Source organism: Chlamydotis macqueenii, chromosome Z, assembly GCF_036417535.1.
Source record: "Chlamydotis macqueenii isolate bChlMac1 chromosome Z, bChlMac1.mat, whole genome shotgun sequence".
Taxonomy (NCBI): domain Eukaryota; kingdom Metazoa; phylum Chordata; class Aves; order Otidiformes; family Otididae; genus Chlamydotis; species Chlamydotis macqueenii.
Genome location: NC_141593.1, coordinates 15,841,042 through 16,129,399, shown reverse-complemented (window position 1 = coordinate 16,129,399; position 288,358 = coordinate 15,841,042). Strand labels below are relative to the sequence as shown.

At 39.6% G+C, this 288,358-nt stretch overlaps 2 protein-coding genes across 2 annotated transcripts in view; one reads left to right on the top strand and one right to left on the bottom strand.

The window, feature by feature from the left end:
- Positions 1-130,410: 130,410 nt before the first annotated feature.
- On the bottom strand, positions 130,411-248,479 carry PARP8 (poly(ADP-ribose) polymerase family member 8). The gene is made up of 26 exons (XM_086770741.1): positions 248,377-248,479; positions 247,606-247,660; positions 195,778-195,815; positions 190,523-190,612; positions 189,124-189,194; positions 186,593-186,670; positions 181,978-182,072; positions 178,484-178,544; positions 177,334-177,424; positions 174,418-174,484; positions 172,575-172,700; positions 169,154-169,718; positions 166,810-166,863; positions 166,611-166,706; positions 151,627-151,719; positions 145,214-145,339; positions 143,618-143,683; positions 142,216-142,283; positions 140,862-140,910; positions 139,928-140,040; positions 139,689-139,761; positions 137,678-137,747; positions 135,852-135,928; positions 134,851-134,920; positions 131,430-131,514; positions 130,411-130,799 (listed from the first exon to the last, which is right to left on the bottom strand). The coding sequence occupies exons 1-26, from the start codon at positions 248,465-248,467 to the stop codon at positions 130,697-130,699; spliced, it is 2,571 nt and encodes an 856-aa protein (XP_086626867.1). The 5' UTR covers positions 248,468-248,479; the 3' UTR covers positions 130,411-130,696.
- A 33,891-nt stretch (positions 248,480-282,370) lies between these two features.
- Positions 282,371-288,358, top strand: part of EMB (embigin) — a 25,049-nt gene continuing 19,061 nt past the window's right edge. The window contains exons 1-2 of the mRNA XM_086770742.1: positions 282,371-282,498; positions 287,866-287,952. Of these exons, the coding sequence (XP_086626868.1) occupies positions 282,417-282,498; positions 287,866-287,952 (169 nt within the window). The 5' untranslated portion in view covers positions 282,371-282,416. The remainder of the gene's footprint in view (positions 282,499-287,865; positions 287,953-288,358) is intronic.

The following is a 288,358-nucleotide window of genomic DNA, read 5'->3' as shown; positions in this document are numbered from 1 at the left end:
GGCAAAAAAAAGGAGAATATTCTGTCATACCGTATCATCAGATACCATTTTTTAGGTTTTCGTAGCCTGCCACAGTTAAATATTAAAAGTAATGAGAGATCAATCCTAGTAAGTTGACTATTTTGAGGCTTTAAAAATGAATTTGTGTAATATTTTTAGACTACTTTCAGGAAAATTATCTTGGAAACTTTCTGAGCATCAGCAATGATTTCAGGTAGGCTTGAAATAAAGAGCTGACGTAAGGGTCATTAGCTCAGAAAAACCTGGGTGCATGCTTCAGATATCTCTACTGCAAACAGTCCTATGTCATTGCACCACAAATTGAAAAAGAAAAGCAATTCTCAAATAACTTCCAAGAAGTAATGCAACCAAATGTTTCAGTCTAATTTCGCTGAATTAGGGAAAGAAAAAGCAGTCTTTATCACAGCCATTAATAAAATCTATTGCCATAGAAAAGAATCACAAGTGAGATTTGAAATATCACCTATTTGCAAATTACATGTGTATTTTACAAAGCATTTAAAGCTTATTAACTGACCTATAAGAACTTATTTTTCCTTCCTGTCTCCTCAGGTACAGCTCTGAAATTAGCGTCGGAGGACTTGCTTGTTTTAAAGCAACGCCCATGATAATGCTTCTTTCACTCATATGAACCCAACTGCAAAAAGGATTCAGTTAAGAATGGGTTAATTACAGTGAGTAGGTTAAAGTGTACAGAGAGCAGGTTAAAGTGTACTGAACCAGTTTTATTGAGAGAGACATGACAGTGCTGTGTCTTGCGAAGCACTGTTGTGGAGGGATACTGCTGTCTCTCTAGGTGACAGAGGAGTCGGTGTCAAAATGAGGTAGTGACCCACTCAGAGATGTCTAACATATGCTGGCACAGATGCTACCAGACATCTCCCACAGGGAAGGAGACAGGGAGTGATTATTGAATATTAGGGAAATTTGTACCAGAGGGGATTAAAGCTTCTTTCTTTTCTTTTCCTGTTTTGGGGGAGGGGAGGAGAAAGAGGGATCGTGTCATTGCCCTGCTGTAGGGAAGAACAAAAGACAAGCAACTGAAGTTCAACTTCGTGAGCTGCCCCTCTCTTGATATATGTAAAGCCACATGTTCGAACAACAGTAGATTAATGTGGAGATCTTTCATCTCTGGAGATAAGAGTTTAAATCTAGGTCAGATCCCTATGGTGGCATTTTGAGATGAAATGTAAAAACGGCCATGCTATTTTTGCTTCTGGAAGAGAATAAAACAGTTCACTATCTCATTTAGCATTTTGTTTTGTTAATTAATTGATTTCAGAGGTTTTAAAATTCACAGACATGTTAAATGAATGTGTTATTAGCAAATTTGTTTGTTGGACATTTGCTTTCCTCTGTTGCCCCTATTAATGAGATGCATAAAGCAAGCTCAACATAGGGATACACAAACACAGACCACTAAAAGAACAAAGGAACAAAGGAACAAATTTTGACTGAGTGAAATTGCCCTTAGAGGAAATGCTGATCATTCGAATAGAAAAAAATATATGTATAAATGATGAATAAAAATTAGCAAGTATTAATTTTGTGATACGTTGCAGAGTTCATACACCAGGTTTCACAAAATGCATGCCTGAATTTATTAGAGTGTATGAGAATATAATGCAACTATCTGTATCAAAGCTTTGTATTGGTTCGAATTATTGTGAGTAAAATATCTGAGTAAGAAAAATGTTATTCTGCCTCAGATATGAATTTGACCAAAATAAAAGCAAACTTCAGAGTATTTTCTTTCACTGATGTATCTTTTTTATTATTGTATTTCCTAGAAATGTCTGTGCATACAAATGAAGATTTTAGAAACACAATCATAAATTGAATATTTCATTAAGCCTTCCTTTTTCCCATGTACTTTGTGGCCTTTAAGAGATATGTATGTCCTAAACAGCAAGAGAATCCAGGGCTGAAGCTCTTCATCTGCCTGATGTACCCAGAGGACAGACACACGCCGCTGTGGGAAGGAAGGGCATTGCCACCAGTACTTTTCCTGTTCAGTTTTTGAAAACATCTTTCCCAGTGGAGCAAGGGATGGTCAAATCTCTTCAGGAAGATTTCATTTCCAGAGCTCTAATTTCAAAACTGATCTTGAAGAAAGAGTTTGCCTGCAGAAATTGTATCTACAAGTTATATGCCAGGTTTTGGATTTCTAATCTGTATTCATGAATCCAGTTCCCACATTGTAAAAAAATATTCCTGATTTTACCAACAACAGCCACAGTACTGAGATCAACTTGGTTGGCAGATAATGTTTTCAAAGAAAATAATTTTCAAAAGAGAAATTGTTACCAGAGTACTCAACTGAAGTACATTAACCAGAGCACAAAACTCAACTCTTGTTATGCCTAATCTTTCACACCATGGTTTCTCTTCTGCATTCCTTTCTGAAGTATTAATTGCCATGAAGACATATTTTTCTGAAGAGAAACTTCAGGATTGGGACCAATAGACATTTTTTTTTCTTCTCCAATCCAGGACCCTCATCTACATATCATGTTCTGTCTGTGTATGGTCTATGGGATTAGCTGGATTTCCTGTTATTTATAGATCCTGAAAATAGATTTTTAAAGTATTTTTAAAAGGGAAAAATATTGTGTCACTTTTTTTCCCCAAAATCTTTGTCTTGGTAGGGAACAAACTCTGGCATCAGTGCATAAGCACTGATGTATGCCTGTAAAAATTGATTTTGGGGCTCCTCTTCTGCATCTTTGACCAAACTCTTTGGTGATGCTTCCAGGTAGCAAATAGATCCCAAATGTAAAGACACTTACAAAGCAAACTGTTTCAGAACAGAATCCAGAAAAACTCTGTCCCTACTAGTATTGACATCCTTTCTGAAAGATTCTGGGGGAAAATGACATTATTTTTTTTAGGTTCTGTGCAAAATGAAGTGGATTGTAGTGGACTGAATTTTCAATGCCATCTATTAATTTCTATGAAGATTATTGTCAATTATTAATACCTTCTTGGGGGTACTCATGGAGCTTCAAAAATAGTTTTGGTCTGAGAAGCTTAAAAAATTAGGATTAGATTTTGTGCACCTTAGTTCAGCAGTCTGGATGGATATATCATTTTTGCATGACTAAAGCAAGCCAGATTGGTTGCTTAACTATACATCAAAGTAGAAAATGTTTGAACAAAAGACTTGAGGGTCTCTGTGAAGACCATGGCTAAAAATTAGAAGTACACATATTCACTTTTAAAAATGAGCCTTTAAAAATGAGCTTCTTTGTTTCCCTAGTTTTATTTCTATTCTTCTATATTTAATAACATTTTTTCTAGAACTAGGGAATGGAATAATACGAGATTAATTCAAAGAGATACGTTGATGTGAGTTGTGAGATGGTCTGGCATACAGTATAAAAATGGATGAGAAAAAATATCATGCAGCTAAATCAGGGCCAGAAAATGATGCCATCTAAGGAGTGAAAGCAACATAGTCAGCTACATAACAGTATGACTTTGATATAACCCTACAGGCAGTTCTACACCTGCAAGCAGTCAGCACTGAACACAGCCACGTTGCTGGCAGTGAATCCATACAAAGGACTAGCCACAGGCCATGATGCCACTGCAGGAAGAATATATATTTCAACATTTGACATCTTGCTCTAGCAGCTGCCAAGTTTGGCTGTAGCTATTGACCTGATTGCTCAAGGACAGAGAGGAAGAAGAAAAGAAGCAATATAAGCAAGTGATAGTCAGAGATTTAAAGATCAGAAGCATCCATGTAGATACATGAACAGACACTGCCTGTAGGCATGAAAGATCCTCTTCTGGGAAATAAAAGCTATATAATTATACAAACAAATACAATCATGTTTAAAGAGATTTAACGTGGTGGATATGAATGGAAAAAAAAAACCAATCCGCTAATTTTGAAAAGTACCTGGCCCTTGGTTATATTCTGCAGGGTTTCACTGCTGCATACTTAATAATATTCAGCATCTCAAGTGATTCTGAATTTGAAAAATTTCAAAGGGGAAAATCATACCCAAGTAACTGATGAGAAGTTTTGGACTATTGCATCGTCAAAGTCCGATCAGTTTTAGTGGTAAGGAAAAGAATTAAAAGCTGTTAATTTCCAGTGGTCTACCCACCTCTTTACAATCAGAATCTCTGATTTAGCGTAACCTTCACCAATACTGGCCCTGTTCACAACTGGGTCTCTCCCTCCTCTTTTGCTGTTCTGCCCACCAGCAAAATCTCCATGGTGAGGGTTATCATTTACTCCAGGGCAGATTTATCAGAGAAGCTAATGGGGTTGTCATGTCCCCTTAAATACCCATTAACACTTTCCCCTGTGATGTGTATTATGTGTCGCAACAAGCCCGTAACTGAGCAGGTTGACTTTGCCATTGCCAGTCCACTGAGGCAAAATGCAATTTGTTTGTTTATTGGGGCAAGATATAATGAAACTTTTCATTTTTTACTTGAGAATAAACATATATATTTTATTTTCTACTTATTTCTAAAATCAGTTATTGGAATGGGTTACCATATCTATCCCAGGGTTGCATTTAAAGGCACAGATGTGAATAAAACACTCACATATTTGTTATTCCCTTTTGCAAACAAGACTGTGTAGCTCCCTAGTAATACATGCTCTAGTGCTTTGTGATCTATGGCTGAACTATAGTGCTAAGAAGCTGTTACAGATGGAAACTGTCAATGCTTTAGCTAAAGGATAAGGACTAAAGCTATTAATTATCTATTCACTTGATGTCATCTCTGTCCAAATTTTTCCAATATTTGTCTCAATAACAGCAATGAGTAGTTATGCTTCTAATACAGAGAAATGCATAAAACTAAAGGAAAACAAGGTTTAGGAAATTATTTTAATACTATATACTTCAAAATGTACTTAAAAGTGTAGGTTTTTTTCTCCAATATTTTCTTGAAAGACCTTTTAAAAAATATGTATTCTGAAAACTGTGTTTTTCCTTTTGCACTTAAGGCATGAATTTATGCATTTGGTTCTATACTTTAAAGGGTTTTTTTATGATTGTTGAACTGTGAAAAGTGGTAGGTAGAAATCTATGTTCATATGTCCCAGTACCTTCTACAATTCTTATGAATTCTGTGTGTTCTGGCATATTACTTTATGAAAAGTAATTACTGACTTGCCAGATGAGTCACACTTTGACAGCTACTTTAAAAGTGCGTTCTTTCCAATTTGGGTAAAGCAAACGGACAAACAATGAATAACATGGGAATTGTACAAAACAACTATAGCAATTCAGCATCACAAGTCACTTGTGAAATCTGTAATATGTGAGGAGATTAGTAAGTGAATATAAGTACAATTCAGTATAAAAGGCAGTCTGAAGTTTTAAAGGCGACCTGCAAGGAATGTTGATTTGCTTATTTTCCCTGAAATGAGTCTCAAGGTTATTTATTTATTTATTTATTTATTTTCTCCTTCTGTTTTTGAGGATATGAAAACAAAGCTTTGATTTCTGTCTCTTTTGCTACTTTTGAACATATAACGATTGTGAAGCCTGTTGCATAGTGTTGTCATTTTTTTTTTTTTTGAGGAAGAGGACGGTGCAGATAGGGTTTGCCAGCAATTGGGAGGAAGATATAGGAAGGGAGAAGGATGCTAAGTGAAATAATCCTTTTAAAAAATGTTTCATTTGATCAGACAAATGCAGACAAAGAAGTTTGCCTGAGAATTCTCTCCTTTTTCTTCATTCATCTTTGGTTTTCTAATTTTCTTCCCCATCCTTATCCACATCAAGCTTTTTCCTTGGTGTTCCCCTCAGACATTGTCACTTCTGGCCATTCAGTGGTGGGAGGCAGGCCACTGGAATCACCGGAATTGCCCTCGGTGTCCTGCTGGTCTACCGCTTGGCACGGGAGCAGTACAGATCAATGCCAATTCAGACAGCCCAGTGGTATGGTTTTTATTTAATTTAGGAGAAAAATTGTATGTTGACTCCTGACATTTCCTGGTAAAGCTCAACAGTTTCTCTAGAGTGGACAAATTTTTCACATTTTATTATAGGGTAGAGCAGTAATAATAACACAATCTTACGTACTACCAGTACCCGAACTGTGGTCTGACAGAGTTAGATAATGGCAAGGAGGCAACTGGAGCATGAGCTATGAAAATACATCCAAGAGTCCTTGAGAATACCATGGAGAAGTCATCATTGTTCCCTTCCCTGCCATTACTTTATGTCATTCAATTTCATCCTTTCATCCTACCTAAATCTCACACCCAGTGATAGGCAGCAGAGGCTAGACATTTTATATTTTTTAAGATGCTTTGACTGTACGTCTTCCTGCTTTCATCTGGCCAGCCTGAGACATTAATCTGTGTGCTTAAGTGAAGCAAACTGGGTACCCTGCCAATTAGAAAAGTGAATTCCGCTGTCCTCATAGATGCACACATTATGTGCCACAGTTTAGCACTTCCACCATGTGGATTCATACCAGCTGAGGAGCTGATTCTAGAGGTACAGCAAGAGACCGGTTCTTGAGTGTTTGCTTTTTAAATATTGGATTATGTTTACATGTTCCTATTAATAGAGACTGACATTTAGCTGACTACACACTGTGTCAGTTGCTTGACATTCTTGGATGAGAATAAAATAAACATCATGATTCGTTTACTGAAGCTGTACAAAAAAAAGTCATGCAAGAAGTGAAAGATTTAAGCCAGAATGATTTCTCTTCCTATTTTGCAGGCAGTATGCTAAAGATAAACTATGATGTGCTCTGGAGAGGTAGATACGAATGCAATATAAAGATGTAGATAGACAATTTTAGTAATATTACAGTGTATGAGGCAAAAGGTAAGTGCAAATGAATAACACTAATTTGAAATTAGAATAACACTAATTTGGGAGAGTAGCACACCATATTGTGTTTATCCAATATGTGAAATAAAAGGTTTCCTGAGTAAAATCCTTCTGTTGTTAGTTTGATGAAGCTCTCTCTGAGGTCAGTGACTAGTCTAAGAGAGGACAAACTCCAAAACAGAGTCCACTGTTTGCTTTGCAGAAGTTAAAAATTGATGTTCATGCAGTAGGTATTAGTCAATGCATAGCAGGCTGATTCTGATTTCAAGCGAGCACAAATCAGAACTGACTGTTCTGAAGTGAGTGGAGCTACTGAGATGTGAAACTCCTGCTAAATCACAGTGAGACCTACGGATGCATTTTTAACCAGGCATATTTCCTCTTTTATTCTGAAACATGGAAGAATAGACACTGAGAGCCACCTGGGAAGTATTATTTGAAGTGGAAAATGCTAGGATAGGATCAGTTGAGTTATGAGAGCAGCAGATGATATCTACACTGTTAAACAGTGCCTAGGTATACTCATAGGCACAGGGACTCGTCAGCACTCTGCCGCCAATGTCTTACAACAGTGCCTCCTATACTTCCGGCCCATGGCAACAATATACCTCCCAACAATTCCCTGACACAGAAGCAATGGCCAGGCAGCATTCCCAGAAGACCATCTGAATGTTGCCTTTCTATTCTGGTGAATAAGAGGATTGAACAGTACAGAGGCTCCCTGTTCCACATCAGCTTGTGTCAGTTCTGGAGAAAGGTTCTGGACATGTTTAAGTTACTAGTATTTTTGTATCCTTCCTACCCATACAGATCTAGCCATTGAGTTTTATGCATTTGTGAATGTCAGGCATTTGTAAAAAAAACAAATAGCCATTAATAAATTTTTACACATGTAGAAAGTATTTAGCACAAAGAGAAACTGTTAATATAATCTTTAAAACAATGAGATGTACTGACAGTTGAGATGTTGTCTCTTCCTCCAGAGCCTGGTGTTGCCTCTTTGCATTATTGCTTTCTTTTTCTCCTAAAAGCTCGTCAGAAAATGCAAGGCTGCTGCTCCTGCTGTGCCCAGCCCACCTGATTTTCTGAGGAAGAGCTTGCCCCTCTGCGTCTCAGAAAGAGAGAACTGAATGGGAGTTGCAGGGATTTTTGGCTTAGTTCTCTGGATGATAGGATGCTTGGTCTCACCTTAGAGGCAGAAAACATGACACTGTCCTATCTGAACGAGGAGATAGAGTTTGGAGTGGTAGAATTTGTCAAAGACAGAGCCAAAGGGTTTTATTGTGGTATAAAATCACAGCTAAAAATAATGGTCCAGCCTCTAGGGTTCTGGGGGAGGGTAAGTCCATGAGGATGCACAAGCGTAGGGCAGATGTTTGCAGGGTCCTGGCAGCTCTATAGTTTTAGCCCATTAGTGGTGCAGGTTGATACCAGTAACACAGTGAGAAATAAAGATGGCTAAAGGAAGAATCTGGAATGGTAAATCTGGAAATCAGGATAGCACCGGTTCCTGTGAGAGAATAACCCACTAGAGGCAAATTTTGAGGAAGAAGGTTAAGCAGTAAGTGAAGGGAGTGGGGGTAACCAGTGCCTTATTAGCTCTGCATAAGAAGTGATGCCAGGGCAACCCCTCCTCTTTTTGCCCTTCTTCCTTCTCGCCTTCCATTTCCTGGCAGCCTCTGTTCCTGCACCTGTCATACTGTGAGTGTCCATAAACCTAGATTTTGTTTTGGCTGAAAAAAGCAGATGCAATTGTAAAACTAGTTTTATGAAAGTAATCACTTGTTTTTACCAGTAGAGGTGTTTTATTTGAGACATAAACTTCCCATGCAAAATTTGGTATACTCACCTCAAGGATTGAAATTATTTTGGTTTGTGGTCTAATAGCAGAAAAGAAGGTACACTCAACTTACATAAAAGAGGATCCCACTGACAAGTTACATCCACTGCTGCTCCTCATATGAAGTCATGCTGTAGTTGTTAGCCTCTTTTAAAATGGTTGCTGTGTACTGTCGGCTTTTTTTCCTAGACAGGACAATGTTAATACATGTCAGGGAAGTGCTGTACATATCAACATTATTCTCTCTTAATGGCTTGGAGTTACAATGCAACCTATTGCTCTGCAAACATAGACTTCATAAAGATCATGTGAATATGGATACTATGACAAGATTAAGAGTAGTTCTTGTTTCATACAAATTTGTGTTATATTTATTTCAGGATAGAATGCTTTGTTTCAGTGAAATATGATGTATTTCCCAATAAAATGTTCTCTTAGTGTGGATCAGAGTTGGTGTAAATGGTAAAGGTTGTTTTGTGGGCCGCTGGTTTCTGATAGCTGAGTGTGTCACCCTATGCTTTGGTGGTTTTGCGGGAGGGGGTTGAGTCTGGTAATCTCAGGCTAGATAAAACTGCTAGAGGAATTGGAACAGCTAGTGTAATTTTGCCTCTGTTCTCAAGTTGGGTTGTCTGAAGTGGCCTGGATTTCTTACACAATGTGCTTTATCCCTTGTGTCTATACAGTAGTTCTATTTGAGAGAACAAGGTTTATGTGTTGAAAAATGCCGAAGTGCAGCAGAGGTCAAATGTACATACTGTACAGCAAATACTAGGAGTCATTTGTGCACCTGTATTTTTGGAAAACGCTTCTTTGTGAGATACAGTGAAGTGCCTTCTAAAGCTGGGAATGTCTCATTTTTTATTGACTTAAGTTTTCTTTTAGCTTGAAAACTTAAAATTTGAAGATTAGGTTTAGAAAGGGACTTTGAGTAGGTATTTTTTTTAGTTCGTAAGTATGAGAAAGAAAATATAGATTATCTGAGTGGTTGTTTTTCATTTAAGAGGATGGATCATTCTTTAAGAACAACATGAAAGTATGTAAATTACAAGAATTAGGCCTTATTAGGACATAATTACACCTTTAAAATTATGATAAGGCAAAGCTGTACTGTCTATGCATACCTGGATATAGCAACACATAAGCATCTATTATGAGATAAATATGTCATCCTCTTTTATGTATGTTTCCTAAAGACTAAAATTTAAATCTATTACATAGATTTCACCAATAAAAAAAACAATTACATTGGTAAAGGTATAAACTTAATTAAGATCACAATGACTTTGAATAAATGAGTAATTCTTGCAAATGTAGAGAAATATATAAAATATTACTTAAAGATGCAAGTCAATTAAGTCTGTTGTTTCTCTATGAATAAGTTATCATTTTGAGAGAGTGTAATGTCTGCAGATAAACTTTCAGATACAGATTAAGTTGCTCTTTGCAGATTTATATATGTATACTACATGCTGAAATGTATTTTTCTTTGCATAGTATGATCAATATCGGTATAAATTCAGTTAAATTTCACAGCATACACACTTAGAAATTAAGTAAATGTGACTACAATTTTTGAATTGTAGGATACCTTATGCTCTTACCAGATCCTTCATACCAAGAAATATGACTAAAAGACATACATTTTTAATATTTTAAGATGAATTGTTCTTCTTTTTAAAAAGAAAGAATAATAATATTCAGATGTAACACAACATTCAGGGCCAGAACAATCTGTTTAATTCTTCACTCTGACATTTGAAGCATGTAAGGATTTCAGCAGTGTGAAGGACAAACAAATTCACACAAGAAAATTTCTACTCTTCTGATCCAGCTGTATTTTAATTTTACATTGCTATTCTTGCATTTCTGCATGTTTAGATTTTTCTTCCTCTGTGCAAGGATGACTTTTCTAACATTATGTTTTTAAATCTGACAAGGTCATACAAGCCAAAAAAAAAGAAGAAGAAGAAGGGTCATCAAAAGGGGAAAAATAACAGAACTACGGTGAAATGGCTCTCTGTTGGCCTTTGTATTGATTCAGAGTGTGTCAAAAGGGTCTTTTGTCGTGCCCCTACCACAGCATACTAATTTGCTAGATCAAGTCTGTCAGAATATCGACTGGAAGTAAAGAACTACAGTGGCAGCTTTTGTGTTTCATACAGCAGGGAGCCTGTGTGTGAAACAGGATTATCAGGGGGTCATGAAGAGAGTCAAGGGATGTCCATCACTTCCCTTCTGGTAATGTAATGGGGCGGGTGCCTGGATGTGATTAAGATGTAGGACACAGGAGGCATAGCGGTGAACAAATCAGACACACACACATGCAAATCAGGTTGGCTGCTGTTAACCACATATTTTTAATGAAAAATACAGAGACAGACCAAACAAATATCTAAACAGCTGCATTCAGATTAAATATCAAACAGCTTGTTCAATGCCTGGTGTGCGTGCCTGTGTCTGTGTCTATGTGTGCAAATGTAGAAAATGTACAACATATACAAAAAAGGGTTTAATTCTTATTCTTTTCTCTTTTTTTTTTAATGCAACATTCCAATCTACAAGTGTTTCTTCTACTTCTTTTTTACTGGTGAAAATAGTATTGCTGGATGATTACAGCAAACATCCAGGGGATGTACAAAGAAAAATTATGCTTTGTGCTACAGCTATACATGTATGCCACATTCAGATAGGATGCTCATCACTCTGCTGTGGGCTTAGCCTTGACTTAGATGCCATTGTCATTCTAATATGGCACGAGCAAAACATCTTTCTGGAAACTGCGAAAAAAAAGAGAAGTATTTGTGTGATTGAACAATGCGTAGCTTGATAAGTGCCTCTTTTTAAAACTGTGGCAGGGAACATCTACTTTCTGGATATGCAGGCTGCATCTCTGTGGCTTATGTGAAATCTGTGAGGAGCTTTCCAGCACACATTTACACGATTTACAATCCTTGTCATTTTTCCTTGCCATTGTTCCTAATCTTTAATCCTTTGTTTCTGAAAATGCAGTGCCAAGTAGGAAAACAACATAAGATACCAAAACAACAATGGCTTTTACATGCACAGCATCTGAGGGCCTGATCCAAACTTCATGGACTGAGGGAGGAACCTGAACAGAGTCCAAGGGATTTTGCACAAGACTCCATATTCCCTAGACCAGCAATAATTATTTTGGTCAGCCTATAAAAAGCTCAATTGCTCTGAAATGAAAAATTGCACCTTGGAAAAGTCTAAATCTGTTTCTCATTCCCTTTCTACAATTTGCTACGAGTCACGGCTAAGGCAGTGTCGAGAGCCAATAAAAGAAACTGCTCCATTGAGGATCCCTCTTTTTTTCCCCCTTTTTCCTTTCCCTTTCCCTTTTCCTTTTTCAAGCAGCAGGGAAAGTTTACAATTGTTTACACAGAAAGTGTTGCCTTGGATGGATAGATAGCATTTTGTCCCTTTCGAAGGCAAAAGCAAAGCTCTTGTTGGCTGTAATGTGAATAAAGTAGGACCCTGTTTTGCATACAACCACTGTATCTAATCTAAAATTGGACGATTATCTGAGCACTGTACAACCGATACCCCATTCAGAGCCAACGAGCTTTGTCAGAGGTAGACGAAGACTGGTCTACCTGAAGTTGGGTAACAAACAATGTCTCACAAACAGATTTTTTTGTGTGGGCATACCTGGAAATAATGCTTTTGATTTAGTATTTCTTACTGAGCTTAAGCACTGGTGGTCAGCTGTTAGGTAGCCACTTCACACAGAGGAAAGGGAATTGCAGAAGTCCATAGCAGGTAAACTTTTATTTATTTTCAATGTCTTTGTTCAACAACATTAGTGCTGTGCAATGCTCATGGCAATGGGAGCTCATGGCAGGATGAAGTGATAGTTGTTTATTAGGAAACAGCTTCCCTGTGTGTATTTCAGGCTAAAGCAACTGCTGTCATATTTATCACCTGTGCAGCGCTTCAAGGGCAGGAATTGTCATAAAGTATGAATATATGAAAGGAAGAGGTGGGCCCTGGGAGCTTCTCTGACAGGAAAGCCTGACTCACTTCTTTCAAGATATGCCATGCATCCATGCTTTGCCACTGGAAAAAACCTTTATTCCTGCGGAGAGACAATTTCTACTTACTTGCTTCCTAGGACTTTTTAGTTCAGAGTCAGGGACAAGATCTGAAGAAGGCAGAGCAGTAAAGAGGACTATTCTTCTGAAAAATGCAGCTCTGCCATATGTTTTTCTATATCTCAGATCTTCTTATCAAGGGACCAAAATCAGTAGAGGCTAAATTGAGTGCTGAAAAAGATACTATCTAGTTATTTTAAGAAAGAGCTATGTAAAACATGTAAGAAATTTGTTTATTTCTTGGGTCTCATGAGAAATGGCAGTATAATTAAAAAATGAGATGTGCAAGTCAGCTGTGCAGTAGGAGACGTTGCACAGTATTTTGTGGCTTCAGTGTGAGGTTTCCAAAGATGGAGGTATGCATCACATGAAAAGGCAACCACAGAGTACTGACCAGTAGGATTTCTGATCAGAGTGACATAACCAGCATGTCTTTTTGTGGAAATGGTGGTATATGTGGAAATGGAAAATATTGGTACGTACAACAGTGTTTGACTGGGGAAGCAGAGCAATTCTTAGAAGTCTGATTGCTTTCGTCTTATGAAGTTGGTGCAGATGTAAGGATGGGAAAAGATCACAACACATCACTGACTGCTAAGGATGTGGAATGTGAAGGTCAGAATGTGACCTGATGCAATTGCATGTTCAGTCTTACTTTCTTCTGTCTGCCAGTGAAATGTGAAGTGTAACCCAAAAGCATTTGAAAAGCAAAAGAAAGATATATTTTCACAAAATGAAAGAGCACAGGAGACAGTCATACCCAAGAAAAAAATATTTTCTTTAATATTTCAAATTAATACTTGCGATTTCACAATACAAAATTTGTTCCCTCCTTCTTTTTCCAGTCAGCCAAATCTCAGAGCCTCAACTTGCATATAACGTAATGCTGGGTGTGAAATGTCACAATTATTTTTTGCTTTTAAGGCTCTATTCACTCGGCTAAAGCCCTGGATTAGAGTGTATTGCTTGTCACCAGAGGCAGCTATGAAATTCCCAATAAGAAACAATGCTCTGTCACTAATAGGATTTTTTTTTCTTTTGCTCATGCAAGTGCCACAAAATGCTGGTAACAAGTTAAAAATAAACCTAAATAGACTTCAAGGAGATGGTAAAATATGGCCCATCTGCCTCATCCATGGTTATTGGATGCCTTAGCATCTAACCCACAGTGTAACTTTCTCTTTTACCACACAGACATCCCTACACATGCTCATTGAGAGCAAAGTAGGAAACGTCAGTGTAGTGGCTGAACTCTGAAGCAGGTAACTACTTTCTATTTAAAAGTCCCTAGCACTTTACATGTATATGATTTGTAATGATCTCCTGTTGCTACAGAGTTGTATATTGTTAGACAATTGTTTTACTCAGTTCTAGAGACTGGGTTACATCTGTGTGTGTTCATATATGTATACATACCTACACACATATTTATATTTCAATGAGCACATGTGTGAAGCAAACCTCAATTGTCTTTACCTGTTTCCCAAATGACTTATGTTTCTGACCAGTGCCTGTAAAGTGATTTTTTATTATATTTATTTATATTTATTATATATTTTTCAGTCATTACAGGACAGTTTTGATGGTACCTGATAAATCTTGCTGCACCCTTCTCACTGTTTTGGACACCATAATTACTTTCTGCATATTGGAAAAGTAGGAGAACACTAGAGGTGGAGTTGGCTTTTATTTCCCCATAAAATTTCTGAATGATACGTAAGGATTTGGTAAACTGATAGCAAGAAAGTTAAACTGCACATTTTAGAGTAATTTCTGAAACAATACAAAACAACTGTATCAAAGATTCCCTTCTGAGAGGGAAACAAAGATGTACCGATGGGTCCATTAATCTGAATTGTAGTGTTAAAAACATGTTTAAATAGTTTTCAACTGCTGTAGCAATTTATTTCCACATTATGTCAATAATTTTTTTGCAGAAATACGAAGTGCCCTATTCTTGAAAAGGACTAGAATATTTTTGGACAGTTGATGCTGTCTCAAGTGCAACAGAGAGCTGCTGAGGACAGATAAGTACTCTGATGTCATAATTAAGAGCTCTGTATGTACCATATTTTGACATCTCAGAAGATTTTAACTTGAAATAGATCAGTACATTCTGATTTTATTGAATTTTACAGCCCTTGACCCATGACAAAATTATGAAACATAAAATTCTTTATTTTCCTCTAGTTATGGTCAATGTTTTTTTAAGTAGACAGTTAAAGTAAAGCATCTTAGTGTCTTAATTTAAGTATATTTAAGTACTGTAAGTAAAACATCTGAATACCTGAATACAAAGGCTGTATTTTCATAGGGCTTTCATTTTCCTTTAACTGTACTGGAAATTAGGTTCACTTACTCCTGCTTCCAAAACGCTTGGGACTGCGGCACCAAGTCACTGAGCAGGTGTCTGGTTGTAACTTTGGCTAGAAAATGTGCCTCCCAGCAGGGACCCTGGCATGGATGGCCTGAAGTTCCACCATAGCTTATTTCCCAGGTTGGTCCCAAGAACATGTTGTCAGAGAACAGGAGATGGCCGTAGTGCTTTAAATACATATATTCACATCCTGCCTGCTGGGAAGTACCACACAGAAGACAGTTTTTAAGACTTAGAGTATCAGACCTGACTGAACTGTGACAATTGATAGACAAGCATTTGGACCATGTAATTATCACTGCAACTTTCTATTTTATATCAGTACACAGGAGTCTAAATGAAATAGAAGACCCTTAATTCAAAACAAGGACGGACTGGTACACTGTTAAGCAGTCCACTATCATATATGACATGATTGCTGCCACAGAGCAAAAGGCCTCAATAAAGCAAATATACTGGTGTAGGTGTGTAATAGGTAATAATAGGTAATGCAAAATGACTGCCGTTATACAGAGTATCTATTCATGACTATATTCTGCTGTAACTATACCTTACCTTTGAAACACACATGCCCTGTTTTTTTTTTCCTTTTCTGTTACTTCAGTGCGTGATTTGCTTCTGATAGAGTTGAATTTAGGATACTGAGGAAAGGCATGCATATTTATGACCAGATTCTCAGGTCTGTCTTATTTAGTACTAATAGTAGCTGTATTTGTAGAAATAGTCATAGTACTATTAGTAGCTGTAGTGCTAGTATAACATGTTGTAGAAATGAACCAGAATATAGGAACTGTGCAATCACAGAACAAAAAACAACTTCTTGGTCCACTAGGTCAGGAGATAGAGAGGCAATAAAATTAACAACCTAGGCCACTAGCCTAGCTCTGAGACCAAGCCTGTGATTTGGAATTGTATGCAGAAAAGTAAAAGGGAGTAATGATGCTGAACTTCACAAAGTGTTTCACCCTGGAGCAAAGATGTGGGCTCTACTAGCAACAGGTGGGGAGGCATTGCTGAGGGATACACTTCTCAGAGGGGGATCTACAATAGTGAATAACAAGCAGTTGCTTAGAAGTAGTCAGAAAACATGCTCTGTGAATCTTAAATCCCACTTCTCCCCAGAACTTAGTCCTCTTGACTATAAGATTCAAGCATACTTCATTATATATTTCGTGGCCCAGGACTGCCAGGCACAATCTCAAGGCTGTAGGGAGATGTGTCTATTCCTTGTAGTGATGAGAGCCTATTTTGCAAAAAAAAAAAAAAAAAAACCAAAAAACAAAAAACAAATAAAAAAAAAACAAAAACAAAAAAGAAAACAAAAAAGAATCACAAGTCATGCTACTCTTGATTATTCTGTTTTTTAAGTAATTTACAGCTGAGAAAGTTATTCTCTTCTGCCCCAACAAATACACATTCACATAATCCACTTCCTGGTTTGAGAACTCTGTAAGAATATCCTTATAAAATCCTTTGAAGAAGAATAATATTCTCCAAGTGATGTGCTGAAGCACTGTTGTTAATGTGGAACTATCCCAAAATACTGTCTCCCTGTTACCCTTTGCAAAAAAAAACTATCAGTAATAAAGACACACTCTTAGTGACCTTCATAGATGCCAGTTCTTTGGTGATGCTGAATACTTCCTGCATCACTGTTTCAACATTCTTTAATAATCAGCTCAGTTTGCTTACCAGCATCCATGTAACACCTACAAGTATACACATCTAACAAATTATTCTCTGTTTCTGTGTAATACACCTACCCATTTATCCACCTGTTTATCCATCCATCCATCCATCCATCCATCCATCCATCCATCCATCCCTCCATCATTCATGCTTTGATATAGGTGGCATTACTCTAGCACTCAAGGACTTTACAGGTTTCTCCTGCTGGTATCCAGGGTACAGAAGCAGTCTTACCCGCATTTTGCAGTGTCACAGAAGTCACATAAGTGACTGAAGAAGAAAGCAAACTGTCTTGTCCAAAACTTAATGGGAATCTGTTGTAGAAAGGAGTTTCTTCCACTAATTCAATGTGTCTTTTCTTGAACTGGTGATAAAACTTAGAATTCTCATGTTGTCCTTGCAGTCTTTTATGTCTTGTTTAAGCTGAGAACCCTTCAGGCCCATCATGACCATTGCTGTCTGATACCACGTTCACAGGCATTCTGAATCAATACGTCTTCCTCATCCTAAGTCAGAAACTTGGAAAGAATTTCCCTGCAGCCACTTATTCCAGGACTGTTCTACTTTCTTTTTTAAAATATTGTAGTACTGGCCATTTCAATTTTTGTTTCTTGCCACAAATGTTTGAATTCTTTAAACAATATTTTTAATGAATGTCAGACTTCATTTCAACTAATCGTATCAGATGCCAACTTTTATTTTTCTGCTCTTCCTTGTAACTCTGCGTTGAAACACTTCTTAATTAACATTGTAATCTTTTGCTCTAAGATTATTTGTATCTTCTTGAAATATCAAAATGAATTCTTCCTAAGATGATAGTGTTTTAGGTATGTTTCCATCTATGTGATTTTTATGTCAAGTATGGTAGTTAATTGACACAATTTAGAAATCTTTCACCTCAAGTTTCCACTCTCCAAATACTTTCAGTAAAGCTGGAATGGTTCCACCGTTATACCACAGACCTTCTGCATCTCACTGAAGTTTACAAGAGGAAAAGAGCTGACAAATTACATCACTTCCATATCCAATTTCTCACTTCACCTGCCTGGATGACCACAATAACTGCATCATAGAAGTAATCCTTGCACTTCTGGACTCTGACAACTGGGGAAGGCTTATTCACTTTCTGCTCAGGTGCAATCGTTGTCATGTACAATAACAACTTCGAGATGAACTACAGCAGAATGAGACAAATGCTGAGAACACCAGCTGAGGCCCTTCTTCTTGTCCAGAAACTAGTATTTCTACTAAAATATTGAAAATATCAAGACATCTCTTATGATAGAGTCTTCATTTATGGATCCAAATTTAGTCTTTACTAGACAGACATGCTCTAATTTTCTCTTTCTCTTAGGACAATTTAACCTACAGCCAAACAAATGCTACATTTCATGGAAGGAAATAAATATGAAACCAAGCCAGAAACAGTTGCTACTATCCAGAAACAGAGGGGATTTTTTTCTATTAAAAATGTTTAGATTAAACTCCATTAAAAAGTTATGGCCTATTTTTGTTACTGATCTAGCCTGAAATTTCAAATCCAGTTGCTTCAAGATTTTGGCACAAGTAATTTTTATGTAGTTATATCTTTTGAATGTGTCTTGGGAATACAGCAGTTGGATTTATTAACAGCTTTATGATAACAGATAGAGAAGAGTCAGAAAAAAAAAAGTAGTTCAAACATTAGAAAATTAGAAACATTTCAGAATAATCTACTGTTATGAGGGAGACAGGATGCTGACATATTGTTTTTTAGAAAAGTCAGGATTCAGCAGCAGCAGCATTAAGAAATAGTTCTACTTTTTTTCTATGCACTGTCTACCTCACAAAGTCTGAATCATCCTTAATATGAATTTTGAGATCAGAATTAGGCAAATTGAATTCTTGTACAGTCTTAGGATTTAAATTCTAGGATTTTTAGTTCAGTTTAATAAGGTCAATTGAATTTCAAAATTTCTGTCAAGAAAAGTCTGTGTAACAAAATACACTTGAATGAAAGGGTAATGTTTGCTGAAGATACAAAAATGTAAGTATGCTTGCAACAACAGTTATAAATAATAAAAGATAAGACCACTTTCTCCACACTTCTTTATTTAAAAAAAAAAAGTTTTAAAAACTTGTATATATAGGATAACAAAGAACAATGAAAGCTTTGTATGATACTTGCAAAGCTGTAGCACCAAGAAATGCACCAAATAATGTGCCCCTTAATAGAGAGTCTTTTAGAGAGAGAAAAACTCTAGTCCACGAAATTTGGCCATAGGTGGATATTTTATAAAATTTACAGTTAGAGCAACTTGGCACAAGTGTATCTCGAGTAGCTAACCTAAGACCTACTAGCACAATCTGTGGCTTGCAATGGTATACAAGCTCATGAAACCATAAACGTTTTGCTAATAAGTACAGGATCTGGTTCAGTCAAAAGTAAAATCAAGCATAAAATATCATGAATCATAAGAAATAAGGCTCTCCAAGATAAGAAAGCATGCAAATTTGCAAAAAAAAAATTCCAAACAAACCCAAGTTTTGAGAGTATAGAAGGCTAGTAGCCCTCTGCTATAAGTGATATGTCTTATGTGATCCCTTCTTCCACTGAAGTAGCAGTAAATTGAAGTATTTACATGTTCATATTTATTCACATGATTAAAATAAGGTACTGATCCAATTCATCATTCTATATTATGTACATTGTATAAAAAAAAATTAAGTTCACAACACTTCATCATTCAGAGTTTTTTGTTTAAATGTTCTAAAGCTTTTGTGAAAACTAAACCACTACTGGGCTTTGCAATTTCTAGTCTATGATTTCTTAATAAGGTAACAGCACACAAAGTCTATCTGCACATATATGCACACACACAGAGTCATATATACCCACAGGCTGGTTTTGGTTCTTTTCAGAAAATGGTAAAAATGCACATTTTAATCCATCAAAATTCAACCATCCTCAAGTGTAAGCGAACATCTGCTTTCATCTAAGAAACATTATCAACTTCTTGACAGTTACAAGAATTTTAATCCCTAGAGACTAACACTTTTCTTTTCAGAGAAAATTCATATCATGCATGGCTTTATGGTAGGAAACTGCAGTATGCTGTATGCAATTCTAAGTGAGCACACAGCATAGTCGTCTCTGTAAGTTCACTGCAACTTCAGCATTTGACTCAGTAGAAAAAATTACCTGGAAAAGAGAATGAAGAATTTTACTAGAGTTTCTGTAAAGTCTCTAGGCAGATTATTAGCAGTTATTTCAAAAAATCTCAAAGGACAAAGTAAACTCATATCTTTCTTTTTATGGATTTTCAATTATAGTCTTTATCTAACAGTGTTCTAAGTAGTCTTTCCCAGTTACTAGAGGGGGAAACAAGATCAACTTATCAATGCAACTTACAAAACCCAGGAAAAAGTAAAATATTCTACCTAGGTTTTTAGCCATTCTAAAAACTGTATCTTTAAATGCCTGTCTTTAGGTTTGATTCTGCCATTGCTTAGCTTGTCACTTAAGTTATATTTTGTATTATATTCTGAACTGAAAATTGCTGTAAGCTGTGGGTTCACACTTCTTCAGGGATCAGGACCATGATAATTTGTTCTTCTCAAGAACTGACCAGGTAGGTGTTCAGCATACTCCTAGGAGCCAGGAGCTCCCTCTACCTCTGTCAACATGCCCTAATTTGTCTTTAATATGGTCTTCAAATTATAGTTTTTCTTTATCCCACAATATATGAGTTTAAACTGCAGAGAAAGTCTATTGCAATGTTACAAATGAAAAATACTTTAATATTCATTCACATGCTGTCAGATAGAACCTAAATGCAGCAGCACTGAGTTAAAAGAATAGCATTGCTTCATTGGCCTAAATGTTCACTAGTCAAAGATGGATTCAAATAATAACATAATTGTTTTTATTTTTATAAATTCCTGTGAGACAAGATCCTTAGTTATTGAATCACTGCACTCCTTTTTAAAGGTGTTTGATATCTCCATTTCTCATTGAACTTGATGACAAGAGAGCTTGTTCAAATCCTACCAGTCTTATGTGTCTTATGAATAGTGCCAATATAAATAAGAATTACTGAATGCAATTAAGTTCACTTATTTAAAACATGCAGTAAATCAGGACAGTTATCTCCAGTAGGCAAGGAAATAAAAATTATCTGGGACAAGTATATTGAAAGTGTTATATGTGAAACTTGTCCATGTCTGTTTAAGTACATCTTATTATCCTTAATAATAATGATTATCCTTGATAACAATGATTATCCTTGAGGTGTATCTCTGTATGTGTAAGTATATTGGCGCATGACCAAATCTAAATGAAACATGAGTCACGCAAGGTACAACCCATCAGCTGAGCTGCTGTGATTCAGCTGATGTAAAGATCGTTGTGAATGATGTTAGGACTTTGACATTTAAACACTTACCAAACAACTCTGGCAGTTTAGAATGCTACTTCTTACAGCTTATTTGTCATCAACCTCCTCCAGGAATTACGCCACACTGGAGCTGCCAAAATGGAACCTGAGAACTTCAATGCAACACCTACTGATTTGGTCCCGACAGTCAAAAGAAAAGCTAAACCAAGCTACTGGGCTTTTCACCAAAGCATCTAAGAACTGTCCACACACTCTTTTATTAAGTGACTCCCAATTGTGGAGAACAGTATATTAGCTGCTGGTTCCTTTGCTTGTCTGAATTTTAAGGTAATGAATTTCATCGCATAGCTGGAATGGCTCGGAAAATACATGTAGAGATCTATGCAGCTGAGCTCAGCTTACAAGCTACCTTCTAAGTAATTTGATTATGCAAGATGATGTTCTTACAGCCTTAGACAGTCAAAATTTTTAACCTTAACTAAAGTTTAGAGACACTTTTTGCAAGTTAGCGACTTAAGTTAATGATTCTGCACAAGCAGTGTGATGGATTTCCCAAATCTATCAGAATTCTTTCATTTTTTTCCTGCCTTCTTAGGTGTTAACCATCATGTCATTTCAAACAATCCCCCTGGTGACATAGAGAATTATTCTGGTGGATTTTCTGTCCTTCCAGTGCCATATGTTCATAACAAATTGTTTTACATGGGCAATTGTGTCTTACAAACCAAGAAAATGTAAATGCACAAAGAACATTTCTAAAGAAAAATCAGATGATTTCCTGGAATTCCTCACCCTTCTTTCAACATCTATTTTTTTTTTACTTGTTTCATGTGAATGAGAAATTCAGAAATTATTCTTCTAATCTCCTTTTCTGCTTTGAGTTTATCATGATAGTCTTACATTCTATCATTTATTTTTAAGATTAAATGTCTGTTAATCCCTGTAATTTTTTCCTTGCACTGTAGACACAGATAACTCTCAAGGGAAGACTGCAAATGCCATAATGAGAGAAACGTGTCTCTCCTCATATGTTTTTTTCTGACATGACATGCAGGAAACAGAGTTTACCATATTTTGCAAAGGCACAAGACTGCATACAGCTTTTAGCTATAAATGAAAGACAGCTACAGTGCAGACTGAATGACTGAGACCAAGATAAGCACATGCATAGATAACAGACAACTGCAAGTAGACAATCTTTGCAACTTGTTAGTCTTGACTATCAAGAGTTAGTTCTGTAAATATAATTAGCCTCGCTCACTCTCTACATCATTGCAAAAATGTATGCCAGAGCTCCTGGTTTTCCTCTGTCTAAGTGCGATGGTTCACTTGGTCTCTGTCTGAGCTACAATTTCCTTCTCCACTGTCTTGCTGAGTCTTTCGCGGCTCAAGAAGCACCAGTAAAGTGGAAGATAAGGAAAAGTGTGCCTGCTGAACTCCACGTCAACGCATGCCTGCATCCTTAGCAAGAGTAAAGCAGGAGAAATTACAGAAAATTAAAAATAATCCTAGAACAAGCCACCAAAACTAGAGAGAATTAGCCAAATAAGTAGCATGTTCCCCGTAGCTGTAGAATAACCTTTTACACCTGTGGCTTCTTCTTCTGAAGAGTGTTCATCCTCCAGAAAAAAAAATTGTAAAAAGTGATAAATCTCCGTTCACCATAACCAGATTTCTGTCAAGTACTCCCCTTCCTTTAATTTCTTCCTTTAGTTCAGCATTTTATTTAAATAGTCTATCACAGGAATAAAGGTTTTGAAAATAATGTTTACCATATTATTAGGTCATTTTTTCTTCCATTTCAAGAGTGGATTTTTTTAAAGACAGTAGTGTATTTACTGCCACCAGAAAACATATGAAATCTCTCGACATTATCCTTCATTCTTGTCTCTCTTTGCACCTCCATGGATTATACCATAGTGCAACAACTGCTGTAGAACAAAAGAACCTGTCCTGCTTACTTAACAAGTTTAATTTGAGATTCACTCTATTTTTTTTTACTCAATCAAAATAATTTCTATATGTGGTGCTAATTGTATGTTTGGAGGTGACTGAAATGGAATTGTATTTGATTTTTTCACTTGAACTGAGATGGCATGTCCAATAAACCAGAAATTTCATGATTGGACCTGTTGGAGAGCGTCCAGAGGAGGGTCACAGCCACAAAGATGATTAGAGGGCTGGAGCACCTCTCGTATAAGGACAGGTTGAGAGAGTTGGGGCTATTCAGTCTGGAGAAGAGAAGGCTCCAGGAAGACCATATAGACACCTTCCAGTACCTAAAGGGGGCCTACGGGAAAGCTGGAGAGGGACTTTTGACAGGGGCATGTAAGGATAGGACAAGGGGTAATGGCTTTAAACTGGAAGAGGGTAGATTTAGATTAGACATAAGGAATAAATTTTTTAGAATGAGGGTGGTGAAACACTGGAACAGGTTTCCCAGAGAGGTAGTAAATGTTCCATCCTTGGAAGTGTTCACAGCCGGGTTGGACTGGGCTTTGAGTGACCTGGTCTAGTGGAAGGCGTCTCTGCTCCTTCCAGGGGGGCTGGACTAGACGATCTTTAAGGTCCCTTGCAACCCAAACTATTCTATGATTCATACTATACTCTACTCTACTCTACTCTACTCTACTCTACTCTACTATGCTGTGCTGTGCTGTGCTATGCTATGCTATGCTATACTATACTATATAACAAAAACTTTATGAAAAATAGAAAATGCTACCCAGCTGCAAAAGGCTTGGCTTTTCCTCACTGATCCAATAGACTCAGTAAATTATTTTGCCAGAACTATGTGCTGGTGTGATTGTCCACACAAAGGAGTGGCGATAATGTCCGCATTTGCGAGGCATGTGTGAGTACTCCATCAGACACTAATTTTCCAGCCATGGGGCACTTCAGCATAGGCAGACTCAAGCTGCCTTTGTAGCCTTAGGACCTGAAGGTACAAAGTAGCATAGTCAGCAATACAGTGATTTACACAGTCCTTACAGACCGATGAGTTCTTGGTTTGTTTTTATATACGTGTTTTTGTCTTTACACTAGGAAAAGCCGTAAGATGCAAAGGTCTCGTAGCCCTACTTATTGCTCACCTACCCTAATGTTACCTATACAGCATCTCAGACTCGTCTTAACAGGAGCCAGCTGTGTCGGAGCATAGTGATAACTTGGCCCTCAGTAGTTCCCTGCAGAGTGCTAAGCCGTTGATGTACTCCCAATCAATTCCTACACAGTTACAGTTCAGTGAGCTATTTAAAGAAAAAGATGACTGTGTAAAGCAAGAGAGATATTCAAAGAGGAGAACAGATTGAGGAATAAAGAAATAAAAGCAAGGCAAAACCGGCAGTACTGGAGACAGACCTGACACAGAGAACGTGCAGAAAAAAGAGGGAAGAAAAAAGAAGTATGAAAGACACAAAACTTTGTCATGGAAATCTTCAGATAAATGAAAGCGACATTCACATCAGCAGCATTATTTGATATTTCCAATGCTTTTAATGTGGAAAAACACTTAAATTCTTTAGTATAATTTCTAATTTCTCTGCCTATGCACATATGCAAAACTAACTCACTAGGATAAGCCGAGTGATCAGAAAAAAAAACATTGTAAGAAAGACAAAATAAGTATCATTGATTAAAATAATATAGCTAATCTTTCCAGTGAGGACTTCTAGTATTACCTTCATGACGGTATTACAAATGCAGTGTGTTCTGGTGATTACTGAGCTTAAATATCTCAGTAAGAACAAATACAAAATGCAAGATATATGGAGACAGAGTATTATTAAAATCTCTTTATTGTTTCTGTTTCAAAATAACTATAACATACATTTAACTTATTGTTCCTGGACAGTTTTTGTTGTATTTCTTAAGCATATATTTTAAAATTATTCACAGAACTAAAATATGCTTTTCAAAACATATATTACTAGAGTTATTTCCATTCTCTTAATACCATTTCCATGGTAAATCAGAAAAACAAAAAAAGGCTAGACTTTTTTTTTTTGTCAAAATTCAATGCCTGAAAATAAAAATGTATTTTTCAAAGAAGAATGGAAATAATTTTATTTTTCCTCATGTAAGCTGAAATTAATTTACATTTAAGTATATTCATGGGATAAGCTTTAACTCTTCTTTCCTTTCCTCTTATTATTAACACGTGCAAGTGTTTAACTTAATTAGCTGCATCATTACAAATCCAAGCAGTTTAGCAACTTCTTACCAAACCAGTGAACAGCAGCTTTCAGAAACTGCCCTTACAGATCACAGTGAAATTCTAACACCCCAGTGCCAAAATGTAATAACACACATCATATATTTTTGTTGTCACAAAGAGAAAAAGCATGAAGAGCTGAAGATGGAAAGCAAAAAAAAAAAAAATAGTGCAGAATTGCAGTTGAAATGAGCATGTCTTAAATACCCATGGGTTTTTGAACTGTTTTTTCAAATGTCCAAATGGTAGCCCCTGTAAGTCACAGCCTTTTCAAAACATTCGGGTTCCAGTTTGAAGAGGTTCTGACAGCAGTGCTAAAAGAAAGGATGTGAGTTCAAGGCTCTTAATACTGCTGCTTATGGGAAAAAAAGCATTCTCTTCCAGAAAACTGTAGTTTAACAGAACCCATTCTATATACGCTAAAATAGAGCCAAAGTTCAATTTAAAGTGCTGTTGCACACTTTACCAAAGCTCTTGACTTCAGAATTTTTTTCTCAATTGGGCTTACAAATCTTGTATCTGTTGACCTTCAGAACATGGTACAAGACCATTTATTCTCTCAGCTTTTTGCTTTTGTGTGTTTCTGAACAGAGTGAGGAAAGAGGAAGGAAGAATCATCTGGGGAAGTCACTGGTGTTTAAGACAGATGACATGGACAAAAAACATTCAGCTGAAACTGCTGGAGAAAGACAGATAGGCAGAATGTAATTAGTCAAAAGCTATTAGCAAGACTACTATAAAATGGGCTATTTTCTTCTCATTTACACTGGTTTATAGCACCTATGCAATAACAATACTGCCTGTATTTGGAGGGAAGAAACGAATTTCCATTCCTGATTGCAGCTGTGATTTAAAGTCTTAAGTTTCTGTAGTTGGTTTGAATTGCATTTCATGAAGTGAAATGCTTGTAATATGTTTGGAAGAATATTAACCATTACAAATTGATTAACCCAGTATCTTGCTAATATAGTTAGACATAGAAACATGACTGAAGCATTCAGTATTAGTGTCAATTAGGATTTCTTTGCTTAAGTCAACTACTCTGAAAACTCTAGAGAATATTCTTTATCTAATATGTAGGGCTTCCTCATAATCATGATTCTGAATGTTAATTATCTTTAAAATAAGAAATTAATAGCACAAAATTACTTCAAGAATACTGGATGCATACAGTATAAAATCAAGCACCAAATTTCTGATAGACCTTTGCCTTGAATGCAACTAGTGTTTGAAAGGGTCATAGACTTCTATATTGTGTTCAGTTATGTCAAATAGTGGTTCAAAAATTCACTGCTTTGATATCCGTTATGAAAATAGAATTTAAAATAAAACATTGATAATTATACTAAATACATCAAAATTATTTGAGTATGTTCTGATGTGTTGTCAGAGAATATTCAAGCTGACACAAAGACTGAAGAAAAAATATTTTATTGTCTTAAATTACAATAACATTTTCAATTCTTGTCATTTGACTCTGGTTGTCTCTTGAGTTTTTTCCAGGAGGCTGTGACTCATGACTCAAAATAAAATCAAGCTTCCTATAGAGCACGTTTCAAAGAACCTACTTTCTTGTGAAATTTTCAGAAACTAACATGAGCCATCACACCTAGAATTTCACAGACTTAAGCTGCATTTTGAAAATATGCAGATGTATAGTACATGTACTTGGCCTTTCAGGGGGCAGTAGTTGAAACTGAAGTGTTCCAAGGCGGCATCATCTGTTGAGAAAGCTGCATTCCTTTAAAGCACATAAACTATTAAGTAAGGAAAAGAAAAGCAATGTGAATTAGTAGCATTGTAGTTCTTTCATTGGCATCATAAATGGCTCCTTTGAATGGTTTGATGTTGTTTTGACATAGAAATCTTACTACACATTGACACATTTTTCTATTTGCAGTTGCTTTGTGTAGTATTCTTTGTGTGCCAAATCATGATAAAAGGTTGACATTATAAAAGCTAAAATTTTGTATCTTCTCTTGCTCCTATCTATCCATGTCCACTAGGGCCTGATCCTACAGTTGCTTACAAATAAGAGCAATTCTGTTACTCTTTGAGATTGTCTCATATATGTAAATTTAAGTGACTGGGGATTGAAACTTGAGCTTGTGTTAATGAAAAAATTAGCTTACAATTTTTGAGGTCTGAATCTTCCAAATGCTCTAAATGAATTATTATTTATTTATAATATAAATTACCTTCATAACTGAGAAATTTATCATATATGAGAAATTCATTCTCTTGCTTAGATATTGTATGTAACAACATCATAGTTCTGAATTCTGAAAAAGGAATGATAATTTGTCAAATTCTCAATATTCAATTTCCTTGAAATACTAAAATTTCAGGTGCAGATTTACCAGCAAGATGACTGGACTGTAGCTCCATTAATCATTTGTACATAATCCCACAAAATTTGATACAGTCATGGATGCACATCCCCTGTTTAGAGCAGTATTGCATTAGTCCCTGATACTTCACTGTTTATGATGGAGTGGAGTGCTATCTGTAGCATCATGGATTTCCAAAGATTTTCAAAGCAAGTACATTGGAGCCACACAAACTTTGCCTGGAAAGAACCTCTGGAGATCCAACAGTCTATGTGGTGCAGGACTACCATCAGTGGTAGTTCAGGTTAGTCATGGTTTACTCTAGCTGAATCACATAAAAACTTCTGGATAGAGACTCCATTACATCCCTAAGTAAACTTCTAGTGAAAAAGTCACTATTGCCCTTTATTCTTGCTATTTGCTGCTACAAGAATAGCTTGTTTCTGTCATTCCAACCTTTTGGGTAGCCATAAAAAGCTATTCACTTTCTCCTCAGTCTTCTTCATCAGATTAAGAAAGCCCAGCTGCCTAAAACCCTCACTCTGCAGACCGTTAGCCATGTTGGATGCCCTTCACTGGATTCTCTCCATTTTCTAAAACACTTCTTGAACTGTGAGCTCCAAAAGTGGACACAGTGTTCCAGATGTGCTGTCATCGGTGCTGAACAGAGAACAACATCTACCTTCAGTCTGCTAGCTACTCTCCTGACACAGTGTACACTTCTCCTCATCCATGCAATTTGCCAGTGATTACCATACAAATCCTTCTTGTCTTATTGGAGCTGTGGTTGGAGGACCAAAGAAATATTCAACAATTTATCTTTAATTGGTATTGTAGGCCTACTTTAAATGAATCAATTTAACACCACCCCCTAGGAAAAGTATGAAAGAGGTTTATTTATAATTGTGTTAAAATAATAGGGTTGTAAAGCTTAAGTCCAAGGGGACTAATAGATCATTTGGACTGACTTCCTATATGCAAGAAGCTAATCATTTTCACTCATTGATATACTCTGGCCACTATCACAGAAGTCTCCTTGTTAACAGGTTTGCTCTCTTGCAACTGATTGGTGAAGAAGGATGAAAACAAGCCACACTTAAACCCAGGAAGAGAAGAGAAAAAGAAAGAAAATAAAAAAGAAGAAAATCAGGGTTCATAACTCAAGTAATGAACAGAGGTCTTGCAAGCAGACAGCAAAAACTCCTGCTCAGGGGAACTTGGAGACTTTTCTGGCTTTGAGGAAAGAGGATCCAGCCAAACTCAGAGAGAAGATAAAGAAAGACTCACAAGGTCGGAAAGGTGAAAAACAGAAATTGTGAGTAGGAACCTCAGCTGACTGCTGGAAAATGGAAAAGGAGTAATTGTCCCTGTTTGCTGTAATACTAAGTATGAGCCTAAAAATTTTTATTCAGCTAAAGCATAAATTCTAATTATAAAGAACAATTGCTTATGCCACTGAAAAAAAAAATGAAGGAATTTTGTGTTATTTCATTTAAAATGCAGCAAGAAAAGAGGGTCAAAAATCAGGGATAAATTCTATAGAGAGGTAAAAAAAGATATATGGAGTATTTATAGAAACAACACCATTTTCCTTGTTCTTACTAGAATAGTTTTATTTTGTTTCCAGAAATAGGTACCTTTCATCATCGCTATGTGGTAGTATGCCCTTGGGAGAAGGCCAATAGTAGAACTATAAAGTGTCAGGACTGACAGGGAAGACTTATTTAAACCACCTCAGCTAAATTTCTAATAAAAGCTTGTACTTAGCTTATAAATATAACATTACATTTCTCTAAACTGAAACACCACTCGGTGCAAAATACAGAAAACTACGTAGGGTGGACCATCAGAGGTGACAAAGTAAATGTCATATGTCTCTTTTTCCAAAACAATTTTGTGAAATAAATTTTCATCATTGTCTTAGATGACTAAATTTACTATAAACACTTTTTTCCCCCTATTTCGGGTATGTGATACATAAAAACCCATAGCTGCTCTGTGATATTATCAGTTGCTTGAGTTAAAATCTCATAATAACTAGGAACTGCACTGAGAATCTAAGATGCTCTTACAGTCAGTACATTTTACAAACAATAAACTACACTAAAAGGTCGAATTTGTGATCTTTTAATAGATTTCAGTTTTGTTATAACAATTGTGTTTTGTTCTTAAAACATTTCTTCTTTTCAAGGTCTAAGTATAAACGTATTTGCTAGAGCATGTATCTGTCTCTGTTTATTTACAGATACACACAGCTTTAGGTGTGAAATCATGAAATAACTAGATGCACTTATTGACATCTTTTTCATGCAGAAACCGATCAGTCTGGCTTTTCTAAGAGACTGGCAGCCCTCACAACCAGTCCTGGTTCTGCTTTGATATTCGCTGGTGCACAGCTGTCTTTAAAAAGTGATGTTGATGCCATATGACAGGTACGAAAGCATGAAGGAAAATGTTCCAATAGTGATTTTCTTAAATTTTAAAGCTTAAAAGAGAGAAAGAGACAGAGAGCTCTATGATTCAACTCTGACAGAAGCTGGATGTTGTATCCTGTGACTGTACACCTACATGTGAAAATGGCTAATGTCCAGTGTTGGATTACTTGTCCCCTGTTAATGAAATTATATACTGTCCTCTCCTATAAGGACAGGCTGAGAGAGTTGGGGCTGTTCAGCCTGGAGAAGAGGAGGCTCCGGGGAGACCTGATAGCGGTCTTCCAGTACCTCAAGGGGGCCTACAAGAAAGATGGGGAGAGGCTGTTTAGTAGGGCCTGTTGTGATAGGACAAGGAGTAATGGTTTTAAAATAGTGGGGGGTAGATTTAGATTGGAAATTAGGAAAAAATTTTTTACTATGTGAGTTATAGAACACTGGAACTGGTTGCCCAGAAAGCTGGCGGAGGCCCCATCCCTGGAAACATTCAAGGCCAGGCTGGATGAGGTTCTGAGCAACCTGATCTAGTTGGGGATGTCCCTGCTCCTTGCAGGGGAGTTGGACTAGATGACCTTTGAAGGTCCCTTCCAACCCTAACCATTCTATGATTCTATGATTCTAAAACAAATAAAACCACTTTGACTTAGAAAATAATAGTTCCAGACATTGAAAGATGTTGTGAACCTTTCATGTGTTTTGAACTGAAGAAAAACTACTTAGTGATCAAAAGAACAGATATTCATCATAGGATCCCTTACAGACTGGACTGGAGCATTGCGTACTCCAAACTCAATGAGACCATAAATAGTCAAATGCTGTTATCGCTTAAAGAAGAATCAGTAAAGAAATGGAGAAATTAACTTTTGCATAAAATTATTTACAATCTACATATTTAAATGAACTATAAGCTTCAGAGTTTAAGGCTTTCATGTTGTATGTATAGTTTTTTGTCTAAAACCCACTTATTTTACATAGGTAAGTAGAGAGCAGTAGGGAGGCAGATGAACATCCTAGGTTTTGCATAAGCAAATGAAATGTGATTTTTTCCTCCTGTCACCTATGTTTGTCTCAGGATGGTAAGTGGGTCTTCTGTTTCAGATTGTAAGTAAATAGTTCAGCACATTTTTAAATTTATGTTAAGAGTGAATTTAAGGGAACAAACTGAAAAGGTTGTTTATTTCTTCATTACCACGATTGGTAAAAAATGAGATTTCCAAACTTCTCTGGACTGTGGATTCAGATGATGGGATGTGTCTCTATCTAACCGTATATAATGTTTTGAAAGCTGATAATAGCATCAAAAAGTGTATTCTGGCAGCCATAACTAGCCAGGAAATCTTTCTTGAGTGAATTAAGGATAAACTTGAATACTTATGGTTTCTAAGTTTAGGGGCGTCAGATTAAAAAACTAAACAATCCCCTAGTCCCCAGCCCCCACAAAAGCATGTTTTTCTTGTGTGTACATGTATCACAGATCTGTTCAGAGCTCTGTTTCTAAAGCACTGATATGTAGGTTTTTAAAACTTTGAAAAAATCATCCTGAAAAATGCTAAAATGCTATGTCAAACCAAATGTTTAAAAATATATTAGCATATGCATTAAATTATGTTTTAGACCTGTTTCAGGCAAGAATACATCAACTATATTATGTATGTCTTGAAATAATAAAAGATACTTTTATTTATCTCGTTCTCACTAAGGTATGCTGCTTCAAGGACTGCCTCTAAAAATCTACATGTCCTGAGCAGCTTCAGAAGATTCCTAATTTCCTTGAACCAACTTGAAAAATTAAGAAATCAATGTCTACTCCTTGCTTTAGCCACAAAATTTTCTTTTATTTGCAAATAATAAAAAAAAATTATCAAAGAAATGCTAACCTATTTCTTCCACTAATTAATTCACTTGAAAGACTAGCGTTCCAGAAACAATAAAAAAGACCAGTAGCTAGGCAATTTCTCAGGACTTTTGAGTTATGATAAGTAAAATCATCCACAAAATTTGAAATTTGGAAACAAGGGCAAATAGCAATTATAATCCAAATAGTTCTCCTAGCCCTTAGAGTAATTGACCCCCTAGCTTTGACTCAGTCCCAGTGGCAGCAATGCTTTAACAACCCAGGTCCCAGGAGTGCTGGATTCTTAGTTTGAATTGGACTAGCAGTAACATTGACTGAGAACCATGATCAGTGAACCCATAATGAGGACAGAGTGTCAGTGAATCCCCTTTATTTCGTTAACTATTGCACAGGAAAATTTCAAATAACCTTCACATTTATATGGAATCATAGAATCTTTAAGGTTGGAAAAGACTTCCAAGATCATCAAGTCCAACCATCAACCTAACACCACCATGTCCACTAAACCATGTCCTAGTGCTTAAAACATCTACATGGTTTTTGAACGCCTCCAGGGATACTGACTCCACCACTTTCTTTGGCAGCCTGTTCCAGTATATGACCACACTTTCAGTAAGGAAATTTTTCCTAATATTCAATTTAAACCTCCCCTGCTGCAACCTGAGGCCATTTCCTCTCATCCTATTGCTAGTAACTTGGGAAAAGAGACAAACACCCATGTTGCTACAACCTCTTTTCAGGCAGCTGTAGAAAAATGAGGTCTCCTCTCAGTCTCCTCTTCTCCAGACTGAACAATCCCAGTTCCCTCAGCTGCTCCTCATAAGACTTGTGCTCCAGACCTTTCATCAGCTTCATTGCCCTTCTCTGGATGCGCTCCAGCAACACAACATCCTTCTTGTAATAAGGGGTCCAAAACTGAACACAGTATTTGAGGTGTAGCCTCACCAGTGTCGAGTACGGGGCACCATCACTTCTCTGCTCCTGCCAGCCACACTGTTGCTGATACATGCCAGAATGCTGTTGGCCTTCTTGGCCACCCGGGCACACTACTGACTCACGTTGAGCCAGCTGTCTACCAGCACTCCTAGGTCTCTTTGTGCTGAGCAGCTTTCCAGCCACTCTTCCCCAAGCCTGTAGCATTGCACTGGGTTGTTGTGACTGAAGTGCAGGACCCGGCGCTTGGGCTTGTTGAACCTCATACAGTTCACCTCAACCCGTTGATCCAGCCTGTCCAGACCTCTCTGCAGAGCTTTCCTGCCCAGATTGGCATTCCCACACAATTTGGTGTCATCTGCAAACTTACTGAGGGAGCACTCAGGCTCCTCATCCAGATAATTGACAAAGATCATTGACTTGCCCCAGTACTGAGCCCTGGGGTCACCACTTGCGACCAGTCACCAACTGGATTTAACTCCATTCACCACAACTCTCTGGGCTCGGCCATCCAGCCAGTTTTTAATCCATTGCAGGGTACACCTATCCAAGACATGAGTTGCCAGCTTCTCTAGGAGAATGCTGTGAGATGGTATCAAAAGCTTTGCTAAAGTTCAGATAGATAACATCCACAGCCTTTCCCTCATCCACTAGGAGGGTCACCTGGTCATAGAAGGAGATCAGGTTGGTCAAGCAGAATCTGCCCTTCATGAAACCATGGTGGCTGGGCTTGATCCCCTGGTCGTCCTGCACATGCCAGGTGAGCACACTCAAGATGAACTGCTCCATAATCTTCCCTTACACTGAGGTCAGGCTGACAGGCCTGTAGCTCCCTGGATCCTCATTTCAACCCTTCTTGTAGATGGGCATTATATTGGCAACCCTCCAGTCATCTGGGACCTCACCTGTCAACCAGGACTGCTGATAAATGATGGAGAGTGGCTTGGCAAGCTCCTCTGCTAGCTCCCTCAGTACTCTCAGGTGGATCCCATCCAGCCCCATAGACTTGCGTGCGTGCAGGTGGTTAAGCAGGTTGTTAACTGCTTCCTCCTGGATTGTGGGGGCTTCATTCTGCTATTCATCCCTTTCTTCCAGTTCAGGGGGATGAACACCCTGACGATAATTGGTCTTACTGTTAAAGACTGAGGCAAAGAAAGCGCTAAGTACCTCAGCCTTTTCCTCATCCTTGGTAACACTGTTCCCCCCTGCATCCAATAAAGGAGGGAGATTCTCCTTGTCTCCCTTTACAATGACCACTATCTTTACAGTGAACAATATTCTTGGCCTCAAGTATATAAACCTGTAGACCTGCAAAATCAAACCATAACACAACAGTATGTTTTATGTATAGGAAAGCTATTTTTGGCCAAGCACCTACTTTTAAACCTTTCTCTATTTTTTATTTTTCTCCTTCTCAGTCTCTGCACAGTTGCAATCACGACAACTAATTCACTTGACATTACAGATGGAGACAAACAATAACAGTCATTTTAACATTCTAGTATTTCCCCGAAATATTTCTGAGAGGATCACAATAATGTATGTCAATAGATATACAAAATACATGATTGTGTGGGGTGCTAGAAAGGTTTTCCTGGCATAAGTATGTACTGACCTACATAATTCATGAACAGCGAAGAATAGGACCATTATTATGCAGCAAGATGAAGACAGCGTTGAATACCACCAAACTTCATAATGTGTCTGTAGCAAGCTTAGCTTCTCAGAGAACCAAATAGATTTTATTCAAAGCTTAGAAAGTACAAGGTCAACCAGATTATTAAAACGAATATACAATAAACAGATTCATGTCTTGTGCTGAAATTCATACAGAACTTCATCGGGTAAAGTGGTAGATCCAGCTGTGTGAAAAATCTCAGCATTTGGCCCCTGGCCACAAGTCATTTTAGAAACATCTCTATTATTTTTCCAAAGGCTGCCGGGGCAGTTCAAAACACAGTGCCAAATGATCCATCTTTTCCACTTCATGTTGTGCACCAGATGTTGATACTTTTACAGACACTAAGTACCCTTTATTCCATAAGGATATAGTTTCACAGCAATGCAGCCCTCAGTGATCTTTCCTGTTGTGCATCTATTTACTCCGGATAATGTCTAAAGAATCGAACTTTCTAATTAACTTCTCAGATAACAAATTGCTGTATTTTGGTGGGTGCAACTGAAAAGTCTGCCTGTATTAAGGCATTAGTAACATATTAGTAAAAAACCTAAGTTGATTACTGTGTTTAAAAGAACATGGGCTGGCTGTATTTCTCCTTAACGTGTCCTTACATTGTGGTAGAATTAAGGTGGTTGTTTTAAAATTGTTTGGGGATCAACCATGCCTATTCAGTTGTAACCCTAAAGTGTTTGTCTGCCAACAGATATGGTCTCAGTCAGCAGGAAATAGTAAACTATATTAAATCAGCCTGTTTAGCTGTTTGAGTAATACACTGTTTTAATGCACAGGTAATTGTAACAGATATATATGTATAGTGACAGCCACATGCTAGACTGAAGAATGTCAAATTGACACCACAGATAGTGGGGAGTTTTACACTTTGTTTAAACAGAGAGTTGTTTACTAACTGGTTAAGTGAAATGCAGGGGGGGTGCTGTGAAGACAGACATCTGCATAAATATGGAAAGGAACAAAACTGATGGTAATTAAAAGCCATTCTCCTAACAAAAGTGTGAATTTTGAGGGAGATTCATAAAGGAAGATTAAACAGGTCTTAGATCTCCTAGAAAACCTGAAAAAAAAAAAAGAGTTTTGTTGTGTAAGAGCATCTTTGGCTAGGATTCTTTTCTACGACCCTTTGCTAAGACAGGAGTGCCATGAAAACGTTGTTGCCAGGACTAAGAAAAAAGGGATCTTCTGATCTAATCTTTGTGTAAGTTGTGTACAATTTCCCTTTGCCTTTAGTTATGTGTTTCTTTAACTTTTTTTATTATGAATGTGACAAATTAATAGTTTTATGTGCTCAGCTTTTGTCAAGTTAACTGGAATTCAAGGTAAGTGAGTAACAGTTACCAGCAAGCATTCCTTGACTTATGTACCATAAATCTGGGTACTGAGACACCTGATACATGATTACAAGGGCCCTAGCTCCTCTGCCTATCATCCACTCTCAGAGAGTGAGTGCTTCTTCAAGGTGCATGGGCCAAGTGCAGGGAAATTTGTACCAGAGTTAATAGACAAAACACAGATACATCTTGAAATGATTGTTGATGAAATTAAAGGCTCTCTGGCACGCAGTAAGGTTTTGGGGTACCTGACTGAATTACAAAAGTCACAGGAAGAATGTCACAGTAAGAGTCTTTGTTAATTTTTTCCCCCCACTATTTCTAAGCGAAGCATGATTTTTTTTACTAATAATCTGATCAAGGTTGATTTAAAAGCTTCAGAAATCAATGGAGAGTTTTTCCTTTACTGTAGTGCACTTAAAATCCATATCATTAAAAGTGGTAAAATGTATGCAGCCAAGTTAGAAAGACATTATCTTCACAGGCAAGACCTGAAGGAGTAGAAATGTTATTTAATCTGATGTTCTACCATTCAATAATACAGAGTTAAATTGTGTTTAATGGAAGTGTACCTAGCAGAAAGTCATACCTTCTGGATCTGAAAACATCAAAACATAGAGGTTTTGCCATGGCAATTAGTGAAGGCAATAATTTCCACTTCAGATTTGTCTAAATTAATATTCATCTACTGGCCAGTTCTCAGAGTGCTATAAGAAGATCAGCAATTCAGTGAAAATCACCTTTAAGAAACAAACATTTATTTCAGAATCGTGGATCTTAGATCATAGACAAACGAACAAAGTGAATACTTCAGACCTCCGGAAATAGGAGATCCCAGCTTGCAGATAGACTCACTACACTTCTTAGCTTAAGTAAATGGCTGTTAAGTAAAGTCTACAGGCACAGGTAAAATGTTAAAGGTAAATAGTACCTTGTATTCGTTAATAAAATTCTCTGTTATCACTCAGTTTCATACTGGTGATTTTTTTTTGTAGTGGCGAGGTCAGAAAATCTGACATTTCAAAGGTGATACATCTGTGGAAGCCTTTCAAGCATTCAGATAAAACACGTTCAACAAGCCTTCTAACGTGATCATAAAACTATTTTATTTCTATCCCTAACTTGTTTTGTTTATTATCAGAGCAGGTGTTTTATAACAGTTAGAGGTCCTGATGCGACCTTATCTCAGAGAGGTAAGCAAATTAAGCAAGTATACTATCAATTAATAGAGGATATTTTTCGTCACTTAGAAGGGCCATCTGGCAACTCAAAAGAAAACGTAGCTGAATACTTCATACTTTTTTTCTGAATAGAGTGACAGAATTAGTGCCACCCCTCTGGAAGTATTAGTGTTATATTAACTGTTTTTTCTGCCCCTTTGTTTCTTTTGTGGGCCTGGAAGAGCACTTTGACATTTCACCATATGCACAGCATATTATGTGTCAAGGAATCAGTGGATATTACCAAAGAGTTTTAGCTGGTTTTGTTTTTCAAAAGGGAAGATAGTTTTGCAGATGCTGGTTCCTTTTGCACGTATTTACCAATATGTTCTTTTATTCTCCTTTTGCCTTGGAACAAAACCTTAATTTCATATCTCGGTGCAGATTAATTATTTGGCATCACTAGCCTAGAAAGCCCTTTGGGGCCAGCTATTTACAGCACTGCCATTTTGCAAGCATTGCAATCATAAATATATGACTAGGTAAACTGATAAATGGTGGTAGCTGTAAGAAGATGAAATATTTTTTGCTCTTTACATGGCACATATGTTTTGCACAAATGTTTTTCTTTGTTTCTACTCTTCGTCAGTGCAGAACTGATTAATTAATTGATTGATTGATTGAGTTAATTCACAGCAATTTTTTATTCACAGTAGACTGCATTGCTCTTTTGCCAGGAACAGTAAAACAGCCCTCTAAAAAGAATAAATTTGGGCAGGTATTCCACATAGGATTTGTGGTATACCCCTGGATGTCTTTGTGGGCGGGTGCCAGAAATATAAAATCACAAAAATCTTCTGGCTGGAAGGGACCTCCAGAGGACATCTGGTCTCATCTCCTGCCTAAAGCAGGGACAATATTGGATTCAGACCAGGTTGTGTAGGGCTTTGTCTAGTCTGGTCTTGAAAACTTCAAGAATGGAGCTTCCACAGCCACTCTGGAGATCTTCCAACATGTAAGATGGCAGGGCATAAACATGATCCTCTGTGGAGGGATTCCATTGAAAATACAAATTCATCCATTTGAGCATCATTTGCTGGCTCTAGGAAACCCTTCTTTCCATTAAACTAAGACCAGTATATTGCACTGCTATGGTTCTTGATACCGAATTCTGCAGGGATTATGAGCTCCATCATTATAAATATACTGATTTTCTCTGATAATTCGCCATCAGGACAAAAGGAGAAGAGAAATATGTTTTTTGCTTTCTGTGTAGGATTTTTTTTTTTTAACATACAGTCAATAGTATGTATTTTCAAGATTATAGTTACACAACCTAAAAAGTTTTTTTCTCCCTGCAAGAATATACGGTCACAGAATTTACTCAGAGTGGATCAGCTCTTCTTTGTCTCTCTGAAATTTGTGTGTGTAGGATAAAAAGGTAAGAATGCCACAGTCTGAGTTTAAATTGATGTTCTTATCCATGTCTGACCATGCAGATAATATTGGTAAGCTGAGTTTTTATTTTGTTATAGGCAGAATGCAATTCAGCTGGAGATTACCTTGATTGGAGACTAAGTAAAAAATATAAGAACTTCAGGATCTGTTTCTCCAGTTCTGATTCATTCTACATAACACTAGAAATTAACTGAGCAGTTTGACTGAAAAACCTGTACATCCTGATGTATCCTGATGTAACCTATACATCCTGATCTCTACCTGTATCCAATGGAAAATATGAACACCACTAGAAAATTAGTCAGATTTACGTAGGCTTAAAAATGAGCTTTGGAAGGTATGATTTTGGAAGGGTGACTATTATTCAAAATGAAGGACCTGTGTTAAGTGTGATGAACGAATGCTGGAGTTGAATCAGTCTGTCCCTTTTGCTATCAAGTAAAAAATTGTCTCCTATGATGCGCTAGCAGTGATGTGAGCTGGTAATGCATCATTATTCAGGAGAAAACTGCCTTTTGCAATGGAAGATATAAATCTTCAAGGAACTCAGCCTGTAAGCTCAGGCTAAAATTTCCTCAATATGATGTGCTCAGACAAAAAAAAATACAACTGGCTGGTTTATTGGAACAAAGTGTTTGGCATTAGTTCAGTAAATAAACATACCAGTTTTGTTCAAGATTATTCAAAACAAAATATTTGTTTTGAATTTGTTCGTGGAGAAAATTGTCAAAATTGAGTTTAATCTGCAAAAGAAATCAAACAAAAATGATCGGTTTGTTTAGAGACTTGATTCAGCAAGCCTTCAGCCTGACTCTTGGAGCACTGTTCTGTTTTCAGTTCTCTTGTAATCCCTCATCATTGCTATAATCAGACCTGAGGCTTTACCTAGAAAATCTCAGGTTATGTACACAGACAAACAAGACTATGCCCAGCAGCCATGTATGACCGTCCACCTGCTTTGCCCACATTATGGCCATGTGCCAGAAATAACAGCTAGATGTAGTTATCCAGAGGAGTGTTTCCATCAAAGATCATCCTTTCTCTGCTGTATTTTCCTGCCTCCTTTACAACACAGCTTCCAATCTGTACAACAGACACAGGGGCTTAAAGGTAGCAGCCCTATTTCAGTTAAAACCATATATTCTTTGCCAGAACACTGACATGTAGAATATGTGTCAGAAGCTTTTTGCAATAAGCACTTGGTATACAATCATATAAATTTGAAAAGTAAGATCATCACAGATCTCAGCATCAGAACATCACCTCCCCTATCAAGACAAAAAGGCTCCTTCTTTGACATGTCATTGACAAAAGTAAGCATAAGCAGTATGTATGTGTTTTTAAAGAGCCACGCATCCATTCCTTTCCCAGAAAATAAATTAAGATTCAACTAAACAAAACATTACAGTGAGTAGCCAATTTACCCACTGAGGAAAGGTGATAATATTATTAAACTAATAAGTAGAATAAAATGGAATAGAATAGAATAGTTTTTTGTGTCATTGTTGACATTTGTTTAATACTATGGGAAGTCTCAGAAATGTATTTAAACAACAAGAAGGCAGAAATTCTCAAGGATAAGCATTCCATATATATGTCCTTATATCTGGTATCTACTCCAGCAGATAAATGAATAAAATAAAAATTAGTTTTACACACACATTCAATTTTGCAGCATTCCTCTCTTATTTTGCATCCTTAGTGGCCAAAAAAATGCAAATTAATTTCTTGTTGTTCCTTTCTACAGCTAGAGAAGGGTTAAGTAGTCTTTATTTCTCTCACAAATATACAAATTTCTCATCTGGAAAAAGACATTTAAAAGAGCAATACTCTGGACTTAAAGGGAGTAAAAAATAAATCTCTCACCCTTTGCAATATTAAAAAAAACAAAAAAGTAAAGGGAGTCTTGCGTTAGAAGCCCAAACCTAGTAAAATCCCTTTCTTTACTGCATTTTTCTCAGCTATGATGCACTGCTGGTTTTCTCTATTGTGATCCTCCTGGAAATAGAAACTTTATGTTTAATTGATTTATTTGTAATGATTCTGGCTCAGGGAAGAGACTCTTTGAAGCTGATTGATTACTGCAACAAGCTTAAGATTTCATACCACAACAAACCTTTTTGTACTAATAAACAGTGGGACAATAAAGCTCTGGGGCATGGTGTTTCCCTTCACATTAAAGTGAGGATTTGCAACATAAGTATGTGAGGGACATAGTTTATGTGCTCCCAAGAAGCAGACATAATGAACTATTTCTTTTAATGGCAGATTATCCCAGTTTCTATTTCCTGGAGTGAAGACCTCGCAAATTGATGTATCTGTCCTCTGAGGTTTTCAGAGAGGCATTATGGCATTTTAAAATATTAATATGAGAGTACATTTAGCTGAAAGTAGCTAGTCTGGTAGTCTCTTGTGGCTGCCACACAGGTCACCAGAGACCTCCTGTCTCTCAAGGCAAATGATTTACTCTAAGTGTATCATTAAGATATACTTTTTTGGAATTTATGATAGTGCTTTCTTACAAAGTTATACCTTTTCTATAAAAAATTAAGCATTTTTATGCTATTTTCTGCCTTCACTCACTGTTCCTTAAAAACCTGGTCAGTGTCATGGGCAAACTGAAAGTGCCACCCCCTGCACTACAGTAGTGGGTTTGTGTTGAACACTGATTAGCTAGGACTGGATGTCACATCTTGTTATAACTTTACATAGCTGAAAAATTTCCTAGGAGATTTGAAAAGAACTGCAATTATTCCTCCAATGGCAAAAGAAGAAGGAAAGAATGAAAGAAAGAAAAAGAAAGAAAGAAAGGAAAAAAGAACGAAAGAAAGAAAGAATGAAGGAAAGAAGGAAAGAAAGGAAGAAGGAAAGAAATAAAGAAAGAGAGAAAGAGAGAAAGAAAGAGAGAAACAAAGAGAGAAAGGAAGAAAGGAAGGAAGGAAGGAAGGAAGAAAGGAAGGAAGGAAGGAAGGAAGGAAGAAAGACAGAAAGAGAGAAAGAAAGAAAGAAAGAGAGAAAGAAAGAAAGAGGAGAGAAAGAAAGGAAAAAGATAAACTCAAATGTAACAAATGATGCAAGAAATGGAAAAATATTAATCAGAAATATAGATACTAACAGATCAGCTTAGGAAGTTTCCTATTGTGGGAAACCTAATAGTTAGTATATGGTAATGTTTGTTTCACATTTTCTTCTAGATGACAGGTGATACCAAGGGTGAGTTTGTGACCTTCAGAACTTCTAAAGGAGTGTCTCTGGATCAGTTTAGTGTTATTTTAAAAAGTCAAGAAAGTAGAGAGACCTCATTTCTATTTGCTGAAATTATGTTGGATTTGATAACTTTCACATTCGTGTGCAAACACACACACACATTGTCTTTACACAAGTGGAAAAGAGCCTATGGTTCTTCCCTCAGATCCATTATTTGGACATCATGGAGATAGTTAAGGAGATGAAATTTTCACAACAAGCTTGTTTCCTGGAGGCCAGACCCGTGGCCAGCTAAAATCAGTGTTCAGCTTCATAGGTGTAGGATCATGACCTGGAAGGTTAGAGGAGCTAACTTAAATACTGGTCTTTGTTTTCTGTCTTGAATTATTTAAGCCTAAACTGATCTAAGGCAAAGTAGTACTGTAATATATTAGTTGAAGTGCAATCTTTCTATATTTACAGCACCACATTTGAAGCATACCTGGCAGATTTCTCTTCCATTTCATTAGTCTATTTTGGTTTATTCATGTACAAGAGGAGAGAAATACAGAGTTTATACTTGAATTTGATCAAGAAACTGAAGCATTAGAGAGGGTTTAATGAGTTCAGTGGTATGGCATAGTGCTTGCACATACAATGTATCTCCAAGAAAATAATCAAAATACCAATTAATTTTTTTTAAAAAATATTTTCATTTCTAGCATAGTTTAAAGCCATGTTCATATCTTGGGATAGACCCTAAAAATCTTGAGAAAGAGTACAGTCTGCTCAGCTTCGAATGCTTTATGTCAGCAGACATTTTGGTCCCTTGTATGTGTTTTACTGCCCGTTTCCTTAAGCACTAGTATCCTCTCCAGCATATGCAGTGGAGAGCAGCAGATGGGCCTGTGTTAAAGGCAGAAGACCCTGGGGTGTCTGCATGCAGAAGAAATGCGTCCATGTGGCTTCATAGCAAGGCATTAGATAGCTGCCACCTGCTCCTTCATACCATCCGCTGCAGAAGAGGATGAAGAGGCAAGTGGGGAATAGTTACACTCAGCCATCCTAGATGATGCGTTCCCTTTCCAAAGCTGTGGGATTTTAGATGGCTGTACAGTTAATGCCAAGTCAACATTAACTTCAAATCCCTTGAACTGCACTAGGGGAGCTCGCCATGGGCACAGCTGTGGCCACACACCCGCTGGCGTTTTGGTACCCAAGGCAGAGGTGACGCGGCACAAGGAGCCCGAGTCTTTCGAAGGGGCAGCATGTGGAGCCATGTGCTGGTTTCCTGCTGGTTCTCCCCAGTGTAAAACCCACCTGTGCTTGGTTTCATGCACTTTCTCATCTGTACATAAGGCACATTGCATAGTCCTTCATATCTGTGGAGAGAAACTGAATAAATTTTTAGAACTGCCTGTTTTTGAAATCTAAAACAAGGTCAATGTTAAGTTAATCTGTAGTAAATTATTTCCTGTTTTCAGTTATCAGCTTTATATTCATATACATAAACAATGTGATGTAATTCACACACTTAAAATAATTGACCAGGGAATTTTTTTTCTAAATACTTCCAGCTGTTAGTTCTGCTATGGTATCAAAACTCCTATGAAAAAATAAAACAGTGTCTAAAGAAGCATGTCCATAAACTGAAGACAAAATAGATATTTTAAAAATAGACTATTGGCCTAAAATTAAAGAGAAATTGCATGGTCTTTTTTCACTTTTATTTTTACATTATTCTGACCCTTCTAGTCTTTTTTTTTAAAAAAAGATTTTCCATTTTCTCAATGACAAAACATATTAAAGAAATAAAAACCACCACACAGAAATAGAGGGGGGAAAGAGAAAGACAAGGAAAATAAAAGATGCAAAAAAACTCAAAAAAAAAGGCTGGCATACTAAATAATGACCAAATCCAAACTACTAATACAGTCAAAATTTTCACAGAAATTATCAGCCAAAGCAAAAATAACCGATTGCCTAGACTGACACAGAATGATTTACCAGCTTTCTAATTTTTTAGCAATTCCACAGATACAAAAGTATTTCAGATGGTTAAATAACATTTCAGACAAGCATGTTTTATAGTGTCCTTTAGAGGAACTGTAAGAGACAGAGTTTTAATTTCTGAGATTGTTTTATACTTAATTTAATTTGCCTAGGCACATCTGTATTTCTGTGTTAATTCAAATAGTTGGAATAGACCAGCAAGGACTGTAAGCATAATAGCAAGTCCTGACTAATACAGACAGCCCTATCCTTTCATTTACCTTTATTCAATTGTTTGTCAGAAACATTTCTGAGAACGGTATTATTAAATATTTCTTAACTAGCTAAGTATAATCAGTTTTCTATAGCTAGAGAATCCACATCATCAAAACTGTAAAGGCTGTCGGATATTCTTGTGACCATTTTCTTCTGGTTTTCATGTACATATGTTTTTTGGGTTTTTTTTTATTGTTGTTGTTACAGAAAGAAATGGGCTTTTCCAAATTTGGATAATGGCATGTATGTATGTTTTGTATATAGGTATAGAAAACCTGATTATGTTGTTACTGCACAGTAAATCATAAAGAGGTTCTGGTAGCAAACATTATAAACCATTTTATCTTTCTCTATTTTGTCTATGTCAATCGTGAATACAAATAACCATGTTTAACTCCACATTTAAACTGGGAGAAGAAGAGGATATCTTAAGCAGTCTCCTTTAATATGGTATGGGAAAAAGTAACAGTGACAGCTCCAGCAACGATAAGTGTGAGTGCTCCACTTACAGAACAGATAATACAGGGATCTTGTCAACTGTAGCATGTGGTACAGCAGCATCCGAGCGCATTCAGCCTCCTGTTGGTATAGCGAGGGAGCACTTGTATCTTCTCCTGCCCGTCAAGTACTTAGAGTGCACACTAAGTGATAGTGAAGGGATTTTTATCAGCAATAAGTTAAGTAAATAAGTTAAGCACTTTACTTTCCTAAAAACTAATCTTAAATGCATCTTTAAATTTAGCTTTAGCCAGAAGGTTGAATGCTATCCTTTTTAGAAAAAAAAAAAAGTAAATAAAACAAGAGCATTGAGAAATAAAGGGGCTTTTGAAACTTCTTTTTGTTGTTTATTTTCCTCGTACATCCTAAACATTATCAATAAAGTAGTTACGTCTGAGGGTAGTAGTCTTTTCTTAGGGACTTGAATTTGATATTCAAGAAGAAAAGGAAACATTTTTTTTCTTTAATTATAATGGAAACTGTGCCTATGTACATATCACAGCCATTTGGTCTTCATTAAATCCTTATCAGTGGCTATTATTTATCAAAGGAATGGAGATGTTCAACATCTTTAAAGATCTCCTCCTTCAATATCAGTCCTATCTTGCATCTGCCCATGCAAGTCTGCTACTAGTTTAGCCCATAAATGATGATGCTGTTGCAGGACTGGATCCGCCTGTGCCATTCCTCAGGTGGAGTAGCCAGCTTCTTCTGGGCTTGCAGGGAGCTCTGCATGTCCACCTAAGAGCTAAATTTGGTCCTTAGATGAGATTAGTCAAGTCTTTACTTGTAGACTTGGAGTATTATAATGGAAATACTGTATGTTTGACAAGTCATCTTTAGTTCAACCACACGTTACTGGCTAGTGCTTCCTCAGTAAAACAATAATTCCCTCTATTTCCATAGAAAGTGTGTAAAGCTCCAGAACTTTCAGTATTCAAAAGGCCAGGGTCAGGGCTGGATTCGTGACCTAATTTCTGTTATGTTAAACTAATATAGCCAGTATAAAACATCTATTTGTGCTGTTTGATAGACAGTGGGGAAACTCAAGCATCCAAAGGGTACTCTATCCATGTATCTTTTACACTGATGTAATGAAAGACGAAGCTCTGTCCAGGCATACGGATTTCTGGGGTGACTATAGAAGAAAGCTGGAGAACTACCTTGGACGAACTTGCAGCAACTAAAGTTAGGTGAGATGAAGCTCTGTCTTGGCTATCATAAATATATCTTTTGACCTTAAAACTCTGCTTGTGAATTTTTGCCAGTTTGTTTCAGTTGCCAGTTTTACCTTCCTTAGAGAAAATCCCTGCAGAATATAGGTCAACACTCCATGTTGAAGTAAGGTTTCCATTAACTTCAACAGAGAAGAATATGAGTGCATGTATTTTACTAATTTTTTAAAAAATACACATTTAAAATTCCCTTAAGGATAAGGAGATACTAAATACATGGCCTATGAGACAGATAAGTACCTATTTCCAAAGTTATATCTGGTGTTGCAAATTAATTTCCAAGCCTTGTGTCTATAATTTCAAATATTTCAGTCAAAATCTGCTCCAGATGTAGTGGTAATCAGTGCAATTGCTCTTATTTTGCACCAAGATATGACAGAAGAATTGGTTAATCTCACTATATACACCTGCTTATTCTCACATTTTGCAAAATCAAATTTCCCAATACAGCTACTTGCAGTTTGTTCTTACTCATAACATAAGCACTTTTCTCATTATATATCTAAAATTCATTTTTAATATTATGAGATAGTGAAAATTGTGATACGGGTGTATTGACTATAGGATCCATTGCACTTAGGCACTTCACATATCTTTTCTATGCAAATTGTCTGAAAGGGACATAAGTCATTTTTAATAAATGTGGGGAAAAGGTCTGAGGTGAAATGAGGTTGGTGGTCAGGGCTCAGATTCTAATAAGATAAATTAAGGCTACTCACTCAGCTAACACTCAGTGCAGTTGTCAGCAGTCTTGGTTTTAAAAAGAAAAGAAGATCGAAGAAAAGATTTAAAGATGAATGAGCCATGCAGGCTAAAAAACCCTCTCCTTTCAGTAGACAGTGATTTTGTAGGGTCAAAGTTGAGGAGTGATGGGAAGAGCATTAAGAAATCTAGCAATTTAGAATGGAGATATATTTTCACAGGCATTAATTGCATCTTCAGAAGGTATAAATTTTGATTCAAAAAGGCTACTTTTTCTGGACATTAGCAGAAGATCTGGCCTGATCCTTGAACCTAACTCTGGATTTTCAAGTTTCCAATAAGTTTCTGAATTTCTGTGGACAGCAATTATCCTGAACAGTCCTGTAACCCATTCTCATGCAGACCTCCACATCACCTCTGTTACATACGTGAAAGAACCATAGAACATGGCCTTTAATTTCCAGATAGAATATTTGACAAATTATGCCACTGAATCCATAGTGTTAATTCTCTACAGTGATGTTTATGGAGTAGCTGTTATAACATACATAGAGCACTGTAAATAGGTCAGGTTTTACTGTTTATTTTAACAAATGGATAGAGTTGCATTAGCATTGGGGAAAATGTATAAATATTGATTTGAAAACCTGGCGTGCACAATAAAAGAGCAACCCTTGTAACCCTTTTAGAGAAACACAGCCGTAAATAAAGTTCATCTCCATTTTTTTTCAACAAAACAATTAATACATAATTCATCCTGAAAGTATTGTCATACCTATTTTTACCAATAGCAACTGAAGTATCCTAACACTGTTAACACTACTTTGTGACGATTACATTTATTTGTATATCCAAAGAAGAGATGTAATGGTATATACTGCAACAACATTTTATTTGTGGTGGAATCTATAACGGTAACTTTTAATAGTTCTGCCTGTGCTGAGTGCTAAAGGATGCAGCTGACAAATGTTTGTATTATTCTGACCATGGTGAAAACAAAATCAATAAATGCATTTTTGGAAGTAAGGAAACAGTTATGCATTGTGTTAGGTCATGTCTTGTTCATTTACTTTTTATCTTCCTGTATGCAGAAAGCTCTGTCCAAGAATATTAATGGTATACAGCTGTATATATTTAAAGCCTTTTTTTTATTAAGTAAACTTTGTTTAAGTAGGATATTAACTGGTTGACTACAGGCCTTTTATATTCACAATGAACAAAACTATCCAAAAGTTTAGGAGAGTAATTTCATTTTTGGTGGATACAAGGCATTATCTAAGCCTTCTCCTCTGGGAATTGGGTTTAAAATCCCACAAGTAAGGCTTCTTGTTATATTATCAGTACTATCCTGCTCTACTATGACTGAATGCAAGTAAAAGATAGCTAACACCTCTTTATACACTGTGGAAAAGGAGGGAAAGAGTACAGGGCATTTTTTTTTTCAGAGCTCCTTACCAGCCATGAGTAGCAAATTGTTTAGATGGGTCTCGGGTATAGAATCATAGAATCATAGAATGGATTGGGTTGGAAGAGACCTAATGATCACCTAGTTCCAACCCCTCTGACCTTGGCAGGGACACCTTCCACTAGACCAGGTCACTCTGATTCCCTGTATCAACTCAAAGCCCCATACAATCTGGCCTTGAGCACTTCCCAGGATGGGGTATCCACAACTTCTGATTGTGCCAGGTGCATAATAAATCACAGCCCAGGGGAAAATGGCAAAGGGTACAGCAACCGCATTTAGTAAATAGTTACTGGCCAACTGGCTACTGCATATGAATGGCAGCAGGTGTTGGTTGGAAGACAAAAAGCCAACAGAGATATATCAAAAGATAAACATTAGATACAGATAGGGATAAAAGAAAAACTTTGTAATGATTGGATGCTCTGGTATCTTTTGACATAATTTGACGTTTTGGTTCATAACATTTTTTGTGATGGAAAAAGTGCTACTAAAGTCTGAAAAGGAAAAATATCTTCACTGAAAGGTGGTTTTGTTTTAATAAAAGATATTTGGGAAATAGTTCTATAACAGAGACTTTTTGGCTTTGTTGAACAAAGGTTTCATTACATAGCTGCGTTTTGTCTTCCACTTATTATATAACTAAAAGTTCAAATTCAGACCGAGTAAATCAGAATTTGCTTTTCAGCTATCACAAACCAGATGAAAACAGCATTTGCTACTCCTTTCATACCACACACAAAAACAGAAGGACATGTCAAAAGGACGGATAATTCCCTCAGATAAAGCTTTACAGTTAATAAAACAAGTACCATTTTGACATTTTAAGGATGAGGAGATGTTAGCACATTTCTCTGCAAGCACATAGCAAAAATCTCACATTCTGGATAGTTAACTAAAGAAGTAACAAGTAACAACAACAGAATGTGATAGTTACAGCTTTAGATTAAATCTCTCAAAAGTTTAGCATAACTTCATGGTTAAAGTGTTGAAATATTGCACAGAAATGTACATTACTGTTTAAAACTGAATCTTGACTGTTTCCTTTTCAACTTATACCTTGAGAAAATATCTTTAAAAATAGTAACTATTTAAAAATGTAGCCAGACTGCAACCCCTTTCATTTGTTTAGAAATATAAACATTAGATTTGCCTTGATTTTTTGTTTGAGATTTACAAACCTTAAGGTTGAAGAAGAATTGAACAAACTATGTGACAAACTGTGTGAATATTTGAAATATAGTTGTCTGGGGCTAATGCTAAGCCTAGGGTAATGAAAACTTTTCAGTGACACATGGGATTTTATTTTAAATTAGTTTATTTATTCTTATCTTTAATACTTGAACTTGAGTGCTTTGTAGTGTAAAAATAAATAGTGCAATTTCCAGCATATATATCACATATCCTAAGTAATGATAAAAAAAAACCTAAATGTTCTACTCTTATTAACGAAATAATTTCATTTTTTGAGCTATTTTTAGACAGAACACTGAACAGAATATGTAAAGCAAATACATTTGCATCTAAGACCCAATGCAGCTTAGGGAACTAGCTGTTCATGCCTTGAAGTCGTCTCTGGGATGGGATGAGGTTACTTGCTTTTAGCCTGCAAGGAAATGAATAATAAATAAAATTCTTTTTGAAACATGTGATAGTTTCTTTTTATGCATAAACAAAGTCTGAAGAATTTCACTGAAGATTACTTTATTTCAGAGAGGAATGAAATTAATTAAAAGGGAACTCAAAACAGATACAAAAAATAAAATAGTGTTTCAGTCTTATATATTGTTAAAAATGCCTATGATATCCATGACAAAATAGAGTACTTGCTTCAAGATGAATGATTTTCAAGAGTTTGAAAGATTTATTTCATCTTAAGTGTCTAAAGAAAACTCCTCCTAGACATGAGAGCTTTTCTCAGAAACATACCTAAAATTTCACCACATCGTGTGCTCCTTGGCTTTGAAAGAGTTCCTGTGGTCATATTTCCAGAGGACAGCTATATAAGTAAAATACAATACCATTCTTCTTACCAGTAGATGATCTTTCCTCTAAAAAGCACTCTGTTCATTACCAGTACAATTCTCCTCCTCTTTTAAAGTTCATTTTAAAGAAACGTTTCTACCTTCAGTTAAAACAATATTTTCCCTGAGGTACTGTACTTACAGTCTTCTGACCTGTGCTGCCTAAATGGTGTTATGAGAGACAAATAGCTTTAAAAACACTATTTGTTCCTTGCCAGAACAGGAGTTATCTCTGAGATTGTTCTGCATCCTCATATCTAGAATTCCCTCATATCTACAGCAATTCAATAACTTCAAGTTCTCTGTCCTTGTTGTGGTGGTATAGGGGGAACTTCAATGCTCCAAAAGAGCCCAGTTCAAGCAACCTGGTAAAGTTTGGAACATGTGCTCTCCATCAAAGATTTACAGTTGTGCACCATGATTTTTCTTTTTCTTGAAGCAGTGACTGGATAGTCTTCTTCTCCTTGAGAAAGGCACAGAAATATGATTCCTCTGTCCCCATTAAAGAAGCTATCACTGAGTTTCCCTCTAGGAGAAATTTAAGAGTACTGCATTTATGTTCCCGTAAACATCTTATTCTCTGAAAGTTCACTGGATTTTTAGTACCTACATTTTTAGGAAGAAGGAAAAAATTCCTTACTGCAACAGTGATGAGGCACTGGAACAGGTTGCCCAGAGAACCTGTGGATGCCCCATCCCTGGAAGTGTTCAAAGCCAGGTTGGAAGGGGCTTTGAGTGACCTGGTCCAGTGGAAGGTGTCCCTGCCCAGGGCTGCCATACTGAACATATATCTCCAGAATGTCCTGCAAGTCATTATTGCTTAGTCTTGTATTTTTAATTTATACGCACAGTTTGCAACAGAAAAACAAGTGATCTTCTCCTTTTTTTTTAATAACAGTTATATTAAGTTAAAATTCAGTCTAGAAGTAAAAGGATAAAATTGAGAAAACATAAAATTAAAACAGAGAGATGCAACATCTGTCGGATATGGAGAAGACTCTCTCTAGTGATGTGAAGGAATTATTTGAATCATTTAAAACTCATCTTGAGGGAACAGAGGAAGATTATACCATGGCAAATGACATTACAGGTGTTCCCATCTCAAATTTCTCTGGCCAGTTCTTATACTGTCATTTCTATGAGACTTTCGCATTATTAAGGTCGAAATTTAACCCCATATTTCATTCTGGTGATTCACAATGGCATAGTACCATTAAATGTATATATTGGCAGTATCTATGAACCTGTTGTGATGGACATGATAAAAAAAAAAAAAGTAATTTAACCTGTAAGTTTAAATTAAAACTTAAACTGGAAGTTAGCTGGAAATTTTTGGAATGAAATATTTGTGATCTAGCACATAACAGAGTCAGAACTAAATGTGAATATTGTAATACCTGTGTATCCAATTACTATTAGGTGCCAGGTGTTCAGTTGTAATGAAATCTTACAGTAAAATTTGACTTAAATTGTTGAAATTTTTACAAGCAATGGAAATTGGGGGGTGGGGGGCAGTGCTCATATTACAATCAGTAATAACAGCTATTTTTAATATGACTGTACTTATCTATATCAATACATATTGTCAGTAATCTAACTTCACCCAAATAGGAAACAGAAATAAACTAATGAAAAAAAATCCTGATGCTACAATGGTTAAGAGTATTACATTAAACCATTGAACACTGAGGAATATTAATCTAGTTGCTTTAGGGTTCCAGTTCAGGCCCATTTTTTTTAACAGAGGTCGAAAGGCATATTTAAATACTAAGCTTTTTTCCTCAAAATATGTCTTGAATTGGGTTTTAAGCAACAGATAGTTACAGTACCATTTGAAATCTGTGTTATCTAATGCCAAGATCCACTATATAAGGACAATTAATACAGATTTTTGTTACTATTCATCTAAATTTTTTTTTTATATATGTGCTATGTCTGTAATATAGATAACACATAAAAGGATATGTGTAATTTTAGACGTAGATACCATTTTTAATATTTTTAATCTCTGAACAGTTTCTGAATTTTCACGGACTGTGTTCTTTCATAATTGAAAGGTTCCTAAAGATTTAGGCTGTCACCTCCAATCTTCCTTTTGGAAGCATTACCATCATAACTTAAGCTAACATTTCCTCAGTGATTTTCTCTAGCAAGAGCCTATGTGCACGTCAAATCAAGTATGTCAAAGCAGGTTTCCATAGGATAAATTTCAGTTGTTTTCAGCTTCTCAAAAAAAAGGTGCTCATACAGACGTTGCTTTTACTAATGCACTTCAATAATGAAAACAGAGATATGGCCATAAAGATCTTTTATATGCTTCACAAAACATAAAATAGAGGATTGAGTACTATTTCCTTCATCTACTGGGAATAAACAGAAAAGAGCAGTGGGTGCAATGACTATATACTGATTTAGAAAACAACATTAATAGCTTGCATGCATAAATTTTTGCATAAATAAACAAATAAGTAGCAAAAGAGCGGATGGCAGAAACTACAAGACAAGGAGGTTACTGCTGCTTTAGGAAAGACATGGATGAATGCATTAACTCAGTCCTGCTGCAGCTAAAGTCAACGGGAGTTTTAGCAGGAAAACCATTTTTAGGTTTTACTGCAAGCCCTCACATTCCAAGGAGTGCAACACAGACACCATTCCCTTACATGTTCCTGATCGTTTTCTGTACTCCACTGAAAGCATCTTAGATTGGGTTTCCTAAATCTGACTGATCTACATAGGAGTCCGTATGCCAGAAGGCCTCGCTTCATATTCTGAAACGTAATTTAAATTTATCATAAGCTGTACATGAGTAGTTTATACTTGAAAGAGTTGAGAAACAGTAGTGAAAAAGTATTAGCTGCAGGGTCTTACGTATATGTCATAAGTTAAATATATGATGGGGGAAGAATCTTCCCAGCTGTTCCTGTTTCACAATGTGAATATTGAATAATCTGACTCTTCTTTGTTTGGGTCATGAAGTTTGAATAATTAAACAATAGGTCATTTGAGCTCTGTTGTGTCATCAACTAATTACTACATTTATGTTTGTCAATAGCAAAGCCACAGTAGTATTTTAAATTCCATTTATTGTGCTTCAGCTTAATGCTTACTGTTACTTTTCCTCCGCATTTTTTCCCGTCATGAAAATTAACCCACAATATATCTTTCTGGAAAGAAAATAAACAGCTCCCTTGCCAAGCCTTTCATTACACTGCTTCTTTCCATCATGAATTGTGATCTAACAGTAGCCTAGTAAAAAGCCAGGGCCTTTGAAGTGTTGTGCTAATTTGATTAATACGTAGTTACATCCTGTTATGATGCACTTTGCCTTATGCATTTTAAATGGAAAATGCAGAGTGGATTACATTTGTGTTAAAAACACAGCATACTAAATGAACAGCATTGAAAGTGGGCTATAATAACAAGCACTGCAACCACTTTAAACATGTGAAAGATTATTGCTTGCAGGTTAATGATAATTGTACCAAAATACATGTTTTTATAACAATTAAGAGGTCAATATAAATACTAGTGAGATTCACACAGCTGTCATGGGAAATACCTGATTTAAATTCCTTGATTAAAACCAAAACAAAATATTCAAAAGAATCCTCTGAATTGTCCTTCTACTCATCCCCACAAGTACTCTGGGGCTTGAAGTCACTTCTAACTTAGCTTCCATCCAACCTGAAAATAACTTAATATGCTTTTCTCTTCTGTTTAAATGAAGAGTTGAATTCAACTTCAGTGTTTCTCCTAAGTAGAAGGTTTCCTGTGCCTAGCAGGAGGCACTATTATACAGCACTATTATATTTAGCAATATTTTGATTTGGTTTTTTCCTTTATCTTATTAAAAATAAAGTACATTTTTTAATCATAATATATTGATATACCAATAATCACCACAGAATAAGAAAGACATCATCATATGACGTCAGATTTCAAGTTTACTGTTAGCAAAAGATGTACCAAATCTAGCTTTGTGCGTTAAGTGTGCATCAATATGCTTTAAATAGTTACATAATTATTGCACCTACTAAATTCACTAACAATACTGTACAGTAAAATTGTTTCAATAGACTTAAGTAAGAACCTCGTCAGAACACAGTCCTTCTATATACTTGGGCTAAAAGAGATAAAATATCACGGTATCAATGATGACTCCAAACCCTAAGTATACATTTAAAAATTACAGATATTGATTATTATTTGCACAGGAAGAGCACACAGACTGTGTTTCACCTTCTAGAGCCCTGCTTGAATGCAGAAAGGTGCCATTCTATTAACTCATCTTGTTTTCATATCTTTCGGTCTTTAGTGTTACTATATTTCTAGCTTGCTTGCTCTTACAAGCTTATCTGACACTTCCTTTTTGATTTTAGGTGAAAACAGATGTATTGTGGAATGTAGCATCCTTTTTTTTTGAAGGAGAACTACAGCAAATTATAAAGAATTAAGTTTAAAAACATCAAAACACTAAACAGTACAATAAAGTGTGGGGTCTATTTCTGGCTATTGCACGGATTTGTTGCCAAATTCAAGGTGGCAGACACTTGTTTTTCCATCTACCTCTCTCCAGGGAGAGACAGCATGTCTTCATTTGTTTCTAATTTATTTTTAAACAGCTTAATTAGTGTTTCTTACCTATTCATTTGAAAAAAATATTGTCATAGGTATTATTTTCATTTGTATTCCTGAAATTAAGTTTAATTTCTTTCTTTCCTCATTACAGACTTCTCAGTTCTGCTTCTATTTATTCATTAAATAATACATTCCAAATTTTTTTCATAAAGTTTTCATATGTTTTTAGTTTACTTATAGGTCATTCTCACTCTTTTGCTAGCCAATAATTATAACATTAAGTATTACTTAATTTCAGAAGACATCTTCACCATCACTTTTAAATCCTTTTCTAAATTTTCTATTTTTTTTCAGTATTTCTTAGTAACATAACATGCAATGGTGATGAAAACCATCTATGGAGTTGACTGAGGGCATACTTCTTAAAATAAATATGTAATTCCAATGATTTACATCAGGCTACCTTAATCTGATCAGACTACAACATCTGCAGTAGAAGTGCAATGAAGTCAGCTGCAAGATCTTTCCCTTGGCCTACATGGGATTTTGGATTAGAATAATCTAATCTTGTTAAGTCCTTCCCTGGCATTTACAGCCCAGCACTGCACTGACAGTAGGAAAAAAAAACCTCACCTCTCCTGAAAAAAGTTTGGATCCTCTTCTACACCAAGAAATTGAAATTTGCACTTTTTTCTGTTTCTTCATGTTTTATTACATTGCAAACATAAATTATGTAATGCCCTTGTGTAGTGATACTTTTGAGCATTTCTCCTCAGGGTTCCTTTATTCACAAATATTTGTATCAATACTTCTAGCGTTTGATTATAAAGTTTCTCATTGATTTTCTAATTAATATACATACTATATCCTCTGTACAACCCTTGATATTTGTATGTTTAAACATAGCCACTCCTTCAAATATGGTCAGGTTTTAACCTGTACATTTGCATTTATATGGCTCTACACTTTCTGAGGTTTTAAGAATAAAATAAATCTGTCCTCCTAGCATACATTACAGTTGTGCTGAATCGTAGTTAAGTCTTTATTTCATCATCACTTAGTAGCATCATCTAAAGCTAATAACACTACTGAATATAATGTGTCTCATTCTCATATGCCAGTCCTTAATAACCAATTTTAAAAACTAATACTCAGTGGAGACTCTGGTTCACGGTTTGGATGAATAGCACATTTTTATAATAGATTAATATAGTATACATAATCGGAAGTTAGGACCAATACACTTTAGAATTTAACTGAGATTTTAATTTTTCATAAGATCTTTGAAAATTATTTCAAGTCATTAAGCATAATTATTCTGAATAAATTAATCACATTTTTAATTACTGTTATCGCCAGCAGAGAGACCTGAATATAAAAACTTTATTCTTTTATATAGTCAAATCTTTATAATAGGATTTTAGCTTACCAAAAATCACACTGATTTCTGACCTTGAACCAGAGAAGATAATGAGCTGAAAGTGACTGATAACCTGAGAAAAGACTTTTCTCTTCTTACTCTCCTGTTCTGCCTCCAGAGAAGATTCAGAATATGCCTGAAGAAGTAGAGCTGGACATTGAAACCATCAAGAGTATTCAAAAATCTTCACTGATAGCCTTGATAATATGAATTAAAGGTTAATGACACCTTGCTGGTCAATGAAATCTCCTGGACAGTGATCACCTTCCACCTGAAAATTGTGAATATACACCCAGGAAACACTATGTGTGTTCTTCATCTTATAAGTCTAAATACAATATCAGTGTTATTTTAAAGACACTTGGAAGCCCACACGGATTAGTACAATAAAATTTCTTGGGCTCTGCTCACATTTGATACCTGAGTGCACCACACTTTTCAATTTTCCTTAGGTTTGAAAGACTTAAAAATCATGTGAGTCACAGTATTTTGTGCATCATCAGTAAACAGATGTGATTGCAGCTGTTTACATCTCAGAATTTTTCGAACCAAAGCATTTAAGAACCAGTGACTTGCCCCTGCAGCATTTCACCAGTGGAGTCTTTTTGGAAATAAATAAGAAATTCATTCTGGGACCAAATGTAACTTGCTGTAACCAGATAAGATCTCAAAGGCAAGTTAATAATTCTTCATAATGAAAGACAGTGTGATCCTTCTGTAATGGAACTTCTATTCTGAACTATTGAAATACAAATATAAACAGTCCACAAATGCATTACACTCATTAAAGATTTATAGGCTCAACTAGATCTGTCACCATGCTATCCATATATCTGAAGAGAAACTAAAACAAACCTTTACAGATTAAGGTTTACATTTCTGATACATCTGATATATGGGTTGCTTTGTCTGTAACTAGGTTAGACCCTATTGCTTATATCCAGAGAAAGAGAGAGATTCTTGCATCCACTTTGAGTTCTGTTGCTTTAGTAAACCTCTCCAGAGGTGTTGTAAAGCTGCAAAGTAGAGGTCTTATCCGTTTCCCCATCGATTTGGGTTGATAGTGTCCTATGTGAAATGGTCAGTACAAAATAACTAATTTGATCTGAGACTTCCAACAGAAAGCATTAGAAAGGTAGGCATAAAAAGGAAAAGATGTAAAGAACAAAGAACCAATCCTTCCTCTTGGTTATTTTACAAAGAAACTTTGAACAAGAAACAGAGTGTACCACTTGACCTTCTAGTTTTTTACCAGCCTATAGCAACAGTTTTCTGCAGAGGTCTACTGGACTGAGAGTCTCCTCCCAAGGCTGTTTTCTTCTACCTCCATTTTCTGGAACTGGAAAAGGAAACATAACCTTACTTCTGAAGTACCTCAGCATTCAGATAAGCTATTCAGGGAGAGCACCAAGACATAGTATTTAAAAAACAAATGAATACAATTTTGGGGCCCACTCACATGTTCTTGGTGCCTGAATTTCTCAGCTTGGTTCAAATAGCAAAAAAATGAAAGATCTGGATCTTTACATTTTACAGATGAATATTAATAAAGCATTAGACACACACTGTTTACTTACATAGGGCAATAAATATAGGAAAGCTATACACTGAATGTAAATTCAAATACAGGGCCTTAAATAATCAAATGTTTTAAATCACTTTGATTAATCACTATACTATGTTAAAACATACAGTTTCAGCATATTTTGCACAGAAAACATTTTTTTCAGTCAAATTCTATTTTCTCTATCTGGTCCATGTGTAATTCATGAACCTTAAAACATTATGGGATTATAGAGAGCTAAGCTGACATTTTTACTTTCACTTAGCAGCCTGAATAATTGGTATACTCCAAGCATTTTAAATACTAAAGTAATCATTGCCTTGAATTCGTCTTGTGATGTCATAGCAGCTGACAATTGAAATAATAAATTTCAAGAATATGAAAGCTCGAAAAGTATGTTAGAAATATCTTATTTTTAATACATAACAATTAAATGATCTATAACTAGCAGTATATTCTGATGTTATCTTTAATGAAATGCTTTTTAAATGTATGATGTATTGTTATTGGTTTTCCGTATCTGGGCAAGAATAGAATACATTAGATTTTTTAGTGTGTTTTCCTCAAAGTCAGAAGGAAGTGTATAGACAAAAATATCAAATCTCTTTAATATCTAGAACAAAAGTGGAAGTTCAGTGATGAAAATTAAAAATTTGACTTTCAGTGTAGGGAACCACCACAAACTGTGTTGTCTTCTCATCCTCAGAAGTTGCTCTTGGTTTACAACCAAGTGAAAAACCACAACTAAGTAACAAACCACTACAGCTTGCATCAACTATAATTTAACACAGGAGCTGCCTGTAAACCACATCAAACCCCAGCTGGCAACTGATATCCTAGGGGATGCTGGAGGACCTGTAACCCCCCAACAACCAGTGTATGGTGCAGATCCTCATGCCACGGTTCAGAAATGTCCACCTGGCCATGCAGCCTTCCTTGAAGACTTAGATTGGATCTGTCCCAGGCTACACGATTTCTGGAATAAAAGCCATGATTTGGAGGACTGCAAATCAGTTCTTTCCTAAGGGAGACTTCCTCTGTTATAGAATCATGGAATCATAGAACGGTTTGTGTTGGAAGAGACCTTTAAAGGCCATCTAGTCCAACCCCCTGCAAGGAGCAGGGACGTCTCCAACCAGATCAGGTTGCTCAGAGCCCCAGTCCAATGAGGGTTAGTGTAATTTGAATCAACAGACTATCAATTTTCAATAGATATTGAACGGAAGGGAAGACATCCGTCAAAACAGAAGACCAAAAGTTGAGTATTGTTTTTGGTACTTCCTAAATAGTGTGGGAAATGTTGTCAATTAAAAGGACATCAGCAAAATAGGAATTAAAGGCAGAGGTAATTTTTTGGCTTAATTAAATAATCCTTCTAGATGTCATATTTTTATTTATATCCCATAGAGAGATAACATTTGAGTATAAAGTTAGTGACTAGAGAAATGAGCACACTGACAGTTTATGTAATATTGTGTTTCTATAGCACCTCTCCCTATTATTCAATCTTCATTATCTCCTTTAATAATAATACAGGAATAAATGCTGTGTTTACCACTGTGCTTGCCAAGATGCACAATCTGGCAATATATACAGTAATATCTCCAAAAACATTACCATGTAGACGATGGTATCCATGATCTTTGGGTATCTATCCAATTCAGTTTATTTACTCAGAGATTATGCTGCCCTCCATAGGCAACGAGGTAAGTACAGAAAACCAACACTTTGTGATGAGAGGAAAGAAATCCCAACGCCCTTCTCAATAAATCTTTAATCATTTTAGGGAAAAGACAGTAACATAAAAAAGAAAGAGTGAGAGGCTGCTTTCCCCAGCCACACAGCCACACAAAGACGTGGATTAGATGCAAAAGCAGTAATTAAGACACTTCTTTTGGACTGAGTCCCATCTGCTGTTCCAGGTCAGTGATCTCTCCTGTTGATCATTTAGGTGGATGTCAGAAACAGCAGTCGGGAGAGGTTTTGTCTGGCTTGGGTTTTTTTTGGAAGGAAGGCAGAAATGAGGATAGACCGCTCCGACCTAGTAGTCTTTCCTCAAAAGAGGGTCCATAGCTCATAAAGCCTCCTAAGTTTTCTCTTTCACCTCCAAATTCAGATACCTTCCTGATCTTTCTGTTGACAACTCACGCCTCCTCTCTGGCTTTTGTAGATTTGTATACTAGGACAGGAACTCCATCTAAAAAGTAAGTGGTAAAATATTTAGGATTGCAATGTCAAAAACTTTTGTAATGGAATGCAACTAGTATACTGTTGAGAGTACATAAATAGCAATGGTAGAAGTTGATCAGATGTAATAACTCTTTCAAGATAAACATGTGTGAGCAAAGGAACATGCATTAATATAAAATTTTATTTACATTACAGTAACACCAAACATTTGTAAGGAAGATTGGCACACTAATGCCATAATCACTGATAACAGAAAGAATTTTCTTGGAAAACAGCATGTTCCCTCTCAGAGGAAATATCTTTTACTTATTAATTTGTGCATATGTAAGGATGAAGCTGAATCAATCAGTTAATCTTTTGAAGCTGTACTACCGCAAGTAATGTAATTATTGATCATGTAATGTTCACATCACATTAGATTTTAAGTTGAAAAAACTAAGGTTGGTATTCCTGGTATCAAAATCTACCTGTACAAATGTGAGGTGTCTCTCTAAACTAGCTGTCTAACACCTTCTGCAGTCAATGGGAAAAAAACCTTCTCAGAACAATTCAACCTGTCCCTGGGATAAGTTGGGTAAAATCTTAACAGAGATCTCTCTCTCCCTATTTATTAACTGTAGGACAAACCTAAGCAACTGGCTTTGGTAGAAAAGGTTTTTGTTTTCATGTTGTATCAACAGCACATGCAAATGCATTGTGGTTTTTGAGTTTCACTTATTAAAATATGATGCTGACCCAAAAGTTTGTTATTTAACTTGTTACCCAGATGAGAAAAATTCAGACACAAAAAGAGAGGAATTCAATGTCTTTAAAAGTAATTAGTGTCCGTGTTCACAACAAATATCTGCCAAATGGGCAGGTGTATAACTTACTGCAAAAGCTCCAGAAGTGTGATGTATAGGCTCAGGCTTTAAAACTTAGCAGCTTTAGCAGTGAAAGGTAAAGATGCCAGAACATTTGAATGAGATATGGCCAACAGTCATGCCCACAGAAAGACTTCAAGGAAGTAAATCGAACCTTATTTGCTGAAGGAATTTTCTCTGAGACATCTGGTTGGCTGTTATCTCAAATAATAATTGTTGTTTACACAGTGCCCATAAAACATAAGTACGCAGAAGTATAAACTTTTCACCGAAATTCCTTGAACTATCAATGAAATTAAAAGTATGATCCTGAAATGTGTTTTCAGAATTCTTTTAGTCTAACTAAAAGGATCACAAAGAAGATTTCTCTTCATATACAGCTATCTGGTATCTGAAGATTGTTTTACTCCATGTTTCTCTTCAGTTTGATAATGGATTACATAGGAAGCAGATCTGAAAAATACGTACCCTGCACACAAGCGCCAAGCAGTGATCATGATACAAATATGATTAAGGTGAGTCCTACACAAATCACGGTAGTGACAAAAACTCCCATGATAACAGTCTATAAACGAGACAAGTTCTCTACTGCAGAAGTGGTTTTACATTTTCTAATATGAATGATCAAATATTTCCATGTGGATGGATAACTACTGTAAGATTGACTGGAGTTTATGCAAAATAAGTTACTCAAAAATTCCTGTCACTTCATCAGATGAAAGGCAATATGAAAATTTAATTAATCATAAAGATAGTTCTATCACAGCATCTAAGAACAAGAGTGCTGAATTATTTTTGATGTCTAATTGTTTTGTTGACTCCTTTAATTTATAAGAAATTCAAAGATCAGCAAGATGGCTTCTGCGGAAGCAACAATGTGCTATCTCATTAACTGCAACAGCAAATTGAAGTGTAGTTCCCCAAGTCTGACTTGTAGCCAAAATGATACATCGTATTAAAGCTTTCCATATTGCCATCAGTGTATTCACTCTTTCTGTAACTGAAGGAACAATTAAAGAGTTGATTGAAAAGGACATATTTGTTTCCTGTCATCACTGATGCTTGAAACTGTGGAAATATGAAAATATTGATGAAAGTCCTTTGTTACTACAGAGCCAAAAGGGCAATAATACATTTCTGTTTCATTATTTTAAAGAAATTGCATTAAAAATATTTGCAAATGTAAAACGTATACTGCAATTTAAAAGTTTGAACTTTACATAATCATTTGCAAATTATAATGTCAACTTTAGGAGATAGCACTGTCTTCACAAACTAATGGAAAATGAGAATGACTTCCTGCTAATTGTTCAATCATGTCATTCTTTCCATTTCAAATATTTCAGTTATTTTAATTTCAATTACTTTTTTTCCATCTGTCAAGGTAGTTTGAGAGTCATAGAAGGTACATCATTATGTCAGCCTTAAATACATGAAAATTCTGAGGTATAGCCCCTCAAAAGTTATTGATCTTTATACCTTTCAATTAAAGGAAACCAGAGGAAGAAAATGTCAATGTATTTCCCAACGTGTTAGAAGTTACTTTAGTATTTTAACTGCATATCAGCCTGTTGAAGTTACTTAATTCTCTAAGCGTGAATACAAAGGCACTTCTCACAGATGAATATTGTATATCTCTCAGTATAAAGGGTTTTTATGATACAGTTTTAAAATTAGAATAGTCTTATCTGGTGTGTGATTAAATTTATAATACAATGCATTTTGCTGAAGGGTAAACTATTGATGACACTATCCTTAGTCATAAATGTAACTCTTTTCCAAAAATATATCACAGCAAAGCTGAAAAAGGGAATGACTTTTCAGTTTTATTTATTACCTCTCATAAATTTTCATATTATTTTCCAGCAAACAAATTACTAAAGGACAGTTTTGCCACTGCCTCTAAAAGAATCCAACTTTTGAGAAAACAGTAACATTAGTGAAGACTTGAAACATGACAAAAAAATGGATGTAGATTGAGGAATTTTAAAAGGAATGTAATATATCGTTAGATTCCATAGAGTATTTGATCTTGCTTACACCATTGAGTATTAATGTGTTATGATTCCCTTTCATGCTGTAGTTTCCAAAGTTTCTTAAAACTTACAGGGTATGTTATGTACACTCCTGACTCAGCTTTGTAAAGAAAGTAGGTATTTTCCATTTCCAGGCATGCTAGAATAGGTTAGAGAGACTTGCTGTATACCAGTTTGGTTGTGAATTTCCAAATAAATCTAGTTTTAATTTGACCTGCAAATAATTTCATTAATTAATTTCTGAAAGCAAAAACCAAAATACAGATAAACTGCTCAATATGGTTTAAAATATCAAACTCTGAAATCTCATAGCTGAATTGTATATTCAAAGGTAGTAGAGATGTACTTCTAGAGTAGAAACACAAGAACTTTTGCTAGCACCCACTTTAAAGTATTTTGCCTAGTTTTTATGTGTTATCTTTCTGATGAAAGAGGAAAGGTAATTGTTTTGCACTTTCTTTTTGCCTCCCATTCACAATCTGCATGAAAATTATAGCAAAGATTATTAATAATAATTAGATTTAACAAAAAAAATTAATTATTTTATTTGTGTTTTGGAGCCAACATGATCAGTGATCCTGCCTAGTGCCCCATGGGCTGAACATCTATTTTTTTTGCTGCTTCTTTGTGAAAAATAAGATGTTCAGGTAGCAACCTTCTTCCAGTACCAGTTATTTGAAGTTTTTCTGTAAAATAGCAAGAGCTGGCAACAATGCAGTACAAACACAGCATGAGATTTTATGAGAGCTGATTCTTGATGGGGGAAGATACACAAGTGTGAAAGATGTCCCAAAGGACTGAATGTTTTTCTGTGGGTTTTTTTCGCAAATGTGGAATGAAATCCTAAAGCATTTGTTTCTAAAATCTCTGCTATAAACTCTCCTTTTCCTTATCAGCTCTAGGGCAACAGAATCTCTAAGGTCAGCCTTGCTGTTAACTGCAACACTTATATTTCTCCTCTATTTCATGGCAGTAGAAAGGAACAGATGATTTATTTTTAGTAAGTTGCTCAACCCTACACAAGGAACTCAGTAAGCGACTTTTTTTTTGTTTTTAAAACTGTTAGGATTGCCAGCCATAGCACTGCTCACAGTAGCATTAAATACATCTATAAACCCCAGCACCATTTCTCTTGGCTCAGCCACAGTCGTATGTTCTTCAATTTTCCTTCCTGATATATCAGGCTCTTATTTCCACAACATGTTGAGTAACGTGCATGATAAACTGGCATGTGTTGTGAGACCAGTACAGCATGCGTGGGTGAATTAGTTACATTATCAGTGTAAACGACAAAAAAAAGTTTTCTGACCCATAACATATGTTTGGGTGAGAAGAGAAAGATGCAAGAGAAAGCAGTAATGACATGATAGTACTATTCTGTCTTAAACCAGATGTTTCTTTTAATGAAACAAGGATAGTAATAACAACAACAAAAAGTTGTTTGATGTTCAGTATTTTTTCTCAAAAAAAAAAGTTAGCTTTTTAGGGAAATGAAAACATTTTAAGGGTGGAGTCCCCTCTCCATTCCCAGACTGACCAATTCAAATTTTCACCTCCCTTACCTTAAGTGGAATTGACTTGCTTAAATCTGCCCAGACCTAACTGAAGAATCAATACTACAGTATTCATATCAGAAGTCTCTCTTTCCACAAATAAATCTTCAAACAAAAAATAAAAATCTGTAAATCTAGAAACAATACTAAAGTAGAACCCAGAAAATGATGTGGTGGGTGCTTTAAGCAATGTTACAGTAAGGATGCCATTAAAAAGTTTTGTCAATATACAGATGATTTTTAGCATGCAGTTGTCTAAAAAAACATTTCATAAAAAACTAAATAGGAAGTAAGCTTTATTGTTTATGGAAATCACTCTTTAAAAGGTTCTTTAAATTACAATATATCGAAGCAAGACTCTAAATGCTGACTGCAGTAGTAAGTTCATTTTATAGCCAACACAGGAGATCTGGAAGTGTTGATCCCAGGCAGCTGAGAGTGGCACCATCATTTTTTAAATCATCAAGCAGGCATCTTTGTGTGTGCTCTCTTCCTGTCTTTCAAATTTGCAGGAAGGTTTACATAAACAGTCCAGAAACCGTTTCATTATCATTCCTCAAACCTCTCTGCAACACTGCCTTTTCCTACCACGCCTCCACAGGGAGTGATGGAAATCAAGCTCCTGTTCCACGTGGCTGCCCTGGCCATTGGGCTGCTGGCCTGGGGGGATGCATGGCACTGGGCCAAGGCACCCTCCCTCTGCTCGTGGGACGGGTGGTACTCTGCAGCAGCCCCTCCATCTCCAGAAGGAGCTCAGAATGGGTGGTTTGGATGGAAAGGTAAGTGCCTTGGTTAGAGGTGCAACACCCTGTCCCCCAGCCCTCCCTCTGTTCCTCTGCTTTGCCCCATCTGTGTCTTCATGCCATCTTGTGTTTTCTGCTTGAGCTATGAGTCACTTGCGACAGGCTTTTCTCTTCAGCGTCCTGCATGCCTTGACCTCAGCCACTGTTCTTCTTCACTCTAGTAGTAGAGAGAATGACAAACAGAGGTTTCGTCTTGGCTTTGCCATTGCTACAAGACAGGACCTCTCCAAAAGCAGCACCCTGTGCTCATTGGGAACCCCTCCATCTTTGGGCCCCCACTCTTCGCGCTGCTGGAGCAACGGCCCTGGCACCATGGGAGGCAGAGGCTGCAGGTGGAGAAAGGCGTTGCGAAAGACAGGGAAGGTGATGTTTCACGAGGGGGCAGAGGCTTTCATCGGGTAGCTCTTGGGGTCACTTGCTACTGGCAGAGGTTCGCAGAGTCCTCATGGGATTCCTGAAATTTCCTCATTTCCTCCCACCAGGTTTGAGGTTTAACTAACTAAGTAAACTATAAACAACAAAGAGAAAGGCCAGGAGACGGTTCCGGATGTCATGATGCAAATCCAGAATGTTGTTGACTCCAACTATGTTCTGTTTATATTAACAGATGAAAATATAAAGCCGTATTTGTGCAGAAAATACTAAAAAGCTGCTCTGTCAGAAAATTATTCTCAAACCATCATTGTTTATATTATATTCTTTCTCTACATAATTTACAGTATAGTCTGTTTTGTGTACAATGTAAAGAATTTACTTTTTAATTGTTTTTATGGCACCAACAGAAGGAAAAAAAAACCAAGGTACATAGCTGTCATCAGATACTATTCCATCGCCTCCCAGTCTCATTGAACAGCAATACAGTCTATTCATATGTTAATTATTTATATTGAAAGACTCCATCATGTACAAACAAGAACTTTTGAATAAAGTAGGCTGAAAAAATGTTATTTATATTTCAGCATAAAAATAACTGGCCTAATTTTTAGATATGAGAAATATATCCACTATTACTGACATGAAGAGTGCAAACAAACTTCAGCTGGCAGATCTAAATGCTGGACAATGTCTGATTCTGACACAGCAGGCTAAAATTGGCTTCAGCCCTCAGTTCAGCAATATAGCTTTTTTGTTAACTGAATAAATTCAATAATACACATGCACCAAAGTTAGGTTATTTATTTTGATATTCAGTTCAGTTAAATATCCCCTTTTTTTTTTTTTTTTAGTGTAAGGTGTATTATCTGAATGTGTGTTGTGTTACTGCACTGAAGAATTTTAAAATCAGACTTCTTGGAGCCAAGAAGACACCTGAAAGGCTTCTGTGAAATGCTCCATTATCTGGGTATTCCTGTTGGAAACATAAACCATGAAACAGTTAGCCGCTTCATATTTAAATTGCTGTTGTCAAATTTCAGAGTTTGTATGCGCAATGAAAGGGCGGAGCCTTGGTTACTCCAGTTCACATCCCAGAACCACCTATGCAGCTTTGAGTTCTGAAATGCAGGTTTTCCGTGACTGAGCTGTTCCTGTGGACTCCCATGTGAGCAAGAGTTCACCCTCTGTTTTTGTTTCAGGCCTGGTGATAAGGCAGTTTAGGTAGCCTGCCATTTGCAGTTTTGATCTTAGCAGAGCCCAGTTCTTCCACTGGGGTCATATGCTTATTTACCTTAAGGTACTTTTCCTGAAAAAAAGAATAGTTTGTGTAGGCCAAATATGTTTAATGCTTACTCCATTTAATGCATAGTAACGATCCCCCTTAAAAAAAAAAAATAAAAAAAAATTACCCCAAGCTGAAAACCCTCCTCATTTTAAAATAACACTAAGCTAGTTTACATAGAGACTTTACAATCACATTATTTTTCAATAACTTATTTTCATTGATCAGTCTAACAGTTTGACATGTTATTTATGGGCTACTGTGATGAATCACATCCGTTTCCAAGGTAAAGTAAGCAAATTCTCTGTTTATAGGATTAAAGTTGAAGGTCAAACTTTGATTATATTTTCTATTCTACTACAGCAATATAAAGCAAGGCCTTTAGACTTCAGAATTGGCAACCAGTCATATGAGATGCTTTTATACTTAAAAATTGACCACAAATCTTGAGTAAATCATAATTAACATCCAAGAGGCAGGAAACCTAGCAGATGACTGTGACAGACTTTAAGAGAAATTTATTTTGTGTTTTGAATATGCATTTTAATATTGGGGGTTTTTTACCTTGCAAAGAGGATTTATTTATTTTTAATCTGTTTTAAGAAAAGAGTTTATGTCTACTGGAGTGTGAGAGCTGGGAAAATACTAACCTTCAATGCTTATGGTGTCATGTGGTATTTGTCTAACTCACTGGCCCACTGCTGTTGAACTTCTACCAGTGTATATTTATCAGTAAGCCATTGGCAGGTGCAAGTGAAATTTGCAGCGTCCAGAAATGTAATGTATAAACAACATTTAACCCCCTTTTTTAGCAACACATTATTAAAGTCTGACTTGGGATCTCGGGGCTGCCGAAGTACTGGTAACCTTAAATTGTAAACGATGTTGTTGTGCAATGTAATAATGAAAAGTAATTACCCGAATGCCCTCCACTCCAACCACACACAATGCCCGGCACGCTCACATCGTTGAAGGGAGGGGGAGGAGACATTTGTGCTACAATATAAATGTGCGTCGATGAGAATCTCATCCAAAATATCCCCAGTAAATTATTTAACAAAGGAAGCATGAAAGAGAAGACTGTGAAGTGTATGATTTCAGCGAGGCATGGAAAGGTTGCTGAAGAGTCTTCCTGCGATACAACACAAGGATTGCTGCATTTAGATTAGAGGTACTGACCTTGCTTCATCACCCGGCTTTATAAACCTGTCTCTACTGTGCGTGATTTTTTTTGTCTTGGAAGGATTTATGCCAAATCCTTTGTTATCGCATACACTGTTGTGCCAAGACTTTGCAAATCCTGGCTTGCAACTGCAAGCCATCCTTTTAGGTCAGCATTGGGGAATATTTTTGGAGCATCCATAGGAAACAGACAGAAATCTTCCTTCATACTGGAACTCCTCTTTAGAGAAGTCTGAATCATGCTTGAAATTTTCTGCACAGGGAGGCTTTGCTATGGGCAGACTGCTTCCCTTGCAAACATGGGAGAGGGAAGAAGCACCTGTTCACACAGGAGTACCCCCAGTCCACATGACTTTGTAGTGCTGAGTATGCGCGAGGACCTGTGCTCGAGCCCTAAGGGAAAGGATAGAAGGGGTTAGCACAGAAAGACAGAAACATAGACCATGCTGTGGCCCCATGAGGAAGGACATGGTGCTAGAAATGTGCTAATTTTGCTGTCTGTAACTGTTGCCGTAAATCTAGGAACCTCTCCAGTCCCAATTCTGGAACGCATATTGGCCCTTTTTAGGTCTCCTGTCATTCTCCAACGGATGAAAAAGATTGACTCGACCAAGGAGACTGAGCTACCTCCTGTTATACCTTAGCTGTATCAAGGCAGGGATGAGGAAGAGCTGCAAGCATGCTACAGAAGTCTGGCAGAGCTGACTGCCTTCAGGAGACCTAGACTGGGTGTAAAGCTCTCATACCATCCCAGAGAGCTGGCTAGGGGTGCAGGATTTTGTAGCTCTGGAGCTCCAGAGTGTGCCTTTGAGCTCAGCTCTGAGCAAAAGGAGGTACCTAAACATTCCAGTCCAGGAAAAGCCTCAGGAAGCATGAAATCTTAAAGCATTTATCTCAGAGACACAATTTGTGCCATAGCCCATACCTACAAGTTGCTGCATCGCCCTATGAGAATGATCTGGCAGGAACGGCATGTTCACCACAGAGACAGAACAAAGATGATATCTGTTTCCTTCCCTGAGTATCTGCTGCCTTAGACAGGGGCAAATTAAGACCCCATAGTGAAGCCAAAAGTGAATTTTGTGGTAAGGGAGCAGCTGGACCCCACGCAGCTCCTGCCAGCCACCCTGTGGGTGCCTCCTGCCATCAGCTGCACACTCAGTTTAGCAGGGCTTGACCCAGAGTTTATGCAGCTTGAACAAGATACGGAGTCCCTACTTTCTTTTATTCTCAGGCAGAGATATGGAGTGTCACACACAGCCTGTCCTTACTGAACAAAATTTCGCATTCTCTTCAGCAGTTCACTCTTTATCTCTGAGTTACAGCACCCACACCAATTAAATAATTGCATCTTGATTTAGCACACAAAAGCATTTCTTTTGTAAAGCAGGTCTTCAACTTTGAAGTTCAATGCAATTAAAATTAAATACTGCTAATTAGGAACCCAGTGCCTCAGCTATTACTCAAATGTATTCTGTCATCAGGACTACCCACATGAGCAAGTATTTTCAGGGTTGGACTCCGTATTCATTAAGTAAAAGGCTGCTTTTTTTCCCTAAGTTGGAAACAGCAGATGGATCACAACAGGACCTTACACAGCATAAAGGTGAGCAAACAGATAATGATTCACAGGACCAGAATCCTCCCGAATGCATTGCTTGCACTTCACCGATTTCTGCTAACAAGGATTAAATTGTGCATGGTTTTCTTGTGTGCTGTGACTTTTGGCAACAATAAAATGTTCCCTATTGCCATATGACACAGCCAAGTCCAGATGTGCTATTTTGGTTTGAGATGGTTAAACTTTTTTTGTTACTATGGAGATTATCTACTGAATGGTTTACTTACCACCCCAAAGCTGTCATCGCGTACTGTTTAATTTATAAAGCCGGTCCAAATCTCTGTGGAAAAAAAAGTCGCCAATATTTCTCACAACTTTCTTTGATTTATTTTTCAGTGTCAGCCAAGACATAACATTTATTATGATTCACCTTAGCATGATGACATTTCATTTTTCTTACTGAAGAAGATGTTCCTGAAAAAGGAGATCAAAATCTCCTTAGCCTTCGGGATATCACATAATAAATGAGGGGGTCTGTTTTTCCTCAGTGCCTCAATAGGAAGAAGTGTTTATGTTTCAGGACCAAGCCCCCACAGAATATTTACAAAATTTGTTGCGAGGTGTTGAGCCATAAATCTGAAGTTCGAAACCTACATCAAATAGAAATGAAGACCTATAAAACACAGTGTAAAACAAAAAGTCAGAAGAAAAAAATGTAAATATTTTAAAGAATTATTGAAATCCTTAAGTGTCTTCCCTATAAATAACACATAAAATTTATTTTATCAAATGGACTTTGGTGCTAACATTCTAAATATTATAAATGAATTAAATATTTTCATTGCAGTGTGCTAAAATAAAAAAGTCAAACATTCTAGTGTTGCTATAGATAGCCAACCAAAGCCTATTACACTTTTCCTTTAGCAAGAAAGAGAGAGACTGACTTAAAATAGCATCTACTTTACATAAGAAATTGTTATCAGAAGCTAAAACCCTAAACTGAAAGTTACTTTGAATCTCATTATGGTAAATTAATATGAATTTATTTTATTAAGGGGAAAAATGTCTTCCAGAAAGCTCATGGAAAACAATCCACAGGAGGATATAATAATAAAAAAAAAAAGAATAGTCAGATGATCTCGCCATTCAGTAACCAGACTCTAGTTCCTTAGAAAACAGCATCACCCTCATGATCATTTCATAATAACACTCACTTTATCTCATCCCACGATCTATAAGGCATACTAGGATTTCATTGCCTCTGGAAAGACTAAGAAAAGTGTCCTGATATGTCTAGATATAACTGATATTTGTTGAAATGTGCATATTTACTTTTCTGTATTTTTTTACTTATTGGCATTAAGAAATTGCTATTAGGTAATTTTATATTGAAACAGAATAAATATCATCGTATATTAAGTACTGTTTGCAGAGGGAAACAGAGTCTTGGAGGCGTTTCTATTCTAGGGCTCAAATCACTTCTCAAGTCATATAAAGACAGATGTCATAGGGGTCGTATAAAGGTCTCTACCCTGATACTGGCTTCAAGGAGACCCTCTGTGGGAACACCCATGTAGGAAGATTGTGGGCTTTAAAAACACGTAGCCTAGCCTGACTGCTAGGACACGGGTAGTTAGACAATATCAAGTTCTTACAGAATAGTTTCTGGTTGTCAAGGAAAGCTATTCTACAAAACAGACGTTTCATTGCTGCAACCATGTTCCCGCACAAGTGTGAGGTGCCGGTGCATCACGCACCTTAGAAGTATAAAGCTGTTTCATCTCCCCAGCTTTATGTTTTCTTAGTCAGTCCTGCATCTGAAAACCTCTGTCCCTTGCTTCGACTCAGAGTCATATTCCTCTCTTTATTCTTACTTTCCCTCCTGCACACAGTACATCAAATTATTCCCCTGGATTTTAGAGTAGTGATGAGGAAGCTTGCTGGCTGTGGCTTTGCAGTACTGGCTGTTCAGTGACTTTAGGCAAGTGAAATACTGCCATGAATTTAGGGTATTTTTTTTTACTGGGTGACTTTTAGCCAGGCTGCTCCCTGTTCCAGCTGACAACGCCATTGCATGAACACATATGCCAGCACAGAGCAGAGGAGAGGTGCAAAGGCGGGAATAAGAGGCTGGAAGAATGGAGAGGGAGGAACTTTTAATGGCAGCAGCAGCAGCAGCTTCAGTTCGCATCCCGTTACAGCCTCACTCAATCTTCCTTGCACAGTACTTTGCTCGGGTCTGTATGCTTCCAGCTGCAGCGTCTATTGTTTCCAGCTATTTCACAACTAGACACTTATTTGTGCCTTTCATTTCACCTGAAGGACAGAGATTTAACACATCTGTTGGTCTTAACCTGTTCTGTGGTTTGCCTGCAGTTCAAAGGTTCGTGGGGTGGCTATCTTAACCACTGCCAGGGTAGCAATACAAAAGCTCTACTGTGAATGGAGTGGTTGTTTTTAATTAAATAAATGTGTATTTCATTGTCTCAGCTGATCCTGAGGTTCTGTATCAGGAGACAGCACCTAACATGTCCAGAACACACACATGTCCCATTTCTGCTGTGTAAGTCACAAGTTGGAACCACCGAAAGGGAACTGCCTTGTGCATATCCCTGCCAGAATGGCACAAGGAGGGTCGGAGAAGCCCTGGGCACATTGAGCAGCTGGGGTGGACGGCAAGCTCAGGCTTGGGGCCGTGGTGAGTTAGGAGGGCTACAGCAGTCCAGGCAGAGAAAACAGGAAATGAGCTACTGAAGGCTATAATTGGAGCTTGAAAGTAGAAGAAAGAAATGCATCACAGGGCTGAAACAGTGGAGCACTGATGGCAGAAGGAAGAAGGGACGACTGTTTGCAGGTGGTGGTGTAAGGACTGGTGCGTAGCTGGCACTGGAAGGACTGGTGTGTAGGTGGCACTGGAGCCCGCGCCCACAGCCGCACCAGGCGGCTGAGCCTGGCGGTGCTGGCACCAAGGGGATCCCCCAATGCGATGCCGGAGCTCCCCCTGTGCGATGCCGCTGCTCTGTGGGGCTGGCTTGCTAAGCTCTCTGGGCCTTGGCATGGAGATCTCTGCACCTAACTCCCTTGTGCAGTGCAGACTGGCCCTAAGACTCTTTTACGTCACTCTAGGAATGAAATACAAATAAATCCAGATTAAGGTTTGTTCCTACTGCCCGTGTGGGATAAAGCTTTACTTTCCCCGGTATGCACACGCTCATGCACCACATGTGCACACAGGGCTGTTCCACCAGCTCGAGTTACCCCCATTTCACGCACTGAAAGCCAGCCTCATACAAATTTCCCTCCTGTAACCATGTATGCTTCATCATTCTGCCTCTGATCAACATACATTCTGCATGTAACTTGTGCCACCGTTTATGTCACAGCTAAATTTGGCCCAGAAACATCACTAGTATTAGGCTCGTTTTTTTACATTCCACATTTGTCCAAATACCTTTGCTAACAGCAAAAATCACAGCCAAAGCTGAATGCTAATCTCCTGAATTTTGAAAGCACAACAGGCAAAGTCAACCCCTGAATACATCCAAAATACAAGCACTTGGGATACAAACATTCACAGGAAATAACAAAGAAAGCCCTGCCATTTCTACAGTCAAATAATAGCACTAGTGCTGAACAGAGAACAATTTTAGAGAACAAAAATGTAGCAAGATTAAAAATATACCTGGTTAAAAGCGGCTCTTTATTTCGCCAAATGCTTGGGCTTTTGTTAGAGAATTCCCTTCAACTGTATGGGTTGAAATTTATGGGGATAAAACCAATAGAAAGTTCAGGACATGATTTTCTGCAATGGGTGGCCACACAGTTATTTATCTGCAGTGCTGCAGCAATGGAGATTTGGTTTCTATTTGCTGATGAGTGAATTACAAGCCGGGGAGAAAAAAAAAAACTGCAATGATCTCACTCAGGTGCACCTCAGTCTGCTGCCAAAACTGAGGAATACCTAAAACACAATTTATTTACAAACAGGTTCTTCCTTTCTGCACAGCTCATGATGTTCCAAGTGAATGGCTGTGTCCTACTGCTAAGTATGATGTCACAGCTCCAGTCATCCTTTCCCCATTTAGTCACATGGTGAAATTAAAATTGCATCTAAACCAGTGCACACAAAACCAGACCTGTGTCCAGAATTGTGCTGCAAAATTAAGATCTGAATTGCTTGGCAAAGCAAGCTTCTCACTCCCTTATTTATTTGTCTTTTTAGTCAATGAGGATACATCCTCCTGCATGTAGTCAACAAAATAGATCCAAACGATGATTGCTCCCAGGAAACAGAACTGAAAAGATGTCCCTGGTGATGAGTGACAGTAAGCAGGGAAAGGGGGTTCAGACAACAGAGAAGATGATGTTTTCAGCTAATCTGACCATCATAAAACACTGATATACCTTTTCACTCGGTAAATGTCAGAAATCTTGGCATCCAGAGTGTTTTACATGGCCTGCCTAACAAGGGATGGAGAAACACTGCCCAGGGTCCCAGACTACTGTTCTAGCCTCAGAGCTGTCCTCCACCTGCACCGTGCAAGGATCTGTGAGGGATGCCCACTCACTACCTGGTGTGCCCAGGGATACCAAAACCTGGTCCAGCCCTTTTCTTGCCTCAGTGTGCAGCGCAAGATGCAATAGTTCCCAAGTATCACAGGCCCAGGCTCAAGCATCGTGGCAGCCCAAATCACAAAACAACCTTTTGCAATGACTGGCACAATAGGGCTTAATTCTCACTTCACTTACATTAGGATTGGCCCAGTAGAGCTGCATGGACTTTTACCAAGCTGTATTTGATTTACACTGGTGTGATCACGAAATACCTTTTCTCAGTTACCTTCCAAGTTAGGGAGCTGCCCTAGCAGAGCATACGAGTAAGAGTGTATCAGCTAACTGGGGGTGCCCTGTCCATACCAGTGCTAAATGCTACCAGTTTCATCTGTTTTGTATTCTCCCCGCATCTTCAGATTATATTTTTTAAAGGATACAAAAAAGTACCTTTAAGAATCCAGCCCTGCCTGCTGGTCAGTCCTTTTCTAATGCTCACCAGTCATGATCGCAAACTGTTAGCTGGCATGGAGCATAAAGGCAACACTGTTGAGGTTTATCAGGCTGATTTACAGGCAATCAAAAGTAGACATTAATTATGCCCCTCCATCTCAGTCCCTCACTCTTCTCTCCTAGCACTAGCAGAGCTATTAATATGATATGTTGGCACAACAGGCTGTTTAATCAAGATTTGCTGAGAAATAGTTCAAAGAACGTTTGTGGTATACAATGTGTGCGCATACACAGGTGAGACTGGGAGAAAGATGATTTTACAGAGGTAAGAATATGGACCAGTTCACTTTTATTTGAAGCTGTAGTCTTCCCTCTGTGCACTGAGGCTTCTTTCGTTCTCCCAGTCCCTTTCTTCCCCAGCGTAGCTGCCCACAGCAACTTGGGAATGCATAAAGATTTAAGGGACAACAGGAGATGGCAGGACAAAGAATGATATTTTCAAAGAACTGCTGGAAAATACTGCTTGGTAAAAGAAAAATATGTGTGCCAAGATCCCCTGCCTCCTTTCTAATCAGTGCTTTTCATCATACCTATCTTTTTTCTTTAACACATTTTTTTTTCTCTCTCTCTTTCTTTTCCCTCCCATTTCTCTGTTGGTTGTTTTTTTGTTTTTGTTTTTTCTTTTTTACCCCTGAGCTTTACATCCAAAGTTTCATCTAATCTGTAAATTTTTAGCTAATTCTGCTGCACTTAAAGCTTAGGTGCAGTGGTGCTCCTAGCACCAGAGTCACAACCAAGCAAACTGAAACAGGAGGCAGGGTTTCCTGCTTATGAAAGAAACACCAAGCAGGAACTGGCTTTCTGGTTGCAGGTTTGAATAGCATCTGGCACAACAGGGTTCGGCCTCTGACAGAATCAGCAGGAACAGCTGCAACAATATTCAAAACACAATCTGCCAGTTAATTATTCTCCAAAAGCCACTCTGCTTGTCCATGACCACTCTGGAATCTATGCACTGTGCAGGGCTGGTCTTCAGCTAATGTGAGCAAAAATACCTCTTCTTTCATGGTGACAAACTTTTATCAGTAGAGGAGCCTACAGCCTGAACTTTGTCCCATCTACAGACAATTGTGCCCAGATATTCCCTATGTCAGTGATATAAAATTACCCTTATAGAGCAGCAGGTTCTGCTCTTTATGTTTTGACATTCGGTATTATACTCATTTTCTTAGCCCCAGAGCTCCTCACACAAGGCATGTGCCCTTCTGAACTGTCATGGGTGTAAGCAGGAATTCAAGCACTTCACTGATGACACAAAAGAGCTTTAAGATGGGTATTAGCCCACATCAGAGTGGATGCATTCTGGAACCCACTGTATGCCCATCTGGAGTGCCTTGGATACATTTTCCAAAGATCATGATAAATTAATAAAACACTAAAAATAATGGAAAACCACTTACAGCTCACTGCAAGGTAAAATCCAGGATTATATTAAATAGTAGATATTTATATTTTTACCTTTTCATTCCTATAAACTTAATCTACCATAATTTTAACTTGGCTTCAATTTTGTTACTTTAAGTAGGTGTTAAAAAGTTAGCAGAAATATCTATGGTAAAGAGCTCGAATGAAAAATTAAGAAAACTTAAAAGGGAGGAAATAAATTTAGAGCAATCTATGTTAATCTTTAAACATATTTCATAAGAAACTTAGGGATCCACAAAACAGGATTCAAGATATTAATCATTTTCTTCATTCCAGAAGCATAAATTTGTACTGGAACTCCATTGTGTTTCAGACTGCACGTTGCTATCTCCTACCAGCCAGCCCATTAATCCATTTGGCATCCACCTGGTCTGAGACTCTTTCCTTCAAACAAAGAATGAACAGAATGATGCAAGCTATTTGTTCTATTAAGAACATCAGAGATTTAATATGAAAATAATAACTTAAAGAGTTTATAATTTAGAAGAAACCCAACTACACAATAAACTGAAATACAAGAACAACAGGAACATAGGGCTTGATGGTAGGATAGGATTTGTTCTTCTAAGTCTATTTGGGTTCCTGGGTCAAGTGTATGAACTTTTGATGTGAAAATAACCTCTGAAGACTGTGGAAAAGCAGGGTTATTTGGAACTGGGGGAAGATTTTGCATCAATTTCTTGTTTTCCTGTTTGTTTGAATGATGTAGGTTCAGAGGCAACAGGGTGGCAAACCAAGAAGACTTTATACATGTCTTCAGAGATACCTTCTTCAGCAGCAATATCGCCTAATTCTATCCTCAACTCTTTGCCCCAGCTGTATCTAATTAAGAGGCTGATGCAGAGTAGACTGTTACCGTTAAAATCAGGGAATTTTTGTCATTGTAACAACTTTGGTGCCTGATACGCAAAGATGAAAGCTTAGTAAAATTAGCCCACCTAGCACTATAAGAAGAAAGGTTTTAATGTCCATCAAAAAAAGACCCCAACCAACCAAACCAAACAAGCAGGCCCCCCCCCCCCCCTTCCCCGCCCAGTGCAGTTTCTCAGAGGCAGATACTATACGGATGTGCTACAAACCATGGAAGTGCTTCACAATACTGTGTGAATGCGAGACAGGAGACAGACAGACTCCGTGGCCTTTGCCACGCAGTTCCTACGTTGTTAGGAGGGGGAAACTCGGGAGTGGTTACGCGTGACTTCTCTGTAAGAGCACTGCCGAGCAAAAAGGAGAACGTTACAAATTCCTCCCTGTGAATTTTAAACGGGGCGTCAATTTTTTGCCGTTCATGAGCCGGGTACCAGTCAGGCTTCGAGTCACTCCCGGGAGTTCCTAAGCCCGCGTTTCTGCGTAACCTGCCCGCTTGTAAATTAACCGACCTGGCAGGCGAGGTGGGGGGAAAATATCTGCCGAGGGAGCCAAAACCGGAGGGCGACCCGGCAGGGTGGCCCCGGCAGCCGCCCGCCGGACGAGGAGGAGCTCGGCGCGGTGCGAGCCCTGCCCGCGGCCGCGCAGCCACCTCCCCTCCGGCGGAGTGACAGCCCATTGACGCGGTTCGCTCTGCGCCCGGAGGCGTGGGTGTGATGTGGAAAATTATGCAGACCGGGATTTTTTTTTTTTAATATTTTTTTTATACTAGTTTAAATGACTGGTACAACGGGGAGGAGGGAACAATAGGACTTTGAGGTGCGGGGTAATACGCGGTGGAATGGGATTAAGGAGGCCAATGATTATACAGAAGAATCTTGTTTCCTAACCTCCTACGTGATGAAGTGTAAAGTGTAATTGTAAATTACAATTAGCCGGAGAATAAAGGTGTCCTCGGGAGCGGGGTGGAATTTCATCGCGGTGTATCGATGAATACTAAACCCGAGCGGCTTGGCCGGCAGCACCGGGCTGCAGCTCTGCCCCTCCGCAGACGTTTTGCCGAGAGGCTCAGCGGCGGCTGCCGAAGGGGTGGCGGAGAGCAGGGAGAGCAGCTCCCGAGGGGTCGGGGCCGCGGAGCGGGGCCTCTCCCGGCACGGCGGCGGTGGCGTTCGGGGCTCCGCCAGTGGCAGGGGAAGGGCAGCGGCTGATCGGATTGGGAAAGCTCCCGTAATCCCAGCCTGCCCGGCGGCCGTGTTCCCGCTCTCCAATATCACTAATGTAACTTCTATTGGCTGCATTAGACAGATGTTCAAAAGCTCCCTCTCGCTCGCTCGCTAAATCCGATCCCCCGGTAATACTTTCACTGCTATTAAATCCACATGCACCCACTCTTCTTCCCCCAACCCCCCTCCCCCCCAATCCCTTTTACTTTCGTGAGTGGACCCTAGCTGCGTTTGATCGCCTTTTCCAGGGCAAAACGAGATCTTCTGGCAAACAGACAATGGGATTGCCCTCCCTCCCCATCTGGTTGTCTCCCACTGAACCCTGTCTCCTCCATAACCAAAAAAAAAAAAAAAAAAAAGTAACAAAAACAAACACACACAGAAAGTCCAGCCAAACTAATACTGCCTAAGATGTGGCTGTTGCCGGCTATTCGAGGGATTTGGTTCTCTGTTCAGAAAAGACAGAATTGTGAGACTTACCTCTTTGACGCATTGTTGTAATTAGGGTGTTGGGATGCTCTACGTGCCCCTATATAAATGTATAGATGGATAAACACTCACACGTCTGTGTAGACAGATCAGATACACATTTTCGGCAGGTGCGTCTTCCCGGTTTGTTTATTCAGACCGAGCTGTCTTTTCCCTAACTCTCCTTTTAAAGAGGGTTAAGGAACATCCAGCTGGACTGGCTTTTAACTTCTTATTCTTGTTCTTGTTCAGTTTTCCCTGACGCTCTTTCCTGCTTCTCTTCTACTGCTCTTCCTTACTTTTTGCAGTCTTTTTTCGTTGTACTCGCCTTTGCCTCTTACAGGGTCACAATCCCCATTGTAAGTGTGTGTTTTATTCCCCCCTCCTCCAGCTGTCCTTTTGTTGTTTTCTCTGACTAACCCGCAGAAATGAAACACATATGCAACTCTGTCTCCTTGCATTTTCAGATGTTTCTCTCACTATTGTCTGCTACAGCTCATTGAAAGTGCAAAGTGAAAACAGATGTATAAAAGATAAAAAATATACACATACACACACCAAGTCCATGGCGCAGAGAATAAATCTGGTAAATCCCATCAGAGAGAAAGAAAGAGAGAGAGAGAGGGAGGGAGGGAGAAGGAGAGGGAAAAAGAAAGGAGTGGAGAGCGAGACGGAGGAAGAGAGAGGGAGAGGGGGGAAGAGAAAGAAAGAAAAAGAGAGAGAGAAATAAAAAGGTGGGGGTGAAGAAAGAAAGAAGAGAGATAAAGACAGAAAGAAAGAGAGAACCAGGGAAAGAGGGAAAGAGAGAAAGAGGGAAAGAGGGAAAGAGAGAAAGAGAGAGAGAAAGAAGGAAAGAAAGAAGGAAAGAAGGAAAGAAGGAAAGAAAGAAAGAAAGAAGGAAAGAAGGAAAGAAGGAAAGAAAGAAGGAAAGAAAGAAGGAAAGAAGGAAAGAAGGAAAGAAGGAAAGAAAGAAGGAAAGAAAGAAAGAAAGAAAGAAAGAAAGAAAGAAAGAAAGAAAGAAAGAAAGAAAATATATAATTTGCATCTTGGGTTCTTAATTAGCACAAAAGGGCATTTTCATGAGATTTGATCATTTCCCTCTGCCCGGACAAGAAGAAATCAATGGAGTAGGAATCTATAAATCAGCCATCATGTCAGGACAAATCAAAATAATGCTTCTATTATTTCAATCAATAAACCATTTTTATACCTAACATCTGATCTACACAATGTGTTTGTGTTGGAAATTTGCAGAGAGGCTTTGCACAAAAACAAACCATTAACATACGTGTCAATCACATTTGAAACTGTTTGAAATGGCCGGAGATTTCAGCGCGGGGCCGACTTGAAAAGTGCCAGGAGAAATAGAAATGTGCGGGGGAGGAGGGGGAAGGATCGGGCTGAAAACACTTCCGAAAGTTCGTCGCCTCTTCATTCCACACACCCACCCGCCCCCCGCCGCCCCCCCCCCCCCCCCCCCCCGCCAAACCCCGAACTTAGCAAGAGGTCGGGCCGAGAGGACGAGGCAGGGAGCGAGGTGGGCTGCGGGGGGGCGTCAGGCGGACCCCGTCGGGTCCCTGCCCCGTGAGTTGTGTCCCCTAGAGCCCACGGCGGCCCGGCGGTGCGGAGGCCGCTCACCCCTCCTGACCCCCCGGTCCGGCCCGCAGGTGCAGCCCCCGGCCTGGCTGTTCCCCCGCCGCGGAGCAGGGGGGCCCGGGCACGGGAGGGGGGGGTCCCTGCTGTGGGGGGATAGAGCATCGTGGAGCTGGCAGGTCCTCTCCCTTCGGGCCAAGTCTGCTCAACGCCTCTGCTGCTACCTGTCTGCGAATCCCTACAGCCCCAGACGGGGAAGGTGCCAGATGGGTTTCCCCTACATCTTGCTGTACAGTGCTTCGCCTTGCTTGTTTGCAAATCCACCAAATAATTCATGCCAAACAACCATTTAGAAACAATTTTCTTTGTTTCTTTGAAACCCTACTGTACAGCTCCATCTGTCTGATATAAATGAATAATCCTTCCTGATACCAGTCCTAATCCATTTCTTTACAGTCGAATTGGAAAGGGGGGTGGAGGTGGGATTAATCATCTTTAAAAATGGAAACCCCCAAACAGCCACAGATCCGGCGTATTTATTGCTTCAAATTAAACAGATGTCCCCCCACCCAACCCCCTCCCTCGTGGTTGGATTTAGGACAAACAGGGGCATTTCTCAGAACCAAAATCCCAAGCAAAATTATTTGGAGTTTAGAGCCTGCATTCGTTGTTTTTCAAGGGCTAAGTAGCATCAGGCGTCACTCGTATGCCTCGATGAATCCTTCCTTAGACAAGAAGAGGAGGAAGAAGAAGAGGAGTGAGGGGGCGGGAGGGTTTAGCCCTGGTGGAAGGGGCCCTTCCTGCTCTGCCCTGAACATCCCCGCAGCGCTTCCCGCCCATGCCCGGTCCCTCCCGGTTTGTTCCGTGTCGCCGCGTTACAGCGGGCACGGGGCGATCGTGTGCAATTCATTGGTTTTTTTTCGGGACGGAGGGCGGAGGAGAGCGAGTAGCAAGTGGAAGAAAGGTTGCAGGGTTTTTTTTTGTTAGATTTGGTGTTTGGTTTTTTCGTTTGTTTGTTTGTTCCCCCCCCCCTTACCCCCCCCCCGCCCGGAATGATAAAAAGGGTGCTGATGCTGTCCAGCTTGTAATATACATCCCCCAAGGTTTCAGCTTTGCTAGCTTTTTTCTTCCTTTTCTTTTCTTTTTTTTTTTTTCTTCTTCTAAGAACTAATATTTTTTGACGGTAATGATGATTTTTGTGCTCCTCTGGCAAGGCACCTCGGAACAAAGAGCATTCGCACCTCTTCTCTTTGACAATCAGCGCCTGTTCACACCAGGCACCTTTGCTCTGCCCCTCTCCCAGAGCCTCTCGGGTTTTGTTTTTTTTTCTCTTCTGTTTTCTTATATTTGAATTTCCTAATCGAATCTCTTCTTTCCCTCCCTGCTGTTTTCATAGATGTTTTATTTCCCGTCCCCCCTCCCCCATTTCCAGATCGAACGAAAGCTTCCCCATCTTCCCAGGATCGGTGGTGGTGGGGGTATTAGGATATGATTAGAAAGCCAGATTCCCACAGTCAAAAAGGGAGAAAAAAAGGGAAAAATGTCAGGAGCTGACGGAGCCGAGACTTCATCCCAGAACGCTGAGGAAGACGGCGGGGCCGCTGCTCCGCGCCCGCGGCCCCGCACCGGCCGCTGCGGTTCCGGGGTGCCCCTCCGCCCCCCGCCAGCCCGTCCCGCTCGGGACCATCCGGGCCCCGGAGCGGACGGTGTTGGGGGGGGGAGGAGGGAACTGCCAGGGCGCGCGCGGAGCTCCCCTCGCGGGCACGCGTGGGTTGCGCCCCTCCGCGCCCATCCCTGCCTCCCGCGCGTCTGGGCAGCGCACGTTTCGTTCCTCTCCCTAACGCTGCAACAAAGCGGGGAGAGAAGAGTCCCAGCAGATGCCCACTTTTTAAAACTCAGATGATGACGCGAGGGTATTTTCGGCCTAAAAGGTTACCGGCTACAATTAATGGATTAACTAAAACATTGATATTATCAATTATTATTATTATTATTATTATTATTATTATTATTATTATTATTGAAACCCTGGGGTTGGGTTGTCCGGTTCCCAGTCGAGACTTAAACATTTCTTTCCGTTTCATAATTTCAAACTGACTTAAGTGCTGGATCATCAGTTTGGGTTTGTTTTTTTGTTTTTTTTTTTTTTTCCTTTGTCTGCCCCAGTTGTAAAGAATGGCTTTGAGATTAGCTAATTACGGCGCATTAATCACTGATAGAAAGGAAATAAATCAAAGCCGGGTTCGAATTTTCAAACTCACTAGTAGAGACGTGCATAGCAACTCTATCTGCAGCAGATAGGTGCTGTTTAAATTACTGGGGCTACAGAGTAAACCACATCCACGTCACTTTAAAAAATGAAGATTTTATTTATACACACCAGTTGTGCCGTTAAGCGGAGGTTAGGGAAAAATTTTTTCAGTCTAGTTTTGTAAAAAAAAAAGAGTTCCTACAGTGGTGCAGTCTGAAGCCAGCAACGCTGAAATGTCGAATTGACAAACTTCTTGTAATAAGAGCAGAATATGGAGGAGACAAACAGAAAGATGTAAAAGAGAAAGAGAGGGAGATGCAGATAAAACTCTTGTCAAGAAGACCCATTACAGTACCTTTTCCTGCGACTAGGTTACACAGAACTCTGTATAACAGCATTCATGTTAGATGCCGTATTTTTAAGGGTTTCCCTAGCCCTCACATCCTTCCTGCTGTCCTCCCACAGCGCATTTTGTAGTCACGTCCTCTCAGTATTTTGGAACATTTACCTTCGGGGGTGGGGGTTAGGAAAGTGCATGCCAGAAAGCAACAAACCATGTGGGTCTTGGAAAAAAAGTGGAGTCTGCAGATGGAAATTCGGAGCCCCAGCCAGGAGACCTACACCCCCCCGCTCCAAACACAGACGGACAAAGAGACACTCTACACTCAAAAAGCACCCCTCCGCCTGGAAGGGGGCAGCGCCTACCCCCGCCGGGCGTTCCCCAGCCCCTGCCCTGCCCTCCCCTCCCCCGGCCCGCCCGGGACTGTACCTTGGCCGGGCTCTCTCAGGCCGGCGCAGCTGCCCAAAAAGCGGGGCAGGGGAAGCCTCTGCAGCCCGGTGGCTGCCAGTAGCACCCGTAGCCGGGCACCGCTGCCAAGCGCAGGTGGCCGGGGCTCTGAATACCCGACCCGCCTAATGACACCGCCCCCCCACACCCTTTCATTTTAGTCAAGAACCTAGTAATTAATTTTAAGTTACTCCGGGTACCGCATCATTAAAAACAGGCTAGGAAACAGCGTCAGACACCGGCGGCGGGGGAGGGGGCGATTTGCATATGGCTTTGTCTTTGCTGCGGGTTGAGCCGGCGCGGGTTATAACGCTAATTGCACCAGATTACCGCGCAGATCTCTCTCCACCGCGCTCCTCAGCCCAGTTTAAACCTGAAGCTGCACTCCCCCTGCACACCCCACAGCCCGCAACGGGCCGGCGAAGCCCCCACACCCCCCTCCCTCAGGCCCAGGGCTCAGACCCTGCGGCGGCGGCCGCGCTGACTGCGCGGGGGAAGCGCGGTGCCCTGACCCCCCGTATGTCGTCCCCCGGCTCCGGGCCCCGGCCCCGGGTGGGCGCTGGCAGCGGCCCCTTCCCCCGCGGAGCGCGCGGCGCCGGCCAGTCCGCGGGGTCCTGCTGCCCCCTGGCGGGCCGCCGCCGCGCCACCGCCGCCGCGCGGCCTGCGCAACCCTCGCACCCCGCGCACCCCCCAGCAGCCGCCGCCCTCAGCGCGGCCCTGAGCCGGGGGCAGGGGTTTGCCAGGCCCCTGTGCTGGCCGCGCCATCCGGCCGGCTTTCGGAGAGAGGCCTGGCGGGCTGCCCTGGGCGGCTGTACCAGCGACAGCCTGGTGGCAGAGGGGAACCCAGGGCGCCGGTGACCACATCCACCTTGCTTGCTTCCTCCTCGGGGAGTATAGCTTATGCTGTTGTCTTCTGCCTCCTTTTTGGTGACTGGACGCGTCACATTGTGCCTACTGCTAAGCCATGCCTTGATTCTGCATTCTCCCCTGTGCAGTGTCGTCGGAGCATGCGGTGTCTCGTTATGAAATGCAACCCTGACGGTGAGGGTCAGGGATGGGGAGAGGAAGAGTGGCAGGAGAAGCAGTGCCGTCGCTTCCTCAGCACCCCATCTGGTTCTCTTTTGAGGCATCTGGCATGTGAAGCTTGCAGGGTAAGAGGACCAAAAGGACCTGAATTTTCAGTAGAATAGTCCTTCCTTAAGAAATTCCGCTTAAGTCTTGTGCTGAATGGGTTGAGATGATCTTCAATGTTGCTAATATCTAGAATGAACAAAATACTCTTTTACAAAAGCGTTAAGGGTATTTGGGTTAGTTAATTTTACCTCTTATCTCTCTCCATGTTTTGGTAGAGCCAGTTGTAGGCTGTAGTTACGTCAACGATCCAGCTCATCCCACTCCATTCTGCTGAAGGGGTGCTAGAATAGGATGCCTCAGCAACTAACAGTCCAGAATCCAAACACAAGCCCATTTTATGAGCCACGTAGGCTAATAAGGAGTCAATGGTAATTTCTAGCAGGAGCCAGGGTGGGCAACTGGGAAATCACTGCAGCCAAACCAGGGCTCACCTGTCAGATATGTTACTGTGACGATCCTGAGGGCAACTAGATCTCAGTGGGTCTCAGATCACAACAGGTTTTCTAAGAATGCTTGCAGCACAAATTAGTGATCATTTTGCCAAATTATTAGTTCAGTATAGTTATAATTAGCTTGGCATAATTGGTTATGATTAGCTCTGTTCTACAGCAGAACAAAAAGCCATACTTCTTGCTTCCATTACTGTGTAAGCAAACAGCACAACCAGTCCTAATGGTACATCACACACTTTGAAGTCCTCACTAGCCACAAATCCCATTGCCCATATCCAGTGGACTTTAAGTTTAGCCCGTGCCTTCCTCTGCTAGCTGTGCATATGTGTGTCCTTGCATTAACTCTTTCCTAAAATCTTAAGAGTTGGATTCATATATAAGTAGGGATAGAGCACACTCAGAATTTTAACATTTATTCCCAGATGTTATTAGAAGTCCACAGGTCACTGGCACTTCTGGATCAAACGTTCTCACATTAAAGTACTTAAAAATTTGTGGCTGATTTGTGTGTAAATTGCACACAGAGCCATACCGCCTGTCAATTTGTTATGAAGCTGAGAGCAAATGACATTCCGTGCTTTGAAGGCTGATATCTCTCATATCCCTTCCGTTACATCCCACATCATCCCATTTAAATTAAGAACTTTATTGACCCGTAGGAACTCCACAACAGGTTCTTTGCCCAGGCAAGACTAGGGATCCCAGCTGACCAAACAAGGAGATGAATGTTTTCTTCATTATTACTGTAGAAGTCTAAAAAATGCTGAGTCTGTTCCTTGGTTCCTAGAATGTATCACTGCAGGAATCGCTCCTAATCACATTTAACTAGGAGTCATTTATTAGACTCATTGAGGACTAGCAACTTGAAAGTCAATGGCACTATGGCAATTGCCCCTGCTTAGGATGTGGCTGTACCAACTGGAAGCATCTGTAAAAGAAATTTCACATTTTGTTTTCCAGCAATCAAATAGAATGGCAAATGGACTCAGTTGTGTTTGTATGTTTGTTTGTTTTTTTCCTTTTATTGAAGGTCCGGGAAATAAAATTAAACTCTAAAACTATTTGTATGATAATTTCATCACCTCCCTAGGAGAACAACTATATATATGCCAATACACATATGTGTGCATATATACATATGAATATATAAGTAGAAATTCTATTTCTTGCCATGACAAAAGACCTTTCCCTCTAGTCTTGTGTGTAACTGTATAAAAGTTATATAGTATATTATAATCCACTTAGCCTATGGGTAAGATGTTTATTACAGGTGAGCAGATTACTATCTATTAGAAATGATAATAGATAAACAATAATATCAACAGTAAAGGCTATTCATACAACATCTGCCACAACTACAATAGAAATAACAACCACTTTTTCCTGTGCTTTACATTGTATGCCTTTGTTTTGTTCATTAATCCACCAATTAAATATTAATAATAATATCTCAGAAGTATCAGAATCTCAAGTGTATGCTGACATATCACTAATAACCATTAGTATGTCTTTCTTTGCCCTTTGTGTCTGTTGTGATCTGAAATACCAAATTCAGTAGCTGGTGGGCTGGTGTTCTTCATACGAGTGTACCAGAAATGAGTTTGGCCTCATGCCTGCTTAATTCAACAAGTCCAAGCTGGTGCCTCACCTGCTCTCTTTATACTTTGATTGCCCATTATCAGTAACGATGCCGCTCTGCAGTATGTGTATTTCAGCCACTAATTTTTATCAAGATGTCTTAGAGATCTACTAAGGTGTTTGCCTGTTCAGCATTACAGCTGTGTCCCCCAGGGTTTACTTACACCTTCCGCTCTGTGGCAGAAAAGGCTATTAAATTATTTACTTTTATCCATGCTCTTTTTTTTTCCTGTAAGAGGGGTTGTGGGAGGATCTTCACATGAGTTCATACCCTCCTTCATCAGTTCTGCTCCTGAGACAATTCCCTGGGCAAAACTCAGAGAGAGCAGCTCATGAAGAGGCAGCCTTTCCACAGGTGAGGGCAGGAGCTAAGTGCGGCAAGATAACCAGTGCTGAACAGGGAAGAAGTGACAAGAGCACTCTCATGATGGAGAGACTGAGAAGGATGTGGTTTCATAAAAATCAGGAGTGCTTGGTATCAGGCCAGTTAGAAAGAAGCAGCACGTGCTAAAGCCCAGAGCATCTGCTCTCCATGAAAAGATGGGAAAAAAGAAAAAGATTCCCTTTATCAGGAAGCAAACCTATTCAGGATAATACCTCAAACCTAAGCTTAATACATGGCCACGTCTACATTTGTATCTAGGGACAGAACATATATTTTGATACACTATGAATTTTCTGGGACAAGTGCCATCTGTACATCTGTACTTGCACAGGCTTGGAGTCTGGGGCTCACAGAAGTTGACACAACAGGCAAGCCAAACACCTATCTTGGTGCGATTCAGGACACAAGAAAAAATATCCAATAAATCTGTGAAAGTCTTAGGCATTATGCATAGCGTTGCGACTACATGAATAACAGCTTCAGTGAGAACCACTATGAAGTCTCTCATATCTTATGGGAAATCCTGCTCTTGGGGGTTTCTTTCTGCCAGAATTGGCGTAGATATAGGCATTTCTTGCAATTTCAAGTACAGAGTCCATAGGTGAAGAGGGCTATGAAGTCAGCAGACCCAGAAGATAACAGGGGTCCCTGTCAGTTGGCCTTTGCTTAGGAAGACTATTCCTGCAGACACAGTGATGACACCAGAAAAACTCCACTTTTAGCTTCCTTATGGGATTTAGGTAGGCTTAAACAACATCAACACATTGTCCATATGAATCAATAACAAAACAAAAACCAACACATCAGAAGATTACAGTCTTCTAGAAAAGTCTGACTATTCCTGCTCTGTTATTGTGTGCCCAGTGACATACTTCTCAACCAGCAGGACAAGTGAGCCACAGGCAGAATAAAATAAGAAAAAACACTGCAAATTTTAAGAGCTTGTTGTCTGAATGTTCCCACACTAAAGAGAATCAGTGATGTACCTCTAAAATTCCCTATAACTTAAACACCAAATAGCTGCAAATGCATGTGGCGGAGAGTACCACCCTGTAAAAACAGCAGCTGTGCAAAGAAGGAAGCCCACAGTACCTCCACAGATTGTAGCTGATTCACAGACAGTTTTGACACCAGGGACCTGTGAGGTAAGGCATGATTTCTGCTGGGTGTATGTGAGCAGGAGCTTGTGAAAACCAAGAGAAGATTCAGTTACTGTGAATTTGCCCTGAGGAAGGAAGACAGAAGCACAGCTAGCAGCATCCCTGCTGTGTCAGTAGGTAAGGTCTATGCTTCAGTCCAAGTTATAGACAGGCTGGTAGCTAAACTTGCGCAGGACTCACTATCTGTCCTAGTGTTTCTCCACGGCAGATTTTTCAGCCTGTGCTGAGTTTCACAGTGCTACAACATCTTGCAGTTAGCTAATTTAGGGCCAAGTAAGTCCTTCCCTCACAAGAAGAATTGTATGAAAACTGCAGAGCTAGTGAAGCTCCCACAACGTGTAATAAACTATTGCTAAATACAGTTCTACATTCAGCAGCCTTAAATGTGGGGTAATCATTAAGCACGCCTGTTAAAACTGTTTCGTACAGAGCGGTCATGGTGTGAAAAAAAAGCCTCTCAGTTTCTTCTTAGTAGCTACGCCAAGTAGTGCAAATTAATTCCGTATGTTGTATTTGCAAGCAGTCATTCTCCTGGAAGCAGGGAAAAGAGCCGTTCCTTTGGGTCAAGCCGCTGAAGATGTATTGCAAAGTAGGTGAGTACTGAATCACTAAAGAAGATAACTAAAAGAGCTGGAACATGGTGCATCTGCATGTAAAACTCCACAGTAAACTTCTTTGTACAGTACCACTTCGAGTCAGAGTCTATATAGAAAATAAAAAAAACCCACCAACTCAAGATGGCAGTACTCTGAAACAGTGGCCTCCAAATTCTCCAATATATGTATATTTGTTGCTTTTTAAGTTATGTACACATATACTGAAGTTCTAATATTTTCTTCTTGCACCGCAGTGGATTGTCGTGTGCATCCCCTGGAGTGCATGTATGCCATTTTGGAGACCATTACTCTAAAGGACTTATTCTGATGTTGTACACGATCCTAAGAAGTATTTTGTGGTATCTTACACAAGAAAGACCCCAGAGAAAAACAACACAGTTTGGGCTAAGGGGAACATTGATACTAAGAAACATGTTTAACATCAGCACATTAAAATATTCAGAGACTGTAAAGTACCATATATATACCAGGTAAGAGCTTTTTATGAACACAAACAAGATTGTTGCTAAAATTTGACCACAGGATTAAACCAAGTTTAGCTGTGAATGGTAGGCAGGTGGTAAATGTATTTGGAAGTGGTGTAGCCTGGACAACCTCCAGAGTATCTGGAAGAACATAGACCCCCCATCATTATTCCTACCATTACTAGAAATGTAAACAATTACAGTGCTTTCCTTCTACTTTCCTAGAAATCTGTGTTCTGTTAGCTAACTCAGTCTCCCTTACACCTTGAGACTTGGTATAGACAGCATCAGCACTATCTTCTCTATATGAACAGCTACCATCGAAGTGTAATCAAATTCTAGTTACCTTGTTTTAAGAATTTTTTTCACTGGTGAGAATGCTAAGGGCATTTTCTTTAATGACAATTATATATCTTTTTGTCACTTTTGAAGTACAAAAGTGATGTTCTTGCACAAAGTTATGTTCTGAGATACTGTAAAATGAATAATTTGTGGATTAGCGTTTTAGCTTGTGACCATCCCAGAGCTGAGTGCTGAAGCCTTTGAGTTAGACATAAAACACCCCTGACATCAACATTTCACACTGATTCCCCACCCATCCACTTGGCATGTGTGAGGCTTGTTACAAGGCACCTAGTGTTCCTGGCTTTGGCATGAGACCAAGCTGGTCTGTACTGACAAGGCTGACAGACTTCAGGGCAGGCAAAGAAACAGGGAGAGTGAGAATTAGCCTCATAAATCTGAAGATCAGGATCACTTTCCTTTGTGACTTTCACAAGGTTACAAAGGAGGCAGGTGAAGAAACAGGGAACTGAGCCCTGGCAGCACAGTCCTGGCGAGCTGAGGGGTGAAGGCAGAAACAGCAGCCTGCGGGGATCACAGGGAGACATTTAAATCTGAGTCTCTGCTGAAGGTGGAGTACATGAGGACCTGGATGTGGGTCACTAACAGGCAGGAGGAACGCCAGCATTTGGCTGAAAGCAGGACCAGGTTTCTCTTTCCCTTGCTGCTTGGCTCCAGTCTGACAGTCCCCATCCTGTATATCCAATCTCTGATTGCCCCATCCCATCCCTCCACCCCTGATCCACCCTCCCTCTCATCTGGGCACTGGGACCAGCTGAAATTCCTTTACCTGCCTGCCTCTGAGCAGAATCTTAATTCTGAGTGACATGCAACCTGCCTGCTTAAGGGCTTGGCAGACCCAATCTAGCCAGGGGATTCCTGTCCCCATTTCTGCTCCATCTTTCTGTGAAAAGAAAAAAAAAAAAAAAAAAGAACAACAATACTAATAGAATAGCAATTATATTAGTCTAAAAACCTTCAGAGTTTGCTAATGCGTATCATCCTCAGAATGGTTTGTAAACACTAGACTGTATAATTCATAGAAATCACCAACTTGTCTATAACATACACTTGTCAGAGTAAAACATCTATGGAAAAGTTATTCTCTGTTAAAAGCTGCAGGCTTTTTCATTAGGAACTGACACTTTATATATTTCTCATAAAAACTCTGGCATCTCCCACCTTTTTGGCACTAGTTTCTCTCTTTCATAATATTCTTGTGTGCTACAGATGATTAAAGAGATGGCTGAGTTTCAGCCGGATGCTTTTGAAGCATCAGTGGGCGATCCGCAAGGAGATGATTGCCTGTCACACAGTTGATCCAATTTGTCATCCTCTATTGGGATTTTAATAAATGTGAAGGAGGAAAAAAAGTGGTTTGCGTAGTCAGAAATTGATCCAAACTTTCCTTCTCCCAACAGACTGCAGAGAACTCTGAACACTTCAGTTTTTTGGTGGGTTTTTTGTTTGTTTTTTTTTTTTTAAATGAGAGAAGACCAAGCTATAAATCTCAAAACAAGATTCTTATCCAGATTTGAACCATGATGAAGCCCAGTCAGGATATTTGGCTCTCGGTTTTGGGTCACCCAACTACAGGAGTGAGAAGTTCATTGTAACATTTAAGATTCAGATCATTTCAATGTTTTCTAACATGGAAAGACATTTCGATTTGGGGTTTTGACTACAAAACAGGTTGAGTTTACTTTTGTCTCTGTTTTTATAAGTAAACTTCCTTTCAAAAGCAGATTAAGCTCAAAGCTGTGCCTGGGCACAGGAGCCTTGTCCCTGCAAGATTTCAAAGAGAAAGAAGGAATGGAGTATGTCTCTAAGTAATCTAGCAGGGTGAGGGGGAGTGGGTTGCTAAAATTTTGCATATGTTTGGACAAGCATCTGCACTTTTTGATGATTATCTGAAATGCTGTTCCAAACTTTTGGGAAGATGTCTAGTGCTTATCAACATCCATGAAATGCTATTCCCTATTGTATGAGAATCTGGATTAAAATAATTGCACAAAATCAAATGATATCATGACACAGTTGTTAGGAAATAATATGAGATGATTTGCACAACTAGAGTGCTGCGATGGATGGCTATAAACTCTTCAGAAGGAATAGACAAGGAAGGAGAGGTGGTGGAGTAGCCCTGTATGCTAGGGAGTGTTGTTGACTGTCTAGATCTTGATGGTGGTGATGATAGGGTTGAGTGTTTATGGGTAACAATCAGGGAGAAGGCCAAGAAGGCAGGTGTCATGGTGGGAATCTGTTATAGATTGCCCAACCAGGATGAAGAGGCAGACAAAATATTCTATAAGCAACTAGAAGAGGTCTCAAAATTGCTAGCCCTTGCTGTCATGGGGGACTTCAACTTACCAGATGTCTGCTGGAAATACAATACAGCAGAGAGGAAAAAGTCTAGGAGGTTCCTGGAGTGTGTGGAAGATAACTTCCTGACACAGCTGGTAAGTGAGCCTACGAGGGAAGGTGCCTCGCTTGACCTGCTGTTTACAAACAGAGAAGGGCTGGTGGAAGATGTAGTGGTTGGAGGCTGTCTTGGGCTTAGCAACCACAAAGTCATAGTTTTCAGTTCTTGGAAAAGTAAGGAGTGGGGTCAGCAAAACGGCTATCTTGGACTTCCAGAGGGCAGACTTTGGCCTGTTTAGGAGCCTGGTTGACAAAGTCTCTTGGGGGGCAGTCCTGAAGGGCAAATAAGTCCAGGAAACTTGGACATCCTTCAAGAAGAAAATCTTAAAGGTGCAAGAGCCAAAAGAAGACCAGCCTGACTGAACAGAGAGATTTGGCTGGAACTTAAGGAAAAAAAAAGGAGAGCTTATGACCTTTGGGAGAAGGGGGAGGCCACTCAGGAGGACGACAAGGATGTTGTGAGGTTATGCAGGGAGTAAATTAGAAGGGCCAAAGCCCAGTTAGAAGTTAATTTAGTTACTGCCATAAAGGACAATAAAAATGTTTCTATAAATACATTAACAACAAAAGGAGGGCTAAAGAGAATCTCCATCCTTTATTGGATGCGGGCAAAACACAGTGACAAAGGATGAGGAAAAGTCTGTACTTAATGCCTTCTTTGCCTCAGTCCCTTAGTCTTCAATAATAAGACCAGTTTTTCTTGGGGTACCGAGCCCCCTGAGCTGGAAGACAGGAGTAAGGAGCAGAATGAAGCCTCCATAATCCAAGTGGAAATGGTTAACAACCTGCTACACCACTCAGATGCACACACAAGACTGAGACCAGATGCGACGTACCCAAGGGTACTGAGGGAGCTGGTGGAAGTGCTCACCAAGCCACCTTCCATCATTTATCAGAAGTTCTGGCTAAGTGGGGAGGTCCCTGTTGACTGGAAATTAGCAAGTGTGATACCCATCTAAAAGAAGGGCCAGAAGGAGGATCCAGGAACTACAGCCCTGTCAGTCTGACGCTGGTGCCAGGGAAGGTTGTGGAGCCAATCATACTGAGTGCCATCACATGGCACGTACAGGACATACAGGTGATCAGGCCCAGTCAGCATGGGTTTCTGAAAGGCAGGTCCTGCTTGACTAACCTCATCTCTTCTAGGACAAGGTGACTCACTTAGTGGATGAGAGAAAGGCCATCAATGTTCTCTACCTAGACTTTGTTAAATCCTTTGACACCATTTCCCACAGCACTCTGCTGGAGAAACAGGGTGCTTATGGCTTACATGGGTGTACTCTTCACTGAGTGAAAAACTGGCTGGGTGGCCAGGCCCAAAGAGTGATGGTGAATTGAGTTAAATCCAGTTGGCAGCTGGTCACAAGTGGCATTCCCTGGGGCTTGGTATTGGGCCCAGTCCTATTTAATACCTTTATCAGTGATCTAGATGAGGAGATTGAGTGGACCCTCAGTAAGTTTGCAGACACCACCAAGTTCGGCAAGAGAATTGATCTTCTTGAGGGTTTGAAGGCTGTACAGAGGGATCTGGACAGGCTGAATCAATGGGCTGAGGCCAATTGTGTGATATTCAACAAGGCTGAGTGCCAGATCCTGCACTTGGGTCAAAACAACCCCATGCAATGCTAGAGACTTAGGGAAGAGTGTCAAGAAAGCTGCCTGGCAGAAAAGGACCTCAGGGTTTTGGTTGATAGCTGACTGAATATAAGCCAGCAGTGTGCTCAGATGGACAAGAATGCCAATTGCATCCTGGCTTGTACAGGAACAGTGTGGCCAGCAGGAGTAGGGAAGTGATTGCCGCCCTGTACTCAGCACTGGTGAGGCTTCACATAAAATACTGTGTTGAGTTTTAGGCTCCTCAGTACAAGAAGGACATTGAGGTGCTGGAGCACATCCAAAGAAGAGCAATGAAGCTTGTGAAGGGTCTGGGCACAAGTCTTATAGGGAGCATCTCAGGGAACTGGGAACTGGGAACTGGGAACTGTTTAGTCTGGACAAAAGAAGGCTGAGGGGAGGTTTAGATTGGATATTAGGTAAAATTTCTTCAGCAAAAGGGTTATCAAGCATTGTAACAGGATGCCCAGGGAAGTGGTTGAGTCATGATCCCTGGAGGTATTTAAAAGACATGTAGATGTGTTGCTTAGGGTCACGATTTAGTGGTGGACTTGGAGGTGCTAGGTTAATGGTTGGACTTTATGATCTTAAAGGTCTTTTCCAACCTAAATGATTCTATCTTTCTATGGCTTTTTTTTTTTTGTAAGAATTAGAAAAAACTCCTCGCATCTTAATACTGATCTAAAGCAAAGTCTTCATGATTATTTAACTCTCTTTTCTATTGTCAGTTACTTTCTGAAAATTATTCTTTTAAGGACAATCTGAAGCTGACTGCACAAAATCCGAGCACTTGGCATGGTTGACTTGTTTAGACTTTCCATGCCTGAGAGCTGTGAATAATGTTATTGTTCATCTGCTCCACCAAACCAAGCATTTATCAAACATCTGGAATTCTTTAATCTCTTCCTGTCCAAGCTAACAGCTTTCTGTGGGGCAGCCTTCTAGAGGCCATCAAAACCAGCAACATCTCCTAACCTCTTAGTGAGAGTAATTTCCAGAAATGGGACAGGTACTTCTGTTCAGAAACCACCTGCCTTAGGAGATGTTGGTTACATCCACCGTGTCCAAAGTTTTCCATGGCTAACAATTTTTTATTATCTGCTAAGGAGTGATGTTGGCAGCACTTTCTTGTGATGTCACTAGAAGAGCAGTAGGAATGATTTAAAAGCCAGGAGCTTTGAGTTATTGTTTAAGGTACTTGATTAGCTAGGTACTGTATTCTCCTCACATTTGTCGACAAGAAAAGATGCATTTGTGGGAAGTTTTCCAGATCTCTCTTCATTAAAGTGAACAGGTCACATTTTATTTGCTGCTAAATAAAATACTATATTACATTGCATATTATTATATCTAAGTGTGTGTGCTTGGATGATACTTCACAGAAAGCAAGTCAAGTGCAGAGCTATAATTTGTTTCTTCTTGAGAGCCATCTTGGCTCAGAAGAGACCTTTTCTCTCCAAATGTTAAAGGTTTTGTGGAACACTTCTAATCTTACATTCTCTGTATCATAGTTTCAAATGCTTTCTGTTGACTGCATAAACATAAATCAAAGTACAGCAGGGCAAATTTCACCTAGCAAAGGCCTGGAAAGGAAGTCCTACTGGATTAGAGCTTTAAATGAGATGTACTTGGTTTTGTAGTGTTCGACTTTCATGTGTACTTCTGCCTCTTCAGTTTAACAGCTCCGGCTGTGTGTCCAGCGTGCAATTAGACAGTCTAAAAGGGGTTGTGACTTAAACATTGATCTCACACTTTGCGAGTTAAAAAAATCAGTTTTCCCTATTCTCTTGGAGGGTGGGGGGAGTGAGAGAGAGACTGCGTAGTCTGGTCCTGATTGGGGCTGAACTAGGACACCTTTTAACACAAAAAGTCAAGATGAAAGACCCCCATCCCATCTTTTAGGAATACTGGATGGCATAGATTTACTTTGTATAAGTAATTAAAGATTACAGCATAGGTGGCAATCAGGAAAACCACTGAACTGCAGGAGGAGTGGTACCTTCATTCAAAGGGACAGACAGAACAGGTTGGTGAAACAGTAATTGCCCTGGCCGTATCTGCAGGAGCTCAAACATTTCAGCTAATCACAGCCTTTTTCTTCATGGTTATATCCCAAAGAGTTTGAGCTGAGACCCCAAAGAATATTCCACATTCACCATGCATTTGGAAGCGGTGCCACATGTGTACTACACAACTCATGATGCTTGTTTGGAAATTTATTTATAACCATTGTGTTTCTGTGGCACTGATAACTTGTATTTGATTTATTTTTACAGTTAACTTACAGTTACCTTGTAAGTTCTAGCACAGAAATAGGTTTCATTCCCTGTAGTTCTTACATGTGATCTAATAGAGTATTCATAAAAAAAAAAAAAAAGATTGCTTTCCTTGCTAAGATAGAAAAGAACAATAAGATGTGTTTTAAAAATAGCAGCTTTACAGAATTACAGAGTCATAGAGATGAAAAGGCCTTGAAAGGTCATCTAGTCACCTGTGTGCCCCATAGTAAAATCAATTATAGCCACATTATTTTTTATAGATGTTTAGCTATCTTATTTTTTACAGCCTCCGAGGATGGAAACTGCGCAGGCTGCAGTACTTCACTATTTATATAGTTAGAAAGTTTCCATAATGTCCAATCTGAATCTTTCCTATTGCAATCAGAGCTCACTAGTACTTGTCCTCTCCTCAAAAGTTACACAATATAGATCTTTCTCTTTGCAACAGCTTTTGTGCAAGTTTTTGTGTTTTCCCTCATGCACCTCTTCTTTGGCAAAACAACATAAAAAGCAAATAAGCATGCTGTTTAATCAAAACAGTTCATTTTTTTAGGCTAGGATTATATGCCAAAAGAAAGAGAAATGACTAGAATGATGGAGAGATTACATGAAACATTCAAGTGATAACTTATTTACTATGAATTACTACTTCAGTCATACCTTGGCATAGAGGTCTGCAGCTCATAGCATGCAGGATAATATTTAATTTAGTTAATTCAACATGCAGCAGCATGCTTACATGCATGAATGAAATTGCTGGCTCAGTAGCTCTGGAAAGATCTGGTTCCTCACAGGTTTGTATATAGGTTACAAAAAAGATTTCTCGTAGGTCTCTTCCTTATTGTTGGTATCAGAGTCATGGTGTTCCTGTAATTCTGTCCACTTACTAGTAATGTTATTTAGCCTGCAAATAACTAACTACATAACACAGTTCACTGTATTTTTTCCAGCAGCTGTAATTATTTTTTTAAATTATTTTGGAGCACATGAGGTGAAATGGTGGCAAGGCACAGGATCTGCTGGTCACCCAGGATTTATCTTCCAAAAGGGAACCAGCTGCCAGACTTGCACTCTTGGGACTGCTGATCTGCAAATCAAGTCTAAACCATAAGTGAACTGCTTGGTACTGTGGGACTTCATAATCCTTTGGAAAATTAGTCATGATATAATGTCTTTTGTGACTTTGGGTATTTGGGAGGATTTAAAATGTTATTTATGCTAGAGACTATAGGCATTGGTATTTAATATATAGACCTTCTTCTCTTACATATGCAACTGGAAGTTTTAGCAGCTGCTAAGGTCCAGATTCCACTCACTTAATTTCAATTCTGGGTACCCAAAAATAACCACTTGCACTACCTGTATCATGCACTATAGTTCTCATGATCCTAATCACAGTATCCCTTGTTACTTCTTTCTTCTCCTTTTTCTCCAGCATGCACCTTCCCTGACATGTCAAGTTCACTCCACAGTCTCATATTTCAATTGCCGTGGTTTAAAGAAATGTCATGTTGTGTTAGAGTCTAAGAATAGAAGGTGCTCATCAGTCAACATTTTTATAGTGTGCTAATTGTCACTGCAGTGAGCTGATTTGGTACTGTGGATTTTGACCACTGCCTTGGTCAATCACTGAGCAGCTCTATTCATCATCTACCTATTCGTATGGATTTGTTTCCATCATGGCCGCCTAGATTAAAAAGAAAGAAGGGAAAAGAGGGCAAAAATAATAAAAATTCATGCCTCTAGTGAAAATTATTCAACATAATCTGAATTTAATAAATGCTGAAAATAACCTATGTTAAAGAAGAACACATTTCCCCAGAAAAATTCCAGTCTGGACTATGAATAAATATATACTATGAACAGATGAGGGAATCTGATTTTATCAAACAGAAGGTTTGTTTCTAACAAAAAGTCCCTACTTATTAGAAGAATTATCTTCTTCTTTCAAAGGCATTTATGGATGGAAAACTTTTATTTTCTATATATTGACATCCTGTACAAAACTGAACTTTTGATACAGAACTTTAGTGCTTACCTCTGCTTATGGTTACTGTAATTAAGAACCAGCAGTGTTATTCTGATTATAGCTTAAGTTACTGCCATAGTCAAAGAACACCTATTCCATTCTTACTATGAAAAATAACATAATCAATACGTTGGAGAAAAGAAGTAAGATTCTGATACACTAATGCTCTCATATTCTTTTATGAATGTTTCAGCTACTTTTGACAAGAAAGAGCAAGTATACTTAATAAATAAGTACATATCAGGCAAGAATATATATAGCCATATATAAGTATAAAGTGTATATAAGAAAAGTAAGAATATAGATTCAGAGGCTGTGTTCCAATCGATTTCTCCACAGCTACAACCTCCCACAAAGTGTCATTTTTTTCTAGTTAACCTTGGTTTCCTACCTGCACTGAGGAGATCTGACATGCACGCCACTTGGACATGCACTTTCCCTTCCTGAGTGCAAAAATTTTGTTCTGTCTTATCAAACTATGTAATAATTATTGGGAGCACCCAGTAACAGAGGTGTTTTCCTCCCTAGTGACTTGCTGTCAGAAAATTGGTTCTTTCTCACTGGCCTCTGTGTCCCAGCCACATTTGACAGGAAATATGGTTGATCAGATACTAATGAGAAATAAACTTGATCAGATTCTAAGGATTTTGCTCAGTTCTGCAAAAAATCCTTTCCATAGCATGCAGGTCTTTTTCTGGGATCTTTGGCAATAGCACAAGTATATCCCAATCTTTAGTGAGGTGTCCTACGAGTCTGAGGATGAGTTTGCCAAAGCCAAAATTAGTGTCCGTAAAGTCAAGGCTACTGTCTCACAGGACAATGTCTGTTTGAGAAAGGAAATATCTACATTTTAAAGAAATAAGAGCAAATTCACAAATGAAAGTACATACTTTGTGAAGGGGGGTGGACTTATGTGCAAGGTTTAAGTGAAAAATATGGGGAAAGGAAGACAATGACCTTAGTGAAGAAAATAAAAGGGAAAAAAACAGAGCATGTGACCTAGTCAGGTCAAGCTCTATTATGAAACGTAAAATATTGTGCTACATTTACAGAATCATAATAAAAGTCAGGCTTGACAAGGATGTCCCAAGGTGGTAGTCCATGCCCTCCCTGAGGCCAGAATAACTTCAAAGTGCAATGAGGGCCTTGTCGAGCAAAGTACTGAAGCTCTTTGCAGATAGAGATTCCTATGAAGGACTCACCTTTCTTGTTTACTTTTTCTTTTACCTCCTTTTACAAGATTATTTATTGAAATATTTTGCCATTGAGCTCCTTCTAAGTACTTTTTTCAAAAGGATCTAATTTGAGGTTTGCTTTGGAGGTGTCACAAATGTAAGCTGTTCATTTTGTGTTTATGAAACCTAGTGACAGAGAGGTCTGTGAACTGACCACACGTTCTGCTTCCGTAGCAGGAACCAGAGTGCGTAAACTCTGGTCTTGGCTTGTAGCTCATCTAAGCTTTTAAACTGTTCTTCTTCCCAAGGGGCAGGGATCAACAAGAACGATTTTCATAACAAAAAAAAATTTCAATGTCAAGGAAAAGTGTTTCAGATAGGAATCATTATATTCCTCCTTGAGAAAGAAAAAAAATATGATAGCTGTCCTCATCCTATAAATATTCCTATGCTTAAATCTCAGCACAAGGACTTCTACTACCTTTTGTAGTGAGTTGATTGTGATGGCATTTCACACTTGTCTGCATCTAGCTGTGCCGGTAAGTATTTGCAAAACCCTGGTATTGGTACTAAAGATTGCTGAAAGTCTTTGTGCCTCAGTGTTTGGAGCTGGAGGAGACAGGTAGGAAGAGGCACCCTGAGGATCTGTGCCCAGGAGAGGCACCACAATTCTAAGCCTGAAGGGAGCCCAGCCCAAAAGGAGCGTCCTGCATCATAGTCAGAGGAACTTGGATGTTCATCCAGAGTTTCTGGGCACATTGCAGAGGTCCTGCTACTGCTCTGGGGCTGTAAAAGCCTAAAAATGTTGTAGCGTCCTGAATGACATTTAAAAGCAAAGAAGGGATAAAGAGTAATCCCGTGGTGTTCTCTGATGGCAGAAACTCTCCTGGTGTTCCCCGCAAGCCACGACAGCTGTGCTGCTTCCCAGGATGCCATGGAGCTGTAATGGGAGGATGCATCATGACGCTGCTCTGTGTTGCTGATTTATATTCTAGAATGAAATATTTTAATTAAATTATTGTGGAATGAAAATGTGATAATTTTCAGTAGACAACAGAGTAATTGGACATTAGATGAGGAAAATGAACTGTGACTGGGGCAGCAGTTTAGTACTGCAGGAAAATTGCAGTAATCGTAATGAGGTGCTAAAAAGCAAAATGAAAGCCGTTCCAGCCAGATAGTTGATTTAAAAACTCAGTTGCTTTAGGGCTTTCGTGTAAAATGTATCAACCTCATTCTTATCTACGACACTTTATCTATTATTGTCAACCACTGTCATGACAGTGTGAGCTTCACCGAATGAGCGTAAAGACAGGGGGAAGTTTAAGTTAGTTAAAAATGCAGTATTTTAAAAAATTAAAATCTTATTTAAGCCCTGGTCAAGTATAGACTCTGTTTTACTATATTAGTTCTGAAAGTAACATGAAAAATCGAAATAAACTCTGAAAGGCCTTGCTATTTCATAAACAAAATATGTATACACAGGATATCTTCCAGCACGGCTGCCTAACTCACAGATAAACATTACACATTCACCAAAATAAATCCACTTGTACATCAACATACATTTGCCTGGCATAATATATAGGGCTTTCATAGAGAGCCCTGGCTTAAACGCATTAAGGCATCCTAATTTTCAGCATTTATCTCCACTCCCTATATGATGTCTTTCTTTGTATCTGCAGTGTAATCTGTTGACTGATTTTTAAAAAAGGTTTTCTCAAGCAATAATATTCCTAGCTCCAGTCTGACCACTGAATTCATGCTAGACTCATGAACTAGCAAAGCACGTAGGTGCATGTTTAATTGTACCTATGCAGATAGACTCACTGAGGTCTTGTTTGGTTGCAGCTGGACATAGTAAGGAGTGTTCCATAAGATCTTTCCCAGCCTCCACTATTTCTGTTTGAGAAGGTGTAGGAAAGTCAAGAGAATGAGGAAGATTGATAGGCTAGGACTCAGGAAATGGAATTTCAAGGAAGGGTCTTTCTAGCATTATATTAAAGACTCTGCAAATAGAAAGCAAGATGAAGGGTGTGTTCTACTAATTTACTGTGCTTGCAAGAAAATTAAAATAAAGAGTCTGCATATTTTCCACACTTTCTTTGAGTATAGAACATTCCCTGCAAAAATGTTTTTTTTTTTTTTTAATTAAAAAGAAGTGCCAGTGAACTGTTGATATATTGTGAAGCCAGAGAAAGTCTGACAGCGTAAGTATAATATGTGGACAAATCAAGTGAGAAAGTGGCTGAACTTGGAAAGAAGATTATAGAGTAAACAGCAAATCATCTCAACTGTCTCTCCCACACTAAGATTACCCTACCTTCAGGGAGACAAAGGGAAGACCCGCCACAGTGCTGAGCGCAAGCCTGCAGTTGCCATCGCGGCGGGCAGGCCAGCGTTGTGTCTCTGCAGAGCATCCGATGCAGCCAGCTCTTTCCACGGCAGTGCGAGCCTGACATCTACCGTGTGCTGCTGCTCAGGAAGCTGTGCAGGAAAGACCGCTCCAGAGAAAAGGTGCTCTTGAAGAAGCTATTGGTTTCAAACACAAAAAACAAATGATGATGTTACTATTTCCTTGTATTGCCTTGTCCCTCAACATTTTCTTTGCTGTCCTTTCTAAGCCAGTAAGTATTTCTCAGGTAAACTATACATCAGTACTGAAGAGTTTATAATAATTACGAATCTTATCATTACTCAGTAACAATTTCATAAATATGAAGTATCTAAGGTGAAGAACTTCCAGGCAAAGCCAAACATAACTTCAAATCTGCAATTGCAGGGGGCGGGGGGGGAATATAAAAAAAGTTTTTTCAGCCTGCATAAAACCTATTGATTTCTATGACTTAGTGGGACAGAGGCTACAGTGACCCAAAAGAGCTGGCACTGAACTCCACCTGTCCCTTGTGTTCTCCATTGGCTGAGGACCTAGAGCCAGCTAACCAGAAATACTAAACACTGGATTTGAGATGGGAGTGAAGCTGCCTGAACCCAGCTAGAAGTGGAAGTGCTGGTAATTCTCTGTCACATCTTCAGTAGAAAGATATTCAAATGCTTTAAAAAATTTAGGGCAAAGTGTCCAGCTCACTTCCAAAAATAAACTGTAAGATAAAATTTGCAAAGTCAACGGCAGAGTTTAAAAAGCATTTAGGCACACAGAGGTACACAGTGGGTTCAAGGGAGGCAAATCCTAGCTGCTTTTGAAGCCTTTTAATTGTTCTAATCTATGTGATTAAGACACCTAGATACAGTTGAAAACTCTACCTTCTGGATTACTTAGCTAGGCATCCAATTCTCACCTGGAATTCACTTGGATTCCCACCTGGAAACAGCTCTTAATCAGGGAAAAGGAGTAGGCACCTGTAGACGCTGACTCGTCCTCTTAAATATACGTAGCTTAGGATGGGCTAAATTATTCTATAGAAATTCTTATCTTTTTCCACTGACAGCAGGGAGTAGGTAATTACTTTCAGTCTTATACGCCACTCACATTAAATGACCTTATATAAAGCCCCTCCCCTGAAATTGCCTCAGGAATCATACTAACCTAAGAATTAATCTGTTTGCTCAGCACCAGAATAGAGATTCTTGAATCAGATTATTTTCCTTAAGTGGTATAGAGAATGCGGCAGTCCCTGAAGAAATACTCTTCTGAAAAAAACAGAGCAGACGCATATGCAAAAGACAGGAAAAGAAAATCCTACAAAATTACTTAGGTTTTATTGCCATAAAAATTAAAAAATTCTGTGAGCACCTCTGAGCTAGGACTCCGGAGCAGTGGACAGTGGATGGCTCCGTGAAGCCTCAGCTCTTCAGGCTCGTCTCCCATGCTGAGTGGCAGATAGGGTTCTGTTCTGCCTGCTGTGACAGAGAGGAGTAAAGCAACGTTGAGAATTTGGCCCAGTTTATGTTAAAATTTTAGCAGAGCAGAATAACATGTAGACAGATACATGAATGTACTGTTTTTTAAAAAATCATCTGAAAATACTCTTCCTTAGAACTAATCCAGACTATAGCAGAACACCTGGTACCATTAATCAGTTCTGCTGTTTTCATAGTTGACACTGGGAGTAACCTTGAATAGGTCACAGTTCCCCAGACTGATACTTTATGGCACAGGCCTAGTGATTCACTTTAATAATTTTAAATTAATTCTCACTTTTTTCCTCATCCTCTGATTCAGTTTTCCACTTTCTGGTAACTGTCTTACACTTTTATCTCGATCAATAATGTTGTGAGTAGTCAGGGTACGTGACAGATGACAACATCTTTGTTATTTAAGGAGGTCTCTTATGACGTGGGACTAAGGGCATATTTTTTTTTTTTAAAAGCTTTTATTTTATAATATACTGCAGATGCAGATGGAAAGTGATGTATTATGTGAAGTACTAAACAAAGAAATAAATAACTGGCTATAGGAAGATTTTTTTTCCTTCTTGTCACAAAGCAATCTGAATTTTAGTATTTTTTCTAGAAATATCCTAGCCTCTTAGAGGCAAATTATGCATGAAATAATGCAATTAAAACTGAAATAAAAGATTTAAATGCAGCCTCTAGAGGCATCAAATGGCACCACGCTGTCTCATTTTTTACTGCCTCTTAAAATGAATGCTCAATTTATAGGAAAACCTTTCCAGTCCTGACTCTTAGAATCCTCTGGTTTTGATGGCACTAATCATAATTCAGTTTCCCTGCACCATGGGAACACATCAACACTTTCTTCATGCTCCAAAATGAACAAACATCTCCATGACCAAACACAATCTTACTATTTAGTGTAAGGAGGAGTATCTTAAGTCCAAATTTCTTGACTGGCTTGTTCCAGCTTTTTCAGAAGATAGCCCTTCTGAGAGGGCTCCTAAGACTCTCAGTTAATACTTTTGCCTTTGGCAGTCTTAGGAATGACACCTGGAAAATCACTGATGGCACCACTATGAACTGAGGGATCTTTGGGAGTGGTGGATGCCGTCTTCAAAACTGCTATAAATGTTATGTCTCCAACAGTATCAATGATAAGCATGGAAAAGACAGACACATTTGCAGTGGTGTAACATCTGGCAAAGAGCCTCAATTACGCTTTTTTTTTTCTCCTCCCTCACTCTAAATTGCTGAAGAGTTTTGATGACAGACATTCAATGCCCAGAAGTACCAGCAAAATAACTGAACATTTTTTTTTTCTGGATTCACTGGCCAAAACCAATGACTTCACAAATTCCCTTCATTTAGGAAGAAAAATCCATGGTGAAAGAGGAGGAATTAGGTTGATATTCAGTTCATAGAACTTAATAAATAGGTTGTATTTATCTACTGGCACATCAGGATTGTAAACAACTTCACTAAAATCTCTCTGACTGTACTAAACCACACTGCATAATCACAGAAACTGATTTTCTCAACAAGAACAGAGATCAATCTGTGGAAAATTCTCTCTCTGATTGTGAGCAATGAAGGGATATTATGACATCAGAATAACTTTAAACAATGCGTTTGCATTGTAGAAAATACTGTTTGAGAGGATCACAGATATGTCTCTGACTGCTAGCTTGAGTAGCTGAAATATCATGGAGGAACATCAGGACTTGTTGTGACACTCTTACTGTGGTGCTAAGTTTCTAAGAAGCAATCTCACAAAATCTCAGTGATATTTCTATGAAAACCAGCAAACCAAAAAGACCCACTAGCTGGAGATTTTCAGAGCTTGTTAGATGGGAAGTTTAGAATAAATGAACATGATTGACGTCTGAAGCAGCCCACAAAATTAGAGTTAGTTTCTGGGACTTGTTTCAGAATAAGAAAAATGTTATGAGGCAATATTCTAATTAACAGGTCTGTAAAATGTGGTCTGAGCAAAGAAGAGTTATACTGCATGCAGAGTTACCAGAAAGCTGCAGGTTTCCACCAGTGAGAGAATCTACAGTGTGAAAGGTTGGACAGATTGCTTCCCAAGCTGCACCCCTAGCCTAAAGGTAATGCTAAAACATCAACGGTGCCAAAAAGTCACTAAATCTTGTAGAACAGAGGGGACAAAGCAGACCATACATGATGATCTGTGTTACAGAGATGATAGTACAAAAGGTATTAGGCAGAGGATAAACTGTATCTAAACATTAGGGATAACAAAACAGCTAGGAACAATGTGACCTGATTGTAGATGTGGTTGTAGACAACAACACAGCATGTGTTAACAAAAAACCATTGTGACTGAAAGCATCTGTAAAAAAAAAAAGAAATTCTATTACTACGGGCTTCCGAATAGCCCATTATAAAACCCCTGTGCTAGATAACCATTATTGGCATATGGCGTTCACCCATTACTGGCACATGGAACCAAAGCAGCTAAAATGCCAATAAGAATCTGGAGGTTGTTACAGACACACTCAGATTTGTTGTGTAAGTGAGTGGTACCAACAGAACATGGTAATGAGAAACTTGATTTGTAGAGCATGGACTGCTCTACAAAGGTTAGTAAGCAGTGCTAGAGATAAGATGTTTTGTAGATGCTTACTCAAAGAGTGTGTATATAAATACCAAAGCAGAACATAGAGTCTTTCATGGTAGAGTTCGATGATGTCTAAAGAAATGGGATGCTTTACAATGAGTCATATAATAAAAATGAATCACAGGGTACCAGCAGCTGTTCAGGTTGGCAGAATTACACTTGCTTGCCTTAGATGTATATTAAAAATACAGACATAAACTGCCAGAGAGGAATGATAGAGAAGGCAGGAGGACTTAAAAGGTTAGGGGGTTTAGTTTTATGAAAAGGCTGCTTCTCACCCTAAGGAACTAAAAGCAAGGTCCATAAATGTGTGGGGATTTGGTGTGCCAGAAGGAAGAAAAAGTCTATAATATTTGCAGCAGAAGTCCACACAGGAAAGAGTGAGGAAACAGAATTACAGAATACAGTCCATGCTGAGATACTATTATCAGCGTTTCCCTCCTACTGTCAATTTTCCTGCAGAAACGTTGCATTGGTACTTTGCATAGGAACTTGAAGAGTCACAGCTAAACTGGAATTAAAAAAATAGAAAAAGGAGAAATGCTAGAGTTTTTATACAGGCAAAGTATTTCAAATATTGAAACAAATCCAAGTAGCTTGGATATTAATGCAGTTAATGAGTACTGGCATGGAAAAGTGATAATTGCAAGTGATGTCTTTAAAGTATGTGATTTTTTGATGTTATGATCAGGATTACGATTCCAGGACCTACAGCAGGTGTACAAGAGAACTGGAGAGGGACTTCTGACAAGGGCATGTAGCGATAGGACAAGGGGTAATGGCTTTAAACTGAAACAGAGTAGATTTAAATTCGATATAAGAAAGAAATTCTTCACTATGAGGGTGGTGAGGCACTGGAATAGGTTGCCTGGAAAAGCTGTGGATGCCCCATCCCTGGAAGTGTTTGAGGCCAGGCTGGATGGGACTTTCAGCGACCTGCTCCAGTAGAAGGTGGCCCTGCGCAGGGCAGGGGGCTTGCAACAAGATGATCTTTAAGGTCCCTTCCAACCCAAACCGTTCTATGATTCTGTGATTATCTACTTTTCTCTGAAGACTATTAAACTGTTTTGAATAGACACAGAAATGAGACTGATACAGCCATTGTCTAGGATTCTAGACTGCTACAGTTTAGTAATTAAAATGTTAGCAGCCACAGTAGTACCCAGGGCAACTACTTGGGGTTTCTTTCTAATTCCACTACTACTACTGAAGTCATCGCCAGGTGCAAAGTTTTTTTCTTAGAATTCCAGTGGTCTAGTAAGAAATTGCTAATGTAATACTTGATTGTTTATTGGAAGCTATTCAGGGTCTGCCTTACGTGAGCTGAAGTCGATAGCTGTCTTTTCACCAATCCTATGAGCGATTGTCCATTACAAAAAAAAAAGGAAGATATGTGCTCATTGAAGATCACCATTTCTATTCTGGGTTATCAGAGCTATTTAGCTGATACTAGCTTGTCACTATGTGCTTTGGCACTTTACTTTCATTCTCAAGGCAGAAGTGGGTTCTGAGAAGAATCCAAAAAGCATGATACTATTTGTAGTGCTATTGGTACTATTTGTTACTAACTGTAAGTATTTGTATTCCTAGATTTAAGATATACTTCTGAAACATAAGCACATTATTTTATTATTATTACTTCCACTCCTACTATTATTACTACTACTCCTTCTTCTTCGGCTGCTGTTGCAGCCTTCCACAATTATCTTATTGTGCTAGACACAGTACAAACACCTCAACCGTCATCATCAAACTCCTTTGGCAAGGCAAGTGCTTGGCAGCGACCAGCAAATGGCAGTTCTTCCTGCCATGCAAAACCCTGGGCAGTACTTGGGGCATTTTGACAGAGGCTAGAGAGATCAAAGGCACTTTGCCATATTAGTTGTTAATATTTCCCATGTAAAAAATGAGAATTCCTAGTACTTTTTGTAATGTGTCTCAGGTGTTTTGCAGTAGCTGAGCAACAGCTGCTTAGGAGCACTCACAATGTTTTCCATTGTTTTGACTGGACAGAGTTGTGAAATCACCCCGCTGTTTCGCATTCTCTCAGAGTATGCATTATGAAAATCCAGGAGTACTTGGCTGATTTAGATTTTTCATTTTGGTCAGTTGGGATCTGTTTTGTGTGGAGTCATCCGAGGATTAAGAATTGAGGGCATTTTCAATTTATAACAATTTTTGTTTTATATTTTCTTTTTTAAAAAAGGAATTTTCACTCTCCTTTTAATATTGCTTTAAAATTCTGCACCACTTTCCTGCTAATTTTCAAAATCTTCTTCCACATATATTCTTATCTTCAAGTGCAACTGGGACATACTCTATATAATTAATATTAAATTATAGTCTTTATATTTCCCACTCTCATCTCTATTTAATGTGAATGTGGGATTAGCGTTTTTAGGAGACATGCCAGCCTGCCCTTTCAAAGCAATTATTTTATGAGGCATTTCAAAGATTGCTTTATTTTTACACAATGCTTAAAACATGTATGAGGCTCCGTGTGTCTGAGCAGAAGGTCTGGAGCTGTATCAGCCGTGTAGCCAGTAGGTGTGTTTACACTTCTTTAGTTACTTCTTCCTTATGCATACTGCCATGGCCTCTCTAGCTGATCAAGTTATATTCCATTTTGAGTTTGCAGAGAGTACAGAGGGAAAAAGAAGAGAAGGAAAGAGAAACAAAATAAAGGGAAGGAGTGAATTACAGTATGTCCTGGTTTTGGCTGGAATGGAGCTGATTTTCTTCTCAGTAGCTGCTGTGTTTTGGATTTAGTATGGCATTTGGTATGTGAAGAACATTGATAATACATTGACATTATTAGTTGTTGCTAAGAGATTAGGGACTTTTCTCAGCTTCCCAGGTTTTACTACTGTGCAGGTGCAAGAAGCTAGGAGGGATGTAGCCAGTGCAGTTGATCCAAACTGGCCAAAGGAAGTATTCCATACCATAGACATCATGCTCAGTGTACAAGGAGGTTTTGCCAGTGGGCAGTCTCTCTCTCGCTCTTGCTTTCTTTCTCTTGGGATTGTTCCAAGATCGCTTTCAGTTCTGTTCCATGATTGCTGCTCACGACAGACTGTATTGGTCATTGGGTTGCTGGGTGGTGGGAAACTGTGCATTGTTAATTTGTATATTTCATTATCCCGATATTTTAAAATTATTATTATCATTATTAATGTATATATTATTATGGTTATCTCTTCCTTTGCTGTCCTAGTAAACTGTCTTTATCTCAATCCACAAGTTTTCCTTTCTTTCTCATTCTCTTCCTCATCCTCCTGAGGACAGGGAGAGGGGACAGGGAGAGGGAGCGAGCAGCTGCATGGTACTTGATTTTCAACTGAGGTTAAACCATGACACAGTAGATTAAAGGATGTAGGAAGACATCAAAGTCTGCTGAGAATCAGTTAGGATCTTGCTTCCTTTTGGTAAAATTAGAGCTAGAAGGTGAATTAACAGGCAGGAACTGGAATCTGAGTGGTTATTTTCTTGTAAAAAGATTACATAAAAAACATGAATAAAGGAATTACATTCATATGGCTGCCAAGAAGCTTGTGCCTAATGGATGACATCTGGTATATCCAAATCATACTTTAGGAATTCTTTCTCTCTGAAATATACTGTTTTCTTCTTATATTACAATCTAAAACCAAATCAGTCTTTGAGCATCCAGATAAAATAATTGTTTTCAAAGTGTGCGCACATACTGTTTCAAAAGAAAGCAGCCTAACCCTGCATTTCTACTGAAGTTAGATCAATTTATTGAGGCAGCTACTACCTGCTTCCTTCATTTCTCTGTCAGGTTTCCCTCTCTACAGTCCATCCAAAAACTGTGTAACAATTAAGACATATATTTGCAAATCCCTTTACCAGCACAATTGTGAAATATTTCCTTTCTTAGAATCAACAGAAAACCTTAAATGTATCATGTGTAAAAAAAATACTTTTTTCCTGCTATCACTCAGATATGAAAGGAAAATAACTGTAAAGACTGATGCCATCAGAAAGTGTTAGGTGAATTTCAAAGCAGATGCATATCTGGTTAAGAAAAATGTGACCAGATGAAAGCCTATCTTTTTCTCAGCAGCCTGTCTACAGCAATTCCTGGTAGCAGCTCTGTAGAGAAGAATATTAGTAATAAGGCAAACAGAAATTTGGGGTTTTTCTTTCCTGGTTTACATCCTTGGTTTCTGGCTTTAATAACAGAGACTTTCTGAGCTACTGATTGAAGTAGGATCATTATATCATCTGATGGACATATCCTCTCTTCATTTATATAATCCTATTTAATTTTTTTAGCCTCCAAAACATCCTGTGGTAAGGCATTTCACAGTATCATTGTGAGTCATGTGGAAAGCACCTCATTTTTTATCTTTGTTTTTTTTTTTTTTTTGTGTATTTTATTATGTGCCTGTAGTGCTTGTGTTGTAAGAAATAATGATGCATCATTTCTATTCACCTCCTCTATGGTGCATACGACTTTACATAGCTTTTCCTCTTAAAAACACCTTTTCCACAAGCTGAAGGGTCAAAGTCTGTTTATCATATGGAGCCTCTAGCTGTATATTCACTCTCCTGCATTATTTGTAGCTCTGTTATTAAATGTGTGGATCTCAGTATCTGAACAGTATACAGACCACAGGTGACCCTAGCACAGTGATCCATATTTTGCTCTGAAATTCCTTTCTAGTAATTCCTACAATTCAGTTTGTATTGTAGACTACAGCTGAGTACAGAGTTGATATTTTCAAAGGACTGTCCACAACTACCCCACTGTTTCTTTCTTGTTGGATATAATTTGTAAATAATGGCATATTTTCTCACCTCATCATTCATTTTTGAGGAAAAGACTGTCTCATTAAGAGAAAATTCTGTGAAAAAAAGAAATGAAGTTACTCTTAAACAAATTGTTATGCACGGGAATATTTGCATTCAGTTCGGTATTCCCATACTTGCAGTCCCCCTAAAGACTCTGGTTCCTAATCACTGGATTTGGTGTGGCCCTGATGGGCAAGTTCTTGTACATTCAAATAGTTGTCAACCACTTCTAGGCAGATGTGTGTAGCAGTAAATTTTAGAGATCCAATTTTTACCACTTGTCTAACTAGCTGACAAGAAGAGAGGAAGACTAATGCAGAGTTTTGTAGATTTAATACTGTGAAAAACAGACATTCCCACCTAATCTGAGCTCCTGCATAGCACAACTCATTGTGTTTCACCCTGTGAGTCCTGTAGCAAGCCTTATAGATGTCTTTTACAAAGACATATATTCTTTGGCTGAAATCTACAGGTAGCTTTATGCCATTCCCCATAGTTACTCCTGCTAAAAAATTGAGTGTGATTTTGCATCCTGTTCATCTACTAGGGGCAACATAATATTTATCTTTCTCTGCCAGATTCATGAGATGTGTTTTAGCAGATCTGCTTCTCTCTCCCCATCAAAGCATCTCATTGCACAGAATGGGAAATAAGTGCTGTTCAGGCAATTACAGCCGGACATGATTTGTTTTCCCCTGGAATGATTACTTGTCCAATTACTACCTTCAAACATTTTGCAGCTGATGTTATGGGACCATGCGGAGTTAGCAACTATATATTACAAAAGCCTTTAGAACTCAACACAAATTTCAAAATGGAGCCAGACAGGAAATAGTGGTAAGCATGTCTAGAGGAAGAAAAGGGACCAGGCTTTAAAGGCTATTACAAAAGTAGCTAGTTTTGTTCCTAGCAGAATTTACAAAAGCAGCTTTATTTCACTGCAATGCTCCTAACTTATTTAGGCAATTCTGTAAATGTCACTAGGCCTTTCTCTCTGTGTTACACCTGTACGAATTTTGTCCAACAACAGTGACTGTGAAATGATTTTTTTTAAAAAAGTTGTCACTTGATGCTCTCACAAACAGATCAAGTACAGAATGGGAGGGGGAGTACAAAATAGCATGTGAATGGCTAAGTCAGAGGAGGTAACAGAGACTAACATCCCAAGATACTCTGCTCAGAGACATTTTTCTTTTAACATGTTGAAATAACCTGGAGTGAAAGAAGCAGCCATAGACTCAATGTTATTTTTTTCAGAAAAACAAAATATCTATAAAATAAACAAGAGGTTGGCAGTAGAAAAAGAAATGTATTCTGTCCAGGCTGGAAAACTGCAAATGAGTATAACACAAATTAGAATTATCACACTCTTCAGGGTTTGGGAGTGGTACATTATACCAAATTACACTCCTGTTTGGGGCAGAAAAGGTGAAGAAAAGGTGACTTTTGGGGGCAAGAAAAGAAGAGATGTGATCTGTTTTACAAAGACTGTGGTATAGCAGATCCTTAGATGACCTGACCAGTGTAGGGAGGGAAAATAAAACAAACACTCTGAGTGTGATATCCATCAGGTACTAATTACCAGAGGCAAAAGTTTACATTATGGAAGTACTGGCTATACAGGAGGCAGTAACCTCTGCTGCTACCACAGCACCTAGAATCATAGAATAATCTGAGTTGGAAAGGGCATTTAAAGGCCTCCTAGTTCAAGCCCTCTGCAAGGAGCAGGGGCATCTCCAACCAGATCAGGGTCCTCAGGGCCCGTCCAACCTGGCCTTAAATGTTTCCAGGGATGGGGCATCCACCACCTCTCTGGGCAACCTGTTCCAGTGTTCCACCACTCTCATTGTAAAAAATGTTTTCCTTATATCAAGTCTGAATATACCTCCCTCTATTTTAAAACCATTACTCCTTGTCCTATCACAACAGGCCCTGCTAAAGAGTTTTTCCCCATCTTTCCTATCAGCCCCCTTTAGGTACTGGAAGGCCACTATAAGGTGTCCCTGGAGCCTTATTTTGCCCAGACTGAACAACCCCAGATCTCTCAGCCTGTCCTCACAGGAGAGGTGCACCAGACCTCTGGTCATCTTCACAGCCCTCCTCTGGACTCGTTCCAACAGGCCCATGTCCTTCTTATGTTGGGGGCTCAGAGCTGGATGCAATACTCTAGGTGGGGTCTGTCAAGAGTGGAGAAGAGGAGCAGAATCCCCACCCTCAACCTCCCGCACTTCTTTTGATGCAGCCCAGGATGCTGTTGACTTCCTGGGCTGCAACCGTGAATTACCAGCTCATGTTGAGCTTCTCTTCCACCAGTACCCCCAAGTCCTTCTCCTTAGGGCTGCTGTCAATCTATTCTCTACTCAGCCCGTATTTGTTCTAAGGATTGCCCTGACCCATATGCAGGACCTTGCACTTGGCCTTGCTGAACTTCATGAGGTTCAAATGGGCCCACCTGTCCAGCCTGTCAAAGTCCCTCTGGATGGCATCCCTTCCCTACAGCGTGTCGATCACACCACATAACTTAGTGTCATCAGTGAGCTATCCCACTATCCATGTTGCTGACAATGATGTTAAACAGCCCTAGTTCCAATGCTAACCCCTGAGGAATGCTACTTGCCACCAGCAGCAAGTCTCCACTTGGACATCGAGCTGTTGACCACAACTCTTTGAGTGTGGCCATCCAGCCAACTCCTTATCCACTGAGTTGTCTGTCCATCAAACCCATGTCTCTCCAGTTGAGAGACAAAGATGTTGTGCAGGACAGTGTCAAATGCTTTGCACAAGTCCAGGTAGATGATATCAGTTTGTTGTCCCTTATCCAATGATGTTGTAACCCCGACATAGAAGGCCACCACATCCTTCTCCCAAAACTCTGAGATGTGTTGTAGATGGCCCAAATTTGCAACATTTTTATGGACACCTGCCAAATTCAAGATGAGTTTCTAGTTCAAAGCCAGAATTTTCACTCAGCACTAAGCTCTGTAAGGAAAAGTTTTCTTTTCCAGAGCAAAATATAAGCACTACAAAATTGCTACCCGGTTGGAAAATCTGACACAAACAATTCTGAAATAAAGCATTAGATGTGGACATGTTTCAATGAATAGCTCAATGTGCTGTGGCAGGGCTGGGGACTGGGGCTCCCTGAGTGCGGTTCTGGGCCTCTGAGCTACTGCACCCCGAGATCCTCTGAGTTTCCATTTTCCTCATGTCCTGGCAGAGTCCCAGGGATCCCTGAGTATCCTTGAGACTTCTTTGCTATAGAGCAGCACTCCAGAGGCAGAGATCCCTAACATTGCTGGGGGCTGGCTGCCTGCCCAGGAGACACAGATTTGAAAATACAGGCTCCTCAGCAGTGCATTGGCAGTGCGTTGGCAGTGTATCTGATTGTCTCTATGTACTATTAATTCGCAGAAGACAATACATGACCATAAAACATCCTTTAGCTTCACTACAATGCCACTTAAAAAAAAAAATTGCTTTTTCTTCCAAATATTCCTGTGCAGTCTTATTTCTTGGGCAATAAGAAATCAGAGACTGTAATATATATCAGCACCTAACTGGCTGCAGCTGCCTGTTTTCATGCCCAGAAGTGATAAAATGTGTAGAAATCCCATTCTGCTGAAACCCAGCAAACCGAAGAAATGATTTTTAAAATTGAATTTAAGGATCTTAGACATCAGGTTCTTTTGAAGACTTCACTCTTGACCTTTGGCCAGACTGCAGAATTTTTCTTGCTGAAGAAATAGTTGGAGGCAGTCTAACCCTGAGCGTGATGCTGAGGTACTCTGCGGAGCTTGCTGTGCAGGTGACAGGAAGATGCCCTTTTGATTTACAAGCTAAGCTGAAAAACAAGTCTAAGAAGTGGCCTCTTACTGTGTTTGCAGGGCTTCCATTAAGATGTCCTGCTGCTTCTCAGCGTGTTTTTCAAGAGAAAATTTTGCCATCTCCTTTTTCCTCTATGTACATAATGAGAAAATGTGTTTTGCAATGACTTCTAAGTAATGCAATATACTGCCACCAATACCTCCTCACACACAAGAAATTGCCAGGCACCTAAGCTAACTCCCAGGGTGGCAGGGTCTATCCACTGTGCATGGGAGACCTTGCCATTTTGACTCAGTTTTTCTGAGGAAATGGTTTCTTTCTGTGATTATCAGAAAGAGGGGAAGGAGAAGATCACATCTTTGTTGCTTTTTCTGTTTCTTTCCCTTACTTTTCTTTAAATCCAATATCTCAATTATTTAGCCACAAAGTAATTAATAAGAACTGATGACCTTACTGTCATTTTGAAGATTATTTAAGTAGACAGTTTCACGAAAGGCACTCATTTGCTGTGGTGTGCCAGAAAGATCTGTTCTGCTGCATGACACTGGCTGGTATCTTTTCTTCATAAAGGGTAAGATGCTGGATATAGCTCTGGCCCAAATACCTGTGCCCCAGTAGAGATCCCTGAAGTTCCTTTACTGCCTAGTCCAGAGATGGGAAAACACACTGGAGTTTTTGTTAAGCTAATTATATTGTTTAATTGCATGGTGTCCGCATTCAGGAATCTCAGCCACAAATGAAACCTCATTGCGTCAGACATCCAAATGCCCAGAATCCAGAGCTTACCAGCTCATGCTCCTTCTGCCAGCCTACTGCTGCCTCCACCTTTGCATTAATAATCACATTTATTTTTTGCCTCAATATACTGGCTTTCTGTGGAACAGCATGTAGTACTCCATGCCAGTGGAAATTTCATTGCTTGGTGCTTCAGTTTCCCATTCTTTAAAATGGAAGGCAACAATAATACTTCCTTTAGCACTACTGTAAGTAAATCTTAACATAGTCAGTACATTCATAGCTGTGAGTTGGCTAATGATGGTAAGATTTAAGTAAAAGAAATATCTATTAGTGAATAAGACATTACAATCAATCAAAGCATTGCAACAATGAAAACATGCAGAAGGCATTTCTACTTAAGAAAGATGAGACATAAATAGGATATGTTGGTGATTTTTCCCCAGCAATTAATACAAAGTATTTAAGATGCCACAGTCATTGTGTTTGGGAATATGTTAATTTTATTACCACCGAGCCATCTAGAGCACCTGGCTAAATCAATGTCCTCAGAAATATGCTGAACTATGTATGTGGTCTCTGCAACAGCTCCAGACAAGCATGTGTTTAAAATGAACAGGCATATCTACTCTTATCCCTTGGATAACAGCTCCAAGGAGTTAAAGATTACTTTTAGTTTTAGCCACTTCTGCTAGCAGTCTGGCTTTCCTCTCCTTTCGAATATATATCATTTAATCTGTGTACCTGTAAAGAGAGAAACAGGGATAAATCAGGGCAAACATAGGAACAAAGACCATCCAGAGAGTGCCTGTGAGTAGCTGTCTTGTATATCACTATTTTAAGTTACTTTGTGAGAAGGTAGCACATTTTGGCAAGTCAGATTTGCTAAATACATCTCGTGTACTTCTCTCGCTGACCTCAGGGCCAATCCTTCCACAGGGAAAACCTTTTTCTTCTTTGCCAGGGTTTAATATACACAAATGTGTAGTCATTTAAGAGTTGCAGGCATACCAATATACATTTAGCTTATTTTCTTTATTTTTTTTAAAGACCATTGCCAGTGTCCTTTCCAAGTAAAATAAAGTAAAAATCTCTTGAAATAAGCATTTTCTTAAAGTGTAAACCATGTAAAATACAAATGTCCAGGTTATATGCCATGTCATGAACCTTAACTGGTATCCTTTTGCAGCCCTGTTCTAGATGACATCTCAGAGAAAAGACAACCCTTATTCTCGTACTGAAAGAACATAGAAAAAAAATCATATCACATTCCAAGATAATCAAATCTCCCAAGTGTAACGCTGAAGGAAGATGAAGTAACATTACAGGTTTTTGAACTCTGCATTTCACAGGCGTAAAAAGTAAATATTCAGTTATTCATACAGATAATTTATTTTATCCTTCTCCAGCCAAGAAGATATATTAATCATTTGTGCTTGATGAGCACTATCAAAGGTTTATGAAGTCAAAATCTAAACCTCAGGGCTCATAGATCCCTACAACCCCCTTTACTTAAGTGCTTACACATTAAATGGATTTTGGCCATACAGCTTGTGGCCAAATGACATATCTGACAATGCTTTTCGGTGCCTCAATACAGCTGATAATGCTAATTATCAGTTTACATTGCAGTAATAAAAATGGAGCCAAATGACCAAAATTTACACTTGGAAGAGGAAATAGTATCAAATCTAATCCTGTAGCTGAGCAAATTTGAAAGACAACTACTACTGTTGCGTATCTCATCATTTCCCCTTAGATAAAAATATCTAATAAACCCTAGGAATGCTCATTTTGCTACATTTATTTTTATTGCCATTACCTGCAGGGTTAACAAATACTACAACCATGCAAGGGACCAAAGGTAAAAACATGATTTTAATATATCATGCCGTAAGGAAGCAAGGGAAACACAATACTTTACTCAGGTGATAAGAACAAATAATTTGCTGAGTTGCTTTTAAAGGTGAAAATGAATCCATTCTGAAAGAAGGAAATAAATTACTTCAGAACTGAAGCTTCAACTTTATAGCCCATCATTATTCCCCTCCCTGCTGGGTAGCACTCAGGACTTAGAAAAATTTTGGAAGTCTAACAAGGTCTGTCTGGAAAGGCTGGGATTATAAGGCTGAAAGCATGAAATTGACTGTGATAGCTGGATCTTAATAGTCAAACCAGAGTGACTGTGCTCTGCTGCAATGTGTGGAGGCAGTTGTACCCAGTAAAAAGACACCATAAATCTATATACAAACCAATATTCACTTAAAATTCAGAAAATAGGAAATAGATGATACTTTTTCAGATATTAGATACCTAGTGGGCAGCTGCAGGCAAGTACTTCTATAATACAGAGCACTGAAGGTAGGTGTGTTATATCTGTTCTTTTAGAAAAACTGAATACATCTCATTTTCTTTCATCATGATGGCCAAAGATGGCACTGGATTTTATGAAAGAGAACTAGAGTTTCTCATTAGTAGGGGACTTGGATCTATGGTTTCCTTCCTTAGACTGACATAGTTAAATTTCATATGTGCTCCACTGGGAAGAACAGACCACATTGTGAGGGATATCTGTGACCCTTTTTTTGGCATGTCTGGTCTCTTATTCAGGCTTTAGGAAATGCCCTGATAGCCCAGTCTCCTATGGGAAGCCAGGTTTATTCTCAATTTGGGATATTTACAAATGTCAGAAGCAGAGCTAAATGAAGTCCTATAAGACTGATTAATTGGTGTTAGTTTTACGAGAAAATGACAACTATAATGATATCATCATCATTTATATGGAAAACAAGTGGGCACAACACATTGCGCACACACTTCTCCATCACCTAAACACTGTCCAGAACCCACTCATTCACTGGTATTGCTGGTAGACACATGGCCCACATACTCACTTTTCTGCTGCTGTCGTTCTGTAAAGTCATGGTTTTATCTTTCACAGATTAGCTTCCCTCTCTCCTGAGCTTTTCTACTGACAGCTGATACCAGCTGGAACTCTCAGGCCTGAGTCCTCAGTGAGGGGCTGAAGGAATGTGTCCTCAGTGTTCTGCTTGAGCCAGCTTTCCTTGCACTGTTAGTATCGCTGAGGAAGAGCTCTCCTCTCTTTGCCTGTGCAATTAATGATGAAACTCAGGAAACACTTGCTTTTACTGTGCCTATTACTTTTACAAGCTAAAGAAGGCTTTGCATGCCGTAAAATAGGCATCCTCTGTGCTGTCTTTTATTCTTGGTGTAGATTATATGTGTAGCTGTATGCCACTGTCCTCGTCTTCTTTTGGAGTTGTATGTTGATCTGCCATGGTTTCACACGCGTTATAAACTGAGGCTGCAGCCCTGCAGCATGGGAAGGGTTCTGGGAACAGAGGGAAGAATCGAAATCCCACCTGCTACACAGGATAAATTGCTACCATCGATTCCTGCATCTTTGACACAGGGCTGCATCATGTTCAGAAAGAGGTTTCTACCCTCACTGCCACAGCTGCTTAGTGGTATTCCCCGCTACGTACGACACACTGTATGCAGGGCTGTAGGAAAAGGCTCAGTTGTTGAGGCTGATCGCTTTCTGGGCTGCTGTATGCACTGCTGTATGCACGTGCACTCAGGCTCTGGCTTGAGTTTAGTATGCACACAGGTATTTCAGGGGACTGCGGAGGAAATGGTATAGTGCATTCATCTCACACAGCACTGATGAGAATCCAAATCTGATTATGCTGAGGTGAGCGGAGACTTTGACAAGAACTGTTTGAAAGCTCAGGCTGTTATATTTTTGCTACTGCAACACTGGTGTTAGATCTCAAAAGTGTCACTCCCTAAGTTCAGCAGGGAGTTTACATGTTTTGTTTATTTTTCTATCAGCTTACATCTTTTGATGTAAGAAGAATTTTGAAGAATCATTTGAACAAAAATGTGTGATTGGTGACTTCTCTGGCAACACAGCAAACCCAGCTGGTAGAAAGGCTAGCTCTTCTGATGCTGGACCAGGCTGTGCCCCAGTGGCATGGACACTTTGTGTGTGAAACTCTTATGAGTGTAAGTGAGAAGAGACAGAGGCAATACCTTCTAGGATGAACACAGGGAAAGGTGAGAAGATGGGCTTTCAGCCCACAGAGATTGCCCAGGAAAGGTAATATGGACATAGCAAGGTGATCTTGCCTGGCAGGTGTTCTCCATGACAGGGTATACTTCCAAGGCAGCACTGAAAAAATACTTTAACACAGAAGTTTAAAATATAAGCAGAGAACTAAGTGTTTTATTGAGCAAGAATGATGTTTTACTCTAAGTGAGCCCTTGGAGCTGCTGCAGCTGAATTAAAAAAAATAGTTCAGCTTGTACCTCCAGAAGATAAGGGCAAATACAGCTGGATAAACAGGAGAAGGTGAAAAACCCTGTGGCTCAGGTGTGACTGAAGATAGCCCTTGGTTCAGAGGGAATTTGTCAGAATGGTCGAACTTCCAGGTATTCTCTCTGGTGCACCCTGCAGGAAGCAAACTCTACCAGCCAAAAAATAGCCCAGAAAAGGAGTTCTTGCCCAGGATTTCTCACACCAGCAGTCTGGTCCAGTATGGACGCTGTAGAAGCAATTCTATAAGTAAACTTTCTTCCTCAAATAAGTAGCATTTAAGTGGCTGGCCCAACATCCTGACCTAAAGAAATAAAATCAAAAGTAAAGACACAGAGATGAGCTCAAACCAGCAGGAAAAGGAAAGAATAAATTTCACTTACTGCTGAAAGGGCTCAGTGAAACAAAAAAAAAACAACCCTCCCAGCATCCCCCTTCAAAATATCAGACTACTATAGCATGATTTTCATCAAGTGATCACATTATGTTGATTAATCACTGCAGGAAATGAGTACCTCAATTCAGGTTTTATGCAGACCAGCAAGAGGGTGCAAGGAAGCCTGTGTTGCATATTGCTACTATACCTTTCAAGTTTTTATGGCTCTCAAGAGAAATGAGGCATTCATAATGTGTGGGAAAAATAAAAATCATAGAGAGCACAATAAATCTAAAGGACTAAGTTGTGGAAATCACATCTTTAAACTGACACAGCTGTGATTAACTAGCAATGGCTTTTACAGTTAGAAAAGTTTTTGGATACAGTTATTTGCCCAGAGAAAGTTTCTGGTGAAAAAAAAAAGGAAAAAAAAAAAGAAAAAAAAAAGAGCAAGTACAAGTATTTAATCAAATCCTTGTTTTGGGCCTGGTGGGATGGAGTATGTTAAACCACAAGCCTTGCACCTCAAGAAGCTTGGTTTTGAATCTGTTCTGATCATAGAGACTTAACTTTCCGGTAGACCTTGGCTCACTTTTTTTATAAAACCCCCCACAGGATTCATTAGTCTGTTCAGCAGAGCACTGGAATAAATCTTCAGTCATGACTGAGCTCTACTTGCTCAGCTGTCTTTGCAAGTTTAGACAATCTCTGTGTATACAAAACAATGGTCCCCGCTTCCCTGTATTCAAAAAAACAACTTGCCAATCAAAATTAAAAAGGATATATGCATGTGTAGGTATGTATGTATAGTTAAAGAAAACAAAGGTAATTATTGTTGATATTGAAGTTTATATAGAGGCCTGAATCATAATTGACTTAAATGCTGTGGAATCACTTGTGCTTACTCAGGATGCAGGAATAATGCTACAAATCAAAATAATAGCATTCTTCATTCATTTTGCATTTGCTTTCTCCACAGGAGACTATACAAAGTGAAAAGCAAGCACAGCAGTGCCTTAAGAAATATAATCTTCCACCAAGGAATAGCTTTACTGCTACAGAGCAAAGATCTAGGTCTAGACAAACTAACCTCCTAAGTTTGTCCGGGATGGCTGTGCCTGTACAAGCAAATTGAGCAGGCTCAAGAACATTGCTGGGTGTGAAACGTAACTGTACAGCTTGTAAAACTGCTAAAGCAATCCCTTGCGCAATTTTACCCTACATAAACTCCTACACAATTCCCAGTCCACATGGACCATGAACCATGTTTTTACTGTAGCTTTGTTTCTTTCTTTACATTCATGCATGCTAGCATTGGCAAGAACATATGTGAATAAAGATCCACAGAGCAGCCAATGTAAAGGAACAGTTTACACAAAGTAGCATCATTTACAGAGAACAGAATTAGATCAGAATGCCCAAATTTTTAGGTTTATCCAGTGGGTCAATGATACTCTAAAAGCCAAAATCAGTCCTCATTTGGACCCATTAATAAATTTTTGCACTGTACCAATGCGTCTGCTGCCCAGGCCATGGAAACTCCACTCACAAAGAAAAAAAGTAAGAATTTTCATAATAAATCTCACACACACATGCCATCAAATCTTTCAGTCCTATAAGGAAAAGCTTGATTCGAGTAAATGGACTTGGGGTTTACAAATATAAAAAAAATCTCTGTGGCAAGAAAGCAAATGCATATGGTAGCCGACTGATGAAAAAGCCCATTTCAAACTAATTTATGGAAATTGTTCAAGCAGATTAATCTAGGAGATCAATAACATTCCTTAAAGTAACTAAGACCCCAGTAAGCTTTCCTAATAACACCACCAGGAAGACCAGCAATCCAACCTGAAATCTGTTTGAAGACACAGCCAGAACTACAGGTAGGGAGTATTTTACACTGCCAATTTTTTTTTAGATGAAAGGGAATTATGAGAGGAAATTGTGTATATAAAACTCCTTAGCTTTTAACAGCATCCCTCTTGGCATACTCTTTCAGCCACACATTCTTGTTCTCATGTATATGTTAATGGTTTGTACACATGCTTTTCATATTGCAGGGCTGTAATTTCAATACTTTTTATTATTGTGGCTGCACATTTTTGCATTTTAACAGAAATATCCTCAATATTGTATTTTAATGCTAATATTTGATGCTTTTCTAAAGGCTAGCTGTGTGCACAAAGAATGAGTGACAGGGAAGAGAACTGCAATGGATCAGAAATTCAGGTCATATTAGCATAGCTATACAGAATATGAAATTGATGAACAACATAACAAACAGCAAAATTATCCCCTCCCCAGCAAGTCCTCTCTTTTTCATATAACATTTTGGTAGTGAAAGAGACTACTGGAAACCTTAAAAAAAAAAAAAAAAAGCCAGCCAGTCAAAGAGAGAGTGAAGTGCCACAGCTCAAGTTTAGCAAGTTTTTTAGCAGCCACTCAAAGACCTTTGTAACCAGGGCATAAAATGGACCAAATGCTACTGGTACCCTTAAGAGATGCAGCTGAAAAAAAAGATGCAAAGTTCCAAAGTCCAAAGCATACAGTATCTGAAGGAATCTAAGGAAAGGTTGAAAATAAAAGATAAGGTAGTAAGGAAGACCTTACTGTTGCCTCCGCAAAAAATAGCCATAAATCAAGATGCTTTTTAAGCAGAAAATACCGATGTTGCATGTAGGAGCAGCTCAGCAGCCACAGAACAGACTTGAGCTTTTTGATATTTACGTCCTACTGATTAGCATGGCAAGCATGAAATCCAAGTTTGCAGAAGATAATAAAGAGCCAAAAAGTGGAATAATACAATTTCACACAGAGGGAATATTGAATGAAGAGCAACATGCCAGCTACATGGCAAGACATACAGAGGAGGCATGACTGGTCCCTTGAAATTCCCCACAGGCAAGAATTTAAAAGCCTCTGGCAAAACATGTCATTGCCAAAAAGACAGCCAGTGAGATCTACAAATAGCTACCACATTACAGTAGTTAAAAACTGTTTGTAACACACTGCATGTTTCAAAAGAGTGTACATGGTCATATCCTATCCTTAAAGTAAATAGAACAATTTTATTTGACAGTTATATATGTAGATGCAAATATATTTACATTTAAATATATACTTACATATTTACATAAATATGCATATTCAAATTAGCTTGGGCTCTGACTAGTCTCATTGTCAAACATCTTCATAGTGAATTAATCTTGGTAGATGACTGTGAGCAGAAATCCTCCCAAATCCCAATCCATTTCTCTAGGAGAGGAGGGAGCAAGATTTTTTCTTAAACAGTCAGCAAAATTGTTTGTTTGACAGCTCACATGGGAAGAATAATCTGATCAGAGTTGAAAACCAGCGAGGAAAGTATTAGCCACTTATTTCCTTTCTGGACTGTTTTACCTGCACAGACTCAATCAGAATATGTAAATAAAATATGAGACAGGTTCCAAGGAACTGTCAGCTAACTGAGCCATTCTTCACTCTGCCTGAGGTCTGTAAGAAAGTCGCTACAGCTCTAAGTAAGCCTGCTACTTGCAGGTACAGTGGGAAATGCTATTAGGCTGAGCTATACAGCTACAGGACAACAGGCTAAAGAAAATGAACATATTTTCTCATTTCTCCCAAACAATGGAAATATTTCTCTTTAAAAACTACACATTAGGATTGCTTTGCTGATGATAAGCTCTGGCTTTTGTTGAGCAAACCTTAAGCCAGGAGTTCCTCTTTTTCCAGACACAATCTCTTGAGACTTGCGCTGCTCTTGCTTCTGCAGCAGTCACTGTTCCTGCTGCTGGTGTTATTCCCACTGCTTCAGCTTTTTGCAAAATGCCAGTTTTCTGGCTGAAATCCAATAGCTGACACCTTGTACAGGGGCTCACTATATTCACTGCTGCTACTAAAAGAGTCTTATACCCTGTTCAGAGGCTTCAATTTCCATGTGTTGAATTACACTTCTCTCCCTCAAATGTGAATGGAAAATATTTGCCACATTTAAGAAACTCATCCTGAAGGAAGTATCATGTGAGCTAACAAAAAAATGCCAGTTTAAAATCCACTATATTTTTTTTTCATGTACCTGTAACTTTTTCACCTGTTTTGACACTATGCTCTTGTAAGGCACTGAGCCCTAAAGTAAACCTTTGTTATACTCCTTAAAATTTCTCCTCTCTAGTAACTTAAGATCTTGCTCTGTGCTGAGAGCTGGGGCATACAAAGCTGTGGCCCTCAGCTACTATTGGCTTCATTCATTTACTGCAGCTACGCTTAAGTAGCCTCCCAATATTCCAGGTGGACAATTCCCTCTGGGAGGGGGCCCCAGCTGTGTGACCTGTGCAGAATTATTTGCTGCGATCTGCACTGCACAGTAATTCACAAAAAGGTGGTCAAGCGTGCAAACACAGTTTAATGAATATACAGTATGTACTTTTTCCAGTGCCCATAGGATATTTTCTTAGAAGATGTTCTACTCTTCCTCTTTTCAAAAAGGCAATGTGTGCATTTGAAAGCAGTTCTACTCCACTGCAAAAATTCTGTACTGCTTTCAAGTTTTTTTTTCTGTTGTCTCGACGGAAAACAGACTACTGATGCACATTAAGACAGTTTGCAATGCAGCAACTTGGAAATGGAGAAGTTAAGCCAGAGCTGGTATAAATCCTGGCCCTCCTGCTATCTGCGGGTACTGATTTTAGTGGAGTCTGATATTTCTCCACTGATTCAGCTCTTGTTTTGTGAGTTTGGAAGTGACTGTTTCTTCCAGCTTCAAGGTCCTCAAAATCAGAATATCTCTTCCATTAGAGAATTCAAGCTCCAGCCTGTAGACGACAATCAAAAGCAAATTATCACTCATTTAGGGTAGCAACAATGTATTTTTTCCTCTCCCATGCTTATATTTGTGTAAAACACTTAACAGCATTCAAAATAATAGTTTCACTTTGACTTCTCCAATCCAAAATCCTCAATAGCAAAATAATAAATTTAAAAAAGCAAAAGCTAAAACTTTCAAAACATACAAGTTAATATCTATCCATATAATTAAAATGAGCTCATAGGTGGTGAAAAAAATAGTACACTGACTGAATTAATAACCAGTCCCACAAATGTCTGCATATTTTATGAGCGGCAGATGTGCATTTATACTTTAAACATACCCACATGGTTTGTCATATATTTGCTGTGTTTTCATGACAAAACCAGCTCTACAGAAAAACAAAGGACTTCTTTAAAAGCAATTATAAAATGTATCTTGAGACATCCTTATGCATTTTATATGATACGTTACATGCAAAATACTCCTTTAATTCCAGTATCTCTACTTTGAACCAGTTGTGTAACCCACTCACATAAACACAGCACGGAAAGCTGGTTTTTACTGTTCATCCAAGTGTTTTTAAAAAGATGACTGCAGAAAAAATTTACTCCAACAATACATGTAAAAGCATGGCATAACTTTCAGATGTCGTTGAGATTAGCAAAAGTCAAGAAACTGCTTCAGATGCAGTTTAATTCTTAGACAACTGTTTTAACTTCAAACAGAGTTCTCAAAATAGTGCCCAAATGCACAGTACTTGTTGAACAAATTCTGATTTATTGAAAGTAAACATTTACATTGGCTACAATGTTATAACTGTTACAAAGCTGGATAAAAGAGGCTTAAATAGCAATAGAAAGCAAGTGCAGTAAAAAGTGAATAGAGAAAATATTTGGCCTTAGTGATCTTCCGGCAGTATTTACATTATATACATTTCGTTAAATATTTGTAGTAACTCTAAGGCACCATAGGCTAAATAGCAGGCTGCAGTACTATTTTGTGCACAGAATTTAATAAATTTATTTAGAGAAAAAAAAAGGCTGTAGAGTTAAAAGAAACATAGGCATATTTTATGTTTACATAAAGGAATGACTGCTTCTTAAAATTCAAAGATACAATACATACAGGGTAAACGTAAAAATATTTTTAGAACATTAAATTATATTAAATGGCTGTGTATAACAACTATTTTTGCTGACTTGTTGATAAATGTTTTATGTAGTCTATTCTTCAACATGTTTTTCACATGCTACATATGTTCATCTAAAAACTACTTGAATTTTTTTTTTCCTTACAAAAGTCTTATACCTAGTATGTATACAAAATCCCAATGCAAAGTGTAATGGGTAGTAATTTACATTGTAGCCGTTCTGTGGCGGACTGAAACTTAGCAGGAGCACACAACCAAAATGCTACGGAACAGCAGCTCAAGGTGTTTTAGCCCCCCACTGTCGTCGGTGGCTGTTGCTCCAGCCAGTGAGCAGGGCTACGAAACCACCACCCCAGGAAAGACAGAGGGGCTCAGCGCTTTCAGACCTGACCTTTCCAGAACCAAATCCTGAAAATCCAAACTACTGGTGATATCCTTGTGCATTTCATATGACACCGCGCGTGCAGAATGCCACTGTGCTTTGAGTAAAGCTTCTCGTTTATCCCCTTCTGCAGCGCAAGTGTCCCTCCACTCCTGAGCGCTTTAAGGAATAAATTTGATTATTACCACAGGCCTAGCTGACTAAACTCAAGATCCTTGCTGAACAACTTTCAGCCCTACACACATTTAACTGCTCTCCAAAAAACAGACTTTGCTCAGTTTAGTCAACAGGCTTGTTTTTCACCTTGAGGTAGCATTTGTAACAAATAAATTGCACAGGACACCCAGTTAACACTGCAGTTTTGCAAATAAAGTGCCGCAGGGGCCTGTGTGCCCCAGGAGACAGGTGGATGTGTGGCTAGCGCCAGCCAGGCCGCCACGGTGCTGCGGCCACAACGCCCACAGCCCGGCAGCCGGCAGAGGGGCCGTGCATGGCAAGGGGCTCCCAGCCCCTTCTCCCCCTCACCCTCGCCGTCACGGCTGCCGTCCTGCGATCACACAGCCAAAAGGAAGCTGAGTCCTGCTAACTCCCAGCTGAGCCTACAGGCCAAGGTGATGCCTGGGCATCTGCACGCTGACACCATCACAACAGGCCTTCACCTCAGTGGCTTCTAAAAAACTTACCATGAGAGCAAGGAGTGAGTAGTACAAAACCCACCTACCTTTCTCTAAGGGCCTGCCCCTCAGCACCTCTGATGGGTGCTCAGCACAGCGTGGGATCAGGCCCCAAACCTATCTGTTGTGAAAATGCTAAGATTACAGAGTGCTTTCCACCCTGTCAGTCATGGCTCATACTCTTTGTATCTGACTCACATTTTCTAGAGCCAACAAGTAGTCCATCTAAATTAATACAATGCTTAAGTAACTAGATACCAGTTTTATATTCATTTAGGTTGTTTTAGTGAGTCTTTTAAAATTATAAATCTCTTCATTCAGTTGTCCCTTTTTTGTTTGTTTTTTTTTTTTCCATGGTAGTAAGTGGTTTGTAAGCAAAGTATAATTGATTTAAGCACAAAGTCTTTGTTTGGAGTGATCTTATATTTGTATTAACAAAAGCATAATCTTAGCATTATTCATCAGATGCATTTTTAGTACCAACAGCTATAATATAAAAATTATACAGCATCAATAACAGTTTTTCAAGGGCTTTAGAGGAAAAATGTAAGCATAAACAATTCTGGTGTCACCGACTGGTTCCTGTTAAAATATTAAGCAGAATGTTACACAAACCGGCCATTGTATGATAAGTAATACAGAGCCAAAGACTCAGGTTATCAAAAAGGTGTAGCACTGCTGAAGAAAACAGAGCTATGCTGATTCATATTATAGGAGAAGATAACTCAAATTGCTTAACCCCTTGAATGCTAAATATCTGCCCGAATCTCAATAAAGGTTCAAAAGCATCTTTTCTGATTCCTTTCTCAATGTCTAAAATATTCAGAAGTATAAATACAGCAATTTATTATTAGGGTGCAACATTAAGTCATTAATCTCTTTTTTTTTTTCCATCAAACTTTCCCTATTTGAGGGCTTGTAATTTATTGTGGGATGTAGGAAGAAGTTAGAAAGTTTTTTCCCAATAATTCTCTTGGTTGCTCTGTGCTGAACACGGCCACAGCTAGATAGCTATGGTTTCATGGAGATTTCTACCAAAACAGATACTACGGCCAGACACTCTATTTTCTTTGATTAAAAGCTATCTGTGAAAAGCCTACATCTGTACAGCAGGACTTACAAAGATTGCTCTATCACCAATATGTGTGCATGATAACAGAGGAAGGGAAATGCAAGGCCTTTGAGGATAACACAGGATTTTTGCTCATATGACCCTGGCTTTTTATTTTTCATCCCCTGAAATCCATGTGAATGTAAGTTTTTGGAAGAATTTGGCAATACGTAACTTCCATTCTTGGACAAAACCATAAGGGAAAAATCCTTCAAAGAAAATCTCATCCTTGGGCTCTTTCATTCCAGGTCTTGGTCATAAAGTCTTTGTTTCAGCTTTGAAGTTTGCTGTAGAAGGGCTATTTATTTTTGAGTAACAGACCCCCAAAGAACCTCCTTCTCTCCCCTCACCTTTTAAAAATTATGAGAACTAATACTTTGTTAAACGATCTGAAGATCACTGGAGAAGCTCACCTGCAGAAAATTTAACACCTTAGTAGAAGTTTCTCATCAACATATTGACTAAAGAAAAAAGTGACTGAGTCACTGTGTAGCAGGTGAATTTTGGTTTAATTCAATTGCTGTTTGTGTGTGACACTGGGCTTGTGTCCTTGCACTGTTCCCTACAGCGTGACACCTTCCCAGGTGGCCCAGCTGCCCTGGGCATGGTGTTGCCCCATACCTCCAGGTTTCCCCGCATGGCAGTGTTGTTCTCCCCACCCATTTTCCTGCCATGCACTGTGTGGGACCTCATCTGCTAATGCCACTTGTTAGTAACCCAGTGGCTCCTCAATTTTTTTCTTTCCTACCAGCAAACCCCTTGCCCCTTCAGAACTACCTTTCTCTCTGAAAGGTTTTGCCCTTTCCCACTGCTTTGCAACACCTGTGCTTGTCACATTCTGCCTTTTACTCTTGGCAACCCTCCTTCTCCCTCATGCATAAGTCAGTTGTCTCAGTACTCCCTGAAGGAGGCACCTTACAACAGCAAGGCCTCCATATACCTCTGAGCCCTGCTGTCCTCCATACTGTCCCTTCCTCCAGCTCATTGATTTAAAAGAAATCTCTGAGCAGTCTTAAAATTCGGCGGAGATGTATCTTTTCTCCCCATGCCAGTGGCTGTATTTACAATGGCACTATGCATGGCCAGTATCATGACTCCTCCATGCAAACCAAGGCTGACTCACTGCCATAGCCACATTCCAGGTTTCTTCCTTCATGGTGTTCACTTGTGACCCTACTGCAGCTTGAAGGGGCAGGGAAGATGACTGCTTACTTGGCTTCTCCAGTTCACTCATGGTCATCTTTGTTTTCTCCTAGTTTTTTTGAGGAGGCCTCCCAGAGCAGTGGACTATTAGCCCAGCAAGTCAACGTAGGGTATCTTTTTGGACTTGCTTCCTAGTTCCTTTTTGTTATGCAAAACATAGTGATTCAGACTCGTATGGCAAGACAAATTATAGAGAGAGGATCATTCCAGGGTTTCAGCTCTGCTTCTGAATTATGCTGATTTTGTGCAGTTAGACAACCTAAGGCAGTCCTTATGTAGGCAGGCAAATTTCAGGAATCCTCTTTGTTTCAAGAAGTTAACTTGCGTCCCAACACAAAAGGTAACAATTAGAGCAGTGATTCTCAAGTCAGGGGTCCTCCAAAGTCAATAGAAATTCATATCAAAACAGAGATTTGCAAACAGGATTGGCTTTACAAGTCTGGATGTGAACAGAAAAGCTGAAGTCCCCAGCAAGTAAGTCTGGAATGTTAAAATACATTTCCAAGTATGTGCTCCCAGGCCCAACTACTTGTAGGGCACTTCAACTGCAGCAAGTAATAAGGGAGTGTAGCTTGAACTAGACAGAAGGAATCACCCATTACAGCATATCTAATGCAGTTCTCTTTAAAAGAAGCAAACCTGCCTGTGCTGTTATGCTGTTATTTGGCACTTCAGTATCTTTATTATGAAAATAATGTAATAGAGGATTCAGTCTATTTTTGCTTTCTGAGGTGGCTCGTAATAGCTGCACAGATGGGTAAGCTGAACTGCTCTCCATATTCAAGGGTGTGACTGATGCTTCACAATAGCTACCGTGAGGGTTGCCAAGGGCACTCATCAGGGCACAGGATATGCTTTATGCCTTGGAGACTGGGCCCCTTCCCACCTGTGTTGCCATCATGCTCACTTGGAAAAAACAGTTGTTAATTTAAAGGTTAGAGAGATTTGAATCGGTTTGTTTTCCCTTAGGAATAAATTAATAATATTTCACCAAGAGAAAATCAGTAAAACTTTGCATTTGTTTGTATTTTCTGATGTACCAACAATCAACTCAATCATGTAAAAGCCTTAATTCAGTATGTACTCTTAAATATGTGGCTAAATTTTACCACAGAGCAGTTTCACTGAAGTTAAGAATAAAACATTAAATAACCTTGTTGATCTAAAGAAACTGTAAAATCTAGTATAGAAAAATCAAATTTGTAAAAAGGAAGTTAACAGCTTCAGGATTTTCAGATGTTTGCTAGGCTTATAGAATTAAAAAATGCAACTTAGCTGCTTAATGGATAAGATAGTGTTTCCAGAGAAGATACAGAAAACTAAACATACACCATCACATTCATGACTTTTTGCTTTGTTTCACTCATTAAATAAAAAATGTATTGTTGTTTTAACCTTTCACTCTAAATCCTAGCTGCATTTGTGTAAAATAAAATGAATCATAGGTAGATGCAGGTAACCAATCTCTTTAACTTGACATGTTCCAGACAACCTTTTATTGTGTTTAAATATGAGAATATTTTACTTATTGCAAAGTATCCTGCATAATACAGGTGCTCCGCTATAAAATCTTCTCTCTTGCTTATAATTCACTCATTCTAAATTTAAAATACCAGTATACAGTACTAAAACCTCCAATTGAAGTTTAATATAAAAATATCAGCACAAAACTCCTTTTTAAAGTCTGTTTATTGTGAGCAACCCAAATGTCTGTTTAATTATTATTAGTTGTAGTATATTAATAGACTTTGCACCCCTACAGTTGCTAATTCATACCATCTCAGGTATTTTGATGAGATAAGAAACACTAAGTAAGAAAACAGTAAGTATTCAAAGGGTTAATTTGCTTAGAATAATAATAATAAATTAGTTTTTTTTGCATCTTCTTCAGTTCAAAATCCAGCTTTGAGACTGAGGAAGGTTTCCAAATCACATCAATTAAATAAGAGTGGTCCTTTTAACCAGTAGCAGTTTGATTGCCAATGACTCGAAGAATCTCTTTATGAATGCTTGGTTCCTGTGTATTTATACTTGTATCACCCACTTGACCATCTTCATAACTAAAAAAAAGTACAGAAAATAAAATCGAATTAATCTCTTATTAAACTATGTAAAAACATCCACAACACTGTTTCTTTCAGTAATCAGGAGTGCTTATTCCATATGTTAACATGTTTCTATTAAAAAGCTCTGCTGCACTTCACCATTATATGAAGATCCTAAACTCGAGAGTGAAGGGTGGGAGGGCTGCCATTGTCATTGAAACCCTGAGGCTGAATAAGCCACTAGGACCCAAAGGGAACAAATCATAGGTGAGAGGGGAAACGTTCACATCGTAGACAGGAAGCCTTTAATGAATTCCTCAGCTTTAAAACATATAGCCAAATTGAAATGACATTTTACAATAAGTGGATAGACTTATTGTAAGATGAGGTAATGCTGTGGAGTGCGAAAAATCAGTAACTCTCCATTCATTTATTCTATAATAAAACATCTACTAAACTTTTGTCACTAGCTTATCCATACATTTCCTAACAAAAGTAAGTACAGAGAAAGATAAATAGTGAAGTGATACTGAAAAGAATTAGGAATAAACATGTTTTATCTACTTCAATTACAACTATTGCAGGGAACATGGAGAAAAAGGTCTAGGATGAACTGAAGTTGAATGTTAAAAGCTTTGTACTCACACAAAGAAAAATCTTGTACACACGTGATCTGTATTGGGAACTACCCATATCTCTCCATGTTTGTGCAGATCAGATGAGGTTATCACTATCAGGGAAAGAATACATTTCAGAGTTAAAAAAACACACCTGAAAAATATTGCTTTAAAATATTTGCTTTTTATACACTTCAAATAGCCTTCTGAGAATGTGTAGTTTTCCACTGCACATCTGTGGCGTGGCATAGACTGAGCTGGCTGCTAGCACAAACAGGGAGATGAACTTGATTATTGTTTCCAAAATACATTGTGTTTTCCAGAAAACACAGGTGCTTGAGGTACAGGAGGCAGTTGTTACTTGGAATAAAAAATGAAAAAGTATATTTATTAAAATCTGATTTTAAATGGCCGTAGGGCTGTTAAGGAGGATCTGAGTCGACTAGTCAGCCTTTGGAACAAAGATATTTGTATTTGATGACGGCTGAGTCAAAAATAAGACATTAAGACAAAACTTGAAACTGAGATATAACAAATTTAGGATTTGCAATACTACCAAATATTTTTAAAAATTAAGCATAACAATTATGACTTAGAGGGATCACAAAGCTTGCCAAAACTTACTCAGTGTTGAGAAAATAGCAATGTATTTGATGATAGCTTGTTTGCCAGCAGAATGAGGACAAGACAGGAAACCTTTTAATTGCTAGGTAGAAGCTATACCATCAATCTGTATTTGCAAAGATTTCTATAAATGCATTTAAACACCATTCTTCCGAACAAGTTGTCCAGCCGTGGGGTGAGCAGGTTCATGGTGCACTGGGTGAAGAACTGGCTGAAGGGCAGTCCTCAAAGGGTTGTAGTGAATGGGGCTACATGTGGCTGGCAACCGGCCACCCTGCTCCCCAGGGTTCAATTCCAGGGCCAGTTTTGTTCAGTAAGTTTATCAACCACCTGGATGCAGAAGTTGAACGCACCATTAGCAAGTTTGCTGATTACACCAAACTGGGAGGTGCTGTTGACTCTCTTGGAGAGCACGAGGCCTTGCAGAGGGATCTAGATAGACTGGAGCACTGCACTATGATTAACAAGATGAAATTTAACATGTTGATGTGCCAGATTCTGCATGTAGGATGGAGTAAGGCTGGGCACAAGTACAAACTGAGAGAGGAGTGGCTGGAGAGCAACCCTACAAAAGGAATCTGGGGGTGCTGGTGGACAACAGGCTCAACAGGAGCCAGCAGTGGGCCCTGGCAGCCAAGAGGGCAAACCACATCCTGGGATGCATCAAACACAGTACAACCAGTCAGACAAAAGAGGTGATCATCCTGCTGTATCCAGCGTTGGTGTGGCCTCACCTGGAGTACTGTGTGCAGTTCTGGGCCCCACAGTTTAGGAAGGATGTGAAGGTCTTTGAATGTGTCCAGAGGAAAGCAATAAAGCTGGGGAAAGGTCTGGAAGGCCCTTTACCACAGGCATGTCCTGTGAGGAGTGGGTAAGGACTTGGACCTTGCTTTGTTTGGAGAAAAGGAGGCTGAGAGGTGACCTCATTGCTCTCCACAGTTTCCTGAGGGGGGGAAGTGGCGAGGAGGTGTTGTTCTCCTCCCTGGTACTCAGAGATAAGACACATGGGGATGGTTCAAAGCTGGGCCTGGCGGGGTTTAGTCTGGACATTAAAAACCATTTCTTTACTAAGAGGGCTGTCAAATACTGGAACAGGCTTCCTAGGAAGCGATTGATGCCTCAAGCCTGTCAGTGTTTCAGAGGCATTTGGACAATGCCCTTAACAACATGCTTTAACTTTTGGTCAGCCCTGAATTGGTCAGGCAGTTGGATGAGATGATCATTGTAGATCCCTTCATAGAATCGTAGAATCATAGAATGGTTAGGGTTGGAAGGGACCTTCAAAGGTCTTCTACTCCAACCCCCCTGCAAGGAGCAGGGATATCTCCAACCAGATCAGATTGCTCAGAGCCTCATCCAACCTGGCCTTGAATGTTTTCAGGGATGGGGCATCCACCACCTCTCTGGGCAACCTGTTCCAGTGTTCTACAACTCTCATTGTAAAAATCTTTTTCCTAATATCCAATCTAAATCTACCTCCCTATCTCCTCTATTTAAAAACCATTACCCCTCGTCCTATCACAACAGGCCTTACTGAACAGCCTCTCCCCATCTTTCTTGTAGGCCCCCCTGAGGTACTGAAAGAGTCTACTCTGTGTATTCTAACAATACCATGGATAAATGCATATTCATTTTTTATACCATGTCTTCCATAACTTGTAATTTTTAACAAACATTTATCTGTTCCAACTAATTTTATTTGAAATCTGTATTAACAGTCTCCTCTAAACACTTCTTTTCACAGAAAAATGAAGTGAACATGAATGATGTAAAAGCTATTTTAGCAAGTATTTAAAATTCACCCTTATAAAGTTGTTAGTCTAATAATTAGTGTGAGAAAAGAAGAACATGGATGAAAAAATTCTTGTAAAATACGTGATTTTTATTTAGAACCTTCAGGCATTAAAGGCCAAGTAAATTCTAGTAAACCCTAGATTAATTTAATATCTTCTTCTGAAAGTTTAAGAACTAAACTTAAGTATTTTCCGTCCAGATCAAATTGCATTGTCATGTTGACTGACATCTCCTTAATCATATTAACTATTTCACTTGAACATTCTCAAAATTGTATGTATTAAAAAGTAGCATATATACCTTAAAGCTTCCATTTATAAATAACATCTTTTCGACTGTCTGTCTTAATTCTTACCTTTAAAAATTAAAAAAAAAATGCTCCAAATGAAGGGCAAACTGAGTTAAATATAATTTCTTTTGCTGCCAATTACTGATACAATTCTTACTCAAATGTCATAATGTTTTGCTCTCAAAACCTGCTGAGGTTTCATTAGGTATGAAAACAGTCAAGCCTTTCAAGAATGACTGTACTCACCTGCACTGGATTTTAACCTCACAAAATTTCTGAAGCAGTCAGAGAGAACAGACTGATTACCAGATGAACAGTATATTTGCCTGAACAGTGAAAAATTATTTGGAAATTCAATAGGAAAGCTGTTTTTTTTCTGACTTTTAGGTGTTTAATGCGTTTGTCAAGTGCTTGCAAGAAGTCAGTGTTTCAAACAATGGCCACATCTTGGGTTATCTTAATGGCTTAAGAGTAGGATCACATTTGAAGGACAGACCTGACGATCAGTCACTATGTGCATCGGATTATTTCATGAAAATTCAGCAAGTGTTACAGGTTTTGTTCAAAGAGGGAAACGTTCTGAACTGAAATACAAAGGTCAGCTATTAGGCCAAGTACTCATAGGCCTACCAATAGTCTCTTATCTAAAACCAACCAATAATGGAACTAAAGGTCTCATTGATTTGCATCCAGTTACACTGTGTCCATGACTAAAATAGTTTTTCAAGGGCTTTCAGCTTACCTTCACATAAGGCTATGCATTTTAAATTACGGCTTTGCAAAAATTGTGACTGTTGTCCTTTCTTCTGTGACTGAGATGTAAAAACATGAGAAAACTTAATTAGTCCAGTAACACAAACTGAGTGAAAAAGTAACAAAGGAGAGGGCTGCTATTTTCAGTGGTTTGTTAATGAACAAACATACAGGTAGTCTTTTAAAACACTTCTAATCGACTTCTAAATGTAACAGAATTTCTAAAAGCATTTCTATTATTTGTTTGGATTACTGTAGGAGGGATGTGACCTCTATTATCCAGAAATAAAAGTTTCTAATTATTACAGAATGAATAATATTATTAGAGCTATCAGTGTTACTGATAAACAAATTGATAATAGAAAAAAAAACCAAAACAAAACAGGTGAATTTGATCACTGATTCTTTTGGCCTTGCCACTTCTGAGGGCTTCTGCTGTTACATACCAATCTCTCTCCAAAGACAGACTATTCTCTAGTTTCTATGTCTTAACTAATAAGAAAGACGTAAGATTTCTTTCTCAAAATATAGCCCTACAGAGAAATGTTATTAGTTTGCTTTAGATAAAGCAGAATTGTAATGGTTTATTATGTAAAAAACACGAAAAAGAAAAACTGACTTGCTATAAATGAAATGCTACTAATTTTCCATCAATACATACTCTAAATCCCTTTGGCATCATTCTTCTGCAAGTCTAGAAGTCAGAAAGTAAAGACTTGCTAACGGTCATAATGCAATCTGTATTTCATTTTCATTCTCTTTCTAAATTCTTCTGCTCAGAACAGAAGGGCACAAGGCCTGCAGTATACTCTGTAAATTGTTACTAAAAGCAGTTGGGCTGTATTTGATATTTGCAGTCTCTGAAGTTGTGGGTTTTTTTCAATAAAATAAAACTGTTAGCTTTCACAAAGGGGATATTACCTCCTTTTCAGCTGTCAAGTTCCCAAGCATAAAACCATTAATCTTCCAGAGATGACTGATGTACTGTACCTGTGATGTATTACTGCCCTTACTGCCTGAAGCTGGTTCATCTTTAGCTGACACCTTCTGCTGCTTCTTGTTCATCCCTAGAATATTAAAATCATGTAAGATACTCTGGTATATAAATACCATAATAAGGAAAATTAAGCATGGAGACTAAAACAGGTAGCACGATGGCAATCACAGTCCTTTGCAAGGCACCTAATAAGCTAGTTAAGTTTGGTTTTGAATATCTCAATTTAATCCTGCAATTGTACATTTGCATGTATTGCAAAAACCTTAGGAAAATCAAGTTAGCATCAAGTAGGTGCAAAAGCAGATAAACATCAGCTTAAATGCAACTTAATTCAGCTCAGGAATGCTCTTAGGTGGCTGCTTAACAGAGCAGCATGTCAGCATGTCTTGAGTCTAACTGACTTTATTCAGGCCAAAATAACACAGTCTGATTTACTGTGGGTCAGATGATAAAATCAGGAAAGAAAGAATTTTAGATATTAATCTTTTAAACTTCACTTAGACTTATTAAAAGTCAAATTCATTTTTAGGAGTAGTTAATTTATTTAAAGTTTTAAAGTCTACCTTGGTTTAATTAATTTATCTACACGTAAAAGTATTAAATTATTTGTCAACCATTGGACCTAGTTTCCATCTCAGAAATCTAAACACCTACCTTTGCACCTTAGATCTCTTTTATATTCCTCATGTTGGTTTATATAAAATTCCTATATTGTATGCCACTACAGGCTTCCTTGCCTTTCCAGTATCCCCTATTTCTTGGCAGTTTGCAAACACAGATTGAACTATGGGGAAGTTTAACTCTTTGAAGGAGCAGGGAGTGTAGGACTCTTCTGTGGTTTTTATTGATATTGATATTAGATACTTCATAGGAATAAGGCCTCCTTTCTGAGGGAGACTGGATGGAAGGGACCAAGAAAGTTAGAGAGATGAGAAAAAACACACTGAAGCTGACAGAGCAGTGTTGTCCCAAAAGAAGGGTGTTTTGTTAGATAATGATAATGCAACTTCCACTTTTAGGGAGTCCTAAAAAGCTTCCATACTTTTCAGTAAAAATACTAAAAATCAGAAAGTGTAACTAAAACTCTCAGAATTATCTACATGCACACAAACACACATTCAACTACAATAGCACTTTCATAAGTGAGGAAATGGTAAATACCACATACTAAAGGAAAAAGTTACCATACTTTAAAATTTCTTAAGTTTCTTAATATACACATTGGTGTTTCGTGTTTCTATTTTGCTTCTATTTATGATTTAATTTTTAGATGGAAAACTTTGCATGACTTACTTTTGGATTTACTAGTGGGGCAAATTATGGTCCCTCCCCTTCTTATGCTAAAATAAACACATTGTCCTGTACTTTCTATGTAATCCTGACATGGCAATACTTGGGAATAGTCTTAAATATATGCAGTTGAACATGTCTATTGATGAATATTTGTTTTGTCAGATCAGTTCGTAAAAGCCCATGAATCCACAGATAATGTCAGATGGACTTAGGCAAGTACTGACAAAAAAATCACAAACACAAAGTTGGATTTCCGCTGCATAACCAAGACCTGCTCCATTACACACAGTATCCAGCCTTAGCTACTACTTACTTCAAGCATGGTTTCAAAATACTCAGCACACTGGAAAATGAGGACAGGTATTTAATAAGGGAATTTAGATTTTCTCTTTTTTGAATAAATTAAATCTTGGTTGACAAAGATAAAATTTAATACAGTGTTGTAACAGTGAAGCTGGTAAGAAAAGCAGTAGACTAAGATACCCCTCTATATTTCTCCAGCTTCAGAGTGATTTATAATTATCACCTGAGTAACCAAATGATATGCTTGACAATGGACTAAGGTAGATTCCACTTCCAAACATTGCACCATGGAGCTGAAAAAGAGCAGAGTGATTGTTTAACATTAATTTGGTTATCAGGACAAAACAATAATCACAGGAACAGGTGACAGTATAGATAAGCATGTGCCCCACTGCACTGGTTTGTTGCCTGGTAATAAATGGTGTCCAAGGAAGACTTTAAAAAAACTATGCTGCAAATATAGAACTAAAAAACTGTACATTCTTGAAACCATGTCCAAATGCCCAAACATAATTTTACATCAGACTTACACATAAAATTGTGTTTTCTGTTTTTAAATCTAATATCACCATGGAGGATACCTATATGGTCAAACACACCCTCAGCCTTAACAGGGCTAAGTAAGCTCAGCACACATCTCACATCAAAACCTTGGCAGAAAGCACACAGCCTAAGCCAGCCTCTGCGAATCAACAGCAGCAACAGCTGCTTTTGTTTTCTTCAAGGTAAGAAATGAAGAGATGGTGATGACACTGGTCATATGCTATAGAAAAATGTAGTCACTAGTTAGCTTGAGTACTGGAGGAATGGCCTCAGTTAAGCTGTTGCCTGAGCCAATTCAGACATGCATATCTAGTCACTGCAGGACTGTGCTTTAGCTACAAACCTAACAGAAGTCTGAAAAGAACAGGAGAAAGGGAAGACTCTTCTTCAACAACATCACTGTTCCATGTCATGAAGTTTGGGCTAAGCAACAAAAGTGAGCACTTTTTATTAGCCCTGCTGTCATTTTCTTGTCTGGAAAGTGGAAAGTATGAGTTTCACTTCTCCACCAGGGACTGACTGCTTTATGTGGAAAAGTCTTTAAAGAAAACAAACAAAGTGGCTGTTGGAGCACAAATGAGAACTCATATTATCTCCTACATAGGTAGATGTTATGATCACTGGGCTCGAGAGTCATACTCAACTTTATTTTTTTTCTCTGACCCAATGACATTTTCATTGTCTCTGCAATGTGCCAGAGCTCTCATAAGAACATGCAAACATGCTTTCACTTCTGCAGATTCTACAATGTTGTGTAAGATCTTGGTGGGTAGGTATTTCTCCTGGCTGGTTGGTACTAGGGTAAATAGGATTAACTGGGCTTCAGGTATGCCTTAGGTGTTTGAGAGATCTAAAAATGATAACCAGTACAAAATACTTCTGTTCCCAGTAGCTCAGCCTTCAACACAAAAAAAAAAAAAGCATAAACAAAGAGGTCTACTTTGGTTAATTTTGGTGTGTAAATCCTGCTTTCTTGGTGAATTATCTTCCAAAGATACTAATAAAAACACTCAAACCACTAAGAGGAACAGTAGAGATTTCCATTTCTTTTTTAAGTGTCTTCTGTAGCCCAATTCTGAGTCAGCATCCTGGGATCCTCCTCCAAGTTATCATGGACTTAGCTCTGGAGAAGAGCTGTCAAAACCCTCATGCTAAAATACTCCAAGTTACAGCTCCCCAGTCCCACTGGTGCTGCCTACTTTGCTCTGCAATAGTGGTCTCCTAATGATTCAGCCTGAAAAAATGAACTGAAGTTTGCAACAGCTCCCTCCTGCCCAGTACACTCATATTTCCACTCCCAAGGAAACCAGAGGAGAGAAAAGATGCTGTAAAACCAGTTCCTGTAAATCCAGTGTGCTCTTGATTCCTATAATACAGAGATAGGCTCTAAATTTTAATCCGGAGACTTCTTTAGAGCAGTACTGAGCTAAGCCTCCTGGAGGCGCTGCTGTGCAATGTAAAATTGAAACACTGATTCCAGTAATGGGATTTTCTAGACATTTTAGCAGACACATGATTTCATTTTAATTGCATCAGAAAAGTACCTTTTCCAGGAAACAAGACCGTATTTGAAATCATCCCTTTTCTCTACTTACATGACTACCAGAACCACACCCTCTGAAAACTTGCCTAAGCTAGTATGTAATCAAGCACACATATGTTAGCTGAAGTCCATTCCGTCTACTATTTACCTGCAGCCTTGTATTGGAAGCAACAACTAAGCCGTTCCTCAGGATTGAATGCCAATTTTCAATGTGTGAACCACTGAAAAAATGATAAAGAAGGCATTAAAATCCTCAGAGTAAAATGCAAAATTAAATCAGTAATCCTTTATAAAGATAAATTCACATCTGTAAAGCTCAAATAGCAAGAACAAAAAAATAGCATGGCATTTTGATAACCTTTGATTAATATGAATATATGTACTTACTGAAATGCAAAGGTACTTCCATAGAGATTTTTAGCAGCTCTGAAATTGGATTCTTTGGCTGGTGGACTGCTGAGAAGTAAGAACTGGTGGGGAGTGTGCATAAACTTTAGTTGCTATAAAATACAAGAGTGTACAAGTGAAAAGAAGTTGATTAACACAAAGGCATTGTATTTCCATAATAGTAGTTCTTAAGATACCAGGCTGTTTTGTACAATACATGACTACACCTAAATAACTAAATGAACTAAGTTGAAATTGGTCTCATTACCATAGTTTTTACCCTAAATCAAACAGTAAAAAAGTCTTTCAGTTTATGAAACATATGGAAGTTTCTGAAACAGATTTCAGCCTAATATGGCTCTAGTTAAGTAATTAAATTGAACAATTTCATGACAGTATTCTGATCAGAGCTCACTTTGAATTAAGGCTCAGATTTGAAATGCTGCAGATTACTGTACCCTTAATCAGAGGATCAGAGGCACACATACTCAGAAATTAATCTCAGTACCATCCTGCTAAAATTAAGAGCTATACTCTTTTTAAGGTGTACTCATCTGGATCTGCTGGTACACTGTGTTTGTGTGCACTGCTTTCTGTACAATTCTGTATTTAATATTCTATATGGTAACAAAATAAATAGTGAAGTTATTCTCACCCAATCTCAGATGACTACAAGGTAGACATTTGTATTTGAACTACTCACTTGAAATAGGATTTTCTGAACATTATTCCTTTGACCTGTCTTAGATAGTCACAATATAATTCTGAGCCATGACCTGAAAACTGCCTATTTCTCTCCCTTGTCTATTCATGGAGTCCATGTGAGTAGTTTGAATGTAGACATCTACATTCATTTGGCTAAGAGACTCCCACCTAAAATGCTAATATCAGCCATGAGAAATGAGAAAATAATAAAGAATCCACAGACACTTACCCTATTCACTGGTAGCTTCACAATATGTGATCTGTTACTAGAAATAACCCTAAAATAAGAAATAGTTAGATTTATTAGACATGGTAACCAAACAGAACTTTTCTTCTTAAAAATGTGTTATTAATGAATAGCTACCATAAAGCATGCAGCTGCAGGCCTTTGAACTTATCAGATGAAAGTAGACCCAATCTTGACTAGAAAATGAGAAAGTGAGAGGCCGTACAACTAAGTTGGAGTCTTTCCAGTGTTTTCAGAGGGCCCAGATAAGGTCCAGAAAAAGTCCAGAAAAAACTACAGTTGCAAATCTCAACCCTGACATTAATTCTGTCCTGGTTTTATTTAGTGAGGGGGGGCTACGGTGGCAGCTTCTGTAAGAAGCTGCTAGAAGTCGCTCCCCTTTGTTCAGTGGACTCGGCCAGGCCTAGGGTGGACCTGCTGCGGGCGAAGGCCGAGCCAATTGGTAACAGAATGTTCCTTGATAATGCCTCTGTGATAACGTATTTAAGAAGGGGAAAAAGAGGAAAAAAAAAAAAGGGAGAAGAAGTGAAGATGTGAAGACACTGAGCAGGGGCAGAGAGGGGAAGGTGCGAGCCTTGTGGGCCTTGCAGCACTCACCCTCTGGCCTCCCGCCGGGCAGCCATCTGGGCCTGACTCAGCCCGGCCTGGCCACAAAGTAGAGATGAGATGTGATGAGAACCTGAGAGGCGTCTGCCAGCCAGTTGTGAAGCATTTTTCTTGTGAGAGGAACAGCTGCAGATGCCAAGGTCAGTGCAGAAGGAGGGGGAGCAGTAATGCTGCTCCCAGCAGAGATTCCCCTGCAGCCCGTGGTGCAGCCCATGGTGAGGCCGGCTGTGCCCCTGCAGCCCATGGAGGCCCACGGAGGAGCAGAGATCCCCCTGCAGCCCGGGGAGGACCCCACGCTGCGGCAGGCGGATGCCTGGAGGAGGCTGTGGCCCATGGTGGGCCCACACTGGGGCAGCCATTCCAGAAGGACTACACCCCATGGAAAAACAACCCACACTGAAGCAGTTTCACAAAGGACTGAACCAAACTGCTTTAGTTTTAATAATAAATGAATAGTTTTCCCCTAGTTGAGTCTGTTTCGCCTGTAACAGTAACTTTAAGGATTTCTCCTTGTCCTTATCTCAAACCTCAAGCCTTTTTCTTCTTATCTCTCGCTATTCTCTCGGAGGGTGGGGGGAGTGAGAGAGAGACTGCGTAGTCTGGTCCTGATTGGGGGCTATACTACGACAAATTCTTTGAATGAGCTTATACCAATGAGACTAGTGAAGTGATTACTTATTCAACTTGGTACTTTAATAATTATAATCCCATATGTAAGTCAATTTTATACCATTGTAGAAGAGGATGTGCAAGTGGGTCTTGTTTATCCATCTGCTTCTTTATTTCCAAGTAAGGTGCCTAAAAAAGAGTAATTACGTTCTTTATTTCTAGTTGAAATCATGAGGTTAAATTTTATATGTTACAATGCCCTTTATTTAATCTATTAAAACAAATACATGGGACTCATTATTAGGCTTAAATCAAGTTTTACTGACATTTAGTGTTGTACAGTTCTAAAAGTGTTTTGACAACAAGAGGAATTAATACAGCAATTATTATTACTGGAATAAAAGAACAAGCATATAATTAGCATAAAAATGACTATATTATAGCAAACATTGGTGATCTCAAGGAGAACAGCAGAAGACACCTATTTACGTTCAGCTCTTGGATTAAGAAATTGGAGTGGAACTTCACAAAAGTAAGTCTCTCAAAATATCCCAAGATAATCCACTCCATTTTTAAAAATTGTTTCATGGTATAAACTGGTAAAGTAAAATGCTGTATCAGCTTAGAATCCCTTTGAAAACCTTTCTTGATTTAAATCACAGTGCAAAGCATCTCTTTAAAAGTCTTCAGTCCAAGAATTATTTTAACATTAAAAAAAGCAAAATGGTAGTTATTTTTCTTTTTAAAAGACATTATATTAGGTAATAGAAATACTTGATTTTTAAAAATTTTTACAATATGTTACATTCAGTAACAAAAGTATGTGAATTTTAATTTTCAGCTTATTTTACTCTGCTCTATACGCCTCATTCTTCATCCCTGATTCCCAAAGTACTTCACGTATTCATATAGAGTAAGATTTATAAACTGTTGTGAGGTTATATTAAATATAGCAGTTTGAAAAGCAAGGTACATGGGACAGATTTCAATAATCAGTTATAATCAGCTGAGTTGTTTGGGAAAGGACGTGTAACAATAAACATAAGTACAGCTATCAGATTCTATCCCACTCTGAATACTGAGAAATCATATGGTAGTAATCCCAAGAGACCCAATCTTCCAAGTCCCCAACCAGCTGATCAAGTGTTTTGCTATTACAGAAATAAAGCTATCATTCAGAACACTGTCACAAAATCAATTTCTTTTGCTTTGGAAATAAAAGACCCAGTTTGGCTTTGATACTTCCAGAAACGCAGCAGTTGGTGATTATCTCATTACAATATCCCATTCTGCTGTTATCTCTTATTTAAACTTCAAAAGATCTGAGTTCTGCTTCATCACTTTTATTTGACTGCCATTATGGATATTCTAGGTTTGCTATTTTTAACACACATTTAATATTATTACAGCTCTATAGGAAAGAGATGATGCTACTGACTTCCCCACCCATCACAGATAGCAATATAAACATCTTCCTAGTTCTAGAAATAGCGATTAAGTTAGGAAAAGGTTTTTAAACTCACCTGTGTCATCTCTCTAATAGAAGTGATACTATCCAATGCTTTCATGACTCGGTCATAATTCTTCTTCTGATGTAACATAAAATAACAAATAAATTAGAAGACTAGTAGTCTTTGGCTCTACAAAAATCCAAATTCTCTGAGTATGTATAAAACCAAAGCTAGGTTGAATGTTCAGCAAACTAGTCCTTTCAAACATTTCTAATCAATAGCTACCTTCCACCTCACGCATAGACTCTCATTCATAGCCCAGGAGAATTCCTTGAAAAAATATTATCATGATGGTTTTTCTTTGAATTTCACTGGAATCTCCAACACACTGAACAAATTAGCTCACTTTTAAAACAAATATTTGTAACTAAACATAGGTTCTGACAGTTATTTGGACAACATGCGACGAAGTTAAATAATGCAGTGACCCAATATATTTTAAATAAAGTGCTAAATAAACAGATGTGTTTACTTTGCTAACAGTTCTACAAAACATCAGAGGTCCTTCAGTTGCCCCTTTTCTTCACTCTGATTCTTGCCTACCTTCTGCTTGGGAACCACTACCAGACGGTTCCACCTTTTCTGAGTGGGTGAGCTTAATAGTCCATGCTTCCCTAGCTCCATATGTCATATGACCTTCAGGAGCTTCTGTGTTCCCCATCTTTGGGTCTTGCCAACTTCTGCCCATGGGCTTTCACTTTGCCCATGCTGGCAGAAAGCTCGGGGGAACTGGTGTGGGCTCTGCTAGCCCAGAGGCTCTCTCCATTCCTCTTCTGGTGTGACCCTCATTCATATTCCCTCATCTGCTTCAAACTCCTGTCTTGCACAGCCACCAGACTAGCTGTCTCCTCATCAGTCCTCTTCCAAGCACCCCCGGCAGGTCTTCCTTCCCACACGCTACAGAACACACTCACTCCTTCCTGAGGAAGAACGACTGCTAACTGGCCTTTGTTCAGAAAAAGCTAAATGCATCCCAATGCAGGACATACAAAGTTCTCATTTACGCCCTTGGGGATGGCTCAAGTGAGATGTAATATTTCACGGCTTCTCCAGGGCTTCCCTGAGAGGCAGTACTTGCAGCCTGAGGACCAAGTAGTGCCAACACAATTCCTTACTTCAAAACTGATGCTTGTACAAGTACAAAACTCATCTATTATGTCAACTATTGATAAAGTTACATTTAAAGACATAACTGTTTGCAAATTAAAAATTAGATGACAGCAATAATCACTTTAAGAATAAAAAGATGGACTGGAAATCCCTCAGTTTACAAGGTCCACACTTCCCAAAGGCCATATTTTTCTTTATGTCCCATGTGTACACTGAGAGAAAGACACTAAGAATATATAATTTTGCATCTAGAATTTTTACCCGAGAATAATTTCTTGGCTTCAGCATAACTTTGAACGCAACTTACACTTTATACTCTAATACCTTCTCAGAGACAATTTAAAAAGCTACAAAGTTCTGAAAATAGTCACATGCTTGTGCTATATTCTGGAGCTGTTTCTCTTATAGTAAAGGACACTCCTCCAGAAGAAGGCTTTGCTTTGAAATCTCACGCATGACTAAAACCAAGCTATGACATAATGAAAGATAACTACTTACCCGGGGGTTAAAGGCCAGCATCTGAGGATCATTAGGATCAACTACAGAAGGATATGGCTCAAAAATGACAACCTTCCTAGGTGACTCTAATGCAGACCGACACATGGATACTAACAGATCAACCACCTAGGGACAAAGCAAAATATTTATCCAATAAACTTTCATACTGTATCTATCTTCCAGTCTGCTTTTTTTTTTTTTACACATTATAGTAATAACATATTTCATCATTACCTACACAGTATAGTTTAGGACTGAAATTTTTCCACTGACCTCAATAGGCTTCAGGTTCAGCCCTGCTACATTATTGCAGGTGTGTAAGTAGAATTAGTATATGGTTCTAAATCTATTATCATGTCAAATACATTGCTTGCAGTCCTGCTTTCTCTTGTGCACATGTGCTAATTCCTGGAGTAAATTCATTCTCCAGGGAAATGAAGTTGTGCTGGACCTGTGTATCTCTGTACAGCAGACACCAGTGAAAAATGTAGCTCAAGAATAAGGGTTTGTGAATCTGTACCACTGCTTGCTGTTCTCCTGAAGACTGCAATCACAGAAACACTTGTAAACATTGCGTCTGCTAAAGCCAGAACAGTGCCATGATTTAACAGTCATTTGCACTGCTCACAGTGGGAGAACCTCTTCCTTCCATCCTGTTCTACAAAATTACAACATGGCTTTGAATATCTATGATTTCTGATGTAATATGTACACAGGCAGGTATTCACGTATGTGCACATAGGCACATACACAACTTAGCAACCTATTTCTAGATAATTTTTTTTTAATTTGTAATTCAGAGGTTAAAAATAGAATACAGTAGTCACAAAACGGAGAGAATGCAGCTTTCTGGCAGCTGTGAAATCTAAATCCAGATCATATTGAAATCTAAAGTTGCTACATAAAAATGTAGCTGCAAATTAGCTCCCTTTCTCCTGGTTTTTCTGTGCCTTTTGAAAACATTCTTGTGTGAAAAAAGACTTTTCCATGAAAGAAAGGAAAAGCTGAGATGAGTTGTACTTAGTAGGCATCCCTGGTTCCTCCCACAACTCCACATGGATCAGATCTCATCTCACAGCTCAAGCTATTCTACGAGTTATTATATATCTGCCATCGTAGCTGATCATTTGCAAGAAAAAAAGAATGATGGCCCTTTAGAGAAGTAGAATGAAAATAAGAATAATGATGAAAGGGAAAAGGAACTGCATTGCAGTGAGTCATACTGTTCCTGTTCTCCTCCTCTGCTCCGTTAGCATCAACGGAAAATTTTCTCCATCAGTTCAAAAATATTCTGTTAGTTCCAGTTATGAAATATCTCACATATATTGAAAAATGAAGTTATTTAAATAATGATTCCTTCCTCCATGGTGCTTTGATTTCTTTCCAGTTTATAATACCTGTGTGATGAATATTTCAAAAGAGGGCATCTGCATTAGCATTTACTAAGGAGACCAGGAGTCTGCATACACAGCCATGTCAGGCAACAAGTCTGCAACTGTTTAAATGTATGGCCATGAAATGGAGCCTGTGTTAATACACCCTGCTTCTCAGAAGCACTTCTTAGTCTCCAGTTGCAAAACACTACTAGGGAAGAGTTGTTTGAGTCCCCAGTCACTACATTAAGTCCCCAGTCTTAATGTAGTGACTCAAAGTTGTCTTGCTTGTGATTTGCATGATGGGACTTGGTCTTAAAATTGGCACAGTTCTTCTTAGAAGAACACCATCCCAAAGCCCTTCTTTAAGTCACCTGTTGATAGTTTTTTTCTCACCATGATACCTGCATATTGCTCTGACATAGGCAAAAACGTGCATCGGTTAGACTTAGTTAAACCCTTGATTTCTCCTGAGAGCACTGTTTTGCGCTGATGAATGCAGAGTAACTTAAACTGGGAAGTAAATCTAATAAAAACATTATAACACAAACTTCAGTATGTGTTCCTTGGTAATAGGAAGTGCTGTGGAGCTAGTAAATTACAGGCCACCTGACCAGCAGGACCAAGAGGATGAGGCCCTCTATAGATAGACAGGAGCAGCCTCATGGTCATATGTTCTGGTCTTCATGGAGGACTTCAACCACCTCAATAGCTCTTGGAAGGACAACACAGCAGGGCACAGGCAATCCAGGAGGTTCCTGGAATGCATTGATGATAACTTCCTTCTGCAAGTAATAGAGGAGCCAATGAGGAGAGATGCTATGCTGGACCTTGTTCTCACAATAAGGAGGGGCTGGTGGGGAATGTGGTGCTCAAGGGCAGTTCAACATCCTTAGGGCAGGAAGGAGGGCATGCAGCAAGCTCTCTACCCTAGACTTCAAGAGAGCAGACTTTGGCCTCTTCAGGGATCTGCTGGGCAAAGTACCATGGATAAAGCCCCGAAGGGAAGAGAGAGGCCCAAGAAAGTTGGTTAATATTCAAGGATCACCTCCTCCAGGAGGAGCAACATATCCCAATGAAAAGAAGGCAGGCAAAAACCCCAAGCAGCCTGCATGGATGAACAAGGAGCTCCTGGACCAACTGAAAATCAAAAAAGAAGCCTACAGAGGGTGGAAGCCAGGACAGGTAGCCTGGGAGGAATACAGAGAGATTGTTCGAGTAACATGGGATCAGGTAAGGAAGGCTAAAGTCCCCACAGAATTAAATTTGTCCAGGTATGTCAAGGACAACAAGAAAAGCTTCTTTAGGTACGTCGGAGATAAAAGGAAGACCAGAGAGAAGGTGGGCCCTCTCCTGGTTACCTGTTCAGCCTGACAAAGAGAAGGCTCTGAGGAGACGTTATAGCAGCTTTCCAGTGCCTAAAGGGGGCTGATAAGAAAGATGGGGAAAAACTCTTCAGCAGGGCCTGTTGTGATAGGACAAGGAGCAATGGTTTTAAAATAGAGGGAGTGTTCTGGTTTTGTTTAGTAAGGTTGGGTCTAAGGTGGTAGCTTCTGTAGGAAACTGATAGAAGTTGTTTCGTCTTTGTTTAGTGGACTCGGCCGGGCCTAAGGCAGACCCACTGCTGGCCAAGGCCGAACCAATTGGTAGCAGAATGTCCTGTGATAACGCCTCTGCGATAACGTATTTAAGAATGGGAAAAACAGGAAAAAAAAAAAAAGGAGAGAAGATGTGAAGCAGCTGAGTGGGGGCAGGGAGGGGGAGGCGTGAGCCTTGTGGGCCTTGCAGCCCTCACCCTCTGGCCTCCCGCCGGGCAGCCGACTGGGCCCAACTCGGCCTGGCCTGGCTGCAAGAAGTGGAGAGGAGATGAGAAGTGAATAAGATGTAAAAAGGATCTTGAGAGGCGTCTGCCAGCCTGTTGTGAGGAACGGCTGCAGATGCCAAGGTCAGTGAAGGAGAGGGAGGAGTAATGCAGCTCCTGGCCAAGATTCCCCTGCAGCCTGTGGTGATGACCATGGTGAAGCAGGTTGTCCCCCTGCAGCCCACGGAGGCCCACGGAGGGGCAGAGATTCACCTGCAGCCCGTGGAGGACCCCACGCCGGAGCAGGTGGATGCCTGAAGGCGGCTGTGGCCCGTGGAGGGCCTGCGCTGGGGCAGCTGTTCGGGAGGGACTGCACCCCGTGGAAGAGATGACCCACGCCGGAGCAGTTTCATGAAGGACTGTGCCCCGTGGGAGGGACCCCATGATGGAGCAGGGGAGGAATGCGAGTTCTTCCCCTGACGACGAAGTAGCGGCGTAAAACAACACGTGATGAACTGACCACGACCCCCATTCCCTCTTCCCCCCTGTGCTGCCCGGGGCGGCGGGGGGAAGGCAGTAGAGATATGTTAAGCCTGGGAAGAGGGAGGGGTGGGAGGAGGTTATCTTGTTCCCTGTCTCATTCTCCTGCTAGTTTTAGAAATAAATGAATAGTTTTCCCCAAGTCGAGTCTGTTTTGCCCGTGACGGTAATTTTAAGGATTTCTCCCCGTCCTTATCTCAAACCTTGAGCCATTTTTCTTATATCATCTCCCCCTATTCTCTTGGAGGGTGGGTGGAATGAGAGAGAGACTGCATAGTCTCTGATCCGGGCTGAACTATGACAGGGAGGAAGATTCAGACCTGACATAAGGAAATATTTTTTTACAGTGAGTGGTGAAACACTGGAACAGGTTGCCCAGAGAGGTGGTAGGTACCCCATCCTTGGAAACATTCAAGACCAGCTTCAACAGGGCTCTGAGCAACCTGATCTAGTTGGAGATGACCCTGTTCCTTGCAGGGCGGTTGGACTAGATGACCTTTGAAGGTCCCTTCTAACCCAGACTATCCTATGATTACATAATTCTATGATTCTAAGTGTCCTTACAGCTGGTCCTGAACTCCTCCTCCCTAGCAGGAGGTACTGAAGTGTGTAAGTTAGGATTAAAATATTTTCAAGGAAGACAAGATGACACTTGCTGATGACAACTCTCTCTTATGACATCAGTCTCTCATATAGTGCCTATCTCCAGAGACTCCCTGTGTCTGAACTATCAATAAATTAGGCAATTAATCTTCATGCATTTTGACTATGTGACTAAAATAATGCAAGGTGGGTTCGGGCTTGATAGTTTTAGAAAGTAGAATCACTTACTATTAAGGAGCAGCCATCAGAATATTGGGAGTGACAAAGTAGGGGTGTATACCTTAGGAAACTAGCTGAAAGCACAGCAGAAAATAACAGGATGTGATTTCTCATAATGGGAATCTATATTTAGATACAAAATGATTTGGAGGAAGATTCATCTGACAAACTGAACACGTACCTCTTACTAGTCAGCCTAGGCTCTTGTTATAATCAATGGAGAAAATAACCGCTGTGCTGATAGTCTATTCTGTGATTCACATCATCCTAAACTAACGTCAAAAATAGCTCGGATGAATCAAACCCTAAAAGTGCCGAATTCTTTTGGGAAACAGGAATGGTAGCTCAACCAGATCAGATGTAGTGAGCTGTGTGCAATGCTATCACTAGAGTGAGACTTAGCAAAATTTAGTCACCTAGATCCAATGGGACAATCAACAAAACCTCTTATCTAACTCTTTTAAGCATCATTAACATTGTAATCACTTCAGTACTCTAGAGCAAAGCTCTGTAGATGTAGAGGTACTCTAGAGATACAGAGCAAGCTCCGCATATGCCTGCAACAGTGATATCCTACATAAAACAAAGAGAGCTAACCAGGACCACCTCTCCTGTCAGCTGTATTTAAAAAGAGAAGCAAGAGCTATTTCTTTGTACCTGATGTACAATGTACATGTAATGTACCATGGAAGTCTGTACCTAAATGTACATGTAATGTACCATGTAAATGACTGAATTAAAAAAATAGAACTCTAGCTCCCCATAAACACACAGCTGAGGTTTTCAGAGGACTGAGAAAGAGGTGGGGCTTCATCAGCATCTCTCTCCACTTACAAGTTTACATGGGTATCCCTATGTTTGGTATGTTAGATGTTGCAGATGTAGCCATCTAACAGTCTTCAGACACCAGATGAAGAGCTGATGTTCAGATCCTGCAGTCATATTCTCAAGTGAAGAAGCTGGTGTACACTGCTGCAAGTTTCTTCCTTTGAGGATATGCTCATAGGCGGTATTCAGGCACTTAGCCGAATACTTTCTTTCTAGGGGCTAGACTCAGCAGTGCTAGTTAATGTTAACTGAACTGAACATTTACTCTTCCTAAAAAAACATGTCACTTACCATATAGATGCATGGTGAGTGATATGTGTTTAGGAAAAGAGAGGAATGCACTCTTCTGTGCATTAAGATCTTAAGATCTTAAAAGGATCTTAAACATATGATCTCTTAACTCTTGAATTTACTGGAATATAAGGTTAAATAGTGATTTGGAAATCAATAGTTTAAAATACTTTGTTTTAAGGCACATATAAAATTACAAAACAAAACAATGATACGGTTATAACTACATTAGTAACTGAACGTAGAGTCAGGACGCAAGCTTATATTAAATTCCTGATCCTTGAGAACAGAGAAAAAAAACCTATGTAGCAACATCACTAAGGACTTTCCCACTGTTATTTAATGATCAAAACAACAGATGCTCAGTGGATAGCTGCATCCCAACACCATGAACAGGAAGTAGCTTATTAATTGCATGAGAGTAGTAATGGCTCATTAGGTGAAAATAAATGGGAATTATCTCCAGATGACAGTGGCTGCCTTTATTAACATCCCAGGTGACCTAATTGAATACAACAGAACAAGAAAACAGGGTTACTCTAATTACATGGAAGCAAAACAATGGAAGCACCTCATTAGTACCGTTTGAAAATGTCATGCATAAACTAGTGTATTTGCAGCTATAAAGAATGGACAAATAAATCTTACCAAACAGTATTCACACAAGGAATACAAGTCAAAATAAATACTAGAAGAGACTAAGAAGACTGAGTATACCATAAAGAATCAAAGATGTAAAAAACATTAAACAATTCTACCTGAGCCCCGGTTGCAATTTCATCAGCAGCTTCATTCATCACTCCTAATGTTTGGAAAGCAAATACACAGAGCTCCCGTTCACAAACAGTGGGCTACACAGAGAAAGAAAGTTAATTACATTTTTGTAATAGTTTTGGGTTATTGATTTTATTATGTAATACCTACAACAAAACCCAAACACATTTGCTGTTAACTTTTTTCTTCAGCTATTAACTGCAACATTAATTTCACATTATGAATACATGTCAATTATTGACAAAGATACATTGGAGAAGCATTTTAATAATCTGAAGAACAAGTGTGAAGAACTCTAAAACTTCTAAGTACTCACAGAGGCTAAACCTAAAAGAAATTCAAACTGATTATAAAACAAAAATTACAGGTATAGTACCCAAAAGCCCTTAACACCATCCTATCAGACTGTGAAAACTCCCTACATAATTAAAACTAATAGAGAACATATCCAGAAACCAATGGGGGGCACACTCCCTTCATAAATGCAGGTTTATTCTTCACAGCTTGTTATTCTGCTGTTGAGAACACACGTAAAAATCTGATCTAGAAGACACATTTCTTGAAGAAGCTACTTTTAATATTATTTTAATTAATTTATCAATTTGTTTGTAAACTTCAAGAAAATGCATTATATTTTTCAAGAATAAACACATATTTTGGAAGGTCACATGTTATTTTAACAAATAAATATCTTCAGATATTAAAAAAAAATTAAAAACTGCTCTTGAATGCTTTTTTTTTGCCCATATTTTTTAAAAATTTAATTCCCAATGCCATCACAATGATCAAATTTAAAAAAGTATTTAAAATGCTTATTGAGTGAGAACTGAGCGTTCTGCCTACATAAAGAAAACAAAGCAGAAGCAAAAAAGAACATAGCTTTAAGAGAACTGGTATGTCTTCATAGGCTTCCTAATTGCTTACAACCCTCACAGCAACTCCACATTTATTTACCAAGAGATAATTAGGAGATCAAGTTTTTAAAGGCTCAAATAATCAATCAGACAGTGAATTGTAAGCCTTCAAAATGAAGAAATAATTGAAAGAAATACAAGAAAGAAACAAATTAAAACATTCCTTAAAATTACCTCCAATAAACATAACTTTTTATTACAATCTTGAAAACAATCAGAAATATTTTTTGTATACCATTTCTTTCAATCCATATTACTAAATCCTAACTCACTGAAACTTAAAACCATCTTTGGCACTACTGAACTTTTGTGACTAAAAATTCTGAGTCTAGCTACCACAATAATCACTAAAGGATTTGTAACGGTACGCTTTGAAGTTCAAGCCAATGTCTCTAGGAAGCACTTCCAGAAGAGAAAAAATGAACTGAGCACACAAAGAAAACATAAAATTCAGCTGAATTCTGTTTCAGGCAACAGCTTTGTCAGTAATAAGCATAGTGCTGTATTTGTAGTCACTTGTTTCATAGCCCTTAAAATATGCATTTGCTGGGTTTCAAAGATTCAAGACTTCAATAAACATCTGAAATCTACTGCACTGACATATTCTCACATCAGTTGCTTTACAAGAGCTATCATCTTTCAAGTCTAACAGAGTGTCACCCATCTGATTTATTTTATCTGCTTTGTTACATTGCATTAGGCAGCAGACTAACCCTAACATGATCCAATTCACTGTGCTATTGCACACTAGACAAAAAAGTACTTATTACTGTAATTATTCTTAGGTTTTCTACATTTAGAAGATCGTTAAATCATTTGCTTAGTTGGGGAAGCACAGTGGCACTACCACCTTGACTATCATAATCAACTGTGTACACAGACTCCCTTTTATTCCAGAGGAAGGAATGCTCTGGAATAGCAGAGCAACCTAAGTTTAGCCATGCTTGCCATGAAGAAAAGTGTTAAGAAAATACTTATTTTTGATATTTTGTTTACAACCTCAACAAAGTAAGTTATCCTGTGACTTAAATATGGCAAATGGAACACAGGATTTGTCACCTTTGCTCTTCCCGCACCTGGCCCACCCCCGGGTTATGGTCCCTGAAATGTCTGAGCATCTGGAGGAGGGAAGTTAGGAAAATGGTCATTTACTTATTGTATGGTATTTGAAAGGCCCTTTTTCTCTCAGGTGGACACTGGAGCTAAGATCTTAAGGCTAGAGAACTGCAGACATGAGGAGAAGCAAGACAGCAAAATTTGAGCTCTGAGGAGGAACAGACATAACTCTTAGGTTCCATACAATTCTTCTGATTTTATGTGTTTGATGAACCTTTATGCTCACTAAATATTTTGTCTCCGCAGTCTAATGGGGAAAATAACCCAAACTCTGTAGCTATATGGACACTTCAATAGCCTGCCTTCATATATGCACCCTGGATGCCTTCTAAGCCAACCTCCAGTCATTTTAAGGGCATTTTTGGATTGTTTCTGAAATTTGTCCCAATTTAATTGAATCAGATGCTTTTAACAAAAATTTCCCACAAGTGTTAGTAAAGTGTTCTAAAAGATGTTGGTATAGCCATTTCACTGTCCTCTACTCCAGTCATTAGTTAGATTCAACCATTTAAACTCATTTCTTTCCCTCCAAAATGAACAGATTAGCTTACAATTAAGCAAACATTTGGAGGGCTTTTGTTTGTCACACAATGGTAACTTATCTATTCAGTGTCAGATTTCCGTACTTTGGTTTTGTCCGCAATTGCGCGTGCTAGAACCAACGAAAACATAGGAAAACTAAGTTAATAAATCAATACTAGAAGACAGTGGTTAAAGAAAATCAGAAGCTTTATGGGGAAACTGGGATTCAAGGCTGCTCTCACACTGCTGTTAATGTTTTGCATACTGCCAGTGTGTTTCCCTTTATGGCATCCGCTTGTCTTTTCTCTTGTAATAGGAAGTGAGCTCTTGGGACAGGAACAGTCTTGTTCTGACTTCATATCATAAATATGAGAAATGTCCCTAGCCACAGTAAACAGACAAGAACAGCAACACTAACACATTTATAAAAGCTACGTTGTTCCAACGTCATTTTTGGATACCTTTATTTTGGTGCAAGTACACGCACTATTCAGCAAGCTGAACTTTGTAAGAACTTTTGTGTACAGACATGAAAGTACAGACATGCGGATCCATATCCACAAAGGCACAGAACATCCAGCTTCTATTAGGTTGCTAGTTTCCATTGTTTTCAAAGGCAAAATACATGACAAAATAGGGCTTATACAATTTAGTATATACTTACTAATGTGAACCTCATCTCAGGTGCATGCAGAAATTTTACAGATTACAATCACGACCTTGAGGGCATGCAGAGCTGAGTAGCTGGGCAACTTTGTTCTCAGCTACCTGAATGGGGCAGCTGTAACTTCTCTTTAACAGCAGCAGCTGCTAGTGGTCTCACATATACTTCATTTTCCACTTGAAAGGAGAAAATTAACATAAAGCCATTGACTTCCACAAAACTATTAGCTAAGTGAAGATCATTGGTGCTGAAAGACTATTTAGAAGGATAATTATGTCAGTGGGGGAAAGACAGAAGAAAATAAGAGCTGGGTAGTTAACCTGAGACTGCAAACGCTTGGAAGCAGAAGGCACCGCCAGAAGCAGAAAGCATTTTTTGAGCTTTTGAGGTTTCCAGATTTCTCCTTTAGCCGCTGCCATTCTTTGCATGCTCAGTAGCACCCACCCAGCTGCTGCTGTGATGAAAAAGGGCTCAATCAGAACTTCTGCATGCGACAATGCAAGTGTCACTTCTTACAGCAGTGACTGTGAAAGGCAGACAGTACACTCAGGTACTGTGACATATTCTGGTTCCTGGACTCATACACTACTTAAAATACTTTCAATTCAAAGAAGCAGAAGCTTTCATAGCTGATATTGATCTACCTTGCTGCTTTCTAATGTGCTGCTGCTGTTCTCAGAAGAGCAATTTGCTACCCTTTCCTGTATCCTGAGATGTCACACAGACACTAACGAGGCTGCAACATGACTGACATACCTAAAAACTCTTGATCTAAAAGGAGAAGCTCAGGGAAGGCTCATAGCCTGACTTACAGCAAATGTAACAAACTGTAAAGGTGAAACCATTAGCGATCATCACACTTCTCCTAATGAAAGCAACAGGTATAGAGGTGAAACATAACTTCAAATCTCTGTTCTGTTTCCTGCTTTCAACCATGGTAATTGTTAGTTTTTCCACAGAAGTAACTTCTGTCTTTATTACACTCAGCAGAAGGATGAGGATATAACACAGCAGCAATAATATTGAAAATGTGGATAGACAGATACAGAGAGAGAGAAAAAAAGAAAAGAAAGAAAGAAAGAAGAAAAAAGAAGGAAGGAAAGGAGGAGAGAAGGAAAGAAGGAAAGAAAGAAAGAAAGGGAAAAAGCAGGCAAGAGAGAAGGATGGAGGGAGGAAATGAGTGGTAGGTAAAGGTTTCTTTTGCAAATGAGCTTTCAAGTTTTTAAGGTTTATTTCACCATTTGTCAGTTGTGGATTTTTAGATATGTCTTACCTATATTTGTAAGAAAAGGCAAAATAAGATTTGTTGTTAATTGTCTGTCACCTGAGTCTGTATTACCTAAGGATGAGTTATATTAGGAGAAGTAAGAATAACATTACTGACTCTGAAACAGAATCCAGAGCTACAGGAAAGGTTCTCTTCTGGCTCTCTCTTAGCTTATATCTCCAAGTCATGCTTTCACATGAATTAACAAATGCCACAGAAACCTCAGTCATATCTACAGATCTGAGGTAAAAGCAGTATCTAGACGGCAGGCACTGATGAGGCACTTGCATACTTTACCAGTGCTGCTTAAACGCTGTATGTCAACTTCTTGTTCTTTGTAAGAGGGTTAGATCAAAGCACAATTATGAGGTTAAGATTTTTATGTTTTCTAGAGTATAACGGAAGGGTCAATTCAAAATTGCTCAAATAAAAAGTTGTGTATCTTAGAATACACTCCCACAGAATTACAAGGTAAAGATTTGAGTCCAAATCATATGATTTCTGTATTTAATTAAATCTTTACTGAAATAATGAAGAATTACCCTTAACTGTAACATAAGGCTCATCAAGCTTCAGATTTTAAGCAATTTTTAGTTATTAATGATCAATATTATTTTGAAAGGCAAGTTTAATGTACATCTGCCTACTTGATTTATAATTCTGAGTGAAGCATCCAGCACTAGCTCATAATGGATTAAAAAACTATGATTTATTAAAATTAAAATCCAGATTTGAATTTTAATAACCTTTATTGACAAGTTTTTGCTTTATACTAAAACATATATTGAAAAATAAACTTATTCAAATTAAATATTTACCTACTTACACTAATTTAGGAATTACTTTAAAACTAAATAATTAGCAAGAAGTACATCTGTGTCCTGAATTTTCAAATGAACTCAAACTACTACAGGGAACAACAGACCTGTTAATCTAATTTCAGTTCCTGGAAAAATCATGGAGAAGATTATACTGTGTACTAGTCAAAGGCATTTAAAGAACAATGCAAACGTCAGGCTGAGCCAGCATGCCTTCAGAAAGGGAAAGTCCTGTTTAACTAACTTGATATCCTTCTATGAGAAGGTCACCTGCCTAGTGGATGAAGTGAAGGCGGTGGATGTAGTTTTTCTGGATTTTATAAGGCTTTAGAGTCTGTCCCTCACAGTGTCCTTCTGGACAAGTTGTCCAGCCGTGGGGTGAGCAGGTTCATGGTGCACTGGGTGAAGAACTGGCTGAAGGGCAGCCCTCAAAGGGTTGTAGCGAATGGGGCTACATGTGGCTCGCAACCGGCCACCCTGCTCCCCGGGGTTCAATTCCAGGGCCAGTTTTGTTCAGTAAGTTTATCAACCACCTGGATGCAGAAGTTGAACGCACCATTAGCAAGTTTGCTGATTACACCAAACTGGGAGGTGCTGTTGACTCTCTTGGAGAGCACGAGGCCTTGCAGAGGGATCTAGATAGACTGGAGCACTGCACTATGATTAACAAGATGAAATTTAACATGTTGATGTGCCAGATTCTGCATGTAGGATGGAGTAAGGCTGGGCACAAGTACAAACTGAGAGAGGAGTGGCTGGAGAGCAACCCTACAAAAGGAATCTGGGGGTGCTGGTGGACAACAGGCTCAACAGGAGCCAGCAGTGGGCCCTGGCAGCCAAGAGGGCAAACCACATCCTGGGATGCATCAAACACAGTACAACCAGTCAGACAAAAGAGGTGATCATCCTGCTGTATCCAGCGTTGGTGTGGCCTCACCTGGAGTACTGTGTGCAGTTCTGGGCCCCACAGTTTAGGAAGGATGTGAAGGTCTTTGAATGTGTCCAGAGGAAAGCAATAAAGCTGGGGAAAGGTCTGGAAGGCCCTTTACCATAGGCATGTCCTGTGAGGAGTGGGTAAGGACTTGGACCTTGCTTTGTTTGGAGAAAAGGAGGCTGAGAGGTGACCTCATTGCTCTCTACAGTTTCCCGAGGGGGGAAGTGGCGAGGAAGGTGTTGGTCTCTTCTCCCTGGACACATGGGAATTGCTGAAAGCTGTGACAGGGGAGGTCTAGACTGAACATTAGGAACCATTTCTTTATTGAGAGGGTGGTCAACACTGGAACAGGTTTCTGAGAGAGGTGGCTGATGCCCTAAGCCTGTCAATGTTTAAGAGGCATTTGGATAATATCCTTACCAATAGGCTTTAACTTTTGGTCACCTCTGAACTGGCCAGGCAATTGGACTAGATTACTGTTGGAGGTCCCTTCCAAGTGAAAGAGTCTATTCTGTCTGTTTTATACTATAAGCTCAATTAAGTCAAGCTACTATAAGCTCTATAGGTATACACACTGCCAGAGGGCAGGAGGAATTTAATACCCTATCTCATTTTAAATCTCTGAATAATCTCACAATATTTATGTGATACATGGAACACACTGCTGAAAGACATGGGAGATACCACAGTGGTAAGCAGACACAACCTGTAGAAAGATGAGTAGACTGAGGCTGAGTAAGAAATGTCACTTGTTCTGTTTGGTTTTGTTTTGGCTGATCCAGATTTTATCTTCTGCTTTTCGTTTTTTCCCTGCATTCTTGGATAGCTTATACACTTTTTTTTTCATTTTTACTTCGCAGATACATAAATAGATGGCAAATAGACAAGCATTATGGAGTGCTAGCTGGGCAAGGTGCACTTTTATAAGTTCTTGGCAACAGGGAAAGCTATACTGCAGCCATTTTACTATCTTGGTAAAAAATAGTGATTGAAATCCATTCTACTAAAGTACTTGTGGTAACTGGAGAGGCTTTTTTTTCATAAAAAGAGATAAAACCAGCCTACATTACGGAGCAATGTCAAGAAGGACCATTCCACAAGGAGCTCAGAATTCCATAAGCCTCTTGGCTAAACTCCAGTCAGGCTAAACATATTTGTAAACCTACACTTTTTTTCATAGCTCAATGATGTAAAAACCTCCCAACCCTAAGCAGTGTACTGTTTCTGGAACATCAATGCTACCGTGTTTCTGTGGTGGCTAAGAATCTTATATTCAAAAGACAGAGAAATCCAAGTTAATCTTCAAGTCAACAGGAAGTCACCAAGGCCAAGATTTCACCCATAATGAGTAAATTGTAATTGGACACTTTGGGACGAAAAACATTCTAAAAATGTAAGCTTATTAATATAAGAACAGATATATCAGAATTACTAGACTGTACTTTTACAGCTAAATACAAACAACAGGTATTTCAAATATTGTTTTACAGTATTTTACCATTCATATCTTATGGAAAAAAATTCAAACAGCAGAGATGCCTGTATTGAAGCACATTTCAAAGAAATTAGCTTCCATATTTAGTTTTGCTGAGTTTTTTATTTCCTGCTTTGTCCTAAAGAGGCCTCAGTCTGACGTTTCAACACAAGATGGCACTCTAAAGAGACTTCTTGACTGAAAGAAAAATTATTGCTACAGAGAGGCGTTTTTTTATCACCTTATTGAATATACTCTGAGATTTTTTTTTCCTGTATAACTATCTCACAGGTCTTTAAAATCCATTGAAGGATGCTGTTTTACCGATGGCTTAATATTTGTAAATGAAGAATTGAGGAAGACATAGACAGTGAGATAGATATTAGCCACACATCTTAATCTATACTAGATAATAGCTGAATAACATCACATAATTACAGAATGATTGAGGTTGGAAGGATATCCAGAGGTCATCTCGTCCAACGCCTCTGCTGAAGCAGGCTCTTCCGGAGCCACTTGCCCAGGATCATGTCCAGTTGGCTTTTGAATGTCTCCATGTATGCAGACACCAACATCTCTGGGCAACCTGCTCCCAAGCTCAGTCATCCTCAGAAAAGGTGAAAAAGGTAGCAAAGTGTTTCCTCATATTCCAGTGGAACCTCCTTTGTTTCAGTTTGTGCCCATTGTCTCCTGTCGTGGCACCACTGAAAAGAGCCTGTCTCTGCCCTCTTTGCACCCTCCCTTCAGGTATTTATAGACATTAATAAGATCCCACCTGAGCCTTCTCTTCTCCAGCGGAACAGTCCTAGCTCTCTCAGCTGTTTCTCCTATGGGAGATGCTCCAGTCCCTTAATCATCTTTATGGTCCTTCTCTGGACTCTCTCCAGTAGCTCCATCTCTCTCTCATATGGGGGAAATCCAGAACTGGACACAGTACTCGAGGTGAGGCCTCACTAGTGCTGGGTAGAAGGGAAGGAGCACCTCCCTCCAACTGCTGACAATTCTATTGCTTAATGCAGCCCAGGATAACGTTAACCTTCCTTACTGCAAGAGCACATTGCTGGATCATGTTCAACTTGGTGTCCACCATGACCGCCAGGTCCTTTTCTGCGAAGCTGTTTTCCAGCTGGGTCACCCCTGGCACATATTGGTGCCTGAGGTTGTTCCTTCCTAGGTGCAGGACTTTGCACTTCTCCTTGTTGAACTACAGGAGACACACGTCAGTCTATTTCTCCAGCCTGTGGAGGTCTCTCTGAAAGGTACCCTATTCCTCTGGAGTATCACTCACTTCTCCCAGTTTTGTATCATCTGCAAACTCACTGGGGGTACACTCTGCTCCATCATCCAGGTGATTAATGAAGATATTAAACAGTACTAGACCCAGTATTGACCTCTGGGGTACACCATTAGATACTGTCCTCCAAGTAGACTTTGTGTCACTTATCATCACGCTCCAGGCCCAGCCCTACACCAAGTTTTCAGTCTACTTCATTATCACCTCATCTAGCCCATGCATCAACAGCTTGTATATGAGGATCTTATGAGAGACAGTGTCAAAGGCCTTACTGAAGTCCAGGTAGACAATATTCACTGCTTTCCCCTCATCTACCAGACCATTCACTTCATCCTAGAAGTTTATCAAGTTGGTCAAGCATGACTTCCCATTGTTGAAGCCATGCTGACTAATCCTGATGGTTTTGTTGTCTTTAATGTGCTTGGAAATAGTTTCCAGGCTTAGCAGCTCCATTACTTTCCCAGGGATCAAAGTTAGGGTGACCAGTGTGTAGTTCTCTGAGTTCTCCCCTTCTTGCCTGTCTTGAAGAGAGGAGTGACATTTGCTTTCCTCCAGGCTTTGAATATAATACATGATAATATATTTTATTATACTTCTTTTAATCAGATCTTTAAATATAGTAACCACTTTTGTTAATGACTCATGATCTCATTATATTTAAATGTTTGTAATAAAAGTACATACTGAATTCTTAAAACAAGATATCTCTCTACAATTATAGAAGCAAAACTGTTGCATTATTAAAATGCAACTTAGTCCTTCCGTAGATTATTATTATCAGCTCTAGGGTAACAAGAAGAATTTCATATGGCATTAAAGAAAAGTTAATAGCCTTCTAATATAGAGCCAAATAATGCTGAAGTTTCTTTAGTACATTATTATATCTGCTTTGGAAAATACATTTTTTTTTAGCTAGATGAACCAGTATATATGGTTGAAAAGTACCTTTGGAGGTCAGGTACTGCTTTTATTTTCTCATACAGGACTAGCTTCATCTAAACTTTATCTAAACTTTTAGATAAAGCTAAAATTAGCTTTCTGTAAGGCTTTATCAAGCACTGGAACAGGATGCCCAGAGAGGTTATGGAGTCTTCATCCTTGGAGATTTTTCAAAAGCCAATGAAAGACAGTGGATGAAACAAGCTCCTGTTTCAGTGGCTTTTCACTAGAAACACCTGCCCCATGGGAGAATATCTCAGCACTTCAGAATGGGCTTTGTGGAAGTTGTTAAAATTTCCTAAGTTGACTTCTAATATTTAGTCTGGTACGGTAGTTTGACAGAAATCAGGATAATCTATTTAACTATTTTAACAACACACGTGTGCCAACTGTTAGAAAATGTAAGAAAAAAATAATTTCAAAATATGCTTTTGAAACAATTCAAATATAGCCATTAATTACAAATAAATAAAAGTCCATGCCTCACTCATCTAAACATCTTATCTGTTGAGAACAATTCAAAGACAGTAACATGAGGCTAATGATTGAAGTGAGCAGACTCTTATTGTTTTCACTAGGTTTACCAGGTCTGCCTTCTTCATCTCTCCTCAGCATAAAACCTATGTCTGACTTTGTACTTCCCACCATTTTTCAAACCTAGCAAAGAGCTACTTCAGAAGAGACTGATGACAGAGCTCCTGCGCAGCACAGGTTGCCTTGCAGGAGGATGCCCTGTGATTCTTTACATGAGATAAGGGAGCTGTTTGGATGTAAAGGCTGCAGTCTCAACCCTCGCTAAAGATGCCTATGAAGAGTGAAATATGTAGGACTCAGATCACTGCTAGAAATAACTGCATTAAATAGTATGGTCTATGTTATGCAAGAGGTTAAATAATATTTTTTCTTCTTACGATCCATGTATTCATTTAATTTTCCCAGTGCTTTGCAGAAAGACTGTAAATCATGCCATGCAGCGATTTCAGGGAATCTGCAGTTTTCAGTGGCATGTGTGTATCTCCAAACACCCAACTGAGCTTTTATAACTTTTCTAACTGTAAATAATCATTAGATCTCACTGTGCTCTTGAAATAAATACTAAAGTAACATGCTACGATGAGAAATTACGCTCATCCTCATGTCATATGGGAAAGGTGTGAATACCCAAGGAAAGCATTGCTCTCTTTACTCTTTTTTTTTTTTTTAAAGGGGATGGAATGAAGTAATGGACCATAGTCCTTTATAAAGAAAAGTGTTACAGCTTCATGTTGCGTTATAGTACTTTTCTAAAACTCTTCTGCCATTCCAGAGAACCTTTGTTCTTCCCCTGCACATTTATGTAGCTGCAGTTCCTTGTGAGAGCACTAGATTTGTGAGTGTTTTGAAGTTACCCCATCTACATAATGTGTCTTTATCTACACGCGCACCTGTGGAGAATACACAGGAACTGTATCTTTAATTCTGGTCTTATGTATTTCAGGCAAATTTTGGAGCTCAAAATAAAATTGGTTGCTCTGAATCCATACTTTGCTGTGTAAAGAAATTCTCGAGAGGAATCTAAGAATTTTGTCCTTAATTATCTTCAGTAAGTCACTAAGGTAGCCTCTTTATTTATCCTCAATGAATGAGTAAGATAGCCGAACATGTGAAGATTCCTGTGTACATCACATCACTGGACCAGCAGGCAAAATTTGCATGATTAGATTAATACCTGGGCTCTGGAGCAAGACAGGTGTCCATTGTGAGAGCATAAAGCCAAACATATGCAATTGTATTATGCAGCTGTTCTGCAACTGAGATCTTCCATACAATGGTACCTCTGCCATGTGGATCTAGTGTCTAAATTAAGCCATGCAAAAAGACACATCTTGTCATCCAGTTGCTCTTATCATATGGGAACAAAGATGTCAAGATTTTAAGAAAGCGAAGTAAATAGGAATGAAAAACAGAACACCCCCCAGAAATAGTTATCTAAGAAAAAGAAATATAATACTGAGAAGAGAGCTTGTGCTAACAGAGACCGATTCAAAGATACTTGAGAATGAAGATAAAAACATAGCCTGTAGAGCAAATCTGCTCTGTTTCACTTGGTACCGTCAGGTGTCCTGAGGATGAGACATCTGAATTATGCACGTCATTAATAACTAGCACAAAAAATTATATCCAGGTATGAGAGTTTACACTATTAAAATAACGTAATGACTGTGTAATGGCAATTGTTGAATGTTTTAATCTGCATTTCAAGACAATTAATTAAACTACACTATAGTCCAGGAAAGGTTTCAGGCTGACATACTGGAGGAATACAGAATCAAATTCCTTACTGGCTTCTTTGTAATTGCATAAAACTCCATTAAATACCAGAAAAATCAAGGCTAAATTCATTTTAAAATAACTTCTTAAGCAATAACTTTGCTATGCTTTTATAAATTTATATGCCTTCTTTGTTTTTGAATAAAAGGTCCAAAAGGTAGAAGGAAAACTCATCATTAAGGATATACACACTGAGACACGACCCTGTGCGCATCTGTGTGGAGGAACTATTCTTTAAAGGAAGAGATTGGTGAACCATCCAGACCTATTTAGTCTGTGGCATGTCTTGTGATACAACCAACTACAGATAGAGCCTAAGTAATGCCTTTGAGATACAGACATCTGTAGGAAACAGGTTCTAGACCCAGAATCTAAAAATATAAGCAGACTGTAGCAAGGTTCTGATCATTATGAAAGCTGGCAAAGTTACTGTGGTATCAAAAATATGAGCACTGTAAAGCTTTTTATGAAGGCCAGAGATACTACACACGTGACCCATTAAGTGAGACAAGGGTAGACTGCATATAACCTTGCCTTAAATGAAAGCCCTCCGCATTCTGCTTAATGAAGTATTGTATTTCTGAGATCCCTGGTTACAGCAGTATTAAACACAAAGCGCTTTTCCAGTTGGGTAATTTTTTTTCTTCTTTATATATATCATATATATATATGTATGTATGTATATGTATGTGTGCGTGTGGCTGAAGCATATAAAACCCTACAATTGACTTTAGGCTGCCTCTGTCAGAGCTCTCAGTAGAGTGAAGTATAAATTTCCTTAAGGCCCTTTGGCAAGCTCATGCTCAATTCAAACTGAGATCCTTTCTCACTTTCTACAGAACTGCAAACTCATTAATGACTTTATATCACTTATTGAGTCATTCAAGCATACACAGAGCATGCTAGATTTCTTCTCACTATCTCCTTCTCCCTGGGTTATATAAGGACACTCTTCTATTTTCGCTAAGCTTGCTACGTTATGCTGCTTGCAAAGGCACTGATGAATAGATGTCTGGTGGCAAACATGTTTGCACTTCCTTCCGTTTTGAAGCTCTGACAACCTCTCAAACAGACAGCTAAAATGAACCCTCTTTAAGCTGAAGACAGGGAAAAGTAATTTTGAGGGATTTTAATCTCTAAAGTGGGAAAGCAAGAAGAATTAAGATTTTTTTATTTATTTAGAGCAGATGACTTTCCATTCTGTTTTCTTTTAATAGTTCATCATGTGAACAGGAATAAATCCTACTGTTTGCTTTCTCCTATGGACAATAGATAAAACCCAGTGATTTAAACAATTATAGTATCCAGATTTTACTCTTTATTCAAACATTACTCACTTTGTCTTATCTTATCCTGTCTCAGGTAATATGCATAGCAGTGCATTCAAAGATGAACAAGAAGGAACTGATGCCTTTTCTAGAGACTTCTAATTAGGGTTTGGCTGCTGATAAATCTAGCAGAAAACCATGTTTATAAAAGGTAGATATAAACTTGAAGAGGCAAAAAAACCCACCGGATAGGATTTTCAAAAGTACAGAGATTTAACCATGACTTAAAACAGTGTTAACTGAATATGTAGATACTTTTGCAAATCCTATTAGCAGCCTATTTGCATGCCCTGCCTGCTGTCAGAATGCCTGACTGTGCGCCACTGAGTGTCACAGGGCATCACGCTTAAGTGACTTCTGCTACCGTGTAAGCAATAAACTTCCTGAATTTAGTTCCATGGAACTATCACATGTGATGTCTGCTCCACCTTATGTGTAGTTGCTTGCCACACTGTGGAGAAATTGGCAGGTGTTAGATCATTCACACATTGGTATTTAATAGTTTTCTGTGGCTTTAATCTTTTAGGGTTACTCAGGGTTCCAGAGGATTCAGGACAGGTAAAGCAAGAAAGATTCTAAACTGCAAGATCAGTCCTAAAGGTAAGAATTTTATTCTCCTAATACACTCTTTCACAAAGTTGCACTGATCCAGTAGCTCCAGGCAGAGTGTGTCTCTCATGACCAATCTTCGTCTTTTTCACTGTATATATCAACCAACAGCATGAGGGTACAATGTTCAGCATGCAAAATTTCTGGTTCCCAGTTACACAGGAATGAAAGGAAGGAACAGCTGCCTAACTGACCAGACTTTGGACATACTGAAGCACAATAGTACCCCTGGACTAAGTAATTGCTCGATCAGACACTTCACAGAGTATCTCCTTCTACTCTCTTTCTTATCACGTTATGAAAGATGGCTCATTCCAGTGGCCCGTGAACAAAAGAGGGTCAGAAAAACTTCACAGTCTTGTGGCATTAACACCAGTGTATCTGAATACCGCAGTCATAGTCTGATTAGAGCTCAAGGACTTAGCTGACCCTAAGCTTTTAGAAGAATGCCAGCGGACCAGAAAAGCACTCTAATGCACTTCCTCTGTCTTATCTGGTTGTGACTACTGTAGCACAGTAGTGTTCAGTGAAATACATCTCCCCCCTTTATGTTTCTATGATATTATAGAAGCCTAATTTCCATCACCCTTGCTCGCAATAGATTTTTTCAAATTTACAGCAAAACCCAGTTAATATGCATTACATTTTTGCATCTTAAAAGGATATTAGGATGAAACAGATCTGAAATAATTCAACAAGTTTATAACAGGTTTGTATGACCCATTGCTATTTAAGGCATTACAAAATGCATTGTTTATCCCAGCAAGCACACCACTTACCCTCAGCATAGGGCCATTCTGGAACACATGGGGTTCATCACAAACTACACAGTATTCATTCAATACTGGTATCCGTTGCTCAGCAAATTCAATAGTCTGAGAACAACGAAAATGAGAATAACAACATCTGCTTAAAAATAATTAACAGTCAGCTCATGTTCCAGAATGTTTCATAAATAGGTAAGATTTGACATCCTACCTGCACAAGAAAGCCACGGTCTCGTACTGGAATGCATTTTGCACCATAATTTTGCTGCAAGGAAAAAGTTGAGGCAACTTCAGTGTTGGTAGACTAATTATAAGGAAATAGTAAAACATTTGTATTTTTTGTGTGCAAATATGTTAATTAAACATTTGCATCTAAAAAGATCTCTCATTTGCATAAACCAGTCATTACAAATAATGAATCCTTTTACTGTTTGCCGAGTGTGGAGTAGATTTTTAGCATTTATTTTGAGTTCTTAAATCTGATGAGGTTTTGTACCTCAGCATCCCAAAACTTTTAAGCTCAAATGGAAACATCAGTGCCTTCACTCCATTCTAATGAACTGGCATTTGGTAACTTCCATTCAATTTTTACTGCGTACGGTCTATCCAAATATGGGCTACCTGCTTAGGCTTGAAAGACTAATGTAACTCTCAGAGCAGCTGAAATTTTTTTTGTTTTATATTTACTAAGACCTCATTTCTGTAAGCACCATGCTAACAGATCTCTGTGCTCAAATCCCACTCAAATTCTTTCTGCCTTTTTCTTTCAACACGCAGCCACATAAATTACAAGGAACTTCTGCTACAAGGAGTAAGTAAACTATAAAATTCCCTCTAAGTCTATCTCAATCAAACCTTGTTTTGAATAAGAGCCAAATCACCTCTATGTACAACTTGTTTGTTTGTTTGTTTATAGGCTTATTTACTTTAATTTCTCTAACTGCTTAATTGGGATACTTTTCCTTTTTTTTTCCCCTAGGAAACAATCCTCCTAATTGTATTCATATATGAGATAGATATACTTTAGGTGAGAAGTGAAGAGAAGTTAGGGTCCCAGTTTATCACTTCCACATTCTGCTGACTTCAAATTGTGGTTAGGTACCAAGGCTACCCATATATCTGGTGCCTGCATGTAAAATGAGAAATTGACTGTTGATGCCCTTCTGCTAACATCAGGCAAACTGCACGTGACCATGTATGTGATGATTTTCCATCAAAGTAAATGTATTCGAGAAATAAATTACTGGTAGGTTTTACAGATTGCCAAGCAAGGCCTGCATTTCTTCCATGTCACCTGATAACATCAGTATTGAAACCACTTACTGAACTCTTCATTATCTTATCAAAATCAGTGCGACTTTTCCTAGTAACTTCAGGAGAGAAAAATCTTGCTGTATTAAGACATCCTCTGCTGATTCAGAAAAAAACTGCACCTCTAAACTGGTGTAAGTAAAAAGTCTGTTGGCTCACCTTAAATTAAAACTGCTGTGCACATTACAGGAATCAAACACACAGCATGTATATAAATGATTTTTATGATAGTATACCACTGCTTTTAGATCTGATGAGTACAGCTCACAGCTTATTAAACTAATTTACCATGAGACATAGCACACTCGGTGTAATTTCATTATTCAGAATGCACTATTTTGAATAGATGTATGGCATTTCAAGTAAGAAACAGCTTTTTCTTGCTGAGAATATCAAGGTACCACCAGGCTAAGGGAGTGGAGAGGACTGTCTCCTAAGTGCCTCTCCCGAGATCTAACACAGAAAACAGATGGGTGCCTTGAAAGAGTGCAAACAGACCCTCTCTTTCCCCTAAAGTATAAAAGCTATCTTTTAAGCGGCATAATAATTGATTTTGAGTGCTCTTTCTTAAATCTAAGAATATGTGCTACCCTTTGTTTTCCTAATCAATTGTGTCTCTGGGGAAAGAAAGGGGCCACTGTGAACCTAGTTCCTTCCCTGACCTTCCGCTGCCACCAGCGCATCTGAAGGTTAAACCTTTCACAAAGCACAAATGCGCAAGAGGTGAGCCGAATCATGACTGCATTCCTTCCACTATGGTGATGATCACAGATGCAAAGACCAGAAGGAGAGCTGATCTGGCACCTGAACAAGCCAATGGATGGTTGCTTCCCTCACAAAGCAAACAGTGAAATGAGAAAAGACCTGTGTGACCATGCCAATTTTGCAGCACAGAAGGGCACACTCTTCTTCCTGCAGCAAGAAAGGAGGCATGGAAGGAAGTGGATGATTGAACTTTTCCCATGGCCAGGAGATACATAGAGCTCTGTTAAATGTGATATGTAAAATGTCTGTCTTGACCTAAACAAATTCTGGGTTTATAACTTAAATATATGTGCATGTGCAGTTGTCTGAACACTCCTTAAAAAGCTGACTCCATAGCTCTTGTCTTCCAATACATTAAATATATCCAATATCTTCACTAACTTATGTCCTAAGTATTAATGTCTTTGCATAACAAGCATAACAGCATGTTTGGAAAATAATAGGAGGAAAATGAGCAGAATAAAAAAGTTATTACGCACAGCAGCTTGTGAAGGTGATGATGAAGATGGTGTTAAGATACCAATAAGCCCTGAGGTAAGAGAGAGCCTCCTGCTCTCTGCTATGGTGGACTCCTTGAAAGGCTCCATTTTGGATGATTTAGGGGCATTGGAGTAAGTCTTGCCGAGTAACTTGTGATTCTTCAATCCATCCAATTCTTCCATTCTAAGATTACTGGAGTAGGACCTGCTCAAAAGTTTGTGGGGCTTCAAGGTGCTGTTGTGCTCACATCGAGGGTCCCCAGAACATGACCTACTTAACAGCTTATGGGGCTTTAAAGTGATGCACTCCTCCTGCTTGACAGCTGCAGAGCAAGAACGGTTCAACAGTTTGTGCGATTTAATAGCCATTGTCTGTTCAGCCCTAGGGTCACTTGACAACGAGCGGCCAAAGGTTCTGTGAGATTTTGTGGCACACATATCCTCCGCCTTCACTGTGCTAGAGCAAGTCCTTCTCAGTAGCTTGTGAGTTTTGGAGATGCCATCCTGTTCTGACTTCAGTTTTGATTTATTTTTACCACAGCCAGGTGGAGGATAACTTGGCGACCTTAAAAATAAAGAAGGAGATGACAAAGTTGGAGAATAATCAAAATCTTCTGCAAATCAAGCAAGACCACAGATATGTAAAATTTTTAAAGTGTCACCTGTCTTTATGTATTTTACTAGTAATAAATGCAGCCCAATATTAAAAAAATGAGCAATTGTATGTAGGACTAATTTTCCAATACCAAATAGACATCTTACTCCTATTTAAACACAAGCTCATTGATCAAAAAGATGACTAACTACTTTAGTACGAGTTAGAGCTATATCCTTACAGGTCTTTCTAAAGGTCTCTACCTCTCTAAAGAAACCATTTATTCAGGAAATTATCTTTGAAATGAGAACCAGATATTTCACATGAGATTATAACGCATTTTCCTAATGAAAATCTGTCTTTCCTATGTAATCATCATGGCATGATCCCATCAAAGTTATTGTCTTCTGGACATACCATAACAAATTCTATGTCCAGATCCAATGGAAGATATAATAAGCAGTGAAACTTGCTGGCAGTAAATCAAATTTAATTCAGCTGAAATGAACATTATTTTTAAAAATCTCATAAAAGTCTGGGTGCTTTGTATAAGACAATTTGATGCCCTTCTTTCCTGTTTTAAACAAATTCTAGCTGTATAACACTAGAAATGAGAATGTGAGGGACCTAAATTATGAATGCAGAAAGTAAAGAACAAAAGGCTTTTATGAAACAGCATTCACGTGAACTATCACGTTTCTATAAAGTTCACATTCACCTGTCCTTGCAAAGCAAGAACATATACCAAGTATGCTGAATCATTTTTCTATGCTTTATAAGCAACCCCAATCTCTGGAGTATTTCTTGGGCTTAGATCGAATAGAAAAGAAGTGAAACCCCAAAGGGAGATGCTGGCAGGTTTCCTCACCCTGTTAGCAAGTGGTGACAGTAGAAGATGCACATGGAGGTTGCTGGCTCACTGTGGCAGTTGGCTCACTACCACCCTCCCGCAGACAGGAGGTAGGAATGACATTCTTGGGAGAGAGGAGAGCCTTGCACTTGGGCTGAGCCATCTTTGGGCAGGCACTGCAGCAGCAGCCAAATAAAGAAGAGAAAGATTGGGCTGGCTTTCATATGTCCTTTCTGAATAAAACCAAACGCCAAGCTACAGATTGTGCTAGGCAATGGTGTGTGGCATGGTCAGGAATGGGTAAGCTTTCTACTTAAAACACCACCTTCCTCTTCTGCCTTTGAAAAGACAATCTTTGGTCATCTTTGACAGTCCTCCATTCTTCAGTGTGAGTGATTGCTGTACTCCCTATTTTTCTATACATTGAATTTAGAATGGAAAAATTCATCAAAAAGGAGGAATGATCAAAGAAGTATTCAATTCAAATTCACAGAAGGTGAGATCTGGCATTCCTCAGGTGTTACTATTGGGATCGGTGCTGTTTAATATCTTTGTCAGCAACTTGGACAGTGGGATAGAGTGCACCCTCAGCAAGTTTGCCAATGACACAAAGCTGTGTGGTGTTGTCAACACGCTGGAGGGAAGGGATGCCATCCAGAGGGATCTTGAGCAATGAGTCCATGCAAATCTCATGAAGTTCAACCAGGCCAAAGTGCAAGGTCCTGCACATGGGTCAGGGCAATCCCAAGCACAACTACAGACTGGGGGGAGAATGGATTGACAGCAGCCCTGAGGAGTAGGACTTGGGGGTATCAATGGATGAGAAGCTCGACATGAGCCGTCAATGTGAGTTTGCAGTGCAGAAAGCCAATTGCATCCGGGGCTGCATCAAGAGGATCACGGCCAGCAGGTCAGGGGAGGTAATTCTGCCCCTCTACTCAGCTCTGGTGAGACCTCATCTGGAGAACTGCGTCCAGCTGTGGAGCCCCCAACATAAGAATGACGTGGACCCGTTTGAGTAAGTCCAGAGAAGGGCCACAAAGATGATCAGAGGGCTGGAGCACCTCTCCTAGGAAGACAGGCTGAGAGAGTTGGGGCTGTTCAGCCTGGAGAAGAGGAGGCTCCAGGGAGACCTTATGGCAGCCTTCCAGTACCTAAAGGGGGCCTACAAGAAAGCTGGAGAGAGAATTTTGACATGGGCATGTAGTGATTGGTGACAGAATGTTCAGTGATAACTGAACCCGGGAATAGGGAGGGGTGGGAGGAAGTTGTTTTTGTTCCTTTCCTCATTACCCTGCTTTGGTTTTATTAATAATAATAATAAATGAATAGTTTTCCCCAAGTCGAGTCTGTTTTGCCCATGCGGTAATTTCAATGATCTCTCACTGTCCTTATCTCGAACCTCGAGCTTTTTGTTATATTATCTCTCCTTCATTCCCTTGGCCGGGGGGAGAGGGGGTCGGCAGTGAGTGAGAGACTCCATAGCTTGGTCTCAAGCGGGGCTAAACTGCACCACCATTTTAGTTTTAAAAAGTTAAAAATACATAGAGCAGTGGAAAGAACAACTAAACAATCACATTTTTTAAAAAAAATATATACTATATATGTTATATATTACTTTTGCACATTACTTATATTTATATTCTTGCTATTCAAGTAACAGTCAAATCCCACTAAGCAATAAAGATACAAATACAACAAGTTAAATAATATAAAATTAATTATTTCCAATTCTAGATGAAACATGGCTGTTTCAGAGAGCCGGGCACTGAAATGCTTTGCCTTCAAATTGTCTTAGAAGCTGCAGTAGTACCTAGTTTACTTTTGATGTCATGCAAGGCAAGGACTGGAAACCCATGAGGTAAGATATAAATAGAGCACTTCTCTGTGGAAAAAAGTCAACATTTCACCTTGCGAAGTCTGCTGTGGATTTTGAACAGGATATGGTGTTAACAGCTCATTTTCCTTGCTATTACCTGCGCAATGTAGAAAAGATGTGCAGAGGGGATTTCACCTTTTTATCAGACACCTTCTTATTGTGCGTACTATTAGATTTTTCTTTGCTGTTCTTCCACTGTTGTGTAACAAATGTCTGCATGATTCTGCAAATTAAGAAAGAAAAAAATATTCTCTTATCCTAGCCAAGAGATACTGACTTTAATACTAGGGTCTCTCTGGTCACCACGCAGGTGACATGATCAAATGTGCTCACTCCACAGGCTGAGTTTTCCCATCATGCATGTGAACTGATGATTGGGTGCCTCAGTTCCTCAAAAATTCTTTTTTTTACACATAAAATTAATTTACACAGAGCTCTCACTGAGATTACACTCTGCATAAACAACCACTGCAAGACGTACGCAGCTATGCCTCTGGTGGAGATCTAGAGACAAACTGATTCAAAGGCATCCCATCGAACTACAGATGCCTGTCTCGGCGGTGGCTGCAAAGGTAGGCTACAGTATCCACACTGCTCACATAGGAACATATTCTCCTAAGGCACAAACATGACAGTAGAGGTGTAGCATATTACACTACCCAAACAGGGTTTACAGAGAAGACAGATCCAGACACTTCCCAGAGATGGACAGCAAAAGGCAGTGGTCACAAGTTGTAGCAAAAAATGTAAAGGCTATAAAAAGAAGACATTCACAAGAAGAGTAGTTAAGTACAACAGGTTGCCCATAAAGGCTGGAGATTTCACTGCTCAGCTGCCTGAGACTCTGAGTGAACTAATCTAACTCTGAAGTTAGTGTTACTTCGAGCAGGAAGTTGCCCTGGGTGACCTCCAGTAGTTCCTTACAAGCCAAATTACTCTGTGACTCTAATCTAGCAGCGGGGGTCTTTGAGTCATAAAGTCAACGTGGAAGTTGGTATGGACTTTATAAAAAATGTAGTGAATCTTCAAAGATAAATATCGTGCTGCCACAGCCATGAGGGGCCATGGGGGTTCATGGGCATTCTGACTTCTGCTCAACTGTGAATTATGCAGCTATGTCCTTGAAAATGTCTTATGGGAACCTCTGGTAATTAGCTGGTGCACAAATCAGAGACAGCGTAAGTACTGAAATATTTTAGGAGACTCATGATGTCTGGGGAGCTTTTTATTTTTTTTCTTCAAAGTCATGTAGCATAGAGATTTCAGTAACATTGATTTGTAAGATTATGAAAATACTGCACTGAATTTCTTTAAAGAACAAACAGCAAAAGATTATTTTTTTCTTAAAGGATTCTTAATGTTGCAATGGTCAGATACTAAAATCTATATTCTTGTCATTTTATTACACATACAGAAGCATATGCGAAAAGATGACTCAGCAAAATTTTATTAAATTGAATTGTACCAGGAACACATGAAACTGCTAATGAAATATTTCAACTATTCTTCCTTCTTGTCCTCAAAACATGGATAGCCTAATTATTCTGGTACATCCTAGAGGCCTTCATGGAAGCAAAGTCCCCTTAGGGTATGCATGATGCTCAAAAAGATTCCTGCTCCAGAAGCTTCATTATCTACGTAGAAACATGAATTGAACACTCCTAGCTATAGTCTTTTGAACTTCTGAGGCTTACTTCCTAAATGGCAGGAAAGTGACAGAAAATCCTGGCAGGCAGCACAGGTTCTCCCCAACAACTCTCAAAACTGAACTTAAAAAGGCAAATCTTGTTTTTTTTTTCATTTAAAGAAAAGCAAGTTCAAAATACTTTGGTCCAACCAACGTGACAAAGTGTGAATTTTATCCCACTTGAAATGGTCCAGGATCTAAAGGGAGTGTAATCTTTGCCTAAAAACAGGAATTTACACTTTTCTAGACTTACTTTTTCAGCTGATGTCCCAGCCCAAATCTTTCCTTAGTAGAGATCTGAAATACATCCACAGTTGGCACTATGGAAAAAGGAGATATTGTTGATATATGAACTTAGAGCAATAATCTCGCAAGGACTCATGACCATATGAGTCATAATTAAGGACTCTGTTCTATCTGGACTTTTACTATAGACAATGCCATTCAAGCAATGGTAACAGTGGACATGCCATCTAAATCTATTAATAAATGAATGGTCCTTTTTGGAATATCAACCAATATAATCTGTAATTTTAAAAATTAGTATTTGAATTACACTAATTTTAATTACAAAAACGTGCTGTTGGTTTTTATGTTATGCAGGTACTACAGAGCAGCATTAGATTAAATGCATCTGGACTGGTAATTCCTCTCGCCTAATCTCTCTAACTTTTTTCCAAGTAAGTAGTGTTTACACACTACAGTTCATGTGATTAAGAATAAAACCCAGAGTGAATAAATCAGTATCTGAATTTTCCTTCTGAGGGTGTTTTAATACAAGATCCATAATCATCACCTCAATGCCTGATGTATGAATTCCAGTGGCTAAGGATTGCCCTGAATTTTCCTCAAGATCTACCCTAACATTGGTATACCCACATTCATCTATCAGAAAATGGAAAGTGTACATGGTGAGGGCTGAAAATTATCTTCTGGTATTACTAAAATGGTTTAATAACATTTACTAGATAGAAGTGGCAGATGGAATCCAGCACTTGTTGAGAGAGCCTCACGTCCTCAAGGCAGGACAACAGCCAACACGTATTACAAGCATGAATAGACTTTATACTTCATATTACATAAGGTGGTAATGAATACAGTAAAATAAAAAAGGAATGAAAACAAAAAAATTGGGGTTGGTTCAAATTTTATTAGAAAAAGTAAATCAGTATTTTAAAATCTGTATTATTCTGATCACTGAGAAAGCCAAATTTTATTCAGAAAGTCAAAGTTTATCCTTCAATTTCAGTTTAATAAACTAAATTTAAAAATAAAATACAATATATCTAATGTGGCTGTCCAATTTCACTTAGTTCAAAGCCCTGTTAGATACTCTTTCTCTAATGTTCTTATTCAAATACGATCTCTAAAGACAAATTGGTTATTTTTTTTCAAAAGGGATGAATTATTTGATTAAGGGTAGCAATGTCTTCAGATTTTCAAATTTAGGACATATGGTAGCAGGGAGAATATTGTAAATGACAATCATCATATCTAGATCAGCAATCTTAAAATCTGACATCTAGACTGCAATTGTTGTCTAAGCTCTACAACCAAAGGAGACAGCCTGGTACCTCCAAAGGCTGACTCATCCTCAGGTAAGACAAGGTTCTAAGGCATGTAGGAGAAGCTGCCTGCAAGTATAATAATGAGATAAACCATTAACTAGAAGATTATCCTAAAATCAGGATATTACATAGCTACAAGGTGGTACAAACACCCCCTATAGCGCTTTGGAGTATGCTGCATTTATGTTTTGTTATCAATCAACAGAAAGTACTACAGGAGAAGAAGGTGTAGAATGAAGTTATGGCCCAGTAGTCTCAAAACAACATATTTAAGGGGGAAGAGGAATTAACAGAGAAAGTGAACACAAAAGATGGTGGATATCATTGTCTTTTTCTGGTAAATAGAGAAATATGGCTGCAACAAGCAGCCAAGCTCATAAAAACAGTATCAGTGAAGCACTTGCCTCTGGCCCTGATCTTGCCTTTCTTGGTACTCAGGCACTCCCACAATCAGGCTGGGAACTAAGCTTCCCATTTTAACCTCATCAATGGTGCAGAAGGTATCTTGTTGTTAGTTCTCACTTCACCAGATCATTTCTTACTGCATGCTGCTCTTCACACTTCACCATCTCTTATTTGCCGCATCTTTTTATTTTTTAAATTACATTTTGATTGAAATATTCTGAACACTAACACTGCTCCCTGCTATGGCAAATACATATTTTAAGATCTGCATATTTACAAAAAAAAAGTTTGAAGCAATAAAATATAGACAAAAAGACCAAAGTAAAGAAAAAAAAATAAATCTGATGTAATGAAATGCTTATTTGAATGAACAGAATCAAACTTACAGTTAGCATCGGCAGGCAACATATCCTATAAAAATAGCTCATCGGAACAGATTTTGCTTATGACTGGAAATATCTATTCATTTTCCAGAGGCAGAATTCTCCCACAGACACAAGCCTGAACTGACAGCTTGCACTGGAAGCCTCTAAAGCCGGGCAAGTTATGATCCAAATTGCAACTTACTCCTGACTTCCCACTATAAAAATACATTTGAAGTTGACTCCTGTATATGAATGTTTCCAAATCTTCAAAATCAGTTGATTTTTCAGGAGTTTGACCATTTTCACTCTCATGAGGAAGCTTTACTCACTTAAGAATTCATTCAAATCCAAAGATTCCCAGAGTTCACACAGGTATATAAAAATCAGAAGACGAAAGGATAATTATCATGGTGCATTAAAAAGTGCATATTTATGTGTTCCACAGATCTGCGTGCGTATACCTTATAGTGATATCTCATCTTTGCAGATGATCCGTGATTTCCAAAATCAGGAAATCACATATTAGAAACTACAGAGCTTTATTCCTTAACCCTGGTTCCTAGGGTAAGCAGTTGCATTTCAAAGGATATCAGGAAAAGAAGTTCCAAAAATCAACATATGAAAGTTTAAATTAGATGCCCATGTCATTACTGAGGGTCTAACCATGAAAATATACATAAGCATAATTTCAAACCAGTAGGACTGCTCTCAGCAGTAGATTTAAGCACATGCAGAGTCAAAGATTTGGCTGTGAATGAGTATCTATCACCTAGTCCATGGCTCAGACCAAGACACCATGCAAGGCACATGAAGGATACACAAGTGACTAACCTGGACCATTTAAGTACTGTGTAAGTGAACAGTGCAATCGCACTATTATAGGCTCTGTGCGAACTACATCCCAAGCCACAGCAATCTCTTCCTAGTTTGAGATAAAAAGAGAACAACAGAGACCGTTAGCCATCATGAGGAACTGATGCATTTTGTCAGTCTACCTTAGGGTTGTTATAAACACCATCCGTCCATTTACCCAGTTGTGGAATATCTCCTCCAACTTTAAACTTGAGACTTAGGACAAACTATTGCCTGCTGATGCCCCTAAAAGCAGTGTTACACTGCTTCCAGTTGTTGAGTATGCTCATTTAAACTGAGCACAGGTTTATACACAACATTACATCTACAGTGCAGGCGGGCACATTCCCATCTATCAAGAGAGACTGCTTCAAAGTTGAGAAGCAAAGGAGCAAATAAAGATGGAAAGGAAACTCATCCCGTAACACAGGGCAAAAGAAACTTTAGCTCCTTAAGACTGACTAAAATAATTCAAGGTATGTTCAGATTTTCTTAAATTTTAGAAAAGCTCAGGAACAACTATCTTATGTGCTGTGAATATGACAATCTGTGCAGAAGCTAATGATGCCCCTAAAAGCACAAATTTTTAGTCTCTGTCTTAGTAAACAGGAAGTTATTGCACAGATGAGGGGAGGAAGTGTGGAGTTAATGACAGCATAACTGTTACAGAAGCCATGCTGCCAGTTGACAGCACCACTGTCCTGTGTCTCCTTTGCCACTCAAGCCTCTCCCTAATCAGCAGCGGATGTTGAGAAGCACACAGGAGAGCTCCAGCCAAGGTCTTCTTCCCTCCAGGACTCTATGAAGTGTTTTCACCTAACTAATGTCTAGGACAGCAAAAAAAGAAATGTATTTCATTTATATCCATTAAAACATTTACCATTCACAACACATGTTTAAAAGGAAATACACATGCAGTAAATAAAAGCCTACAAAGCATCTTAACAACGGGATCATCAACGGAAAAGGAAATCTTTCCACTGAGTAGCAATCAATAATGTGACAGCCACTTGAGAAGATCAAGTCTCCAAAAAATGAAAGTCTCAGTGGTTGTCTAGAGTGTCTGATGTGTAGCAGAATTAAATGGGTATTAATGTTCATTATATAATTCTGTGATTAGATTACTTACATCAAGAAAGCTAACATCAATATGCAGATCAATATCTACATCATCAATGGCTCCATATTCCCTGAAAGGAAAGAATCACATTACATTAGAGGACTTTAAGATACTCCTCAGCCCAGGAGTACTTATAATAGGGAAGATTTTATAAAGGATAATCTTATCTGTAAAATCAGAACAGTTATAAAATACACATTTACATAGATTGGATCAATATTCCCAGTGGGTGACCATTTGCTGCACTGAAACTTTCTTTCAGTGGATGTTGCTTAAACAGGCTAATTTTTTTTTTTTTCTACTAGTTCCCTCAAATTCTCTCTCCATTGCTGCTACGTATTTTTGTCTTGCAAATTGCACAGACAGATCAAGAAAACAGTAACAGTCACATGCGGCTCCTATTTATGACAAAAAAATTCCCTAGTTAATTTTCAAAAGTATTTCGGGTTAACAGCCAGTAACTTAAGAGATAAATCATTGAAGACAAATAAAATATAGCCTAGAGAGTGGCATATTATACCTGTGGAATTGCTTCATACATGCAAGCATTTATTTGTCAAAACATAAAGGTTGTCCTCTAATGCTCCCAAGGCAACAGTTACCTTATTTTATCTGTTATGTGCAGCATTGCTGAAATCCCCAAGGTTCAGATTTAACTTATGCTCATTGCCATCTGAAATCTTACATTTAAAGTGTGACTTTTCTGTCTCTTATTTTCTGACTCATTTGGATTGCCCTCCCACAACATACTTGAAGACTTCTGAAACATACGGCTAGAAAATACTCTTTCATACACCTAAATTAAAAAATGCTTTCCTTTGCATTTAAATAACTTAAGTGGACAATACTGTAAAATTGCAGTCACTCTCAATTTTTCACAGATTAGCTTCTAGTCACTAGGTTTTTTTCTTTACACTGCATTTATATGCTTGTTCTCATAGTGACTTCCATGTTATTCTATGAAACTAAACTAAGTGCACAGCAGGTGTTGTGCATAAATAAGTTGATAAGGCAATTTTCAAATACAAAAATATTTTTGTGAATACAACTATCTCCCACCAAAGCAGCCTCTCAGAGCCTCTCCTAGCTTACACTGGCAATGCTTCGACCTCTTGTGAAGTTAGGTGGAGTGAACGCCTTCTACCAAACCTCAGTATCCCAATGGTTTTCTCTGGCAAGGGCAAAACTGAAGTCTCTCTCTGGATCAGAGATGTCCACACATGGCACACACAGGGTAGGTAAATGGCTGGCCAGGGCTGTGTTACCTGGAGGCTTCCCAGACATCCCATCAGCTGCTCCAGAGTCCGCTCAGCCAGAGCTACATGTACAGGCACTCGCTGACCTCCTACAGCTCACTGAAGATCCAGCTTTGCAAGAGTGATATTCTCCACCTATTGAATGGCTTAGCCACTGTCCCGCACAACAGTGGTCTCTGATTTTTTTTGTTAATTTCCCACAAAATCCAAAGAACAGATTGTTATGAACTCTTAAGTAATATTTATACACGCAGGCTGGTGTTAATCACATGACTGAGATTTAAAAGGGTGTGAACAAGCATAAATTTATAAATCAAACAGAAACATATTTGAACTAAAGAAACACAGAAACATCAGTGGAAGAAAGGAGATTAAAATGTTGTAACTGTGGAATTTCCACACTTGCTGAAATCCCTTTGTTCTCTTCCATTACCATCCTAGAAAACGGATTTCAGATACATGATGGTGACTCCAGTTTTACTTTCTAAAGCTGAAAGAGGGAAGAAATCATGCCTTCTTCCAGCACCTGCAGCTTATGGTCTGCTGCCTAAAATGGCTCCATGAATACATCTTGATTTTGAAGTTCCCAGAGGTCCTCTGTCCACCAATGCATAAGCAATGCAAACAGATACTGAATAGTTTGGATCAGCTGTTCTAGATGCCTTTCTCATGGTTTTGGTGGCCAGTTTTCAAAGGGCAGTGGTGAAAACCATGCAAGTATAGGATTTTCACTTTTATATGTACAGTTGACTCTGTGACACCAAAAGACTATGAAAAGATGGTCAACTGCCTAGGAAATCTCAGTGGATGTCACTCTCAAACAGAATTCTCTCTCCACAGACAAGGGGAACTGCAGGAGAGGGATGAAACTGAATGCTTAATGCTGTGTTTATCATTTCCAAGAATTTATGAGTATTTTCAACTGCAACAGAATGGAAGAAGCATTAATGTTTTCCACACACCAAAAACAGCCACAGATGCCAATTTCTTCTACAGTGAGCTCAAGGAGATCACTATGCTTCCAAGGAAACAACTGATTCAATAAACTAGATGCACTGAGGTTTTTGAAAGGTTACACATAATGTTTCAATGTTAGGAGCATGAGGGAGCCTATTATCAAGATATTCTCAATTTCACAGTTATCAGTTTGGCAACTAAACATTTATCTCATTCATTTCCTAAACCTATACACAACTATTCGGATCTCAGTTCCCCAGGTCCTTGAAATGTAATGAAATTTTCACTTAATTTGAAAAGGTATACTACACCATAGTTGTAGCCATGCTCCCTCTTTTTGGACAAAAATAACAGTTTATTGTTTAGAGGTTAATGGGAATTGTTACTTGCAATATATGTATGCCTAAGGTTATTATCTTCTCTGTATTTTATTACTTGCTTTGTACAACAACTTTGGTATTTTCTTTGTAATCTGACAGGTCTGTTACATCTTGCCTACCTGTTATTTTAATGAAATTATTAAGATTGTGTAGATGGAAAACAAAGACTTGAAATGTATTAAAAGTATCATACAGCTATGCCCTATGGTAGAAACATGCATGCTTATAAATGCCAAACAGAATTTTTGTGTAATTACATTTTGCAATCCATCTCTGACTGAGGTTCCACCACTTCCCCTGTGTAGGATACTTCTGATTCCCACAATTAAAAAGCTTTCCTAAAATCTAATCAAATTCTTGTTTGTTGCTAACACAGATAGTTTCTTATCATCTCTCTCATGATGGCAATAGAGAAGACTTGATCACTCTTCCTGTCTACAAACAGCTTTTTTTTTTTGTAGAAGAAGAACTGTTCTTATGTCTCTTTTTTTTCCAGACTAGACAAATTCAATTCCCTCAATCTTTCCCTAGAGAAAACATTTACTAAATCTCTTATCATTCCTCTTGTTCACCTTCAGGGTAGAAGATAGAACATAACAGAAAAGGAGTTTAACAAGGGTTTAGAGGAACGCTGAAGAGCAATTTCCAACGAAATACAACAGCTTGATCAAATACCAACTGAACTACAAAAGACAATGATGTTTCAGAACAGGCTGCCAAAGTTGTTCCCAGTACTCAACAACAACAACAACAAAAAAAAACAATTATCCAGCAGTGCTCCTTCCTTTTGCCATACAATATGCAGAAATCACAAGAAGAGACTTGTGCTTTGGCAGCGAGGGATGGCCCACATGGAACTCAATCTCTAAATTGTTAAAGGTTCTACAATACAGAAAGGTCAATGACTTACCTGAGAGATACTGCATTAGGTCCATAGATCTCTCTCACTGCTGTCAAATCAGCCTCCAGCTGAGGGTGCTTGTGAAGTTCCCCATCATAGCTAACCTACCAGAAAAAAAAAAAAATCCTAGTTCTTACTTCTTTCATTACTGGTACCTGACCTAGGCTCTTGAAAGTTCCCCCTGTAAAACATGGTGCATAAAGATTCCTTAATGCCAGGCTCAGAAAGGACACTGTGCTCATAAGCTGAAGCACTGAGGTGGTATAGCTCTGCTAAACAATGAGATTTGCAAAACAGGCACCTCTGCATCAAAATTTTTTCAGGGTCTCACTCCTGTTTGTGGGAAAAAAAGCTGCAGAGGACTCATCCCTCTGTTCAGTCTTGTCCTGGGGTTTGTTCTGGGACACTTGTGCATTTTAAAACTATTAAGTAGAAGAATCAGATCTCCCCAGTCATATGATCCCAGTCCAACCGCTACAGGACAAAGGTTTGCTCCCTCTTCCTTCTTGTCACACGCTCATATATATTAGATTATATCTTGATTTTGAAGCTCCCAGAGATGATATCAGATGAAAAAAAAAAAACGAAAAAAAAGAATACTTTCCCATTTTAAGGATTTTATCAAAGAAGGTGTAAAGAAACCTATTTTTAGACATCATCCCCATTTTTTTCAAACTCTACAAGAAAAATGGAAACAGTTACGTTAGTGCTTGCACTATAAAGCAAAAAATCTGAGCTGGTTGAGATGAACTGTATGAAGTCAAAACAATTAATATCCTCCTATCTTTTACAAGGACCAAAATACCTCTTTAGGCTTGTAACAATCTATTCACAGCCTGTTACTACTTTCTCGTTAAGCAATATGCTCCTGATTGTGTGAATCTAAATGTACTTCTGTACAACAGTTAGAATTACATGAGTCCATAAAGGTCAATGAACTCCCTAGATTTGGATAGGTTCAGAAATGAGAGTGGGATTTGGCTTGCACCTTTGACAAATTCAAGAGAAAAGCACAAGAATGTAATTTATCCCTTTACACACATACACATATATATCCTTATATATTAATTCCTGCAGACTATTCTTGCTATTGCAGAATTGTAACTAACTACAGTACTTTTTCTTCCATTTGTACATCCAAATCTGTAGGAGACCAGTACTGTGACATCTTCAGCTCTCGTATCTGGAGATGTGCTTTTCAATCTAATTGCATAAATTTCAATAGAATTAAAATAACAATCCTCTGATCACTATTTTCATGTGAAAATTAGCAAAGAATAATTTGACTAGACTTAGAATTCTTCAAATACGAGACATAGAACTCATCAGCACAGCATAGGCATGTGTTTATCAGAGATATCAATGATATTCATGACCAGAAGGATATAAGCCAAGTATCACTCCCTTGTTCAGGCAGGCATGTCAGAACAATTTTCCAAGTAGAAGAGCATGACAAGAAAATCTTTATTTTATATATATATATATTTTCACTTTAGGTAGGAAAAAACCAATCCTTTTTACATGCTCATTACTCAAAGATGAGTTCTTTAAAGATGCATAAATAATTGCTGTCCCGCTTCCAAAGAGAGCACAGCAATCATTTCACAAATCATAGCTCTGATGTACCCGTCACCTTTATTGGTCCTAAACCACATTTTTTTTAAATCAGTCTTAAGTATCAATAACAGTAAAATCCAAAAGGAACACTATGCAGAACGCTGAACTGCTCAACATAATGCTTTCTCCAATCTATTTTCTGATGGTAAGACGTTATGAATTCAAAAAGGAAACAAAGCTGCATTCTGGCAAATTATAAGACCACAGTATGGTATTTTCCACCCCTGAATCAATGCTACAGACATAGTGATGTACACAGAGGATATTGCCAGAGCTTTGTGTATCTGCATTTACAAGTATGTCCTGTAGCTGAAGCACAAAAGAGAGGGAGAGCGAGCGCCAAAGGCAGCAGTATTACTGTTTCAATCTCCTGCTCTCATTTGCAAATGTGGAAGACAGAGATTCAAAGTAAGAATTAACAAAGAGTCTCAGAGAAAGTGCATATAAAAGCTAAAGAATCTGATAACTTTGCTGTGTCTGAACGGTCTCTCTTTAGAAAGCCTCGGTTTTTAATCTGAGACCTGATTCACATTATTTTGTCCCACATAATGACAAAAGGTTGCATTTTTAAAGGAGATTAAGTGATTTACAAACTTAAATCCCATTGAAAATCAATAGGACTTAGGCTATTGAATCACTTAGCTTTTTAAAGTATTTATCCATTAAATCCGTAGGGAGGATTACAAGCAGGTGCCTAGAAAGTGGATACAAGCATTTAATTTATGACTAAAAGGTCGAATCTTTTTTTCACTGCCCATCAAAAGCCATTTCCCACATTTCATGGTCCCTGTTCCATCATCAGCTGCTCTCTTGTCTTTCCAGCTGTAACCACTTAGAAACGTTAGGAACTATCCCCGACCTCCACCTTTCCCAACTGTATTGCACGCAATTACACTGGCACCTATTCCCTCTAGTTGCTGAAGTACATATTTTTGTCCCTTTTCTCTGTGGGCACAGCACACACTTGTCTCAAATGAAGCAGCTTGCCTTGCTTGCTCCCAACACATGCAGTCAACTATTTTGTCTTCCAAATACACCTGGTGCTCACTTAACAGCTCTTACAGAAAGGACAGCTCTTTTTATCTCTTGAGGGACTTTGCTCATTACCTCATTTCCTATTTATTTTCTGAGTCCTCAATATTTTCTTTAATCCTACACGTCTTCTTCCGAATTTTGTCTTTGTGATTATGAAATTTTTAATTGAAAATTTCCTTTTCCTGCTCTTGTTAAATACACTTTCTCTGATGTCTTTTTTGTTTGTTTGTTCTTCTTATTTTGCCTTTTGAATATTCTATACCCAAGACATTCACAATCATCTGATATTTTATTGGTATTGCTAATCTAATTGTATTTTTTTGGCCAGTTATAACTCCTTCAACTAAATGTATTACCTTAAGAAATGCCAATGTGATATAATTTAGTTTCCACTTCAAATATAAGGTTATGTATATAAAAGGTGTGTAATATAAGGTTATATATATAATGATATATATAGGGTTATAAATTCTAACCAGTATTGCCTATTACACAGCTCTTTTACAGCTTGCAAAATGATGTACTGCTTTCTGTGTTCATACCTCATAGGCAGCGTTAATATTTATTCATTCATTTGGGCACTGGCAGGCATCCTTTACCAAACGTATTAGCGCTTGTTCAAGAAATAAGCACTCCCAGCTGTTTGCTGCCTTTTCCTTCACCTTGAGGCTACTGCCCTTTCTGTAGAGTTGAAAAATGGACCCAATACACATAACTCATCACTACAGGGAAAAATCAGAAGATTTTTCCTCTCAGGCAGATTAAAATAAGACATTGCTCTTTGCACGTATGTGGACACGGTGATCCTCAGCACTCCATGGGCTGTAGGAGTGAGGCGATTCCTGCAGTCATTTCTAAAGTGAACATGAGCCAATACCCCATGTCAGTCATTTCTGACACTGAAAATACATAATTTCAGTTCCAGTTTCAATATAATTTTTAACAGCTTTTTAGGGGGTACCTTTTTTTTTTTTTTTCTTTCTTTTAAGAGTAAAGCACCTCCACACATGTTTTGTGGTTCAAACCCCACCACTCTGTTGGGTCTGCAAGATAAGAGACTCGGCGATGTCCTATTCATCAGCATCCCACGCTCTCTGCACTGACCCAACTGACTGGCACTGCTGGCACGCTCCTGCAGCCTTGGCTCTGCACCCAAGGCACGGATGGCTTCAGCCTCAAGGCTGATGCACTGACAACTTTCATAAACAGCAACAGTAACCCCTTAAAATGTTCATCGAAATAAACAGTTCTAATAACATAACTGAGGAATGATTCCTTTGAGGCAATAGTTAGACTAAAAAGATAAGAAAAATAGGAATAGAGACACTAGCAGTGTGAAGCACTCTATTGATATTGCAAAAGGAAAACAGATTAAGAGATCTGATTTCTCAATACATAAGAGAATGTAATAATAAATAATTCTGCTGAGAGAACAAGAAGGAAAGACACAGAGCAGTACATTCACCTAAAAATATGCAGCATTTTTCAAGGTGAATTTAACTGTAGAGCTCAGAAAAAGAATGGACTATTGCCTAGATCAAAATTGTTTGGTAATAACCATTTTCACTATTAAATTGCAGTGCTCTTGACTTCACAAAACAGCAATCCTCAGAAGGAAACAGATTTGGATCCAGCCTGACTTCCTGTTTGCATCAATAATGGGATATGGTTTAAAGAGTCAGTATCTATTTCCTGGAAGTAAGAAACTGGCATCTGTTTTCAAACATGCTGAACAGTATTTGCTTGTTCTGTTTTCACAGCTCCGCAAATGTAAACAAACTAATCTTCAAGATTTGATATACAGTATAACATACTCAATACTTCTGCTATAATATACTACGTATATATACACGGCATTCTATTTGATGTTGAATACACTTAGGAAACTATTATCCTGAATTTATAATGGAAAGAATGACAGATGCTTTCAATATTAATTTCCTGAAACTTGTGCAAAAATTTCCTCCATTACCTGTCCTCCATAATAAAATTCCTCAGAATCATTATCTCCTTCAGAGTCTTCTTCAACTGTGCTGTTGTGCCATGACTCCTTAATGAAAAAGGAAAGTTAACAGTGATACAAGTGACATGCTTATTTCGCATTTATAGTTCTAATCATAACTACAGGAATTAAGTTTTTACAAATAAGCTCATAGCACCCTTTATTAGGAGATCCTTTAGTATCATTTTTCCAGAAAAGTATTATGGGTTTGTTTTAAGAACAGTGAAATATCAGACCAAAAAAACCACCTACTAACTGGGTACATAAAAACACCCTAATATATATGTTGGAGAAATAATACTTTTTCTGGCTACAGACACAGTGTGATGTTTTAAGGAACTGAGGAATTCAGTAGACTATGCAGGCATACTTCTCTCTGTGCTTTTACTAAACTTTTGCAAATTTGCTAAACTTTGCTAAACAAAGCATAATTTTCCCACCAAGACAGGTTCTGGACTTAATTAATTTGGTGTTTCAGTGACCTAATAAAATTTTAAGTTACTTTATTCTGGTAAATCAATTCTAACAATTCAAGGAAAAACATTCAAGTCTGAGCATAGGATCTCTTAAGTTCCTTTCGGTGAGTAGCTGACACATTGCTGCTTAATTACTATTTTCAACAGAAGTATCACCTTGTTGACTTAATTTTCTGACTCTTCTGAGACTTTGAAAATTAAGTATTAGAAAGTAATATGCTTACCCAAGTAAAATCTGCTCCAAACAGGCTACTCTGTGAATAATTGCACTCAAGAAAATAGAACTGATCCTGATGCAGACTGCAACTCAGCATGAGCTGAAGTGTTGTATTCTGCTTCCCACCAATGGAACCTTTACTTATAATTATGTAATTGCTTGAAGATACTAATTCTTGTTTCCCACAATCCATGTGTTATTTCTAGGCCCTATGCTGACAAGGATACCCTAAAAAACACCTGTTAAAATCACAATTCTCCATTTTAACCTGAACTTGATGTATTTACTGAGTATTTTGTGTTTATGTCCTGTACGGAAGTGCCAAAATGGAACAGAAATCAGATGTATGAATCAAACAATAGAAGTTACACCTAAATCCCGTATATTCATAAACGTCAAGCATACCCTTATCACACATTTTATGGTCAGAAATTCTAATCCCATTCCCCTACCTTTGTCTCTAAATTCCTGCTCTATTCGCTGTATGTACACATAGAAAAAAAATCGTATTTCAGCCAATTTCAGGGTAATTTTCTACAACAAGGAATAAAAATAATTTCTGCTTCTATTTCACTGAAAAGAAACAAAGTTACTTCAGTGTTATTTGTTTTATAATAACCTTAGCTCAAGGAGAAGTCTGTGCTAAAACAGAACTCAACTGAACAAAAATTCAGCACAAATCAAAGAGAAATTAAACTCTTACATTAGAACAGTGACAAATCCATCCTACCCTAACCAAACCTCTATCTCTGTAGCCAATAGAAACGGTCAATGTTAGAGGCCTTTTTTAAAATTTTTTTTTTGTCAGTACTATTAATTTTAAGTACCTTGTTCAATTAAAAAGAAAATAAAAGCTCAAACTCTGTCCCATATAAGCTAACTGTATCTCAGGCTTTTAATCAAATGGATAAAGCGTTCTCGCACTTGAATTTCTAATGTTTACCGAGCACTGAACACAATGAGGAGGCAGTAGAAGTGAAGTATTTCCAATGCAGCTTTTTACATAAAATTCAGGTTTCATCTACTAAAAAACCCAACTATACACATTAGCATATCTGGGAATGCTTCTCTTCCCTTTCCAGGGTCAATTACAGATCGGAGCGTAAAAAGCAATTGTCAAGAAACTCAGTAACTATCCTTACCGAAGGAAGTCTTTAAGTCAAGCACTTGAATTCTTGATACAGTGCTCAACTTCTTGCATCAGGTAGGAGACCATGCGGTACTTTCTTTGAGCCCATAACATTGTCAAGCCCTGTAATCTTCACATTAGTGCCATTTCTTTCTTGAGTTAATATCTCAGTGAGTCAGTACCATGCCAGAGGTACAGCACAAATATAACCCTGACTAGAAGGTCTTAATACTCCAGACATTACTTATGGTGAATAGTCATCCAGAGGTCTAGAGCCTCCAGCGGGGCTGCTGCATATGAAGAAGCAGTGAGCTAATAAATGGGATGTGGTCCTATGTGCAAGAGTAGGTTAAAAGGTAACAGCATCATGAACTACTTCTCCAGGAGAGCTGTATTTTTAGGGCAGACAGGGTCTATACCACCATTGAACAAAAAACTGAAATAAACATCAAAACCGAATTTCCTAGGATGACAGCACCCCTATCCCAACTAAGTGATTCACTGGTTAATCCATGTATGAAACCCAGCTAACTACGCTCATCTTCTAAAACGTGTAAATGTGCACAGTTTGTGTAAGTACACATTTGATAGGAAATCTACGGTCAACATTCATATTTTATTATTTTCTGTTTTTTCTTAAAATAATTTCTGTTAAGATATACATAAAAGAAATACATACCTCTCCATTCTCCCTCTGTAATTTTGATTTTATGGATAAGCAATAGTTGACATCACTGGTTTTTCTTAATTCTTAAAAGAAAAAGGAAAATAGGGAACATCTGTGAAAAATGTGAAATAATTTTGCACATGCAGACTTCAAATACTTAGTCGCAGTAGTAAAGCAAGTAAGGAACAAAAAGTTACGGATATGAAAAGCATCAAAGGGTTCACAATACAACAGTCTAAAATTAAGAAGCCTCTATATCTTCGAAAACTCGTATTTTTAACTGTGAAATGAAACTCAGCTGGTTCATCTAGGAAATTTGCTTTTCCCAACTTATGATTTAAAATTTAGTGTTATTCATTAATTTTGTAGACTTTATAAAAGAATGATAAATCAAATCCCCTCAGCAAAATTAAATCAGATCATCTTCTATATAAAACATACTTTTAAAATTCTATTTTAAATGACAGGCTTTATTTCTTTTTAAATTACAGAAATATTTGTAAGTAAAATTTATCTTAAACTTCTGACTGTAATGGCCAGTTTTTGTTTGGATGCCACTGCACTGACTTCAGTAAAATTATTCTTGATTTACATCAGTATAAATGAGATCAGAGACTGAAGATCATATTGGTTTTCCACTGGAATTCAAAGTAATTCTGTGTTACGCAAAAAAAAAAGCCCTGAAGCACTGTAATAATAATAAAAAGACTGCAAAGTCAAGTGTTCCTTAATTCCTGCCAGAATTAAGACTGCTCTATGCAGTTTCTCCTGCAGCCTAAAATCATCAGGGAATTTGGCTGCTAAAATCTAAAAAGTCTCTACGGGGTATGCACAAATCTTGATTATATATTGCATAAATGTGCCTATATGTCTGAGAAGCATACCCTTTCATGTATCAAACACATTTTGAAAGTACAGAAATAATTTCAAATGGAGGTTCCCAAAATCACTGGGAAAAAATATAATTTTCTTCTACAGTCTAATTTAGTGAAACAGCTGAAACACTTTGTCTGAAATTTCCTGAAATAATTCACCACAGGCAATGGTAGTTGTAGACTGCTTCATCCCCAATGGTGAAGATTTAGTGAAGCTTTAAGCAAACAAGCATGAAAACTTATAATTGGGAAGTATTAAGCACCTCTGACTGTATTCAAGGAGAACTACTTTCTCACAGACTGCAAGACATTAAAAGAATAAAACACATTCCGCCTACACAATCGCAGTGATCCCCAAAAGAAATATTTTAATTTTTTCTGTTCTGAAATGTAGGATGATTTACTACAGCAAGACTGTGAGAAAATAGCAAACTGTATAGCTGCACACATCAACATATCTCCCTTTAAGTGCAGGCAACATCTTGTCTTTCCTCATAAAATATGAACTTGATAAAACACTCAGGATATAAGATTACCTGTAGCGATCTGGTGGAAAATTACTGGAATTGGCTCTGTTGTAACCAACACATCTTCATTGTTATCAGAACTGGAAACGTAAGTGTTATCTACGAAATAAAAATACATCCCATGGTGGAGTCCAGTTGTGCTCTGCCAGCCCCTTCCCATGTTGCCCGTCCCACCCTTATACCATAAGGAACTGCACCCCCGATAGTTAGGGAAGCTGAGCACTATCATCCTCCTGCAGTCTTTTTTTTTCTAACACTGCTAATGAAAAGAAAAATACCAAAAGGATGAAAGATTCGGACCCAAATTTTACACAAGCAAACCCCTGGAGTCTGATGTTAGGGATGTTTGTGAATCACACCAAGCACTGCTCCGAACTATCCCACAAGGGTTATGGGGGTTTGAGCCAACCTTTTCCAAAAGGAAGACTTGTTCTATGCTTTTTGCTATGCCTGACACTAAAACTTGAGCTCTATCCGCTGTGTAGAGTGAAGGCTGCATTCAGAGCTGGGTGTCAACAGCCTATTATGCAAAATACCTGTGCCTCATTTTGCCTAGTCACATAAAGATTGTTTGAAGTATCTTCTAATCAGTGGATAACCTTTCTTGTCACTGATTCAGGAAAAAAAAATCCTCCCACTTAACAAAAACGTTAGGTAGGGATATGAATATGTAAACTCTATCTCAAATTTTCTTACAAAATGTAGGGATTAGGCTGAGAGGTATACGTGGTGGTTTTTTGGTCTGGCTTCTTTTTTTTTGCTTTCCAACCAAATGTTTAGTAACAACAAACAAGAAACACCAAGTTTTTATGTAGTATCTGCTGAAACTAATTTTGCATGAATTGCTGAACTGCCTATGAAACTAATAACGTTTTGTTTCCTACTGATCTGGGCTGAATTGAAACGTATGCTGTAGAGCAGGAAGGCTGACAACTAAGATAATCACAGACAAAGAGACAAATAAGGGAATTGAAACAAGCACTTGATCTGTCATAATTCTGAACACTCCAGTCCCACATCAGCAAGGTGCATGAACTCACCTCTAGTTTTAAGCATACTCAAATGCAATTTCAAAGCCTTTGACTACAGTGCTTCCAGTGAAATGTTGAAGATGTTAGCATTAATTGAGAAATAAATTAAGTAATATTATCCTTCATATTACAGAGGTTCTTAGCAGCCTGTATCAAGACAAAGCCCCAGCGCTGCTGTCCCTTTCTCGCACAGGTGTGCCACGCTGCCTTTGCAGACTAACAACTGCACACAGACAGGCGTGTGGGGCTTTCCCAGCCCGCCGCCTGCGAAACAGCCTCTCTGCCACATTCACACACATCTACTGAGTCTGACACTATCCCACACCTTCGCCTACTTCCACTCCCACGCAGTCCCACGAGGTAATCCGGGTGATCTGCGCTCCAGTCAACATATATATACAGCATGCAGGAGGCTGACATCACATTTCCCTCAGCTCTGCACTCCAGTGCGGCACAGCAGCCTGCTCCATCAGCTCTGTCTGTGTCTGCCCAGCTAGGCGCTTGGCACAGGGATGTGTTTTAGAGCCACAGCATCGTGTGAATAAAATGGGGTTCCTCCAGCCATCTGCCAGCATTCACTCCTTCTCTCACTTTTGTCTGTCAGCAAAACCTGCCTCCAGGACAGCTGCATCTCACTCTCTCCAGCAAGTGTTGCCTTGCCTTTATTTGCATGGTCCACCTTGCTGCCATCATTTCCGTGCCAGCCTCACCATGGTGGATGGCCCTGGGCATAGACAACACAGGCCCATTTCTTTCCCAGGTTTGGGAATGTACCTTATTGCTATAGAGTCCAATGAGCAGGAGTAACAGAGGCCACCATTTGGCTCTAAATATAGCTAACACCATATATATGGACAGGAGAAAGAAAATCCAAAACTAGCACTTACTGCCGTATGAAAAAGCAGGAAAAAACAGCAATATGTGCTGTACAGAATAGATGATTACCAATATATACGTATATGGAAAAGGGACTACTCAATTACAGGTTTTATAGATTTAAATCATATTTTTATGCCTATTGTCATTCTTTCTTGGCAGCTGGATAATATGATTTTCACTGCCAAGTTTTTGTTTTCCTTTTCTATTTGGCAGCCATTAGGGTTTCTTTTTTGCCTTCTACTGAAGGCAAAGTCTCCTGAAGTCTACTGAAACCTGAAATTAAGATACTGGTTTTCGTTTGCTTTCCTCAGCATCCAGTTTCTAACACACTGCACCTTGGAACACCTCTCCTCTTAAGCAGAGGTCCTAGTCCCTGGACCTAGCAGAAGGATGCAGCAAACCACTCGCTGCCAAACTGGTTCTCTCCATCCCTGCTGCAACCTAATGAAGTCTAAGAAAAGGATGTTTCTGGTAACATGTGTGTAGCCCACAAATCACTGGGATAAAAGACTACAGCAGTTCAACAAGTTTACGGCAGCCAACATGTATCACTCCAAACATATTCATTAGCAAAACGCTTGCTGCTGTAATGGTTCTCACAGGAGTAATGATCCACTCATATTAATGGGACTTTAGTCTACTCATTGATGTTATATTCTATAACTGCCCCTTAGGAGCGTTATTTTTCCCCAGTTGCGTCAATGTTATGAGAAACAGTTACAGAGATATTTTGCTGGAACTCCTATTACCTGTCTCTAAATTTTCAGATATATTTTCACAATTTCAGCAATGTATACATAACTGTGAGACATTACTGTCTCAACACTATTCCTGTTAAGTTCTTCAGTGTGCCTCTGTGAGTATATTTTTAGCTTTCACTCATTATTATGAAACTTTCAAACACCTTCGCTCATTGAAAGTTGTCATGTCATATTACAGTTCCCATAGGTATGATTTAATGCTTAGCTGTTTGTAATCTTTTGATGCTTTATGAAGCAACTCAGCCACAGCTACACACTGTTATCAGTGCCAAAACGGTGACATTGCGTTCATTACAGCAATGCAGAGAGCTCAGATATATGCAGTACCCAAAGCTCTTCTTATAGCATCTAGAATTTACCTATGGTGGTATCACTTCTGGTTGAATGAACATCATTTGTATAGTAACTTGACCTCTCCTGTATTAGCAATTTATCTGATGACCAGCTCTGACAGCCTTCTCTCAGATTTCCAGATTTGATACTTTGTGTATTGCACACTCTTAATCTCCAGCGGATATAACTTTGGTATAGCTATGCACTAATGGACTTAAGCCTTGATCTCTAAAGATTTCTCCTCTGAGAAGTTTAATTTGACGAGCATGTGTTGCTCTGAACTCTATCAACTAGAAGCAATACTTGACGATCATCTTCCAGTTGAGAAGGACATCAGCACAGAGCTTCTCAGACTTAGCACCATTGCACCCTGACATGTTCCTAAAACATTTCTTAAAATATGTACCAGAGAAGAGAGAGCTACAGTCAGCAATAATGTTAAGTTAGAGATTTGGGACAAAGAGAAGAGACAAAGAATCTGGCTCACCAAGTCAAAACGAGTGTATTTTAGGATCAAAGGTGTAAAATGGCAGTCATTATCATTCCTAACACACTAAACACCTCTTAATCACAAAGCAAACCTAGATCCTGCAAAAGTTTGAGATACAAGTGAAACAAATGAAATTAGCTCTTCCAAAGCCTTGATCAGTAAACATATGCAGCTGGTTTATGCCCCCCTCACCAAGTTAGCTACACGGTAAAATGTTCCAGTTCTATCTGGCTTTAAAATGTAGGGGCTGATGGCAGAGAATATTCATTAGGTTTTAGAGCCACCAGAGTCACTCAGGCTTTTAAGCTATCAGGGCATGCTGCAAATAGCATCCATAAGGGAAGTCTGAGGTCTGTCAGACAGAATTTTGCCAGGAGATGAGATCTCATGTGCTGTGGCAGTAACTGCTGCTTCACTGCTCCAGCTTGCCATTTAGTTAGGAGTTCCCAGAGATCAAATTTTCTGCCTTATATAATAGCGTAATCCCTGAAATGATTAAATCCATTACTGATGTTTAATAAAACAAACTGTTAATAACATACAAGGCAATTTTTTTTTCAACTATTTGTTATAAACAATAAAGCAATTTATCACTGGGATGACTGTTTATTTTACGAATCTCAGTTTCTCCCCTTACTATATGCTGACTAGATTATTATTACCAGTTTTTACTGATTAAAAAAACATCTGCCACAGAGGTTGATAGCATTCTTACACATAATCCATTGCATTTAGCATCACTGCTGATGCACATTTCTCTCTATATCTGCTTCAAGCACTCTGGTGTTTTGAACAGACATAGTCTAACGCTTATCAGTGAAGACGATCAAAGCCTCACTTCTTTAGAGATTCTAAAAGAAACAATAAATATTTCTTTTAGAAATTTTACAGAGATGTTACAGATAAAGATCAAAAAAGACCAAAGGGTTTCATAACATTCATGATATTTACACTATTTAATACTCCCAGGTGCAAAACACACAATACGGTGCAATCCAGCAGTACTACCAGCTACCTCTACTTGCACTGTGCCCGTCTGCCCTCATCCCCGCTTCCCTCTCCTGCTTCTGCTAACCTCTGTGCCACCTGAAGTATCTGTGCAGTCTCTTTGTGAAGGGAATTGGGGAAATAAGCTAGCTGAAAATGAGCTTTTACTCTTGCCTGGCTGTCTTTCGTAAGAGTAATTCCCCTTGCCTGGACCGGCTGCATGGTTACACAAATGCTTTTGCCAGCCCAGCTCACGGTATGAACGGGAGGCAGGACTGAGCAGCTGGGAACAGCTTTGCAAGCTTACATTACCAAAGGCATACCCATACACAAGCCCTTGGCTCCAAATGACCCTGAGAAGCATCGGTGCACAGTCCAAAGGCTTAATGTGAAGAACGTGAGTAGTCTCATTAAGGTCTAATGCAGAAGTGCTTTGCTGGCCCCACGCCAGACCCCTCAGCCTCATCAAACATCAAGCTTTATCTACCATGCCAAAGAGGAGCTGGGCGCTTTCACACTCCTGTCACTGTTGGCTCCAGACATGGAAAGCATCACAAGCCCTGGTCTCTGTGAACTTGTAAACCAGATTTTCTCACCCTGACCCAGCTGATAAATGTTGCCTGAAAAGGAGAAATGACTGTGAAAATAATTTAACTAATGGACAATGACTAGCACAAGGATGCACCTGGAAGACATCAACACCCTGTCAGATATTCTCATCTGAATATAGCAAATTGTGGTAACTTGCGTACATGTGTCATGGTCAAGAATGTTGCACTGTACCTGGGTAATCCTCAGAGACATGCACTGAATAGGATACACTGTAAAAAGAAAAAAAAAGAAACAACAGAATTAATAACAACAACATTAACTGCTGGCATAACATTTTTTTCCTGCTCTTGTGTTATTTTATGTTTATTTATAGGTTCCTGACAGTTTCCAGGACAGAAGGTAACACCTATTTTGATGGCTTTTGAAGTGCTCAGCTCAAAAAAAAAAAAAAGCATCACGCCTGTTTTGAAAGCTTACTTGGCTAAATTGGCACATCCCGATTTCAACCTTCTTAAAAAGAATAACAAGACTGCATTATATTCACTTTAGAGTAACATTTCACAATATGTGTACTTACACCTGAAAAGGAAAAAAAAAGACTCCTCTTTGAACATCAGAACCAGAAAAGCCTGGTTTTCCCTGCTTCTGGTTCCTGGAGTTGACTCAAGACTCAGTACGAAGCCTTCCTTGCTGGCTGGGGCAATTCTGTACATTTCTGCTAGTCTCAGCAAAGGCTCAGGATGGCTTGGGCTCCTTCCTCTCATCAAAACCCCATATTTATAATAATTCTGCCAATTTTATTTGATACCTGTACCTCTTTGTCAAGCTGAGTACAAATCAAACTTGAAAGAGCCATGTTGACGGTAAAAGGTGGCTTCACTACACGGATTCACTTCACTGCTGCTGTCAGCATGGCGCCAGTGCCAGCACCGAGGGTCCAGAAGCTGAGGAAGGATCACAGAAAAGTGCAAATAAACCTAAACTGCGGTGCAATAGCACCCCTGTCACTCCAGCCAGCAAGTCGGCTTTGTCGAGGGCCCAGCTGAAGTGTCTCTATACCAATGCACGCAGCATGGGGAATAAACAGGACGAGCTGGAGATGTGTGCACACGAGTAGGGCTACGACCTTGTTGGCATCACGGACACGTGGTGGGACGACTCGTACAACTGGAGCGTCAACATGGAGGGGTATAGGCTTTTTAGAAAAGACAGGAAGGGGAGACGAGGAGGGGGTGTCGCTCTCTACATCAGCAACCGGCTGGAGTGTGTGGAGCTCCGCCTGGGGATGGAGGAGGAGCTGACAGAGAGCTTATGGGTCAAGATTAGAGCATGGGGACGGACAGGGGACGTCACGGTAGGGGTCTGTTACAGGCCGCCTGGCCAGGAGGATAGAGCAGACGAAGTGCTCTATAGGCAGATAGGAGCAGCCTCACGGTCACAGGCCCTGGTCCTCATGGGGGACTTCAACCACCCTGACATCTGTTGGAGAGACAACACGGCAGGGCACAGGCAGTCCAGAAGGTTCCTGGAATGCCTGGATGACAACTTCCTCCTGCAGGCGATAGAGGAGCCAACAAGGAGGGGTGCCATGCTCGACCTTGTGCCCACCAACAGGGAGGGACTGGTCGGGGATGTGAAACTGAAGGACAGCCTTGGCTGCAGCGACCATGACATGGTGGAGTTCAAGATCCACCGGGCAGCAAGGAAAATACACGGCAAGCTCTCTGCCCTAGACTTCAGGAAGGCAGACTTCAGGAAGGCAGACTTCAGCCTCTTCAGCGACCTGATGGGCCAAGTGCCATGGGAGGCGGCCCTGGAGGGAAGAGGGGCCCAGGAAAGTTGGTCCACATTCAAGGAGCACCTCCTCCAAGCTCAGCAGAGGTGCATCCCGATGAAAAACAAGTCGGGCAAAAAGGCCAGGAGGCCGGCGTGGATTAGCAAGGAGCTCCTGGACCAACTGAAAGTGAAAAAGGAAGCCTATAGAGGGTGGAAGTGGGGACAGGTAGCCTGGGAGGACTACAAAGAGGCTGCGCGAGTGGCCAGGGATAAGGTAAGGAAGGCCAAAGCCCTGGCAGAACTGAATCTGGTCAGGGATATAAAATGTAACAGGAAGAGCTTTTATAGGTACGTAGGGGACAAAAGAAAGTCCAGGGTAAATGTAGGCCCCCTCCAGAAGGGAACTGGCGTCCTGCTTACCCAGGACATGGAGAAAGCTGAGGTTCTCAATGACTTTTTTGCCTCAGTCTTCACCGACATGAGTTCCTGTCCCACCGCCCAAGCTGTAGAAGGTGAAAGCAGGGACTGTGAGAATGAAGAACTGCCCATTGTACTCGAAGAGCAGGTTCGGGATCATCTAAGAAACCTGAAGGTGCACAAGTCCATGGGTCCTGATGAGATCCATCCACGGGTCCTGAGGGAACTGGCGGATGAAGTTGCCAAGCCACTGGCCATCATATTTGAGAAGCCGTGGCAGTCTGGTGAGGTCCCCGATGACTGGAAGAGGGGGAACATAACCCCAATTTTTAAAAAGGGGAATAAGGAAGACCCGGGTAACTACAGGCCGGTCAGCCTCACCTCTGTGCCTGGCAAGGTCATGGAGCAGATTCTCCTGGAAACCATGCTAAAGCACATGGAGAGCAAGGAGGTGGTTGGTGACAGCCAACATGGCTTCACCAAGGGCAGATCGTGCCTGACCAATTTGGTGGCCTTCTATGACAGGGTGACGGCATCGGTGGACAAGGGACGAGCAACTGACATCATCTACCTGGACTTGTGCAAAGCTTTTGACACTGTCCCGCATGACATCCTTCTCTCTAAACTAGAGAGACATGGGTTTGATGGACAGACCACTCGGTGGATAAGGAGTTGGCTGGATGGCCACACTCAGAGAGTGGTGGTCAACGGCTCGATGTCCAGGTGGAGACCGGTCACGAGTGGCGTCCCTCAGGGGTCCGTGCTGGGCCCGGCCCTGTTCAACATCTTTGTCGGCGACATGGACAGTGGGATAGAGTGCACCCTCAGCAAGTTCGCCAATGACACCAAGTTGTGTGGTGCCGTTGAGACGCTGGAAGGGAGGGATGCCATCCAGAGGGACCTTGACAGGCTGGAGAGGTGGGCCCGTGCCAACCTCATGAAGTTCAACGAGGCCAAGTGCAAGGTCCTGCACCTGGGTCATGGCAATCCCAGGCACAAATACAGGCTGGGCGGGGAATGGATTGAGAGCAGCCCTGAGGAGAAGGACTTGGGAGTGCTGGTGGATGAGAAGCTCAACATGAGCAGGCAATGCGCCCTTGCGGCCCAGAAGGCCAACCGCATCCTGGGTTGCATCAAGAGAAGCGTGGCCAGCAGGTCTTGGGAGGTGATTCTCCCCCTCTACTCTGCCCTGGTGAGACCCCACCTGGAGTACTGTGTCCAGTTCTGGAGCCCCCAACACAAGAAGGACATGGACCAGTTGGAGAAGGTCCAGAGGAGGGCCACGAAGATGATCAAAGGGCTGGAGCACCTCTCTTATGAGGACAGGCTGAGAGAGTTGGGGCTGTTCAGCCTGGAGAAGAGGAGGCTCCGGGGAGACCTTATAGAGGTCTGCCAGTACCTCAAGGGGACCTACAAGAAAGATGGGAAGAGGCTGTTCAGTAGGACCTGTTGTGATAGGAGAAGGGGTAATGGTTTTAAAATAGAGGGGGGTAGATTTAGATTGGATATTAGGAAAAAATTTTTTACACTGAGGATTGTAGAACACTGGCACAGGTTGCCCAGAAAGGTGGTGGGTGCCCCATCCCTGGAAACGTTCAAGGCCAGGTTGGATGAGGCTCTGAGCAACCTGATCTAGTTGGGGATGTCCCTGCTCCTTGCAGGGGGGTTGGACTAGATGACCTTGGAAGGTCCCTTCCAACTCTAACCATTCTATGATTCCATGAAAATTAAATGGTAGTATGTCGGAAATGGTAATGGAATCTGATGAGCCCGAGTTGCCACTTCAGAGTGCTTAAAGTAGATGTGAACCAAAGATTAAAGAATAAAACACCTGAAAATAAGGTATTTACTTCCAATTAAAATAAACCAGCAGTTTTTATTAGAAACACTACTTACTCAGTTTAGGAACTGAACAAACTTAGTTTAGTCCTTGACTCAGCAGAACTATTAGTTTCTTATGCTGGGTGTGTTTCACCTGAAACTCTTTACATTGTTAGTTCCGCCATCACTTCACCCCCTCCCCACCCCCCCCGAAAAAAAAAAGAAAAGAAAAGAAAAGAAAAGGGGGACTGTCTAATTGTCTTCTTTCAGCACATTTTGGGATCTCTGTGCTGCCCTCTCTTCAGTGGCCGCAGATCAGTGTACTCTGAGAAGAATTAGCGAAGTATTACGCGAGAGGAAGCTCTTGTGGGAACAGCCTTTTAGATAGCTCATTCCTCTCACACGTATTTAAACTTATATTTGGGGAGAATAAAGGGCTTGTTTGAGCTTCCAGAAAGCGGTGGTGGTGCTTTGTTTGGGCTTGTAATAATAATCTTATGTTAGTTATGTGCAGGCTATGGAAGCAAAAAGTGGAAATAAAACTACTGAACAGAACAAAATTTGGTTTTATGTCCCAGCTTGTCCCTGTGATTGTCCCACAGCATCACACTTCGGCACATTTTTACGCACTCAGGATAAACTGCTTCCTACTGACTGTGCACCTGATTTGTCAGAAAACAAGCGAGACCAGGCTGACAGAGGTCTCTTAAGAGGCTCCTCTCCTGCCGGCACCCAGGCATTTTCCTGCTGACTTCAGTGAGATTTAGGGCCAAGACAGAAACACAGGACTGGGATGGCTTACAGCACCTTAAGCAGCACAGACTTCACTGAACATGCAGATGTTCAACAACTCTGGGTGTTAAAACCTCTTGGAGCCAAAGAAAGCCTTCACTGAAGCAGCTTTCTCATTTAAGTACCCAGAAATGCAACTGGAATTAATTTAGGCCTGGCCTCCACACAGAAGTACAAGATGATTATTCCAGTGAGGGATGTGATTTTTCTTTCTGGCAATTCAGTTCCTCTGTACACCCCTATTGCAGTTACACTGCTATAAATACAGCTTATAGCACTGTAATTTATTTCCATTCCCATAAACACATTCAAACCAGCCAACCACCGTCCTTGCTCATTGAGTTATATTGCTCTAGCTGCACAAACACAGTTAAACTCTTGGGTGTAAACAAAGCCCCAGTGATGGTGTTATTTCTGTTTTATTCAGCCTAGACCCTCTGCAGGACATATGTTTCTCGACCCTTAAGCTCAGAACAAGCTTCATACTAGAAATGGCCTAGTAAAATTGTTGTTATTTAACAAACAGTAAAGCACCATATGAGAAATTAGCAAGAGCCATCATGTTTCACTGCTTATGAGTCTTTAATATACACTTTGTATTGCTTGAAACAATTTTAACATGTAGATCCACAGCTTTAGCTTAGTAACAATTCTACTCACTGGGGACTCCCTGCAAGCATTTTCCAAAGTGTTTTAATCATATCTGTTTCTTCTTGAGAAAGACTATCCCACAAAGGTCCATCTGGATTTGAGAACTAATTCATCAACTAGATAGGGATCCACCACATAATTGCTATTTTTCAGACGAATCTGTCCCAATTTGATATAGAACAAGCACATTAGCCTGCATTTGACATCACTATCATTTCTCAAAGCTACCTAAAAAAAGTCCAGAGTCTAAACTGGTTACAGGACCAAGCAAAATATTACCTCCAAATCCAAGCTCCATGGCACAGAAAAAAATACATGAAAACTGAAAAAGCCAGTAAAGCGAAAGTTACTGAGACAAAGCACACTCACCAAAAGGAAAAGAACCAGCTCCATCTCTTTCCATCAATTTGTAAGATTGTTTCATGTTCCTTGAACTGCAGTTTTTACCTATCATGGTACAAACTCCAGGATCAGATATGCATCCTGAAGCCAAAACAGTAACGCTGGAGCTGGAGTGTATGATCTATCTTCCCATCAAGTGCACGTTATCCCAGCTCTATGCCACCTGTAGTTTCTCTGTAGGAAATAAATCCTTTAAGCTGAACCTCCAGCTGTTTTGCACAGCAGGAACAACATGAAGCATCTGGCGCAAGTCTAAGATTTATGCCTACGGAACAGTTATGACAATTCAAACAGCTCCGTCCCATGGCAACAGATGACTTATTGCCTTATTAAGTGTGGAAACTGTGATCCAGTGTCTATTCCAATTTTAGCTGTCTCCACTAGAGTCAGAGCTCCATGTGCTAATGTTGAAGCTTGCAAAATTGCCAAAGAAAGGAAACAAGATTTTTTGTCATGTGGAATCTTACAGTAGTCTAATGCCATTCTATAGCAGTATGTATGAGTAGAGTAAATACAACTTTCTTAATCTTAATGCATTCACTGCTACAGAATTCAGAAGACATTATTTTTTGTTTACAATATTCAAAATCACAGATCTACCTCATCAATGGCGTAATGCAACAAGTTAACAAGATGCACGAAACTTTACACCTGAAGAAAAATACTAAGACTCAGCAAAGTAAGCTATGGACAAATACGTAAGATTAAATGCTACTGTAGTACTGATTATGAGCCAGGGTCAACTTCTGAACATGCCGGTGAGCTGAAAAAAAGATTAGTGAAACCTTGATAAGAAAAACAAAATTATACTGGTGAAAACAAATACAGGGTGGAAATTATGATTTTTAGAAAATGTACTGCAGGGTCCCATCCGAAGAAAACTTTCCAATTGCATTCCTGACATATCTGACCTTTGAACAAGTGCCTGGAGAATTGGTAGGAGACGAAGGCATTTAGGTAGTGACAAGCTGAAAAACTAGGTAGGCTATTTACACACAAAAAAATTGGCATATTTAGCAAGAAAAAAAAAATCATTGATCTTTTTCTTTTTTTTTCTGTAGTTGACCTTATTTGAATTAGAAAATTCTCTGAAGAGCGTTACATTTCAAAACTAATAGTTAAACACACTGCAGAAGGCTTCAATGTCAAGTCCTTCTTCCAGTTTGTACAAAGATACCAAGCACGCTAGTAACAGCAGAAAAGACCCAGGAGCCATAAGCAGCTATTTTCTATGGCAAAAAGATCTCTTCTGCTTAATGGACACCAAAGTTACAGCCTGGAGACAACCGTTCTGTTCCATGCTGAAAACAGAACAAACAAAATAACAATAAAAGCAATTGAAAGACAAGCAAAAATTACTGATGTGTTAATTACAGCTAAGACAAAGAAACTTAATGTAAACCCTCCGTTCGGTTCAACTGCGACAACCATGAGTGAATGATAAATGTTAGGTTTCTTGACAATTTACGAACAAGTGAATTAGCAAAATACCTCATCATGTAGTATGTGTGACTACTGTGCTATGAAACACTTCAGTACCTTTCAACAGAGCTCTTAAAAACCAATGCAATTACTACAGTAAAAATAATCTTGCTCTTCCACTCACGAGCTTTTGAAAGATTCCATCCCACTCAGCACACATCAGCTGAAGAAGTGCTCCACTGAAGCTCATATTCAGAAATATACACAAAAATATGGCAGCATTCTGAATTTTCTTATCAGGTGAATTTCATAATCAACTCTTGCTAGCATTCACAATGTCTTCAGTAAAAAATATGAAGACTTAAAAATATATGTATAAATGTACATTTATAATAATATAAAGCACACTTTACTGTATTGCAATTCACATTAATGAGTGAATTAACTACTATTAGCCAATATACATCAGCAAGTACTGCATTCCACTCATTCATTACAACTTTACAATACAGTTCCAGTAATGTGACAAAAACATAACTGGAACTAAAAAAAGTTCCAGTTGCGTAGAACACTAACCAGAAAGTGACAGACAGACAGACCAACAGTAGTTAAAACCACATGAGTTAGAAATACGGAAGATAGCACATCACATGACATGTTTCTGAAAATAAAGGTTTGCATAAAGCCTTTTAAAATACAAATGAATATATAGGCTTTTTGCTCTTTCACACAGTGAAATAACTATTAAAGCACAGGACTTGTACTTTTTTTAAAGCAGATAAATTAAAACTGATGTCATTAAATAAAATATGATTCTATGATTCTATTCTATAAAAATAACAATTACTGAAAAACAATCTTATATTCTGGAAAAGAGAATTCAAAGTCTTCACAAATGAGACAAAAATTAAAAGGAGGTGGACCTAAGTTTCCATGCACGTATTAGCACAGCTATGGAAAAAGTGGACAAAGAAGACAAGAGACAAGCTGCACAGAAAATACAAGGCTTCTGGCCCCTACCACACTCCTGGTATTTCTAGAAACAAGTACTTAATTGCTTTGCTAAAAATTTCAAGATGTATTCCAAAGGGTGTAAATTTTGGTGAGTACTTTTTTTCTTTTTTTATATTTGCAGCTTGCTATATAACTGAACTGTGAACATCCATGCTATTTTCTGGACTCCTGATTAAAATCAGCTTCATGGATTTCCAAACAGCTTTTGAAGTACCCTTTAAAATGCTTTGAATGTGCATATCTGCACCTCAGCAATTTGTTTTCAGATATACAGGCCACCTTAAATCTCCTTCTGAAATGCAGTAGTTCAACAAGTTTCCTGAGCCTTTTTGATCCAACAACTGATGATCCACCAACAGTCACACCTATTTTTTGCTGCTAGACAGAGCAAGGCAGTTGCAAAGAATTAAAATTTGTGCACACGCTCCTTTCACTTTACATCAAAACTCCCCATGGTGCACCAGCAATTACACAAAAAAGAATAACAAGTGACTCTGAGTAATCTTTTCTTTTGGGTGCTGGAGGATGCATGCATGTGATGACATATGAAAAGTCCCAGGCACATCTATTGATGACAAATTAGAACTGTTCCAAAGAGAGATGAGCAGTATTAATGTGCCAAGAATGGCACTGCTTTCATTTCTTGACAGAACCTGGAGGAATAGATGTGCTGAGTCGAAGTTATACGTTTGCACTTGTCACTAAGAATAATTGTGCTACTGGTCCTTTCATGCAACCAAAGTGCATCTGAATCAAATGGTGAACGTTACTTATAATGCTCCACTTGATTTAGCATATTATTCAAAAAAAAGGGGATACAGAAGACTGCAGCACAACCATTCACCTTTTGCAAAGCATTCAATGAAAAAGGTATGGCAACTTCTAGCAAATGCACCGAAGTCTACAGGATTAATCATCACTGCAACAAACAAGAGGGCACTCCTAAAATTAAAAATAGCACTTAGGAAATAAGCAAATCAAGGACACTTGGGTTAAAAAAAAAACCAGCGTGTGCTGTGTGTCATTCTTGAAAGTGTTACATCAAAATACAACTGTGTGCAAAGCCAGGTTGTCCACAATCAGACTATACCAGAATCAGACCGTTTCACCCAGAACCACAAAAGTCACTTCTTGTCTGACAGGTCCAGCTCCCTCCCTCAACACAGATACTCTTTAAACCTCTCTTCTGTGTTCTCCCTTCTCTTCACCGATCCCACTGGTTTGAATTCTGCCTCCATTCCCCGCCATTACCTCCTCATCCGATTTCAGTCCTCCCCAGGACACAGAGAGCAAAACAAACTCAGGACAGTAACCTCTTGACCCAGCTCAGCTGCAGCCAGCGCAGCATACATGATCATAGCCGTTGGCCACCTTATTTCCAGGGTTGCATCCATATTCTTCCACTACGTGTTTTGTACAGTTTCCTTTTTTTTTTTTTTTTAAGGAAGAAAGTCTTTCCTCTCTTCAGCGTCTTTCTTTTAGTTTTGGAGCACTGCTGTCAGAAGCAGCCATTATATGCTCTTTTTTAAGCCAGTTAAGAGTTATCTTAAAGCCATGAGGTTCTGGTCCACCTTGTTCCTATTGGAAGGCTGTTCTGAGGCTCTTGTGGCTGTAATTCTAGTAATTCAGTTTTCAGTTCAGATAAATTGAACAGAAATGCCTTGTCCAAGCCCTGTATGAAGCCTCTGTGTTGAGATCTTTCAAAACAGAAACAAAAGGACACAAAAAGAAACAACCATGATCCCAAGGCAGAGACAAAAGGCAAATTGCAAACTGAACAGTTATGGCAAACCAAGCAACAAAAGAGAGCGTCTTATCATAGGAAGTTTTACCTGATCATTTTAGCAGATAATTCCGGCATTTTACCAATCATTAAAAACAAAACTAAAGCCCATATAAATCCCAGGAGACATTCACTGTTTAACTTCATCGTGTTCCTAACAATGGGAATGGCTCCTTTCTTTTACATGCAGTGTTTGGCAATGGAGGAAAGTCCTAGGCGCCCTTCTTAGACCACTCTGCACATTCACTAATTAGTTGGCATTTTGCTTGTTTATCTAATGAGGTGTGCAACACCCACTGCTGTGCAGTGGAAAAGTAACAAATACAATAAATACTCTTTCTCTTCAGTTCTTTCAGATATCTTTGAGAATTCAAATTTTTCCCTTCTCTCTGCTCCGCCTCCCCCACCAGTAAAGTCCCAAATACTTCTTGGTATAGCTGAAATACTGTATTTATGGACTAAAGTTGGGGTTTTTTTTTCTGTAAGATCCATATATACAGCTTCCATTAACATCACTATAAACTCCATACATAACTTCCAAACACGGAATTTGAAAGTCAAGCTATAGCTTTTAGGAATATTCTAAACTGAAAGTGCATATTCTTGCACACATTCAAAACAACAAAACCCCACAGGGCAAAATTTTACATAGACGTTTCCTATGAAATTGACCAACACAGTTTATTCACGCTGATACAATGCATTCACATAATTCAGGACCACTGCCATATCTACAGCCAGTTATTTATTTATTGCTTACTGGTACACACAGTTTCCTGGTCAAATTAGTAAGGCTGTGCCCAGTACCTCTGGAAATTGCTAGATTATGATATAACACGGACCCATATCCTGCACACATTTCAATCCAAGGTGACAGTTGCTGTTCCTAACTCCTATGCCACACAGCTGCAAGGATTGCTTGTAAACCAGAAGGGTTGGCTCATCCTGATGTCCCATTACACTAACATGGTCAAAACCACACAATTTTCTGTGGTTAGAGACACAAAAGGAGGTGCTAGATGGCTAGCCGCAATGCCGGCGGGCTTTGTCTCCTCAGTCCAAAAGACTCAAGAATTACAGTGGTGCAAGGGACAACACGAAGCACAAGAGCAGGTCAAACTCTCACCTCTGAAGCCTCACAGGGATATCTGTAACACCTCTGCCACTATACTACAGTCATGAACAGCATGCAATCATGAACAGCAAATAAATTGGAAAATTCAGTATAGATTATAACAAAAAATAGTATTTTTTTCCCTTTCTTTTCAGATATGACAGTTTCAGTCTGAGTACATAGGTACACTTCAAAAACAACATTCAGTACTTAGCATTAGAAAGATGTCAGTAAATTGGGAAGAGTACAGGAATCATCAAGAAACAATCACCGGTCTGGCAAAACAGACCAGTAAGCAAAAAAATTTAAATGGGTTCAGATAGCTAGGTATACCAAGTATGGCAAATCAATGAGCAAGCGTGGTAGGAAATGTGATGACTGCTGAGACACGTTTTCCAGAATGCAAACATGAAGATGGATATCATATTTACATGACGGCCCAAGAGAAAATGGCAAGCCATATTCAGGTGAAAGTAGAGGAGAAAGTACAACTTGTCTAAAAATCAGACACGGAGAACCCTATTAAACAGAGAATTAGTGTCCCAGGGAAGAGTTAGCGGGCTAATCATATAGCCATTTAAAGTCAGGATGGAAAAGTAGCTTAAGTAAAATAAATGGAAAAATTTTACATAGGCAAGTTCACTAATAAATGTTTCCCATTGCTGGTTTCAATGAGTTATGAATGAGTAAAATGTTACTTGCCTTTCTCACTAGCAGCTGGGAGAACAAAGTTCTACGTTGAATATGACATTGATGACTCTCAATGTGACTCATGGAAAAAAATTCAAAGCATACCCCTGTAATATATTTCAATATTGTGCACAATAACAGCAGCAGGGAATTCCATTTCAAGCACTTTTTATGCATTTGAAATGGCAGCACTGGCTAAGATCTGAAACAGTTCTTCCACTAACTTCTCACAAATTTTAGCTGTTCCTGAATATCACACACTTGGATTTCCTCTTCATGACAGAATGCAATAGAAAGGACACTGTACTGTTTGTTTTTTTTTTTTTTTTTTTTTTTTGCATTTAGGCTTATTTAGTAACAGCCCATCTAATAAGGAACAGTTTCTAAACATATGGGTTGTTCTTGGGCTGAAGAATGCTTCTAGGTGCATGACAACTCAAAGAATATTAATTTCATGTTATACCCAAAAAACCATACCTGAATACAGTCTGGCATACATTCCTACAGAAAGTGTTAAGCAAACTATAGAACAAATAACAAAAGATAATTTTAGCACTCTATCCCAACATGTAGTCAGATTTGGAATATCATTTTAATTTATAAAGACAGATACAATTAAAAAAATCTCTCCACTAGTCTTAATTAGATCCCTATCTTCTCAAAAAACTAATTACATATCAGATGAAGCACTGGCTTAGGAAGCTCCTGTTTTCTTGCAAAAGCAGAGGCAGTTCTATTCCCAGCTGTGCTACAGTGACTTGCTATATGCCTCCTAGCAAGAAAAAATGCACACACTTTCAAAAGGTGATCAGTAACTACAAAGCTTTCTAGACATTGATTTACCTTTCATGTGTGCAGAACCTCTACACCTCCAATAGAAACCAGCAGGAACCATCAGCAGTTTTTAGAAATAGGGCCTTATAGTCCAGATTTTAAAAATAATTAGGCAACAATAATTGTGCAGAAATGGCAGTTACACATAAAAACAATTTATATTCCCCTGAAAATCCCATTCTGTACATATCCATTATTTAAGATAATTCATTGTACTCACAAAGGTATAAAAATGTCCACTTTATCATGGATTTCTACTGAAGTTTAGGTACTTTAAAGGGGATTCGGCTACGCGAGCACCTTTTATGAGGCCAGCATGTAAATACCTTTGAGAAACTGGTAAAATAAGACTCATGCTAAGGTACTTAAAATCAGGACATACTTTTCAATATACACAATGAAATCTTGGCCCCCATTAAATTCCATAGGCAAAACTCTCACTGGCTTAAAAAAGTGAAGGTTTACCCTTGTCTCAGTTTCTTCACCAGCAAATCTGCAAGAAAAAAAGGGAGCACATCATCTGCCTGCACAGCTTAGCACACACTGCCATCAAAATGATTACCAAAGTTTGGAAAGCACTCTGAAGATGGGAAATTACCTGTAAGTGGTAAGTTTTGTAATCAGACATTATTAAATATTTCCAGTAAGTCTAGAGAATGAAAGTAAACATGGTCAGAAAACTTCAGTCTTCTGCTAACGTGAGATTAAAACCAGTAAGTCCTTCACTAATACAGAGCTCTTAAGCTGAAGATCTCCTCAGAGCCTTTAATAAAGACAGAGCTATGAAGACTAACATAAAGAAAAATTAGATGGTATAAAGACAACAAAACCAATTAACCTATAGAATGAAAGAAAAAAGGATCAAACACCAAAGAATAACTCCGCCTTTCTTGATGTCGCTCTGAGACCACATGCACTTGCAGTGACTTGAAGAACCGTTCAGGAGCAGCGCCCTAGACTGCAGAGAAAGCAGCAATGGAAGCAGTAATGCAGCTGGAAGTGCTTGTCACCCTGTTTACTGAGGCCATTGCATGGAGGAACCTAAATATAGCGATTAAAAGATCTGATTCAGACATGTCTGTCTTGAAACCTGGGCCAGTTTTACCAAGATCTGGACGGTCTTCTCAGGCACAATGGCATATGTAAAATATACACAGTGCTGGGTAACAACTGCAAATAGTTCAAAGTAGGGAGAGTCAAAATAACACAAATACAAACAATTGGGAACATTATATTTTTGACTTGAGGGTTGGGGTCTGGGGTTCTTCTTGAGGAAGGAGAGTTCACAAGGAAAATCTTCAGGTAATACTGCCCCAAGTGAGTGCATACACTGTATTTTAATCTCCTAAAAAAAATTCCCCTGAAAAACGTATCAGTGGACACGGGTCAAACTGCTCACCGCTCACACAGCTGTTTATCATCAGAGGCAGCAGTGATGTGAGTCATGTAAGCATCTAAATCAATAAACATCCCTATTTCTTTCACAGCCCACTCAGGTGCTATGGGGCTACTGTGGAAGGCTGCTCCTTCAGAACAGAAAACCAGGAGCCCGGTGGCAGAGTGATTACAGTTCACTCCATTTGGAAAGGTCACTCGCTTTCCATCACCTGAGAGCATCACTAAGCCCAAGAGAAGTGGGATAACTCTTCAAAATTACTGCCTGGGGTGAAACGGAATGATAAAGCTGTATCACTTAGTTGCACCAGAGAAATTAAAAGGAAAAATAGCAGTCGCCTTTCACACCAGGACACATACAGCAGAGGGCCTGAAAAATACAGCAAGATTTTACTGCTGAATGAAATACTTACAGTGATATATTAAGGCACAGAAATTATTACTGTGGGAGAGTCCATGACGTATTAATCAAAACACATTTGAAAAGCTTCATAGTATTTTTAAATGATGCTAGACTGCATGTGATCTGGCCTCACGAGGACCCCGCCACCTCCTGAGACATGCCATGTTCTCAGCTCCCACTGAGAAGGCTGTGGGAGCTGAGGATGCTTAGCACTCTGCAGGTAGGGCCCTCAGTGCTCAAAGGAAAATCTAGCCTAAATTTAACCTTAATGACTCAATCAGATCAAGCAGCATTTAACAAGAATTTTGTTAGTGACATAAGCAAACAAATGTCAAGCTTTTTTTTTTTAATAAAAAACACTCAAAAAACAACACCACACAAAAACTTAGCACTATTTCACTTCCCATGTTACTCAGCAGCAAAGCTCTGTTTGAGTTGAAGGAAATAGAAATAAGCCTCTCTTCGTCCTCTCCCAACTTCTGTAGTTGGTGGACCACCAATGGTGTAAGAGGCAGTGGGAACAAGAGGTAATTCCATGGGGAATAAGAGGTATAGCTATACCTCTGGTAGTTAGGACAATGCATTTATACAAGACTTTACTAAGCATGAGCACTCTTGCACAGTCCTACCGAAAAGACCGATCCTATCATGACCGTAAGCTTCAGAGCAGTGGCAAAGCCAATACAGAGCTCACAGATACAGCAATGCTATAGAAAACTGGTAAACAATGTTGGAAGACAAATCATACAGAGCCAGTTAAGTGACTTTAATTTATACACAAACAAATCCTCTGGTTATAGATTTTCATCTGTTTTTATGCAAACATTCTTTGCAGCACAGATTACATTGAAATATGAGAAAGAAAACTGCTCTTGTATGACATACTGCACTAATGAATCCTAGCTTTAATGAGAAGTTACAATAATTCAAATTCAATCTCTTAAACAATTTGTTGTCCCTCACCTTCTGTGAATTCACCATGTCATTATAGCCTAGTGAACATCACCGTAATGCATACTACATCTTTCTCACATCAAAGCAACTTGCCTCCCAAAACGGTAATTAGAAACAAATGAAATTACAGAGAAATAACTACATTTTGTTTGTTTGATTTGTTTTAAAAATAAAAAGCAGATCCTGCAGGACACGGGGTCCACTACTGAGTAAGTGTGAAATGAAACTAACTTAATTTGATGTACTATATTCACTTTATTAGATCAGGAGAGAAGCAGAAATGCAGCAGTGTACTGTAAATGTGCCTAATAAAGTAGGCAAACATAGGCATCAACAACTTACACAGTGTATTTCTAGTGAGCTATATTTGTTCTCAAAGTATCTCTGTAAGCAGAAACTACAGACTAAATCTAATCTGAAAAGGAAAACAAAAAGGGCACAGCTCATTCAAACAACAAGAGGTCTAGGCATGTAAACCATTGAATTTAGGAGATTATTCTTCTTTTCAGGGTCATGCAATCCCCCATAGACCTTGGTGGATCTCACATCTTCAGAAAAACAGTATTCTAAGTCAAAGGTTGTTTGTGCTTGTCTCTCCTTTTACAGCCTCCTCTTTCAGTTCTTCCTTAAGCAAGAACTGAAAACAACATGCCAGCCCCTCTGCTATAGAAGAGAGCAGGGGAGAGAGGGACAAGGAGAGGGAATGCTTTAACCCAAAGAATGTGTAGAACCAAAAAGATTTGGAGAGTAATGTGAACTGGGAATGCTTAGCAATTACATTTCTAAACCAAAGTGCTCCTAAAAACAATGGGAGCCCCAATATCAATTTCCATAAGGAAAACCTGCTTCTGTGCAGTTACAAAGCTTCATGGAGGATCAGGCAAGAGAGGTTTCAGTAATTCAGTGTGAAAGATGCAAGTGACCTGGCTGCTTTATGATCTGTTGAGAGACCTAGCCATATAGAAAAAAAAAGGAGAAAAAAGTGATAATTTGCCCAAATCAGTTTGCACTCAAATCATACTTAATTTAAATAAACAGACACAAGGGTTCAAGGAGTTCAGCTTTGCCTAGGCACAAATGAAAGTAATGCAAGCCAGTTTATTAATAGAGAGATAAAATCATCCGGAAACGGCCTGATGAGTCAGTACAACTCAGCAGCTGAGGGAGATCTCCACAGCTTTCACATGTGATAGGTGCCTGTGACTGTAAGGTCTACAGCTGAAGGTCTATGTTGGCAGCAGCACGCAGCTCTCGAGAGCCGAGGGAGGGAAGTGCTGAACACCTGTAATGGAAACAGGGCCACTCGGCACTTCACTGGGGTTGCTGGCAGGTTAGGGGATCATCTCCACACGCAGTCACACCAGCTAGCGAGGGAACATCGAAAGCCTGGTCCGAGCAAGGGAGCCGCAGCGGAGCTGGGGCTGCTCCAGGGAGCTGTCAGCTTCACGGGCTATGCCTGAGGCCCAACATGGGGGGTCAATGGGAGAGGATCTCTACAGCATCTTGCAGACTGGGAGGGGAATGGGACACTTTATGAGGTGCCCAAGAAGAGCACTCAGGAACTGCCCAAGACATGATGGGAAGGACCAAAGGTGGAAAAAGGTGGTCTGGGGGGGAACAAGCAAAGGAAAGCAGAAGGACAGAGGGATAAAAGAGGCTGGTCCTGTGTCAATAGGTCTGTATGCTTTCTTGGCCATGCCCTGTGCTGGTTAAGCATGGGCTGGCCCCTTGTAAGCATCAAGCTGGACTACATGGTGAGCAGGATAGGAGGCTGGGAGGGCCTATATATATTTTTTAAAAATATATGTATATATGCATATTGTGCCTACTGGGAATACATGCTCAACTTTGCAACAAGCTGTACTTGGGGACACGGAGCTGTGACAGCTTCACCTCTAGCAGGCTACCAGGGTCAGCAGCTCCTGCCAAATACAGTCTTTGTGCTGGATTTACACAAATATTTGCCAACTCCTCATTTGATATCCAAATAGGAAGAACTATATACTCACCAAAGTATGGTTAAGGATATCCTCACAGCTCACAAACCTCCAAAAATCAGTCATCACGGAACAATACAGAAAGCTTTCCAGATGCAGCTTTACATTCAGCTGAGCCATCAGCGCCTTTGAACAGCTGAGACTGATAAAAGCGCAGTCCAGTGAAAACAAATGAGGATGAGGGTCTGAGCTTCGCACCTGGCAACTGATGAACTCCTTTACATGGCTTTGAGCTTCATGCTTACTCCTCCCCTCCTGCAAAATGCTTTGAAAACTACAGATGAAAAGCCTATGTTTATTACACATTATATTGAAGTCTTATACTCCAAAATAAGACACAAAGTAAAAGTAAATTACCAGCCAAATTCTCAGATGGTAAACAGCAGCCTTCCCCCATCCCAGCTCAAACCAAGAGGCCAGCTCACAAATAATTTCTTACTTTTCACGTGTGACAAGAAACTTCCCAAAAACTGCTTGCAATGCTGTGATATGTCAAAGCCTCCGCCTGTAAGAGCAGCTAGCGTCCCCGGCCACATCCGACAGAGCCAAGACCAAGTCAGCGAGCGGGCTCTGTCCTGGCAGACCCACCATGCCACTGCAGGACAGGCTGGAGCTGTGCTTGCAAAAGGGCCTGGGACAATCAACTTCTGCTGAGGATCTGCCCCAGTTTCTTCCGAATACAGACTGGGATAGCCCAGCAGCTTGGCACAGCCCTCCTACCAGCCATGTCGTACAACTGCCAAAGTGGGAGCCACGTCTGAGCTGCTTGTGAATTCTGGGCAGCTCATGCTGGGTCACTCCTTGCTGTGACTACCTAGCAGTTCCAGAGAAAACAAGACCTGTGTAAGGGGAGGCAGGCAGGATTAGACCTTTTGACTGGTAAATCAATTGACACAGAGTTTGTGTGAAGATCAATGTTCTCTAATGTCTGTTGCAAAGTAAAAATATCTTTTCTTGATGACTCATTTTCCACACTAAAGAACATCCGTGGGTGGGAGAACAGAGCTGAAGCAATTCTATTTTTCAGCTCCTGTCACTATTGTAGCAGCTCTAACCTCCAGCATGAAATAGAAATGAAGTATTTGCAAGATGTTTCCAGCAAGTGAACTGAACAGCACTGTTTTGTTACCTCTTTTGTCATCATTTTTATCCAGATGCATATTATATTCAAATCATTTCAGCACTGTTATGCTCACCCTCAGAATCTGACCTTCCAAACACAGACAAAAGTGGGGGTTTTATTGCATAAACTACTCAAATGGATGTGTGTTATTTGCAAAGACTTCTTTGCTGTTAGTGTTGTGAGTCCAACACAGTCCAGTCTTTAGTTAAGACCAGAGTCCACATGAATTTCATGAGAATATATCATCCCACAGGATTAGACTAAATAACAGCCTCTCAGAGTAAGGAGTGCCTCAGAAAACCTCTGCAACTTTGCTGGACTCCAAAACTCTACAGAGCTCAGCAAGGGCTTTCTCCTGTCCCAGTGCCCCCACACTACACTACGGTTCAAGTGGAGACGATACATCCTCCCTTTTGTTCTAGATGAGGAAAGGTGTGGGATACTGACACCTAGTATCAGGACAAGTAGGTGATCCCAGCATCCTCCTACGGAACGAACAATTTTCATACACTCAGAAGCTGAGCAGAAAACAGCCCACAGCTTCTGAACCAGTGTGCCCAAAACAGAAACAGCAGGAAGTGTGGGAAGACTCATCATGGAAGGAGATTTCCTCGCCTCCTCATCCTTCCCTTAAGCAAGCTGACTCATGGTTTCTCAGTAGCACAGGCACGGAGTCTTTCCCAGAAATGGCAAAGTATCCATCCTGGAGCAGCTGCAACAAAATTCCAGTGGGTAAAAGGGGATGACAGAAAAATGGAGATTTTATTTGAAAGTTAGGAGGCTAGGAGGAGCTAGTTTCAAGGGAGATCAGAGAGCTCTCATCAGGTGGCAGAAAGGACCAGGCATCTCTTGCCCTGGAGTATCCCACTCTGCTCCAATACACCTCCGGTATCCAGTATCCCTCCAGCAGAGAGACCACCAGCAGAACCCCAAGAGCCACGCTGCGTCCCACGCTCTCAGCCTCCATTCTGCCCTCACCTACCTGTGCCTCCCTGCCTGCCACTGAGGGGAGAGGAGGCTGGAGAAGGGGAAGGCCAGTATACTTTGCTCCTTGCCACCACGGAAGAAGGAAGCACTAAAAATAAGAAACTTTTCTGGGCGGGGAAGGAGGCAGAGGAACTCTCTCCATACAGGAGGCCATCCAAACACAGATTACCCCAATAGGTACTACACTTTGTAAACATAAATCAAGAGTTGCCGTGTTCTTAGTTTAAGAAGGAAGCCATTTATGCTAATTTTCAGTGAAATATGAACATATATTAATTTAAACTTAAGTGCCTCTTGTTATTTTGAGACAATTTTGTCTCATGCTGTCTGATGCTCTGCTGTGGTGCAGAACGTTACTTTATAGGGTTGTCTGTGACGACTCAGGAATTCCTTCCCATGTTCTTATTTGCTAGATAAACTTATTTATTTATTCAGGTTTAAACATTACACAGCACCAGGTCCACTCTCCGTTAAAACCATTGAAAATGCAGGTGTCCAGTTAAACCTGTCCAATAACAAATATTTGACATGGTTCACAGATCTCTGTCTGAGATAGTACAGTCTTGCAGGCTGACTTTGATTTTACATTTAAAAGGGGAAAGGATCAAGATTTGCTCATACAAAGTGAGAGGACAGGTGCTATCATACAGAGACAAAAATGTTCACAAGCAACCACGGGTATACCCAAAAAGAGTCATGCTTTCCGAGAGCTTTTGTGCGAGCAGCTCTAAAGATACAGACAGAATAATCAGTCTCTTGTGTGTATGAACTGCTCAACCCAGCAGCTGCTGATCTGAGAGCAGATCTGAAAATCACACTCTTCATCTCTCAAGTCAGTACCAGTATATACCAGTGTATACACATCTACAGATTTATATCCTAGATTTCCCAACATAACCCAGGCACTTTTTACTGACTGCAGACCCAAAGGTGGGTAACACTGAATGAATTAACAACTATTTGTAGGATATTATGAAGAAACAAAAAAAGAAACAACAGAGGCATGAGTGCTCCCAAACTGCAAAACAGTGCATCAGAATAGGCACTAAGGTTTCCTACTCACTGCATTTTCAACTCAAGCATGGTTTTTTTGAAACTGCTGACAAAGTCAAAGTGCTGACAGCTGTCATCTATGAATGGTTATTTATCTTGGTGAACCTTTTAATTTCTGAAATCTTGACAAATGCAGGTGCTAAGCCAAGAAAATCTAGTATGAGCTACTATTCTATATCGAACTCAGCGAATAAACTACCCTTGGTGTATCTCCCAGGATTAGTGACATAGCCACAACAAATAGAGTACATTCACCATGCAACTCCACAGTTGTAAACATGGGCCATACACTGCCCACATCTGTCTGAGTCTGTAGTACAGAAGTACTAGTTAATCATCTGCCAAACAGAGAGAACTCCTTTTGGAAGATGTGTAGGACTTCAGAGAGCTCAGGTTTCGCGGGACAACTGTCCAAGGACAACAGCTCAGGATTCAGAATTCATGTTAGTCATGAGTACTCATAACTCATCTAAAATATTTGCAGGCTTATCAAATCTCTCCTTAGTCGAGAACCTCCAGAGCAATATATCACTGAAGAACATAAGATTTGTCCTCAATGAGCTTAAAGATTCATCAGTCTTTCAAGGCATCGTATTATACTTTATTTCTTTCAAGCGCGGGTCAGAACAGAACCCTCAGGCAAAATACGAAAGATCTGCACATTCTCGTTTCAGAGGGTTTTTTAATCTACACTCTAACACAAACAAGAATGGAGAAAGGTTAATTTCTCTTTCCATCAATTTCAAACTGAACAAGATTACAATCTTGCACTTTCAGTGATAGCTTGTTACCTCCCTTGCAGAGAGATAAACTTTTTGCCCTTGGCACTTAATTTAGATACGGGGAGGTCAGAAGTCTGACAGAAGTATCTTGCTGATATCTATTTCACAATGATCAATAAAAGAAACAGAAAAGAAATAAAAGGTATTGGAATAAAAATAGAAAAAACCCAATGGCAAACATAGCACACAATCCTGTAGGAGTCTTGGAGATTATTTTTAAGATTTAAAAAAACCAAACCCCAGAGTTGTCCCTCTCCCCCAGTACAAAGCGGTCTGTTTAGCTGAAGTGCAACACTTGGCTTGGTGAGAAGAATTCCAGCTGAGCTCTGCCTGGGTGTCTTGGGGCTTCTGCCACCCTCAGAGAGCAGCAGCAGAACACTTGTTTTCCACATCCCCAACTAATTTAATTTTCAAGATTGAGCAGCCTGAAAAAGTACTATTCATATTCCATGCCAACTTGCTTTCCTATGCTGCAAAAAAAAAAAAAAAACAACTAAGTGACAATAAATTCAGGACTATTTTTAACTTAAAAATGTGTGTGTTACTATATTTTCAGCATACTAATAAAATCTGGTGGCACTAATTTGGCAGTTTCTAAAATCTAAATTTCAAATACAAAATAACACTAGAAAAGTGTGGTTGGCCATGAATATATAAGTCTGTAGATTTTCTGGAAAGCCAAGATTTCCAAGGCATTTTTTAAAAATCTTTTATATTTACAATACTGAAGTGCACATTTATTTATTAAGTGAATTATTAAAATTACTTTTGCTAAGGATTCCTGAGCTTCAAACTACTTTGCTTTAAAATTACTGCAGGGATAACTTTTATTTCTCTTTGTTCTGTTTTTCTAATTACTTACTGATATACAGACAGACTTAATTTAATTCTAATAGGGTGAAAATGTCAAAGCCTCCATTCCCTCTCTCCCCTAAGAGGTCTTTCTTCCCGATTTGCCTGTCAGATTCTCTCCTCCTTCCCAATTTTATTCTGCATTTTGTTTTCTCACCTTCTCTTCACATCCATTTCCCGTCTCAGTCTGCATGGAGCTCTAAATGGGCTATAGTTCATTATGCTAAATGCAATGGGTTTTAAAATTCCTCATCATTTAACCACTGAACATCACGTCTCCAGTAAACCAAAAAATTCCATGAGAAGCATATGCTTCCTACAGATGAGTTTTCAGTCAAAATGGTAAATATCTTCCAACTGAAATATTTTTCTATGGCCTTAGTGCATCCTGGAAATTGCAGTTGATGAACCTCATGTCCTCTGTGGCCTGAACTGAGTAAGCATCCCATATTTAACACAGTGTCAGACATGACACATCACCCCAGGCAAATAACCAACCAACCAACCACACATTTCACTGCAAAGAGGTAATAAAAGGAACTCTAGAGGGAAAATAGGAGCAGTAGCTCCATGGGAGCTGAAGTGCAAAATGTCTTGGGCCAAAATAAGAAATTTAAACTTGAGCTGCCAGGTAAGGCAAGCACAAAGGGTGCAGGAGCAACAGCCCAGGGGTCACCAGGAATAGTAACATTCGTTTGCTTTGCAATTTTCACACCAATAACACAATAAGGAAGACAAGAAATAATATTAGACCGGTATCTAAGCTGAGATGTTCACAAACTTTTATAATTAGACAGTTTAATACCAAAAATCACTTAATTGAGTTTAATTACGAACAGCTTAAATTAATTACTTGTACAACATTAACTCAGGCAAGAGTGGGGTTCCCTGTGCCTTGCACAGATACGTATCTCGAGACCACCTACCCAAGCAAAGCTACAATCTCATTCAATCAAGGTATCATACTACAGAAACACACAAATATGCAGCAAAAATGGACTAAAACTCATAGGTTTAGATATGAGATCCTGCGTGTAAGCAATGAGGGAATGTCCATACCAGGACTTCGCAAACACATAATGCATACTTTGCAAAGCCATAATGTGGCTTTTCTGACTTTAATTGACAACTGACCTAGACCTTCCAATTTTTTTTTCTATCCTGCTAGGATGGATGCCCTGACAGTGACAGCCATCAAACTCAGCAGTGAGATCTTGTGCTCTGGTAGGAGGCACTGAGATGATCTTTCCAAACTCCTGCGGATAACCACTGATAAATCCTCACCACAGTAGCTAATTCCTTTCAGTGAATATTTCAGTATAACAAAAACTGCTACTGAAGCAGGACCAGCTCTCCCCGAGTTTTTAGCTGATGCCAGCGACTGAGAAACAAGATAAATGGCAAAGTAAGTTTGACATAAGTTGTCAGAGAGGCCTAGTATCTCCTCCAGGGACTTTTTTGCCTCTCGGTGGGAGAGAAAAACAAACTTCATCTGAAAATTGCACTTCACAATTAAAATCCTCCCTGGGCTATACTTCCAAGTATTATAGAGTATTTACTCAAAAGCACTAAAGGGGATGAGATGCATAAGCCTCATTAGAGAATACACAGATTTCTGTACTAAATTAATATTCTTCCTCTTTTCCCCATTCATATTAGAACACAGAATTAACAATTCCCATCTAATAATAAATAAATATTGGTAATATGGTAATAAATAATAAAAAATAATAATAGTGCCAGTGCAAACACAGGAAATTCTCAACAACCTGAGGGTGTAGAAGGTGTATTTATTTTTCCCCTACGACTTGCCACATAGGCTATATTGGTCAAGTAAGGAAATAAAGCACAAAACCCAAATCCCACTGTCCCCATAATAACTAAATTATAATATTAGTGCAAAGCTATTAAAGCCATTTAACATGATCCTCCTAGAGTTCCAAACAAATGTTTCACATTTTGCCTACTTACAAATATATTAAAATGGATCATAGCTAAATTATTGTTTTGGTTACTTTGGAGTCTGTTCATTAGCAGAACCCCTATCTTCTCCATGCATTATTAAAATTTCTTTCTTAATGAATCTTTCTACCCATGGAAATATATTATTGGCAAAACTCAAACACAAGTATATACTGTGTCAACAATGCTAAATTATCATCTTCACTACACAGCAATGCAGAACTGAAACAAAAGCTACAGCACTGCATCATTTAATACGACATGGCAGGCTAAATGGTCCCACTTCAATAAATAGTCTAGAAGCCACGGATTTCAAAGAGAAGAGCACCTATTGATTTAATATAGGAATCTGAAAGGCTTACACAAAAAGAGAGATTTGTAACTCCTTGCTTTCTCCAAAATGCAGAGAGAGGGGAAAATAGATTTTTTTTTTCCCCTGAGGAAAACAGAACAGCTGAAGAGAGAGTGCACAGTGAAAAACAGCTTATTTTGAACATTCACCCTTCACAGAGTCAGACATCACAGAATCAAATGACCAAAACCATACGGCAAAAATATGAGACAGTAAATGCACGAAAGAATAAAATGCTATATTAATTCAAGAAAGTTAGAGAGTTACAATAAATAATATACTCTTCAAATAAATTCCACCAAGTGGAGCAGAATAAGTACCTAAAGGTAGGTGGAATACATCTGTGTCGGGTCAAGAAACCCTACAAAATTTGAAGACGTGCACTGAAAAATGAAGGCTCGTCCTTGCACAAAGACATACATGTGTGAAACTAATCTTGGCCGAGGGCCCGGTCTGCAGCTCTGACATCGCCATGGCTCTAGTGGAGCATGCAGAACCAGCTTATGCCAGTCCTTTCAAATAGGCAAAGTAGAAGTTGGTAATCTGTAAATATAAATCCAAGTATGGTTTTATCACACATAGTGTAGCAGGTGCAAGAACAAAATACACACCAATGGAAAAAAAAAATGGTGGTGCAGCTTTTATTTTTTTAGCCTCAGGGGAAAAGAAAGTACTTCTATGGCCATTTTTGAGCCACGTCTACATGTCACGTATAGAGACTCTCCACTAAGGTCAGAATGTGAATGTGAACTACGTGAATTACAAAGTATTCATATATATTTGTACTTGCCTTAATTTTATCTTTACATTTCCATTTTTTTTATATAAAAGCAAAGGACAGTCATCCCCTTAATCACTGGGATAGATTTGCCAGATACACTTTTTATTAGCAGAACCCGGTGCAAGGTATGCGTGCAGTAAAGTACTGAGAAACTTCTTCAGTCCACAGGCTCTTCCCTCCACCTTTACCACACATGAACCTACAACTTACCAAACTGTACTGTAAATAACTTGATACAATGGAACAGCCAGGTCAAACAAACAAGACTGTTAGATAATACTAGAGAACACTGAGTTCCTTCATTTACACTATTGTCTTATACTAAGATCAAATGGTTCAAGAGAAAATGCAAACATTCCCTTATGAGATGGCAGGTTAACGGCTGCCACTTTTTAAATGGCTGAAATCCTTTCCAGCTGAGCAGAACAAATGAAATGCAGCCATGAACAAGAAGCTATAGCCTTCAGTTACAAACCTCTAATCTAGAAGTCTCTTTATTTTAATCATATATACTTGTCAAAAGTGCAGCTAATAAACATTTACTACTGATTTAACAGGCTCTATCTAATACAATAAGCCAAAGTGCAAAGGCAAAGACAAGAGTTTATTCTGCAGCCTGAAATCAGATGTCATGTCCCAGGTTCTTCACAGCTGTCCCTGAACTGAACCACGAGGTAGAGGGATCGAACCAGAGAGACTAAGAAAAAACAAAGCTGAGATGAGTGTGGCTTGTCTCTGACAAAATTCCAAAAGAAAGAGCAACTATTTTAATATAAAGGAAAATGTTTGTGTAAGAAGAAGTGCATGAGTGCTGGTTCACTACATATAGTTAGGTGGGAAATGGGAAAAGTTTCTAACAATCAAAAGAAAGGTGTCTGAAACTGTCTCTCAACATCATTAATTTAACCTATATAGAGATTTATAAACCTACCGAGTGGATTACCACAAGAAAATTGCCCAGAAATAGCTTGGACTCAGTGCTACAGAATTTAATCAATTTTATATTCAAAGCTTCCGCCAGGTTTCTCAGCAGAATGCACCATCTTCAGAAAGTCCTTCTCATTCTCAGCAGCATTATTAGGCAGGCAAACCCCAAAGCATTTCTAACACATGCCCACTCCTTCAGTTCTTGTGTCTTCATGCATGAGGACGTGGCTGCCTAGTTAACACAATTACCTGCTTTAGCAGATACAGATAGTTGGAAGACATAACACCATCCCTGCTGCCCTACAGTGATTAATATTAAGGCTAAGGAAATTTTCTGATAAGCAATTCTGCACCTGCCAGCTATGACCAGAGCCCAGTGGGAGCAGAACTGCTCCTGAATCCTTAACTGGGCTGCGTGCAGCAAGGATGCGCCTGCTCCTGTCGCTGCAGCAAGACAGTGAGAGATTGTCTCAACACGCTCTCTGCATAAAAACACGAGTCTGAGGGAGCAAATGTTACAGCGTGCATCACCTCTTCTCGGGCACCAGAGGAACTAAACATCAGAAGGTGTGTGCTGCCCTGGTGTTGGCCCTACCTTATTGCCTTAGGTAGGGCCTGTTAAACCAGTGGTAAATGTTTAACTGCACCTTTGACAAGTATATATGATTAAAAGAAAGAGACTTCTAAATTAGGGGTTTGTAACTGAAGGCCATAGCTTCTTGTCCCTGGCTGCATTTCATTTATTCTGCTCAGCTGGAAAATATTTCAGCCAAACCAAACCACAGGGGAAAAAGCCAAGATGCTTACGGCTTTCTCTATCAGAACATGTATGGCATACAGCGAAGTCCGGGATGACAAATGTATAAACATGAGGGGTGAAGCAAAACCAGCTAAAACCATGGGAGAGTGAAATGTTCTGACTGACAGGGGAGAGATGTGCAAACAAGGACAGTGAGTTACAGCTGTACTCAAAGATCTCACAGTTAACTAAACATTAGATCCCTGAGAGCAGCTTTATACTGTGTTTAATTCAACCTAAACTGTGGGCTCCCACCAAAAAGAGACATCCCCTTCTCTCCCCTCCTCTCACTGCTTTCACTGCTCTGAAGACCCAGCAACCCGTTTCACCTTTCCCTTGTGCAGCATCTAACGACTGTGCAGCCATAATCACCAGTTCTCTAAGAAATCAACTCACTGGTGGAAGGGACAGGATATTAATATAGTCACATATCCCTCTTTGCCAGGGGGCAATGAAAAAGCTGCCTTTGGCCAGCAGTCTGCAGTGAAGTTGGAGTACATACAATGAGGAATCGAACTCCAGAACTGCACAGCCTCTGCATCTGTGCTTTCCTAAAAGTTTCACCCATTTTAATCTTGAATTTGCATCATCTGCCTTAAATTCTCCAATCTAGATAGCTGTACACATGAGAGACCATCTCGGTTATGAAGATGTTTTCCTCATCTAGTCCCAAAACTATAATGAAAAGCTTTCAGATATATCAAGGGATGTCAAAGCCTCTAGGAAAATTACTAACATGGACACAAGCATAAACTGTGAATGTAAATCCTCGTAAATCATCGAAAAGCTAAGCACTGAAATGTCAAGTCCTAAGGTATGTATCCATAAAGACTTAAAGCACCAGCTGCATATGTAGTTCAAAGAAAAAAATAAATGTAAATGTTGCACAAGCAAAGGCATAAAAAGGAAAAAGAAAACACAATGACGTTTGCTAGGCAGATAAATGGACTGCCTTTTAACTTCCACAGTAGCCATGGCAAGTGAGTACACAAGAGTTGAGCTGGGGAGCAGAGACCATCTAGCGCTGAAAGTACAACTGCTCTTGCTGCCTGAACCTCAGATACCATAATGATGGCAAGCTTTGACACTTCTGGTTTAATATTAATAATTCACCACGAACTAATTAATCTCAGAATACTACTATGAATTAAAGTAACATTATTTCCATGCAAGACTGGTGAAATTGAGGTACCAAAAGAGTTGATAGTTAAAACACTATTTTCTGGCTTTCAGGCATGTACTATAGATTTGCTTTTGTAAGAACAAAACATTTTCTGCAACAGACTGAACTCGCCACACTGATCATTTGTTCTGTGACCATACAAAGATCAAGAACGTGACAGCTGAGAGGTACAAAAAATGAAAAACAGTATTTTCTATTTTTGCCAACACAGTTGAAAACTATATACTACAAAACAGCAGCTCTTTGGTGCTTAAAACACACTAACCTCTGCCATATCTCTATTGTGAAGTCACTGTGTAAACATCAACGCATAGGGAAGAAGTAGCCTTTCAAAAAATCTTCTATGCTCATCAGATTAATTCTGGCAACACACTATGAGGTCTAACCCATATAGTAATCCCCTTGAAACTGATAGTTTCCTTCTCCAAATCTGCTACACAGAGGTATCATCTTCCCCGACAAGTGTGTCAGCCCTCTCTCTGTTCCTTCAGCCCTCACAAACAGGACCTGTGTGATTCTGTGCGGGGTTTGCCGCGCGGGATGGCGGCAACTGCAGCTAGAGCAGACGAACGTCACGTAACGCTCAGTGCCTGCCCCCACCCCAGATTTAAGTGTCCACTCAGGCACAAAAACCCCAAGGAAAGCTGAGACAGCAGAAGGCAACATGCAGGAGAGAAGGACTTAGGGAAAAAAGAGTATCTGCATTGCACATCTTAAGCCTGTATTTTTGCAGATTAAAAAATGCATAGACAACCGAAAGCATAACAAAAATTTTATAGAAAGAAGGAATAGCACAAGTAAAACTTGACAATGCTGTCTGTAGTGCTGTGGGTGAATCTGTACATATAAAACACATGAATTCTATTTTGCCTTTATGAACTGCCTCTATTTTTATGTCTAACAGCTGCTTTTCACTCTCACAGGGTATTGAACTGTGCTCCTTCCGCTAAAAGAAGAGCAATAACAACTACCAATTTGTCAGGAAAAAAAAACCACCACAGTAATTAAGAGCTAGTAAGTGATGACTATGGTTGCTTCAACACAAAATGGCTTTTCTGTTTTCTCTGAAAAAAGGTTTTAAGTTTGGAAATAAATAACTTCCACAAAAAACAACAAAAAAAAAGACTCCAGACTGCAATGCTGCCTTCTGGGATGCTGGTGGACTGTGGGGAAGAACACAGGGACCCAAGGGCAGAGCCAAAGACAGGCTGAGAGGCAGGGCTTTCCCAGCAGGCAGGCAAGCCTCAAGTTTGGGGGTGAGCCTGGGCTCTGGGAAGGTGGTTTACGCAGATGAGAGCCAGTACAGAAGACTCTGCCCCAGGGTCACAGGATGTTTCACTGCAGCAAAGAAATAAGCCAGTCAGCCTCTGTGTATAACGCGGAATAACTTAAGCAAAACTGAGACAAGATCCATGTTGAACCTACCCTTCTATTTGCTTCCGTTACCTGTCACTTGACAGTTACTTGTTGAAGTGTAAATCCACTCTGGAGGTGAAGCTCTGGAAATAGATGCTAATAAGCAGAGCAGAGCAGAGCCTAAGGCAGCAGCAGCCGCGCTGGAAGTTGTAGGCCATGGGGTCCCAAGCCTGGAAGGGTAACAACAGAGCGCCCATGCTCAGGGAACATGTGGACTAAAAAAATGGTAGCCTCTACAAAACCCAAAGAAATATGGAAGCTTTAATTACAAAAATTCCATCTCCCACTTTACAGGAGGGGGCAGAAGTAACAGCAGCCCTGCGGCTTTCCTGGTTGTGTCCTTGCATCCGATTCCCTGTCCTAGTTTACCCTTTTCTCACTGCCATGACCACCACTTCGCTTTTGGAGAAGGACTCACACCAGTCAAGAGATGAAGCTAGTACATCCGACCTGTTTCAAAAAGCCTCTACTGATATAAAGTGCATGACCCAGACAACTGCTTTGGGTCTCTGAAAGATCAGGATCTAGCTAGGGAGACCTGCTGCTCAGGCAACGGTGCCTTCCAAAACCACCGTGGGTGACCAGGTAGAACTGTATATGAAAGCCATGGGTAAAAAAATCACCTGGGAAGAGGCCACTTCCCTAGGGGAGATCAGCTGAATTCACATTGAGCATCTTTAGGATACGTGATAACCCTTTCCTGTCAGATGAAGCATTTCTAACACACCCAAAACAATACGCACAACACAAAATGCCTTCTATGCAGAAGGTACAGCAGTGGAAAAACTTCTCACAAAGGGACAAGTATCCACTATCAAGAGCAACTTTGCACAGAAGACCCTCAGGTTCCTTAGAAAAAGAAGTCATATATCTACAGATCTTCTGTATCTACAGACATTGCTACACACATATATAAAGAGGGAACATAACCCCAGTTTTTAAAAAGGGGAATAAGGAAGACCCGGGCAACTACATGCTGGTCAGCCTCACCTCTGTGCCTGGCAAGGTCATGAAGCAGATTCTCCTGGAAACCATGCTAAGGCACATGGAGAGCAAGGAGGTGGTTGGTGACAGCCAACATGGCTTCACCAAGGGCAGATCGTGCTTGACCAATTTGGTGGCCTTCTATGACGGGGTGACGGCATCGGTGGACAAGGGACGAGCAACAGACATCATCTACCTGGACTTGTGCAAAGCTTTTGACACTGTCTCACATGACATCCTTCTCTCTAAACTAGAGAGACATGGGTTTGATGGACGGACCACTCGGTGGATAAGGAGTTGGCTGGATGGCCGCACTCAGAAAGTGGTGGTCAACGGCTCAATGTCCATGTGGAGACTGGTCACGAGTGGCGTCCCTCAGGGGTCCGTGTTGGGCCCGGCCCTGTTCAACATCTTTGTCGGCGACATGGACAGTGGGACAGAGTGCACCCTCAGCAAGTTCGCCGATGACACCAAGTTGTGTGGTGCCGTCGACACGGTGGAAGGGAGGGATGCGACCCAGAGGGACCTTGACAGGCTGGAGAGGTGGGCCCGTGCCAACCTCATGAAGTTCAACCAGGCCAAGTGCAAGGTCCTGCACCTGGGTCATGGCAATCCCAGGCACAAATACAGGCTGGGCGGGGAATGGATTGAGAGCAGCCCTGAGGAGAAGAACTTGGGAGTGCTGGTGGATGAGAAGCTTAACATGAGCAGGCAATGCGCCCTTGCAGCCCAGAAGGTCAACCGCATCCTGGGTTGCATCGAGGAGCGTGGCCAGCAGGTCTTGGGAGGTGATTCTGCCCCTCTACTCTGCCCTGGTGAGACCCCACCTGGAGTACTGTGTCCAGTTCTGGAGCCCCCAGCACAAGAAGGACATGGACCAGTTGGAGAAGGTCCAGAGGAGGGCCACGAAGATGATCAAAGGGCTGGAGCACCTCTCTTATGAGGACAGGCTGAGAGTGTTGGGGCTGTTCAGCCTGGAGAAGAGGAGGCTCCGGGGAGACCTGATAGTGGTCTTCCAGTACCTCAAGGGGGCCTACAGGAAAGATGGGGATAGGCTGTTCAGTAGGGCCTGTTTTGATAGGATGAGGGGTAATGGTTTTAAAATAGAGGGGGGTAGATTTAGATTGGAAATTAGGAAAAAATTGTTTACGATGCGAGTTATAGAACACTGGAACAGGTTGCCCAGAAAGGTGGTGGAAGCCCCATCCCTGGAAACGTTCAAGGCCAGGCTGGATGAGGCTCTGAGCAACCTGATCTGGTCGGGGATGTCCCTGCTCCTTGCAGGGGGGTTGGACTAGATGACCTTTGAAAGTCCCTTCCAACCCTAACCATTCTATGATTCTATGGTTCTATGATTCTATATATATATATCTCCAGGTTGACAGAGGCAACTTTCACAGCAGAATCAGAGCACTTATGCTTAAATGGGAGGAAGCTTAGGAGAGCCTAAGCTTTGGTACAGGGAGTCTTTGGTTATACATCTGGGTTTCCTACACAAGCCAGCAAAGAGTAGGCTAGGAGCATGACCAGTAATCCCACCCGTCAGAGACAGCAGTTTCGCACGGCAGAAACACAGAGTTCCTGCTTGGCCTGCAAATGTGACTGCCTAGAGACCTCAGTGGTCACGCAGTTCCAGCAGCAGATCTTAATGAAAGACTTGGGAAGGGATGCTGTTAAGAAACAGCGTTGGCAGCAGCCATTTACATAAATCTTACTCCTCTTTCAGAAAAGACAGAAACCCTTCAAAGAACAGGAGCCGGGGGCTGATGTTCCCACTGCTGCCTCCAGAGAGTACACAGATGACTGGCTCTAACCCACAGCCCTGCGCAGCTCTACGTGTGCACATCAGACACTTATCTTTTCTTTAAGAAATGTATACAGTAAAAAATCGTTAATGGGATCATATATTTTAATTGTAAAGTGTCTCAGCACTGATGGATTAAATACATGGCAGCATAAAAATGTCATTCATCTTTCTTTCAGGTTCACTGAGTATCTCTGAGTTCCCACTGCTACTGGAAGTCTTAAATTAAAAAGGAAGATCTGAATTAAATCAGATTCTTCCCCAAACGCATTTTTTCCCATGTCTGTTGAACAGTGCTCAAAGGTTTATTTTAAAGTGGATCAGTGGAGGAAAACAGTTTTTGGTCAGATAAATAAATCTACTGAAGAATAAAATGTAGAATGCTGTCCTGACGTGACTTAATTTCCCTGAACCCACAAAAGTATCCCTGGTGTCACATTTCACTAGAGACTTTTTTTTTCACGGAGATTTACTGGCTACACCTATATCAAACATATGGTATATAAATTAAAGCAATCTTAGCAATAGACACAAATATTTATCTATTCAACTACAGTTTAAAACATTTTATGGATTTTATGCAAATCCAGGTAGATAGGAATTGTTACAGTTTAGGATCAAAGTGATCTACAGTATGAGATGTGGGAAAGTAAGCACACAAGAAGATTAAAAGACAATGAGTTTCTTCTTCTTTTGCTGGGTTATAATTCCATCAAACTTTATTGATTTCAGAGGAAATTGTTCACAATTTAAATGTCATTAGTGAGGAGAGAAAGGGACTTGCTGAGCTGCGAAATAATTAGCTACTTATTTCCTTCTTCCTGCAGGGGGGAAAATTCCCATAAATTCCAGTGTCAGTGCGGACTGACACACATCCTCTTAGATATTTCTTGCATTATCAGTACGAAAGCACTATACTGTACTGGTTTTGGCTGAGATAGAGTTAGTTGTCTTCACAGAGGCTTGTATGGTGCTGTGTTTTGGATACGTGAGCAGCACAGTGTTGACAACACAGGGATATTTTAGTTACTGCTGAGCAGTGCTTACACAGCATCAAGGCCCTTTCTGCTCCTCGTTCTGCCCCACCAGCGAGTAGCCTGGGGGTGGGCAAGAGTTTGGGAAGGGACACAGCCAGGACAGTTTCTCCACCAGAGAACCCATGAGAGCTGCATTTAAAATATGCATAACAGGACCAGCAACAGACCCACACCTCACTGCAGCTCCTGTCGGTAACCACCTACCACAGTCCCCACACACTTCTGCAGACTTCATTCTGAACCCATACCTGAGCATCTCCTGCTGTATCCTCTTTATATGACTGAATTTATGTGAATCAGGATTGCAATCCATATTTAAAATCCTATTGACAATTAGACAGATGTTACAAACCTCTACTTCATCTTTATGCATGCAAATACGCAAGTACTTCGTTTTCAGACTGCAGCCAAAAAGTAAAGTATTTTAATAAGAAACCTAGGCTATATACATCCAAAAGCTATTCCATAATTAACACAGTTTTAATTTGTTTGCCTGAAACGAAAATGCAGGTTCAGTCAGGAGTTAGATCTAGTGATTGCTATTATGGTTTGCAATCAGACTCATAAGTTATAGAGATACAAATTAATTTAAAGCCAAATTTGAATCTGATCATGACATACAGCATGGCCTCCATCAAAAATGTTGTATGATTTTATCAGACTGTAATGATTTAGGGGCATTTCCCCAACAGATCATCTATCTTGAGTATTCTTTTTTTAAAAAAGTAAAATCTAAAATGGGTCAATTATTTCTAAGAACAAGACTAACAAAGACTATGTTCTTTACCCATATGGAAAAAACATACACATCTTTGCGAGACCTGGAGGCCTCATGCTTCATATCAATAACTTGATGGTTGGCAAGAGAGAGGCAGTGTTTCAGGAATCTGTCCATAGTACTCACTGACTAAACTTGCCTTATTCTACACTGCTGCACTGAAGAGATATACAGTTACACACTGCTCTGAGTTTTACTCTATTTTACTTTTCTGCAGTCTATTTTGTTCCTGTAAACACAGCAACAAAAAATTTCCCCTTTACTCCTAGACTATTTAATCATTTCAATGTTTCTTTAGAATATAACATATTTTGAAATCTTCTCCTTTTTTCTCAAGAGATTTTCTTTTTTTTTCCCCCAGACACAATCTTGCCTCACATGCTCTTATTGACAGTGTTTTCTCTCTGACTCAAGCTCTCACACCTGTCTTTCCATTTCCCCTTCTAAAGTACGTGTGTATCTCCTTGTCACTCCCTCTACCCTTTCTGTCAGTACCCAGACATCTTTGGCTCTCTGTTCTCCCCCAGTTTCTCCACCACTGTCTCCTCGTTACCTCCTTCTCTCCACCCATTCTGGCTGTGACGGGGAAAGGCGCTCCAGCACACCCGCTGAGGACTGGTTTTGTGCGTCTAGGCTGAGCCGTGCCCCTGATGCTGGGCATCGGGCAGTCAAAGAGCATCATTCCTGCCATGTCCCAAAGCACTCCAGTGAAGGCAGGGACATGTCCCAGTGTCGCTAAACCTTTGCATTTGTATACTTCGTAACAAAATGAGACAACAGCATTCACTGAGCAGCGAGACATGCACCAAAGCTACATTAGGGCAAGACTTGCATAATCATATTGCTTTAAAACTGACCTAACAGCATTTCTCATCACTGAGATCTGCAGCTGTCCATGCTGATGCAACTGTATGTCACCTTCTGCTATGCCACTAAGTAACACCCTGAACATGATTTCAAACATCTGAATGCAAGTATATGCATTCATACAGTATAGATGCTCGAGTTCGTAAGCTCATTATTGGATTACATTGTTTCATCAATGCAATACCCATCTGTGAAAGATAATCTAATCTAGACCTTCTCCTCTGTTACCTCTAAGCTTTTTAAAAAATACCATCTAAGAAGGAGAATAAACAAGAGCAGAAACTGGTTATAAGCCATGTAGTACTAAGGCAGCTTGAGGTTAAGTTGTAAGAATGAGATACATTTATTTTGCGATCAATACAGAATACACAGACTTTACCAGTGGAAAAAAAAAAAAAAAGCTGTTATTTTTCCTTACTGATGAAATATATCCTAGACATCAAGGGCTTGATATATTCTTCGCAATTCAGTGGCTCCTGAATCTCACACAGATGGTAGGCTGGAGCTGCAACTGTCATTTTACTCGAAACACCCCAGTGAGGCAAGAATCTCACAACTGCTTTGTATTAAAAGATGGATTTAGAGCAAAATTCAATTGAAAAATACATGAAGCTATGTCAACTGACATCAGATGAGTTTCACTTCACAAAAGGAACTCATTAGCTGACCCAGGAGACAGAAGATTGAATGCTCATTAAAAAGCCTTTTGACATCTCGGTTCCTAACCAGCCATGTCCCCTAAGCACCTACGTTTCTGCTGCGGTGCCTGCGTCCAAGCTGCCGACATCCAGCAGTCTTATACAATTAGTTACAGGCGTACAAAAGAATTTAGAGATCGTGAGACCAAATTTTAGAAACCTCCACAGCCAAATGACAAATGAGAAGGAAGGGGCCTAGACAATGCAGAGATTTTAAGAAACTTTTAGGCTCTGTTTTCAGGCCAAAGCAGCATAATTGTGGGGCTGTATGTGCTGTGGAGTCTCACAGTTGAGCATCCTGATATCTCTACCCCTGGGACTACGGCAGGATCATACGCTACCAAAGGAAAGGGAGCCACTGCCACAAAACATTTCACCGTATTTTGGAACAAAAACGGCTAGTGTAGATACCGAATCCTTCACAACTCCATACAAGAGACAAGTACCTACATTCCCTGAGAATGCATGACCCGACACAAGGCTGGCAGCTTTTCCTACTGGGCACCTCAGGACATTCCCTTTGCAAAGCCTCTCCTCAGCAGCCTGCCAGTGCTGCCGGGAGTGGGGTCCCCACACTGGCAGCTCCAGCGCACTGGAAACCTGATACATGCCAGTATGTCTGGCAAGACAGGTGCTGTAAGACATAAATTTCCTTCCACAGATACTTGGAGAATGGTTCAAAAGGCCAACAAGCGTAGTTTCTCTGATGCATATGCACCACTGCCTTCGTATTAGTACACTGGCACTTGCTCGGCATGTTCATCCATCTTCACCTTCAACGGAAAATAAAATTCTTTCAGATTTTATTCTAAAAGATGAAAGTTTTTACCATGCTGTTTCTCAACACACCTCTGCAGGGTCATTTGCCATTTTACTAGTGTCACTGTGAAGTAGCTGGTTATGAAATAACGAAAGCTGAAAGTTCAGTGACCCAGCTTCCCACCACCAACACAAATATATGCTAGTATCAGGAACATAAACATGGCATGTTACATGTTGGAGGATTCTGATGGAAATCTCAGATAAAGTAGGATCCTTCACAAGTTTAATTAATGGATAGTCACCTGACCAGTTATTCTCCTCTCAAAATGTTATTGAGCACGACAGTGACCATGTGAGATGGTCAATGTTCACAAAAATAATACTAACAAAGGAACCACTGAGTACCTGAAGCCTCTGTAAGTAAAAATACATTACATATAAACACAAGGAGAGTTTTTAGCTAGGTAGGTGGCCAGGCAGATGCATAGGGTTAAGTTCTTCCAGTGTAAATAAACCCAGTAACATTGCTTTGGCTTTATGCAGATGACTGCAGCTACAGATATTAAGACAACAAAACACATCAAAGCAATTTCAACTATAAATGAAATTCTTTCAAAATGAAATTCGGCCTAATGTTAAATATTTGCCACAATTACTCCAATAATCTCTAATTGAAATAAATTGAATGATAAAGGCAAAATATGACCATATAAAGGAAATTAAACTGCACTTTCTGTTTAGTTAGGCTTATGTCATCTCATCAGTTTACATAGTCTAGAGGTGGAGAGGAATAGGCTAAATGAAGAAACATTTTATCTATTTTGTTTCAGTCAAAATACTAATCAGCAGCAAAACAAAAATGTTTATGCAATAATCTCCTGAAACTTGTCGAGTACTACGATAAAAACCTCAGCAGTTCTGACCGATTGACTTCAAAATAGAAACAATCCACGCAGGAAAGTCCCAGCATCACCTCAGCCCACTCAGCCTTCACCTCACAATTCAAGGATTTTTCAGTAGAGTATATTATCTAGTTAATCACCAGCATATTGCAATCATTAGACATTGAAATCACTGAAGGCTGAGAGCTGTAGAGGATTCCTACTCAGCAGCAGCTACTGCTCCAGTCAATGCACTGCCACTGCAGAGCCACGGGCAGCATCCAACGAGGAACTTCAAATGCGAGGGGCAGAACAGCTCGACTGTTTTACCTACCTGAGCCTTGAATGTACGTCAGTCAGATGCATAAATTAATTTTTTAAAAATTTTATTTAGAAATATTAGAACAAGGTGTGGTATTGATCATCCTCAGCCCTTCAAAATAAAATGAAACCAAACTTGGCACTGTATGTTTGAAGGAAATAACACTACCATAATATGTAACACGCCTGGCTTCAACCTCCTGTCAGAATTATTCATTACCATTAAAAATAGATGACAAAGAACTCCGTGAGAAAATACAGAGGTAAACAGATAATGAGAAAACAGATATTTACATTGTGCTCATTGTCTTTTAAAGTATTTTAATTGTAGATGAAAGTAGATCACAACAAATAACGTCTTATTCTTAAAACAGCCTTCGCTGTTTAACACACAAGGTCTTTAATAAAGATGCCATTCCACACACAGCCAGACTTCCACTTTGCACCCAGAGCCAAATGACGACCCGTGTGTGTTCTTTCCACCACTCCCTCCAGATTTCTCTTCTATGGTCCTTCACGCAACAGCAACAAAAAGGAAGCAGCAAACCTCTTCCTGTGACAAGGCTCTGCCACGTTCGGTCACACGTTACCACTCCCCCAAGCAGCAGTGCAGAGCCTCTGCCACCCTCCTGGCCATTGCGGCAGCTTACCAGGAAACTGAGGGGCAAAACTCATTTGCATGTACATTTAAAAACACACAGAGATTTGAATCAGAGAAAAAAGGAAGGAGAAAAAAAAAAAAGACTTCATATTATGGAGAGCTCAGAGGTGTTCAGAGCTATAAAACCTCTGAGGAAGAAGAAAGGACAGAATGTTAAAGAGAAAGCTGACACCACTTGTCTGAAATCAACACACGTGCAGGCATTGGATGTGGTCTGGAGTGGCTGCATACGCTGCACGTTTGTGCACGCTAGATTACTGTATCAAATCAGCAATGGAAAAGAGATACTCTCTCCTTATCTCCTCTCCAGGAGAAAATATTTTATGCTTAACCTGGCAGACTTGGAGTCCTCTGGGAAGCAGAGGCAATGAGAAAGGTCTGTGATCCATCTTCAACTCTTCTTTTCCAGATTTCCCAGATACTGAACTCACAAAATTCCTCCCATTTGCCTGATGATAATTTTACTGGCAACAAAAGATTCCCCCCTTCAACTCCCGTATTATTTCATTGAAGTGTTTAATTATTTATTTCACCTGACCTGACTCCCACGGAACGGTCCCGTGGAGCTATGCGACCTGTCAGCCTGCCACGAGTCACCCTTCTCCCGACACGGGAGGAGAGCAGTCGTTCGGAAGCACACGTGTCCACGGCAGTCTGCCAGGCTCTGCCCCACCTGGAGCAGTTCTCCATCCTGCTCTGAAACCTCTCTGATCAGAAACGATCACTTCAGGTAGATCCCAGTGCTACATAGACTGAGGTGCGGAAGAGCAGCCCTCAGGGAGGGCATATGCACACAGATTCCACCTTCCCTCCATTCACACAGTTGCGGAGGGCACTGCCCACGGCTCGTTCCTCCGACTGCACGTACCAGCACACCATCCCATCAGACTTCCTTAGCTGCACAGGTCCTGTGCGCTGAGGGCACACTTCACCTATTCTGTTCTGGGCTGGTGATCTGCACAACAGGCAAACCTGGTTTTCGAGCCTGACCCTTAAAAAAACACAGACATACCTAAGGAGTTCCAGCTCACGCTAGTGCAACTCCACAAAGAGGTCTGCACCAGGATGAGTCTTTCATCTCCCACTTACATTATTACAAACCAAAGTAGAAGCCTACCAAGGAAAATCTCAAATAACATCATAGAAGGCAGAAAGTCACTCTTAACCAGTTACATTACTGGACAAATACATGAAAGGAACACTGTAATGATTCCCAAAGCAAGTACTGAATACTCTGGAACTGCAGAACGACAAAAAAACAGCACCACGTACCTGATGAAACGTGCATTGTTACCGATGCAAATATCAGGTTTTCTATATTTAAAACATTTTCTATAATGCCTAAGAGCATGCAACTTTTATTGGTTCAAGCTAAAATGCATTATTATACCTGCGCAGTATCTACAGTGAAAGATCTTAAATACATACCATTTCTAAACGTCTCTGTTTAGTCTTATCTATGTACAACAGAAATCTCAAAAACATCTGAGTTAAAAAACATTTTTAAACCTAAATCAGCAAACAACTCACGCTGCAGCTGCAATTACTTCAGCAGTGATTTTTTTTCTAGCCACCCACATATTAGACACCAAAGCCAGAATAACAAACAGCAATGAACATGTGATCGCTCTGATTAACAGCCTGAGCACCCGTTGTTATTCTGGTGAAACATCCCAAGAACCGAAACAAGCCTTTCAAGGCATATACAGAATCTGAAGAGAACTGGGAGATACGTGATCTATAGCTGCCTCATGTTGTTAATCCCACAGCACAGTTGTGTAACACCAACTATTTCATGTCTGTCTGCTTCAACACAAAAGATATCACATTTTGCCAGAATAAATCAGTATGCAGAGCACTTCTGGAAAATAAAAGGCCAGAAGAAAGAAGGGTGGAGAATGACAAGTTGGGAAGGGTTGGAAAGACAACTGTAAGAAGCCAATGCTCTGCATGGAAACGGCATGGCCAGGGTTGATGTGAAACCTTTTCTAACTTCTGCAGGTTGAAGTTATTATATCTCTCAAGGCGGGGGGTGCAGAGGTGGAATTTTCTGGGGGACAAGACCTTCGTTGTGCCAGAGGGATCCTCTGGGAACACACACGTTGCACACAGACAGGCAAGTGCTCTGTCAGGCTCACCCTAGCACTGAAGATGAGACAAGAGACACTGCAGTGTCTTGGCTGGTGCCTTTGCTCGTGGGCTTGCACCACCTGCAAATCCGAGACTGAAGTGGCACACTGCTGAGAATACCTGCTTGCTGTGCAGGGAAACTTCTCAAATCTCTGTTGCTTCAGGCATCTTGTCGTAGTTCAGCCCTGATCAGGACCAGACTACGCAGTCTCTCTCTCACTCCCCCCACCCTCTGAGAGAACAGGGAGAGAAAATATAAGGAAAAACGGCTCGAGGTTTGAGATAAGGACAGGGAGAAATCCTTAAAGTTACCGTCATGGGCAAAACAGACTCGACTTGGGGACAACTATTCATTTATTACTACAAACAGCAGGATAATGAGACAGAGAACCAGATAACCTCCATCCACCCCTCCCTCTTCCCAAGCTTAACATCTCTGCCCCATTTTGGTGTGTATGTGTCCCACCTTCAACAGGAGCCACTCCCAAAGAACAGAGTTTACATCTCACTTTAGCAGCCTCCATGAAACTTAACCTTATCTTTCACCTAAAATGTAAACACAAATAATGTGTAATTTCACTTTGGTATGTAACTAATCATGCATATACTAAACTATTCTATTAGAAGTCAATAAAGGTAACATACTGCATTTATATTTAGCTTTGCTCTATTGAAACTTCCCTAACAAGATGAATATAATTAGAGACAGGTCCTCGGTGCTATAAGTTGGCATGACTTTACTGAATTCCATGGCAATTTGTCAATTTAAATTAGCTGAGAATATGGTAATAATGTTCACCACATAAAGTACAACAGAGAAATAACTTGGGACAAAATACAGATGGGAATACACTGTAAGCAGCCAGAGTAATGGCGAAATGCTCATTAATACCAGCAATTTATGATTACTTGCTCAGCACTTACGTCAAAAGTTCTACAACTGTTACATACCCTGAAATATGCTGGAAACATGCTTCAGAAATTGCCATGCCAGACAAGACATGCCACCTTTCACAGTGGCTTTTCAGCCAAAGACATGACCCGCTGTGCTGCTGGCCAATTATGCCTCACTAACAGGGGAAATCAAGAAGCTACTTTGAAGCCAGGGTAAAAACTTTTATTGACCCTAAATGATGATCAATGTATGTCCTCCACGAGCAAAATAAACAGTTTTTGGAATTTTTATCCTAACTCATGTAACTGCAACTCTTGTTCTCTTCATGGACAGCAAATGCCTGTTCCTTATTAGCACACCGGGAGGCTAGCGTCTTCCACACATTCATGCCTGCCTTGAACTTACACAGTGCTAAATTTAAAAGGTTTTTACATTCTATGATTCCCTATCTCTGCGTGTTTGTTGCTCTTGGTAAACATCGGTTTTTAGCTGAACTACAGGATGAATGTGTTTTCTCATGCCTTAAATAAAGGCATACACTTTTATGAAGTAGCATTTTTAATATCTATTTATTGATGTTTAAACATAGAAACAGAAACAGTATAGTAAGCAATTATTCATCACAAGAGGGACAATCCAAAATAACAAAAAAAAAAAAAAAGACCTTACCAGTAAAACATAAATTCAGGAACAGAAAGAGCCTGGAGTCTCCCTCCTTACTCATCTGCTCCCTATAGTGTTGTTCATAAGGAGAATGCATTTCTTTTAATTCCCTATATATATAGCTAAAACCAAATCAATATTAGAATTTCTCACAGTTTGTCACTTTAAATAAGAATACCACACCAAACAAATAAAATCTAACAGCCAAAACACAGAATTGTAAATGTCCTTAGATTACTCAGCAAAAAACCTTAACAAGAAGAACTAAACTGGTGGCTGCTAATCCTATGCAATTTTACTGCAGTAATGAAGGTAGAACAGCTTTAACCAACACTGAAGTTTGATGTAAAAATTCCATCAACAGATAGATCTGGCACAGGGAACATGTAGAAAACAGAACTGTACACCAAAAGCAATGCTGCTCTTGTGTTATACAGATATTAAAAAAAAAAAGACATATGTACTCATAGGTCTGCTAAAGGCAAGAGAGCTTGCGTCTTTGGTGGGCTGATCATTGCGACTCTTTACTCCATACTCTAGAGAACAATATTAAACTAATTTAAAACTTCTGTTGGCCTGAGTTAACAAAACTAATATACGCCCAAGGAGATTCTCGCAGAGGCTATGTTCCTCCTGCCGCCAGCTAAACATATTCAATTTCACTCTTCTTGTCATCCACTGGTAAAACATGGGTCCTTCTTCAACATATAAGCCTACAAAATCCTATTACAGAAATTTTACACCAAGCCTAACAAGTCTTGTTCTTTAGGATGATTGAAAGTCTTTTAATAATCTAACCTAAAAGAAAATAATTAATAAACTCATTTTTCTCCTGTAACACCATTAGAGCTACAAACACTTACGTAATATTCACAGAACTGTATTAAATGAGTAGACTACCTTAATTTGTGTAATTCCCTATCTATAAGGGAAGGCTGTTGATAGTGTCCGTAACTGCCATACTACAGCATTAGCCAAATACATGTTTTCCAGAAGTTTTTAATACCTGAAGGTTACATTTTTTGGTCTGAAATACTGTAAAACTCTTTTTCTTTTTTTTTTAATGTTTCCACCGTTTTGCACAAATATATACTGAAGCGACCAGATTTCACACAGTTTTAATCTGGATAAAGTCAATATGATCATTTTAGGTGTTCTCACAGAATAGCCCTCGTGAAGAAATCACCATTTCTATATCAACTAATGGTTATATCTGCAAAAAGCTCTGAAACCATTTTGGGACTCAGGTTAAGATTTAATACTGATTCTGAGTGAGTGACAGGTAAAGAGGTTTTCATGTGGCCCAGCAAATTTTGTTCTTAAAAGAGGACTCTGTGACAACCAGGTTTTCAGATGCTAAGGCTGAAACGACACAGGAAAAAAAGCACGGTTTTGACAACTGGCCTTCTGTCTGCGCCCTCTGTAACGCCAGTGACTTGGCAAGAATGCATTAAAAGCAAGCTTTTTTCCTTGGATAAATTGCAGCTCTCCCACCATCCAGGAAAGTACTGAAAAATGAAAATACATCTGGAAAGATGGCAGAAAATAAAACTCTGGTCTTTGTAATTCCCCTTCAGGTGAAAAAAATCACTTGGATTGCCGTTCACTGGGAGTATAGTCAGGACCAAATAAAAAATTCATCAATATTGCTGTGGACCCAAGTGATCCTCATCACATCAGCCGAATTACTCCGGATTTATACCGCTGTAATTGAGATCAAGCAGTTGAATATCAGCAAGTGACAGGTGGTTTTAACACCTTTATCAGCCCAAGGCCCTAATCTAACAGAAGAGCATCATAACTGTTTTCCTATTTTGCTGTTTGTGTAAGTATTATGAGATGAGGACTTCCCGTCAAATATGAATTTTTCAATATTAAGGAAAAAGAATAAGCAAGAATGACTGATACCACAAAAAAAAATATATCCCTAAAATAAAATATTCTACCATTTGCAGAAAAACTAATGACCCGGAATACTATGTCTAACCCACAGGCTATTTTTTCTACTTGAGAACAAGCACTGTCTGTCACAAATATCTTATTGGGTAGAAATATGTCAGTTGAAAGGTGCAAAGTAATCCTGCCTTCCAGTTTGGCTCCTAAAATACAAAAAATGCTTATCTATAAACATAGAATGGAACATTCACTTAAAGCAACAGGATTTCAAGATGGCTACCTGTATGAGATTAAATGCAGAATGCTACATAGTTTGAAAAGAACATACTCTTTAATTATACTCTGCTTTCTACAAATGGTAGATCACCATTTTTTGTACTCTGTTTTGGCAAACAGTACATGTCTTTACACAGGAGACACGCTGTTGCCCCTTTTACTTCGGATCAATCCCTAAAGGCTGGAAGAAGACGTCTGGAGCATTTGCTAGCTTCTTTGAGCTTCCTCTTTGCCCTCAATTCTTCACTCCAGACAGGCTCCCGCTAAGCACTACAGAACTCTCCTTCAGAAGAAGTCATTCAGCTCAGCCCTAATTGGCAGGACAGGCCACGGTCTTCTACAACAGCCAGGAGAAGCCCAAGTCTTCTACAGGTCCCACAGAGGCACCTTGCCTTCGAGCAAGCTACGGAAAAATGCTCACCCTCCAGCCTTTACCCAAGACTTCCTGTTACCTTCACGTGAGCATGTGCAAGACCACAACGGACTCCCATGGGATTACACAATGCCGAAAACACCTACGTAGGTGTTTAGCCCTCGCAGCATGGGAACAAAACGTCTGACGTAACGCTCCCTGGAGATAACGGGTTCTCCCAGGACACACAAAAGCAACAATTGCTCCCGATCTTTAGGCAAGGCTCCTTCCTGTTCTTCCAGAGAAAAAGGCTGGATGCAACCCTGTGTGACAGTGCAGAAAGCTGCCAGGGGAAGGAGATGTTATTTCTGTACTTTGTTAAGTCCCTCTTCTTTCAGTGAGATTTTCTAGCTACTGCTGCACAGGATAGCAGGCTTATCTTTATGAGCCAATTTTACCCTGTTAAAACGAGCTCTTTTTCCTCAGATGAGGCCAGTTCAATGAAACAACTGTAAAAATCTTCACCCTCCTGTAGCAAGGAGGACATTAATTCTTAAGAGCTGTCCTCTTAAGTGGGATTTATTTAATGTCAAGGCATCGGAGTTTTTCTAGATTTACTCACATTTCATCCCTTTCTTATTTTTAATTGTAACTAAAGTGAACTCTCCCAGTAGTTTAAAATTTACTTTCCCTCTAGGTGCTGAAGCTTATTAAAGTAGGAATGTTGACTCTGAGCAATTAGACTCTGACTCAAATGAGAATGCATATTCTCCACAGTAAGTAATCTATGGAAAAAAAAATATCAACAGGTATCTTCAGCTCTTCATTTATGAGTGATTAAAAATATGGGAAATTATTAGAGACTAACAGGAAAAGCCAGAAATGGCATTACTCCCAATACAGAGAAAAGTGATCTAAATTAATTTTGTCAGAGTGAACTCTGCTATCAAATTTATTTGTCTTATCACATTAACACTTTAACAATGACAGCTTACAGTTCTATTTTTAAGCACATAATATGTTAAAATATGTGATGAAAGCAGAGAAAGAAGAAGTTACTGAAAATGTTTTCTGTAAAGACATTCAAGCACTCTCCCCAGCTCTGTGTTGGTGAACCATTCAAACAACGGTGCACACATCTGTACCACAAAAACACCTGCATAAAGACTGTGATGCTTTTTAAAAGTGCTAAGCAATATGCAGTAATACTGAAACCACTGTGTGGTGTGGGAGTTCGGCACTTCTGAAAACTACAGCATTCATTTAAGTGTCTAAAACCACATTTTTCTCACTGAAACGTAGATGTTCACAATTTGAATGCAATGTTCTCAGAATCAGTACAGTACACAGCTGGAAAAGGACAGCCCCTCACTTCACCAGACCAGTAAGAGACCTCCGCAAGACCATACTCTCCCTGAAATATGTGATTTTTACAAGATGCAATGATGGGAATTGGGTTAATTTCAGACAGCCCTGATTTTCTAATAGCAAGGTGCGAAGGATCTGTGAGACACAAGACCATGAAAAAAAGGAGAACCCAATAAGACTGTGAGTAGAATGGTGCAGATTTTGCTTTTCACAAACCCTCAACATTGCATTTAATGACTTTTTTAATACAGTGTTCTACTAGATCTCTTTTCAGGATGCATCACTTGTTAAATCACACTTACTGAATTTCTTGTAGTATCTATCAAAAAACCATCTATAGGAATGTATGGGTAGGTTTCATGTACATACTACACACTGCCAATATTAAAAGGTAGTATAAAGTCAGAATAGGTACATTAGTTGAAATTCATAGAACGGAAAATGCTTCTCTTAAAGAGAGATATTAAAATGGAAACATAATTAATACCTGACACAAAACTACTTTTTAAAAGTACCCAAGGCTGTATTCAGCATTACTTTATCTACAGAATCGTTAATGAAGAAGTGAAAATCACAATGCTTGCCATGTTACATCTAAATTAGATTCCTGTTTCACGTCACAGATTTCTCTCCCAGGAAATGGTGCCATCCCAGCAAAAATGTTAAGCCACGTTTGATAGGAAAGTTAAAATTAGAAGACAATGTACAATAGTCCAACTACTCTGAAATAGCAATAAACAGACAGCTAAGTACAAGCTGTGTATCTAGTTTTCACCCCTCGCTTACTGTAGCAGAGGTAGATTTTAGGAATGTAATTACACATTTAATAATCTGAACACAAAGTTAATCACAGCCATCAGCAACAGAAGATGAACTGTACCTGGGCCAGCCCTTCCTAAGCCCTCTATAAAACTGATTCCAGCTAAACAAAAACCACTCAGAGCAATGGATTCCATAAAAATCTGCCTTCTTGTCTTTTTAAGTCATATGTTCGTGGACACTTTCATCTTATGTAAGCCACCACTGCTTTCAAAAGGAACAGTCCAACCTTCTCTTCCCAAACTTTGTATAGCCAGTAAACACACCACCATGCAATGAGCTAGAGGAGGTAGGTTAAAACTAACTTATCCAAAAAAGGCTGGTCTTAAATGAGATTATTCTGGAAACGAAAGAAAAAAATCAAAATGTTCAGAAAAGTGTTTCATTTTTATACTTTCTGATGGACACAATTTTATGCTTCAGTTTAAAACATGTTTTTCAGTGTTCCTTCTCTTTTTTTTGCTACAGTATACATAAATTCAGCATAAAATTTAAGATAAAATCACACACTAATTAACCCCAAACCATTTTTCTTCATAGCTTTTTTTGTACTGAAGACTTCAGCATTATCAGAGTGACACCAGAATTTCAGAATTATTCACCAAATGGAATGTCTCACCTAGGCAGTTTTATTAAATTCACGTAAGTAGCAATAGGGCATACCACGAAAGGGTAGAAAAAGGTTATCTGTATCTATTTATCATCAAGTGGTTCAAACCCATAGTGGGCATGATGTGCTAGGACTTCAGATAGCGTTTTTTGTCTCTAGCTATAGAAAGCCATAAGCAATTTACTTACTATTGCAGTGGCACAGCTCCCCAGCTGTGAAATAACTTCACTGCTACAGTGAGGTAGCAATTAATTCACCAGCTTACAGAAGAATTTCTGCTACTACAATATTAAGCACTATGTATAACCTCTTGAATAGAAAACAAAAAGCCAAATATTCAAAATCAAAACAGCCTAAGTTAACAATGTGTCATTATTTTAAGCAAAACCAAACAATTACTTCAGACCAAAATTCAACTTCCCTTGCTTCTTCAGAACTGCCGTTGTTATAATCATTGTGCTAAAGTATGGAAAGCAGAACACAAGAGTCTACTATGCAAAGGGGAGATCAGAATTTTGCTGACAAAAATAATCTGTGTGTTCAGTTCTTACAGGTCTTATCTAGTTTCTTTACAATACGCTGCAGCACTAGATTTGTTCTCATGCACAGCTTTATTGTCATTGTCCCTTGCTGCCAATGAGAGTTAAGTACATATTTGAATGAAGAGGTATTTCAGGACTGATATGACGTCCTTGTTTAGCCTCAGCCTAAAAGGGAGACTGAGAAAAACACTAAAAAAAGGAAACATCTCTTTTTCAGGACAACTAAGCGCTGCTTCTACGTAACCACGTCAAACGACATATAAGGTGAAAACAACTTCAGGGCATCACACATTTTTATTTTTAAAATGACAGATCAGCAGTTCTTTCCATCTGCACGATTTCTGGAGGAGCAATGTTTCATACAGGGGAAGAAAATAGGAAAAAGGAAACAAAAGATTATTTTTTTTTTAAAAAAAAAAACTCGATATGTTCACAGTTTAATATCCTTTTTAGATCCTGCAGTAAAAAGCATAAAAAATCCAGCCATTTCTGATATTCTGCCAGATGTAGTTAAAGAAGAGTAAATCTTGCACAGTCACAGCACCGGAATGAACACCTCACTTTACAAGAAATCTTTCACCCTACTTATTGCTTTCTGATAATGAAATTAAAAGTTATTAAATAAAATTGATAAACAATCTGCCCCATAGTTAGTGTGCACCTTATGCACAAAGATGTGATTCACTAATAAATTGCTAATTACAACCTTCCCAAACCAGAAAGCGTCTCTGCAGTGTCCAACAACTCTAATAATTCGGAAGTGTCAACATAGGGCATTTAAAAAAAAAAAAAAAAGACAGTGAAATATGGTTCAAAGGATTAACTGAACTACACAGGTAAAGGACTATTTATGATAATTCACACTATACAAATATCTTTGTATTCCGAGAGATTCTTCCTTCTAACTTTTCAAGAAAAAGCCTGCAGCGTCTTCTTCAAGCGCATTTATGCCCATCCAGCGATCATTTACACATAGATTATTTACAGAATATAATAGCTTAATGTCACCTAAACATCAAATGTTGGTCTATATAATGAATAAAAAAAAATAATAGTTCTCAGTTGGCTTCCCTGGAACCTCTGTACTTGAACAAAAGCTAAGTCATGCCCTCAGGGTTTGGTTCAGCACTTTACTGTGGAAATACAAGTTAACTCCACTGAAGCGATGATAAATGTGCTCCGGATCAGGCCTATCTATTTGGATTGATCTGCAGCGTGGTTATGTACTACTTCAATATTTGAACAGTACTAACATAGAAAGGGGCTGTGCAATCAATCCAAGCAACAGGGAAAAATCAGGTAAAGTCAGAGAAGCTGGGCCCAAGAAGAAAAATCTCACACAGATAAACTTAACGGTTTAAAGAGCAAACACAAGTAAACCTTAGGTCCTCATTATAACTGAAACAATACTGGTACACTGACTTCCATTGACTTACACTGATTTACTGCGAATCTGGCTCTAAGTCTATAAATCGAGACCGCTGACTTAATGGGCACTAGAGGCAACTACGGTACGCAGAGGAAAACCCCCAGTGATGTCTGACTTGCTAGTATTGTCACCTGCCTTTATATAAGGGTAAGACAAAGAATCCTCCTTCTCAAACAGAAAACATATTGATTTCTTTCAAGGGTTTCTGCTTTTGTATCTAACCACTATGGCTAAAACAAAGCCATAGTACACATCGACCTAAAGGAACACCTAATGGAAAAAAAGCAAGAAAAAGACTTTGATCCAAGCACGGCTAAGGAGTGCTAAAGTACTGTAATCTTCCTTACGCACCAGATCTACTCTTACTCATTTAAATCGGTTTCTCAGTTTGAACATCCATCCAGTGAACATCTACCTCATTACCCAAAAGCCTGTGCTTCTGTGGGTCTGAAAAGCAAGGTCCTCAGGCTGAGCACCTGAAGTAACAGGACAAGGCTGATACTCAAGTCTATCATCATGAGCTAACAGAGGTTTTGTCACTTAGGGACAACTCCTGACTGCAATAGTAAAAAAAATGGGGTCACCACTCAGGAAGTCCACAGCTGCAGCAGTGGCAGCAAGAAAAAAATAGTGGCTATATGCAAGAAAAAGATCCTTAGAATGGCCTTGTGCTCTCCTAGACTGTTCCACGTATGAGTCACTGCTGTTGGCCCTGTACTGGAGACATGCACTGCACACAGTGCGGTATAGATGCTGCTCACCCAGCACCTTCTCTCAGAAGAAACCACTAACTTGTCTTTGATGTGAGAAACTAAAGTTTGGCTCTTAACAGTGAAGGCCTAGGGTTTTCATTTTATGCACTTCACAAGAGACCTTACTACCGTAAACCTGCCACTCAGTACACCACTGTACACTAAGAACATTGTAGAACGTCTCTCTAAATCACAATAGAAACAAGCAGAGAACATGAAACCCTTATCTCAAAGGATATCTTTTAGATGTCCTCAAAATGCGAAAAGGAAAGTGAAATTTGAGTATGCAACAGCCCACTTACACCAATTTCTGTGAGCCTAATGTTTGTTTCTCAATTCAGTTTGAGTTTTTGAGGTCCTGAGGCTAGTTTCCAGTCAACAGTTTCATAAGCAAATGCTGATCCCAGTTAAAATTCAAGGCTGAAGGTTGTAAGGCCCTCTTCCATCTCTCCTTGTAGAAGTGACGAAGTCTTCTTTCAAACGTGTATAAACCAGTTTGTTTCCCATCAGTTATGCCCTTAGGCTTTTTACTTTATTCAGCTTGGAAAATGGAAACAATAGACAGGTTTCACTTCCTGGTTCCTTGCTGCAATATTTGGTTTAGAAAATAGTGCAAAGTAACTTTCAAATTCAATTGTTTTAATTACATGATAAATACTTCTCTCAGGTAATTTTACTGTCAAACCTTTTAAAACAAGACCAAAACAAAACATATACTAAAACCGTAAACGAAAGAGTATACTGCCAGCAACCTGAAAATAATAAATTCTCACCTAGTGGGTGAACTACTGTGCTCCACTGAAAATGACAGAAGTTGCCTTTTCCTTTAGTAGGAAGAGGCAGGGTAGTCAGGTGGGAAAGCATTTTTCTGGGCAGTCTCGCAGCCTGGGGACCATCTGGGAGCCTGGTCCTGAAGCCAGACCCTGGAGCATGCACAGGGGAGGACCAATGGCTGTGGGAGAGCTGCCTGCACTGAAAGGTTCACTTGTAAAGAGTACAGTACTTTAACCTGGCATACCCCGGGAAAGAAAAACAATTGCCAAAGGTATCAGATGAACTGAGGAAAAAAAAATTAAAACAAAAAAAACCTCCAAAGACTTCTTGCAAAGTCTAATAAAATTCACCTAAAAGATAAGAGAACGACATAGCATATACTGTTAACACCTTAAGTAAAAGGTAACTAAGAGTCAGGGAAATAAGAAGGATGTGTGTTCAAGCTTCTGTATGTATTTCCTTTTGAAAACTGACAAACACAACAAATGCTGAAATAGAATTAAAAATGTGTATGTGCACAATCCAGTTTATAACCAAAAGCTCGGAACCACTTAGAAATAATATTTAAACTAACATTCAATAAAAACATTTTTTAGCCTTATAAGCTATACTGACATTTCACTTAGTGTCTCAAGAATTTGATTTGGTCAACTGCAGACTAAACATGGCTCTCACGCAAGAGAATAAGGTGCTGATGTGAAATATGGCCTAATTGTTATTAAAATCATAACTCTTCCCATTTTTTAACATGAATTAACTTTGTATCATATATTGATGCCTTCGCTGTGTTTCTGTTAAGTTTACGTGGAGCAGAAATTCTACGTATCCACATAAATGAAAAAAAAAGTGAAGCTCCGCAAAGCAGGACTCAGAGGAACGAGCCTCCCACAACTAGGATCACCTTTCTGATCACCTCCCTCGACACGTCCTCCTCAGTTTACGTTGGCAGATGATTTACTAATCCTCCTTGCAAAAGGAACGGGAAATAAAAAAGCCTGCCACTGTATTGAACCATTGCTCCTTATTGCCAGCAGGAAATGAAGGGAGTCATTACTGTCAAAAAAAAAAAAAAAAGTACCTTTTGGAGCCTCCAATATAGGTGAAGGTAAAGGTGGAGTCTGAGTACCTGAAATCTGAAAGACAAAGAGCTGCGTTATTACAACTTGTCTTTATTTTGGCTGAAACAGCCGAGGTTTTTCAGACCAGTATTCAGCTACCGACACGGGGGTGGGTGGAAAGGGGAGTCGGGGTCAATCAGAGGAAATGCAGCATCTGCCCCTCCATCCCCAGCCCCTCGCAACAAGTGCCCGGTGCTATGGCAACGGCAGGGATTTCCATCGTCAGAAACGGCAACAGGCAGCCGCAAGCCGGGTTCTGGCGACGGCTCGTCACAGCCGGCACCCCCAAATCAGCGGCGAAACCCCAGGCTCGGGTCGGGGGGGAGGTTTGCACGGAAAGGGGACACCTTTACCGCCGGCCGTGCCCCAACGGAGCAAAAACCGCCGGGGCTGCGCCAGGCAACGAGGGGCACGCACACCCGCACCCACACCCGCCCGGTTTTGCGTGTGGCCGCTGCCACGCTCCCTGAGTCGGGATGCTCCCCCCCTCCGCCGCCCTTTCCCGGCCGGCGCCTGGTCCCATCTGCCCTCACATGCCCTCGGAAGGAGAGGAGAAGGAGGAGGCAGGGGACCGAGGGCAGGCACACGCCGGCTCGGCGGCGGCCCCCGCCTCTGGGAACCGCGGCGAAGGGCACGGGCACAGCCCCAGGCGGCCGCGGCGGGGTCTGGGGCGGGCGGGCGGCGGCTGCAGCCTCCGCGCCGCCAACCTGGCACCCGGGAGAGAAACTCACCTGCAAACAGGCAGTCCTTCTCCGCCTTGCACTTTTGGATCACAACGTCAATATCCTTCTGAATCCTCTCTTGCCTTGAACACATCCCCATGAAATAAATCCCAGGGGAAGGAAAAAAAAAAAAGAAAAGAAAAAAAAAACCCGCAGCTTTTATTTCCAGCCCACCCCCCCGCGCTGCCGATGGTTAATACGCAGCCCGAGAGACGGACCCCGCCGCTGGCGAGCGGGGCTCGGCCGGCCGGAGGACGGAGGAGGAAGGCGGCGGGAGCCGATGTTGCATGCCCAGATGTGCCCGCCCAGATGTGCCGCCGCTGTCGGCGAACGGCAATTTCCTCACAATGGAGGGTGGTGGCGGCGACGACACGGGATTCCCCACACACACCACCCTCCACGCCCTGTGGGTTTTTTGGGGGTTGGTTGGCTGGTTTGGTCTTTTTTTTTTGGAGGCGAGAGGATGGGGGGGGGGGAAAGGGGGGGAGGGGGGGGCCAAGCCGACCCGACCGCTCACATCCCTGCCCCTCCCGCCAGCAGCGGCCGTGGCCGCGCAGCAGCAGCGCGCAGAGCCGGCGGGGGCGCCCGCGCCCGCCCCCGCACCCGCTCCCTGGCGGCGCGGCGGGGCCGGCGCTGGTGCAGCGACGCCGAGCCGCAGACCCTCCCCTCGCTCCTGGCCTGGCACGTACGGCCCCCGCCGGCTCCCCCGGCGGAGGCGGCGCGGGGGAAGGAAAAGGCGGATGCACGGAGCCGCCCGGGAGGCGGCAGGCGCGGTGGCACCGGTCCCGCCGCCGGCCCTTGCCTTCTCCCCCCGCCCGGGCCCCGAGCACAGGCCGCCGCCGCCTCCCGAGCAGCGGAGAAGTGCAAACGGCAAGTGATCCGGGCGGCGAGGCGGCTCCCGGGCGGGCGCCGGGGAAGAAGCGGGCAGCGCCGCGCTGCAGAAGGCCGGCGGCGGGGTCCCGGCGAGAGCGGCGCGTCCCGGCTGGGCGGGGGCCGCCGTGCTGGGGTCGGGGTGCAGGGTCCGCTCGCCCGGTGTGCCGAGGGGCCGCCCTCCCCCGGTAGCCGCCCCCAGGGCATCGCTCTCCCGGCCCCCTTCCGCCCGCGGGTGCGCTCCTGCCCGGCCCTTCCGCGGGCACCGAAACCGGGCAGCCCCGCAGCCCCTGCCATCCCCCGCCTCCGCCCGTGCAAGCAGTGAAAAGAGAATTAACGTGTTTGTAGGCCCTCTCCGGCCGTCGCGGCTTTTAATGGCCCTGCTCTCCCCTCCGCCTCCAGCAAAGCTGTCTGTCAAACCTCAGGGCGTCGGGAGAGAGCGCTCGGGCTGCCGGTACCGTGCCGAGCTGTCCGCGCTGATCCAGGCTAAAGGCTTTGGCCGGTGGTGGAATACAAGTAACGACTGCCACGTAACTCGGATGCAATGGTCAGGTCCGCAAAACCAAACATTTTTATCAAAATGTAAAGTGAAAAAAATAATAAAAAGGGGTGTGAGAGTAGTTAGAAACACATTTGATTTAAAAAATTGAAAGAATAGTCAGAAAATTCAGTTTTTACATATTCACTCAGCTGTAAACAGCTCCCATGGATTATTCATTATTGAGCTTGGCCGTCTTAGTGTTTCTTCATTAGGCAAGTCTGTATTAATCATGTATTGTTGATTTCAGAGGGGATAAGTGGAAATAGCTTTAAAAATGAGGATAAAAAGAATATGTATTTATTCCTGTTTTGATAAGATTTTGTGTCTGAAGGAAGGAACAGAAGGGACATTACAAAGAAAAGCAGGTAGTGCTTAAAAGAGAACAAAAATTCATCATGTCATAGGACTCTCAGCCTCTTAAGAAAATAATTTATCTTTGAAGGGAGGTTTCCAGGTGACTATTCAGTGCCATTCACTAAATTCTCTTCTACTGCAGCAAGGCTTTTCCAAGGCAGGATACAGAACTTGTCACTGTAGTCAGAAATACAGTGTAATATGGTAAGACGCTGTCATTCTGTCAAGTTATGCCAGCTTGGTTAACAAGTGATGCTTTTCTAGAGTTCTTTCCTAGCTATTCAAGCTAGGACATCAGCAGCCATGTTTGCTGCCTTCTCCTTAAGCATAGTTAGAAGATGTAATCAGAACTTGATTTATTCTGGTGGGGTTTTGGTCCTGAGCCTGGTAGAGAAAGGTCTCTGTTATCCCTCCCACGTGGACGAGGAAAGAGGGGGGATATTAGATAGTTACAGGATATTTATGCTGACAGTTCTGCTCACAGCTTATTCTGACCACAGGGTTCTTCTCAGTGTCATGTCAATTAACACAATTCTTGACTGCCCTTTTGAGCCTCAGACTATTTTCATAGACTTGAAAAGTTATCCACAAAGAAACACCACTGTCATCAAGAAAGCTAATATGGTTGGTATCTGGTTTCACGGCATCAGCTGAATAGAACAAGAAGTCTGGAAATAGGCTTGGTTATTTATTCCAGTTATTGTTATTTATTGTAAGTGGGTCTTAAATTTCTAGATTCTTAGCCAATTTGGCCTTTGATTTGCCTGATTGCTGTAGTACTGTCACAACAGGAATGTCTGATTTCAGTGAGGAAAAGCTGGATTATATACTTATAGAATCATAGAATGGTTTATGTTGGAAGGGACCTTAAAGGTCATCTTGTTCCAACTCCCCTGCCCCGGGCAGGGACACCTTCCACTGGACCAGGTAGCCCAAAGCCCCATCCAACTTCCAGGGATGGGGCATCCACAGCTTCTCTGGGAAACCTGTTCCAGTGCCTCACCACCCTCACAGTAAAGAATTTCTTCCTAATGTCTAATCTAAATCTCCTGTCTTTCAGTTTAAGGCTGTTACCTCTTGTCCTATCACAATGTGCCCTTGTGAGAAGTCCCTCTCCAGCCTTCCTGTAGGCCCCCTTTAGGTACTTGAAGGCCAATATGTATTGAGGCCATTCTACTGATTAAAACACTGAAAGAGGAAGTGTTAGAAAATCAAGGTGAATCTTTAGAGTTGATCCCTGAATTTGTAAAGATTGACAAGCTGCTGACATTGAGGCACCCTAAGTGTTACTGCAACAGTATCTGTATGTGTGCCGTAATCCCTATAGCAATGTACATTATACCATCATCTTGAAGAAACTTTCTGAAGAGCTTTACAAGTAATTTCATGAATGGTAGGACAGTTGGTCTTGGGAGTAATGGTCTTGGTTCAATGTATATCTTTCCAGTTGCTTTTTCAGTCTTGAAAATTGGCTCATGTAATTTCTAGTTTTGTCTGAAGTTCAGCTCAGACAAGTAACTCATCTTTGTATTCCTGGTAACATGTAGAGAGGTGTAAATAAGGTAAAAAGAATCCAGGGAGAAAATTAGCTCAGAATATAATGGGGAAAATTATTTAAAGAGAGAGAATCAACACAGTGAATGTGTTTCAATAATATGTGAGCAGTTACTGAGAAAATTATTGAGGAAATGCACAGGTCAGCCAGTTTCTCCTTGTAGGTGGGTTCTGCCTCCTTTAGACTGAACAGATTTTTTTCACCGTTTGCCAGGAAGAACCCCTTTCTGTCCATTAATAAAGCTGTTAGAAATGTTTCAGTAACCATCAGGACACCCTGTTATGTCCCAAAGTATCTTCTTTATATCATTTTCTAAACATGTTTCTGTTCCACATAAAAATGTATCAGAAGTCTTAAGCAAAATAAAAATATGCAGACTTGCCATTGTAGAGAGCGTAAAGGACTCAGGGCAATGCAATATGGCATCTCGCCAATATTTCTAATAAGGGAGAGCATTCAGAAGGGCAGAGATAAGGAAAAGAATCCAAAACACAAAATTGCCATGAGCCCTCCAAAACAGTAACAAAAACCTGTCTCCACATTTGTATGCTCCAGACGAAACTCTAGTACAAAACAAACTAAATCTCTGCTTTTTCTCCAATTTCAGGGACTATTTGCCAGTCACAAATATAGTGAAGCTCGCTGATGTCTGTAGACAGTGAGCTCTGGAAGGTGGACTATTTAAAGGATCAATACCATTCCACTCTTACGGCATAAAACACATTGCCACCATTCCAGTAAGCTTCTTCAAAATGACATTCCTAAACGACACTGTGGCATTGAAGTCTGAAAACACAGGCACTAAGTTTTGAGAGATGTATGAGAAACACTTAGCTGCTCCCACCAACAGAGAAGTGGCACAAAGCACAAAAAAAGTTTAGCTTTTAAGCTTTAGTAGAATTTTCACTAGTACTCTATTATTAGCAGTTTCAATCTAATATTGTTGTAATATTCAAGTAAATACTTTGTTTATAGCTCATTTTCTTTCAGCCTATTCCAGTTTTAGACAGATACCAGGTTAGCTGTCCTCTACATCACTGCTCTCAGTTGTCCATCCAAGTAGTCATTGACCTCTCTGTGTAGCCACAATCCCTACCCAAAGCAGTCCATAGCAGAATACAAAGCCACTCAAATAATGGTGAAGTTATAAATAGATTGGCTTCTTTGGGTCATTGCTGTAAGTCTGTGATGACTTGGATTAAAAACATACTAGCATGGTGGACCTAGCGTGATTTAAGAGTGAATTTCACTGTAAGTAAAGCATCTTAACTGACTTTCAGAGTGGGTTAGCACTGGCCCATTGATAAATAAAATTGAATTAATAACATGACTTCAAATACTGCTTAATTCTTAATAAAAGCTTTATATATTTTTGTGTGATAAAAACTGATGTAATGACTTAGATTACAATATGAAACAATAGCTTAAACTATCACCTGTCCAATCCTCCATAAATTTTTAAAAATTATTTTAAGCCATCTCATCTAGGCTAGGTGGGGAAAAAACCTTCAGCTAACATATTTTAAAGGTACCTTTTTTTTCTTTATTTTTTTTTATAGCAATGGAGGGGAAAAGAAAAAAAAAAAGCTTTTAAGTGATGTACCAGAGAACCGAGGCTTATTTTTTTCAATTCAGTGTTGAAATTTCCAAAGCAATTGTATTTTTTCTATTTAAAAAAAAAATAAAAAAGAAAGTTAAACGGCAGAAATGGTTACCTCAAATAAAACAATAAGATGTACACATGCTTGTGATGGTGTGCTTCCCCCCCCCACCTCCAACCTGACCACTCCCTTACCCTCCCCGGGGGTGCTCAAATGATAAACATCAGTGATAGATGTGTGTGGTCGTGATGGCTGCATTTGCCTCAAAGTGGATTTTGGGCAGACAGATAACAACACGACAGCCAAGGGATTGGCGATGCACCCCCCTAAACGCAGTACTGGTCAATGTCTGACTCAAGCCAAATTTGGAAGAAACCAACATCCACAGTCGATGTGCAAATATGACCGAGTCAATTATCTTACTCCACAAATAGTGAGCAGCCCCAGAGCCCTTTGAGCTCTCCTGCACGGCAGTGGGCTGCACGCCAGGATCTCCCCTCGGGTAGGGACATCTCTTAGTTACTCCTTGAGGTTCAGAGGATCCTTACTGTGTCAGATACTTGGTAAGTGAATTGGGAATAAGCGCTGAAACTTTGAAATCTTAGCTAAGTGATATAAAGGATTGATTGTGCACATGTAATCCTTTACACATAAACCACTGGTAAAACCTGGGACCAGGATTGCATCCAGCCGCACCTAGACTCCTCTCTGTAAAAGAGTTTAGAAAGCAAGGGGGTCCTGTCTGAATCTCATGACTCAATGGAAGAGTCTCCCTGACTGTTTTGTCTGACCCTGTCTTCTATGCAGTGTGTCTTGCCATCAAATCTTGTTAAACCACTGTCATATTTATAATTTACTTTCAAACTTTGTCAAATCTATGTTTTATATCAAGAAAATATATTGTTGCTTCTCTCTTACGAGTGAAGTGCTTTGCTGCATCCACAACAGTGGTACGCACAGATGTGTAGACTGCTATGGCAGTGACTTAACTTCCCAAGACCAAGTAGTCATCCTCCTAGATGTCACTGTGGCCCACAATAGCCAAGCCTATGGCTGCTGGCATGATAAATGCTCCCAGCAATATTCAACAAATCATGCAATCATAGAGCCACAAATGACACCACAATTTATTGCAACTCTTAGCATTACACTTTCTAACGATGGTTTTAACTTGTTCTTGGTTTTCCTCCTTCACTAATGTCATCTCATCTTTCAGTCTCTGCCCATTAGCCTAATTTCTCCTATTCCTTTTTCTTTTCCTCACTAAGTCTTACACTATTAAGACCTTGTTTGTTTTTTTTTTTCTACTGCATCTTCTTATTCTCTCTTTTCAACTCTTACTTCCATCTATCCTACCCATTCAGTTCCCCTCTACCACCTCACTCTTGGCAGCTCACTTCATGAGCAGCTCAGGGAAAAGGGCTAAAATGGAGCATTCACTACAGAAACTGGAGTTATTTAAGAGAGGCAAGCAGGAATATTTCTAAACCTTTTATCCATAACTTTCTGATGTCTGTCACAAACAAATCCGAAAGGGGAATCCTATGTTTCCTGCTAGCTCCTGGAATGAGCTGCCTCTTGCCAGCATCCTCGTTATTTCCATGAATCGTAGACATTTCTGGCAGTGCTCTGTAAGGGCCTCCATCTCGATTACTCTGCAGCCTGGTAGCCTATTTCTCTAGAAGTTGAGAGTTTTAAGTGTATACTCATAGGCTGACATTAGGTTGATACTTACTGCCTTTTATCAGAATTACACCCTAAGCTCAAGCAGTGATCAGTGCTGAAGGTACACCATCCTGCCTGAGCATAACAAATGGCTTCCCAATCAGCCTGAAGCGCCTATCTCAGGGGTGCAGATAAGCACCCAAACCTAGGGGAGAGGCAGAATTTCAGCTCTATTCCTTACTTGGCCATGGGCTGTGCTCCCTTCACAGCTATTCTAAATCCCCTTCCCAAGAGCTTTACTGCTTCCATTCACTGCGCAGGGAACCGGGATGGCTTAGTTAGGCTCACGGGATAAGCTATTCCAGCACTTCCAGCTGGAATAAGCACTTCGAGCCCACCCGCAGACAGCACATAAGCACTGCTTCTTTCAATGCACATCTAGTCCCCAAAGATAATGTTCAGTGAATGCCTCAAGGGTACGCAGGCTATTCCTGAAATCTGTATTACTGATGTCACTTACTGCAGCTGAACTTACTACCTGTCAAATTTCTCAATTGCTAAGCAAATACATAGTTAAAAAGCCTTGAAACAAAACTCCTCTCTTGCCTATATCCAGATTGCAATTTCTTAATTGCAAATAGTCATGCCAGAAAGTACTGAAACTGTAAAATACTAACTTTGCTAAAAATATTCCATTTAGTCAATTTTCTGCAACAGTAAATGTGATTCACCATATCACCGTCTGTTACCAGGTACTGATGCTTTCCTGCTGTCACCTCCATTGCAGCCAACCTGTGCCTAAGGTTGTAACCCCAAATTAAAAAGGAACTGTCAAGTACTCTCCGTTTAGCTGAAACTGATAGGGTGGGAAGCACTCAGCACTGTGCAAGATCAGCCCTTAGAAACTGAGGATTAATTCCATCACTAGACCATGTCTCATCTATAGTGCAAACTGTGGGGTACTGTTTTGATCTCTGACCAAACTCTAAATGATAGGCTGGAAAAAAGGGAAAATTAGCACATCAGAGTTTCGTGCTGCTTCAGCTACGCTGCTTCCTATACCCAAGCAAACTCATTTAGTGTTTGCTCAGCTACTGCTGCACAACCAACTGGGTTTAACCTCTCAGATGTAATTAGATTTGGGTGCCTGCATTTCTTCCCTTCAGAAGATCGGAACCAGGGGTTAATGCAATGTTCAGTCAGTCTTCTTACACCAAGGTGCTCTTTAATGTTAAGGAACTAAACATAAAAGAAAGTGACATTTACAATAATTAACGACCATATGCAACTGTCTTATCTAACTCTTAGGAAAAGCATCTCAAGCTTGCATGCAACAGCCTAACTTTCAGACTCCAGAAAGTTGTGTTCCTTAGTGGCTTTCCCACAGTCTTCTCCCCAGTGCCTCTATGGCTAAGAAAAGAGTTTTGTCTTTTTAACTGTTTATAGGCCATCTTTTATGGTTGTTTCTCAGCTGGTACAACAGTTGTGTAACCTGTCAGGAGCCACAGAAGGGTTTTTTTTCCCCTTATAAATAATAGCTCAGACATTGTATTTAAAATTAAACTCATAAAAGGGAGTATCTTGTGTGGGTTTTTGCTTCTTTCTTGAGCTGCTAGGAAACATAGCCAAACATGCACTGTATTCATCCCATTGACCAGATACTTCGCAAGCCATGTTCATGATTACTGCAAGTCAACCTGTTCCCCCATTTCCCTGTTATCTTAACCTTGAAGTACAGCATGAGCCAACAGTATCCAGAATGCAGAAGTTGCTGTTAAGCTAAATAACACCATAATCTAAACTAGTAAAAATCTGCAATCTCTACTATATCCCAAACAGTCTGGAACAATTAAAAAAAAATCTTAGACAAAAAGTCTGTGGAATTATAAATCAAACTACCAAAGTATTTGAAGAAACAAATCCACTCCCTTTCATATATTTGCTGCACTTTGTACAAAATGTTGCTTAGCCCATATCAAGTAGATGTCTTTCGTTTTAAAACCATATGCTAACTTCAGAAGGCTTTTCAGATGTCCCAGCTTCAGATGTCCAGTGGTGAGACTGCTGGTTGTTTACAAGATAGGAAATGGGTGAAACAGAAGAAGTGGCAAAGAAACAAAACCTGACACCCCTCAAGGATATATAGATCAAATGCAAAAGAAAGTGTACAATATTTACAACAAAAAGATCTGTCTGAGGTAAATCTACATTGTAGCGGGGGGAGGGAAGGGAGGAGGGGGAGGAAAAAGGTAGAGGAGTTAATAAAAAAAGTTCAGAAATGACCAGGAGAAAAGGAGTTAGATTGCTTTTACCTGGAACACAAGAAATCTTTTAGCACTTCACTTGATTTTTTTTTAAGGAGATCATGTCAGTATTCTTGCTTCTTATAAAAAAAATGTCTATGGGTATTAACAATTAATAATTAAGATCTTGCTTTTGCGAATCACAGCTAAACTTTAAGCATGAATAGTCCCACTGATGCGAGCAAGACAAGTTATGAATTAAAATGAAATGATTAATTAATTTAGTAACATAGGCCTTAGTTATGCCACATCCATACTTTGATTTTTAAAACCTGTAAGTTGTGTGCAGCACATTTAAAAAGTGGCATTTTCTGTAAGCCTAGTGAAACTTTGCCTGTTCCAGTTATTATTATTATTATTATTTCTCTGTATTTTTTAAAAAATATTATTTAAATTAATATTAAAAGCAAGTCTCCTTAAATATCACATATTCTTGAAAAGGATACCAAAATAATTCACTGTCATTGCTGAAAAGATTCATAAATGACTTTGTGACAAAGGAGGTTGGGATATGCCCATTAATGAAGCAATGCCTATATGGTGTATGGGTTTGAGCATTCACAATGCTATCTACCTTCTCAGTTCGTTCTCTGACACACAAAACATGCAATAAGATGAAGCTTATATCCTAAAAGTAAAATAAAGAGATCCTCTTGTAGGCAATCCCTCTACCTTAGCACAGAGGTGCCATATTATGTCAAAACCACAAAATGAATGACTGAAAACATGCCAAAAAAAGTTTCTGGCTTAAGTGTTTTTCAGGTCTTCTATGTGACCTTTTTCTCTTTCCTCTTCTTCTCAATTTTGCTTTGATTTTTCTCTGAAATGAGATCTAGGCTGCCAGCAGTGAAGTAACCCACTTTACAAATCCTGTTGGAGCCAAATCTGTTTAGTTGAACTTTGTGTTTATTCTGTCCCATCTAACACCCATAAACAATAATTCAATATATTATAAAATGTAGATGAGCTGTCTTGTGACTGATATGGCTGTTCTACAAGGCTTATAGTGTGTTAAACTAATGCTTGTGTAGTATGAGACCAATTTCTTCTATCATTCACAACATAAAGTATATACTTGTATGAATAGACTAATTCAATTATACAACTATCTTTGCTCTGTGGGAACAGTATAGAAAAACAGCCACAGTTGAAGCTAAGTCATTATTACTGATTTCTGGATGTAAACTTTACTTACTTTCTAATTTTATATAGCATTTTACATTTGATTCTTTCCTTTTTTTCTTTCAAAACGGTGAAACTGTGAGGCTAACACATAAATCTTTCAAAATATTTCAAGGATGAAAAGAAATTTCCCATAAAATAATCAGCTGATAATGTTTCAGGAAACTTTTCTTTATACACTTGCCATTCCCCAAAATCAATTATTACTATGTCCATCGTTGTTTTTAAACTATTTAAGTTTTATAGAGATGGTCTATGAGGTTTTAGAGTGCAAAACAGTTGTAAAATGTTACATAAGGAGATTTATCTTTGTTCTTGTGTCTTGGTGATTTTTAATGCATCTACAGACAGTTCTATACCATAAACTCTATTTCATTTTCTTGTTAAATTATTTTTTTCATCTTCCTACATAATAATCTAAATTCTGTAAACTACACAGATGTAGCTCTTGGCACAATATTTCATACTGACAAAAGAATGCTTAAAGAGAAATACAGATAGACTCCTACAGATAGACTGGATAGATTCCTAGAATACTCAGCACTGATTTACGTATTTCAGTCAGTAAACTCAGTCACAAAAGCAGAGCTGGGTAAATAGTAGGAAAAATTATTAATGGAGACATTACAAATCCCTTACAATTTGGCTGTAGTCCCACCCCTTATACTTGCTTGTTTTAAAAAAATATTCAGCAGGATTGTTTTATTGGATGATGTCAATATGCAGCCATGATAATTCCGGTACCAGTATTAGTATTCACATTTGAGACAGAAAATTCTTTTCATCTGTTTACATGGTTAAGAAAGACATGACATTATGTAATACAATTCCAACACACATAATAGATAAAGTATAATAAATGATTAAAAATATTAAGAATGAACAGTTTTCAAGCAATACACTACTTCATAGCACTTCATATAAAGGTCTTTAAATAATGAAGAAGTGATACATACGTTCATAAAAACGGCAGGGTAAAGGTCGAAGGTCTTCAGCAGTCTGAGGTCCTTTCAACTGGGACTTCTGCAGTTTAATCAAAGAAAAAGGAAAAATATTTGGTTTATATCAAGCTAAACTTATTTTTGTTATCTCTTTTTCTGATTAAAATAGAAAATAGAGAAATTCAGGTCCATTTAACACAAAAATGATCTTTTCAGTCTGAAAAAGAAAGTTTCTTTTTGGGATACTCATTTGAGGAAAACCACAAAGCCATAAAACTGCACTATGAAGAAACATCCTTTTATTCTGTAGCTTACAAGGCCTGAGGAGACCTCACGTCAATGTCTCACATCTTGGCCTCTCAACATTTATTGAAGTATTTTATAGAAGGTGAAACAGCTTCAACAAGAGCACCCCACTCCAGAATATTCCCCCGGCTCCTAGCCAGAATACTTGGCAAAAGCCAGGTTTGATCTTGTTCCTGCCTTGACTGGAACAGAGAAGTAATGGACCTTCAGCTCTGTTGTTTGAACAGTCACTCAAGAAGATTCCAGGCCCTTGCTCAGTGTACTTTTGGTTTAGCGAAAGAAAAACAGCTTCACAAGCACAGAGCTAGAGCACTCGTCTGAGAGCCAGTTATTCATGGCACTCTGTTTAGAAGCATAAGATCTGTCTCCTGAAGAGGAAGAAACTCAGTTCAACTTTCTCTTATCTAGAGTGAATGCACTAGCCATATTACTCAATGAAGGAGGAGATTATTTTCTGCTGGGAAAAAAAATCTATCCATACAATTAGCCAGAATAAATAATTTAAGATCTCTCTTAGAAGGCATTTTTATTACTTGATAAAAAGAGCAATTGTTCATCTATCCCTCTGATACTCTCCAAAGAAGGATGAAAGCATAATAAGAATGTCCAGAAAAAGAAGGTGTAGTTGGAGCACCTCTGGAGTTTGGAAATCCTTAGTGCTCAGAAAAAATATTTGATTGACATTGTCATTAATGTTTTCTCTAGGACCATGCTTCTCAAATGGTCAAAATATGATCAATTAAAATGGTTGTAAAGTAGAAGATTTGTAAGCATATACACAAGCACAGGAACAAACACAAAAGAGGATAAAGAGATTAAAAAAAAACAGACTAAACTTTGAATATGAATTTATATGTGAATGTAAACAACAGCCACTGCAACATACTGTAGAAGGTAGTTCCTTTATTCCCCTCACCTAAAACAATTATGAAATTTCATAGATTAAGTTCAAGTTTCCACAGTCCACTTACCTTCTACCTTTAGCTATGCGTGTCTAAGCGTCTTTGCAGCATTGGAGCTTGCACAAACCCACAGTAAGCTGGTGTGGGGAATTAAACCAAAAATCAGGTACATATAAAAAGCAATTTTTAACAAGATAGGTCTTGAAGTGGCTTATTACAAAACTATACATTAAGCAACATGCTGACTCAAGAGAGGGGACAGGACCCCAGCAAACCCCATTGATAGGCTGTAGCTATTCTGAGAAGTTTCCCAAGTCCAAATCTGATCTTGCATACACTGATTACAGTCAAGTAGTCTACTTACCCCTTGCACAGGCAAGAACATAAATCTTACAGTTTAAAACATAAGCCTTCTACTGAAGTATAGAATATGTCACTTCACATTAGGGGTCCTAAAAAATACCAGTTCAGCTGTACTGCATGAAACACTTGATGTGAGAAGGACACAATAACTCATCGCAAAGTGGAGTTTTAGAAAACAGAAGGCCAAATAAAATTATGCAATTATCTCAGTTACTTCTTTACCACAGAGGTGACAAGAACAGCTTGGAACTGGAAAAGGTGAGGCTACCAACTGGGTAAGGACACAAACTAACAAGCAAGGAATGCTCACTGTGATAATGTAAGCTACTGTCTCAAAACCATTTTCCAGATAGTCTGGGAACACATCTGTGGGTCTTGGTTCATGAGGGCACAGAGCCCTAAATCAAGCATCTGCCTCCTCCCAGCCTAGAATAACAAATGTCTTCGTTCTGCCTAAATAGAAACCAGCACTTTTGATGACATCAGCTTCCCCACTGCATAATCCAGAGAAGCAATCCTTGTTAAGATCATCCCTCATTTCTGTCCTCCTACCCAAGGAGGAGTTGTGATACTATCCAATAAATTATTTTAAACATCACTTCTGAGGAATATAATTCAGAAGAAATATTGCAGAAAAAAAAGGCATAGTTGCTCTCCATACAAGCATTTGATCACAAGTTCAGAAACTCATTTCCTTTAGTAGCATATGGCCCATTAAATTCCTTCACATTTTAAAATTATGTATTGTCCTATGGCCATATTACATTTTAAGAAAGCAATGTAGCATTTCTAATTCTTCAGAAATAAATGAGTGTGGATACCTATATACTATACCTATATTCTTTGCCATTGCAGTATTCACCTTTAGTTTTTAGTTGATTTACCCAGGTTATCCTGAAATATTCTGTACTGATAAAAAGAGTGTATTGGAATCAAACATTCCAGTGACGCCAATGAAAAAAAGCAATTTATGTTGTCTTTTGCAGCTTTCTTTAAATATTCTATGTTTTTTATAATTCACATCCAGAAATAACTGGGGAAAAGGAGTAAGTCTGTGCTTCATAACTTCATACTACAAAATGTAGAAAGGATTTGAAGTGATAGGATTTGCTAAATACCACCTTGATATCTTATTGTCTCTGAGATCATAGCAAATAATAGACACCTGAGTGAGAAGGGAACTGTGCAAGGTGTGTACCGCTGTCCTTTAACAGAATATAAATAGAAGCATTCAGTTAAGACATCTGAGGCCTTGTATATTCAATATTTTTGAAAGGTAAAATTGCCTTTTGGCTGTACGGATTCTTTGGGTTCTAGGATTGCCTGTCAAGTGAATCAGCGGAATTTTGTTTTATTTGCGGTATTCTGGGAGATGGGTGGGATTGAAAGCTTTGGGCCTAGCAAGGTCATGGAGCAGATTCTCCTGGAAACCATGCTAAGGCACTTGGAGAGCAAGGAGGTGGTTGGTGACAGCCAACATGGCTTTACGAAGGGTAGATCGTACCTGACCAATTTGGTAGCCTTCTATGACGGGGTGACAGCATTGGTGGACAAGGGATGTCCACCAATGGATATCATCTACCTGGACTTGTGCAAGGCATTTGACCCTGTCCCACATGACATCCTTCTCTCTAAACTGGAGAGACATGGGTTTAATGGACGGACCACTCATTGGATAAGGAGTTGGCTGGATGGCCACACTCAGAGAGTGGTGGTCAATGGCTCAATGTCCAAGTGGAGACTGGTCACAAGTGGCGTCCCTCAGGGGTCCATGTTGGGCCCAGCCCTGTTCACCATCTTTGTCAGCAACATGGACAGTGGGATAGAGTGCACCCTCAGCAAGTTCACCGACAACACCAAGCTGTGTGGTGCTGTCAACACACTGGAGGGAAGGGATGCCATCCAGAGGGACCATGACAGACTGGAGAGGTGGGCCCATGCCAACCTCATGAAGTTCAACCAGGCCAAGTGCAAGGTCCTGCACCTGGGTCGTGGCAATCCCAGGCACAAATACAGGTTGGGCAGAGAATGGATCGAGAGCAGCCCTGAGGAGAAGGACTTGGGAGTGCTGGTGGATGAGAAGCTCAACACGAGCTGACAATGTGCACTTGCAGCCCAGAAGGCCAACTGCATCCTGGGCTGCATCAAGAGGAGCGTGGCCAGCAGGTCGAGGGAGGTGATTCTGCCCCTCTACTCTGCTCTGGTGAGACCCCACCTGGAGTACTGCATCCAGTTCTGAAGCCCTCAACATAAGAGGGGCAGGAGGAGGAGAGGGTCCAGAGGAGGGCCACAAAGATGATAACAAGGCTGGAGCACCTCTCCTGTGAGGACAGGCTGAGAGAGTTGGGCCTGTTCAGCCTGCAGAAGAGGAGGCTCTGGTGAGACCTTATAGCAGTCTTCCAGTACCTCAAGTGGGCCTACAGGAAAGATGGGGAGAGGCTGTTCAGTAGGAGCTGTTGTGACAGGACTAGGGGTAATGGTTTTAAAATAGAGGGAGGTAGATTTAGATTAGATACTAGGAAAAAAATTTTTACACTGAGTGTTGTAGAACACTGGAACAGGTTGCCCAGAGAGGTGGTGGATGCCCCATCCCTGGAAATGTTCAAGACCAGGCTGGATGAGTCTCTGCTCCTTGTAGGGCGGTTGGACTAGATGACCTTTGAAGGTCCCTTCCAACCCAAACCATTCTATGAAATGGGGGGTGGTTAACCACAACAGGTAAACAAGAAAAGAAATGTGCTAGGTACATAAGCCAAGTGGACAAGAAAAGTGGATGGTTTAGTTTTAATTCAAAAGTTGCTTCCGATCCTACATTCTTTTTTTCCTAAGCAACTGTGCTTTTATAGCAGAAGCAGAGTTCTAGGTAATTTTACTAAGAAACATTCCCCTTGTCTCCTCACCAGTGTGCTGATCACTGCTACAGGTAATGGCACAAGGCAAAAAAATATTGCCACACTCAGCGCTGGAGGATAGCTAATTGTAGAGATGAGGCTCCTGTACACAGCCTCAGCTGCTCTCTCAAAAGCTGGAGGCAAGCTGTCCTACTAAAGGGCACGCACGTGTTCTGAAACTCACTTTCCCCATCTGACTAGTTGCAAGTGTCATGAGGTAACTAGAGCTTCCTGCTCTGCTGCGGATTGGAGGTGCCCCCAGATTACCTGCTTGTTTATGCTTGCAGCTGCCTTCAGTTTCTTACACTCTTCAGTGTTCCTCTTCCCGTTGTCTGCCAGGGTGTGAGCTCTGCAAGCAGTTGTGCAGTAGACTTAATCTCCATCGTGCAAAGTGATTTCCTCCAGTATTGGAAAGGGGGGAAAACAAAAAGCAATGACCTGTTTTCTTCAAAAGGCATGAAGTTCATACAGCTGAAATATGCAGTAAAACAAAGGCATGGACAAGGCGATTGTGCAATTTCCAGGCTGGTCAAAAATACACTGGATGAACAGCTGCATAACGAAGCTACAAATGCCCTTTCTGGCTACAGTCAAAGCCAGCGCTTTGAGGTTAAGGAAGCAAAGCCTCCTACAGACACTGTATGAAGGACCAGATGGAGTCTGACTCTCTTTTGTTCGTGTCATAGTGTAACCTTGATGTTCTAGTTTAACATTACAACTTATTTGATAGTGTTTAATTGGTAAAGTATATTATCTTTGAAAAGCTAATATGGTTAAATATCTCCATATAAGTAAGCACCTGTGATAACTCCCCCCCCCCCCCCACCAATATAGCTTCAAATTCATGTAAGTATCTTCTAAATACTATTTTACTTTCTCATAGGGATGGGAGCTTTCCTCTTTCTGAATTAGATTATTACTACACAGTGTTATTTTCTGTTTTGAGGAAGAGAAAAATCACTGCTGTGTATATGAAGAAACATGACCATTTGTAGTTGAAGCAAAACCAGGTAGGAGGGGTTTGTGTAAACCTGTCATCTTGTGGTTAATAAACAGCCATCTGTATATACAGGCTGTGCGGTACGAGGTTGTAATAATTGTTCCACTTAATAATGCTGTAGGGCAGCCTAAAATCAAATATAAACACTTTATCTGATTTTGAAGCACATGCAAGATTTATCACTGACAACTGTTTCTGTATTTTATATAAGGTTGACAGTATATATTGCATACAATGCAATGTAGTAAGGCAGTCTTAAAAAATGAATAAAAAATGAATAGGTTTTAAACATATGTCATGGCAAAGAGTTATAATCCAATGATGTGTAGACAGAAAAAAATGGGAGAAAAGGCTGCAAGGGATAAGAGAGTTCAGAGACTAATAAGATCATAAAATAATTAAAAGCAAGCAATGGACATCTTGCTTGTTTATTGTTTTACATTGAAGACATCAATTTTTCCGCTGTAGTTATATTAATATTCTCTGATGTCTGTTCCAGAAATTGGAATCCCAGATCTAATACCATTCTGTTCATCCCTAAAAATACAGCTGATTATAGTAAGTAATTAGTTTACCAGCGTTCTTTACTCTGTCACAATAGCACATACTTTATTCCTTCTCCAAAGTGAACTATAAGCAGTTTCCTCTGGTGAAATAGAACAGTCTTGAAACTATGCTAGAGATCATTAAAAAAACCACTCAAATTACCCTTTGATCTGAAAATGCATTTAAATCTTTGCCACAACAAAGTTTATTTCACCTTCAATAGTGAGAATGATGTATTGGTCCTCAAATTACCATGATGTATTGGTCAAAACTGATTTAAACATGTCATTGACAGTTTCCAAAGGAAGTGATTGGGGGGTGTAAATGAGGCTGTTCAACTCATCTCTGTCTCTTGCTGTTTCAGTACTTGGAATTACTTATGGTCTCTGAGTTATATGAGAATTTTAAATACTGTCATCAAGAAAGAAGTACACATCTTCAAAACCATCAGACAGCCAAAATCCGTACATTAGATAACTTACTGACCTCTCCAAGTCTTCCAGTTTGGAAAGATTCTATTTATTTGTATGGTTTTTTTACTGATACCTTCTGAAATTATGTGAAAATCCTTCCTCCTGGAAAAGTCTGATTGATTTTCAACATAGTGCAAGAAATGCACTGGGTTATAGGACAATTAACATTGTGTGCAAGTTTCATTATATTATCCGAAACTGAAATGCCATCTGCCTTAGTTTATAATACTTCTGTCACTATACCTTTTTCTGCCTTTTACCAAGGAGCCTCAGGAAGGAAAAGTAATTTTTGAAAGGAACATTGCAACTAGAAGAGGCTATTTAAGAAATCATTGCCAAGCCCTGAAGAGGCACAAACTGATGACAAATTGTATGCATAGAAATATAGGCAAAATGCTGACTATCGTACAATATGAACAGTTCGTACTGAGGCTTAGTAGTGGATGAGTAAAATTGTACATACAGGTGTATTTTTACTTCAAGAATTGCTGAAACACTAAAATTACTGATAAGATTATTTTACTTCATTCAATTATATGTTGTTAGCAAGAATTCACTGCTCTACTTCTGAAAACAAAATAATAATTAAAGTAATAAAAACTACCATATTTCTCCTTGGACTTCTTTTTCTTTAGATAAAATGAAAAACTAAAATCCTGGACTGTTATCAAATCTAAGCTTTCCTGAATAAGAATAAAAGAGGACATTTAAAGATGGAACTATGTAAAAGCACTTTGGTTTTGATGAGATTCACAGTGACAATAACAAAAGAGTCTGACTGTCTTGAGGCAATGAAAGATTACTTTTTTTGAACAGATGATTATGTGAGTCCTTTAAAGAAAATGTAACCCTTAGGAGGTATGTAACAATCAAATGACAGCTAGTATGAACATAGGATAGATCCAGGGAAGAGAGAGGTCCTTCATGCAGGCATTTAGAGAGATATCATGTACTCAGCCTGAAAACACCGTTTAGCTGGCACTTTACCTTAGAGACATGCAAATACCACGGGCAGTGCCTTTGATGGGCGGCCCTCAAAAGGGCTGGCTCTGTACATCACGTCTTCATTTTGATGGGACTGAGGTGCTCAGCTTCCCCAGCCAGACTGCACTATAATCCACACATGTGCCTCTGCATTTTGGGGTGGTTTTTTCAGCGCTGCCAAGATCCAGCTCCCTTTCCGAAGGAGCCAGTCCCCTAACGCTAGCTCTGGAACGGACAGCCAGAGCACAGCCCCGCAGTGAGTCCCAGGAGCCAGAGCTGATATTGGCAGCTAGGATGCTCCCATGAGCAGGAGTAAGAGCCGCTGCTTGAAGTCCCCTCTGCAAGGCGTCCCCTTGCCCAGGGGGTGTCCTGAGCAGCCTCAATGGAGAGGCCGTCCTGCTGCCACTGAGAGTCCCTGTTCAGTGATTTCAGGGTCTGGCAGTAATGTGAAAGGGATTTACTTCACAAAGGCCTTTTCTTGGTCTTTCCTCCAAGGTCTGTTGTTAATTAAAATGTCATTAGATTAAACTCTTCTGTAATGACTGGAGCGAGGCCTAGCACACAAATAGCACCACAGCCTGCTCACGTTGCCTGCCATGGTGGCCCCTCCCTGGCCTCTCACACCTCTGCATCTTCATGGGCTCTGCCACATAAATACCCCTCCTCCCAGGCCAGATACCTGCTCAAAATGAGAAATAAAGACTTGCCTGAAAGAGGCAGATGCCTGCTCACAGCGCCCTGCCCTCCAGGCAGCCCAGTCAGGAGCAAGAGGAGCTGGACTGCAGACAAGCTGCTATGGTGGCCTAACCTCCACCTGCGGGAAGGACCCAAGACAGGCACACTGAAAACATAGCCCAGGTGCGGACTGGCAGGCTGGCCTGGGTGGAAATGGATGCATGGGCAAGGGTAGGGGGAGTCTGGGGTCCAGGCAGGACCTGCTGGTGCCCTCCGAGCCTGGCACACACAGGTACAACAATGGGTGACATGACAGGCCTCACACAGGGAGGGAAGAGGAGGGCACCGTTTCTACCACTTCGTACTTAATTTGTCTTCTGCTTTCTGACTTTTCAAATTTGTACTCAAGTGGTACTGGAGTTAGCAAATGCCACGAACACCTCAGGGATGGGGCTCGGCACCTTGCCCTGCCACTGAGGCTTCTTCTGCATCCCACCACAGGGCTGGAAAATGTTTTCACCAGAGGAAGAACATGACTTGATACTTACTGGATAAGATTTTCACATTGAAAGGAAAATTTGAAATATGAAATGACATGAAAAATTAGATTCCCAATGCTGTTTCAAGAACAGTAACTGGTCAAAGCACATAAATGGGATTTAGAGTATTTCCAGTCACTCCCCAGCAAGTGCTCTGACTGCACAGCCACAGATTCATGCTCCTTTTCAGTCTGTCTTTTTGGTGCAATTAATCTTTAATTATGCTGTGACAAATGTAAGAGCTACTGCTGACAGGGTGGGGAGTGAGGGACAAGCCTGGAGCCTTCTGTGGCAAAACAGCAAGTTCCATCTCAGTGCTGCCTTGACATAGGGATTTTTATCCCCCTTCGCATGTTGAGAGGATGTCATGTCACAATTTCTAATGCCTCAACCAATTTAGGTCAAGGTCAATCCCTATGACAGATAGATCTCTACAACTGTTCTAACTATAAATGTAGAAAGGGCAAGTTAGTTGGAACGTTGGTATCAATAACTCTTGCCTTGAGAAGGAGCTTGCAATATCTGGTTATATACTTTAAGCATCGTATTAGAGAGACAAAGGCAGATTTGCTTTACCTTCTTCCTTAAGGAGATCAATATATTCTGAAGTGTTTGTACAAGCGTAACTACTGAAACAATTAAAAAAAATTTCACAAACAATGCCAAATAGGTACAAAAATAAAAGCATTGTCTTCATTCTTGGACCTGGGACAGAAGGGAATCTGTTAGAAGGACAAAGCTCTGAAGAGTGTCAGGACAAGCCTGAGGGATAGGGAAGAGAAAAGACAATTCCTTGTTGAAGGGGAGAAGTGTGAGCCCTGAGAAGATACAAATGATGACAGACTACAAGCATAAAAACATAGGCAAACTGCTGACTGTAGTACTGAATGGGCCATTCTAAATTCAGCATTATGATAGGTGAGCAGATTTTCATGTGCAGGAGTATGTGAATTCCTTGCTCCAATAAAATAAACAATTGAGACAAAATCTAAAACAACATTTGGATTGTAAACAGAGAGAGAACTTAATGCAAGCAAAGACAGGGAAAAACAAGTCCTACTCTGAGAGTCTCACTCTCAGAGTCTTACTCTGAGATATAACTTTCTCAAATCCCAAATTTTCTCACCATGAAGGGAAATGCAGAAAACATTGAATTTGTGGAAGTTCTGACTTGAATAGATTATTATTATAATTATTATAATAAAGTGCTGACTTTAGACATAGGGAAAGGCATGCAAAGAAATGGAAAGAAACACAGCAACCACTTCTTTTCCCCAAAAGTGGTTTCCCTAGCTTTCCCACTGGCTTTGCTAGATGCTGTCTACAACATGAAGCATCTAGCACTTACAGGTATTTAAGGTGCTGTGCCAAACAACCTTCAAGGACCTGACCCACACTTTTGCAGGTTTTTTTCCCCCGTCTTTAGAATAAATAAAAGCTCTCAAAAGCGCCTGTGCTGAAATTTTTCAGAATCTATTTATCATCATCACTAGAACTCTGTAATTATCAACTACAACTAGATAGCTAAGGCTTTGCTTTGGCAATTACCAGATTATAGGGATGGCCCCAGCAGTATTTAGACAAATATGTCAGGATTACCTGTAATATTCAAGTGTTTGAAATAATGCCCTTTAATGTTCACAACAAAGAGCCAAGGCATTGTTTCTAAAGGCATTTCCTCATTTTGTGGACTGCAACAAAAAGAAGTCTTTGCCAACATTCAGTACCCTCTCAGATTTCCAAGTGTCTGAAACAGACCCAACACTGTCACAATCCAACCTACTATTACAATAGGCGTAATAGAGATAAATAATGGTTTGGAAAGTTGACTTAATGTAAGCATTATGAGAAGTAACAGCAAAAAATCACACAGACCTTGTTAAAACATTTACACTTCTTGATCTAGACATGTGATGGATATTCATCATCTTGCAGCTTGCTATCAAGAGGAAATGAGATATTCTTAGATGCAATCCTGCATTAAAAATCAGTAAATAAACTTTTAAAACTTACAATGTCCATTTCTCTTGACTGAGGACTGTCTGATACACTGTATCAGAGCTTTAATTTTTTAATGCAATACTCAGCAGAACAATATAATGTCAGTCAGAGAAAAATGACACTTTGTTGGTTCAATACTATGAGTAAAATCCAGTTATTAGGAACATTTATGTTATGACTACAGCATTTCATTAAACGTATGATTTACAGCCAGTCTCACCTGACTTCTGTCGCCTCCACTCAAAAAACCAAGAACTCCCAAAAAACCCAAACATGCAGTACCTTCTAGCAAGGATCAATGAAAATGTTTTACATTTAAAACTACACATTGTTTAGGTGTCTCCAAAAACGATCCCCACTCCTTTTATCTAACAGGTTAGCAGTTCAAAACTAGCTTGTCTCAGCAATGAGTGAATGCTGTTGCCTTCATAAAAGTATTCAGTGCTCTATATAATGCACTATAAAGTCTTGTTGCATTCTGTGCTTTTTATACCAAAACATTATTGCACTATATGGAGTGTAACCATATTTGACTCTATATAGATGTTAGCATATTTAAAAAACAACTGGAATATTCACTTTTAAATATGTCCTACCAAAAAGACAAAATAGTAAGCTCAGAAAAAGGAAAACAAGCATAAGCTGCTCATCTATTTTTGAAGGAAGATGGCTTTAAAATTAAAGGATAAAGGGACTAAATGTGTGAGTGTCCAATGCGGTAACAAAACACAGTACGAATCTACTGGATACTATGCACAAAAAAAGTAGAAGAAAGTTATTTATTGTAATAGAGGAATGCTATCAAATTCTTATCTGTGTTTAAATGAGTACCATTGTAGTCCCAGGAGTTTCTCTGCAGTCTCAAAGCCAAACACGAAAAAAAGGAACTACTGTCCAAAAGTGCATCCACTGTGTCTGCTTAGCATGGACTAGCTATGATGGCCTCGGCTCCTAACCTGCTGGTGTGTCTGGCGTCCAAACACAGCTTGGCTGCAGGGATGTTTGCTGCAAGGCACCGATCCTCTGTTCGGAGCTGGAATTGTAGAGAGTCACAATTTACAGAGTACCAGGGTGAGATCAAGCTCCCTCAAGAGGGCTGGCTCTACTCCGAGAAGATTTCTAGTCATAAATACAGAGGAAACTAGATGGCGTGCCAGGAGTAGGATATTCCTCTAGCTCACTAGGCAGAACTCAGGTTCAGACATGCACTTGCCTAGCCAGAGAGCATAAATGTGCCCTACGTAAAGTGCAGCAGAAAGAGCAAAGCAGTCAAAACAAATCAAATTTTCTAATTCATCATTTTCTAATGATAAATATTTCTAACAAGAGAGAGAACTCAGAGAAAGGCAGATTCTGTATGATTTTAAGATGGACGTTACTCTTGGCTGTCTTGTAAAAGGGAAAGCTTTTTTCTTAATATGTATCGGTGGTCTCTGTTGTACAGCAGTTTAACTCACCACTGAACTGTTGCAGATACGTGCACTGTTCTTGTTAGCTTAACAGAGCTTACTGATTTGAAAAAGAGAGACTGTGATTTAAAAATATGTTTAGTGGAAGACAGACTGTGATAAAAGTCAATTTATCTCCCAGCTGAGCAGAGATCATCATCTTCCCCAAAATAAAACAGCTGCCACCACCCATCTACTCTCTCTGCTGTCACTGAGTCCAGCGTGCTGGCAGGTGGGTATCAGCAGTGAGGTTGCCTAGGGATAGTGAGGCAGAACCGATAAAGAGGAGGTTTTCTTTCCTGCAGAGATGTGCCGCAGGGCAGATTACTGTTATCTGTGAGAGGAAACTAACGGCTTGTCATTGTCATACAAAAAGTTTATTTTGCATTGGAGAAAGGTTTATTGTTTTGCTTTAAGCCTGACTTGCATATTCCTCGTTCGCTGGGTTTTATCTAAACAGGGCTTGTTTTGGATATGTATGCAGTGCTTTCCCAGGTACAGACCCAAACCTGCACTCAAGGCCAAGTTCATTCATGCCAGAAATCCATGGACTTTGGGCAAGATTTGACCACTGCTAACAGGACATGGAATCACACGCTAACATTTAGGATGATCCCAAGCACGTTCCGGCCTGCTCTCTGATCAGGGCCTACTGACAGTAAAACTGCTACCACAGAGGCACTGTGAAGAAATTGGCAACTGTTTGTTTCCTACAAACCAGGGTTTTTTTTTGTGCCTGTAGTTCACAATCAGATAGTATCCTACAGACAGCATTTTCCCTCTAGGTCTACGTAGGAAGAAGAGTGATAAAGAAAAAAGGACTATATAAACTTAGCATTAAGGAGATGATAGTTACATGTCTTATCTCATCTTCTCCAATAAGAAATAAAACTGATGACTACTTCTTCATTCAAATTATACTCATATGCACACAAACAAAAAATGGCAAAAGCTATTGCAGATCAGTAACACCAAGAGAGCAATAAACAAATATGCAGCTGATAAACATTATTCTCTAGCTTCTGCTGTAAGAGTGGAATAGTAGCAAACACTGCACAAAGATATTACCTGAATAAGAGACATAAAAGTGCTACTTGATACCACTGCTGTTCTCAGTAGAAATCTTCTGGAAAAATGTCTCCTCAGTTCCCTGAGAAATTCAGTCCTTTTGTGAGATATCTCCCTTTCGTACTTTGCTTTCTTTCTAAAAGCCCAGAAGTTTAATTTTTTGAACTACAGAGGACGCCTGTTTAGGACTAAATGTGGACAGTCATACTGTGAATCAGATAAGCTGCATACTTGGCATACAGACAAAGAATTGGAAACAGTGATGTTTCTGGCTTCAGTTGAGTTCAGGTTGCCATTACAAGATTCTGTCTCTTTGAAAAGTTCCTCTTTTGAAAAGCTCCTAGTGTGGGGGTTTTTTTTTGTGTGTGTTACACAATTTTACGCAGTATGTGTTTCAGGAAAATGTAGACAGTAAGAATGTTCCCCTTTCTTCTGACATCAAGTTAACACCACCAAAAAGTACATGAAAAAAAGATATGGTTTTTGAAAACAAAGAGTGTGAAATGAGGTAACTGAAAAGTCATCACTCAGTCTGTTAATGAGATTAAACTAAATGTTGTATGAACCATATCATATTGCTTATTACAAGTCCGTCTACAGATGGCTTTCCTTGCAAGGATCCGTTTCTTCAGTAATAACACCTGTATTGCTTCTACCCAAGACATTACAGAGCGTACTTTAAAGGTCTGCTAAGACTGCAAGAGTTTTCAAGAATTAGTATGTAGCCCAAAGGGGAAACTGACAAAAATGTAATAAATGCACAAATATTTTTTTTCCTTGGCAGAAAAGATGCAATTCATGGAGTTTCAGCAGGCAGAGCAACTTCTGCAGCACACAACAATGGAAAAATGAGGGCACTGTCATGAGAGCTACCTTAGAACTGGTTTATCATTCACTGTTCAAGGATGAGGCTGCAAAGAAGCTGTAGAAATAGCGATGAATTATGCTGCACTGATAAACTGGGATGTACTAGATGATGCAGGAGGTTTGTCCATACCTATACAGAATCACAGAATCATAGAATTGTAGAAAGGTTTGGGCTGGAAGGGACCTTTAAAGGTCATCTAGTCTGACCCCCCTTTTCAAGATTAAGTAGAACAGTAACTAAGAAAAGCATATGAAAAGAGCATCATGTATTTTCTAGCCACTCTAGTCACTGATTTCTGGCAGTGACTTCTGCAATCCAGATTTATTCTCTTATTTTCCTACTACTAAGTTCAATTAACTTATTGCATGGAGGTCATAGTCTCTATGTCTGGAGTACATAGTCATGTACTTCACAGTGTGAAGTACAAACTATTTAATGATTACTTTGAAAAATGTAATTAACACCTGCACTGCCCCTGGCGTGATGCATTGTAATAGTGAGGCACCATCATCCTCAAGGGTGTATTATCAAGAGAAGAAAAAAGCCTTAAAGCAATCTAGAATTAATAAGCTTTGTTTTAGCAGTTTTGTGAGAAGCTTTAAATAATTTTATGAAACTTTCAAGTATGTTTAAAAGAAATGTGTATCAATAAGAATCTGTAACTGAAATTTTATTTCTAGAACACAGTTCAAATTTAGGAGTGAGCACAGCACTTTTACAGTAAAGCTGGACAGCATTTATCTGTAAAGCCTAGAAAAGACACTTCTGCAAGAAGATTCAGCTTGAAAAATATTGGTTTTCCTAGCTGATGGACTACACTAGCTGTGAAGTCCAGAAGACCTGTAACCATCAAGTCCTAGAGATCTACAAACAATCAAATCCTTGCAGAAGTCCTAGAGGATAAGGAACCTGTTGCACAACAGCAGTTTTTCAGGTCACTCGTGCTTGGAATCTAATTTCCAGCATAATGCCACTGTGCAAAAGTGCTCAAACATTTGCTTGCATCAAAATCACCGTGTTCACGCAGGCAGCTGTCTGCAATCTCAGATGCTCACCTTGCACTCTGTGCTGTGTGTTAGAGGGGGCAACTCAAATTCTTCCCTAGCCAAGTCCAAACATGCTGTCTGTACAAAGGGCATGCCTTGCTCTCTCCTAAAAGAAAGAGGCGTAATAAAACAGGTCAGCAGGGAATGCCTCTGACTTTTTCAGTGCACCCTGAGTAGCCTACTCAGCTTTATGCTGGGGAATCAAAAAGAACCTGGCACAGGGCAGAAAAAGCTAGAAAAGAACAGCCAAGTGTAACAGTTTTCCTGGGTTATCTCAGGTGAGCCACTCAGTGTCTCACCAGAATTAACATTACCCACAAGGCTGATGTGAGGACAAACACGTTAAATGTTGTCAAGCATGGGAATAAGATCCACATGGAAAGATGACATTGTCCTCTGTCAGACTTGTTTCAAACACTGTGAGAAGCCAGTCAGAGGAATATATGTCATCTAAATAGTCAGAATGACCCAACATCCTCACAGTAGACTGATTTACATTTTTCACCGAAACCTTATTTTCCAGTAGTCTGAGTTATTTAAAAACAAATTTTTTTTTTCTTCTAAAAAGCTGTCTTAGTGTTACTAACTTGCAGCTGAATTAATCAAAATGCAATAATTTAAAAAAACCTAATTCTTATACTATACATTGGAGTTGTACAGTTTACTATTGGTTCAAGTAACTCTCATAACCCAAAGGTGAAACAAGCTGCAGAGGAAGCTAGAACACTGAAGATGCTTTCTTATGGCATTTGGAAGGTTTAGAAAACCTGAGATAAACTTCATAGATCAGCCAGAGTAAGTTGCTATAAGTTATTGTTGAAAAAAATGTATATTAGCTTTGTAGATTGTTCACTACTGGTATGTTCTGCACATTCTTCTCTTCATGAGGAATTTTTTTTTAATTGTTGTATTGAAAGGTAAAACTTAGCATAAGTTATCTTTCCATAATCCTCCCCCAAACTACTGAGTGCAGAAGTATTTGGAAATGTATTAACAATTGCTAAATCAGACCTAAACCCACTTATTACCACTCTTTTTCACTTTGAAATTCACATTCTACACACTAATATATTTTAGGCATCTTTCACTTAAAAATAGATGTATATATTTTTTCCCAGGAAATATTGATAGCATTGTCCAAGTTATAATATAACCCTTTGTGGAAATGCCTTGCAGAACAAATGTGCTGTTAAAAAGTCACCTTCAGAAGTTCATCTTTGAACCCTTCTGGTGTGACATAAGCTCAGCTGGAAAAGGCATTTTAACTCCATTATTACCGGTGTCAAATAAAATGTATGTATTAATAGGACTAAAAAGATACACAAGCTGTCTGACAGCCCAGTAGTTCCTCTCTCACAGATCCCACTGGACACTTCTAATGGGGCAGTTTACAGCTCTGCATGAAAATGTTTCCCACGTAGAAGTAAAGAGTGTGTACTGCTTTAGGCATCAGAGAAGCTGTAGCATTACAATGCACAGTCAGACTGAACAAGACAACGAGGGAAAATGAATTTGTACAAATAAGTATTCCACAAATTCTAGACATGCAAAGCCTGACTCCTGATACTCTTACTGCAGACAAGAAAGTTTCTTTATTAGAGTTCTGGTGGTTTTACTTCTTTTGTCTGAACTGTTTGCTAAATGCAATTTCTGCTTCTCCAAACAAAATATCTGCAGTCTGGAAAACAATCAGTTTCTGAAAGAAGCTCTTCCACACGTGAAGAACTAGAAATGCTTCCAGGCTATTTTGTTTTAAAATGGTGTTTTCCTTCCCACCCAAATAAAAATATCCAAGACCACCTCTCTCTGGACCGACATACTTTTTCTGTTAAAGTACTAAGCTATTCAGTTCCGCGTATGCATAATTTCAGAGAGTATTTAAATAGTTCTGTACGTGTTACGTAAATGTTGCAGCTGGGTGAATTGAAAGCTATGAGAATTATCACTGTGGTAAACACTGAAACTGAATTTCCTCTTTAACGGAAACAAGTATGGTACAAGAAACAGGGGCATATTTGTCTAGCCTGCAGATTCCAGCGTACATTTGCTTGTGCTGTCTTAGATGGCGTGGTTCTGCCAACACGTATATGGATTCTTAAGTTTCAGGAGAGTGAATATTTACACATTCACTCAGAGTCACTTCTGTTAACTATTCCAAATGCATACCAACTGAAGTCTCTACCTCAGTGCTGATGAGGACAGGGACATATTTTACCTGCGTTCTGCAAAGTTATGAAGTGATCAAATGACAGCATAGTTCCTCCCATTTCAGTTCTTCAGTTTTTGCTGTGATGACTCTGTATTCAGTAAAAGTGTTAAAGATTTTACCACAACCTTTGCAATTTTCTTCTTTTTTTTTTTTTCCTGCTCCCTTCCTGGAGTCCTGTGATTTCAGAAAAAAAAAACTTAGCTTTCATTTAAGAGAGAAAAGAATTAAAAAGCAAAGACTAATAAAAACTGTTTAAAACATCAGGATTTTGAAATTATTAATAACAGGTTTCATTACATAGCTTTCTCCACATTTTTTCCTAAAGCCCTCTTTTCTCTTTCTAAAATAATATATAAAGACTAAAGGAAAATCAATGTTGAAAGTGAAAGGATGCTGTTAGAGGCAGAGTTTCTGAAGTTTACTGAAGTTGACTAATAAATACATGGAGTGGTGTTTAACTTGAATGACTTCCCTCCACCAGGAATATAATCAATAAGGCTTGGGCCACTTTACTTGTTACTTATTTTATGCTGTCTTATCTTCAGCATTACAAGCGTATTTCCAAATTAAAAAAAAAAAAAATTCAGAGGAACTATGTTTGTGTCAACTATGTGAAAAAACCCCACAGTGAAGGAAAACCACAAAACAGGTCAGTTGAATGAGACAAAGCCTACACTCTGTCACCACACCCACAAAAAACGGAAAAGCATTATCTTGTGCAGCACACACATTACTTCCTCCAGAGCAGGAGACCCACAGAGCCCAATTTTAAACAAGGCCTGTTTCACTAGACGACTTAGTGCTCCCACTTACTGCTGCTAATAATTGAGCAAGTACAGTGGCAGAATGGAGATGAATTTCCCATATAGTTTATTGTATACAAGACTTCTCATCATTTGTTATCTTTGCAAAAAGAGATATTTTTAAGAGTTTGAGAATTCGTGAAAAAGAAAGACGTACCAAAGGAGATCTTCTTCCTGCTCTTAAAGAGACTGTGTGCACTTAGCATAACATAATAACAATTACATAGAGTAATTGTTCTCAAATTGTGTTCAGATCAGAGGCTGGCTTACTTTTTCCAGGTACATTACTGTAATGAAAGAGACTACCTCCCTCAAAGTCAGGGAGACATTTAAAGTATTTTCTGCACATTCTGAAGCAACAGCTTGCAAAACAAAGCCTGTGATGGGGAGGCATGCATTGGTATCACAGTGACCTTTATTTCTACAATAAACTAAGAGATTGGAGAAAATTCTTTACATGTTTGTACATAAGGTTGCAATCTAAATTGGTTTTTAAACAAAATACTGGTTTTTCATTATATTTTCAATTTTAAAATGTCAATTTTGTTCAGGCTTCGGGGGCTGTGGGGGTGGGCAGAAAGGCAAAAAGAACTGTTCACCAAAGATCTTAACTTGGCTGATTTTCTGGTTGCCACTTCCTGATGGTGATGTGTTTGCCACATGAACAAAGTATTTTCTGGACAGAACCATACTGCATAATCTGCAACCTTGCACAAAATAACACAGTAACAACTGATATTTTATCTTATATGACCAGTATTGCCAATCTCAGGAACTGGTACTGGCAGCAACCTAAGATTTTTAAGAAATATGCTTCTCAAGCACTACAGCCCAAGTTTTTGTTTCATCTATAGCTCAGATCTTAGAACATGACATTAAATATTTGATAAATGGCAGAAATCTCAATAGAGATTATATGCTTTATCTTGCAAATTGCCTTTGAAGAAGTGACAGGAGATACCGGGATTTACAGCCACTCAGCAGGATGCAGACATTGCAGAGTAGGCAACTGCAGAGTATGCAGATTGCATAATCTGGCCTGTAATTTGAAATCCAGCCAAGAGGTCAGTTTAGTTAAATCCTTCAAAGACAGCAAGCAAAAGATAAATGTTTGGGGAAGACAATAAAATTCAATTTTGTAGTCTTGTACTAGCATTCAATATATTGCTTTGGCTTTCAGAAACATGTGCATTCTGCATTGTTTTTTTATTTTATTGCAATCTGACTGTTGCCATAGAATGAGGAACCCATGGAGATCTTGCACAGCATCTACTCTGGCACATCTTCTTCATAGTGCTCCAAAGATTAGAAACACATTGTCTCCTGGCCTTGCAAAATTATCTCCTGGACAAGTTTGCAAGACTTATTTCTGAAGTAATTCTGAATTGTTTCTCCAGTGTCCCACTGTTTATTTTCAAGATTTTCCAATTAAAAATTTCACACCCGTAAACAAATGTCTTCTTCCTTGAACATTAGATAAATCTAGCTAGAGTCTTAATAAGGTCCTGATGATTCAGCGTCAGATACTGAAAGCTGCTAAGCACTATCCCTGAAACATATCTGAACTGCCACTTCAAGAGGTTTTCAGTCCCTTCTGTTTCTTCCTTTTCCTAGTTCTTCTCACATATGTGTTAGTTACCTTTTCACAATTTCAGTGGATTTTATAAAAATCAAACCTCCAGCCAAGGAAACTGCAGGATCACGCGTGTCCTTTGGTTATTTTACTGTTTTAGTTATTAAGAGAAATAAACAAATGCCAAAGACTGGGCCTTGAGAACATAGACTTGTTTGCTGGAGAAAAGGAGCTGTAAAAGTACAAATTATCGTCCAGATTATTCTTCAGCCGATAATCAACATATCACAGCAAATTTCAGAGTTGCATTTACTTTCCTTCTGCCATGAAAAATTTTGTCCAGCTGAATAAACCAGCATTTCCCTGTATCAGAGGTTTTATTAAGTGTAGAAGTTTTCTTAAAAGCCAGAGTATGGTTCAACATATGAATCCTTGTTCCAAAATGACCATCATATTTGCCAAGTAATTATCATGTGAGAATGAGTCAAAGTTTCTCTCTAGAAGTGAGAGAAAAGAATTTGCTCAAGAAAGAAGATAAAAATATGCTGGATGTTAATAGATGGAGCAGTTTCATTTTAGTATGCAAAATTTAAATGGTGATACTTTTCCCAAAATTTCTAATTACTTACCAGTGTTTCCAAATGCAAGCAAATATGACAGCTGATTTTTTTTTTTACATATCCCCAATATCCTACTTTCTCATAGCTTGTTATTACTAACCTTGTAATTTCTGAAATCTCTCACTCCTACACTTTCAATGATCTACCAAATCCAGCAATAGTACTTGGGGAATAATCTAGTACTAGCATATTATTACAGTAAGGCAAACTTTGGAGCAGTGGAACCCTTAAAAGGCTGTTTGGTTCTTTGCTCCATCAGTTCCTCTAAATTCTTCTTCCTCTTTGCTTCTCCCCTTTCCATTGCTTTGTGGTATGTATATGTCATACCATGAGTACAGGAATCAACAGCTTCCTCATGAGTAGTTTAATAATTGTTCGTTTTCTTCCCATTCAGCATTAGGTAAGTGTGGGATGTACTATGAGCAGACAACAAGCCCTGACGAAGAGATAAAAAGGAATCCTGCAAAGGATCATGTCTTCAGATTGCTTTGGTGCTTTAGCCAAGATGACTTGGTGGGAAAGACAGAAGCTAGTCCTATAAAGGACATAATGTCAAGTCACTCAAAGCAAATCATCTCCATCAGAACCTCTACAATTTCCACTGAGCAAGAACTGATAAAGCTACAGCGAGGTCCTAGACCAGCCTGCCGTAGCAGTTCCATTCCTGCAAGTTGGCAGAGTTTAGCCATAGATTTCTACACACACTTGCCTCACACTACCCCATCTGCGTGGTTTCCAGGTGGATAAAATCTGCCTCACTAAAAGGTGCTGCATACCCAACTGCTAAATCAGGTGAACACAAGGTTTTCTTTTCACACATTCCAGAGGGAGCTAACTGGAACTACAAACCAGCCCCTTAATCTCTAAAGGCAGTTGACATACCCTTTTATTTTCTCTCCTTTTCCCCCTCCTTGCCCCAAGAGATAAGTCTCTTCAGGCCTAACTGGATCAGATAAAACAGCTTTCAAGCTCCAGCCAATTTTTTTTCCCCATTGAAAGCTGAAGATCTTCTGCCATTCCTAAACAGCCTTATCTGAATTGGATTCTCTCTCTGAATCTCATTGCTCTCGGCAGTAGAGATCAGCAGCAGGCCAGTAGATCAACAAAACTGGAGGTTCAGTCTCTCGTTAGAGCACACTGGTACTGTCACCATGCCACAGAACTATAGGTTGCACCTGCATGTCAAAAGCAATGGATTTACAGCTGTATAGGCATAACTGTGCATTGACTACTCATGTATATGAGTTCCTATTTTTGTATATGAGCTAAACAGCCTTAGAGCTGGAGCACAGAAGGCTCCATCCCATTGCTCCAGGTATACAAAGGGCACTCATTCTTTCAACAACAGAAAAGGCTCCTGTCTATACATGGTCTTGTTTAGACAGCAGGAATCCTGAGTCTTCCTGTGACATGCAGCACAGGCTTAACAGAACAATCCTGTTTCCAGTCCTTTGCCATTAGTTATATTTATTGGGAGGTTTTATGAGGAAAAATTTTAATCTGAAGGACACTGTACTGGTATTGGAGGACATGGATGTCAGCATGAATATATGTAGTGCTGGAAAATCAACGCACAGGGCATTTGACTTACTCTTGCTCTGCATAAACACAGCTCTGCCAGCATGGAAGAGCAAAAACGATGCAAAGGCTTAGTTGCAGTGACCTTTTTGCATTATTGATACAAACCTTGTTCACAACTCAACTTTTGCATTAGCTGAAGCAACCGCATTGTAATAGGAAGGCAGAAGCAGCAAGTATCCCATCACGGAGACTCTCCTTCAGAGAATGCCACCCTGCCAGATTTTATACTGCAAAATCCAAATTCAGTTATTTGTCAAGTAACAAACAAGTGCGAATCTATTTTTATATATGAATGGCTTTACTACATATGTACATAAATATATATGTACAGATTAAAATAGTCTAAGCAATTAAATTGTGACTTAAAGGCTCCTCCTAGGTAGCCGTTAAGCACCAACCTTCTCAAAGTCCTGAGAAGTGTTTGTTGGAAAAAGTACTGCCTGGGCATTGCTGCTCGAGTTAAGAGATGTGAAAAGCCGCAGCTCTCATACAGTATAACCCAGCTGCCCCGCAGCCACTGACCCTCAAAGCCGGGCTCTCCAGCAGCTCAGCAGCCAAAGGGCAGGGACAAGGCTGCGCTCGGCCCCAGGCGACCTGCGGGCAATCCCTACCGGAGCCGGCCGCCTGGCAGGGCTGCCCCAGCCGAGGCGGCCCTACAGAAACAGCCCCTTTCGGCCAAAACCAAGACAGCACCCGGCCGCCCCAGGTGCCCTGCAAGCTTCCAGCGGCCCCCAGCGAGACTCCCACCCGGGTCAGCTGCCAGGACCCCTCTCCAATTAGCCACCGGTGCCCACCCACGCCCTTCCTCCCGCCGCATAAAGGCCGGCGGGGCCGCACTGGCTGCCGTGCCGGCGGTGACATTTCTTGCCGGTGAGGGGGAGCAGCACTGTCTGTAGCGGCTTCCTGGCCTTTTCTCTGGTCGGTCCTTGCCTGACGCTTCGTCTGCTGGTTGATTTGGGGGCTGCTTTGTTTTGGGTTTTGGCTCCTGTCTTGGCTGCAGCAGCCGGCTCTCCCGCAGAGCCTCTCCGCCCTGCTGGAGGCTTCCCTAGCCGCCGCTGCCTGCGGGCGGTGCGGGGCCGAGCCCGGACAGCTACCTGCGCGCCGCCGCGGCGAGCGGCAGTGCGAGCGCGGCAGCGGTACCATGCCTGCCGCCTTCACCGGGAAGCGCCTGGGGCGGCTGCTCCTCCTGCTCTGCCTCAGCCTCTCGGGCGGGAGCCCCGCAGGTAAACGCTCCCTTCTCTCGCGGGTTGGGCTGGGCCGGGCCGCTCTCACGCCGGACCTGCCCCGTCCGCCCTCGGCGTCGGGGTGGGCCGGGGGCACCGCCGGGGAGCTGCTGCAAAGGAGGGGGCCTGGCCGCCCCCAAGCATCGCCCTGGCCCCCCAGGGTGGGCAAACGGTGGCCCAGGAAGGCGGCTGTCTCTCGGCCCTGCCTGTTTAAACGACGGGAGGCGTTTCTGTGCTTCTGCAGCCCCGACCCTCCCCTTCCCCAGCCGGGGTCGGAGCTCCCCAGCGCGGCTGTCTCCCAGCACCCGCTCTGCGGGGGTAGCTGCCGCCCCTGCCTGCCCCCGCTCTTGTGTTTAGCTTCAAACAAGTGTTTGGGTTTCCCGTAGGCCCGCTGGAAAGCAGGGATCCCTCCTTTGCTGTCCTCCCATGAGCCATAAAGCATTCCCTCCTTCTGTGGGCTGGTGGTGGGCAGCGGATCCGCTGGCTGGGGGCTGGTCTGCCTCCGGCGGTCCGACACCATTTCTCGCCTTTCTACCTCACAAACGGGAGAGTTTGTTAGTTCACAGGTGCATGACTCAGAGATCAGGGCGTAGGGTTTTATTGCTGCCCTGTCCTTATCAAATACTGTTTTAAGTCCTGGAAAAAAAAAAACCAACCCCAGATTGGTAAGTTAAATTACTAAAATATCACTGTGCCTAGCACGTTGTGAGGAATGTTCCCTGAAGGATGTGATGTTGTGTTTTTACAACATCTTCCTCTGGTAGTTTTCAGCAGTTCAGGAGCAGGCCAGTGACTGCTGAGGAGGCAGGGGCTTATTTCTAAAACTAGTGGGTTTCTGTTGTTAATGCCTGTTTTTGAAGCATCGCAGAATAGTACAGAATGGTAATGGAAGGAAATACCAGGTTGCTGTGCAAGATGTGATTGTTGGAGCATGTCTTGCCAGGGCCGGAAGTTCTGCCAGTGCCTGTGCTGGCATCATTGCTGTGACTTTAACCATCAAGGGTTTAGCTGCATTTTCAGTGTGCAATATGTAAGTAGTTACATGTTTGTTTGTGCCTCTGTTGGTCTTGCTAATACTGAGAGGAGCAATACTGCTCCTTTTAGTAGTTTCACATAATGTGAAAGGACAGAAAATGTGTTTTACAGATCTCAAGACCTGCATAAAATACATATGTATGAACGCAGAGGAAAACTTGCTTTGTAGTTCTTGAGGATTCTTTAAAATACATATGTGTATTTATGTACACACGCACACAAAACTTGAAGTCCTTTCCAGCAGTTTATTTCATTGATCAAAAAGTTTTGTGACTGTAAATGGACTGATATTTGTAGGAACATGTGAGTCACATCAGGGCAAGTTATCCACATGGTATTTGTGTTTTATGACTATTACTGCTGAAAACTGTATGTAATGGTGGTTGAAGGTCTAAGTTTATATAAAGGCATCAGTGAAATTATATCCTTGTCTGAAAAAAAACAACCAACTAAAAAATGCCAACAAAACCCTGTTTGTGTTTCCAAAAGTTCTATGAATCCACTGTCTTCCTGAAATGGTATATATCACTCTGGTTTTGAGCAGACATCAGAAATGAGGCACCTGCTTTAGTACCCTTTATCTGTATAAGGTGAGGCTGTTGTTTTTCAGACATCTATATCTGTATATCTGCTTCTATATCTGTATGAACTAGGTAGGGAGGATTCATACTGTGATTTCTATTATCTTAGTTAAATTTGAGGAACAGGCTTTTACTCTTCCATTGGTAGTTAACTACATGTGCAAAAAGCTAGTCAAGCACAGGGACTATCTGCACAGGTGCAGCAAAGGGAAGTTCATGTTTGCTTGGATGGATGAGAATTAAAACTGTCTTCTAGTGGGGTTCAGAAACAGTGTGCATTCTGGAGATGTGGTGGTTTGGTGGGTTTCTTCAATCAGAAGAAATGCTTTCAGTAAAAGCAACCAGAGGGAGTACTGGGTGCACGAGGACAGCATTGCACAAAGGCGAGTTGCATGGCCTCCTGCAGTTGGTCAGGCAGATACCACAAGAGGCCTCTTAGACTTTAAGTGTCTTGCAGAGAGTTCTTATTATTCTGTTACTTTTGTGTTTTAGTCTTGCAACTGTTTAGCTAATTGTTTTGAAAAATTTAAATCATCACTCTTATTCTGTATTGAGTTGAGCGTAACTTCTAACTAAGTGTCACAACATGGAGAAGGAAGGCTGGAGAAGAGAAGGTTCTGGGGAGACCTTATAGTGGCCTCCCAGTACCTAAAGGGGGCCTAGAGGAAAGACTGGGAGAAGCTCTTCAGCAGGGCCTGTTGTGATAGGACAAGGAGTAATGGTTTTAAAATAGGAAGAAGCAGATTCAGACTAGAGATGAAGAAAAAAAATTTTACAAGCAGTGTGGTGGAACACTGGCACAGGTTGCCCAGAGAGGTGGTGGATGCCCCATCCCTGGATGGCCAGGTTGGATGGGGCTCTGAGCAACCTGATTTGGTTGGAGATGCTCCTTGCAGGGGGTTTGGACTAGGTGGCCTTAAAGGTCCCTTCCAACCCAAACTGTTCTATGATTCTGTGAACATTTTTTCTTCAGAGGTTACTGTTTCATTTCGTTATGTTGTGGTTGCCAAATTTAGTTGCAGCATGTGCAGCCAGATTACTTTAGGAAAAGAAAAGCCACCACATCTCATTTCCCAGCTTTTGCCCCTAGAGGTACAAAGAAGTTATATGAGTAGAGAATGCACCTCATTGCTTACAGACTTGGCTTCCAGGTTGGATTTTTTTCTTGTTTGCCCTGAGGGAAGAGCTTCAGTCAGGGCATTTGTAAGTCCTTCATGTGCCTCAGAAGAGCCCAGTCTGCACCTTTTCCCTTTTCTAGGGGCACTAGGAGGTTCTGGCAGCTGGTTTTGGGTGCTACTGAAAGCCTGTGCATTGGCACAGAGTATAAAATTGATATTAAATTAATTGACATTAACATAACTGATTTACTGTTTAATTTAAATGAAACCAAATTATATCTCAGGCTTTTCCTATTCAGCCACTTCTCTGCTGAAAAAGAGAGCAAATAGATTTTTTTTTTTAAAGCCTGGAGTTCTCTGATGATGACATGTATGGTACATCCATCCTTTATCCCCCAAATATTGTCTGCAGTAGAGAGCAGAAGTAAGGTAGAAAAATAAATTAATATCTCATACTCTCACCTATTCCTTCCTCCTTAAAGATCAAGTCAACAAGAACTCAGCAAGCTACCACGTTATTGATTAAATCTACTGCAAATCAATCATAGGCTAAGACATGCAGCCATGACTCAGTAGTTTGAGGAGTTATTCCACTCAGTTTGCAGTGCTGGGTCAACTTGGTCACCAAACCTATTCAGCAGGTGTATATGAGAGGAGAAGAGCAGCACGATGTTATCTCTGTGCTGTGTATTTGACATATGGACAGATAAGAGCCAAAATCTGGAAGCAGTGCCCCCCCCCCTCATTAAACAAAACCACAACAAGTGGTGACTGGAAATAACAGTACTTAACTGCTTTCACTTGGTATGTGAATCAAGGAAGAAAGCCAGGATGGGAACCTGATTAGTATGCAAACAACGTTGCAGGTTATCTGGCTTCCTTGCAGAGAGATAACAGAGCTGCTGTACAGCTTGGCACTGGCACCATCTAAATTTATAATCTTCAGGGATTTTAATTACTGTGCAGGTGATGCATCTGCTAAGCTGACACAGTCAGGTGATCCGTGACACCCTTAGAATGCCTCAGAGCGCTGCAGATACAAAAATTCATAGACCTTTCTTCAGTGTTACAGTGAGCTCTCCCTGCTCTCAGCATCTCTGTCAAGCAGAGAATAGGACTCAGTCTTTGTACTGGCTGAGTCATGAGCCAGCAGATACTTGGAGCAGATTTCTTGAGTTCTTTGCTTGGGTAAGAGGCTGGGAGGGAGCACTTGGCTGTGGGACCAATGGACTGGTATGAAGAAGTGAAGAACCTGTTAAGAACCACTAATGCTTAATATTTTAATCATATCCTTTGGCTGCTTTGTTTTACCCTTGATCCAAACTGGTTGAAGTGTGATGGGCAGGCTGAGAAGCAGATAGTGTGAGCTGGGCATGACTGCATAGTCTGAAGTGACTGTGTGCTGGAGGTGCCTGTGGGAGAGTCTGTAGGTTGTCTGTGCCTGTAGTGCTGAAATGGGGTAGGAGTGTTAGTAGTAGTGTTCACTTTTAGGAACTGGCAAGGTGCTGACTTTACCTTCTGCTGAAGGCACACAGTTCTCCGCAAGCTTGAACACACTTAGTGTGATGTGGCTTTTCACTTTTCACCGATGCTTGCTGCTGTCTTGGATGTCTAGCAGAGCTTATTACTCCTCCCAAACTTCAAATACAACTGAAAATACATGTCCTTTTTCACCCTGCATAACTCGTAGTCAAATCACTTCAACTAATGTGAGATTGCTCTGAGTCTGAGGAAGACTGTATCCTGCTGCTATGGCAGTAGAATGTGTCCTGGAATACCTAAGCATGTGAAGATACAGTGTGTATTTTATGCTAACTAGTTCTGCCACTCAAATGTGGGAACAGAAAGGAAGGAGCAAGCATCTCAATTCTAATAAAATGTCTGGGGAACTGGAATTCTGAATATAAGAGTGACACAGCAATGTACTCTAAGCAAGTCTTCTGCCTCTTCCCCTGCTATCCTGTCTGCAGTTGAGAACATAAAGCAAAACCCTAGAGTCATGACTGCCTCTTACAAAAACTGTATTATAGCAGCAGGATCAGATTTGCAGTGGTGTTAAGGAAAATTGAAATAGTGCTCAGTATTACTTGGTGAAATCTGTGTTTGACACAGTACCTTTTGTTTTGCTCATCAAGATGATAATAGAAGGAAAGCAGATTATTCACTGGGTCACAAAACAGGGTTGATAAGTAAGATTGTAATGAGGTCCTTATTCTATTAGTGAATCTGCTAATCTATGTTTAAAAATAATCAACTAGTGTCAGTGTTATAAGCTGTGGTGGTCTAAGCCCCCAAACAAGACAGAATTGGAGTACAAGTTATAAGGCTTGTTGGTCTGCTTTGATATGCAGAAGAATGGTTTTGCCTAACTATAGACTAACTACAGGAAAAGATCTGTATACAGAAATTAGAGATCAAATAAATATTTCCTGTGTTCTTTAATATTTTCTTGCCTAAAGTAAGCTAAAGAACTAATGAAAAGTAATTCTGTGTATACTCAGAACTTGGGGGAAAAATTGAGGTAATAGGCTGAGGTGAGGTTCTGTTTGGATTCCTTTTATGAACAAGATACTTCTAACTCAGCTCAACTGAGAGGGAATAAAGTCTCTTTAAATACTTTTTTTTGTTTTTAGGTGCAGCTGTGACAACACAAGATGCCCGTCAGCCTCAGGCAAACTCTTTGACTGAGACGCAAGCTGGATTTAATGAATCATCTCCCGGTAATTCTTTTATTTCAGTACACCTAAAGCTATGATACTTTTTCGCAGTTATCCTAAGTTACCATGTAGAGTTTACATTTTCATACTAAATAAGTCTTTTGAAATAAGATTATGACACTTCACAAGAAACAGAAGTAAATATGTTGTCTAGACCTTTAAAAGCCACTGCAAGAGCTTAATTGTTGTAGGCATCTCAAGGACTGTGGAAAAAGCTATCCAACTGCCAGTTGTGAGACTTGTTGCCCTTATACGTATATGCCATAAAACAGGCAATGACCCTGGAGATAGGACAATTCCCAAACTAGAACCATGGCAGGAGGTTCTGTTCTAGCACTTAAGCCTGATAGTTCTAGCACTTACTTAGGCCTCATAATTCTTCATGTGAGGACTCTTCCTTATGCGCTTA

What these genes read in the sequence shown, in the direction of transcription:
- PARP8 (XM_086770741.1), bottom strand. Translation starts at nt 248,467, where the DNA reads ATGGGGATGTGTTCAAGGCAAGAGAGGATTCAGAAGGATATTGACGTT. An exon ending in AGAATGGCCCTATGCTGAGG is followed by an intron (nt 151,720 to 166,610) that starts GTAAGTGGTGTG and finishes TTCTCTGTGTAG; the next exon opens with CCCACTGTTTGTGAACGGGA. An exon ending in GGAAGTACCTTTGCATTTCA is followed by an intron (nt 139,762 to 139,927) that starts GTAAGTACATAT and finishes TCATTTTTTCAG; the next exon opens with TGGTTCACACATTGAAAATT.